General features: G+C 50.3%; 10 protein-coding genes and 1 long non-coding RNA gene across 12 annotated transcripts; 4 read left to right on the top strand and 7 right to left on the bottom strand.

The window, feature by feature from the left end:
- Nucleotides 1-5,063: 5,063 nt before the first annotated feature.
- Nucleotides 5,064-18,537, top strand: SLC15A3 (solute carrier family 15 member 3). The gene is made up of 7 exons (XM_050759216.1): nucleotides 5,064-6,418; nucleotides 10,087-10,376; nucleotides 13,046-13,193; nucleotides 14,736-14,887; nucleotides 16,445-16,515; nucleotides 17,574-17,753; nucleotides 18,248-18,537. Exons 1-7 carry the CDS (start codon nucleotides 5,861-5,863, stop codon nucleotides 18,400-18,402), a joined length of 1,554 nt encoding a protein of 517 aa, XP_050615173.1. The 5' UTR covers nucleotides 5,064-5,860; the 3' UTR covers nucleotides 18,403-18,537.
- TMEM132A (transmembrane protein 132A) lies at nucleotides 18,462-31,610 on the bottom strand. Its single transcript, XM_050756884.1, has 11 exons — nucleotides 31,158-31,610; nucleotides 28,465-28,679; nucleotides 28,025-28,243; nucleotides 26,667-26,998; nucleotides 24,962-25,111; nucleotides 23,740-23,935; nucleotides 23,500-23,643; nucleotides 21,864-22,066; nucleotides 20,855-21,131; nucleotides 20,177-20,368; nucleotides 18,462-19,758 (listed from the first exon to the last, which is right to left on the bottom strand). The coding sequence occupies exons 1-11, from the start codon at nucleotides 31,255-31,257 to the stop codon at nucleotides 18,715-18,717; spliced, it is 3,072 nt and encodes a 1,023-aa protein (XP_050612841.1). The 5' UTR covers nucleotides 31,258-31,610; the 3' UTR covers nucleotides 18,462-18,714.
- PRPF19 (pre-mRNA processing factor 19) lies at nucleotides 28,285-66,347 on the top strand. 2 transcript variants are annotated; one of them, XM_050756952.1, is made up of 17 exons: nucleotides 28,285-28,288; nucleotides 50,548-50,765; nucleotides 53,228-53,377; nucleotides 53,554-53,630; nucleotides 54,212-54,353; nucleotides 54,437-54,510; nucleotides 54,627-54,689; nucleotides 55,547-55,588; nucleotides 55,718-55,792; nucleotides 56,158-56,233; nucleotides 56,396-56,505; nucleotides 57,775-57,930; nucleotides 58,184-58,253; nucleotides 58,486-58,571; nucleotides 58,840-59,010; nucleotides 59,162-59,267; nucleotides 65,817-66,347. In XM_050756952.1, exons 2-17 carry the CDS (start codon nucleotides 50,747-50,749, stop codon nucleotides 65,912-65,914), a joined length of 1,515 nt encoding a protein of 504 aa, XP_050612909.1. In that variant the 5' UTR covers nucleotides 28,285-28,288; nucleotides 50,548-50,746; the 3' UTR covers nucleotides 65,915-66,347. The 2 variants fall into 2 exon arrangements, with proteins under 2 accessions (XP_050612909.1, XP_050612908.1); XM_050756951.1 differs by lacking the exon at nucleotides 28,285-28,288 and adding an exon at nucleotides 51,679-51,766 and having other exon boundaries at nucleotides 50,540-50,765.
- TMEM109 (transmembrane protein 109) lies at nucleotides 32,360-167,434 on the bottom strand. Its single transcript, XM_050757008.1, has 5 exons — nucleotides 167,424-167,434; nucleotides 42,130-42,173; nucleotides 35,866-36,110; nucleotides 34,812-34,914; nucleotides 32,360-34,028 (listed from the first exon to the last, which is right to left on the bottom strand). Exons 3-5 carry the CDS (start codon nucleotides 36,100-36,102, stop codon nucleotides 33,637-33,639), a joined length of 732 nt encoding a protein of 243 aa, XP_050612965.1. The 5' UTR covers nucleotides 36,103-36,110; nucleotides 42,130-42,173; nucleotides 167,424-167,434; the 3' UTR covers nucleotides 32,360-33,636.
- On the bottom strand, nucleotides 76,346-84,966 carry ZP1 (zona pellucida glycoprotein 1). The gene is made up of 12 exons (XM_050756910.1): nucleotides 84,715-84,966; nucleotides 83,192-83,313; nucleotides 82,601-82,943; nucleotides 81,974-82,117; nucleotides 81,305-81,492; nucleotides 81,136-81,233; nucleotides 79,167-79,294; nucleotides 78,892-79,081; nucleotides 78,683-78,824; nucleotides 77,091-77,172; nucleotides 76,857-76,976; nucleotides 76,346-76,591 (listed from the first exon to the last, which is right to left on the bottom strand). The coding sequence occupies exons 1-12, from the start codon at nucleotides 84,908-84,910 to the stop codon at nucleotides 76,443-76,445; spliced, it is 1,902 nt and encodes a 633-aa protein (XP_050612867.1). The 5' UTR covers nucleotides 84,911-84,966; the 3' UTR covers nucleotides 76,346-76,442.
- On the top strand, nucleotides 96,487-101,588 carry PTGDR2 (prostaglandin D2 receptor 2). Its single transcript, XM_050756953.1, has 2 exons — nucleotides 96,487-96,654; nucleotides 98,786-101,588. The coding sequence occupies exon 2, from the start codon at nucleotides 98,795-98,797 to the stop codon at nucleotides 99,983-99,985; it is 1,191 nt and encodes a 396-aa protein (XP_050612910.1). The 5' UTR covers nucleotides 96,487-96,654; nucleotides 98,786-98,794; the 3' UTR covers nucleotides 99,986-101,588.
- Nucleotides 101,440-110,601, bottom strand: CCDC86 (coiled-coil domain containing 86). The gene is made up of 4 exons (XM_050756958.1): nucleotides 109,687-110,601; nucleotides 104,515-104,644; nucleotides 102,506-102,580; nucleotides 101,440-102,315 (listed from the first exon to the last, which is right to left on the bottom strand). Exons 1-4 carry the CDS (start codon nucleotides 110,442-110,444, stop codon nucleotides 102,196-102,198), a joined length of 1,083 nt encoding a protein of 360 aa, XP_050612915.1. The 5' UTR covers nucleotides 110,445-110,601; the 3' UTR covers nucleotides 101,440-102,195.
- On the top strand, nucleotides 116,659-120,865 carry LOC126935546 (uncharacterized). The gene is made up of 3 exons (XR_007719258.1): nucleotides 116,659-116,805; nucleotides 117,610-117,787; nucleotides 118,841-120,865. It is a non-coding gene; the product is annotated as an uncharacterized LOC126935546 (long non-coding RNA).
- Nucleotides 135,401-152,841, bottom strand: MS4A10 (membrane spanning 4-domains A10). Its single transcript, XM_050759217.1, has 10 exons — nucleotides 152,746-152,841; nucleotides 151,988-152,085; nucleotides 150,257-150,352; nucleotides 145,398-145,599; nucleotides 144,821-144,940; nucleotides 143,589-143,645; nucleotides 141,847-141,978; nucleotides 140,309-140,419; nucleotides 137,421-137,539; nucleotides 135,401-136,114 (listed from the first exon to the last, which is right to left on the bottom strand). The coding sequence occupies exons 1-10, from the start codon at nucleotides 152,839-152,841 to the stop codon at nucleotides 136,033-136,035; spliced, it is 1,113 nt and encodes a 370-aa protein (XP_050615174.1). The 3' UTR covers nucleotides 135,401-136,032.
- MS4A15 (membrane spanning 4-domains A15) lies at nucleotides 159,261-178,797 on the bottom strand. Its single transcript, XM_050757010.1, is given in 8 exon segments — nucleotides 159,261-160,302; nucleotides 160,305-160,394; nucleotides 162,007-162,120; nucleotides 162,473-162,565; nucleotides 164,583-164,639; nucleotides 167,461-167,583; nucleotides 171,205-171,457; nucleotides 178,691-178,797. Coding segments are annotated over 7 exon segments (723 nt in total). The 5' UTR covers nucleotides 171,430-171,457; nucleotides 178,691-178,797; the 3' UTR covers nucleotides 159,261-160,281.
- A 12,291-nt stretch (nucleotides 178,798-191,088) lies between these two features.
- Nucleotides 191,089-205,229, bottom strand: MS4A18 (membrane spanning 4-domains A18). The gene is made up of 6 exons (XM_050756965.1): nucleotides 204,759-205,229; nucleotides 201,204-201,317; nucleotides 198,142-198,198; nucleotides 196,222-196,317; nucleotides 194,057-194,170; nucleotides 191,089-191,556 (listed from the first exon to the last, which is right to left on the bottom strand). Exons 1-6 carry the CDS (start codon nucleotides 205,227-205,229, stop codon nucleotides 191,293-191,295), a joined length of 1,116 nt encoding a protein of 371 aa, XP_050612922.1. The 3' UTR covers nucleotides 191,089-191,292.
- Between the last annotated feature and the right edge of the window lie 17,783 nt (nucleotides 205,230-223,012).

The following is a 223,012-nucleotide window of genomic DNA, read 5'->3' on the forward strand; positions in this document are numbered from 1 at the left end:
CTTGAGAAATCAGGGGAGACTACTCAGAAGAGGTGACATCTGGGTTAAGTCCTGAGGGATCAGTATGCATGAGTCATGGAAATTTCTAGGCTGGAGGAGCAACTTGTGCCAAGTTCCAGATGAAAGGCAGCTGGAAGCTGACTGTGGCTGAAGGCAGGGTGGGAGCAGGAGACACGGAGAGACAGCGGTCAGAGAGGAACTTAGGAGTTGGTCTGGAAGAGGTTAATCCTGAAGGGCCTGCAAAGTTGGACAAAGATGTTGAGACTTTGTCCCGGAAAATCCAGAACCAGGAGGGTGCCCTTGCAGGGTTTTAAGCACGCTGGCTTCAGTGCTGAATGTGAACCGAAAGGTCTTACTGCAGTGGTCCAGGAAGGGAATGCTGGCTGCCCAAACAGGGCAGTGTTGTGGGGATGAGAGAGAGATGGGTGGACACAAAAGACAGTTGCCAGGCAACATCAGTGGAACTTAGGGGCAGGACCCTTGGGGATATCTGCAACAGGGGGCAGGCATGACCACAGTCAGTTTTCTAAAAGGTTGGTGAGAATGAACACTTAATAAAACGATATAAGAAGAAAAAGCTATCTTCGGCAAAATGTTACCTCCCCCTCCAGATCTCAGTCTGTGGATGGCCTCACTCCTCCCAGATGCTAAGGGACAGGGAAGACAATATGAGGATGCATCCTCTACTGTCATCCTCCCCACTGGGGGCCATGGCCTTCCACAGGCCAGTCCACAGTCTATGTCTCATCCTCAGCTGTGGCCTTGGGAATGTCCTGCTGATTCATTCTGGCCCCATAGGCTTGGAAAGGTGTCTGCTTTGTCCAGCTCCTTTCAAGGCACCTAGCTGTCCTGGTAGTCATGGGCATGGAGCCAAACAGCAGTTCTCAACCTTGTCCTGCTGCACCACAAGTAAATGATATTCCACGGGCAGCCACGTGTCTCCATCGGAAATGGGAACGATGTGTGGACAATTCAGTGGTAGGTTACCTGCAATTCCTGGTGCACCTGCTACACACTGGGGCATGCTGGGACTGACCACCCTGGCGTGAGCAGGATGTTGAGATTGGCCACTGCAGCACAAGAAGCTGCTGTGGATGAATGCCTGCATAGCAGTCCAAAAATTCCTCATTCTGTCACTGTCCTTCCCTCTGCTTTACCTCTCCTCATTCTGTGGCTGTTATGCTTTTATCCAGGTGGCTCAATTTTTAAATTCCACCTATTGTCAAGCCCAGAATCACCTTATAGGTGTAGAGAGTATGTTGGCCAGGTATAAGAGAAATCCAAATTGTTCTGCAGGTGTGAGGCAGACCTTGGCTAGATCTGGGGGATAACCTTGCCTCAAATGCAGGGGCCACCTCTCGGTCCTCCTTGCAGAGTCTTGATGAGGCTGTGCGTATTTGATGCTCACCTGTGACTATAAAACCTATGGGCAGTGTAGCAGGATGGTGCCAGGGCATTACTAAGACATTGTACCTGGAAAGTGAAAGTTGGATCAAAGTTTCATTGCTTCATTTTTTTCAACCACATAAAGTAATCATGCTGGGTTTTAAAAGGTAGAGCTGGGGGCCTCAGAGGTTAGTCAAGTCCTAATTTTGAACTTCCTAAAATCCGACGTCGCTCACCCTGCCCTGGCAGAGTGCCATCAGGAGAATCTAGGAGACTCGAGAAGCCACTTCACCTAACATCCTCATTGTGATCTAAGAATGCTCACTAATGATGCAGCACCTGTGCTTCTCACACTCAACAATAGCTGTGTTAGATGCACAGGTAAAAAGGCTCATTTTCACCAGCCTCCAACCAAGGCATCTGCAGGGGCACCTCAGCATGCCACTACACCAGACAGCGTTGCTGCCCTTGGCTCTCGGTGGGCATGCAGGCCCAGAGATGCCAGACCCTCTGCAATTTCAGGAGTAGCCAAAAGTCTGGATCTTCATGCCAATACTTCTGATTTATTTTTATTTTATTTTTTATTTTTTTTGAGATAGAGTTTCGCTGTTGTCGCCCAGGCTGGAGAGCAATGGCGCAATCTCAGCTCACTGCAACCTCCGCTTCCTGGGTTCAAGCGATTCTCTTGCCTCAGCCTCCCGAGTAGCTGGGATTGCAGACATGCGCCACCATGCTCGGCTAATTTTGTATTTTTAGAAGAGATGGGGTTTCTCCATGTTGGTCAGGCTGGTCTCGAATTCCTGACCTCAGGCGATCCACCCGCCTCGGCCTCCCAAAGTGCTGGAATTACAGGCATAAACCACCACGCCCAGCCAATACTTCTGAATTTTTAAGGAGATAACTAAAACTTCAAAAATGTTTTTAAATTAAAAAACAATATGGCTGGGCACAGTGGCTCATGACTGTAATCCCAGCATTCTGGGAGGCCGAGGTAGGTGGATCACTTGAGGTCGGGAGTTTGAGACCAGCCTGGCCACCATGGCGAAACCCCGTCTCTACTAAAAATACAAAAATTAGCTGGGCGTGGTGGCAGGCACCTGTAGTCCCAGCTACTTGGGAGTCTCAGGCATGAGAATCACCTGGACCCAGGATGCGGAGGTTGCAGTGAGCTGAGCTCACCCCACTGCATTCCAGCCTCCAGTCTGGGTGACAGAGTGAGACTCCATTTAAAAAAAAAAAAAAAAAAGAGAGAGAGAGAAACAATTACAAAGGCTACAATAAAAACTCAACATCACGTGACTAAACACTATCAGAGCCAAACTACATAGGTCTGTGGGTCACGGCCATGGCCCACCAGCTCTGGGGCTCCTCAATTCTAAGATTCTGCTCTCCAGCTCCCTCCCACTGATCATCAGTGTGGTGACTCGTGCCATGGGTGACAGTCATGTCTACTTTTGGAACATTACTTCCCCTATCTGCAAGAGGCAAGTCACCCCTACCTTCTCCCCAGCTAAACATGTCCCTGGGACTTTCTCCAGTGAACTAGCCCAGGCCCTGGCCCCCTTGTACCTTGGAGATGGAGGCTGGGCAGTAAGAAAGACGCTGGGCAGGGTGCAGTAGCTCACCCTGTAATCCCAGCACTTTGGGAGGCAGAAACGGGCGGATTATCTGAGGTCAGGCATTCAAGACCAGCATGGCCAACATGGTGAAACCCCTTATCTACTAAAAAATACAAAAATTAGCTAGGTGTGGTGGCACATGCCTGTAATTTCAGCTACTCAGGAGGCTGAGGCAGGAGAACTGCTTGAGCCTGGGAGGCAGAGGTTGCAGCGAGCTGAGATCATGCCACTGCACTTCAGGCTGGCCGACAGAGCGTGACTCTGTCTCAGAGAAAAAAAAAAAAAAGATGCTGTACTCCTCTTTTCTCCGCTGCTTTCCTCTCCTGAGTTTTTCTCTGCAGGCCACACTGCTTTTAGAAGCCTTTCCCTTCATCTACCACCCCCTGAACATCACTGGCAGCAGGCCAGCACTCTCTCAGCTGTCTGGGTAAGACTCAGTTCTCTGGGCTGAGTATGAGCTCATCTGCCAGCCTAGCGATCTTGCCAAGAGAGGAAGGAACTGGATCTGATGTGATCCGAACTTCGTCACCATACCGTCACAGCTGGTGACCTAAGCTTCCTCCAAGTCGAGGGGTGGTGCAGCTCCACTGAAGCCTCCTCTTCTCACCTCCAGGCTCTGCCCACCTCAGGAGAGCACGTGGTCCTGACCACAGCAACTGAAGGAAGACCTGGGGTGGAGAGCTCTGTTTTCTCACCATCCTCTCGGCCTGGCTTCTCTAACATGTTAAAAACTTACGGTGGCTCACGCCTGTAATCCCAGGACTTTGGGAGGCCAAAGTGGGTGGATCATGAGGTCAGGGATTAGAAACCAGCCTGACCAATGTGGTGAAATCCCATCTCTACTGAAAATACAAAAATTAGCCGGGCATGATGGCATGCACTTGTAATCCCAGTTACTCAGGAGGCTGAGGCAGGAGAATCGCTTGAACTCGGGAAGCAGGGGTTGCAGTGAGCCAAGATTGTGCCACTGCACTGCAGCCTGGGCAACAGAGCAAGACTTCGTCTCAAAACAAACAAACAACAACAACAAAAAAAACCCTCACTTTTTTGCTAGTACCTATAGCGCTTTTTTTTTTTTTTTTTTTTTTTTTTTTGCTGGTATCTATAGCTTTTGTGAGACTCAGTTTATTTAGCTTTTAGCCTTCCTGATATTATTCGTACGAATTTTGCCTTGGGACACTCTTTCTATTCATTGATTCAGCCAATACTTATTGAGCACCTACTGTTTGCCAAGTACTGGGCAGCCATTGAGAATAAAACAGTGAAAAGTTAGAAAGCGTCTCTGATCTGATGGAGGGCCTATTCTACTGGTGGTAACTGAACAAGCAGTATGTGCTCTGAAGACGTTAAAACAAGACAATGTGATGGAGGATGCTGAGAATCCAGTGGGCAACTACTTAGATGGGAAAATCAGGGAAGGTCCCTACAAAGGAGACATATCTGCTGAAACCTCAATAAAGAGAAGCAGCCAGCCATGCAAGGATCTGGAGGGGAGCAGTTACAGTAGAGGGGTCAGCAAAGACAAAGGTCCTGAGGCAGGGAGGAGCTTAGCATGGGAGGGAAACCTGGGAGGCCAGCTGGCTGGACTCGAGTGAACATGGGGCTGAGATGAGGTCAGAGGAGAGCAGAGGCCAGATCCCCCTGGGCTCCTAGGTCAGGGTGGGGCTGGTTCTTAGGAGTGCTGAGGCTGACTCTGATTTAGTCTGAGGTCAGTGTCCCTCTCAATCCCGACTCACTTGTGGTGCTCTATGGCCCGCAGGCTTGTGGAAAGTGTCCCCACTTCCTTCCTTACAGCAGCCTCTGCGCAATCCGAATTGCACTGTGAATTTCCCCGCCACTCAGGAGCCCGGGCAGGGCTTCACCCCTAGTTCAGTCACCAGGAACCAGTCTTTCTCCACCTTCCTGCCCTAGCCCCACTGCGTCTCAGTCTCTGCATCTGTGAAGTGACTGAGTGTGACCAAATGATGCAGGCAGCCTTTCCACTTCCTTCTACTCGTGGCGCCTTGGAGTTTGATTGGAAGAGGATAAAGCAAAAGTGGGATCCTGGCGAGAAATGAAACTGAAAGAAAAAATTCCTCCTGGCTCTAGGGAGGCCAGCAGAGGGGGTCTGGGGTAGCAGGCAGAGGTAGAGGAGGAGGGTGAAGTTTTTAGAAAGCTGACAGGGCAGGAGCCCTGTGACCCAGGCTTTCACTTCTCCTAAACACCCAGTTGCGCCATGTGATGCAGGCAGGCGACTGCGGATAGGGCCAGTGAAAGGGGAAGCGAGGGGAGCCCAGAGTTTCTCAAGCTGAGCCTGGTGGGAGGGCTGCAGGGGACTGGGAGGGGAGTGGAGGCAGTGGGGGTGAGGGGAACAGGGAGGAGGTGGAGAAGACAGCAGGGGCAGCAGGGTAACTGGGGCAGAAGGAGCCCCCAACCCACCCCAGGGCAGGCCGGGAGTCATAAGGAGAGGGGACAACAGGAAGGGGCAACAAACGGGGAGGAGGAAAGGGAGGCGGAGGGGCAGCGAAGTGGAGCAGGGAGGGTCGCAGTGTGAACAAGGGGAGGGGGAGGAAGGGTCAAGGTGGAGGGAGGAGAGGGGAGAGTTAGGGAGAAACAGCTGCAGGGGAGGCACGGGGAGGAAGGTTTAGGGGTAGGGGAAGGAGTTGAAAATTAGGTAGTAGAGTCCGGGTAGTGAGCGGAGGAACAGGAAGGGTAAGGCAAGAAAGGGAGAGGGGACAGGAGGGAAGGGTGGGCCAAAGCCGTGAGAAAGGAGGGCCAGCCAGTTGGGTGGGGGAGAGGGCCGAGGCCCGGGGGCAGGAGTGCAGGGCTCTGAGGCGGGGAGAGGAGAGCCGAGGGGGGCCCAGCCCGGAGCCAGGATGCCCGCGCCGCGCACCCGGGAGCAGCCCCGCTTGCCCGGGGAGCGCCGGCCGCTGCTGCCTCGCGGCGTGCAGGGCCCTCGACGGTGGCGGCGGGCGGCGGGCGCGGCGGTGCTGCTAGTGGAGATGCTGGAGCGCGCCGCCTTCTTCGGCATCACTGCCAACCTCGTGCTCTACCTAAACAGCACCAACTTCAACTGGGCGGGCGAGCAGGCGTCGCGCGCCGCGCTGGTATTCCTGGGCGCCTCCTACCTGTTGGCGCCCGTGGGCGGCTGGCTGGCCGACGTGTACCTGGGCCGCTACCGCGCGGTCGCGCTCAGCCTGCTGCTCTACCTGGCCGCCTCGGGCCTGCTGCCCGCCACCGCCTTCCCCGACGGCCGCAGCTCCTTCTGCGGAGAGATGCCCGAGTCGCCGCTGGGACCCGCCTGCCCCTCGCCCGACTGCCCGCGCGCCTCGCCCAGCCCCTACTGCGCGCCCGTCCTCTACGCGGGGCTGCTGCTCATCGCCCTGGCCGCCAGCTCCGTCCGGAGCAACCTCACCTCCTTCGGTGCCGACCAGGTGAGTGGCAGAAGGCCTGCCCCGGCCGATTCCGGCGGGTGTGGAGGGAAGGAGGGCTGACCCCCAGCGTGACCTGGGACAAACCACGTCCCCTGCCTGCGCCTAGTTTCCTGATTTGAAAGAAGAGGGGTGCTAGCCCTTGCAGAACCGATGGCAACCGCAGTGGGAATAACCATGGTTATTTTTGTTTGTTGGTTGGTTTTATTTTTTGAGACGGGGTTTCACTCTGTCGCCCAGGCTGCAGTGCAATGGCGCGATCTCAGCTCACTGCAACCTCAGCCTCCCGGGTTCAAGCGATTCTCCCTCCTTAGCCTCCAAAGTAGCTGGGATTACAGGGGCCTGCCACCAGGCCCAGCTAATTTTTTTTTTTTTTAAAGTAGAGATGGAGTTTCACCATGTTGGTCTCGAACTCCTGACCTCAGATGATCCACCTGCCTCCGCCTCCCAAAGTGCTAGGATTACAGGCATAAGCCACCACGCCGGAAGGGTTGGTCTTCTTTGAGCTACTTGTAGGCCCTATGCTAAGCACTTTCACTGTTTAACTGATTTAATACTCTTCACCACCCAGGAGGTAGGAAGTATTCTGCCCATTTTACAGAGAAAGACACTGAGAGGTTTCATGGCATTAATTAACTCGTCCAAGGTGGCATGGAGGGTCAAGCAGTCGAGTAAGGGCAGCTGGACTCCAGGTCCTACCATGAGCCTCCTCTGTGTGTTATGGGGATGTGCAGGCAGGGCAGGATCCAGCCAGCCTCTTCCTACCAGCAGTGCTGGAGGTTGTCAGGCTGACTTGCTCAGATCCCAGCTCTGCCCGTCACTAGCTGAAGGCGCATGGGCAAGAACTTATTTATATCCCGAATGGGCTGCCTGGTCTTCTCCCTTAGCTCAACCTCTGAGCCTTTCTCCATTCCCCCTTGGACAGAGCATGGCACGTAGAAGAAATTTAATAATTATTTGCTAAATGAATGAGTAAATGCCCAACAACACAGCTATATTTTGATAGCTGTTCCCAGTGTAATATCAGACAATACTTTAGACTAAAATGTAATATTATTAAAATAACTACATATGGTGTATATGAGCAAAAGCCAGATGCAGGACTGCATACAGATAGGACTGCAGCCATGTGGAAAGACGAGATGTCAATGAAAGGAAACGGGAGAAACATTGTCACAGTAGTATGATCAGGCCACTGGACTCATTGCACTTTCTTCTTAATTGTCTCAGTTTTTCAAATGTTCTTTGATTGCATATATTATACTCATAAAGGGGACATTTTTCAAAAGGATCATTTCATCCAGTTAGCACCCACAATTCAGCACCTAAGCAGTTTCCAGTGTCCTTGGCAAGGAGTCACTTGTCCAGCTTGTTTAGGATCCTTTGATGATGACTTCGTGCCCCCAGGACAACCCTGGCCATTTCTTTTTCTTTCTATCTTTTTTTTTTTGAGATGGAGTCTTGCTCTGTTGCCCAGGCTGGAGTGCAGTGGTGCGATTTCAGCTCACTGCAACCTCTCCTCCCGGGTTCAAGCAATTCTCCCTGCCTCAGTCTCCCAAGTAGCTGGGATTGTAGATGCCCACCACCACATTGGCTAATTTTGGTATTTTTTTAGTAGAGATGTGGTTTTGCCATGTTGGCCAGGCTGGTCTTGACTCCTGACCTCAGGTGATCCACCTGCCTCAGCCTCTCAAAGTGCTGAGATTACAGGCGTGAGCCACTGCGACCGGCCAACCCTGGCCATTTCTTACTTGTTGTTGACATTCCTTCAGACTTAGAGACCCCCAATATTTGTCAATGGGAATCTCTCATCTTCCTTTAATCCTGTTATTTCGTTGATATCCCACTAGCACCCCCAACCCAGTACCCTTAACCTGTGTCCTTGATCCTGTTGACCTCCAGAGAGCCTCACCCATCCAGTACCTCCTGTGGCAGAATTGATCTTCTGGAGGCCAGGCCACTGAGCAGAGCCTCCCGTGGCACCAATAGTGATAGAAGCTCCTGTACCTTCTCCCCTTGGCTGGGCATGAACTTTGGGTGGAGCAAAGGCAGGCCACAAGGCTGCCTCATGAAGTCGGGACCTGATCCCTAGGACAGTGCAGAAACACCGAAATGGTTTGAGGCAGGAATGCACATCACTGGATTTGAGGTCTTCAAAAATGACTCTGGCTGCAGTGTAGACAGTGTATGGGTTAAGAAGAGCGGGTACTTCACAACAGGCAGGAAGCTGCTGCAGAATTCAGGGGGGCAGTCAGACGGGGGATGTGGGGGTGGGTGGGACTGGCACCATCTGGCAATAGCTATACCCCAGGAGCTGCGTGTTTCACACACTTGCTGATTTCAGAAAGGGCCATCCATCACTCTTGACAAAGTGTCTGCTCATTCTAAAAGAACTCATTTATATCCTGAATGGGCTTCCTGGTCTTCCCCCTTAGAGTTACAATAGTCATATTCATTTACTTCCAATTAATAAATGGAAGCGGCTGCTTCTAATGGGACCTATTCAATTTTCTACTTGAAAGTCTAGAGCGAGAATTATCAGGGAGCTGGCATGCCCCTCCCTTCCCATTGCCAAGAGGACCCCCAGAATCTCCAATGGAATGTGGTTTTAAGTGCATCCATGTGGACTATAATTTCACTTTTGAAAAAGGAAAAATAAATACTTATATTTTCCTCAGTGCAACTACAGAAAGTAAAGTTTGACAAAATCTCCCCAGCTAGTGGAAATTTAAATCTCTAGGTGAAAGGCAGTAATGGATCCTGAGATTTGCAGGGATATCAAAAGGGTGACTGGTTTAGCAATGTAGAGAAGCATTTATTCTCTCCATTGAAACGGCCCCCAGTCCTCACTGCTTTTTTTAAAAATGCAGATACCCAGGTCCTGTCCCAGACCTGCTGAGTCAGAATCTGGGACCTGGGTCTAGGAGATTTGGGAGCAGCCAGTGCAGCTAACTGGAGCCAACAGACCAGAAGGGGCCTGGGGCCTGGCTGTTGCTGATTGATCCAAATCCTGGGTAAAGATTTTCAGCCCATCTACCCTTGCTGGGAGGCCTGGAAAAAAAAATGCTTTTTTCACCAGGCCAGAACTCACTCTTGGGGCTGTGCCTGGGACCACCTCTGCCGCATATCAGAGGGACAAAAATTGGGTGAAAGGATGAGTCACAATAGGTTTCTCTGCTTGCCTCTCTGAATTGCAGAGGAAATTCTCACTCAGACTTCTGCTCTTCCAATGATATGCATACAACATTTTTAATAATGTGCAACAAAACTGAGATCTTTATTGGCTTTTTTCTGATTACAGAAGTAATGAATAGTGTAGGTTGCTCAGTCAAAGACAAAGGGATAAATCAACCAGAAATGAACAAGTGGCATCCGAGACATCTGTTGTATGTGTTCCTCTGCGACAATAAAAAAGCAATGTGTGTCATGGGTATGCAAAAGCAGCTGGGCCAAATGTCCTGATCTTTAGCAAGTGACTCCCAAGAGAAGGATTCATTCATTCATTCAGCAAATATTTACTGAGTATCTGTTTAGTGATCAGAGACTAGGAAAGTGTCGGAACGCCCACCACCCACTGACCCCAAGAAGTGTCTCTGTACGAGGGAGGGGTAGGGTACAGAGAGTGCCCCGAACCCCTTTGGCCCTCACTCTCAACCCTTCCTGAATGGCAGGTGATGGATCTCGGCCGCGACGCCACCCGCCGCTTCTTCAACTGGTTTTACTGGAGCATCAACCTGGGTGCTGTGCTGTCGCTGCTGGTGGTGGCTTTTATTCAGCAGAACATCAGTTTCCTGCTGGGCTACAGCATCCCTGTGGGCTGTGTGGGCCTGGCATTTTTTATCTTCCTCTTTGCCACCCCTGTCTTCATCACCAAGCCCCCCATGGGCAGCCAAGTGTCCTCTATGCTTAAGCTCGCTCTCCAAAACTGCTGCCCCCAGCTGTGGCAACGACACTTGGCCAGGTAAGGAGGGGCTCTGGGTGCCAGGAGCCTCCAAGCTTGGAGAAGCGCTGGACTGCTTCTGGGGAGGGATGGTCTGGATTGCAGATGTTCTGGTTCAGCTACAGTGATAGCTTTTTATGATGATCTGCTCTCCAGTGGGCCAGAGCTGCCCACTGTGACTGAGGACGGAGGTCAAGGTAGTGGTGGTGGTGGTGGTGGTATTATTGGTGGCCATCTACGTATAGAATGTGTGAGGATGGGGCTGGGGGCAGTGGCTATCTCTCTAAGCACTTTGGGAGGCTGAAGCTGGCGGCTCTCTTGAGCCCGGGAATTTGAGGCCAGCCTGGGCAACATGGTGAAACTCATCTCTACAAAAAAATTACAAAAATGAGTGGGGTGTGGTGGCGTGTGCCTGTGGTCTCAGCTACTCGGGAGGCTGACATAGAAGGATCAATCGAGTCCAGGAGGTTGAGGCTGGAGTGAGCCATGATGGTGCCACTGCACTCCAACCTGGGTGACAGAACAAAAAAAAAAAAAAAAGAAAAAGAAAGAAAGAAAAAAGAAAGAAAAGGAAGTGTGAGGATGATCGGGGTCTTGACAGTGAAGATGGTAGTAAGGATAAGGATGATGGCATTGGTATCTACACTGAAGACACAAACATTGGCAATGGGGATGACAATGGCATTAAAGGAGGGGATGAGGGATGATGGTTCCAGTGAAGGCTGTTGGGATATAATGTGAATAATTCCACATTACCCTATTACTAACCATCACAGCGTCTTAGGAAATCGACCAAACTCGCTCCCTCCCCATTAGCTGACATCCAAGGGAGGAAGGTTCTGAATGACCTTAGGTCCCATGGCTTCCTTTTGCTCCTCGCCTTCCTAAATTAACTGTCTACTTATGCTAAGCAAATCTGTCTCCAGACCTTGCAACCAGTTATAGCTCCTGTCAATAGGATCTAGATGAAAAAGGTGAAGAACATGCTTTCCCCAATCTGGCATATTGCTAGAGATTTGTAAGTTGTCGGGAGCCAAGAAGTGTGGTGGTTTTCATGATCTATCACTGCCTAACAAACCACACCAGATCTTACTGATTTAAATGACCTTGTTATCTCCTCTCCCAGTTCTGAGTGACTGGGCTCAGTAGGGCAGTTCTGTTTCTCATGATGGCACTGGGGTTGCCGTCATTTGGGACCTGGAAAGGGCTGGAACATCTGAGTCTGCTCACTTACATGGCTGGCGGTCAATGTGGGCTGTTGGCTGGGAACTCAGCTGGGACTATGTGGACCAGAGCACCTCGGTTCCCCTTCATGTGGTCTTACTGTGTGGCTTGAACTTCTCACAGCATCTTGTGAGGGTTGCAGGAGGAGGGAGCATTCCAAGAATGCAGAAGAGGGAAGAAAGCAGAAGTTACAGGTCTTCTTAAGGCCCTTAAGAGGCGCTGAAGTTCCAGACCACCACTTCTGCTTCATTCTAACAGGTCAAAGGCCTCACAGGGCCGGCAGGGAAACAATGGCAGGAAAAGTAAACTCTGCCTGTTGGTGGCAACATGGCAGCACACGCTGGGAAGGGTGGGGTTGACAGTGACTGTCTTTGAAGATGACCACACTAGTATTGTCCCTTTTGGAATCTCAAAGGACGATGCAAGGCTCTTGGACAAAAAGAGGTCAGAAAGCTCTCAGGACAAAGGGCAAAGGGTAAAGGTTGCAGCAGTGATTGATCAATCCTGTCGCCGACTGATGTTCCCTCTACCCCCACCTCTCCACTCTCTATGCCTTGTTGTGGAGGGAGAGGGTTGTCATGTTGACTGTTGAGGAGGATGGACTTGAGACAGCAAGTGGGGGGAATTTTGGTGTATCAAATCTGTGACAGCGTCTCTCGCTCTCAGTCAGGCTGGGACTGGGACTCCCCTGGTTCCTGTGGCAAATTGATGCTACGAGCCAAAAAATCCCTCCAGACTGTTTTCCACAGTCTCTGGTCTTACTTCCCTCAGGACCCAGAGGGGCCACAGCTCTAGAGTGGAATGGGTCTTGGCTAGGCACGTTTGCAACAAAAGAGAGGATAGAATAATATTGGCAGTGGTGGTGCCAACACTGAAAAAGAGTGATGGTGATGGGAATGGAAACTGTGGAGAGGATGATTCTGCTGACAGCAGCCACCTTACTAAAGGTGATGATAGTAAGGATGCTGGCCTTGGTGATGGTGGTGATGATGGCGAAGGTGGGGTGGAGGAGATGAGGGCACTGATTTCAGGGACATGCTGATACTGAGAGGAGGATTAAATTACAGGGTGATGGTGGGAGTGAAAACGGTGGCCGAGGCGGTGGGAAAGATTATGGCTGCTGTGTTTGTTTGTTTGCTTGTTTTTTGAGAGGGAGTCTGGCTCTGTTGCCCAGGCTGGAGTGCAGTGGCACAATCTTGGCTCACTGCAACGTCCGCCTCCCAGGTTCAAGCAACTCTCCTGTCTCAGCCTCCTGGGTTGGGACTACAGGTGCACACCAAAACAGCCCGGCTACTTTTTGTATTTTTAGTAGAGACAGGGTTTCACCATGTTGGCCAGACTGGTCTTGAACTCCTGACCTCAGGTGATCCACCCGCCTTAGCCTCCCAAAGTGCTGGGATTACAGGCGTGAGCCACCAAGCCAAGCCTCGACTGCTGTTTTATCTGCTGTCCCTGGGGTCCCACAGAGACCATCAAGGTGCCCGCCTGCTGCCTGACCAGAGGTCTCCCCAGCCTGGGGCTTCCCCGCAAGAGGACATCGCCAACTTCCAGGTGCTGGTGAAGATCTTGCCCGTCATGGTGACCCTGGTGCCCTACTGGATGGTCTACTTTCAGGTGAGCACCCCTCCCCTTTTTCTCTGGGGGCCTGGCTCCCCACTCACCACCTGAATGGCTTTGGTTCTCATCATAGAGGCCCAGGGCATGTGGAAAGGGGGAAAGTCTGGGAATAAAGTGAGGTGCTGCCCCGTACCAGCCAGCATGGGGCCTGGCACAAAGCCATCTCAGCAATCCAACTCCCTCGCGTGGTGTGGTAAGAGGAACTCTGGAGACGGCTTCCTCCTGCTACACCACCTGCGGGAATTGAATTACTGGGATGGCTTTGTGCCAGGCTAGGTCCTTGAATAAGTCACTTCATCTCTCTGGGCCTGTTTCCTCACATGTACGACGGGTGGCTTAAACGAGAGGCTCTTCCAGCTCTGCCGCATTCAGATTGTCCGACTTGGTAGCTGAGGCCTAGAGAAGTTGTGTCAGTCACCCAAGGCCCCACGGCAGGCAGGTCAGGGGCAAGCTCACAAAAGTGGGTACTTTGCAACGGTGGTTCCCCAACCTGGCTGTGCTTCAGAATCACCGGCAGAGCTTTTAAAAATATGCTGTGTTTTAAAAACAGTTTCCAAGTCCGACCCTAGGCTATTGAATCAGAATTGCTGGGGAAGTATCTAGTTTAAGAAACTTTTCAGATGATACTGACACTCAGAGTTGAGAACTATTGCCTCTCACTCACCGTATTACTCCCAGTGGGGAGGTCAGTGGTGTGTGTGTGTGTGTGTGTGTGTGTGTGTGTGTGTGTGTCTGTGTGTGATTGTTAGGAGGGTGGGCAGCAGCTTAATGCTAGCCCCCAGGCCATAAGATCATTGCCTTTCATGTCCCATTCACAGGAACATTTGTTGGAGCTCCCAGCCTGCTACTTAGGGGCACACAGAGTATGTCTATGATGAGACAGCGGCTTGTGGTGGGAGGGTGTCCATGGCTGATTCTCAGTCATACCAATCGGATACTGACTTCTTTCCATACCAGTTGGTAAATGGCTGCTGCCCTGAGCAGCCCACATGCCCTCCCCTGCCCTGGCGCTTCTGGTGGGAGTCTCCTGGATCCTACTCCATTATGTAGCAACTAAAGGGGCAATGCCTGGTATGGGACGTGGCCCCTGGGCCCTGCTCCTGCAGCTGTGTCCAGAGCCATTCCGGCAAGTCCATGTCTATGCAGTGCTTGCGTCAACCTGTGGGACTCAGCTTGGTTTCAGTGTGAGATGAGAACTCCCTGCGGGGGCAGCCGTTACCTTTCCCATTTCAACAAACATTTATCCATGCTTACCCTGTGCTGGGCCCTGGGGACACAAATACGAGTCAGACCAGCTGTGCCTGGGCTCCGGGACAAGGCCGCACGCACTGCCTACAGGCCTGAGAGCAGAGTGCAGGAAGCTCCCTGCTCAGCCCGGCTATGCAGGAGAAAGGAGGGCGGGAAGGTGATTATCTCCCTGAGACTGGGAGAGGGGACAGCTGCCCCGCTGCCCTGTGCTCTGGCTGAGGAATGCCACCTGGGAGCTGGGAGGGGGCACGGCCAGTTCTGTTCCAGGCTCATCCCCGTCTCTCTTGGCAGATGCAGTCCACCTACGTCCTGCAGGGTCTTCACCTCCACATCCCAAACATTTTCCCAGCCAACCCGTCCAACATCTCCATGGCCCTGAGAGCCCAGGGCAGCAGCTATACGGTGAGAGATAAAGCATGTGTTCAGCACCCAGTTCAGGCCAGGTAGCAGCTTCCTCTGAGAAGAGGAGCAAATGAAACTGCCTTCACACTCCCCTTTCCTGGCTGCAAGGCAACCTTGGGATACAGGAAAAGCACCTGGAGGGTGGGAGAACTTGTGTCACAGCGCAGGGATCCTGCCAAGACGCTCACCTGCTTGAAGGAATTCAGGCCGGCTGCACACCACCATGCTGCCGCTCTGAAGCAGGCCTCGCTGCCGAATCTGCAGCCTCAGATTAAGCACACTCAGGTCCCTTTTCAACTCTTCCTTGTCTCCTGTTTCTCTGGGACCCTTAGATACCTAGATCTCTGCCTTTCCCAGAGCTTTCTAAACCAGTTCCTTGGCATTTCAGAGACTCAAGAAATGAATGATCTACAGAGCTGGCAGATAAATGAGAAATTTGCCATTGTACTCCATTTCCGTGCCTATGGCAGACATCACTAGTCAATCATGACTTTTTTTATGCTGAGCCCATAAATGTTCCGTAATCAGCCACTACCAACTGATAAAAGTTAGAATACAAGAGGAACCTATCTGCCATCTCTATATACTCCCACTCCCTGGCTACACAACTGAGGAATGTGAGTTCCAGAGAGGGGAAGGAGCGGGACCCCTGGGTCACTCAGGGCCAGTCTAGAGTCCAGGTCTCCTGACTGCAGCCAGGCTCCTTCCACGCTGCTAGCCTGCCTCTCTTGACTTCCTCCCGTGCTATGAACATGCATGTGGGCCCTCCATAAATGTGTTGAAGGAATTTTCCACTTAGTGGCAAAAGAAGGCTTAAAAAAAGTTTCTCTTCCTTCTTTGTTTTAAAAGGATCTGGAGCCATTTGTTACAACGTGGGGGTTGAGGGTGGGGGTGGGAGGGGGCAGCTAAAGAAGTCTTTCACACTGTTGCGCAAACCTGAACCCTTTTTACTTGTAACTTTATAACCCTGAAGCTCCTTAGAGTCTCTGAGGGGGAACAGGTGAGGCTCTAAACTCACCTGTTTTAGAGACCAGGTCTCTAAAATGGGGACAGGTATCATCTGGGCCCTGAGCAGGGCTCTGCCCTCGTGGAACTCAGTCTGATGGGGGTTGTTGTGAGGATTAAAGGAGATAAAGTCTGTAAAGCACTCAGTAGTGTGCCTGGATCACAAGTGTGAGCTGGAGAAATGAAACCTCCATAAATGGTATTGTGTTGAAAGCGTGAAAACCCAACTAGATTTTATTCCAGCTATATCCTTAAAGCAGTTTGTCCTATTTTATCCTCACAATAGTCCTGGGGATGTTATTCCTGCTTCTTCCCCCCTGCTCCTCCTACACCAGTGACGGGCTCTGCCCAGTGGCACCTCAAAGTCAGGGGCCCCAGGGCTGCAGCCTCCAGGGCCCATCTGCATGGAGGAAGGCAGTGTTTTCTGACCAGGGCTCTGTCACTCAACTGGGATCTAGTATTGGCACCTGGTTCAAGTCAGCCACTGTGACAGGCGCTGGCACTGGGGATTTGGAGGCAAGCAAGGCACTTCCCACACCAGCTCTCCACGTATTCCCCTGGTGCCAGGTTCTCCACCCTCTGTGTCTTTGAAGTTGCTATTCCCTCTACCTTAGATTGAAGGTGAACTCTGATTTCCCCTTCAATTCTGAGCCTAAATACCAAGGTCCTTGGGAGGAAGGGGCCCTCCCTTCCCACCCCGTGTTCATCTCTCTATCATAGCACACAGTACTCTGGGTCATAATAATGGATTTCTATGTCCTTCGCTCCCCACCCTCCCAACCCCCTTCCCTGGGCTGGGAGCTAGAGCTGCAAGGCTGGGGCAGGCCCTTCAGGCAGCAAAAAAAAAAAACCCAAGAGCTTCCTCAGCTGCGGGCCCAGGGCTAGGCTGGGTCAGATGTAATGAAAAAACTGACCCTGGGAGCTCACTCAGATGGGGAGAGAGTCAGGCAAACAGTGAGCCAGTGGAGTGCTGTGGAAGTCAGGGCAGAGTGTGGTGGGAGCCCTTAAGCATGGAGGGGAGGCAGGCAGGTGAGTGGGTAGGAGGAGGGGTCTTACAGGCTGAGGGAACAGCATAAGCAAAGACCCAAGCCTTTGGGAAGTGTGGGGGATAGGACTGGAGGGGCAAGGGAAATGCAGTGGAGGTGTCGAATTTGTGGGCTGAGCCTGCACCTTGGGATTTCTCCTGAAGGCAACAGTGCCCCTCCCCTCCAGGGGGTTTAGGCCGGGAAAGGACCCCATCCGAGATGCTTTAGACAGATGCTCCTGGCTGTGTGAGGAGGACAGGAGTCAGGGGAGTTTAAGAGGCATTTGCAGAAAGTGACCAGGACTGGGGTTGGACCCAGAGAAGAGGAAACAGAGAGAAGGACATACATTTAGAATAGATTTCAGAGGTTATATCAAAACGATTCGACGATGACATTGAAGGTGGGCAGAGATGGTGGGGAGAGAGAGGAAGTAAAGATGGTGCTGTCACTGAAATGAGCGACCTAGCAGGAAGGGGAGGAGGGGAGACAGAGCTCCTGGGGCAGCGCATGGAGCACCCCGGTGCAGGAGTTCAGCCAGGAGGCAGGTGAGCAGGGCAGAGGGAAAGGCGGCATTGATGCATAGGTGCTGTCATTGCCACTGAGTGGACAGGCATCCAAGGGAAGCCTGGAGGGTGGCTTGGTGGGGGCAGCAGGCAGGGGCCTGAGCCTGTTCTCTGCACCTGCACCAGCCCCTGAGATCATCTCTGCTCCCTCTCCACAGGCCTGGAGTTTGCCTACTCAGAGGCCCCGCGCTCCATGCAAGGCGCCATCATGGGCATCTTCTTCTGCCTGTCGGGGGTGGGCTCACTGTTGGGCTCCAGCCTAGTGGCACTGCTGTCCTTGCCTGGGGGCTGGCTGCACTGCCCTGAGGACTTCGGTGAGTATGGGGCCTCCCCAGGAGTGGGACATGGGTGGAGGGAGGCTTGGAAAGGAGGTGGCAACTGCTAAGTGCTTTGACTCTGGGCAGAAGCAAGAAGTGGGCTAGACTTGGAGAATGGGGTTCTAGTCTGGGCTTGGCCAGTCACTCACAGCATGGCCTCCCTCCTTGGGCCTTTGTTTCCCCAACTGTTGAACTTAGTGGACCTCCAAGGCTCCTTACTGCTTCTGGAACTCTGCCATTTCTGGCTGAAAGGTTACCTTTCTCATGGCGTTTGTATTTCACACCCCCTTCTGAATAGCTGAAGAGGAATTGTAGATACCCCTGGAGACCTTCAGGAAGCCAGACATTAGCGGGTATCTGTCCAGCGTCTTCAGATCCCACCACTGCCCACATGGCCTCAGCTGCCAGCCCCAGGGCTGGGACATGGCAGGCACAGGGTGCAAGTCAGAAGATCCCTGTCCTGACCCAAATCTAACCCCTCCTTTCCCCAGGGAACATCAACAATTGCCGGATGGACCTCTACTTCTTCCTGCTGGCTGGCATTCAGGCTGTCACGGCTCTCCTATTTGTCTGGATCGCTGGACGCTATGAGAGGGTGTCCCAGGGCCCAGCCTCCCACAGCTGTTTCAGCAGGGACAGGGGCTGAACACACCCCATTCCAGCCCCCTTGCTTCACTCCACCAGACAGACAGCAGCAGTCCCGGCTCTGGTTTCCTTCTCGGTTTATTCTGTTAGAATGAAATCGTTCCCATAAATAACGGGCATGAGCCCTTCCTCACGACCATGGTCCATGACAAGGGGCAGGGCAGAGGGGGCCTGGGTGGGAGTCCTTGTGGGGGACCAGGCAGGGGACTTGGATCACCAAGCACCAGACGAGCGGCGGGGGGCAGACGAGAGGCTCGGTGGGACCTCCACCGCTGTTGCCCCAGCTGGTGGCTGACCAGGTGGCTGTGGAGGGTCAGGAGCTGCCCCGGATCCTCTCCATGTAGTTGCGAAGCTCCTCAGGGTCCTTCAGCCCCATGTCCTCACACACCCAGCGGATGTCCTCCTCGCCTGCCACAAGGATGGACTGCACAGCAGGGGCCCCTACAGGCTCCTCAGGTGGCTGGGCTGGAGGGGCTGGCGCAAATGTCACGAACTCTACTCGCTTCCGCCGCCCCCCAGCCTCCTTTCGGGCCAGGGTGCTTGAGGAGCTGGTGGTGCCCCCAGGAGGGCCAGGGGCCAGAGTAGGGGCCTCCCCTCCTCCCCCACTCTCACAGGGGCAGCCCCCCTCCCCCTTGGGCAGGCCAGGGGACTGCCGGTCCAGCTGGCGGCTCAGTTCCTCCTGGTCAGTGCCCAGCCAGACCCAGTTGTGGGGCTGGGGGGAGGTGGGATCAGTGGCACTGTCGGGAGGCTCTTTGCGCTGATAGCGCAGGACGAAGACCACACCATTGACCAAGAAGACGAAGATGGCCACGCAGAAGATTCCCAGCAGGGCGTACATGCCCAGCTCTAGGTCGGTGACACGCTGAGGGGCAGGGACCATCTCCTCCTCCTCTTCCTCCTCCTCCTCCCTGGCTTTGGTGTCCTCCTTCCTGGCCTCCTCCTCTGCCCGCTCAAACTTGCCCCTCACACCTATGTTGTCCCCGACACTGCCTGCCGCCTGCCGTTCACCACCCATGGTGGCTTCTGTGGCTGGTGGGCTCCAAGCAGGGCTGGATGGGAGGGCAGGGGCTGGAGTGGAGGCAGGGGGCAGCCCCAGCCAGGCGGTGCCAGAGGCCAGAGGCACACGGTGGCGGCCCCGGCGGCAGGGCTCGGGCGGGTGCAGAGCCACATGCAGCGGCAGCCCCTCGGCGCCTGCCCCACTCACCACCACCCCAAGCTGGGCGCCCTGCTCCTCAGCTGGCAGGATGGCACCAGGCTCCTCGGCTGAGACGGACAGTCCCAGGTCACGGCGGTCGTAGAGCTCAGCCGGGGCCACAGTGTGATCAGAGAAGGACAGCCATAGGGAGAGGGCCACCTCCTGTGGGGTACACAGACACAGGCAGAGACACGCGAGGGCATGCACGCATGCACAGAGAAACCACTCCCACAGAGACAGGCCACATGGAAGAGAGACCAGAGAGAAAACAGAGACACAGGCAGATAGACAAAACACAGGGAGAGAGGGGACGCGTGTCAATCACCTGTCTGCCACTCAGTCCTAGGGTCTGAGTTATTGGGAGGGTCCCTCAGTTAGAGCCATCTAACCAACCTCCCACCATCTCCAGCCACTGCTTGATCACCTCCAGCTGCAGAGAGCTCACTACCTCACAGAGTCAGTCCTCACTCTGAAAACCCTAAGGGGTCAAGCTGCCAGGTTCCCCTTCCTCCCATCCCCCTCTACCATGAGCCCCCATCTGGAGATGTTGACCTCATCCTCCTGACCCCCCAACTGTCACCTGCTTTGGGGCGGGAAGGGCTGACTGTGCCCAGCACGTGGCTGTGACCTCCCCGGGGTGGGCAGTGCCCCGGCTCAAGGTCAGCGAGATGCCCATCACTGGCTGCACCCTCAGCTCCAGCACTGAGACCTTGTCGTCCGTCACAGCCAGGGCCTGCTCCCCCAGGATGGAGTCAGACAGCGGGGAACGCACCTGAGGGTGGGAAGGAGCTGGAGGTGGGGGAGCCTTCCATACAGACAGCCCCCACCCAGAGGGAACTGGGTGCCCCCAACACCCTTACAGGCTGCTCTCCAGAGGTGGGGGGGCCTTCGCCACGGACAGCCCCCACCCAGAGGGAAAAAGGAGCTCCCAGCAGCCTCATTGGCTACTCTCCCTCTACTCTTTGCACCCCAGTGCATACTTGGACTCCAATCCCACACCTAGGGGACAGTTCCCTTTTCCTTCAAGACCTGGTCCCCACATTACCCACACCTCAGCCCTCCATAGCTAGAGGGCTTCCTCGCTTATGCGGCCACCCCATTCTGAACCCATCCCCAATCCCACTGCTCTCAGACCTAGACCTCACAACTCCCCCACACACTCTGGACTCCTGGCACACTCTTACTCCCACCCGCAGGCATTCTGGGGGCCCCTCCACCCTTCTCAGGGGGTCTGCTCTCCTGGTCCCCGGCTGCTTACCTCAATGGAGGTGACACCGGGCTCCCGGCCCACCAGGACGCGGCCGCCCTCCAGCGAGGCTACACGCGGGTCCAGCACGCGGGCATGTGGCGCCACAAGGTGGGACACGTCTAGCAGCCAGTTGGGGCCAAGCAGGTGCGTGAGGCGGCGGCCGCCATCCAGCGGGTGGGCAGCGAAGGGGGCGAGGAAGCGCACACCGGCGCGCTGGTACTGCAGGTGGCAGCCACGGGCGCGCCGCTCAGTCTCATCTACCGCCTCTGCGGCGGGTTCCGCAGGCCTGCAGGGCGGGGAGGCCGGAACTGGCTGTCAGGGCTGCCCGGCCCCAGCCTGCCCAGGGCCCAGCTGCTGAAGATCCCCAGCTCCTCCCTGGCGGCTCCCAATCGCCGGCGGCTCCTGTTTCTCAAAGGCAGACATCCGCCCCTCTTGGGGTCAGGCCCTTCGACCCCCAGCCCACTCCGGAACAGCGCTGTGCCTCGATCACCGCTCTTGCTCCCAAGTGGACCCCAGGGGAGACACTCTCTTTCGGGGACCCTGGGGGCGCTCACTCTCTGAAGGGCCTGGAAGCTAGATTCCAGAGGCGTGGGCCACCCCGCCCTGGGTTTTGGGGAGCCCCCTCCAAGGGTGTTCATTTCGTGAGCTCTGTGTCATCTTAGGCTCTGAGGGTATAGCAGTGACCAGCATAGACAGACCCCGGCTTCAAGGGGCTGACATTCTCGGGGGAGGAGCGTGGAAAGGATGGACAGGCAATAGTAACCAGTACTGATGTAGATTAGGAAGTGGAGGGTGCTACGGGAGAAATGAGGCAGGGAAGGAGAGGGATGCGGAGGTCAGCAATTTCACAGAAAGCTGTCATTGGTTGGGCGGTCCAGGGTGGAGGTGGGCAGAAAGAACTGCAAGCAATGCGGCAGTTTTTCAGACCCCGACTTGGGCCCATGGCTGTGTCCCCTGCGCCCTCTCCGTCCCAGTGTGACTCGCCAAGCCCTGCCAGCTTCCTCAGGCCTCCACTCACCCTTCGGCAGAGCTAGGTACCCTCCAGCCGCGGACCTGCTCGAGGGTGGTGTCGGTGAGCTCGATGCGCAGTGGTAGCAGCGGGGCCCACACCGTCAGCCGCAGCGAGGCTCGGAGCCGGCGCCACCAGAAGTCCACCCGCACCCCCCGGGCGCCCCGGCTCTCCTTGCCAGCCACGAACACGGCATCACAGGCCTCAGACACCTGTGGAAGGGCAGAGGGCAGGCGGGCGGGCTAAGCCACTAAAGATAGGTGTGAGGTTGGGCCTGGTGGGTGGCTCATGCCTGTAGTCCTAGCACTCTGAGAGGCCGAGGTGGGTGGATTGCTTGAGTCCAGGAGTTTGAGGCCAGCCTGGGCAACATGGCAAAACCCCCTCTCTACAAAAAATACAATACATCAGCGAGGGGTGGTGGCACGTGCCTATAGTCCTAGCTACTGGGGAGGCTGAGGTGGTAGGATCCCTTGAGCCTAGGAAGCTGAGACTGCAATGAGCCAGACTGTATCATTGCATTCCAGTCTGGGGACAGAGTGAGACTCTGTCTCAAATAAATAAATAAATAGATTAAAAAAAAAAAAAAAAAAAAAGGCATGGGCCAGAAGAGAGCAGCCCGGACCTCAGGCCATAGGATGGGCTCCCACTGAGTTCGGCTCTGTGTCTCACGGGAATGCATGTTGCAGCAGGACTGTTGGTTAAGCCCCTGTTCTTTGTGTAAGATTTTACTGTAGGGGCCATTCCTTGAGTTTCCCTGGGGTTCAGTCAGGGGAACTGGCCATTGCATACCAGTCTGCCTCCTGGCAGAGCAGGGGTGTGAACCCAAAACTTTGGCTCCTTATTCGTGCTGGCCTTTGACATTGCTCTTGGAGCCCCCTGGCAGCCAGCTACAGCCAGGTAGGCAGAGGTGGGGCAAAGCAGATCTCCCCACCAAGGCCCTCCAGCAGGAACCACACACATTTGAGCAAAGGGCGCCACAAGTGGGGAAAGGCACCTTCTCCCTTCAGGTGGCTGCGATTTGCATACATGCAGGCTCCATGCTTCCCCTCTTAGAACTTCAAGATAAGAAAGTTCCTCTACCCACCCCCCTTTTTTTGCTTCACAATCACCAGAAATAATAATAATAATTTTTACCATTATATAATTATTACATCATATTATAACAGCAATAGGCGCCATTGTTTCAGCCCCTGCTGTCTGCCGAATATTGTCTTAAGGTGCTTTTAATTCTTACAACAACCCAAAGATATGTTCCCATTTTAAAATTTAGGGAACGAGGCTCAGAGAGGTTAGGAGATCAGCCCATGATCACACAGCTGGTTGACAACAAGGATGTGTTTCAAACTAAAACTTTCTGATCACAAAGTACGTGCTCTCAACTCTCAGGCCAGCTCACCTGCCCATGCAATAATGAGCATGAAAGTGTCTAAGGTTGGGGACTGTTAGGGTTACTTGGCTCCCACTTGATTTGGGAGAGAGGTGGCTGGAACAAAAGAAATTGAAGCTGTGGTTCCTCCCATGAGGTTTCTGGTCTCAAGAAGAAGCTGTTCTCTTGGGGACCCACATGAGGAAGGAGGAAAGGGGTGTGTGTGTAACTGTGCCCACACAAATGCAGACTCACATGAGCTGGGTACCTGCCACTCACCTGCAGGACCTGCGTGTTGGCCGACTCACAGCCGACATGCTCTGTCACCTCCACCAAGGCCCCCCCGCCGTCCACAGTGACAAGGCGCACGGGGACATGCTGGGGCACTCCAGTCAGTGGTGCTGTATTCACCAGCTCCTCAGCCTGGGGGTGGAGGAGGGGCTCAGCCCCAGGTCCCTCAGCATGGGCTCCTGGGACTTGGCCTCCAGCCTTCCCCGGCAGAGATGGAGGTCTCCTTACCTTGGCCAGTGGGATAAGGGCTCTGATGTCTCGCTCTGACACCAGGATTTCCCACACCATTTTGTCCTTCTCTGCTTCAGGGGCCTGGCCGGGGTACTCCAGCTGCCACGTGACGGGGCGAGTGACCGCTACGCCCCCACCAGTGCTATTCTCCACCACGAAGTCCACCCACAGGAACTCAAACAGTTCAAGGGGACTGCCAGCCAAAAGAGAGAGAGAAGCCAAGTGCTCGCTAGCTGCCAAGTATGGCCTCAGCTGTTCCTACATTCATGATTATCCCAATTTTACACAGGAGAAAACTGAGGCACAGAGGTTATATAGCTCACTTAAGACCACACAGCAAAAAGTAGCAGGGCTGGGATCTAAACCCAAGCATCCTCGCTGCAGCCCAAACTCTGACCCACTCTTGGCCTCTCTAAGATCCTTGAAGCCATTTAACCACCTCCCACCCGGCAAGGTGGCTTGCTCCCCTGCCTGCCGGGGCCCGCTTCCCCCAGACCTCTGCTTTCCACAGCCACTGAGGTGGCATGCGGGAGATTCACTTCCAGGTCCCAGGACCAAACACTCGACCCTCTGAATGATAAGCTTTCTCTGATCAAACAAACATCTATGTGCTGGGAACCGTCCTGGGTGCTTGATATGCAGTACTTTATTTTCAAAAATGCTAAGGGATGCATTATTATTCCTATTTCACAAGTGAGGAAACTGAGGCTTGGTTAGGGGAATGTTCACTGGCTTGCCCCAGGTTTTGCCCATCCCAAAAGCATCAGAACTAGAATTCAAACTGGGGCTACCGAGTCCATGGCCTTGACCCAGGCTCAGGGCATGAATAAGAAGAGTTCACAACTGCAAAACTGCAATTCAGAACTGCAGCTGGGCTTTTTGGGGGAATGTGAATGGCCCAGAGAAAGAACCATTTGGTGACAGCAGAGGGATGGAGTAGTGGCTATGAGGGCTGTACCTGGGGACAGGATTGGTTGGCATCCCTTAGAATAACACTCACAGACACTTGCTATGCCTGGCACATGACTGGGGCTGGGAAGATAGTGGCCGAATGAATGAATGAATGATGCCTGCTTTGTGCTTTGTGCCTTGAAAAAGTCTGTCCTTGTGTCTCCCACCTGGGGATCCAGAGGCAGCATGGCAGCTCCCAAGTCTGCCCACCTGCACTCTATAACCAGCCCTCCCTCCCTTGCCCCCTGGGTGGAAGGAAACTGCCCACCTGGAATCTGGCTCTGTGAGCCCAGCACGGTGGCAGGTGATGAGGGTGGTGTGGTGCTTGGAACCCTTGAAGCGGTCCAGCTTGGCAGTCCACAGTGTGGGCTGGGCTGGGCGGGCGGCTGTCACATGCAGCCCCTTCTTCACCTTGATCCTGGGGAAGAGGGTATAGGCTCAGTTTGGCAAGGTGGATGCTGAAGTGTGGGCTGGATTGAAGGGGAAAGACAAGGGGCCGAAGCCCTCTGACCTCCCCAGCTCCAGTCTGAATCTCCTCTTCACCATCCTCCAACCCAAAAGGACCCCGCCTCAGTGCAGCTCACACCTTCCAGCTCTCCCCCACCCAAAGACCACTTACGCCTCCCCACTTCCCATAAGGTCAAACCTTAGCCTGGCATTCGGGGGCCTTCCAGGGTCTGGTTCAGCCTTACCTTTGGCTGTGACATCTCTCCATGCACTCTCTGCTTCAGCTACACACAAGTTCTTCCCCACACACACAGCACTCATTCGTGGCTCCAAGTCTTTGCCCAGTCTGTGCCTTCAGTCTGCTCTGCCCTTTCTTACTTTACCTGCTGATGCTTTAAGCCACCAACAACTCACAGACCATTTCCTTTAGAAAGCTTTTCCAGTGGTGGGATGAATTTCCCCCTTACTGCACCCAGTGACCCAAGCTCCCACAGCACTGCGAACCTCCCTCAGTGCTTACACACCCACATGCCTTCTAATCCAATTCATGCCCATCCAGCTCCCTTCCCTACCACTGGGGGCCCCTTTCTGCCAGACAGGGACTGGCCCTTGCTCGTGTTTGGATCTGCAGAGTGAAGACACAGGGCTTGGCAGGCCGCAAGTGTCTAGGAAAGATCTGCTTAATAAGAGTGAGAATAGGAGGGCGTAGGAGATGGGGAGACACAGAGACGGGACAAGCACAAACCCAGGCAGGGCTTGAAACGAGGTCTAGGTTTCAAAGCATGTCTGCAGACCACTCTTCAACCCTCAGGAGAGGTCTCATTACGAAGTGAACCAGTCCCAGTGCCTCACCGTAACCAAGCCCAGGACTATCCTGCCTAGAACTCAGGCTTCTCAGAATCCTAAAGCCTAAGAGATGTCTCACCCATGAATTCCTGTGCTAGACTCCAAAAGCAAGTCGTACTCTGCAAGCCCTTGCCCGGTGAACTGGGTAGGTGGGTGGGGGCTGCTTTGGGGGAACTTATTACAGAAAAGGACACAAAGAGTGAGGGCCTTCCTATGGGGAAGAGCGGGCTCTGTCCAAAGCCTAGGGACCTACGGCGAGGGTGGCAAAGAGGGAGAGCGTGTAGGTGAACGTGATTGGGGCAAATATCCCTCCGGAGCACTGGAGCAAGAGCCCACGCTTAGGTACTGCATTTTCCAGTCTCTAAGCCCTTTGCGGGTTCCCCTCCCTGCAGCCTTGCAGCTGCCCTGAAGCTGGACCATGTTAGCCCCATTGGATAAAGGAATCTCAGGGAGGTGCCAGGGAGAGGGGCAGCTTCCTACTTCTGACTCTAATTCCAGGGCTGTGCCCACGGTGGGCTCCTACCAGCACAATCATGGCTTTTTACCTGGAAGGAGTTTGGTGGACACATGTTTTGCAGAGGTCAAGGATTCCAGCAAGGACCCCAAGAGAAGCAGGTACCTGTCCCTAGTCTTCCCGCAGAGGTTCCCACCCTCACCCATCCCCACAGCCTGGTGCTCACCGCAGGGTCAGGAGGCTGGCTGTGAAGTTGTGCCGAAGCAGGAGGGTAGCACTAAAGAGCTGGCCAGGCCGCACTGGCACGTCAGGCACCCGCAGAGTCACAGCCTCGTCCAGTGGTACCTCCTGGTACTGCGGGGGATCTGCTGGGCGCAGCTCCACACCCCCCACTGGGAGGGCCTGCTCCCCCGGGTCGTTCTCCTCACCGGAGCCACAGCCCCCGGGGCCCTCGGCCGCAGGCTCAAGCGTGTAGGCCAGCTCGGCCCGTGTGGTGGAGGCCTGGGAGAACCAGTGCGAGGGAAGCTCCAGCTCCACCACGCAGGCGCCCAGGGATGGCTGTGAAGACACGACAGCAGTAATTGGCATGCGGGTGGGCGCAGGGCGAGGAACAGGATTCTCAGCACCCACGGCAGGAAACCCAGAGCTGGAGGGCCTCATGAAAGGGAGGCCCAGCATGGGCCGGAGACATCGCCTGGGTGACATAGATCCCAAGATGGGATCCCAGCTTGGCAGAAGAGAACCTTTGTGGGCTTCAGTTTCCCCCTCTGGACTATGAGGAGCAAACCGGCGACATGGCTGGGGCTTCAAACCAGGTCTAGGTTTCAGAGCATGTCCGCAGACCACTCTTCAGACCTTGGGAAAGACCTTTGCGGGAACTTATTACAGAAAAGGACACAAAGAATGAGGGCCTTCCTATAGGGAAGAGCGGGCTGTGTCCAAAGGTTAGGGACCTACGGCGAGGGTGGCAAGGAGGGAGAGCATGTAGGTGAACATGACTGGGGCAAATATCTCTCTCTGGGGCACTGGAGCAAGAGCCCATTACCTTGGGAAAGGTCTCATTACAAAGTAAGCCAATCCCAGTGCCTCACCCTAACCAAGCCCAGGACTATCCTGCCTAGAATCTAATCTTCTTCTCAGAATCCTAAAGCCCAAGAGATGCCTCTCCCATGGAGTCCTGTGCTAGACTCCAAAATAGTGGAAACAGCAATTATAAAAGTAATACTAATAATGCAAACACACTGGCTGAGTGATTACTCTGCCATAAGCTATCCTTACATTCATCTCACTTATTCCTTCCTCCAACTCCAGATGAGGTAGGAATTGTTATCACCCCATTCTTCAGATGAGGAAACTGAATCTCAGAGAGATTAAGTTACTTGCTCAAAGTCACACCAAGGACTGAACTCCCTCTGGGGCCCTAAATAACCTTTTCACAGCACTGAAAGCAGTGGGGGCAGAAATGGAGCGGGGGTCCACAACCCCCACGCGTCCCAAGAGTGGGGGCTTCCTCTCTGCGGTGGGCCCACCACCTGGCTGATGCAGCTGCAGCAGGACCAGCCTAGGTGGGGCCTGTCTACTCACCTGGAAGCGGCAGGCTTGGTGGGCAGTGCCCGCAGGGTGCGTGGCATGGAGCCGGGCACAGGGCAGGCTGCCAGACCCTGGTGGCCAATCCTGCCCTTTGAGGTGGAAGAGAACCCGGGCGTGTGGCTCCGCCGGAGTCACGGCCGCTTCCACTGACACGGCCCGCACGTCCCATGGGACTGGCCGTTGGTGGGGCTCAGTGACTCGAGGAGGGACCACCTGGAGGGAGAATGAGAGGGCTTAACAAAAGAGGAGGTTGCGGGGCAAGATCTAGGAAGATGGGATCCCAGCTTGGCAGAAGAGAACCTTTGTGGGCTTCAGTTTCCCCCTCTGGACTATGAGGAGCACAGCAGGGGCTGGGGAAGGCTCCCAAGCCATACCCAGCAGACCTCAGGCCCTGAGTCCTGTTAGCCTGAGAGTCCCTGGTGCCCCCTCCTTACCTGCTGAGTGGCAAAAGGTGGGTAGGAGGCCCGGAGAAGTGGCTGGGCCCTGGGCCAGGGCTGCAGGAGCAGAAAAGTCTCAGATCGGGAGCTCAGAGAGGAGTTGGCAGGTGGGTAGTGGCCCACGTGCTGCACACGGAAGTGCTCAGGGGCGTCTAGGAGCTCCAGGGCTGCCGGCAGGTAGACAGGGTCCAGGGGAGCCTGGCCACAGTCCACTGAAGAGGGATAAGAGGGAGAGATGGCAACAGCTTCAGAGCTGGCAGGGGCTGACCTGAGCGCCATGCTGGGGCACAGTAGTTGTGGGCAGGGGAGGGAGAAAAGGGCTGTAAATGTCCCTTCCCCTCTCACCACCATTTCACAGATGACGTCACTGAGGCTTAAAGAGCCTCATGCAGGTAACATGTAGCAAAGCCAGGATTCAAATCTGAGTCCAGGACTGGACACTTCCCAGCCATTCCTTCTACTTTCCACAGACCTTGGCTTTCTTCTCTCCAATAGCCTTCTCAATGTCTGCTTTTCTCCAGTTCCTGCCCTCTATCTACTCGCCTCTGACACCAAGGCACTTCTGGGGTACAACTCTCCCCAGACTGGGCCAGTGTGGTAAAAGATGGTAATGAAGTGAGCTTTCTCTGCCCTGAATCCTTGGCCAGGCTTTGCTGGGCATCCACCCCTCCTCCCCCATCATTGCCATGGCAACCTGAAGCATCTTTCCAAGCTTGCTCCCTTCTTCCCTGAACCGACTGGTATCGAGTGCAAGTGTGGGATGGGCAGGTGCGGAAGGTGCTGAAGAGATCTGTGAAGGCACTTGCTTGCCCTGGGGGTGGGGTGGAGACCATGAGCCTGGGGCGACTGTCAAAATAATCAATCATCAGAAGGACAAAGGACCACTAAGGCCATATTGGTTTGCCCTAACTATGAGCACTAATAATAATAATGAGCATTTTGTGAATGCTCTATGCAGGTGAGAATTTAAATACTATATGTGTATGAACTATTTGAGTCTTTGTAATAATTCTGTGAACCAGGTTCTATTATGATGAATCCCATTTTGTGGATGTAGAAAATGAGGCGGAGAGGTTAAGGAACTTGCCTGTAGTTCCACAGCTGGAGAGTGAAGGAGCTAGGAGTTCATCCCAGGCATTAGCCACTAGCCCATCCGGCCTCTCTACCTGCCACCTCTCTCTCCACTCTTCACTGCCACGGTGCACCCTGCAGGCTTCATGCCCTAGAGCACACCTCCTCTCCTCTGCTCTGCCTGGTGGCACCTCCCTCCTCATTCAGGGCCATGAGTGAATACGGCCTCCTTCTGAAGGAAGCCCTCCTTGGTTACTCGCCTTCCCACCAGTCTCCTGTCTTTTGCAACGCTGGGTGCCTCCTCTGAATTAGTAATCTTCCTATCAACCAGGGACCTTGTCGTGCTCATCCTGGAATTCCCCCAAACTAGGAAGCTCTCCCTAGAGAGGATTTCCTGGGAGCCTGGAGACCTGAACTTAAATTGATGAACCTTGGGTCAGGCATTAACATTTTGAAGCCTGTTTCCTCACTTGTAAAACGGGCAGAAGCATTAGGTGACACTGTGGACAGGACAGGGCTGTGTAAACTGTGGAGTGCTGTCTGGAGGGGGGAGGCATTATTGCTGCTGTGTAATGGATTTGACAAGGTTTTCCTCCTCTCTCTAGTAGGACTCCCACCGGGTCCCTCGGGCTGGGGAGCAGGTGGCTGAAAGCAACCCCACAGCTAGCTCCCTCTCAGCCCCACAGCTGGACTGTGGGTGGGGGTGGGGGAATTGGTTTCAACCTCCTTCCTGGCCCTCCCCACCAAGGAGCATATAACTGAGAGGCTCTCCCTGCCCCCTGCCCCCTGCCCCAAGCGTAACAGGTGACTACTGCTCCCTAGGGGCAGCCACTGGCTTCAGATTTGCCTCCTACTCCATTGCCTCCGTAATTACAAGATGCTCTTAGCCTGACTCCCACGGACTCCCATCACCCAGCGCTCGGTTCTCTCGGTGGGGAGGAGGGCAGAGAATGTTTCACTGTTCCCCTGGTCTTCTGTGGCATCCTTTGCCTTGCAGCCACAGCCCAGCTAGCTCAGGTCAAGGGAGTCCGACCCCCACCCCGAAGAACAGGGAAGTTGCTGCCCTTTCCCCCAGTGACAAGAATCCTCCCAAGGGCCCTGGAAGGCAAGGATGCGGCCATCCCTGGAGACACCAAAGTCAGGGAGCCCCTGGAGGAAGGCGGAGGGAGGGCTTGCGTATCTTGCAGGTCCCAGGCAAAGGGGCTGCTTTCCACTCCCGAGGGGGGTGGGTTGGTGTTGGCGGAAGGAGGCTAGGAGGGTGCAGCGCTACAGACCACAGATGAGGGAGTGGGGATGACGTTAGTGCGCCCGGGACCGGGGCCACTGGGTTCGATGCCCGGGCTGAGGGGCCCCTCGCAGAAGGTGCGGGACAGGGAAGCTCCTGCGCCGGGCTGCCCCGGGTCGCCGCGGGTTAGGAAGGAGTTGCCGGGTCGTGCAAGGTGACGTGAAACCTTAGGGGCGAGCGGCTGGGGAAATGTTCCCGAGGGCAAGACCTCTCCGACCTTCAGGGCGCTGCGGGGCGACCCCGCTCAGGGTTCAGTCCGAGAACCCGAAGGTTCGTGGCTCCCGGGCATCACTCGCTCCCACTCGCCCCGGCCCGGCCCTCCCCTCCCGCTGACCTCTCACGACGTCCACGGCGAGGGCCACCAGGAGGCAGAGCAAGGGGCCGTAGGGCCCCCGGGGGGCCGCTGCCGCGCGCCCGGCCATCAGCGCGCACATCCTTCCCACAGAAGGCGGGGACCAGGCGGGCGGCTCAGGTGGCCCTGGTCCCACCCGGCATCTCCCGCACCCGCTCCGCGCCAGCCACACCTGGCCCGCTGGGTCCCCGCCGCCGCCGCCGCCCGCCCCGCGGCTGCAGTTCCCAGACAATGGAGCGGGAGCAGCGGGGTGGGAGGGAGCGAATCGCAGCACATGGGCTGCCCCCTCCGCCCCGCCGGGTCCTAGTGCCCTACGGATTCCCAACCCCTGCGCGCTCCGGCGACCGAGGTCGGGAAGAGGGCCACGTCCCAGGAAGCAACAGAGGACGGCCGCCTCTGTGTTTCTCCCTCTCGGAAGCTTCTGACCAGGGAAGAAAAAGCCACTTCCTCTGCCTCACCCACCCCCACAAGCAGCTCACCTGTGAAGGCATCTGACACCTGAATTCAGGGACATATGGGATGGGAGCTGCAGGGACAGCAAAAGAGTGAGGGAGTCAAACGGGGCCAGATGCCAACCACCTGAGCCTGCCCTGACACAGCCCTAGGCCACCGCCGTGGAGGAAGGGCTCTAGGTGCGGGTAGCTCTAGTCTCTTGACCAGCTCCACCTGGGGAGCACCCTGCAGAGCCTAGGAAGGGTGAGGGTTGCTCAGCACTCCCGAGGGAAGGTTTGGGGAGAGGCCCAGAACAGGAGCCCTGGCTGCACACTCTCATGCCCTGGGCAGCTTACAAAGAAAAACATGTCTGACGCCCTCCGCAAAATTGGTCCAGCCTGTGGGCCAACTGGAAACCTTGGCACAGGAAAGTCCTCAGGTGGGTGGTGAAGGGGAGGGCAGGCAAGTCTTCTCCAGGCTGCCCACCCACCTCAGCACACCGCAGGGAAGGGGTGCCCCCTCCGCCCAGCAAGCACACACATTTCCAGCAGTGCGGTCATTCCTACGTTTGGAATGGAGGCACACCTTCCTCATTCCTCGTGCCCCTGGAGGGAAGGGTACCTGGTACCAGCCTGCCTTTTCAGCTCTCCCCTCTGCCGGCCTCACACTGTCCCCACAGGGAGAAGTCGGGAGGCGGAGCTGCACTACAGAAATGGGTTCAGCAGTAGAGGAGACATCGAAGCAATCCAGACTTGGAGTAAATACATTTTATTCAGAACAAGATAATAAAATAGCGTGCATTTTATTTAAAACCAACCAAGCGCTGATAAAAAATATATATATCACTGCAGCTGTGATTCCACATCAAACCTGAACAGTAAGAATTGGGCATTTTTTCTTCACATCATGTGCCAAGCCTGGCAGAGAAGGATACCCACCTCCACCAGAGCCTCAAAGGAAAAGTGGCCCCTAACCACCAAGATGGGGCACCCTGGTGGAGAGGGGCAGCTGGCAGCTCACCCTGCTCTTCGCAGACCACGCGAAGGGAAAGGAGCTGCCTGTGTTCCTCCCGGGCTGCCAGGGTGGACGCTGGTCAGCAACTCCTTCTTGGTTTCAGGGAGTGGAGCGATGGGGACAGAAGTGCATGCAGTTGTGCAAACAAGGAGGCGGGTCCTCCTTCCTCCTTCAGGGTCTCTGAAACCCCCATAGGGCATATAATGCCCAGCAAGGTCCCACTTGCAAGCACATGCCTACAAAGCAGCAGCCATCTTTTGTTTTGGCTGATGGGGAATCAAGATTCTGAGAGTGACTGCTCTTCTCTTGACACAAAGCAGCCACAGAGCACTTTCCTACATACAGTATGGCAGCGAGCAAGCAGAGGGCCCTGCTGGCTCGGATTAAGGCACTTGAAACAGACACAAGGTATAACCTCCTCCCCTCCAGCCCCCACAGGCCTCAGGGGACCCTGTTTCCCCACCCTTTATCCTTGGGTCCCATTACCCCTGCCCCTCCCCACTGCTGGGCAATGAAGAGGACAGCAGCGTGCCTTACAGGACCATGGTTTGGTGGGAGTACAGGGTAGAAGGATGAGGAAAACAAGAAGGGAGCTGGAGATTTGGCCAAGGAGCAACTTCAGAAGGACAGAAGAGCAAGAGCATTAGGAGGAAGCCAAGGCAGCAGCAGAGGGAAGCCAGTTAAGTCATGAGAGACCAATGGCAGTGATGTTTGCTGGTGCAGATGCAGAAGCCAGAGGGAGGCCCCTCCAACCTTCCCTGGTGAGGCAGGCTGGGAGCAGAGAAAGGGTTAAGAGAGCAACTCCAGACAGAGAACCTCAGAAGACAGGGCCGCAAGGACTGGCAGGGGGAATGGCCTTTCTCTGTTTCTCTTGGCTGGTGGGGCTGGGGCAGGGATCAAGGTTCTGAAGGCTGAGACAGGGCAAGAAAAGGGCAGGGGGCTGGCAGGAGGGCTGTGTTGCCCCGAAGCAGCTCAGCTCTTTGGTATGACACTGGAGGTGCGTGGGGCATTCTGCTCACTCCTCCTCCACACTGCGGGCCCCCTTGGCCGCTCGCCTCTGGCGCCAGCGCAGCTCCTCCACCTGGCGCTCCAGCCCTCGCACCTTGGCCTCAAGTTGGGCCCCAGAGGCTCGGGAGCCAGTGAGCCGGCTCAGCAGGGCGTAGAGGATCAGCAAGGCCAGGAGTAGCAAGGCCCGGGTGGAAGGGTCGGGCACCGACCTCACCAGGGCCACAAAGCCGGCCAGGAAGATGACAAGCTTCAGGCCCCACAGGATCCGCCCCAGCAAGGCCAAGACCAAGCCGAGGAGCAGGGACAGCAGCCAGTAGGCAACCAGGGCCCCTGCTCCCCACAGCAGGAAGGTCTGGACTTGGCCAGGGCTGAGCTTCAGGCCCTGGGCGAGGTAATCACCTGGAAGCCAAAAGAGTCAGAGTCAGCCAACCTGGAGAAGTGGTGAGGGGAGAGCGGGGCAAGAGCTAAAAGGGTGAGAGGTGCTAGCCACATTGCAAAGGAATAAGGTGTTCTAGTAGACTCAGAGTGATATGGGTTGGAATCTCAGCTCTGTTTCTTGCTGGCTGTGAGGACTGGAGTAGATTACTTGCTTCTGTTGAGCTGCAGTTTCATTTACTAAATGGGAACAATTCTACTGCCTCCCTGTACTGTGGCTGGCAATTAAATGAGATACTACAGCTCAGCACGATGCCTGATAGGAAGTGAACAACTGGCACGTGGGGGTGGAAGTTATTTTTTAGGGGGTCCAGGTGGGACAGGGTTTTGCTCTGCTGCCCAGGCTGGAGTGCAGTGGCGTGATTCCGGCTCACTGCAACCTCCACCTCTTCGGTTCAAGCGATCCTCCCACCTCAGCTCCCAAGTAGCTGGGACCACAGACACACGCCACCATGCTTGGCTAATCTTTTATAGAGACGAGGTCTCATTATATTGCCCAGGCTGGTCTCAAACTTCTGGCCTCAAGTGACCCTCCTGCCTTGACCTCCCAAAGTGCTGGGATTACAGGTGGGAGCCACCACACCCGGCCATGGTAGTTCTTGGCTTGCTCTTTGGCCGTGTCTCTGCAGGATCCTGGGAAGGGTTAAGCAGCTTGGGGAAAAGGCTAGACCCTGACAAAGATGAACTCCCCCAAGTAGGAAAGTACAGGCAAAGCTCTGGCTGACTACCCAGTGCTCCAACACTCACCAGCCAGCCCCAAGGCATTTAGCAGCTGTGCGGAGATCCCAGACAGAGCAAAGAAGGCCACAGAAATGGCTGATGAGATGGCCCACAACACTTGGGACGAAGACTGTGGAAAAAGCATGGAGCGAGATGAGTTCATAATTAACAACGGTCCTCGCCTTCAAACCTGATCACCACTGTCCAGGCAAGGACTGCAGGAATGTCTCAGACCTGTTTCTCACCCAGTGGTGACAGGCCTGGGTCAGAGGGTAGGCGCCTTGGGGCTGGCTAAGGGGTCCCTTCCACACCCACCTTCTAGTGTACAGGGATGGCCAACAGGCCGTCTCTCCTTCCTGAACCGGAAACCAGGGCATCTGGGACATAATTTAACTGCTTTGCTGCGATACTCTGGAGGGAGTAGTAGGTGTACTTGTGTGTGAATGACGGAGACAATTAAATACTTTTAGTAGTCACCCTGTAAAAGTGGAGCCCTGCTAGCCTTCCAGGGAGTCATGAAGGTGTGTGAAGAACATCTGTAAAGGGATAGGATGTTTCAGTGAAAAAGGAGTCTATCAGCTATACTATATTATGGATTTAAAAAATGATTGTCTCAGCCCTTCAGTCCAGCCTATCAAAATTATGTGATACCACGCTTGGGATGCCACTAGGTAAAAAAGATAACCCAGCCTTAGGCTCCCAATAAGCCCAACCCACTTCTACAGGTGAAGGAATGGATTCAGGGCTTGATATTTTGCCATTTCGAGATTCTAGGTCAGATTTAGACCAAAGTGAGACTCTACGGTCACCCAGTAACATGGGTTTATAAAGATGGCTCATTTTCCAGCCTTTCTGGCAAGGAAAGGGCAGGAGCCAGGAAAAGATAGGGGTGGAGCTAAAAGGCCCTAGGACAGGAATCAAATAACGAGGAATTCAAAGACAAGTGCTGTGTGGCTTCTCTTTGTGGAATTTGGGGCTCTCTGCACCAGAGAAGATGTGGAACTAAGATGAGCTGGCCATTACCAACCTCTCTTTTACTTTTCCTTAATGTGTGTAGTCACACAGGGACTACCTTCCTTACCTCTGACACCAGGTGCATGGTCTCTGGCCCAATCCAGGCATCCAGTGTCCCCCGCACAGATCGACCTATCTGGGTCAAGAGATCAACTGGGGCCTCTCTCTTCTGCTGGCCCGGTGGTGCAGAGTCTTGATGGGACTGGGCCAATGCTGAGTGGAGGAGGATGAGGGCCACTAGGACCATCAGGATGGCTTTGAACAGATGCTTTCCCCATCGTGAACTGATGCTGGAGGCTGCCATGACTGGGTCTGCCAGGAGAGAAGCACAGCATGAGCTGAGTGCCATGGTAGACACACTCACCCTCCCAGCTCTCATTATCCCAACATCCTTCTCCGCCCCTACCTCCAGCAAGCACCAAGCTAACCCTGGAAAGAAAGTGCTGTTAGCTGGGAGAGGAAGGACTGGGACTTCCAACTGGAGCTGGGTACAACCATCTGACTCACAGGTTCCTCTTTCACATTCTTTACCACTTGCATGTTAATTAACCAGCAAATATTATTCAACACTTTAGAGTGGGTGAGAAGATCTCTCTCAGGTTTGTGCCAGTTCTAAAAATCTGAAGGCCTGTCCCTGTATCGTAGGTGCTATAGGCATAAAAGAATTATAAGACTCTATAAAGGCTCTGTCCCAAGGAGCTTATAATCTACTTAAGATAAAGCTGGTATAAAAAAACAACTTAAAAATAGCACACAAGTAGGATTACTGCCATATAATGGTATAAAGAAAAGTGCTCAGTTATGTGCTCAAACAAGAATAACTGCACATATGTCATCTTCTCTGCAGGACCATCATGTGAGGTGGCTTTTATCCTCCTCATCCCTACAAGTACAGGTGAAAGAAGCTGCAACTCAGAAGTTAAGCATTTTCCCATGGTCACTGGGCTACACAGAAAGGCCAGGATTTGAACCCAAGCTTCTGCTTCCACCCATCTTCATTAGGAGTCAAGTTATATTGTGGGCCTCAACCATGGCTGCTCACTGGAATCACCTGGAAGCTTCACAAGTACTGATGTCTGTGTCCCAAGCCCAGAGGCTCTGATATCATTGTCTGGGTGTGGCCTAGCCTTAGACCTGCAAGAGCTCCCTAGGCAGTTCCCCTGTATGAAGTTGAGAACCACTGATACAGAGTGATCTCACCTCCCCACCCCCAATGGAGGTGCTGTAGTTTGAAGAGCAAAACTCATGTTGAGATTTAACTGTCCCTGCACCACCTGCAGAGCCTGGGAGCTCCCGGCCCAGCCAAGGATGTTGGATCTCATGATCCTCAGTACTTCTTTGACACCCCATTCCCCTCAGTAAAATAGTTTGACCCCTTCCCCGGGGTCAAAAAAAAAAAAAAAAAAAAGAAATTTAGGGGTGAGGGATAGCATTAGGAGATAAACCTAATGTAAATGACGAGTTAATGGGTGCAGCACACCAACATGGCACATGTATACATATGTAACAAACCTGCACGTTGTGCACATGTACCCTAGAACTTAAAGTATAATTAAAAAAAAAAAATTATCGGATCACGAGGTCAGGAGATCGAGACCATCCTGGCTAACACGGTGAAACCCCGTCTCTACTAAAAAAAATACAAAAAACTAGCCGGGCGAGGTGGCGGGTGCCTGTAGTCCCAGCTATTCGGGAGGCTGAGGCAGGAGAATGGCGTAAACCCGGGAGGCGGAGCTTGCAGTGAGCTGAGATCCGACCACTGCACTCCAGCCCGGGCGACAGAGCGAGACTCCGTCTCAAAAAAAAAAAAAAAAAAAAAAAAAAAAAAAAAAAAAAAAAATTATATTAGACTCTCCATAGTTTGGGAAAAAAAATTCCATTTTGTAAAATAAGTAGATTGTACTAGATTCACTTTTCATGTCTAAACATTTTCTGTGATTTTATGAATTTGATTAAATATCAATTGAATTTCCTTTCCAAATAAATGAATTCCAACATGGAAAAAAAAAAAAAAAAAAGAAATTTAACTGTCATGATGATGGTATTAAAAGGGAGGACCTTTAAGAGGTGATTAGGTTATGAGGGTTTAGCCCTCATGAATGGATTAATGCAGTTTTCTTGGGAGTGGATTAGTTATCCCAGGAATGGAGCTCCTGATAAAAAGGATTACTTTGGTCTGATTTCCTCTCTGTCTCATGTGCTGGGTTCTGCCTTCTGCCACAGGATGACCCTTGCCAGATGCCAGCGCCATGCCCTTAGACTTCCCAGCCTCTGGAACTGTGACCCTAATGAATTTCTGCTCATTATAAACTACGCCGTCAGTGGTATTCTGTTATAGCAAGCAGAAAAGGGACGAGGACAGTGGGCAAGGGTATAATAAACAACCTTTAAAGAAAGATACTATTAATCAAAAGCTAACATTCAGGTAGGTCTTGCCATGCACCACATCGCTCATTTAACTGTCACAACAGCCCATCCGCTGGGTGTTGCTATTTTCCCCCATTTTACTGATGAAGTAATTGAGGCAGGTTAAGTAGTAAGTGGGGAAACCAGCATTTGAATCCAGGTACTTCTGACATTGGACCCCTCACACACAACAACTCTGCTGTATTGTCTCCAACTAATTCTCAGAAGTGATTTCGAAAGTCATACAGGCTAGGCACGGTGGCTCACTCCTGTAATCCCAACACTTTGGGAGGCCGAAGTAGGAGGATTGCTTGAGCCCAGGAGTTTGGGAGCAGCCTGGGAAACATAGGGAGACCCTGTCTCTACAAAAATATAAATAAAATTCATTAGTCAGGTGTGGTGGTGCATGCCTGTACTCCCAGCTATTTGGGAGGCTGAGGGGGGAGGATCACTTCAGCCCAAGAGGTCACGGCTGCAGTGAGCTGTGAGCATGCCACTGTACCCTATCCTGGCCGAGACAGCAAGACTCTTAAAAAAAAAAAAGTCACACCACAGATTATTCATGAGTTAAAATAAACATGGCATCTACCACTCATCTCAGTGAATTACTGGTGAAAATTACCTAACAGTTTTGTGCTTTGTGCTCTGGTCTTGTAACACAATGCCACAGACAAGTTAAGATCCAACAAGTGCCAACTCATTGAAGCAGGTAAAGATCAGCCAAGAAAAAAGTATGCAAGTTCAACTTCTATTTGCCACTGTGCTTGAGAAATGTCAGACAGTGCCAGCAAATTCCCTGTTCTCCTCCAGAGGCTCAGAAATGAACCTGTACCTCCAGGAGTTTTCATGATTCAGACCTGATGTTCAGAGGCTAAGCCATGCCCCTGAGGTAGGAGCAGTCAGGTTTTTGAAGTTTTTGCAGTTACGCAGGCACTCAGTGAGGTGAACATAAACCCAGAGCTTGAGGATGGACGAGAGAGAAGAGAAGGATGTCCCAGTCTTGCTTAGTGGGAAGGAGGAGTCTAGGAAAGGGTTCTAAAAAATACTATATTTAGGGTACTTTTTGGTCCAGAAACAGCTGCTCTAAGCCCTTCCTGAAGCCTGGAGGGTCAAGCAGGGCTGAAAAACATGCAATTCAAGGCCCTCAAGCTGGGAAAGCCTTCTACTCTCTTTGGCACAAATCAAGAACCAGATGGTTCCTGCCTGCCAGTGGTCAGAGATGAGGAAAGCACAGGTCAGTTCCTGAGTTATCTAGGTCATAACCATGTTGGGGACTTAAAGAGCAGGGTTGCTATCTTGGGTCAGATCCTTTATCCAAGGACCTCCACCAGGAGGGATCAAATGTCGTTTCCTCAGCCCTAGGAGGTCAGGGTGCCATGAGCAGCTCCTCCCACAGCAGCCTGTCTTGTTCTGTGCCAGCCCCAACTTTCCAGTGGCCGTCTGCCCCAGTCAAAGGGAGCTAGGAGACCTTGAAATAAGCCCTCTACAGTGAGGCTGGCATTGTCATGCCAGCTGATGATCTGAAGTGCACCAGAAACCAAATCTAATAGGATTGTGTAGTGTACCCTTTGGAGATAATGAGTGCAGAGATTGGCTGGCTGGTCTGCTTTTTCAAATTGTTTTCTTTAACAGGACTCCTCATTTTTTTTCCAGGTGAATCTCAGGCAGTACGGATCACTGCTATTAGGCCTCCTCACTTTGGCCTAATCAAATAGTTTTACTAAAGGCGTGGAAACAGTCTCAGACTCTGTGAGGAGGAAGCATGTCTTAAAACTTCTTCACCTTCTGCAAGGCCTGGCGTCAGACAAATAATAGGCACTCAACAGCAACTCATAATAATACAAAGTTTATACATATCTATATGTATACATATGTTATAAGAATTTTTGTGTGGTGCTTTATAATTCACAAAGTGCTTGTTTTTTCATCACTTCTTTTAACTCTAACAACAATCTTTTAAGATATTATTACCCTCTTCATTTTACTCTGAAAAGTATGGCTTAGAGAGGTTGAGTGACTTATCCAAGATCACACAGCAGAGCTGGGACTTGACTCCAGTACCCAGGATCTCCATCTTGCCTTTTTGCTTGTCCCACAGCCACATGCTGCCTTGATAGGACATAGCCCCTGCCCTTATGGAGCTGAAGTTCATCAACAAGCTCAAAGTGCAGGACATCCAGACTCCTCCGAGGGAACACATACCAGGAGATCATCTGCCTTCTGGGCTTATAGGCCATAGTTTTGTACCAAGAGGTATGAGAGGACAGCAAAAGGTGGGGGACAAAATCTGCCACTTCTGTTCGGCAGCTGCAATATGGCTCAGGTGGGTCTGGAGAGCCCAGCCGGGCTGGGGAAACAGCTTTACTTACTGTGTTAGTGAGGGGGCGCCACTGCTTATGTTTAGCTGTGGTTTGCTACAAGGGTAGGATGGGGCATTTCACGCCCCTCCTCCCAATCAAGGCTCCTTCCTCCTCTTTCCTTTTGTTAGTTTCATTTCATGCTATGAATCACCAGGTGGCAGGAGGGGCGGCAAAAAGTGCCCTCTACCGGCTCTGACTGTCCCGCTGCTGCTCATAGCTGCCCCTGAGGAGCGGGGGTTCTCAACTTTGGTTGCCCATCGGAACTGCCTGTGCAGCCTATTAAACGAGGATGTCTGCCCCACCCAGGGCTACTCACTCAGACTCTTCCAGAGAGGGACTCAGCCCTTTGTTTTGCAAAGCTCCCTAGGAATTTCTGATGCATAGCCAGCAGCTCAGGGAAAAGTCTAAGCAAAGCTTCAAAAGTGCAGCAGTGCACAAAGGACCCCAGACTTCCGTCCCAGGCTCAAGTGTGCCACAGACCAGAAGTCACTACCTTTACACCTGTTACTTAACCTGCCTGAGTTGCAGTCTCCTCAAACGTAAAAGTGAGTGAAGCCGGGTGAAGAGTTGCTGTAAGGAGTTAAGATATTTCTTCAGCAAGCGCTTTGTAAACTAAACATCTATAGAAATGTTGCAGCACACACATTACCACTGACTATATATCGTAGCATAATTTAGCAGTTTATCAACCTGCCTTCCCCATTACACCAAGCGCCTCCCGGTTAGACTTGACATCTTGGAATCCCGAGCGCCTAGTAGGAAAGATGACTAATAAATGCTTGTTAAATGAATATTAGCAACCTGCCAAGAAATCGTGAGGGTAGAACCAGAAAGCCATGGAGAGGTGAGGAGGGAGATTATTTTAATAGTAGATCCAAATATACAGCAGCCACACGAGAAGCACAGCTGAGTCTAAAGGAAGGTCCTAAACAGGGCGAAGCCGCCACTGCAGAGAATGAAGTCAGCGCCCTCGCAGGTTGGGGGCAGCTCCCACTAAACCCCTGACAGCTGCTGCCCAGCAACTGTTTGGGGGCAGGGCGACGGCAAAGGGGCAGCTTCCCGGCCGCTCCGCGCTCTCCCCAGGGCCCAGCCTCCCGGAGACAGGGTGTCAGTGGCATGTGCTATTTCGAACGGCGCGTCCCCTGCCAAGTGCTGAGGGGTGGCGTCGCTGGCAAGGGACGTGGCGCGACCCATGAGTTGGGAGCCCCCCGAGGGGCTCGAGCCGAGGCTGCAGGAGGCTGGGCTGTGGGTCGGGACTCGGGGGTCGGGTTTGGCGCTAGCCTGGTCCCCACGCCCGGGAGCCGCTCCACCTCCGCCGGACCTCGGTACCTTGCTGCAACCCTCTTCTCCCCGGAAACATGCGCCTCCCGGGTTGCCTGGAAACGACGCCCCCGGTTGCATAGCAACGAGGATCCGGGTCCCCAGTTTGTTTCGCCCGCTGGGCGCGCGGACCCCTCCCGACTCGGACTCTCCAGGCCTCGCCGCTCTGCCTGGTGTCGCCTGCAGCGGCTGCTGTCTCCCCTTCCCGTGCGCTGCCCCGCATTCCGGCCTCGGCCCGCACTCACCTTTCTCAGGCCACTGCTATCCTTCACGTGCGACTTCGCTGAAACGCGCCACCAAAAACGCGCCTCAACTCCGGGCGTTGGTTTGCCTTCTCCGCATGCGCAAGGCGGGATGAGCCCGGAAACTAGCCGGCCTTTCTCACAATCGAAACCCACGCCGGGAGCGCATGCGCCCCGCTTTATCTATTGCGTTTCTTTTTTCCCCACAAGCATTCCCACCGAGAGAAGAATGGGATCGGAAGTTCCAGCAGGGAACGGAAGTCTCTGGCTGGAAAGGGGAAATAAATGACTATATGTGGGCTGCAGAGTGGGTAAACTGGATCTTTGAAATCGGAGTGGAAGCTAATCCCCCTCTTGCCACCGCTCGGCATTTTGGGTAATGTAGTTCTCGAGCTACAAATGTTCCCTGGGGCATTGTGGGCAATGTTGTTCTAACCGGGCTGCTAACGAGCACCTGGTCTTCCTAGAAGCTTCGCGCTAAAAAGGCACGAAAGAGAAAGGCATTCAAGGAGCAATTAAAGGCACACTGCGCTAGGAAAACGCATGCGCTCCCCCAGAGAGAAAATTCGTAGGCCGGGCGCAGTGGCTCAAGCCTGTAATCCCAGCACTTTTGGAGGCCGAGACGGGTGGATCACGAGGTCAGGAGATCGTAGACCATCCTGGCTAACCCGGTGAAACCCTGTCTCTACTAAAAAATACAAAAAAAAAAACCCAAAAAACAAAAAAAACAAAAAACACCTAGCCGGGCGAGGTGGCGGGCGCCTGTAGTCCCAGCTACTCTGGAGGCTGAGGCAGGAGAATGGCGTAAACCCGGGAGGCGGAGCTTGCAGTGAGCTGAGATCCGGCCACTGTACTCCAGCCTGGGCGACTGAGCGAGACTCCGTCAAAAAAAAAAAAAAAAAAAAGAAAAGAAAAGAAAAGAAAAGAAAATTCGTAAAATTCGACGGCTCCCAAATGCTAGTTCAGAATTTTAGAGAAGGAGAGGAACCAACTCCCGCTCTCCTTTTTCTGCCACAAAGGCAGTGATAGGGACAGGGGGCAGATAAATGCTAGGTAGAAAAGGGCGGGTCCCTGGGGAAACCCCACCCGCAAGCCAAAAAGCCTGAAACCGTGGCCCAAAGTGAGAACTTCTATTCATGTTTTCCTAGTTGAATGTTCCCTTTTCCTAAGCCACCCATGTCTCTGCCCTGCCTCATCCTGTGCCTGGAAAGACTCCAGACTCATCTGGCAGAGAGGAGAAGCAGCTGGATGAGGGGACGACCATGGCTGGATGTCAGAGAGAAGCAGCTTGTCTTCAGAGGGACAGCCTGAGGTATAACTTCGGAGACGAATCTGGCCGGAGACAGCTGGGCTTCAAGGGAAGACTACATACCCGCCTGTCCCACCCATCTGTTTTCAGCTCCCCTTCCCTCTGAAATCCACTTTCATCAGCAATAAAATCCCAGGCATTTGTCCTTTAATTTGTTCGTGCAACTTTATTTTTCTTGGACGCTGGACAAGAGCTGGGGAGCCACCAGTGCGGATACAAAGGCTGTCACGCTGGCCCTTTGCCCTCGCTGGTGGAGGGCAACCGCGGGCCCACTGAGCTGTTAACACGTAAGCCGTCCACGGACGGCAGAGTCGAAAGAGCACTGTAACATGCCCTCTGGGGCTTCGGGAGCCTCAGGCACCCTGCCTGGACGCTGCCACGGGGCTGCACGGAATTCGTTCCTGCCGGTGCCCGAAAGCACACACTCTGGCTCCTGCACCCGCTCACCTGCATGCTCCCTCCTATGAGGGGTGGAACGCAGTGAATCTTGAGTGAGTGGAGTGTGATCCCACAGGTGCCGAAGAACGGCTGGCTTGTTCCAGCGCTTGTGCACTCCAGTTCCCGCCTCGTTCACTTGCGTACTCCCTCCTACGAGAAGTTGAGAGCAGCGGGCTGAGTAAACGGGGCACCCCTGTTGTGAGTCCTGTGAAAGGGTCAGGGCAATATCCTGCTTCAGCAGCACCGTTTAGGGGAATGAATAGTGCTTCTGACTGAGGTGATCCCTTGCCTGTCGTGTGATCCTGAGCACACAGCTTCATTTCTCTGGGCCTTCACTGCTTGACGTTCAAGAACTATAAAGGACCTAAAAATACCACTTCACAGTAGGTGTGAAGTTTCAAGGAAGCAACAATCATGAACATTAAAAAAAAAAAAATCCACGTTGCTGACCGAATGTTTTTATAACCATCAAGAGCTGTCATAGGAGAGCTTCCTTTTGATGTTAAAACTTGTTTCTCAAACTCAGCCCTCTAAAACGTAACTCTTCCCTGCCACCCCCAATCATTCAGCCTTCTAATTCTGCCTACCTCCCAGAATACACACTCTGTAGGCTCCCAATCTGTCACCTCACCCAGTTGTTTCTTTCCATCAAATGTTCCTCAGACACATCCATCTTCATCTGAGCTCTTGTCACTTCCTGCCCCTCAGCTAAGAGTCCTTCTTCCAGAACAGGCTCTGGTAGCATCCTGAACCTCACTCTCCAGCTTTTCTAACAGTTTCAATTTTACATTTGCTTGTTAGATCCTTTCTGATGTGTAGGATTACCAATCTCAGGTCACAGACTTTCCTGGGAAAGAAATGTAACCTTTTTTTTTCTATGACAAATTAATTTCTTTTCAACTCTGTTTTCCATGTGGGTAGCAGAAACAATCTCAGACAGCTCAGAGTTCTTCCCATCCTTGATTTTCAGGTTGTATACACCTTTTGGAAAATGAACATAGGGCCAAAATTGGGGGAGAACATTTATCTAATCCTGGCCAGGGGCAGTGGTTCACGCCTGTAATCCCCAGCACTTTGGGAGGCTGAGGCGGACAGATCACTTGAGGTGAAGGAGTTCAAGTTCAGCCTGGCCAAAACGATGAAACCCTGTGTCTCTAAAAATACTAAACAAAACCAGCCGGGTGTGGTGGTGTGTGCTGTAATCCCAACTACTAGGAGGCTGAGGCAGGAGAATCACATGAATCCAGAAGGCAGAGGTTGCAGTGAGCCAAGATCATACCACTGCTCTCCAGCCTGGGTGACAGAGTGAGTGAGACTCCATGTCAAAAAAAAAAAAAAAAAAAAAAAAAAAAAGAAAGAAACAAGAAAAGAAAAGAAAAAGAAAAAAAGAAAATTCATCTAATTATCACTGTCAGTCGTTTAAGCTGGCAACTTCTCCCTGCCTAATCTTCTGTCACTTGTCCACACAGATTGCCACTGAAGATACCTGGGAAATTGAGCTTCTTCTGGGTCTTTGGCCGATGTGTCCCCATACTCCCCAGGCAGCAACAGCAGCGTTGGTCTGGGGGAACAAGGCATAGAGTTCCTTCCTCAGGGACCCACCAGCACCAATACATGTATCTCTTTTCCCTTAAGTCTCCCTGTTTCTCCAAAATCAAGTGCCCTGAATTTTTTCTATTCCCTGTGAACTGGCTTATGAAACGGAAAAGCCTTGAAGGGACTTCCTTTTTCCTGCATCCTGCTGTCATAGCCATAAACTCCCCAGCAGAGGGGCACCTCTGGTTTTGCTCATTGTGATATTACCAACACCTAGTATCATGCCTGGCTGACACACTATGGGTACTCAATAAAGACTGGTTCAACAATTAATTACTGAGTCTCCCTCCTTCTAGTCTGTCCCACTCCAACCCATCCAGTAAGTGTCTTCCAGAGGAAACCTCTAAAAGTGTAGTTATCACTCCACAGTTCAAATGCAAACACATGCTATTGTGCTGCCAGCCCAATCACCACCCAAGTTTAACCACCTTGGGTTCAAGGCCTCTCCTAAACGGATCCATTTTATTTCCTACCACACATCCAAGTACAGTACTTGAGATGCGTGGCCTGTCAGGCAACCTGTCTTTCAACCAACAATCAAAGTTCCTGCTACGTGCCAGGCACAATGTGGCACTCTTACACTCTGAGAGCAAAAGTAACCAGAACAATGATGGTTCCTACCATCATGAAGTTTACACTCTAGTGGAGAACCCAGACATCAGATACTTATAAATAGATAATTAAATGATTACAGTTCTTTGAAGTGGTTTGGAGGACAATTACAGTTTGCTGTGTGGACTAAATGTAAACCAGGGACCATGAAAAGGGCTCCAGAGGAAGTGACATTTAAGGCGAGACTGAAGTTTACATTGGAGGGTTTGAGACAGGAGGGGGAAGAGGGAGGGAGGAGAGGAAAGTGGTCCGGGCAGAAGTTCTGAAACCAGCCAGAATGGGTATGTTTGAGGAATTGAAAGGCCAATGTGGTTGGAGAGAAGATAAAGTGAGACCATGATGGTCAGCATGGGCCAGATGGTACAAGACTTGGGGTCAAGTTTCCTCATCCAGAAACTCTCTCTCTCATTCATGGCCTCAGGAATGACCCCTGGTTGGGGCTCAGAGAATGATACCCCAAAGTATGGTGCTTTAGTATTGTTTCTGAGCAAATAGAGGCTTACTGCCTGATGCACATAGAAGCCAATACTATGGTACCAGCTTTTGAGTGGAGAAAGGCTTTATTGCAGGGCCACCCAGCAAGGAGACTGGAGGCATGGCTCAAATCTGTCTCCCTAATTTTCCCTAACTGGGGCAAGTTTTAAGGGGTCAGAGGGTGATATGGTTTGGCTGCATCCCAACCCAAATCTCATCTTGAATTCCTACATGTTAAGGGAGGGACCAAGTGGGAGGTAATTGAATCACAGGGGCAGGTCTTTCTTGTGCTGTTCTTGTGTTAGTGAATAAGTCTCATGAGATCTGGTGGTTTTGAGAAACAGGAGTTTCCCTGTACAAGCTTTTTGTTTTTGCCTGCTGCCATCCATGTAAGACGTGATTTGCTCCTCCTTGCCTTCTGCCATGATTGTGAGGCTTCCCCAGCCACGTGGAACTATAAGTCCAATTAAACCTCTTTCTTTTGTAAATTGCCCAGTCTCAGGTATGTCTTTATCAGCAGTGTGAAAACAGACTAATACAGAAGGCAAGGAAAAGAATTAGGAATTTTTGCTTGGCAGGGTCTGATTGGAGGGCTTCAAATTTGACTACACGGGTATGTTGAGGTGGATTTTCGCCCTGGATCTTTCTCATCAATAGATCCTTTGCTCCTGAAACAGTTCTAGCATTTAGGTTCTGTTCATGTACTTCTTGATACTTCTTGGTACTACAGGGAAGAATCATTGGTTCTGGGTGTTGTTAGATGTCAAAGCATTTTCTATTGTGCATGTCCTGCTGACATGACTTGGAGTTTCGGCTCTGTCATACCTACAAGAGAACATGACATTCTATTATCAAAAGAGTAGGCCCAGTTTGGATTGGTCCTGAGGTTACAGCATGCTGAGCACTTTTGAATGAAAAGAAATGGGGGCCGGGCGCGGTGGCTCAAGCCTGTAATCCCAGCACTTTGGGAGGCCGAGACGGGCGGATCACGAGGTCAGGAGATTGAGACCATCCTGGCTAACACGGTGAAACCCCGTCTCTACTAAAAAAAAAAAAATACAAAAAACTAGCCAGGCGAGGTGGCGGGTGCCTGTAGTCCCAGCTACTCGGGAGGCTGAGGCAGGAGAATGGCGTGAACCCAGGAGGCGGAGCTTGCAGTGAGCTGAGATCCGGCCACTGCACTCCAGCCTGGGCGACAGAGCGAGACTCCGTCTCAAAAAAAAAAAAAAAAAAAAAAAAAAAAAAGAAAAGAAATGGGAAGGTCTTAGAAGCTGCCTTAGAACCAAGGACTTTCTAACCTTCTCTTGCCCACTGACCCCCATCCTAAGTGCAGGTAGAAGCTCTCTCTAGAAGTTCCCTTATCTCAGAAAATTTCTTCCAAAAGAAGTGCAATTGTCTCAAATCCCTCTTCACAGGAAACTCATCAAATAACCAGGAAAGATTAACCACTAGAGAAGAATAAAAACTAAAAGTCATCAACTCACCACTACACCTAGAGAGACTTTTAATCTATTCTTCTGAGGCAGCTATAACAGATTACCTGGGAGACTTTATGAGTATAAGACAACCTTTGTTCACAATGGAGTTCTGCCCCTCACCTTCCCACAATTTGTTGCCACCTCCTCCAGAGCTCATAAGAACTTTGTCCCAAGGCATTGTCTGTTCTTGGGGCTCATTCATTTCCCCTAAAAATTATTTGCTAGCCCTCAAAATTGCCTACATTTCCCCCATCTCCCTCTTTCCTGGGTGCCATTTAAGTAAGCATCAGCCACCTGTTCCTTCTTTGAGCCTCATATTTTGTATGACTGCTGTGCACACTTGCACACTAATACACTTGTATGTCGTTTCTCCTGTTATTCTGTCGTTTGTCAGTTAATTTCAGCAAATCTTTAGAGGGCAGAGGAGAAACTTTTTTGCTCCATACCCTCATTCAGTTCTCAGCGAAAAAAAAATCAGCTCCTCAAAGATGCACTCTCTAAGTGCCCTGTCTAAAGCAGCCGTTCCTCCAATCCCCAGCACCTCTGTCTACTTTGCTCTGATTTGTTGCATTCATAGCACTACTACTCTGGAATTTTCTTCTTAAGTGTTGATTGTCTCTGTGCTCCCACCACTCCCAGTACAGTGTAAGCTCCAAAAGAGCAGAAACTGTGTCTTTCTTGTTGACCTTTTCTATCTCCAGTTTTTAGAATAGGGCTTGGCACATAGGAAGTACCCAATCAATATTTGTTGGATGAATGAAATGCCTGGGGAATAACATGAATCTATATTTCATTCAAAGCGGATCACTGGCTGCTCTGTGGAAAGTAGATTAGGAGGAGGAGGCCAGGCTGGAAGCAAGGAACAAGTGGCAAGCTACTTTGTTGGTGCAAGAGAGAGATGAAATGCCCTTTTGCATATTAACTCCTCATAAGAGTTCAGCGAGTTAGTTCTACCCCTGTCATCACTCCCTCTGTTTTACAGATGAGGAAACTAAGGCATAGAGAAGTTCATACAGTCAATCACCTGGGTGGTGCTAGGATTTGAGCACACAGTCTGACTTCAGAGTCCATGCTCTTGGCCACTATGCCATACTACCTTTTGTACCTGTAACTTTTATTTTTCTCTCCAAGCTTTTGCTTACATTGTTTCTCCTTCTGGAATGCCTTTCCTTCTCCTTCTCCTCTGAATACTGCCCACCTGTCAAAGTCCCTCTCACTCACACATCCTGTTCATCCTGCCCGTTTGTCTTGATACCTTATAGTCCACACCACATGTCTTTTGCATGATTCCTGAGAGTATCTTATCTTACAGATATCCACAAAGAATCATACACTATCTGAGCTGGAAGAGAAACAGAAAATACAAAATAAATTGATAAGAGGCCACTGGTTTGGACTGAGCTCTTGCGCTAGGCCTAACAGACCAAGCTAAAAAGAGTCCTGCTGAAGTTCCACCCCAATGAGCTGAAACTAAGATCTTTATGACCTTCTGAGAGAGAGTGTGTGTGTGCATGTGTGTTGGCGGGGAGAGCTAAATTCCCAAACAGGCAAGTTTTACATGGCATGATAAAGAAGTACCCTCCACTTTAACCTTTACAAGAAAAGTAATTTTGAGATTACCAAATGACCAATCCCATTTTTGTTCTGTTTCTGTTTTCCTCAGTCCTTTTCTGTCTAAAAAACCAAGCTCCCCTGTTCAGCTCATTGGAACAACCATTAGATTTTATAGTGTAAGGCGCTGCCCAATTTTATAGAATTGCACCCTAAGTCCCAGAGCTACTCTGGAGGCTGAGGCAGAAGGATCACTTGAGCCCAGGAGTTCCAGGATGCACCTGTGATAGCCATGATTGCTACGATTGCACCTGTGAATAGCCACTGCGTTCCAGCCTGGGCAACATTGCCAGAGTCCGTCTCTTAAAAACAAAAACAAAAACAAAACAAAACAAAAAAACAAAAACAAACAAAAAACTTTAAACTAAATTTGTTGTGATTTTGTCTTTTGACAAAGAAGAAAGGGCAGGGAAGCCAATGTGAATTGCCCCAAATCACAGAGCGAAACGGTAGTAGTCAGGACCAAAACGCTGTCTTAGCCGTTTTCTTAGTTCCTGTACCCATCTGCCTCTGTATTTTTAACACCAGGCCATCCAGCAGTGTCCCTTAAAGGGTGGCCCGAGAAACACCTGACTTAGAATAGCGTGGGGCGCAGTCTGTCTACGCAGATCCGAGGAATCTGCATTTTAACAATGGGAAATTGGGAAATTCTCGCGCACACCAAGGTTTCAAAGACCAGGGTCCCTTGACACAGTGCCGCACAGTTGTCAAAACAAGTGCTGTCCAATTGCTTTGGTTTTAAGTTCTCACTGCATCATGGGAAATGTAGTTTCGAGTCTCCTCTCTTCCGACGCCCCCGCCAATCCCCGGGCGCTTTACGGAACGAGCCGAGTCAATCCGGAAATAACCGAGTGTTCGTGGCGGGCCCTTTCCTGCCCGGCTGCATTCTGGGAAAGGTCTATTTCCGTTAGGTGCTGGAGGCAGTGGCGCGCGGCTGTCCCCATTCCCACGTGAAGCGCTACGCGGGCATCGCTCGACTGGCGGCTCCCAGCTCGCAGCTGAGCAGTCCCGGCAGCAGCGGGGGACCGGAAGTGGCTCGCGGAGGCTCAGAAGCCAGTCCCGGAGTCCGGCGTGTGGCGCCTGGGAGCGCGGCAACGGCGCCATGTCCCTAATCTGCTCCAGTGAGTGTTGCCTGCGGCCGAGCGCGGGTCGCAGGAGGCCGGAGAGCGGCGCGGGAGCGTGTGCGGGCCACTGCGGCGCCGGGGCCGGGGCCGGGGTGGAGGCGGGAATGGGGCGCTCCAGAGGCAGAGCGGCGGCCTGTCAGCCCCGGAGCCCTCCCCTCGGAGCGGGGTGCATTTGCGCAGTGCTCCGCAGTTTACATAGTGCCGGAGGTTTATTGTCGCAGGCATTACTGAGGCAGGTCGCCTCATTCTACCGAGTGGAAACAGGCCTGGACAGAGGGAGCTGGTGCAGGGGAAACAGCCTTGATGTAAGAGTCAGGAAACCCGAGGTCTTGTCCAGGGTCCGCCTCCTGTTGGCTTTGTGAATTGGCTTAAGGCTCTGTGCCTCGGTTTCCCCATCTGCAAAATTGAGAGCATTGCACTGGATATTTTGTGAGGCCTTGCTCGGATAGTCGCAGCTTTTGCAATTTGTAAAGGTCACATGATGAGTTAGAGGTAGGCAAGGCTGGCAGCTAGGTATATGGCTCCCAGCCTTACAGTGTATGACTAATTAAAAACAGCGCACATTTATAAAGCCCTTATTGGTTTACAACGCGCTTCCAAGTCTAGGATCTCATTTTATCCTCACAAGAATTTCCTAAAGGAGAAAAGATCCTGGTGTTGCAAATGAGGAGGCAAGGCTCAGGAAGAGCGGGGCTTATCTAAGAATGCGTAGCTAGTCAATGGCAGAGCTGGGTGACGTAGTTAGGTGACACGGAGTTTGGAGCCTGAATCCTTGCTTTTTCCATACCTTCCACTATCTTTCCCTTTGATATTTTATCATGACGTACATACGTTTTCCTTTCCCTTTTCGTTGTTTCATCAGATTACTCGTTTCCCCTCCCTTTTGCTATTCACCTCCGTCTCTTCTCAGAACCTGTACGTTGATCCAGAGAGGGGGAAGAAGGAAGGGAAATGATGGAAAAGGAATCCCTCACATTGAAGAAATTACAGCTCGCAAAGTACCTTCACATTCATTGTTTCCTTCCAGTCTTGGGAAAGCTCTCTTTTACGTTCCCCAGCACTATCTTTCCTGGCAGGGTTCACTCATTCGTTAGATGTTTACCGAGTGCCCCGGGGGCATCTGCATTGTACTGGAAGTGAGAGACCAGCTGTAATCCTTATCCTCAAGGGGCGCACAGTCTACGCAGGCAAGAGTGTAAATGATACCTCTATTGCGGGTTGTTGTGAACGTGAATTACTGTACTGTATGCCTAGAATTGTGCTTGGCACATAGACATGTGCCATGTAAATATTTTTATTGTAATGATTGCCACTTTGCTCCTTGGAATCTTCCAGGTGATAAGTGTGTGCCTGTATCCTAAATCAGTTGACTGGTAGCTGGCAGACGTCAATAGCTTCAGGATGGGGACTGGTCACCTAGAAAGACTAAAGGGTATTAGAAAGTTGGGATTTTCAGTCCTACCCCCCACTTACCTGGGGAACGAGAGGGGCTGAAGTTGTCACTAGTGACCAGTGATTTATTGAATCATGCCTTTGTAATGAAGTTTTCATAAAAATACAAAAGGGCAGGATTCAAAGAGCTTCTGTATAGTAGAACATGTGGGCGTTCCTGGAGGGTGGGGTGCCCAGGGAGGGCATGGGAAGCTCTGTACTCCTTCTCCCATACCTCATCCTATGCACCTCTTCATCTATACCCTTTGTAATATCCTTTATAATAAACTGGTCAACATAAGTGTTTCCCACAATTCTGTGAGTCACTGTTGAAAATTAATTGAACCCAAAAAGGGGGTCATGGGAACCCTGATTTACAGCTGGTAGATCAGAAGAACAGGTCAAACAACCTGGAGCTTGCGATTGGCATCTGAAGGGGTGGGGGAGTCTGGTGGGACTGAGACCTCAACCCGTGTGATCTGACACTATCTCCAGGTACCTGGTGTCAGAATTGAATTGGAGGACACCCGGATGGTCACATCTGAGGTCACAGAAGTATTTTGTTTTGTGAGAGAATAGGAGAAACTGAGTTTGTTATTCCTATATTCTCAGACTTTATAATTTCTTTGATAATCTCTCTGGAGCTATAGACTAAGATGGATGGAAGGGATTTGAATGGCTTCATGTGTGTCTCCATGTCATGGAGTAAACTGTATTCATAGAGTACACAATCATTGTTCAGATATTAGGTGGCGATAATGGACTGCTGTTCTCTAGGTGCTTGGCACATAGTAGTTGTTAATAATTATTTGTTGACTATCTGATTGTCAGGAGACTAAAGGAAAAGCTAGTTCCACAGCTGGAAAGCATTCTGGGGCCAGTACAGAACTGGCTTAGGGTCAGATGTCTTGCTTTTTGCTAGTTGATTGTGAGGATGCCTAGTCTTGTTGGGGCTAATAGCAGATGAGGAATCCTCTAGGCTCAAGATTGCCTTCACTCCAAGCTCACTGCCGGCCTTTTCTCTACAGTCTCTAATGAAGTGCCGGAGCACCCATGTGTGTCCCCTGTCTCTAATCATGTTTATGAGCGGCGGCTCATTGAGAAGTACATTGCAGAGAATGGTACCGACCCCATCAACAACCAGCCTCTCTCCGAGGAGCAGCTCATCGACATCAAAGGTGCCTATTGGCTGCCTTAGTCTAGGGCCATCTTAGCTCAGAGCCTGAGAGGATGGGAGGTGGTGCCAGTGCACTGGAGGAGGAGATGGTGGGCTGTTTATGGCTAAAAGGAAAAGATGTGATGGCAGGGGAGGTCCCTGGGTTATGCTCTTCATACCTACTTTCCCTTTCGGCAGTTGCTCACCCAATCCGGCCCAAGCCTCCCTCAGCCACCAGCATCCCGGCCATTCTGAAAGCCTTGCAGGATGAGTGGGTGAGTTCCTGCAAGAGAATTAGCATCTTCCCCACTTGAAGAGAATGCATCGCTGAGTTAGGACTTGGGGGTGGGAAGGATGGAGAATTATTTAGATAATCATCATCAGGGTTTTGTGACATCAGGGTTTTGTTTTATTCTTTGTTGTATCCCCAGCACTGAGAGCGCCTGGTACGTAGTAGGTGCTCTAGAATTATGAATTGAATGATTGAATACATCCTGCAGGACTGTCTGGCACAGTGCCTGACACAAAGAGGGCAATCAATAAATAGCAGCAGCAGCAGTGTTGTTATCCTCTTTTAGAGAGGTGACGGCATGACAGCTGGAATTTGCCAGTAAATTAGGGAAGGTAGGGATGGGAAAGAGCTGACTGCCACTCCTGTCTGTGTGCCCAGTGTTTGGCTTGGGGTAGGAGCTCAAGAGTGTCTGCTGGCACATTCATGGTGCTCGGATATTGTTTGGGTCACTGATACTGGTCTAGGCTGTGGGATAGGAGGCAGCATCCACTCCCCAAGAGCTGGCTCCACTGGGTGCTCCCTGCGCCCCCCGCCTCAGCTCACAGTAATATTTGCCTCTCCCAGGATGCAGTCATGCTGCACAGCTTCACTCTGCGCCAGCAGCTGCAGACAACCCGCCAAGAGTTGTCGCACGCTCTGTACCAGCACGATGCCGCCTGCCGTGTCATTGCCCGTCTCACCAAGGAAGTCACTGCTGCCCGAGAAGGTGCAGCCTGCCCCCTGCCATCCCCCACCCTGAGCTGGTTCTGCTTTGTAATATCCCATTTCTAACATCGTCTTTTCTCTCAGCTCTGGCTACCCTGAAACCACAGGCTGGTCTCATTGTGCCCCAGGCTGTGCCAAGTTCCCAACCAAGTGTTGTAGTAAGTGTCCCCCTTCCCTTACCACAGCCCATTTGTGTGCAGTGGCCCACAGAGCTGTCCTTATGTAGGTGTCTTTGGTGCTCTGTGCCCCTCACCCTCACCTTTCTTCTCTTCAGGGTGCGGGCGAGCCAATGGATTTGGGTGAGCTGGTGGGAATGACCCCAGAGATTATTCAGAAGGTAAGTCCTGCTCTCACCTGGTGGGAGTGCTGATGGGCCCTTACTTTTCCCCATCTGTCTAGAGTCCATCGTGACTAAAATCGCTATGCTTTTGGGAGTTGAGTGGTGCAGAGCGTGGATTCTGGGCCCAGATTGCCTGGGTTTGTATTTTGATGCCACTACTTGTAAGCTACATGACCTTGGCTTCCTTAGCCGATTTCCAAGTCTCATTTCTGTAGCTTCTAAACTGAGAATATAATAATATCCACTTTATAGGCTTGATGTGGGAATCTAAACGATTTAATTACTGATAAGTGCACCTTTTAGCCCTTATTGTTTTGGGTATTATTTGCAGATAGTAAACTACTTTTATATATTTTCTTGCTTTTTTTCTATGAGGGCAATAGGACAGGAATTATAATCCTTATTTTACAGATGAAAGACACATCAGAGGCAGAGCTGGGCTCCTGATTGCAAGTCCAGTGGGATTCTCATTTGCAGGGCTTTTTAGTGTCTTTCTGAGCAGTTCAAATTGTCAGCATGTGTCTGAGCCCTTGGCTGAGTGGCATGTAGACCTATGGGAGCTCTACAGTCCTGGCCTCTATTCCTGCTCTGCTATTTATCACCTCTGCAACCTTGGGCAATTGACTTCACTTCTCTGAGGCTCAGTGTCCTCAGCTGTAAAATAAGGTCATCAACACCCCCCTTATAAAGCTGGGATGGAAGTAAGAAGAGAGAATGCCTTTAAGCCTGTAATGTAGAAATTGGCAGATAGCAAGTTCTGGGTGTTGCCTGTGAAAGCACAGATGTGACCAGCATCCAATGTGCTTTTCTCCTTGCAAGATAATTTGTCTCACATTGAGCCTATTCTTCCCCAGCTTCAAGACAAAGCCACTGTGCTAACCACGGAGCGCAAGAAGGTGAGTTCTCTTTTGAAGCCAGGAGAAAGAGCTGGCCTGGTGGGAGGCAGTTGACCCCTTAGGAGAAAGGGGGCTGGCTGATCTTGGATTCATTGCTGCTGTAATTTGGGGGCTTTTTCATTTTCTCAGAGAGGGAAGACTGTGCCTGAGGAGCTGGTGAAGCCAGAAGAGCTCAGCAAATACCGGCAGGTGGCGTCCCATGTGGTGAGTGTCTGGGTCTTCACTGTCTTGGAGACAGCCCTCCTGTTTTGTGTCTGGGGTGGGCGGGCCAGCATGGGGAGTGCTGAGTACAGAGCTGTCCCGGGCTCCTGGCACTGTTCCTGGTGCTGTTTCTTGCCTGGGCTGCTGAGCTGTCAGGGCTCCTCTTCCTGCCCAGTTGTGGGTTTCCCAGTGATGCAGTGAAGGAGTTACCGCAGCAGGCAGATAGCCAAGAGATATGGATAAGGAGTAGAAGTAACTCTTGCTCCCCTGAGAACATGGGTGACTGGGGATGGCAGTAGGGGAGACCTGTGGCTTTGTGGCCTGCTGTGATTTGGCTGTGACAGGGTTTGGTGTGTCTCTCTGCAAAGGGGTTGCACAGTGCCAGCATTCCTGGGATCCTGGCCCTGGACCTCTGCCCGTCTGACACTAACAAGATCCTCACTGGTGAGAGTCTGGGCCTAGCCCAGCAGGCCAAGGTGGGGAGGGGCAGCGGGGAATTTGCATGCGCCTTGTCCTCTTCATGGGCATGGGGACAAAAGCATTTCCTTCAGCAAAAGGGCCTGGGTGGGCCTGACTCATTGTATGGTCTCTTTGGGTCTTCTCCAGGTGGGGCAGATAAAAATGTCGTTGTGTTTGACAAAAGTTCGGAACAAATCCTGGCTACCCTCAAAGGCCATACCAAGAAGGTCACCAGCGTGGTGTTTCACCCTTCCCAGGTAAGGGGTTCTTGCCACCTTTGGATCTTCTTTCCTTGGCTGTTGTTTGTCCCTCGTCCCCCTGCTGTCTCTGTGAAGTGGGGCTGAGAAAGAGCGCTGACTCCTGAGTGGGCACTTGGAAGGGCTTCACTTTGGAGTTGTGGAGATTGCCCTTCACTCTGCGTGAGACCTTCTAAAGCAGTGGTCTTCCAGCCAGGGAGAGAAGGGAAATGTGTAGTTTGACAAGCATATTCATTGAAAAGTTTTACATTAGGGAAAGAAAAAATCTTATAGTGTTCGTCATATAAACTACAGAAAACAAAGCTCAACTCAATCTCAACTCACAGGTATGAGGAAGACAGATGTATTTGCTTTCTCATGACCCTCCGAGATGGGTAAAAGTCATGTTGACTATTGAAAGTGGTGTGGGTTGTAAATAGAACCTCTGGTTTATAGGGTAAAGGTAACTCATGGGACTGGATTAATGATATTATGGGATTCGAATTTCAAGCCTAAGACAGTTTGGGTTTGGGGCTGCAGGACAGTGGTTGGTTTAGCGCTTCCCAGTCGAGCTTTCCCTTGGACCTTAGGGAAATGAGAAATGTAAGAATGACATGGTGAATTTTTCATGACTAAATTACTCAAATCGAGGGCACTGTTTTCTTGCTTATGGGGTATTAATAGTTAGGTCTCATGAAATTGTATTGATAAAGATGGTAGTTATTTTTGCCTTGTGGCTTTTAATATCCTAACTAAACAAAAAATTGGTGAGTGAGTGATACGAAATTCTCTCCCTGCCCCAAATCTTTTGGAAAACTAACTTACCCTGGAAATCCATAAATGTGGGATGCACTGAAATACAGCCATGCAGCCCCTTCGAGTCCCAGTACTGCCCAGACCTGTGCCATACAGTACAGTAGCAATTAGCTACATGTGGCTACTTAAATTTCAATGAAATAGAATAAAAAATTCAGTCCCTCAATTGTACTAGCTACATTCTTCCTTTGGTCCTGGAAATGGGAAAATTGCTCTCTGTTGCAGTTAGCCTTTTTACCACTAGATGGCGTGGACGCCTCCACAAGCCCTGATGATGTATGAGTTACGACTTTAATAGCGTTTACCATTGGCTGTTGTGGGCACCATTGGGTGGGTAGGTGGTTCCAGGGAGGGCAGGGCTGAAAGGTGAAGCAATTGTTGGTAGTTTTGGGCATCCCCTGCCCCCTTTTATAACATTGTTTGGATCTGTGTCTCTTCTCTGACTCTGATACTCTGTCTTTGTTTTCCTTGTAGGACCTGGTGTTTTCTGCTTCCCCCGATGCCACTATCAGGATTTGGTCGGTCCCCAATGCCTCTTGTGTACAGGTGGTTCGGGCCCATGAGAGTGCTGTGACAGGCCTCAGCCTGCACGCCACTGGTGACTATCTCCTGAGCTCCTCCGATGATCAGGTGCGGTCCCAGCTAGTGCCCTGGAGAGGCTTGCTGGTCCCCAAGCTTGAACATCCTGGGTGGCGGGAACATCTTCCCACCCCAGCTGCTTCCCCAGAACCTCAAAGGAGAATGTTTCCTCTCTGCTGGGAGGTGCTAGGTTTGCCAGGGTTTACCAGACCAGGGGCTCTGTCTACCTGAAAGGCCACCAAAGCCTGGGACCCACTTTCTCACTGACTCCATTCTCTCTCTCTCTCTTTTTTTTCCCCCCCAGTACTGGGCTTTCTCTGACATCCAGACAGGGCGTGTGCTCACCAAGGTGACAGATGAGACCTCTGGCTGCTGTAAGTTGCCTCGTAGGCGCTCAGCCTTTTTGTTTGCTATTTATTATTTACTTTTACATTTTATTTAGTCGTTTGCTTATTTGTTCTAAAGATACATTTACCATCAGCACCTGCCTAGTGCAGGCTTTGTGCTGGGTGCACTGAGGACCGTGAAGAACAAGGAACCTAACTTTGCTGCTCTTAGTCCCTCCCTGGTGGGCTCTGACCACAGGTCCGTCTTCCTCCTCCACAGCTCTCACCTGTGCACAGTTCCACCCTGATGGACTCATCTTTGGCACAGGAACCATGGACTCTCAGATCAAGATCTGGGACTTGAAGGTAGGACACGGTGGGCTTCCATCTGAGGCCCAGGGCCAGAGCGGGTGTTTGTGACAACGTGGTGCTGATGAAGTGCTTGTGGCACCTGGCACTGAAGGGGCCATCGCTGGCTATGCCTGTGTGATATGATGGTGTGGTCTGCGGGGTCCCGCTGGCTGGCCTTCCTGGAAGGACAGTGAGGGACATCTCAGGTAGGGGTTTGGTGAGCTCCATCTTCTTCCTCTCATGATCTGTGGGTGACGTGTTTTACTACCCACCACCACTGTAGGAACGTACTAATGTGGCCAACTTCCCTGGCCACTCGGGCCCCATCACTAGCATCGCCTTCTCTGAGAATGGTTACTACCTGGCTACAGCGGCTGATGACTCCTCTGTCAAGCTATGGGATCTGCGCAAGCTTAAGAACTTTAAGACATTGCAGCTGGATAACAACTTCGAGGTATGCCCTTCCCCCGCCCCACCCAGCTTTCCATTGTGTCTCCTTGTTTGTCGATTATTTATTGAATTAATCTAATTGCTTCTGCTTATCCGCAATTGCCCCATAGTTTCTGTTCCCCTTGTGTGACCTTCTCTCTTTCTGTTTCTGGCAGGTAAAGTCACTGATCTTCGACCAGAGTGGTACCTACCTAGCCCTTGGGGGCACGGATGTCCAGATCTACATCTGCAAACAATGGACGGAGATTCTTCACTTTACAGGTAGAGGCTGGTCCTGGGCTCCTGGGGTCTCTAGGTGCCCAGGCCCGGAGGGAAGCCTCACTGGGTTAGGAATTTCTAGGACTTGCATGAATTTACCTAAGCAGCTTTCGGTTACCACCTGAGGCAGAGCTTTATGGCTAAGGAAGCAGACTGAGTCAGACTGCGTGGCAGTGGATGCTAGTAGTCGCTCTGCCACTTCATGCCGTGTGGCATCGGGCAGGTTACTGAAGGGAGAGAAAACTCCTCCCTCTGAAGGTTTGATAACTGAATCTAAAATCAATGAACATTAGGCAGAGTGACAGGAGGAAAGCCATTTTAATGACGTGCATATGCATGGGAGGCCCACATTATATTAGACCTGCAGAAAGGTCAGATGATTGAAGCTTATACAGTCTATATATCCTTTAATAATGGGGATATGTTCTGAGAAATGTCTTGTTAGGTGATTTCATCATGTGTGACCATTGTAGGGTGAACTCACACGTATTTGAATGGTGTAGCCTGCTACACACCAAGGCTGTTGCTATAACCTTAGTGTAGTCTATTACTGCTCCTGGGCTGCAAACCGGTACAGCATATTACATGTAGTGAGTACAGTTATAACACAGTGGTGAGTATATGTGTATCTAAACCAACCTAAACATAGAAAAGGTTCAGTAAAAATAAGGTAGGAGATTTTTAAAAAATGGTACACTGGTATATTGCTTGCCATGAATGGAGCTTGCAGGACTGGAAGTTGCGTTCAGTGAGTGAGTTGTGAGTGAATGTGAAGGCCTAGGACATTACTGTACACTGCTGTGGACTTCATAAACACAGTGCATTTAGGTTTTACTAAATTCATAAATAGCTTTTTCTTCAGTAATAAGCCTTAACTGACTTTTACTTTATAAACTTAAAAAAATGGATTATTTTGTAATAACATTTAGCTTAAAACAAAAACACATTGTACAGCTGTACAAAAATATTGTCTCTCTACATTCTTATTCTATAAGCTTTTTTCTGTTTTCTAATTTTTTTAATTTTTATTTTTTACTTTTTAAACTTTTCTTATTAAAAACTAAGACACAAGCACACATTACCCTAGACCTACACAGGGTCAGGATCACCAACTGTGTTAGTCCGTTCTCACACTGCTGTGAAGAACTGCCTGGGTAATTTATAAGGGAAAGAGGTTTAATTGACTCCCAGTGACTGGGGAGGCCTCAGGAAACTTACAGTCATAGCAGAAGGGAAAGCAAACACATCTTTCTTCACATGGTGACAGGGGAGACAAATGCTGAACAAAGGGGGTAAAGCCCCTCATAAAACCATCAGATCTCGTGAGAACTCACTATCATGAGAACAGCATGGGGGTAACCACCCCCATGATTCAATTACTTCCCACTGGCTCCCTCCCACAACACGTGGGGATTACGGGCACTACAATTCAAGACGAGATTTGGGTCGGGGCACGAAGCCTAACCATAGCACCAACATCACTGTCTTCTACCTCCACATCTTGTCCCACCGGAAGGTCTTCCGGGGCACTAACACACGTAAACCTGTCATCTCCTATGGATGATAATGCCTTCTTCTCGGATACCTCCTGAAAGGGCCTGCTTGATGCTATTTTACAATTAACTTTTTTTTATAAGTGGAAAGAGTATGCTTAAAATAATACCCAAAAAAGTATAGGATAGGCATACCTTGTCTTATTGCACTTAGCTTTATTGTACTTTGTGGATACTTTGCTTTTTATAAATTGAAGGTTTTTGGCAACCTTGCCCCGAGCAAGTCTGTCAGTGCCGTTTTTCCAACAACATGTGTTCACTTTGTGTCTGTGTGTCAAATTTTGGTAATTCTCACAGTATTTCAAACTTCATGATTTATTGTGTCTGTTATGGTGATCTCTGATTAATGATCTTTGATGTCGCTATTGTAATTGTTGGGGGGGCACCATGAAATGTGCCCATATAAGATACTAAATCGATAAATGAAATGGTGTGTGTGTTCTGACCACTCCACCCACCAGCCGTTCCCCATCTCTCTCCCTCTCAGACCTCCCTGTTCTCTTAGACACAACAATATTGAAACTAGGCCAGTTAATAACCGTATTATGGTCTCTCTGTGTTCAAGTGAAAGAAAGTGTCCCATGTTTCTTACTTAAAACTCAAAGCTAGAAATGATTGAGCTTAGTGAGGAAGGCATGCAAAAAGCCAAATAGGCTAAAAGCTAGGCCTCTTAATGACAAATGTTAGTCAAGTTATGAAAGCAAAGGAAAATTCTTGAAGGAAATTAAGAGTGCTACTCCAGTAAACACACGAATGATAAGAAAGCAGAACAACCTTATTGCTGATACGGAGAAAGTTTCAGTGGTCTGGATAGATCAAACCAGCCACAACATTCTCTTAAGCCAAACCGTAATCCAGACCAAGATCCTAACTCTTGAATTCTATGAAGGCTGAAAGAAAAGTCTGAAGCTAACAGAGAGGTTGGTTCATGAGGTTTAAGGAAAGAAGCCATCTCCATAACAGAAAAGTGCACGGTGAAGCAGCAGATGCTGATGTAGAAGCTGCAGTAAGTTATTCGGAAGACCTAGCTGAGATCATTGACGGGGGCTACACTCAAAAGATTTTCAGTGTAGATGGAATAGCCTTCTATTGGAGGAAGGTGATGTCTAGAACTTCCACAGCTAGAGAGAAGTCGATGCCTGGTGTCCAAGCTGCAAAGATCAGAGTGATTCCCTTGTTAGGGACTCATGCAGCTGGTGATTTTACATTGAAGCCAAAACTCATTTAGCATTCTGAAAATTGTAGCGCCCTTAAGAATGCAGGGCTAAATCTACTCTGCCCGTGCTCTGTAAATAGAACAACAAAGTCTGGATGACAACACGTCTGTTTACAGCATGGTTTACTGAATGTTTTTTAAGCCCACCATTAAAAGGTACTGTTCAGAAAAATAGAGTCCTTTCAAAATATCACAGTGCACCTCATTACCCTAAAGCTCAGATGCAGATGTTTCATGCCTGCTAACATCCAATCTTCAGCTTATGGATCAAGGAGTAATTCTGACTTTCAAGTCTTATTACTTAAGAAATATGTTTTATAAAGTTATAGCTGCCATGGATAGTGATTCCTTTGATGGATCTGGACAAAGTAAATTGAAAATCTGGAAAGGATTTACCATTCTACATGCCCTTAAAAGCATTTGTGATTCATGGGAGGAGGTTAAACTATTAACATAAAGAGGAGTTTGGAAGAAATAGATTCCAACCCTTCAGCCCTCTTGGATGACTTTGAGGGATTGAAGACTTCAGTGGAGGGAGTAACTACAGATGTGGAGGAAATAGTAACAGAACTAGAATCCGAATGGAGTCTACAGCTGTGACTGAATTGCTGCAGTCTCATGTTAAAACTTTAATGGATGAGGAGATGTTAAGGATGACCAAAGAAAGTGGTTTCTTGATGGAATCTACTCCTGGTGAAGATGCCGTGAACATTGGTGAAATGGTAATGAAGGATTTAGAATATTACATAAACTTAATTGATAAAGCAGATGCAGAATTTGAGAGGATTGGTTCCAGTCTGAAAGTTCTGCTGTGGGTAAAATGCTATCAAACAGCATCCATCACAGAGAAATGTTTTGTCAAAGGAAGAATGAAACGATGTGGCCAACTTCATTGTTGTCTTATTTTGAGAAATTGCCACAGCCACTTCAGCCTTCAGCAGACATCACCCTTGTCAGTTAGCAGCCATGAGCATCAAGGCAAGACCCCGCTGGTGGGTCTTGGAAAAAGATTACAACTCTCTGAAGTGTCTGATGGTTGTTAGCATGTTTTAGCAATAAAGTATTTTTGATTAAGGTATGTACATTGTTTACTAGACATAATGTTATTACACACTTAATAGACTACAGTATAGTGTAAACATAACATTTTTTTTGAGATGGAGTCTCTATCGCCCAGGCTGGAGTGCAGTGGCACAATCTCAGCTCACTGCAACCTCCACCTCCTGGGTTCTAGCACAGGTGTGCACCATCACACCCGGCTAATTTTTGTATATTTAGTAGAGACGGGGTTTCCCCATGTTGGCCAGGCTGGTTTTGAACTCCTGACCTCAAGTGATTCACCTGCCTTGGCCTCCCAAAGTGCTGGGATTATAGGCATGAGCCACCATGCCTGGCCAACATAACTTTTATATGTACTGAGAAACCAAAAAAATTTGTGTGCCTTGCCTTATTGTGTATTTGCTTTATTGGTGGCCTGGAGCTGAACCAGCAATATCCCTGAGATATGCTTATACATAAACCAGTAACGTAGTTATTTGTACTGTACCTAATTGTTTATACATTTTTTTTTTTTTTGATATGGAGTCTTGCTCTGTCACCCAGGCTGGAGTGCAATGGCTCGGTCTTGGCTCACTGCAACCTCCGCCTCCCGGGTTCAAGCATGTGCCACCACATCTGGCTAATTTTTTTTTTTTTTTTTTTTTTTTTTTTTTGTAGTAGAGACGACGTTTCTCTATGTTGGCCAGGCTGGTCTCAAACTCCTGACCTCATGATCTGCCTGCCTTGGCCTCCCAAAGTGCTGGGATTACAGGCGTGAGCCACCGCGCCCAGCTGTTGTACTTTTATACAACTGCAAGTGTAATAGTTTTGTTTATACCTGTATCCCCACAAACGTGAGTAATGCATTGCACGGTGACATGAAGATGTTTATGACATCACTTGGTGATAGGAATTTTTCAGCTCCACTGTAATCTTATGGGACCATTGTGTGGTCCATCGCTGACATGTCATTATGTGACACATGACTTTATGGCATCCTGAGCTGCAGAAGGGAGTAGGGGCCTAAAGGCTTCTAGGGGGTGGTGGTGACACAAGTTGTGTAGGGGGATGGGGAGGAAGTGCACTACAGAGTCTCTCAGGTAATAAAAGTTGTCTCAGAGCAGACCTTAGATAAATAATGCATGATAGTATGTGACAAAGACCGGCATCTAGTCTTCTCTCTTGTGAGACCAGTTCATTTTCCCTGGTTGAGATTCCCAGGGAGGGGATTCATGATGTTCCTTTCAGATGATCTGCCCTTAGATAGAGAAAGAGGGGCAAGAAACAGGAGGGCAGGACATGGTCAGAGAGACCTTGGTTCAGAGCCCTCAGCATGTCAAACCACCATACTTGGGGGTATTGTTTTCTGAGATCCAACATTACTTAACCTCTCTGGAGCCTCAGAAAAGTGGGAGTGGTAACAGTACAGACTCAGTGGGGTTGTTGAGGTTTAGATGAAAATACATACAGGTGCTCCTTGACATACGGTGGAGCCACATCCTGATAAATCCATCATAAGCTGAAAATACTGCAAGTCAAACCATGGTAAATCGGGGACTGTCTGTGAATACATAGGTCAGAACAGTGTCTGGCACATAGTCAGGATTTGCAGTTGTACTTACTCAGCATTGGGTCTTAGTCTGTTGTGGGACAGAGCATGAATAAGACAGATCCGATTTGGGCACTGATGTAATTTATAGTCAGGTTAGAAAGGCAAATGTAGATTAATTTCACACATACACATTTAATTGCAATTATAAGTGCTAGAGAAGAAAAGTATGAGATGGTGAGAGAATGGATAACAGGGTTTCTAACATAGCAGTTATGTGGCCCTGGGTACGTGACTTTCCCTTTCAGAGCTTTAGCTCCTTCATCTAGAAAATGGGAATATTGGCATAGCTTTGCAGAGTATGACAGCTGGTGTTGTGGAGGTGGCATGCTAATATGCTGGTTAACAGGGTGCCTGATGCTCACTTAAGATGCTGCGTGAATGGGAGCTACTGCTGTGTGTGTTGATGAAATTCTCGTCCTCAGTAGCAGTTTGTGAGCAGGATACAAGATACTTCTTCTTGCCCCGTATTCTCCCGAGCCCTGCTCAGTGTGTTTGTGTAACAAACGTGTCCATCCTAACAGTATAACTCACCAGTTTTCACCCCGTACTGTACCTGGTGTTTTGATTCGGAGCTGAGTTAGGTAGCTGAAAATACAGCGTGAACTTTTTAATGGGGAGTTCATTGACTCCAGGTGTGATCCTAAATCTAGAAGGAATTTGGCCAGATGTTCATGAATTTCCTGAGTCCCATGAGGAATGTTGCCCAGCCCCATCTGCCCCTTATCTGGTCCTGCTCTATGTTAGGGGCCTGAGCGCCCTGGGGTTGGAACCCCATGAGCTAGAACATGCCGATGGACTGTTCCACTTACGAGCAAGGAGTGAGCCCTAAGCATAAACAAGCTGAGCTCCGAGGTTTTCAGCTAAACCTAGCCGAATTGCAGTTGCCTAGAAAGCTCTGGTGAGAAGGGGGCTGGCATTGCTTTATTCATTCATCCTACCGGTGAAAAATGACAGGCACTGAGGGAGGCACTGGGGGTAGTGTGCAGGTCAGCCTAGGGAAAACACAGGAGCCTGCGGTGTGATAAATACTAATTAGGGAAGGCCTGATTGTTTGGGAACATGTTATTAGGGATCAGTGTTCAGACTAAAGGAGGAAAAGCCTTCTCACAGTTGCCTCTTATCTTTCTCCTCAGAGCATAGCGGCCTGACCACAGGGGTGGCCTTCGGGCATCACGCCAAGTTCATCGCTTCAACAGGCATGGACAGAAGCCTCAAGTTCTACAGCCTGTAGGCCCTGGCCCTTCTGATGGAAGCTGGGCCTTATCTCAGTAGAGGGGTAGAATTAGGGTTTGGGGGGGTGGGGGGAATCTGTGGGGGGAGGGGGCTCTGTGGGGTGGGACATTCACATCATTTCACTCTGGTCTGAGTGGTGGCCTGAGAACCATGGTGGCATGGACCACCCTCATCCATGCACCTCCATGCACCTCCAGGCCCCACGGGAACGGATGTGGAAGGAAGAACTGTCACCCTCTAAAGGCCCAGGGCCTCTCCCTTCCTGTCGTCCAGTGGACGCGGTGGTGGCTGTTCCACACCCATTTTGTTGCAGTTCTGTGAGACAGGAGAGGCTGAGCCAAGGGAACTGTGAAGGGGATGGGCAGGAGGGCTGTGCAGGGTTTTGTAAGCAGCGATCTAGTTTCATTAAAAAAAGAAAACAATAAACATAACCACCTCCCTGTGTCTGTGTGCACCAGGAGCGCCCAGGGCTGGGAAGGTCAAGGGGAGGGAGCACACACTGGGGCACTGGCTTCCGGGAAGCCCGTCTTCCTTTCCTTTCACAGCTCTTACCCTCTTTTTTAAATTGCACAGCAGAGATAAAAACAAATCTGCAGTTGAAATCTGCCATGTCCCTGCGGTTCTTGACCTTGAGTTTCAAGGCCTCAAGTCACTAGTCCTGCCACTTGCCTTGTGGACTTGGTTTCCCACACAAGCCTGGAAGGGAGGGAGACCTGCAGGGAGGATGAGCTGGATCTTGCTGGTGGAGAGGTCCGAGCATCTCCGTCAGGGTTCTTTAGTTGTGGTGCTAGAAAGCCTGCCCTCAGCTGGCATAAGTCAAAAAGGAGATTTTTTTATTGACTATGGCCATTGAAAAGCTGAGGTAGGACTGGTTTAGGGACAAAGATCCAATAATGAATGTGCCTTATAGGGAATTCCTGTAGGGTCATGTGACTGCTTTAGATTGCAGGTCAGGAAAGGCCTCTGAAGTGGTGGTGATGAAGCTGAAGCTGGAATGACAGGGACCTAAGAGGGGAGGAGTGTTGGCAGGCAGAGAGCAGGTTTAGGGCTGGACTGAACCAGATGTATGGAGGAACAGGAAGGAGGTCATGGTGACTAAGGGGGAGACTATGGTGTGCAGGCTGGGGTGATTGACAGTCCCCTGACAAGGGCCATCCCAATGGAAGGTCGGGGCTGGCCGCCTGCCTGGAGTGGGGTAAGAGGATATGAGGTGAGGAAGTGTGGGAGTCAGTGATTACAGACAAAAGATAGTGCTGAGAAGGGGAGCTGAGAAATGGGGTGTTACCAGGTGGGGAGCTTTAGGGGCAAAGTATGGTGGGCCATACTGTGGACGTAACAGGAGACCTCCGGGCATGTTTTGCTGGGGCAGTGTTCTGCTGTCAGGGAAGCTTGGGCGTGCCGTATCTGCTGGGAGGGTCAGGATGCCTACTAGCTAGGGAAACTTGAAAAACCCCCCAGTAAAGAAACCACTTAACTTATACAAGTTGAATATAAACCATTTAACTTACACAAGTGTTTATTATTAAGAAAAGACCTGGGCCAGGTCTGGTGGCTCAAACCTGTAATCCCAGCACTTCGGGAGGTCAAGGTGGGCAGATCACGAGGTCAAGAGTTTGAGACCAGCCTGGCCAACATGGTGAAATCCCCGTCTCTACTAAGAATACAAAAATTAGCCAAGTGTGGTGGCAGGTGCCTGTAATCCCAGCTACTCCTGCTAAGGCAGGAGAATCGCTTGAACCTGGGAAGTGGAGGTTGCAGTGAGCCGAGATTCTGCCACTGTACTGCCTGGGTGACAGAGCAAGATGCCATCTTAGGGTGGGAGGAAAAAAAGACCAATCATACGGTTCTTCAAGGCAGGACATACTTAAAGAAAGGTTAGGACAACTGCCTAGTACAAGGTGGGCTAACAACAGCTATGGTTTGCAGGTAGTAGAGTGCGTTACTTGAGTGGGAGAGGATTGAGGGCACAACTGGGGGACGTGCTGGGCTAAGTTGGACCTCAGGGCTGGTACAGCACTAAAGCCAACAGTTTCTGGTTAGGAGCGGCTGAGCCAAGGGAACTATAATGTGCGTATTTCAGACCTGCCTTCCTTTCCAGGAAAACTAAGCAGGAGATACTGAAGGATAAAGGTTCTTGGGGGATCCGTGGGTTGGGGGGACGCTATAGTTACACTAAAATTTTGTGAAGCATGGTGTATGTCTATGCATACGTACATTTTTCTAGAGAAGGGGAGCCCTAGTATGCATCTTGGAGAGACTAATCTGTCCCTCACCAGTTCCGAACCATTGCCCTAGAACTGACATCTGGTGCTGTCCTGGTGTCCGGGAGCCTAATGTCTGGGTCCTAAGGCTCCGCAGTGCATCTCATCTGGCCTTCCATCTGTGCAGTTGCATCAGCAGAAGAGCTCCATGCCCGCTACCTACGTTTGCTCATTTAATTCTCTTTTTTTTTCTTGAGACTGAGTTTTGCTCTTGTTGCCCAGGCTGGAGTGCAGTGGCGCGATCTCGGCTCACTGCAACCTCTGCCTCCCAGGTTCAAGCAATTATCTTGCCTCAGCCTCCTGAGTAGCACAGATTACAGGCATGTACCACCACCACCAGGGATTACAGGCTGGTCTTGAACTCCCGACCTCAGGTGATCTGCCAGCCTCAGCCTCCCAAAGTCCTGAGATTACAGGTGTGAGCCACCACACCCAGCCACTCATTTAATTCTTAAAACAACCTTGCCCTTGGCCGGGTGTGGTGACTCACGCCTGTAATCCCAGCACTTTGGGAGGCCGAGGTGGGTGGGTTGCCTGAGGTCAGGAGATCAAGACCATCCTGGCCAACATGGTGAAACCCCGTCTCTACTAAAAATACAAAAAATTAGCTGGGTGTGGTGGTGCATGCCTGTAGTCCCAGCTTCTCAGGAGGCTGAGGCAGGAGAATCGAACCCGGGAGGCGGAGGTTGCGGTGAGCCGAGATTGCGCCATTATGCTCCAGCCTAGCAACAGAACGAGACTCCATCTCAAAAAAACCAAAACAACCTTGCCCTTTGCTGTCCAGCAATTCAGCAGACTCTTGGTCCCTGCATACCATGTGGACTTCATACCACTCTTCCTTTGCAGAACGGAGCAGAAGGTGGGAGCATAGTCCTGGCACTGGACTGTCTGGCTTTGAAACCCAGTTCTGGCACTTAGTAGCTGCAAGACCTTGGACAGATTATTTAACTTTTTTCTGTTTGAGTTTCTTCATCCAGCAGATGGGGGTAGTGTACTTACTAGAGATAGAGTAAGGATGAAGTGAATGTGACAAGTGCTTAGAATAGGGACTGCACATCATAAATAATATATGTTTTTAAACTTGCTGCTGCTACTATTACTGTTACCACCCTACTGTTCCCTGTCCCTGGAGTCTGCCCTCCCCAGAGACAGGCCAAGTCCTTCAGGAAGCCTCTGGAGCCCATTGCTGCCCTGCCAGGTCAGTAAGCTTTCTTGGAGCCCATGGTTCATGCCTTTAGCATAGTGCTGTTACCTGGAAGGTGTTTGCGCATTTGTCTTTCTTAACTAGATTTTAATCTTAAGGGCAGGACCATGTATTCGTTGCTGTCATTTATCTCTTCAGCTCATGTCACACTGCTGCTAAGTAGCAGATTGAGAGGTTCAACCTTGGGGCTCAGTCCAAAGCCCAGACAACGTCTGTCTCTTTCTTTGATAAGTAAACACAGAGGGCTTGACAGAATGTTAGTTTTATCAACCAAAATGAAGAGCTATCACCTCCTGCCACAGCTCACCAGATGTTGGCCCAGCTGCCTTGTAGGTGAACCTTTTGGAAGCAGATCTTGGTTGGGGGGGGTGGATTCTAAAGGACTCACCCACATTGTCTAGCTAGTGAGTTTTGTGTTTAGGACCCAGCAGCAGTCAGTAGTCCCAGGTGTCCGAAGGGAAATTGTTTGGTGGTGTAATCAGCGCTTACTGCATCCTTTGTGCACTTGAGCCTTTGGTGATCAAACCCTGCCTCGCCTCCACTGTTGAAGGTGAGGAAGCATTTGTATTGTTCCTGAGCTTGGAGCACTAATCAAGGAGGTCACCTGGGGGCAGTGTAGTCATACCCGTCTCCCCAGTAACACTGATGCTGTGATGGAGCTCCTCACAGTGAGTACCACAGAATGACCCTGCCAGACAGGTGGTGGTGTCCCCGTTCTACAGGTGAGAAGACAAGCTCAGAGAAGTGCCTTGTTTAGGCCACCCAGTAAATAATGCAGCTAGAGTTTTTAAGCCATGTGACTTTAGAGACCAAGCTGATGAAGACAGGCACAGGCAGCTGATGACCCACTGCACACCTTTCCAGGAGGTAGTGTCTGTCATGGTTAAATGCAGGCTCTGGAGCCAGCAGCCCAGGTTTGAATCCCAGCTGTGCACATTTCTGTGATGTGCATCTTTATGTCTGAGGCTCTTCATCAGAAAAATAAGTTTTTCGTAGGGCTCTTGAGAATTAAGTGAACTGATTCATGTAGAGATGAGGCACTCAGTAAATGTTGACTACTGTACATTTTCCCTGCTCTGCCTGCACTGCCATTACCCTTGAGATTTAACTGTATTGACACACATAGCCAAGGTCATGGTGGTCCTTGACACTTGACACCTATCGTATAAAGGCATGGTCTGACTGCCTTCTCTGCTGCATTAATAAACTAAGGCTCTGTTGACACAAAGTGGCTGGAACATAATCCAGGCACGGAGACAGGAGTCAACAGAGCAATACAGACATGACGCTAGAGTTTTGATAGAGGTGCCAGCACAGAGGACAGGATGTGCAACAGTTTAGGACGTCAGGTGGACCTGGGGGAGGTGACACAGCCACATTTTGAAGTGGAAGTTCCCTAGGTGGATACAGGACAGAGGAACAGAGTAGGGGTGTCTGGTGTGAGCAAAGGCGCTGGCAACCCCACCCCCACGCCTAGGCAGGGTTTGATCCTCAGAGGGTCAAGTGCACAAAGGATGCAGTAAGCACTGATTACACCACCAAACAATTGCCCTTCGGACACCTGGGACTACTGACTGCTGCCTCGGTGAGAAAGCAGGTTTGAGGGAACAGGCAGCTGGGGAAGGAGCAGCAGCACCGTGGTTGGAGACAGGCCCAGCAGATGGTAGTAAGGCAGGCCAGGAGGTTAAAAGTTTTCTGAAATATTCACCCCAAAGTGTCTAAAAGTGTACCTGTACAGTTTAAAGAATAGTAAACATCTTTGTATCCACCCGCCAGCTGAAGAAACATAAGGGGCCATCGGCGTGTTCCTCAATGAATGCATCCCTCCCTGCCCCTGCAGAGAAAACCACTACCCTGAAATTGGTGCTGATCATTCCTTTGTTTTTCTATACAATTTGACTACTACATTGGGGTTTTGGGAACTGATTTTTGAACTTTATGTAAATGAAGTCATTCAATCTAGTTTATTTGATTTCATCTTCTCAGCATCGTCCTTGAGAATTACCTGTATTTACACACGTAGCCCTAGTTCGTTCACTACTGGGAAAACGAAGGAAAATGGCCAAGCGGAACTCACCCAGGGTACTGTGACAGCGTTTACTGAAGGTAGGAGCAGCTGCAGATACGCCAGTCCTGCGTGGCGCGTTCATTCTAGGACTGCACGCCGGGAGAGGGATCCTGGCCACTGGGCTGTGGGGCTGTTAAGCTGCATGATCAGGAAGCTCAGCTCCTCCTCCTGCTGTGACCAGGGCTCTAGGGTCTGAGTTTTGCTGTTGCAGTTATTTGATGTGGTCAGCCAGCAGCAGGATTTACTGCAGTGTGTTCGTGGCTGGAGAAGCATCAGCCCTTCCTCTGACATGATTAAAGGGCTGGGGTCCAAACCTTGTAACTGATCAGTGTCTTAGGCACTTAGCAATGGCTAGATTCCATGGAGCCTTGTAAGGGGCCAACTCCTTTCCCGGGAGGCCAGCCTGCAAGGGACAAACAGGTTAACTCTTACCTCTCATTCATTGTAGAATATGACTGTAGGAATATTGCAGAATGTATTTATATGTTCAAGTGTTCATGATGGACATATGGGTTGTTTCTAGTTTTTTATTTTTCTTTTGCTATTATAGTGTTTCTGTGAACATTCTGTTGCAAGGGTTTTTCTAGGTTAGGAGAGGACTTAAAATATATTAGGGAATGACAATTTTTCAACATAGGTATACCAGTTTATATTCTAATTAACATTGGTAGAATGTTCTGTCTTCATACCCTCACCAATGCTTAGTATTTTCTGGCTTTTTAATTTTTGCCACTCTGGTGGGTATATAATATTATCTTGAAGTTTAATTTTTCACATTAATGATTACTGGGTTTTTTTTTTTTTTTTTTTTTTTTGTGAGACAGAGTCTCGCTCTGTCGCCCAGGCTAGAGTGCAGTGGCCGGATCTCAGCTCACTGCAAGCTCCGCCTCCCGGGTTTACGCCATTCTCCTGCCTCAGTCTCCCAAGTAGCTGGGACTACAGGCACCCGCCACCTCACCCAGCTAGTTTTTTTGTATTTTTAGTAGAGACGGGGTTTCACCATGTTAGCCAGGATGGTCTCGATCTCCTGACCTCGTGATCCGCCCGTCTCAGCCTCCCAAAGTGCTGGGATTACAGGCTTGAGCTACCGCCCCCGGCCAATGATTACTGTTGAAGTTGAACATCTTTTCAGCCACTTACAGACCATTTGAGTTTTTCCTCTTATGAAATGCCTGTTAGTGTCCTTTGCCTAATTTTCTATTTGTGTTATCTTTTTCTTGATTCGTAGCAGTTTTAAACGTGTTTTTTTGGATAGTAATCCTTTGTCAAGAATGTATTGCAACTGTCTTCTCACTTTGTGTGCTGACTTTTCACTATTTATTGTATCTTGTGACTTCTTCTTGTGAGGTGTTCATGTTGTTTGTAACTTGATCTGTCAGAATTCTCTGGGCTTTGGCTGAAATCACCTTTCAGACAGGACCTGCATTTGCTTCTTCCTGAAGCCTGGGAATCACTTTCTTTATCGCCCCACCTGGGATCACTTTAAATTAAATTCAGCCCTTGAGGTTTGTTCCTAGATTGAACCTGAGGGGTTCTCCTTTCTCTTCTCTCCTTCAGTCTGAGGATTTGACTGCACACACCAGAGAAGAGGGTATTACACTTTTCATTCTCAGGGTGATTTTTTTTTTTTTCAATACATCCAGCCCCAAAATAAAAATAGGCAGGATTCCTTGCTGCCCACTCATGTCAGAGGCTTGTTTCTCCTTCACTTACACTGAGGACAGGGCCCTATGGAGTTCCAGCTTTGGAGGAGGCCTTGCATCTGAAGTTGTTGCCTTTGCAGTCTCCGGGCTTGATCTGCTGTCCTCTTTATTCATCAAAGCAGAAGGCCAGGGTCTCCAGGGTCCTGCAGTGCTTCCCGGAATAGAAGCTGATTTTACTTCCCAGAGTTTCTGCTTTTTATTTTTGGCCTATCTGCATGCCTCATTCCCCATGTTAATTCAGCAGTAGTCTAAGGATATTTTAAAATATTTATCATCTGGTATTTCAGTTGTTTACTTCAGGTTCATCCGAGTATCTAGTGTTCCTGCTGCTGGAGCAGAAGTGGCACCTTTCCATGAAATGCTCTTGCGTAAGCGTCCAGACAGGGAGCTGAATTCAGCTGAACTAACAGGCAGTGAAGTCTTCTGTTCCCTTTGTTAAAAACAAAGCAGCATGAAGTTAATTTGCTCTCAATGTGTAATGTAAATCTATGGGGGCTGGTGGGGGCGTGGGGAATGGAAAGGCAGGGGATACCCTGAGGTCTTATATAGATACAGCCACAGCCTCTGCCCCCGTCCCCACCTCCCCAAAAGGGCAGGAAGAGACAAAACCTGACGGGCCCTGAGCAGCTCTGCTTCCTGCCACAGGTCGGAGACAGTGGTTATGGTTCCCAGCGGGTCTGCTGAATTGTTCTCAAGGCCCAGCAGGGGCCTGCTCACATCAGAAGGCGGTAAGAAGGGAGGAAGAGAGAAACTGGGCAACATTTAGACTAGATTTTGGTACCTAGGAAAGCCAAAGTTTAGATTGCTTCCCCCGAGAGAAAGCTAGTGCTGCAATGAACTTCATCGTTCATATAGTTTGTACCTTTGTTTCAGTAAACAGACTCCTTTGACATGGAATTGTTGACAAAATCTATGAACAATTTATCAGTTGCCAAAATCATGTACCTATATACACTTGGAAGTAGGAGATAAACAATTGCATTGTTACTGGAGTATCACAATAAAGCAAATGGATACCTCGATGATTATATGGGATAGGGGAAAGTCTTTGCCATACTCAAAACTACAAATATGAGAGGGAAAAATTCATTGTTACATAATCCTTTCTAAGATAACCTGGCAGAGAAAAGCCAATGGCCAATTAGATGGAAAATTTATAAAATGAGGGTGCCGGCCCCTTGATTTGGGAAAGTTCTTTACAGACGAGGAGAGAAATAGTGGAGAGTAGATAAAAGACATGAAGGGTAACTTAGGTGACACGAGTGGCTAGAAAGATGCTTGACTTCTAATCAAAGAGAGCCCCTTCAAAACAGCCAATGCCATTTGCCTTATGATGCTCAGATAGGCAAAGGTTTAGAGTGTTACTGGCCTGTGGTGGCAAGCCTGCACAGTGGCGTTGGGCGGGGAGACAGACAGTCCCGAGCCCCATGGTCATAAGAGGTGTGGTCTTGACCCAGCAGTTCTAAGACTGTCTTTCAAGAAAATAGTATACAAAGAACTATATGCTTAAGTAATTGTGTTCAACACTTGTCATCCTTAACCCACTTGGTCTGTATCAACAGATCAAATGCCATAGCTCAACCACAGTTTAGAAAATACATCTATTTGAAATGATAGGAAATGATACAAGACGTCTACCCTTGTGTTAAACAAAGCAAATTCAGTTACACAGCGTTATTCCAATTGGTACCTCTGGAAGTTTGAAATCCTCACATGAGCTTGTATGATGGAGGGAGGGGAAGAAGGAAGAGTTAATGCTGGAAGGAACCAGAACCCAGGCCCCTAAGACCAAGTCAGCCTGGCTCCTCCAACCAGCCAAGCTAAGAATCCTCACCTATGCCATACTGAGCCTGCAGGATATATCCTATGTCCCCCGTACACGCCAGGAAGCTGGGCAGGGCAAGACTGGCCGTTGCTAGCCATAGATGGGAAGACAGGCCCAGAGAAGGGAAGTCACTTAGCTTCCATGGCAAATGTTTGGGCCTTCCTGCCTCTCATGTTCTCCCTCTAGCTAGAAGAGTCAAAAGACAGCAGTTTCCCCAGCCCCTCTTCGTACTGGCCTGTAAACTTGTACATTCAAAACCAAACCAAAACATTGACAACAAAAACTAGGTAAGCATTAGGCTTGGGGCAAGAGGAAATGAAATTCTAGTCAGTAGTTAATAGCACCCAGTTACTGTTGGCTGTTAGGTACTATTCTAAGCATTCTTATTTATTAACTCATTTTATCCAATACTTCTATTGGAATAGACATTAACCTCATTTTACAGATGAGAAATCTGAGGCCCAGGGAAGTTGAGTAACTTACTGATTATCACACAGCTAGTAAGAAGCCAGCTTGGGGTCCACATGCTTGACCAGTATTCTGAAGACAGGAAAGGCTGAGTAGGCCAGAGCCGAGTAGAGGGTTCATGTAGTATCAAGACCACAGGCATGACTTGAGCACGTTAGCTTCCCTTGTAACAGCTCTCTAAGCTCGTGCTCTGCCTGAAGTCCAGAGAGGTGTCTGAACCCAAATTCAGCCTTCCCTACCAGATTCTTCTCCCTGTCCCCTTGAGGCCAAACCCTAGCGTCCTGCCCCCTTCTCCACCTAGAGGATCCACATGTGTGGAAAAGGCTTTGCTGCCAAGTCAGAGATGAAGGCCCATGCCGTGTATGGGCAAACCGGGCTCAGCGGCATAGCCAGCACTGGTACGGACCTGTCTGGTGGCCATGCCCACCGTGGCAGGCAGTGTCAGGGCCAGCAGGCTGCCATTCCTCCTGTGCCAGCCCTTCCCACATGGACTAGTCTTGGGAGGCCAGGGGAGGGGATGGGAGGCTGTGGGCAGAAATGCAGCTTTTACAGTAGGCTGGCAGGCTCAGGGGGTCTGTGAAGTGCTCCTTCAACTCAGCCTAAGAGTTCCCCTTCTCCACAACAGCAGCTGCTCTGGGTGCTTTGAGGATGCCCTGGCCAGAACCCCTGTGTCTGTGAGGAGGTGACAAGCCTTCACAAGCCATTTGCCCAGCTGTTGCTGTTCTTTGCCAACATCTTAACCTCCAGTATCTTTTTCCTGTTTGCTCTGCCTGAAATGCCACCATTCCTTGTGAAGAGGGAGAGGCTCCCGAGTTAAGCCTTGGGGGACATTGGCCTCTGTGCAGGGTGTGGCACATATGAAGTATTTGTAATCGACATCACAGTTCTGGAAGGACGGAGCTGACTTGGAGGACGTTTCTCACATAAGAAAGAGTTCTGTTCTAGTGGTCACAAAAAACTTCTCCACACCTGGTTTCAGTAGGTTTGAAATGATTGTTTATTGAGCCCATTCACTGTTTTCCCAGAGCTTCTGGACCCAGGTCTGGCTCAGGCCCACAAAGACACCAAACCCAAGGACCAGGGCAACAGCTGGCAGCAAAAGGACCATCCAAAGGAGAGGCCTCAGGCTGGAGTTCCCATTGGAGTCTGTCAGAGAGAAGGGATTGGCAGGACTGGCTGAGGCCCCTCCAACCCTGCCCTCCAGCCCAGAACTTTGTATCACACTGGGCAGAGCTGAAGCTGCCTTTCTGCAGATGAGGTGGACTATGTCTGTCTTCACTTAGCTCCCCACTGACTGCAGTGACACCATCTCTTGCCCTCAGCTATGGCCGGAGCATCCCCGTTTTGTCAGCACAGTCTTGAGGGCTGGGAGTGGGTAAGGCCTGAGGGGCCCATCCAGAAGCCCTCATACCTGTGGGCCCAAGTGTGGGCTCCTGCCCATAAGAATCCTCAAAACCCACTGGCCCTGGAGAGCTCACGATGTCCTGGGGCCTGGCAGTGTCATTACGGTGACCTGAGGATCGTCGCTGTCCTGCCCAAGGGAAGAATGAAATCTTGGCCTGGTCTCCTGCCCCTGTGGCCCAAAAGCCGGGCACGGGCCTGAAGATGTATGAAGGAACAAATGCCACTAGCACCCCAGACTCACTTGCAGTCCCAGCGCTGCACACGGTGGAGCAAGTCTCCAGCCCTGAGCTGTGGCAGGCAGAGGCACTGCAGAACAAGTAAACCTGGTGGGAAGAGAACATCAAAGTGGCTGGCTCGGTGCCACCGGGCAGGAAGCAGAGACAGGGACATGGGATCCCCAAGCTGGGCCAAGTCTAGGCTGCTGCTGTTCGGGCAGGGAGAAATCTGAACTTTTTTTTTTTTTTTTTTTTGAGACAGAGTCTCGCTCTGTTGCCCAGGCTGGAGTGTAGTGGCCCGATCTCAGCTCGCTGCAAGCTCCGCCTCCCGGGTTCACACCATTCTCCTGCCTCAGCCTCCCAAGTAGCTGGGACTACAGGCGCCCGCCACCACACCTGGCTAATTTTTTGTATTTTTAGTAGAGATGGGGTTTCACCGTGTTAGCCAGGATGGTCTCGATCTCCTGACCTCATGATCCTCCCACCTCGGCCTCCCAAAGTGCTGGGATTACAGGTGTGAGCCACCGCGCCCGGCCGAAATCTGAACTTCTTGACCAAGACGACGACTGCTGCCCATGCTGAGGGAGTGCAGAGCTGAATGTGTTCCTTCCTGATTTGAAATCCGCACCTTCCCCCATCCCCAAGGTCCAAGTCTGTAGTGGAGTGCCCTGCAGGCAGGGACCACCGCACTTCAAAGAGCCCCAGTCCTTGGCAGGCCTGCTCTACCAATGCTGCCTCTGGCTGCACAGCCCCCAGGAGGGCTGGATCTCTCCCTTCCACCTGCCTTACTGAGGGAGACAGCAAATTCCAAGGAGGTGGGGCTTGGCCGGGCAGCAGGAGAATGGATATTTGCCCTCCGTTTGTGACCCCCAAGACCAGTGACCGGGGGAAGAAGGGAGGGCAGATTACCACTGCTTCCAGATACACAAGGGCAGGGGCAGTGCCCTATGGGAGCAGAAGCAGGAGGAGCTGAGCTGACCCAGCAGGCCTCACCCACGGGCACCCCTCATCCAGGTAGGTCAGCGTCTCTTGGATCAGGAGGCAGCACACAGCAGAGATGAGAACGAAGCCACCCTACCCAGTGCTTACCAGTGAAATCAGTCTACATCTGACATAATAACAGGCAGTGATTTAAAAATCTAGAGATTTGGGTATGTGATGTGAAAGATAGGTTATTCAACAGGACAAGAGTTACAGTGTGTCTGTCACCTCTGGGGCCATCTGTATATTTACACAGAAAACCTAAATATACCCTAAGTTTATCTACGTTTACCTTCTGGAGAAGTTGCTAAGTTAAAGAAAATTCAAAGCAGAATTACATGGAACACATTATCATTTCTGGAATCAGAAGTGAGGCGAGGCTACCCTAGAACATCATGACCAGAGTTCAGATTTAGGGCTGATTGCAGCACAGGCAGCGCTTTCCTTCCTCCTGGTGGTGGCTACGGGTTACCTCTTGCTGACCCAAAGCCCGCTGCCTTCCACGACACCTGGTAGAAGCCAAGCCCCATCCCAGAACTTTGTCCACATAAGTTCACGGGGTGCCAGAGGGATTTGGCAACCAGCTCCTCCCCAATTAACACATGGGGCCAGGCCTGCAGCAGCCGGGGCTTCTTACCGGTCCTCTGAGGGCTCTCTGGGAGCCCGAGTCCAGGAAGGCGAAGGTGGCAACAGTGAATCTCTGGTAGTGAGACTGGAAAGGTGTGGCCCCATCCAAGGCTACCATTTGGGTTCTGTAGCTGTCGCCCTCGAAAGGGCATCTGAGAAGAGAAGTCAGAGGCTGTTTACAGGAGGCAGAGCAGGTGGGGGGAGCACGGGGACACTTACCCGTCTGACAGAATGGGCCACTGGGGCTGCTGGAAGGGGTTGGCACTGGGAGCGCCCCAGCACTGGTGCAGCAGCAGGACCAGGTTGGGGTCTGTCCTCTGCAGAAGCCGGACCTCCACATGGACTGGTTCTCGGAGCAGCCTCACGATGGGATAGTCATCCTCCCCATAGTAGGAGCTGAAGGTCTCGTCTGCAGGGAGGGTGACTCATGAGCCAGGGTGGACTGTGCGTCGGGGGAGTGGGGGCCACAAGAGAGCAGGGATAGCATAGCATACCCTTGGCGATCCGCAGTTCAAGTCGCAGGGGGCCGGGCTGGGTCACAGGGGCAGGCGACAGGGGTGGGAAAATGGACGCCTGAACGGGCAGGAAGTCACTGGCATTGAAGACGCAGCGCACATGAAGCCTGAAGTCCACGTGCAAGAGGGTGGGGGAGAAGACACAGAATCAGGGCATCCTGTTTACGTGATAAACTAGGCACCAACTCCGTGGGTGCAACAAACAGGGTACTGTCCAGCAGGGCAGATGGATGCTACTTAAGCAACACTTTTCCAAGGCCGGCTCAGGAAGCTCACCCAGCCCCATCCTCTGTCCATCTGGTCTCCCTGGGATGGCTCAAGCCTGTTATGCCAGGCCCTGAACCTGGTGGGAGAATACATCAGGATAGAGATGGGCCCTTGGGGGGCTGGCACCTTGTTGGGTCTGGCCTGGATACCCACAACTGCCTGCTGTGCCATTCGAGGCCCCTGGAGCCTGACAGTTGAGGCTGGCAGACGAGCCTAGGCGCTCTGCTTCCCAACAGACCTGGGTTTGAGTCTTCTTAGCATTGGGACCACAAGCAAGTCTTTTAACCTAAGCCTCAGTGTCCTCATTTGTAAAATGGCTGTGACTGCCTCCCTTTGAGGGTGCTGAGGCTGCCTGAGATCACAAGATGATGCACCTGTGTCTTCACTGTCCTTGTAGTTGCAGCTGGTCTGCCACAGCCTAAGGGCCACAGTGTCCAGCATCTTCCTCACTAGCCTAAGGGCCATGTGGCCGCTCCTCCACACTCTGGCGGGGCCCGCATCCTCCTAGCACCCCAGAGGCCTGGCACCAAGGAGATGCTAAGTAGGTAGAAGTGGCTCACCCCTGTTCAGAAGGACTTGTGTCTGAGCCCTCTGGCCTAGTCCTGCCGGCTGCAGCTGCTCCCCTGACTTCTGCCTCCCTTCAGGAATCCCCAGTCACTCTGTGTTGACCTCTGGCTGACTCCCATAGCTCTTACATCAGAGAGTCTAAGGCATGACACAGACTTGCCCCCCACCATTTGGCCATAAGAACTTCAGGGTTTTTTAAATTAAAATAAAAAAAAATAATAATAGAAATGGGATCTCACTGTGTTGCCCGGGCTAGTCTTGAACTTCTGGCAGTTCTTCCATCTAGGCCTCCCAAAGCACTGGGATCATAGGCATGAGCTACCGCCTCTGTGGTACTTAGAGCTTTAAAGCCAAATTCATTTGAACTGTGACACAGTCCCCTGCTCCCCAACCCTCACGGCAGGGCGGGAACGGGCATCCACGCAGTGTCAAGCACAGGATTTCTACAACCCACTGGCTAGTGCACTGGCTCTGTCCCACAGGCTGAACGGGCTGAGGTGAGGTGCTTTGCCCTTGGTCACACAGGTTCAGAGCCAGGTGTCACAGGCAGATTCCCTCGGCTCACCCCCACTGGCATCCTGGGCACCTGGGTTGCTTTTGCCTCTTGAGTCAGCAGGTCCAGGAGGCCCCTAACAATGAGGGGTTCCTCCCCCACCCAGTTCCTCTCCCACCACATCCTCAGAGAGGTATCTTCAACTTCATCTGTGGCTTCTTAACCTGACATTAGGAGGGGCAACAGCCATAGCCTCAGCCTCCTCCTGGGACCTGGAAGGGGATGCTTTCAGCTGCTCTGAGCTTGGTTCTGAGAGAGACCAAGACAGGGCTCTCTCAGGACTCCAGCCCTCTCAGGACTGGTCATGGGCTTCTAGCCAAACCCTGCAGGCCGGGCACAGAAGGCCCCCACTTAACACTCATGTCTGCCCTGACAGAGGGATACTTCCCCTGCCTATCAGGGGAGGCTGGGAAGAGGCGGGCCCCTTGCCTAAGATCACATAGCCAGGTAACAGCGGAGCCGGGGTTTGAGCCCAGATGGCTCGAAGCCTGTCCTGAGCTCTCCTGTGCCCCCTGACACCCTAGCACAGAGCCACGCCTATAGGAGGAGGGCTGCTCTCACTGGAAGGTGCTGTCCCGTGTGATGGAACCCTGTGGCCCCTTTCGGACGTGGATGCCAGACACCAGCCAGTTCTCATAGATGAGCTGGTCGCCAGCCACCTGTGGGAAGAGATAGCTGGGTGAGGCTTTCCTGCGGGGACCAGGCCCCAGCCTGTGGTCCCGGCTCCTACCTGCACTGTGGTTCCACAGTGGGTGAGAGGGAAGTAGAAGACCACGAAAGCTTCCGTGTGCTGTGTTGGGGAGCAGCTGGTGGGGGCGTAGGCCAGGTGGACGTTGGCCAGTGTGGTCCTGTGTGTCAAGGCCACTTCTTGGGACACCACAAGGATGAAGTAGCCATCTCTGAAGCACTGGAGAGTAGCTGGGACAAAGGTAGATGAGGGCCTTGGGGTTTGGTGTCCATCCAGCACAGAGACAGGGGATGTCTGGATGACAGCCAGGCTTTAAGTGCGGGCCCAGGAGTCTGGACGCTTACTGTCTATTTAGGCTGGTGTTGACCCCAGCAAACCCTTTATGGACTGATTTTTCTCATCCATGAGACAAATGAGTTGAACTACACTCTAAAAGTAGGCTCACCATATAATCTGTTATCCAAACCAGGGTGCTTTAGATCTGAAGGTACAGATGTGTGTAAAGGTAGATCTATTAATACTTCCTGGGATAGTTATAAGGCCAGCTGGGACCTGTGACTGCCCCATCTAAAGGTCTCCTCTGCCATCTGCTGTGGGAGTTGGGCTCTCCAGGAGGAGGATGGGAAGCAGTTTCCACCAGCTGGAGGAGACAGCTCTCCTTCCGCTTCAGAATCCAGGGGACCAGGATCATGCTGGGGTAGGAGGTTGTACCTGTGTTGCCATAGTAACAGGGAACCTCTCTGGTGTTATCATAGCAGCAGCCAGCCCGCTGACAGGTTTCCTTTGAAGTTCTTCTCACGATGCAGGGGAGGTGCCCCGAGGCCACCTGGCACTGCTCCTGGCTCGGATGGGTACCTAGGGTTGGGACAGAGCAATGAGGCTGAAGGCACACAGTTTGCAAATCGTGGCCCTGGAATTGAATCTTGGGCACCTGCTCCAGAGCGTATGCTCTTAGCCAGCACATAGCCAGGTAACAGCGGAGCCGGGGTTTGAGCCCAGATGGCTCAGCACACTAAATGTCCTCCCTCAAGACTGCATATTACTGACATTTCTAGAGAACGTTTTCTGAGAACCACGTGTTGCTGGCAATGGTTTCAGTGAGTTTCTGCCTAAAGTTAGGAAACAATTTTACAAGACTTCTTCTAGCTTTAGTATACCTGTACATGTTTAAAGCTGTTTTCCAAATACTACAAAGGAATAAAAGATTCATCTTTTCCTAAAAAAAGAAAAAAACAAAAAAAGAAATGGCTTCTTAGAGCCCAGTGAAAGGCTGTTAGACCACCCTGTACCCCAGAAGGCCCCAGGCAGAGGGTAAGGACACTCAGATGTCCTGCGTACCTATGTAATCTGGTTTGTTCACATCCCAGTGTTCCAAGGGGCCCCAGTGCGGTTGAGCCAGGGTGGCGAGGGCAGGTCCAGGTCCAGGGGATGGTAAAGCAGGGGTTGGGTGGACAGAGCTGTGCCCTGGGTCCAGTGGGCTGGGAAAGGCATGGCCAGAGGTGGGGAGGGAGGGAAGGGTTTGCGGAGTCGAGACAGAGGACATGGTGGGTGGTGCCAGCTGGGAGTCCGGAGTCCAGGAGTGGTCAGGTTTGGGACAGACCAGGGTAGTGTCTTGTGCCACATCCACACGACCATCGGGCAGCACAGCCTCCATGAACACTCTCAGGTGGAAACGCCCATCCTGCAGGTGAGAGGCCAGCAGGGAGCAGCAAGGTGAGGCCACCCAGGCACGGGACGGGCCCACCAGAGCTGAGCTGGCCGTTAGGCAGGGAGCTGGATTCATGGTGGATCCCAGAAAGTACCTTCCAGGACTTAGTTTCCCCCACCCACCAGCTCAACAGATCTTGGGCTCTGGTTCCATGAGGGGCCTCTTCAGCCTGAAGTGACACTAGGACAAGCTTGCTCCTGCACCAGAGCACGGACCCCTACCTTCTCCAGCACGTGGCAGCCTCTGTAATCAGCCGAGAAGACTGCAGGCTCCTGCGGCCTGGAGGTGACCCAGTGGTAGCAGATGGAGCAGTTGTTGACATCAAATCGGTTCCCAAATTCATCTGCAGTGGGGGAAGGGGAGGAGCCAGGGATGTTGAAGGGTGCAGGGAGAGGCTGCTGGGGTCTCGGAAGGAGCTCCCACTCAGCAGCCAGACGACCTGAGTACTCGCCTTAGCTTTACTGTTGGTTTGTTGTGTGGTTTCAGGCTATCCCCCTCCCCTCTCTGCTCTCAGCTTCCACAGCTGTAAGAGGAAGGGGGTGGGTGTCTTAGGATCTTTCTAGCTAGGGTTCCCTGCTCATAGCACACGGCAGCAGGCAGGCACGAAGGTGAGGTGGAGAAGGGATACACAGGGTCTCAGGCACCGGGCTATTTCATATCACTTCTTTTAAGCTTAGTTATCCGCATCCTGTGGCTGAGGCAGCTGAGGAAGGGAGGGTGCCTGAGCTTTCTCAGGTGCACACAATGAGGGCCAGAATGAGGATTTGAATCCTGGGCTTTGTAGAAAGATCTGAACCCATTTCCCAGGTTAACTGTGGCTGCTGCAGTCGCTCGGAGACACTCCCTAGGTGTCCACCCTGCTTGTTGGTCCAGAACAGCCTGGGCACTCTCTGGGTGTGGGCATGTCCCCATGTGCTTGTTCCATAGGCACAGCCAGGTTCATCTTCCCCACCTTGCAGATGAGGAAACAGGCTTATGGGTCAGGTCAGTTGTCCAAGATCACACTGTTTAGAAGCTGCAGATCTAAACCCCAATTCCAAACCTACACCAGGCCACGCTCACTAGGTCCTGCTGCTGAAAGTGGTTTATGGACCCTCAGCCTCAGTATTGACCAAGTGTGGTTAGAGATGCAGAGCGTAGGCCGGGTGCAGTGGCTCACGTCTATAACCCCAGCACTTTGGGAGGCCGAGGCAGGCGGATCACCTGAGGTCAGGAGTTCGAGACCAGCCTGACCAATATCGTGAAACCCCATCTCTACTGAAAAGATAAAAATTAGCTGGGCATGGTGGCTCACGCCTGTGGTCCCAGCTACTAAAAGGCTGAGGCAGGAGAATTGCTTAAACCCGGGTGGTGGAGATTGCAGTGAGTTGAGATCGTGCCACTGCACTCTAGCCTGGGGGACAGAGCGAAAGTAGTGAGAATCTATCTCTCAAAAAAAAAAAAAAAAAAGAGAGAGAGAGGAAAGAAATGCAGAGGCTTGGCCCTGCCCCAGGCGCACTGAATCAGAACCCGCACATCGACAAGGTGGCCAGGTGTTTCCCACGCACACTAACGTGGGAGAAGCTGCCCTGGGTGGTGATTCTCCTCCTTGCCCTTTTCTGTGGTGAGGAGGTGGGGGGCTGGACACCCCCAGGCTGGAGGGAGTCCTCTGTTCTTGCTCCTTCTCCAGGGGAAGGGGCCCAGCTCCCTTCTGGCAGCAGCCCGTGGCCAGGGAGGTGGGGGCCAGGACTCTGCCAGCACTCACCCACCACCTTGAAGCGGAGAGTCTGGCCTGGCCTGGGGAACACCAGCAGCTGCATTCCCTTGGTCCCACAGTCGTAGCTGTGCCGGAGGCCTGGGAGGCCAGGGTCAGGCTGGAGCCGCCTACCCAGCCCCAGGGTGGCGACCAGCAGCAGTAGGGCCACACGGTAACCCCAGGTAGTGGCTGAGCCTCCTGCCATGAGACACCACAGACACACCCCTTACTCCCTCACCACCAGAGCGGGGCCCAGGCCTTTTATGGAGGAGGTGGCAAGGGGAGCCTCTAAGGGCAAAGGGGGCCCACCTGGAGGAGCACCCAACTGGCCACCAGGGACTGTGGTGAAACTCCTGCCCCAAAGGCTGGGGGAAGCAGAAAGCTGCACGTGGCCCCTGACCCTGGCTTTCTGTCCCACAGCTGTGGCTCTGGAAGGGAGGAGGGAGCTTCCCAGGAAACTGAGGCTGCAGATGGGCTGTGGGAAGGGATCCAAGGCTGGGAGGTGGCCCTGCAGACCTCAGGCCCTCCGCTGTCTCCCTCCCACCCCAGCCTTTCCACATTCCCTCCCTGCCCCAACAGGCTCTCCAGGGCCTCCTTCCTGCCTTGAGGCCTCAGGACCACTGGGAGCTGCAGGCCTGGTTAGCGCAGTCACAGCTCCTCAGGCAGGGCTTTACGGGCCGGTAGAGCAAGACCAGGAAGACACGGCCCTCAGAGCTGGCAGCGGAATGCGGGCTGCAGGTGAGTAAACAGACCAGTAGCACCTCCAAGGGCTCTCCTGAGGATTCAGCCGGTCAGTATGATGATGACTATGACTAATAAAAAAATAACAAGGACAACTAAATGTAATGTGTCATCTGGATGGGATCATGGAGCAGAAAAAGGAAGTAAAAGCGAAGAAAGTGGATTTTAGTTCATAATAATGTGCCCACATTGGTTTGTTCATTAATTGCAATAAATGGATCATACTCATGTAAGATCATTCATGAGGTAAACTGGGCCTGCGGTGTATGGGAACTCTCTGTACTATCTTGTCAGTTCTGTATATCTAGAACAGTTCTAAGACATAAAAGTGGCTGGAAACAACAAGAATGGCCTGCGGTCTGCCATGATTACAGTGCCAGGCCTTGCTTGTGTTCGCTCCTTATACCACCTGACCATCCTCTGAGGGAGGGACTGTCACCAGCCCCACATCCCGGCACTAATTCCTGCAAGTGATTAGCCTAGGGTCTAGCAGCGTTTGAGCTCAGCAAACATTAGGAAACTGAGCTCAGCAAACATTAGAAAACGCGGCTATTATAATTAGCAGCTGCTGGAAGGGGAGAGCCTTGATAGCTAAGAGGCGGGTCCTGGTGAGGTTGCAGAGAGAAAGGAATGCTTATACGCTCTTGGTGGGGGTGTAAATTGGTTCAACCATTGTGGGAGGCAGCGTGGTGATTCCTCAAAGAGCTGAAAACAGAACTACCATTTGATTCAGCCATCGCATTACTGGATATATATCCAAAGGAATATAAATTGTTCTATCATAAAGACACTGAACATGTGTGCATATGTTCAGCGCAGCACGATTCACAATAGCCAAGACATGGAATCAAATGCCCATCAATGGTAGACTCAATAAAGAAAATGTGGTACATGTAGAAACTGGGCCTGGCGCGGTGGCTCACGCCTGTAATCCCAGCACTTTGTGAGGCTGAGGTGGGCGGATCACGAGGTCAGGAGATCGAGATCATCCTGGCTAACACGGTGAAACCCCATATCTACTAAAAATACAAAAATTTGCCGGGTGTGGTGGCACTCACTTGTAGTCCCAGTTACTCGGAGGCTGAGGCAGGAGAATCGCTTGAACTCAGGAGGCAGAGGTGGCAGTGAGCCAAGATCGTACCATTGCACTCCAGCCTGGGCAACAGAGCAAGACTCTGTCTCAAAAAAGAAAAAAAAAAGAAGAAGAAAATGTGGTACACATACACCATGGAATGCTATGCAGCCATAAAAAAGAATGAGATCATGTCCCTTGCAAGAACAAGGATGGAGCTGGAGGCCATTATCCTTAGCAAACAAATGCAGGTACAGAAACAAATACCACATGTTCCCACTTACACATGTACTCACATATAACTGAAGGCTAAATGATGAGAACACATGGACACATAGAGGGGAACGGTGCACACTGGGGCCTTTTGAAGGGTGGAGGGTAAGAGGAGGGAGAAGGGTGGAAATAATAACTATTGGGTGCTAGGCTTAGTATCTGCATGATGAAATAATCTGTACAACAATCCCTCTTGACATGCGTTTACCTGTATAACAAACCTGCATAAGTAACCCTGAACCTAAAATAAAAGTTTAAACAAAAAAAGTCGGTTCTAATGGTGCCCCAACCACTTTCTTAGCTGTGACTCAGACGCGTTATCTATTCTGAGCCTCAGGTTTCCTGTTTGTAAACGGGGGTGATAATGCTTTCCTTGCCTGCATGGTGGACAGGAAGACACACAGAGACAAGTCATGGGCACCAGATGTAGTAATGAATTAATGCTTGGCAATAATTCACTTCTAATGTGATTAGAGCTCAGCTGGGAAAGCTTGGTGGGGCGGGTTGGGGGTCTCCCTGGGAGCACAGTGGGAAGAGACACTCAACACAGCATCGAGGGTGGGCGACATGGAAGCGTTTTTGGAGGAAAGGGGTCCTAAGCAGAGGTGGGAGGACGCGGGGAGGACAGGGATGGTGCGATGGGGATCTGGGGAGAGCAGGGCTGGAGTAGGGAGGAAGCAGGTCACATAAAGGTCCGGGACAGGGACTCCAGGCAGGCTGGGGGTGCTGTCGAGGGAAGGACTAGGAGGGGAGGGAGAGGAGCCAGGCAGGAGCGGGGAGAGGGATGGATTTTTCCTGAGGAACAATGTGGAAGTTTTAAACTTTTAATTTTGAAATTATTTCAGATTTGCAGAATTTCCATATAGCCTCCTCCAGATTCCTCAAATGTTCACTGTTCACTTTTTACATTTGCCGTAGCTCCCGCTTTCTCTCTGTGCATGTGTGCGGACACACACACACACACACACACACACGCATATACACGCACTTTCTTCCATGCCATTCAAGAGTCGGTGCGGAAATGACAGATTCCCCTTTACCTCTAATTACTTCAGTATACATTTCCTAAAAAAACCAAATCACCCCCATAGTCAAATGATCAAAATCAGGAAACCAACACTGGTATAAACACAACGATCTAATCTGCAGACATTACTGTAAGAATTAAAGAGGAAAGAAACATGAAAGGGCGATTCCACAGGCAACAGGGACAGGTTTATTTTGAATAAACCTGAGAGGGGCGGCTGGCCGAGGTAGGTCAGAGCCCCGCTCTGTTACAGACTAAGAGTTTTTAAGGATTTAGGGTGGAAGAGTTGATCAGAGGCTGGGACTGCTTCTGTGTCTCTTTGCTGTGCGTATCTGGGAGGGAGAGTCGTGTGTCTGTTCCCATACATCTTTCTGCAGCTGCAGGCATATCCCCCGAGTCTGCTGCTTGCTTCCCTATCTTAGTGCACCTGAAGGGAAAGGAAGGTGCTTACTAAGGCCCACTGTTTGACTGGGGCTCACTGTGTGAGGATGAAGTTTGGCAGTTATCAAAGAGATTTTCCCTCCACCCCTCTCTGTGCCGGAGCTGTCTTATCTGTATTTTACTGTCTGCTCTTTCTGGCTGTTGTAGTTAGAAGAGAAGTGATTGCCTTGAAATGTATGAGGCTAGAAAGGGAGCAGGAGCTTGAAGTGGCAGTATTTGTCCGAGATGACGGTGCTCCTGCTCTAGCAGTTATTCAACATCTGCCGACTGTCCTAACGGTGACTTTCATGGCAAAGGAGTGCAATGGTTTTGCAAGTCTGCAGGATCCAATCCAGGCTCAGCGTCTTGCTGGCGTGCCTCTTGGCCTGCTCCCACCTGGGACCGCCCTTCTATCTTCTCTTGTTTTTCATACCCTTGACATTTTCGAGTACAGCCCGATAACTTTGCAGAATGGCCCTCGGTTTGGGTTTGTCTGGTGTTTTCTCCTGATTACATTAGATTTAGTTGATGCATCTTGGCCTTGTATTAGTCAGTTTGGCTGCTCTAACAAAATACAGACTGAGTGGCTTAAACAGAAACAGAAACAGAAACAGTGCTTAAACAGAAACAGTCAGTTTCTCACAGCTCTGGAGCCTGGATATTCTAGGTCAAAGTGGCGGCAGGTCTGGTTGCTCGTGAGGCCTCTCTCCTTGGCCTGCAGACGACTGTCTTCTCACTGAGTCCTCACGTGGTCTTTCCCCTGTGCTGCTGCATCCTTGGTGTCTCTTTGAATGGTCAAATTTCCTCTTCTTCTGCCTGGCCCGGTGGCTCATACCTGTTATCCTAGCACTTTGGGAGACTGAGGCAGGCAGATTACCTGAGGTCAGGAGTTTGAGACGAGTCTGGCCAACATAGTGAAACCCCATCTCAACTAAAATACAAAATAATTAGCCTGGTGTGGTGGCGCACACCTGTAATCCCAGCTCCTCAGGAGGCTGAGGTGGGAGAATCGCTTGAATCTGGGAGGTGAAGGTTGCAGTGCTAGATGGTACCACTGCCCTCCAGCCTGGAAGACAGAGTGAAACTCCATCCCAAAAAACAAAAACCAACTTCCTCTTCTTCTAAGGACACCAGTCAGATTGGATTAGGGCCGCCTTAAGGGCCTCAATCTTAAATCACATCTTTAAAATATCTATCTCCAAATATGGTCACATTCTGGGGAATGGGGGTGGGGGATTAGGGATTTAGCATATAAATTTTGGGGGGATACAATTCAGCTCGAACAAGCAGGAGGACCCCAGAAGTGATGTCATTTCCTTCTCAGTGCATCCTATCCAGAGGCACACCCCACTGGCTTGTCCTGTTACTGCTGATGTCACTTTGATAACTTGGATAAGGTGGTGTCTGCCAGGTTTGTCTACCATAAAGTAATGATGTTTCTCTTTGTAATTCATGAGTATCTTACAGGGAGATACTTTGAGACGATGTAATTAATCCTGTTCCTCTTCAAATGTTCACTGGCTAGTGTGGTGGTTGCCAAGTGGGTGGTGGTTCTCTAACTCCACCCTTCCTTCTGCATTTATTTGCTTTCTATCATAAGAGAGAACTTTTTCTAACGGGGGCTTTTAGGGGCCAGAGAGAGCATCAGCTGGAGTCTTTGAGAGGCCTAGATTTTGCCTGGTGCTCAGTGTTTATGAGCACAAGGGCCCTGGGACGTCACTTACCGGCTTTTTCCCTCTATCTGGAGAGTAAGGATGAGAATTATTACGGTGGGAATGCAATTAGATAAGACATAGAGAGGCGTTTCCCTACTGGTCATGGACCCATGGGGAGAGTGCGTCTCCCAAGGTGCTGGAAATGGGCAGGGAAAGAGAAGTCGGGCTTCCTCAGGGCCAAGGGCAGAACACCTTTGGGGAAAGGGTGTCAGACTATCCGAGAGAGACAGAGAGAGAGAGCGAGCGAGAGAGAGAGCGCACTCTGAGTCCTCGGTTATGACTGTACGTTCTTGCAAAGACTCATGGCCACCAAGGCTCATCGGCCTGGGAGGATCCAAGCTCCTCTGCTCACCCACTGGAGACCCTGGAAAAGTCCCTTCCCTGCTCTGTGACTTGCTTTCTTCATCTATAAAATGGGGTTATAACAGGACCTAAATTGTAGGGTTGCTTTGAGGACTAAATGACAGAATCCATGTGAAGCAGGCAGAACAGGGTCTGCACATGGTCGTTGTTTGAACATGATAGCCATTACAACCATGAGTATTTTTATTGATGAGGAGAGAGGGTCAGATGGAGGGGACTTGACTTGGAATCTTGGCTTTATCCACTTGGCTTCTGTTTTTTTGGTTTTTTTTTTTTTTTTAGAGATGGGGTCTTGCTATATTGCCCAGGCTGGTCTCAAACTCCTGGACTTAAGCAATCTGCCCGCCTCTGCCTCCCAAAGTGCTGGGATTACAGGCATGAGCCACCACACCTGGCCACTTGGCCTCTTCGTAAACCTGTTTGTTCATTTCTTTCTCTTTTTGACCTGTGAATTTTTTTTTTAAATGGAACTTCAGTTTCTTTTTTTTTTTTTTTTTTTTTTTTTGAGGCAGAGTCTCGCTCTGTCGCCCAGGCTGGGGTGCAATGGCCGGATCTCAGCTCACTGCAAGCTCCGCCTCCCAGGTTTACGCCATTCTCCTGCCTCAGCCTCCCGAGAAGCTGGGACTACAGGCGCCCGCTACCTCGCCCGGCTAATTTTTTGTATTTTTTAGTAGATATGGGTTTTCACCATGTTAGCCAGGATGGTCTCGATCTCCTGACCTCGTGATCCGCCCACCTCGGCCTCCCAAAGTGCTGGGATTACAGGCGTGAGCCACCGCGCCAGGCCCAGTTTCTTAATCTGTAAAATGGAACTAAGAATACAGTCTACCTAAGTGGGGCGCCGTGAGATGTAAGCATCAGTTGCTTGCCCTGTCTCCTCTGCGAATAGAGCCCAGGGAGGGCACTGGAGGAGGATGGAGCCTCTCTTGGCTGGAGAGACAAGATCCCCTTTCAGGGGATCCACACATGCCAGGAAATCAGCAGGGAGCAGGCTGCCTCACTCTGGGGCCTGCAGAGTAACCCAAGGGCAGCGCCAGCTGTGTGTGTGTATGGATTATGCTCACTGCAGAGATGCTCCCAGAAGGCCAGTGGTAGTGCATTTAACCGAAGACAGGCAGCCCTGCTTCCCCTGAGGAACAAAGGACCTCAGAGAATCTTGTCAGCTGGGAAGAGCTGGGCTCTGCTGCTGGACCACATGGCTCTGAACTCCAGCTCCTCTGCTGCCCAGCTTAGCGCCTTGGTAGAGCTGCTTAAGCTCTCTGAGCCTCAGTTTTCCCCTTGGTGAGTGACAATGACAGTGGTACCTAACTCAGAGGGTTGGCATGAATATTTGATGAGCTCATCCATGAGAAAGGCTCAGTCTTACGCTGGCACATAGTAAGTGCCCCATAAGTGTAAGCTATTACTGTTTTCTTTTCTTTTCTTTTTTTTTTGAGATGGCATCTTGCTCCGTCACCCAGACTGGAGTGCAGTGGTGGGATCTCGGCTCACCGCAACCTCCACCTCCCTGGTTCAAGCGATTCTCCTGCCTCGGCCTCCCGAGTAGCTGGTATTACAGGCATGCACCATTAAACATGGCTAATTTTTGTATTTTTAGTAGAGACGGGGTTTTGCCTGTTGGCCAGGCTGGTTTCGAACTCCTGACCTCAAGTGATCTGTCTGCCTCGTCCTCCCAAAGTGCTGGGATTGCAGGCATGAGCCACCGTACCCAGCAGCTATTGTTGCTTTCAGTGTGTTGAATGGTGGCCCCCAAAAGACATGTCCACAACCTAACCCCTGGAACCTGTGAATGGGGCCTTATTTGGATAAGAGGACTTTGCAGATGTGATTGATTTAAGAATCTCAAGATGAGAGCACCCTGGATGATCCAGATGAGCCCTAAGTCCAGTGACCAGTACTCTGTGAGAGACACACGAAAAGAGGGAGGGGGAAGGCCGGGTGAAGAGGAGGTAGAGATTGCAGTGATGCAGCCGCAAGCCAAGGGACGCCTGGGGACACCAGAAGCTGGAAGGGCCAAGAAAGGCTCCTTTTCTAGAGCTTTTGGAGGAAGTGCTGACATGTGATTACGGACTCTGGCTTCCAGACTGTAAGAGAATAAGTCTCTGTTGTTTAAAACCGCCATGTTTGTGGTAGTTTGTTCTGACAGCCCTAGGAAACAAATACACCACTGTTGTTTCTGCGAAGGTTGCCTGGCACATGTGTGGGCCTGAGCCCAGGCCAGGGCTGCCTCTGCCTGCTCTGCCTTCTTGTCTTCCTTCCTACTATAAAGCTGTCAGTCCCCGAGGTTGTACCCACTGCAGGTGAAGACAGAGCCATGGAGAACTGCACCAGACCGTGGGTAAGAAAGATTCCAGCATGGGTCCAGGCGCAGTGGCTCAGGCCTATAATTCTAGCACTTTGGGAGGCTGAGACAGGCGGATCACCTGAGGTCAGGAGTTCGAGACAAGCCAGGCTAACATGGTGAAACCCCTTCTCTACTAAAAATACAAAAATTAGCCGGGTGTGGTGGCGCATACCTGTAGTCTCAGCTACTTGGGAGGCTGAGGCAAGAGAGTCGCTTCAACCTGGGAGGTGGAGGTCGCAGTGAGCCATGATAGCACCACTGCACTCCAGCCTGTGCAACAGAGCGAGACTCAGTCTCAAAAAAAAAAAAAAAGTAAAGGTCCCAGAATGGGTCACCATGAGGGACTGGGGTGCTTTGGGGTCTGCACATGGAAGTCAATTTTAGAGATTCATTCTGTTTAGCAAATATTTTTTGGGACCCCTCTCATGCGTCAGGCCCTCTGCTTGCCTTTGGAGGTGAGGAGATAAAATCGGAATAAGTCTCTGTCTTCAGGTGGCTCATAAGGGTGGTGAACAGTTGTGTGAACAAGAGTTACCAGGGAGGACAAGGAGGCTATGGGTCAAGTGAAGTGGAGATGTGGGAGGGAGGGACAGCATGTGGGTCTGTCTGAGAGAATCAGCAAAGTCTTCCCAGAGGAGGCAACCTCTAACCAGGGTTTTGAAGGATGAATAGGAGTTCACTGAGAGTCCAAGGGAAGAAAAGCCATTCCAGAGCAGAGCACAAACAGCATAAGCCAGGGCACAGAAACAGCCTGGTGTGCACAGGACAGGAGGGGACAGTGATGGGTGCTGGCTGATGACAGGATGCCACTAGGGAGTGGCAGCAATACGGGGGGAGGCTTGGATGGGACCGGATCACCGAGGAGCTTGTTGGCCATGCGAGGAGTCCTGTAGGTGATGGTGGCACCAGGGAACTCAACCTGGGCCTCCTCAAGGTATCATGTGGGGCCCTGCCATGCTACTCCTCTAGTGGGTGTCGGTGGCTTGAGGGCCTCCGAGCAAGCGGCCGGCCGGAGGATCCCAGGGCAGGCCTCACCCTGCTTCCTGCCCTGCATCTCACTTCCTGTTTGACTGACTTCTTTAAAGTGGCCAGAAGGGAACATTAAAAACCCTCCTCCTAAGGCAGGGCTAGAGGGAGAAGAGAGCCCATCTGGGCTGGGCCTATGCCTGAGGGCTCCATTGGCCCCTTCTCCGTTCCTTTGCTCTCTTGACTGTATTTGTTAAACACTGATGCTGTAAGTATCCTCTGAGTATCTAGTGACATTGATGGTCTCAGAAAGAGGCCCTGCAGGATGAATCATGGAGGGGAAGAAGCACTCCCAACAGCATGTGCCAAGGCATGGAGGTGGGGAAAGAAAGGATGGGGTAGCTGTGGACATGAGGAAGGGGGTGCAGGGACTGGTGGTTGGTGCACTGGATCCTGCTAGGTTGGGAATCTGGACAGCTCCCATGGGCAGCAGAGACGCAGCAGAGGTCCGTGTGGCGGGAAGCGACAGGCTCAGATTCGTCTCCTCCACGGCAGAAGGTGGTGCTGAGGCAGCGAGGGACCCGACTTCCGCTCTTACTGGCTCTGACGTTAAGTTCCAGGCCTTGGAGGAGGCTGTGCTTTAGGGACTAAGGCCTGAGCCTGAGCGTAGCTTGCATCTTTCTCCCAGTCCTGGGGGACACAGCGCATGGGATAAGGCAGGACACGGCTCTTCTTCAGAAAATTCCTCTGGGCCCTGCTTATCTGGAATACCTTTTTTGGTTTGTTTTGGTAACTCCGTGAAGCTTAGTAGCTTTTTTTGTTTACTTAGTAATAAGTTTTCTTTAGAGAGGTCTGGACGTGAGCCACTACAGTGATTACAGGACTGGAAACAAGGACTGAGAAGGGGCGGAGGAGTAAGGGTTTTTTTAGCCAGAAAAGAAGAACCTCAGCAGGGCTGCCAGGAGAGGTTGTGCAGAATGTTCACTGCACAAGGGTACCAGTGGAGGGGGCAAGGGTGGACTGAGATCCAGAGGAAGGGCTGTGCCTTATCTCAAGCCTGATGCCCTGGTGCTGAGATGTGTCTGTGGGGTGGGGTGGTGGGGAAGGGGCGATTCTTTTTCTTAGTCCAAAGAGAAATCTGGGCTCCAACTCCCGTCCTTTGAGGGTGGGACTGTGCAGAAGGAACACCATTTAAAGTTCATATTTTACTGGTGAAGTTACTTGCCCAAGATCACATAGCTGGGGAGTGAGTGTGCCAGATCCAGACACTGGCAGTGGCCCCAGAGTCCCTGGGCTTAACCACAGCCTGACACTCTTCGTGCGCAGACACGGCACACGTGGCCTTGTCTGTGTTTCAGTGGGTTGGGCGTCGGGGGTGGGTGGAAAAGAGGGCCCTTTCCCCAAGCAGAATGGAATCACCCACCTATTTTCTCTGAAGGGCCGCAGGCATTTGTCTTTGGAAATCAAGCCCTCCTGGACCTGGGGGAGAGGAAACGTTTTCATATTGCTAATGATTTGGATCACCAAGGCTCTTACTGATCTGCCATACTGGGCTCCAATGAGATGTATTATCCCTATCACAAGGGCATAGAATTTGACTCATTTTCCACTCATGATGGTAGCCTCTCAGCGAGAGTGTATTACGCATCAGGTTCTGCGTTAAGCCTAGGCCTCAATGGAAGATGCTTGTGCGGTCCATCCCATGGGAGGTGCCCTTGCCTTGATACAGGGATATTGAGTTCTTAACATGTTTTAATGAGTATCCATTAGGTGCTGAGATGCTGAGGTTGAAGGGATGGTCCTGACCCCAGGAGGCTTGGTCAGCAAATGAGAGTAAGGAGTTAGGGAACAATGAAATGTAAACTTCTCTTATCTTAGGGTTTTGAGCCTGTTTTTTTTTTTTTTTTTTTTTTTTTTTTTTTTTGTTTTTGTTTTTTTTTTTTTTTTTTGTTTTGTTTAAATTTCCATTTTTTTTGAGATGGAGTTTTACTCTGTTGCCCGGGCTGGAGTGCAGTGGCGTGATCTCGGCTCACTGCAACCTCCACCTCCCGGGTTTAAGTGATTCTCATGCCTCAGCCTCCCAGGTAGCTGGGGTTACAGGTTTATGTCACCACGCCCGGCTGAGTTTTGTATTTTTAGTACAGACGGGGGATTTGCCATGTTGGCCAGGCTGGTCTTGAACTCCTGACCTCAAGTGATCCACCCTCCTCGGCCTCTCAAAATTGAGCCTGTTTTAAATAAAAGCTATATGACCTTTGCCTTAGAGCCTACATTCATTTTTCCCTCAGAGGGGAAGGAAGCTGATTTTTATAAGCACTTACTGTGTGCCGTGAGCTTTGCGGAATCCACCTCATTCAACCCTTACCATAGACTGTAAGGCAGATGTCACTGCTCCCGCTCACAGATGACAACCCCAGGCTCAGCAAACAGAAATGACTGACCTCTTGGCCTGCGTTCTTCCCACTGCCTCCACTACCCCACTGTGCTTTCCTGGCCTTAGGGCCCTCGGGTCCCTAATGGACAGGCCCCCACACTGCCCGGGAAACGCGGCAGAACTGGAGGGGTTTCTTCTCTGAGGATTCTGGTGTCAGGAGATGGCAGCCCAGGCACAGTGGACAGATGGATGAGACATTCTCCTTCTCACGCTCTTATCCGACACGCTGGTCACTCTCAAAAGCACAGCCCTAGGCACACTGGGGCTCACACTCTCTTGCACACATTGATTTTTTCACGTGCACTTGCATTGCCCTCTGGGCTTCTGCAGTCTCTTTGATGAAGCAGGGGTGGGTGGAGCAGGGGCTGCCGGCACTGATGGAGACTGATGCTACTTGAACTCCCGTGACAACTCACCCTCTAGCTGTCCCCGCCTCCCCACACCCCACCCCTAAACACACATGCACTGGGGCTGACAGCTATTTCCTCTCTCAGCCTCCGTCTCCCACCTCTGTCTGCCTGCTGCCTCTTGTCTAGCTGCTGTCAGGAGCTGACTGCCTCCGGGGCTGGAATCCTGTGCTCCCTCTGTACCCAGGTAAGGAGGCAGTGGCCCAGGGGCTGAGCGGCCTAGGGCCCTCTCTGGACCCACAGGAGAAGGCAAAGTTTTACCAGGTGAGAGGGCTGTTACTAGCTAGATTGGCAGAAGGCTGAGTTTACCAAAGATTGGAGGGGGACTTGGTGCTCAGAGGAGGGAAGGACTAGCTTCTTTGAGGCATTAACTAGATGTCAGGTACCAGGAGAAACCACTCAACTGTCTGTCAATATTCACAAGCAGTCTGGGTGGGAAGATGACACCAGCAGGCTTAAAGTAACTGGCCTAAGGTCACGTAGCCAGGAAGCCAAGGAGCTGGGATTCAAACCCAGGTCTTGGACTCCCACAGCTTGCACTCTCTGGCCGCCTCTTTTTTTTTTTTTTTTTTTTCACCTGCCAAAGCTGGACCTTAGCTGCTGGGCTCCTGAGAATCTTGGGAGGCCGGGGGCTGTCTCTATTGAGTCAGAAGGACTGATCTGGCGGTTCCCAAGGATGGCAGGACTGTGCTCTCTGATCATCCCCATGGGACTTGGAGAAGCAGCAGCTGGTCTGCAGGGAATGTTTCAGGGCAGACAGTGGGTAGCACTTGGCTGTCTGCTGGGAGTGAAGTCCCAGCCCCACCGCTGGAGCTGAGGAATGCGGGGCAAGTTGCTGTGCTTTTCTGACCTTCATCAGTTTCTTCTGAAAAATGGGGTCTCATAGGTCCATTGCAAGAGTAACTGCTCTGCATATTCTAAAGCCTAGGAAGTGCCCATTCTCAGGCAGCACAGGCTCCTTTTCCATCTACCTGCAGATTCCCAGCTCCAAGGGGCTCATCTGCCAGCAAAATTCTAGTTTGATAACCCAGGACCCCACCCTATAGAGGACTGTGGTCTCTAGAAGGGAGTGGGTTTTCTCATCCTGGCCAACAGTGTTTTCCCTAGAAAGATGAGTACTAAAGACCATTGCTCCCCTCTCCCACTTTCCTTCTTCCTCCTCCATCCTCTCTTCCTTGGAACAGGGGAAGAGGAAAGAGCACAGGCTGAGCATGAAACTTGCTCCTCCACATGTTTGTGCTGTCTGGGTGGCTCTGGGCCAGTTATTTAACCACTTGAGGCTCAGTTTTCTCATCTGTAAAATGGGATGGAGTACTAGCACCATTCTTCTAGAGCCAGAAAGACAGCACCTATTGAAGGACCTACCATAGCACCTGGAGTGTCACTGGTGCCCAGGACAACCCGAGTCCCTGTCCCTGGCTACTTGCCCCCTGCCTCCTGCATGGAGCCTCATGCAATTTCTTCAGCCCTCACTGACCCTGACCAGCCTCACATCAGATGGTCTTCAGGCTTTCAATGAGGATGTGAGCATGCACGTCTTATTTCTGGATGAGTGCGCGGGGGAGTAAGTGAATGAACAGGGCAGAGAGCGCTGCTGTGGCTGCTCCTGAGCGGGGAGAGATCTTTTGGCCCCATTGGGCCTGCAGAGCCCCATGTGGGAGTTCCTCCTACCCAGCTCTCCTGGCTCTTATCTTATTTCCTCTCCAACTATCAGAGGAGGGGCTGGTTCCACTGTTCACAGTCAACACATCTAACCAGCCACCACTGAGTGCGGGGAGCTGCACGGAGAATCTGTAGAGAGGCAAGGTCTGGGGGTGCTGTGGGTGGGAAGGGGCAGCATCTCCATCCCCAGGCCAGCAGGACCCTCTTGCCCTAGTTGTGGGGACTCCTTCACCCGCCAGTGCTCTGGGGATTGGAAAAAGAAGTCCTGTGGGCCTGACCTTGTTCCTATTTCTCTGTGTGATCCTAGACCGTTTGCTTCATAGTCATCACAATGACACTGATACAGCGCTTGCTGTGTGCCAGGCCACGTTCTAAATGCTTTTATGTAGTAACTCATTTAATGCTCCCAATAACTCTATGAGCTAGGTGCTGTTATGACTGACATCCAAGTTTTAGATTCAGAAAAAGGCTCAGGAAGGTTAAATGACTTGCCCAGGCACAGCAATGCTGGGATGTTACTCCCCCCGCCCCCACCGCCCAATATATTCATGGGTCACATTGGCATCTCCTGGGGACGGTCCCACCCCAGGCCTCTCTCTTGGTTCCCCCGTGGCCCCTGCACTGCCAACCTAGGCACCTCCTTCCCTCCACTGCAGAACCCCACGATGTCCGCCAACGCCACGCTGAAGCCGCTCTGCCCCATCCTAGAGGAGATGAGCCATCTCCGGAGCCACAGCAACACCAGCATCCGCTACATCGACCACGCGACCGTGCTGCTGCACGGGCTGGCCTCGCTGCTGGGCCTGGTGGAGAACGGAGTCATCCTCTTCGTGGTGGGCTGCCGCATGCGCCAGACCGTGGTCACCACCTGGGTGCTACACCTGGCACTGTCTGACCTGTTGGCCTCTGCTTCCCTGCCCTTCTTCACCTACTTCTTGGCCGTGGGCCACTCGTGGGAGCTGGGCACCACCTTCTGCAAACTGCATTCCTCCATCTTCTTTCTCAACATGTTTGCCAGCGGCTTCCTGCTCAGCGCCATCAGCCTGGACCGCTGCCTGCAGGTGGTGTGGCCGGTGTGGGCGCAGAACCACCGCACCGTGGCCGCAGCGCACAAAGTCTGCCTGGTGCTCTGGGCACTAGCGGTGCTCAACACGGTGCCCTATTTCGTGTTCCGGGACACCATCTCACGGCTGGACGGGCGCATCATGTGCTACTACAACGTGCTGCTCCTGAACCCGGGGCCTGACCGTGACGCCACGTGCAACTCGCGCCAGGCGGCCCTGGCAGTCAGCAAGTTCCTGCTGGCCTTCCTGGTGCCGCTGGCGATCATCGCCTCGAGCCATGCGGCCGTGAGCCTGCGACTGCAGCACCGCGGACGCCGGCGGCCCGGCCGCTTTGTGCGCCTGGTGGCGGCCGTCGTGGCGGCCTTCGCACTCTGCTGGGGGCCCTACCACGTGTTCAGCCTGCTGGAGGCGCGGGCGCACGCCAACCCCGGGTTGCGGCCGCTTGTGTGGCGCGGGCTGCCCTTCGTCACCAGCCTGGCCTTCTTCAACAGCGTGGCCAACCCGGTGCTCTACGTGCTCACCTGCCCCGACATGCTGCGCAAGCTGCGGCGCTCGCTGCGCACGGTGCTGGAGAGCGTGCTGGTGGACGACAGCGAGCTGGGTGGCGCGGGAAGCAGCCGCCGCCGCCGCCGCACCCCCTCCACGGCCCGCTCGGCCTCCTCCTTAGCTCTCAGCAGCCGCCCCGAGGAACGGCGGGGCCCCGCGCGCCTCTTCGGCTGGCTGCTGGGCGGCTGCGCAGCGTCCCCGCAGAGGGGCCCCCTGAACCGGGCGCTGAGCAGCACCTCGAGTTAGAACCCGGCCCGGGTAGGGCAGCGCTCACACGCGAAAGCATCACCAGGGCACTGCGGTTCAACTTGATATCCGGACTCCAGCCGTAGTGATCAAAGTCGGAGGGGGCGGGACCCAGGCATATGCATTTTAAAGCGCCCCGGGAGACTCTGAATCTTTTTCAGAAACAGTGAGTTAAAGCAGTGCTTCTCAAACTTTGATGAGCCTGTGAAAAACCTCGGGGGTCTTGTTAAGTGCAGGCTGATTCAGGAGGCCGGGGCCGGGTGCTGAGAGTCTGCATTTAACAAGCTCCCAGGCCGCGAAGCCAGTGCGGCAGGTTCACAGAGGAGGCCTGGAGTAACACAAAGTGAAACTCGTAATAGACTTCCCACACTAGGGCTGTGGAGTCGGAAGGGCACACGGGCGTCTCCCTGGAGCTCAGTTTTACCAGATGATGGGAGAGGGAGTCTTATGTTAAACCAGCTATGCATTTTTGGAGAAGAGAGAGGCAAGGTTTGAGAAGCACTGTTCCAGTCGGCCCTCTTTATTTAGCCAGTGCTTACTGCCCTAGACGCTTTATCCCACAATCTTAAGGAGCAGCTTCTATTAGCCAGTCTTTACAGCTGAGCACATTCTGGCTCAGGGAGGTTAAGTGACGTGCCCAGTTTCAGGACGAAGGACCACAGGGGTCTGCACTGTAACCCTAGGCATCACATGCTCAATGACTCTGGTGAGCGAGGACATTCTCTGACTTACTGGAGGGACCTAAGATGCTACCCTGCGACCCAGCACTGCCCAAAGTGCTTCCAAGGCAGAAGCAGCAGGGGATGGCATGGTCAAGCACTCGGGAAACCTGGGGCTAATCAAATCCAACCGGGGAAATGACTAAGTCTTCGGTCTTTAGAATTTGAATGGGCACAGCAACTCCGAGACTACAGCACGTGTCATTTCTTAGCTGAGCTGACCAGCCTCCCTGCAGGCCTGGTATTCTGTGGGATACCACTGGGTATCCTCTGGGCACTGGTAATCCCAAGATCTGTGCAGCCCCCGCCTCCAGGCTGCATGGGGCTGGGCAGCTACCATTTCCCATTTGTGGGTAGAAGGGGTAACTTGCATTTCTGACCTACCACTTCCACTGCACCGCGTCTCATTCCTCCATCTGCCATGGACTTGGGGTCAGAGACTGCTGGGTGTGAGCTCTGCGGCCCAGGGACTGAAAAACTGGCGCCAGTGAATTCTGCTTGGTGGATGAAACGTCAGTGGAAGAAGCAGATGAGAAACTCTTGAGATCTTGGTCCTGTATTTTTTTCTGCCACCAAAGCCAGGGTCACTGAAGGCCTGGCCCACAGCAGGCGTTGAGCAAAGGGAACAGTGAGGTGCCCAGCTAGCTGTATTGACACCCTGTATTGACACCTCACCCCTGCTCCCTCCTATCCCTTCCCCCTTTACTCATAGCACTTCCCCCATTGGACACGTGGTGCATTTTGTTTGTTTATTATGTTTCCTCTCCATTAGAATGAAAGCTTCTCGAGGGCAGGGACTTTGGTCTATTGTCTGTATTTGCTGGTGCCTAGGATTGTGCCTGTATGCAATAGGCACTCAATAAACATTTTTGCTGTAGACTGGACAGGCATGAGTTAGTCAGATTCTCTGGGGCTTCTGCAGAGTCTGGTTTGGAAAAGGAGGTACTGGGGAAAAACTCTGCTCCCCGCAACCTCCCCATTTTAATCTTTCAGTGTTGAAAAGTGGAGAGGAGCCGGATTCAGTTTGCTGGGGACAGAGCCAGTGGGGTGTGGAGGTGCTCAGAGCAGTCTTTGGGAAGGTGTGGGGGGAAGCTGGGTTCCCAACTGCCAGCCTCCAGGCCTGGGATGGACCTAGCATGCTGAGAAAGGGCATACACCGCTGGGGGAGTCACCTGCTAGCCACCAACTCACTGAGGAACCAGAAGAATTGCTGTTCTTGGTTTGAAGGCACTTGGAGGAGAGGAAGGAGGGATGGGGGCTGAATCTCTTCCCGCCCCCATCTCTGCCAGGTCCCAGGTCCCCTCTGGGCTTCTGTCCCACACAGACCTGCCTGGAAGCCTTCAAAGGCCGAGGAGCCCCGGTCGAGGTGGGGTCCCTGTTCTGCAGCCACGGGGTTGGAGTGCTGGCTCCAGCAGAGGCGTCTGAGCAGCGGCCTGAGGTGCTGTGTCTGACATGATTGTTGGCCATGGAAGGCCTCGGGCTGTCCTGAGCTCAGATCTTGGCTGCTGGCCGCTGGGGCGGCTGCTTCTGCAGCAGGGCCAGGGTGTCCCGCTTCTCAATGGAGCGCAGCTGCTTCTTCTTTGCCCGCTTGAGCTTGGCGGGGTTTCGGATCTGGGGATGGTATGAGGGGAGGGCATTAGTGTGGCTGCAGCCTTGGTCCAAATTCCCAAGGGAGAGGAAGCTGCCCCACAGGGGCCTGAGGTCACAGCATGACAGTGGGGGCACATGAGGCAGGGGTCGAGGCCCTGGTTTGCACCCCCAAGCGGGGCAGAAAGGCAAGGGGGGAGAACGAGACACTCACCACTTGGACCACTTCTGCCTTCCGCTCATTCTCCAGGCGGCGTTTCAGGTTCTCGGCCTGGCGCTGTTTCTTCTCCTGGGACATGCAGAAGGGGATTTGAGTCGGGGAGCGGAGGCGGCCCTGGTCTCCCAGACCCCAGAAGAGTGCGAGCCGGCAGAATTCCCACAAGGGGAAAGGCCCTCTAAACCGGGCTCCAGGTTGGTGATGTGTGGGTGGAGGGCCAGCAGGAGCAATCCTGTGCCACGGTCTAGTGCCAGGGGCCAGTGCCAGGGGCCCACTGTGGTGCAAGCTCCTGACAGCACGTTGGGAGGTGGGTACGGGACAGGCAACTGAGAACAGGGGCTGAGACATGGGGGGTGCCCACCTAGAGATTCACGCACATGCAGACAGTGGTCCCTTGGGCCACCCTCATCAACTGCCAAGGGAGAAAGGGGTGCTGGCCCTTCCCCCATTCCCACCCTCTTGGACGGTCCCCCCCTCTTCCCCTGGAGTCCCGCTGCAGCAGAATGCCAGGTAGGGGTGAGGGCTGGGTCCCTGAGATTTTCGCAGGTGTGGGGCTGGGGAGGGGCTGTACTGCACAGAAAAGGCTCTGGAGCTATCTGGGCTGGGTTCGAATCTTGATCCTGTTATTTCCTAAACAGATGACCTTAGCAAAGTCTGTGCCTCAGCTTCTCCATCTTTAAAGTGACAGTGACCACAGTATCTACCTTGTAAGATAGTTTTGAGAAATCATTGAGGGAATGCACATGCAGGGCTTGGAGCAGCCCCTAGCTCCTTGGGCACACTGAGACTCTCGATGGAGTCTGTCTTGGGAGGGGAAGCCCAGTGCTCTCTGGCCATGCTGACTGTGTCCCTCGGCAAGGCCAGGGTGGGGATGTCGGCTCCAAGGCTGCTGCATGGTTAGGTGTCTCTGCTGGCTTTGGTGACTTGGGGTAGCAGGGGTGGCCTAGGCCCTGGGGGAGGAAGGAGAAGTGAGCCGTGGCCTCTTGTGGTCAAGGCAGGCCTGGGCTGGGCAGGAGTACCTTTGCAGAGGACCGTGAGAAGTGAGACGGCAGCTCTCTCTTGCCCAAGAGGGAGCCAGGGCCACACAGGAAAAGAGATAAGGCCTCAGTATACAGTGGCAGACACACCGTTCCTCGGATGTCAGCTGTAAGCTGAGCTGGGGTGACTTAAAGCAGGGGACAGAGACTGAGTGACTGGCCCACTGCTTTCCTCAGTGGCCAGGCTGGGAGCACGGGCTAGGGATGAGTTGTCTGAATCCCGTTCAGCACTCCTCCTACACCCCTGGGGTCATTAGAGGAGTGGAGGAAGAACCTCCCACTGATGTCTCTGCCCTGGGGGGCAGGTGCTGACCAATGCCACCCCGCTTTCTCTGCATGCTGCCTGCTAAGCATGGCCTCTTCCCCCCACCCCCGCCCCCCCTGCCCCCACCCCCGCCCCCACCCCCACCCCCACCCCCACCCCCGCCCCCATCCTCACCCCCATCCCCACTCCCCGCTGAAAAGTTCCTGGGAGATGTGGGTGAGGCTGTGACCCTTTACAGGGGCTTCCTGGCTCCGGGATGGGTGACAGGGGACAGAAGTGGAGGAGAGGTGCGGGGGCTGCTGCTTGGAGAATGACAGCAGCCATACCGGGGACATGGATTTCCAATCTGCAAGCCCTTCCCAAGTGAGTAGGTTCCAGCAAAGGGCCCTCGACCCCATCTCACTGATGGCCCTACCCCCCAGGGCTTCCTCCTGGGCCTCTCCCCATGGCCTGCTGCTGGTCCTCCCCCTCCGTCCCTGTCCCTGAGGCTCTCTCGGCAGCCCAGGCTAAACTGGATGGTCCCCTGGGCCTCCCTGCCCTGTGGTCCCAGACTGCACTTCTGCTTCTGGCCAGGTGCCCTTCCTCCCTGGGGCCTTCAGATTCAAGAACGTTTCTTAACCAAGTCGGCCTCCCCCAGGCACCCGTGGAAGCTCCCGCCTCAGGTTGTACCAGCAGACACCAGCTCAGCCTGGCTGGGCCCTCACCTGGCGGCGCCTCTCCTTCTCCTCCTCCAGGTGACGGGCAAAGTCCTTGGCCAGCTTCCTCTCCTGCCGTTCCTTCATCTTCCGCTGCCACGACGTGCGCAGGGGCTTGTCCTGAAGCATCTGGGAGAATCTGAAAGGGGGAGAGTGGGTGCGTACAGGGTCTGTGGGGCGAGCGCCACCCATGCCCTGTCTCTTCTTAGCCGTAGGCTCTGGACCTTCTTCCCCAGAGGCCAGGCAGAACCACCTCCTTGATGGCCCGACAGGCAGCCCTCCAGGTCTGCAGAAACTTGGGGTGGGAGGGAACCCGGATTGTGCTGGCTGCCATTTCTCAAGCCTTGGCTACATGCCTCTGAGGTGGGTACTCCTGTCTTCTCCACTTACAGAAGAGCAGGCCAAGGTGCGGAGAGGTTAAATAGCTGACTAAAGATACCTTGTTCCTAAGTGGCAGTCAGGACTCGAACCCTGTCAGCGACTGCAGAGTCCAGGCTACGGCGCCCCCTGCTGTAAAGTTCTGCTGCTTCCGCCAAGCGCATTTGGCCCGGATGTGAATGCCTCTGGAGGTGGGGCGCTCACCCCCTATGGAGGCGGCCCATTCCATTTGAGAGCAATGTGAGTGGTTAGAGTTCTGGGTAATGATTCAGAATCTTCCCCGCCAAGACTGGATGCGGTGGCTCATGCTTGTAATCCCAGCACTTTGGGAGGCCAAGGTGGGCGGATCACATGAGTCCAGGAGTTGGAGACCAGCCTGGCCAACATGGCAAAACCTACCAAGCCTAATAAAACCTACTAAAGTTTCTACTAAAGATACAAAAATTAGCTGGATGTGATGGTGTACGCCTGTAATCCCAGCTACTTGGGAGGCTGAGGCACAACAATTGCTTGAGCCTGGGAGGTGGAGCTTGCAGTGAGCAGAGCGCGCGCCACTGCACTCCAGCCTGGGTGACAGAGCAAGACTCTGTCTCAAAAAAAAAAAAAAAAGAAAAAGAAAAAAGAAAAAGGAAAACAAGAATCTCTTCCCCCAGTTGGAGACGGAGTGTGCATCAGGGCTCTCAGGGAAATCTGAAAAGAGCGACGATGATTTTAGAGTTACAGGAGAACTGAGCTCATCTCCATAAGAATGCATACTATAAGGATTTATGAATGGGATGATATATCTAGGATGTACTTTAAAATATTTCAGGGAAAAAAAATGCCAAGGATCGGCCGGGCGTGGTGGCTCACGCCTGTAATCCCAGCACTTTGGGAGGCTGAGGCGGGAGGATCACCTAAGGTCAGGAGTTCGAGACCAGTTTGACCAACATGGAGAAACCCTGTCTCTACTAAAAATACAAAATTAGCTGGACATGGTGGCACATGCCTGTAATCCCAGCTACTCAGGAGGCTGAGGCAGGAGAATTGCTTGAACCCGGGAGGCGGAGGTTGCAGTGAGCCAAGATCGCCCACTGCACTCCAGCCTGGGCAACAAGAATGAAACCCCGTCTCAAAAAAAAAAAAAAAAAAAAAAAAAGAGCCGAGGATCAAAGATGAAACTAGACTAGTAAAATGCTGAACTGTGTTGATGCTGATAATGGGGACTTGAGAGCTTTGCTCTCTCTTTGTATGCTTGAAAATTTCCATTCAAAAAAAGTAAAAACGAAATGCAAAGAAGTGTCTGGTGGCCTCCGCATACTGAAGTTATGCCTTTCTCTTTTAGATTCAAGGCCCATTTTGGTGTCCCTCAGCCGACTTCTGGCCCCAGCTCCCTGATTTCCTTCTCCCCTTCTCAAAGTCCTGCCACCAGCTCCCTGATTTCCTTCTCCCCTTCCAGGGCCCTGCCACTGAAGGCCTGGCCTCCTAAGCACTAAGAATGGGGTGCCACATGGACCTCCCCCATAACTGTAAAGCTGGGCTTCCCAAGCTGGGGTACAAGAACCCTGAAGGGACAAGGTGGTGGGAGCCTAGAGACACACAGAACCACAGGACACAGCGCTGCATCTCTGTAGAGCAGGGCTGTCAAACAACTTTCTGTGATGGTGCAAACATTCCACATTGACACCGTCTAATAAGGTAGCCACTAGTCATGGGTGGCTGCTGAGCGCTAGAAATGTGGTTGGTGTTGATAGAGAAACTGAATCGTACATTTTATTTAATTTTAATTAATTTAAATTTACATAGCCACATGTGGCTGGCAGCTAAGGTACTGAGGCAGGGCAGTTCCAGACCATCGGTTCTACCTGTGTACTGAAGGAACTCAGGCCTGGGTTCCAAGTCCAACCACTTACCACCTGGGTGACCTTGAGCAAGGTAGCCTCTCTGAGTCTCAGCATCCTCTCCAGTGGAGATGAGAATCATTCCTAACCCAAAGGGTGGTAGGAGATTTAAACCTATTATGGAGCACATAATAGGTGCTCCATAAACGCTACTCCTCAGAGAAGTCAGACAGCTTGCCCGAGGGGCACTACGGAGAAGGTGGCGTTTGGCATGAGCATGAAGGCAGGGCTGCAGCCAGGTCTCCCTCAGCACACACGCTTTCCCAGCTGTGGCTGTCTTCCTCCCTGCAGCAGGAGCTGCTTCCCATCCATCTCCCGGTTCACTCACCACCCACTGAAGCTGCTCCCTCAAAGATCCTAAACATTCATTTAGTTGCCCTACGGGGCCCCTCTCCACAGACCTGCCTGCAGCTTCTGAAGCTGTTTTAGTTCTCTTGCAACAGCCTCCTTGTGGGTTTCCCTGCCTTCACCCCTGCCGGCCTATGTCTGTGTCCAGTAGCCAGGCTGATCTCACAAGTCAGGTCATTTCATTCCTTTGCTTGACACCCTTCCATGGCTCCCAAGCTCACTCAGGAAAGCTGGAGTCCCTGCAGGGGTCACCAGGCCCTGCTGTCTCTCTGACCTCATCTCCTACTGTTTCCCCTTCTCCCCCTCATTCCAGCAGCAAGACCTCTGGAATACTTCTCAAGCGGGAGCTTGCTCCAGCCCCAATGCCTCTGAACTTCCCTTTCCTCTTGCCTGGATACTGTTTCCCCAGATCTCTGCCTGGCTTCCTCTGCTCAGGCCTCTTCATCTGCGAGGCCATCTCTGACCACTGTGACAATACCCAGCCCTCCCTGTTATTCTCTGGTCCCTATCCTGGTTTATTTTTCTTGAAAGTCTTTATTCCAGACATATCATGTGTGTACTTGTTCTTGATCCGTTTCCCACAATTACAACGTTTGCTTCAGGAGAGCAGAGGCTTTTTGTTCACAGCCATGTTTACCCCAGATCTGAGCAACTGGTTGATGAATGAACGAACCACCTTCTGTCCTCATTCATCCACTTGTTCAGCTTAGTGCCTGCCCGGCTTTGGGCTCTGGGGGATCTAGTCATGAGAGGTAAGTCCCCACTCTCACACTCATGGAGCCTCTGGTTTAAAGGATAACAGGCAGTCAATAAGAATCACGGAAATAAATAAGCATTTGTGCAAACAGAGGTGTTACAAAAGAGAAGGACAGCACACGATGAGAACATAAAGCACGGGGACTTAACCCTCGCTGGATAAGCCAGAGAGGCTTTTCAGAGAAGGTGACATTTGAGCTGAGCCCTGAAACATGAGTGGGGGACTGGCCAAGGGAAGAGCCTTTCAAACAGTGGGAACAGCGCGTGTGAAGGCGCTGAGGAAGGAGGCAGCATCACACACGGGGGAAACATGGAGGGGACGTCGGTGTGGAAGCTCTAGTGATGGAGGGGAGAGGAGGGTGGGCCTGCCGGCCTCATTAAGGAGGCTGGAGTGCGTGCTCTGAGTGGGCAACAGCGAGTCAGGAAGGGTCTGCAGTTGGGCAGGGAGCTGAGACCACAAACCCTCTCTCCAGACTTCTTGGTCAAGTGATCTGTGGCCTCCTACTCTGCTCCAGCTGCTGATTCTGTGTCTTGTGCGGGCCCCTCCCTTCTCCTCACTTGTGCATGGGCCCCCTTGAGCTCAGCAAGCCCATCTCACCTGCAGCATGAGTACCAGGACCCAAGCTTCACTCGCTCAACTTGCTCATCACCCTCTTCCCACCTGGACCAGCCTCCTCCAGTTCCACATGGCCATCAATGGCCCGGCCATTCTCCTGTGACCCGCTGGGACAGGGCAGAGGGGTAGTGCCATCATCCACTTCTCCAACAGCTACAGTCACTCTAGCTTCAAAGTCTCTCTCATGGGAGACTTGCAATAAATTACTCTGTAAGCCTCAGTTTCTTCTGTTGAATCAGGGGTGGGGGGATAATACCCACAGCCTAGGGTTTTAAGGGTACAAGAAAAGGGCCTAGCACGAAGCCTGGCACAGAGTCAGCTTCTTCCCTAAAAACACCCCCCTTCCTCATGGCCCCTCACAGGCATGCATCCCGGACTCTCCCCTGTGGCTCCCATTAGCTTGAATTGGAACTGAACCCCACACCTCTCCTTCACGGCGGCCTAAACTCTTCCTTCTTCAGACGAGCCACTTCGTTCCTTCCTTAAATAAGCATTCATTGAGCATTTACTATGCTCTTGGCCCAGAAAGACAAGAAAGATCTCGTGCCTGCCCCTTAAGAAGGTTGCAATCCAATTCAAGGTGGATCTACAGGGATTGGGTAAAGGAGTTTTGCACACAGCCTTCGGAATCAGATCTGTGCTCAGATCCTGTGCCTACCACTCATTTAGCCTCGGTTTCCTCACACAAAAAACAGGAATACCACCACCTGCTTCACAGAGCTGATGTGCAGATTAAGTGTGATGATACGTGCTGTTCCATGTTTGAAAGGCTGTATATAATCAGTGCTCAGTAATACTTTTCATCTTAAAGGCAAATAACTGTAACAGACTATATTGGATGAAGACTTCACTGCTTTGATCAAGTAATGGCTGGTTTACTTGCTTCTGCCTCACTCACTAGAGAGGGCAGACAACGGTAAATGTCTGTTGAACGAATACACAACTGAGGTGCTACAGGAGAGGCCCATAGGGACCCCGAAGAGGAAAGGCATCAGAGAAATTGATCTTTGAGGGCCTGGCCACCCCCCTCCGGGATCCCAGGTCATTTTACCACATTCTGATTGTAATTACCTGTTTGCTGACACCCTCACTAACGTGAGCTCTCTCTAACCCTGGGGCTATTCTCCAGGCTGCAGCAGGGCAAAGGCGGGGTCCCAACACCATAGAGAACGCCACCCCTGTCCAAGCTGTCCCTTACTTCACCTTTTCTTGGAGCGGTCCTTCCAAACTCGCCCCGATTTGGGCTTCCCCTTCGGGATTACAGGAAGCTCCTCTTTGTTCAACTTCTTGGACGCTGGGGCCTGGGATGAAGAACCTTTTCGCTTCTTTGCCTCGAGGCCGCCTGTCACCGTCTCCCCAGCTGGAGGTGGCTTGCTCGGCTCATGCTGACCCCGCGGGGAGCCAGGTGCCTTGGGTGTCAGCTCCAGTAGTGGCTGAGAGGGCTCCGGACCGGGAGCTTGCTGACCGGGGTAAGGCTCTGGTGATCCTGGGCCCGGCGGTAGCTGATGCTGGGGGGCCCCCGGGGTCAGCTCCTCCTTACTCTGGGCCAACTCCGAGGCCAGTACTCCCTGGTCCTGAGAACACTTTGATGCCTCCTCACTTGACTTCGGCTGACATCGTGGGGATTCAGGACGGGACTCCGGCTGTCTTTGAGGCGACTCCAGGTGTAGGTCTTGCTGACGCTGGGGGGACCCTGGGCCTGGCTCTGGCTGCACTTGGGGGGACTCCAAGCCTGCACCCTGTTGCAGACGGGGTGATCCTGGGCTTGTCTCCGGCGGTCTTTCCGGGGACCCCAGGCCAGCTTGCTGCACACTAGGAGGAGACCCAGGCTCCCTCGTTTCTTCTGGGTTCGACTGCAACTCCACAAGGGCCCGTCTCACCCGCGAAACTGAGGTGAGGCTCTCGGGGGATTCGGGCCTTAGGCCTCCCAGCCGTCGGCTGCGCCTTAGCGGTGTATCCATGCCTCAGCGGGTAAGTTTCCACACCCCTGCACACGTGCAGACCCCGCCGACAACCGGCGCCTTCCTATGACGTCATGAGTCGCCACGTCCGTGACGCGCAGGAGGGGCTGTTGCTGAGGCGGCCGTGTTGGTGAGTGATGCAGAGGCGGGACTGGGAGTGGGGTGGGGTGTGGGGCTCAGCATGCGCATGCGCAATTCGCGCGGGCTTCGTTAAGTGATTGATGAGCCAGTCTTTTTTCTAGGATTCGCTTTTGCCTTTCTTGTAAAGTTTCCTGGGGAAAGAAGAGCGAGCAAGTAGGAAAGGGAAAGTGGGAGGACCCATTTCAGGGAGAGAACAGAGTTGAAAAAAGGTCCGAGGAGCCTTAGGCAAGGCCCGATGGAAGTTTTGTGGCCAACTCCGGTGCAGTTGGGCAGGGTCCTGCCCTCCTTGGGCCTGTTTTTGCACTAGCTTCGTGCATCCCAAATGACCCTGTCGGAGTCCTTCTCCCAGCAGCCTGAGGGAATGCTACCTGGGGGTCGTGGAGGTGGAAGATCGGTCTTTTCTGTGTTAATTGTTCACACTCTTGCTTCTCCCGTCCTGTGCTTCCGTATATAATCCATGGCTCTCCCTTTTCAGCCTTTTCAACGTCTATGAGTGAAGCTGAGGTACCAATAAGATGCAGCACCTTTGTCCTGTGGCTCACCTGGGCCCTCGACCAGCAGCGTACGCTCCCACGTCCCTCTTTTTCTGCCCCAGTTCTAGAAACAGGTTGGATCATCTCTGATCTTCCTTTCAGCCCAGACAGTGGTTTTTGCCCGTGTGTCAACCTGCCTCGCCTCCCCTCCCTTCCCTTGCTATTCAACTGTAAATGTACTTTGCTTACTGAGCACTTTGGGACCTCACCAGTGAGCAGGTGTTGCCTTCTGGACCTCCCAGGGCCTAGAGAAGATGGGATTGGGAAATGTCGGGCTGTGTAGACCTTCCTGTGAGACCTAGGAGTGAGGCTTTGATTTTCTTACAGCATGCTTCTTAGGAAGAACATCTTGGAAGCGGCCCAGTTGCGTGATTATTGGGACTGCCTGGGGTTGGCTATTAGAGGTCCCAGGGCCCCTGTCCAACATTCCAGTGGTTTCTTTTGAAACCATTCCATTGTTTCTCCAGCTGGGGGCTTGCGAGAGGGCCTGGGAAATTGTCCAAGAATATCAGGAGTCAGAGTGTCCTCAACTTCCTCATGTTCCCGAGCTAAGGAGACCCCTGCAGGGGGACTTCGCCTGCCTTGCTACTCCTCCCCTGCCATGCAGCTGTCCACAGAGGAAGCAGCTGGGACACCTTCTCGCCCAGCTCTTCCACCCCTCAACTGTCAGAGGAGTGAGTTCTGTTCAGTTCCTTAAATGCCCTGCCCCTGCCTAGAGATCCCAATGATCCGACACTCAGAACCAAGCCTGGCAGGCATTGCCAGGGTGCTGGAGGAGACTGTATGCCCCTCTGCCCTGCTCCAGTCCCCCCAGGCTTGCCCTGCCTCCTAAGCTCTTGTCCACAGCTGGAGGGATCACTCTCCAGTGCCGACTGGATCATATCCTAGTCTAACCTGAAATACTTCAGAGAGTGATCTCAGGTTTTCACCAGAGAGAGGGAGATGTTTTTCAGAGGAGGCCTTTGGGTGTCCGCCTGACATTTGGAGGCACTTTGTCAACCTCAGCATCAGGTGGGCTCTGGCCCAGAACCCCCTACTCCCACCTGAGCTCAGTTTGTCATTGTCATTATACATGGTGTGCAGAGGCCTTGAGTAGACTCCTGAAATTTTCAGAAGAGCCTGGTGTGGTGGTTGCTGTTGGGACCCTGTCCCCTTACACTCCTTTGCTTTCTTTTAAAAATTATTATTTTTGAAACAGGGTCTTGCTCTGTTGTCCAGGCTGGAGTGCAGTGGCACAATCACAGCTCACTGCAGCCTTGACCTCCGAGGCCCCAGGGAATCCTCCTGAGCCTCCTGAGTAGCTGGCACCACAGGCTCATGCCACTATGCCGGGCTATTTTTATATTTTGCAGAGACGGGGTCTCCCTGTGTTGCTCAGGCTGGTCTTGAACTCCTGGGCTCAAGTGATCCTCCTGCCTCGGCCTCCCAAAGTGTTGGGATTACAGGCATGAGCCACTGTGCCTGGCCGCTCCTTTGCTTTTATTGCCGCTTTCTACATCCCAGCTTTCTTGCCTTTGGGTGGTAGGATACTGAGGGGCTTCTCTGCAGCCCCCAGAGTCCCCCAGCAGGATTGAACTTGTATTGCCCACAAAGGTAACCTGCTCATGCACCCTCTTTTGGCTTCATCCCTGTCTCATTTCCCCATTTTCTTATAGATGCTTGCTGGGGGCATTTTCAGAGGAGGCAAATATTGTACTTAATCCTCTTCTCAGAGTTGGCTTCTGGAGAAAGCTAGCCCGAAACACTGGTGCCGGCCATGATTGGTCCAGGCGTTGTTTCAAGCACTCTGCAAGTACAAATCCATTTCTTAATGCTTCTCCCAACAATCCTGTGAGGCAGGTACAGTTGTTATTACTCCCATTTCACAGATAAAGAAACTGAGAGGCTGCGTGTGGTGGCTCACATCTGTAATCCCAGTACTTTGGGAGGCCGAGGCAGGCGGATCACTGGCGGCCAGGAGTTCAAGACCAGCCTGGCCAATATCCCCAAACCCCATCTCTACTGAAAGTACAAAAATTAGCTGGGCGTGGAGGCAGGCACCTCTAGTCCCAGCTACTCAGGAGGCTGAGGCAGGAGAATTGCTTGAACCTGGGAGGTAGAGGTTGCAGTGAACTGAGATCATGCCACTGCACTCCAAGCTGGGCGACAGAGCAAGACTCTGTCTCAAAAAAAAAAAAAAAAAAAAAAAAAGAAAGAAAGAAAGAAAGAGAGAGAAAGAAATGAAAAGACTGAGGCACACAACAAATAAGTGGTGGAAGCAAAATCCATACTAGACTGTCTGATTCCAGAGCCACAACTCTTAACAGTAAATCTGTCTATTACCCAGGCAAGGAAACAGACATGGGAAGGCTAAGGTGCTTGCCCCAAATCAGACAGCGACACATTCAGGAGCCAGGATTGTGGTTCCAGAGGTGGCATGCTTAGCTGCCTTGCAGCTGCCCCCACGTGGGCCCTGCTCACCTATTCCTCACACTGATCCTGGTCTGTGTGCTGGGAGGTGCTGGGTACCACCTGGCACACACCATCGTGCAGAATGTGCCAAATCAGCAATACCAGCTTTTTAATGTAACCTGAGATCTGCTGACTGACGGAAACCAAGCGCTGGCAGATGGACGGAAGATAGGAATCAGGTGTTCTCCTCTGAGTCATTGACTCCCCTCAGCTAAGGGGTGCTGCGGTTGAGAGGGTCTGACAGTTCCCAGATGTCAGGGACCTGGGTCCCCAAGGCTCTCTGTTCAACGCCTAGCCTTGCCTGAGATACTTCAGAGGGTGATCTCAGGTTTTCACCAGAGAAAGGGAGATGTGTTTTAGAGGAGGCCTTTGGGTGGGTCCCCAAACACTTGGAGGCACTTTGTCAGCCTCAGCATCAGGTGGGCTCTGGCCCAGAACCCCCTACTCCCACCTGAGCTCAGTTTGTCATTGTCATTATACGTGGTATGCAGAGGCCCAGAGGAGACTCCTGAAGTTTTCAGAAGAGTCTGGTGTGGTGGCGTACTTGCAGAGCGCTTGAAACAATGCCTGGACCAATCACTGCTTGCCCCAGTGTTTCAGGCTGGGTTTCTCCAGAAGCCAACTCTGAGAGAAGGACAGGGAAAGGGCCCCTGGCGGTCACCGGCAGCGTTAACTGAGCACTTACCATGCATTGTTTCAAGCACTCTGCAAGTACAAATCCATGTCTTAATGCTTCTCCCAATAATCCTGTGAGGCAGGTGCAGTTGGTATTACTCCCATTTTACAGATAAAGAAACTGAGAGGCTGGGTGCGGTGGCTCACGTCTGTAATCCCAGTACTTTGGGAGGTCGAGGCAGGTGGATCAGTGGATGCCGGGAGTTCAAGACCAGCCTGGCCAATTCAACAAACACATTTTGTTTTTTTGATTTTACTGACCAGCCTGCGGTTCGGGAGGGTGATGTTCAGCAGGAGCGCGGTGCTCGATATGTGTTTGTTGAATGAATCGATCCTCATTATGACCTTACAGGGCTGGGGTGACCATCCTCATTTTACTGACCAGGAAATCCCACTCCCAGAGAGGCTGCGCTTCAGGGCCAGGGTGACACGAGGAGAGGGTCCAGGGTGAAGTCCGGAGCTCAGGGCTTCTTGACTCTAAGCCCTAAACCTCCACCTCCACCAGGCCCAGGACTGGGACATGGGGCCGACTCAGTCTGGGGTGTCATTGGCAACCAGGATGTTGCTGAGCATGGCAGGAGTGAAGGCAGGACCCAGATGCACGGAGGTGCAATTGGGCCTCAGCTAATCTTCCTTGTGCCGCAAGGATCCAAGCTGCTCTGTCTTTCGCTCAGAGCTCTCTCAAATATTTGAAGTCAGTTTTCTTGTAGCTTTTCCAGAATTGTCTTTTATCCAGGTTAAGCATCTCCTGTTCCTCCCATAACATGATAAGTCTTTGGGAAAGACACCAGTTCTCTACAATGCTTCCAGAATGTGGGGCCCAGAGCTCCTTCTGGCACTAAGGTTAACTGCCCCATGGACAGCTGAGTGGATTTGTCACCTCCCTCCTCCATGATCTGTATCAGTGTGGCCAAGATTGCATTCAAGCCACCCCATGGACATCTGATTGAAACCCTCAGTCTGGTTCCCGTGGCTGTCTGGCTCCCTTGCTCCCAGCACCTCCTTGCTCTGATCTTGGACATGAACTGTGGCTTTCTTGGATAGTGCAGGATTCTTCATCTGTCCCTGCTGCATTTTGTTTTTACCTCTCTGGGAGTCCAGCTCACCTCCTTCAGTAGTTACCCCCACTTTCTCTTTTGCACGTGTGAAGAGCTGCTTCTAGGTACCTTGAATCAGGTGCCACTGAGAACATGGAACAGGACCAGGGTGATTGTGTGAGTTCTTATCGTGTGTGCTTATCTCAGAGGCTCATCTGTGCTGCACGCTTCCAACAGCTCACTATCAGTTTCAGGTCCTTGAGAGGAGGTGAGAAGAGACCTCAGTAGAGGGGCCAAAAGATGGGGGAGGATGAAATGGTACTTGGGACCCCAGCTTGAGACCTCCCAGCTGCCCCTACAGGGCATTGCCAGGGTACAGAGAAGCTGCCTGGCCTGGGAGAGGCCCACTTTGCAAAGCTCTCATGTATCTGCCCCTGCTCAGGGCTGAGGAGAGCAGAGCTTATCTCCTGATCCTCTCACGGTATCTGCAGGTTCTGCTGAAACAGGAAGGGGCCAGACCTGCTACTCCCAGGTCACCATGGGGAGGGGGAAGAGGAGACAAGACCTCCTCGCCCTCCTCAGGCACCTGCCAGCTTCCACAGCCTTTCCAAGGCAGGCCAAGAAGAGGTGGGGTGGGTTGGGTAATGAACACCTGAACCAGATGGAAAGTAGTTAACTCAATAAGGGGGCGTGGCATCTCATACCCCATTCTAACCTCACCCCAGTGTGTCCAACAGCAATGCTTTTCAAACTTCAGTGAATGTTGGCATCATGGAGGGGGTGTGTTAAAACACAGATTCCTGGGCTCCAACACCCCCAAATTAAGATTCATGATTTTGCATTTCTTCTTTCTTTCTTTCTTTCTTTTTTTTTTTTTTTTTGAGATGGAGTCTCACTCTCTCGCCCAGGCTGGAGTGCAGTGGTGTGATCTTGGCTCACGGCAACCTCTGCCTGCCGGGTTTAAGCGATTCTTCTGCCTCAGCCTCCCAAGTAGCTGGCACTACAGGCATGCACCACCACGCCAGCTAATTCTAATTTTTGTAATTTTGGTAGGGACGGGGTTTCACCATGTTGGCCAAGCTGGGTTCAAATTCCTGACCTCAGGTGATCCGCCCGCCTTGGCCTCCCAAAGTGCTGGGATTACAGGTGTGAGCCACCATGCCAGGACTGAATTTGCATTTCTAACAAGCTCTCAGGTGCTGCTGCTGCTGCTGCTGGTCTACAGACCACACTTTAAGGAGCAGTATCTGGTGGGAAGGAATGAGCAATGCAAGAAGAGCTTTCTTTGCCTTCTGTCTAGGGCAGGGGCTGAGTTCACCATACCATCGTTCATTTATTCACCAGTCTTTTTTGAATGTTTACTTCATGACAGGTGTCACGAAGAGGTACAACAGGGAAGAGGGCAATCATGGTCCCTGCCTTTGTGGATCTTACGGGATCTTGGAAGCACAGATAATAAACACCGGAATCTGAAAATTATCCTTTGAGGAAGGCTGAGCAAGGATTAATTCCCCTATTTTACAGGTGAGGAGATGGTATCTCAGAGAAGTTACCTGACTTGTTGAAAGTTACCCAAATGTTAAGTCACAGGACTTGAACTCAGGACTTCTCAACTCAGAATCTGGCCCCTATTCCCTGGCTATGAGCCATCTCAGCTTCATGGGGCTGCATTTAGATGGGAGAGCTATAGACCTTGTGATTATGTTGCCAGTGGGTGAAAGCTGTGGGCTTCCTTCCCGTGTGTGGAAGAAGAGCTTAGGCAGACAGATGGGCAGGCACACATGTTTACATCCCATACATATGGACTCTCAGTTCCTAAGACCTGAAAAATCACAGTTTCATAGTGAGTCACTTCCCCTCCCTTCCTCTCTGTTCACTTCTCCCTATTCTCTCATTTCCTCTAATCTTTGGCTTCCTTTCTGTTCACTCCTCCCTGTTCTCTCATTTCCTCTAAAGCTGTGACCTTGCACAGTGGGAGATCTGCCTAAGTAATGGTCATCCCTTCCAATCAATATGATGGCTTCATCTCAGTGGTAACCCCTGGAGACCCTGCCTTGGTGACCAAGGAGGAGCATACCGGGAGCAAATTATGAGACCTTTCCAGAAGCATGGATCAGCTTGGTTCCTGCTTTCTTGATTCCTTGGTTTCTGTTGACCATGTGATAGGGAAAATCTCTGCTTTCTCTACCACTGAGTTTCTCTGACACTCTAGTGGTGACCAAAACCAGCCCCAAATCTGATTCAGTGGGCTCATACAGTGCCAGGTTGGTGAGGTAAGCCCTCCCCTGAGTCAACAGTCTCCCTTCTCTGTTCTCATGGAGCAAACAGAACGTGAGCCCCCCAAGGACGGAGCAACTCCTGGACCCCACTGGATCAACAAGGCTTGTTCTTCTGGATCTCAGATGCCATGGCGCATTCTTTCAAAGGACGGTTATAGAAACAAGCAGATCATTTCCCCAAAAAGGCCCATTCCCACGTTTACCGATGGAAAAGTACGTCACTTAGGGTAAGCTTTCCGGACATAGGAGTGGTCCGCAGTCTTGATGAGAACACATTTTATTGCAGTGAATTAAACATCATAAAAATGGATCAGTTCCATTGGCAGTTTAAATGATTGAGATTCTTTCCAGAGTAGCTACGAAGGCTTTGGCAGATATTACCCCATTTAATTCTCTGAGATTCTTTCCAGGGTAGCTACAAAGGCTTTGGCAGATATGACCCCATTTAATCCTCACAGCAACCTCACGAGGAAGTTAATATTGCCGCACTGTTTCTCAGAGATGGAGAAATTGCCCAGGGACGGGCAGCTGGTAAGTGGCACAGTGAGGGTTTAAATCTAGCACTGTGCTTCCAAAGTGTGTACAGTTTCACCCACACTGCTTTGCCTCTGTGTTTTAGGCACTTGACCTGAATCAAGAATGAGTCTCCTCTCTAGCCCAGGCCTAATTTTTCTATTCTTTGAAAATAAGGCAGAAATTTCAGATCATTACGAGTACCTGCTCTACAGGGCAGGGGCTGATCAACTGAAGTGTTGTTCTGCTGCTGTTTTCTTCTCTGCTCCAAACCAAGGATTATGCAACACTCAGATATTATCTTCTGCTTGAGTGGTTTTTGCTCTCTGCTTTCAAGATGACTCTGGGTAGATGAAGATATCCCACTTGTTCGGAAATTAGACACAGGTCATGTAGAACATTGCGTTTTCCCAAGTTGGCCTCAAAAGTATCTCCTATCCATGTGCTCTTACCGTGTGACCTAGATACTCCCTTCCCTCCAGTAGTGGGGTCTACACTTCAAACCTGCACGGATCTTTGTGATTGCCCTGGACAAGGATGGCAGGACTGTTGCCATGTGACTTCTTCATGTTATTTGCAGAGACAGAGTCTTACTCTGTTGCCCAGCCTACTTAGATCATAGCTCACTGTAGCCTCAAAATCCTGGGCTCAAGCGATCCTCCTGCCTTAGCCTCCTGAGTAACTGGGACTACAGGTGGACACTGCCACACTTGGATAATTATTATTATTGTTTTTTTGTTTGTTTTTTGTTTGTTTGTTGTTTGCAGAGGTCCTGCTATGATCCTGCTATGTTACCTAAGCTGGTCTTGAACTCCTGGCCTCAAGCCATCCTCCTGCCTCAGCCTCCCGAAGTGCCAAGATTACAGGCATGAGCCACTGCACACCCAGCATGCCATGTGACATCTGAGGCTAGATTATAAGAATGTCGTGAGCTTCCACCGGGCTTTCATGGACAAGATGCTAACTCTTGGAACTCAGCCACCATGTTGTGAGGAAGTCCAAGTCATCCCACATGGAGAGGCATGTGAAGGTGCTCTAGCTCACAGCCCAGCTGAGGTCCTGGCTGACAGCCTGCATCAGCTGCCAGGCATGAGTGAAGATGCTTCCAGATGATTCTAGCTCCCTCTCATCAGATCACTCAACTTGGATTCTTCCCAGCAGAGGCTCCAGAAATCATAGAGCAGAGATCACCTCTTCCTGCTCTGCTTTGTCCAAGTTATGGGCTGTAAAATCTATGAGCATGATAACATGATTGTTTTACACCGGAAAGTTTTGGGGGTGGTTTGTGACATAGCAACTGGTACAGAAATTATTTGCTAACAAGCAGGCATCTCTCTCAAGGGGGAAAGTCTTATGGTCATTTTTGCGCCCTTTACTGGGGCAAATATGATTGGTAGGGACGATGCCCATCATAGCACCATTGCTTCATCAGAGGCCGTTTGGATCAGTGAGCCCTTCCGTGTTCTTTAGTGACAATATGTTAATATATTTTACTAGTCCATTTCCTACTGACTAGAATATCAGTTCCCTGTGATAAGTTTTCCCCCATTTTGTTTGTTCCTATATCCCCAAAACCCAAACTAGTACAGTTGCTCCTCAACTTATGATGCGGTTACCTCCCAATAAACCCACCACAAAGTTGAAAAATCCTAAGTTGAACCATCTTAAGTTGAGGACCATTTGTGCTTGGTAATTGCTCAATAAATAATTGTCAGATGAATGGTTACAAAACAAACATCAAGTGGGCAAATGCTTTGATAATGATTCCTGGAGAGAATTTTGCTAACATTGCCATGTTCTAGTTGTTATGATAATGTGAAATTACTTTCTGGATAAGGACAAGTTCACATTGTGGTGGGAATTTCTGGAGAATAATAGTTAAATGTTCCCACTTTTTCTTGAAACAGAGAACACAAAAGAATCATTAGGAAAGGTATGATGAGTATTAGGGGCATGTCAGGTCCGTACTTAGGAGTTTGTTCAAGGAGTGATTCGAGTCAACCTTCCTTTGTTGCCTGGCATATGCTGGCTATCATAGGGACCACAAAAAAGTGGAAGATGTAGATGCTGTCCTCAAACTGTGTTGAGTCCAGCTGGGGAGAGATAAGATTGGAATCTATATACAGATAGTCCAATAAGGCAAGCTAGGTCCAGTGGTGAAACTGATAGGGTTTCACCAGCTGAGGCCCCCAAGGATGAGAGAATGTCAAAGAAGACTTCCTGGAGGAGGCAAGTTAAAGGGAATTAATGGGTTGGGCAGGTGGGCAGCTTCCTGATACACTAATCAGAGGAACACTGAAACCACAGGGATCCATCAGAAATCTGCTGCCTGTTAACTCAGGTTTCCACCTGCAGATTCTCACGTAGCTGGTGGAAATGAAACTGACGTCCCTTTTGCCAAAATAGACAATGCCCCTAAGTAGAAAGAAAAGTTACTCCTTCCCAGCACCAGCCTACCTCTGTGTGGGTATTTCTGCAATGTGCATTGCAAGTTGCTGCATCCACTGGCCTGGCTGTGAGATCAGCCAGCTGGCAACCCCGGCAGTGGACATGGCTGGGCAGCCTGAATTCTGAAACCAATTAATGCACTGCAAATAACTGTTTACCAAGAAGATATCTGCAAGCCTTAAAAAATATCTCCTAAAAAGTTGTCCACCTGTAGTCCCAGCTACTGGGGAGGCTGAGATTGGAGGATTGCTTGAGCCTACAAGTTTGAGGCTGTGGTGAGCTATGATTGCATCACTGCACACCAGCCTGGGCAACCAAGTGAGACACTGTCGCTGTAACCGCAAACGCCTGAAAACAAGCAATAAATGTGTCTAGAATAAGACTTGTTATTGCTTCTGCAGTAATTTCTGCTATTTACAAATGAGGGAGAGTGGGTGAGCAATGCTTTCCAGTTGTGAGTCAGGGAAGAATCGGGAAAGACAATTCCAAAATCAATTCCTGTTGACAATTCCTGTTGGTGTGTGTAATACATCTCCATTTTGAACATGAAGAAAGGGGGTTATGATTTTTATTAATGTGAAAATGACTTCTTGCTATCCTCACTCAGTTGAAATGAAACATATTTGATTATCAATTTGGAAGGGTGCCAAATTTTTAGTCTGCCCCCAGGCGCCCGAGTGTTTCTGATCTGTCCTCCAAGCAGGACCTGTGGCAGGCCACACAATCCTGTTGGTGACATAAGACTAAGAATTCATGTGGAATAATCTCGAAATGCCCCAAAGGCCATGATTAGCACCTGGAGTGAGGAGAGCTCAGGGTAACCACAACTGGAGGAGCAGGTGTCAATGGAAGCCCAAAGGTACCAGCTTAGTATCTCTGAACCATGACATTCCTGGCTGTTCCCCTCCTTGACCAATTCTGTTCCATTCTGCAGATAAATATCTTTCCGAATGCAGCCTTGAGTGGAGCTGACCCCGCTGGTACCAGTAGCCTTAGCAGGTGCCCGCAAATATCTGAGACTGGTATCTGCCTGGCCAGGGCATTCATGAATTCTTTGCCCAGAGCAGGTGCTCAAGTTCAATGCTCGATGCTTCACTGCCACCTGGTGGCCTTATGTTGCAAGTCTCTGGAGCTGCCTGTGTGTAGAGAGCCACTCTCCCAGGGTTTATCCTCCAAACAGGAACATCTGTCTAGATGGGAAACTGGGTGCAAACTAGGTCTATGCCACAGGGACATACGGTCACTGTTTTGGAGTCTCCCAGTTACTGGGATATGCATTCTGCAATAGGCTGTCATGTGACAGAGGTGGGAACCAGGAAGCGCTGCTCTCTGAATGTTTGTCAGTGGCTGGATAATCCTCCTGCTCCTCCAGGGCGAGGTGTCTGGGTTATGTCATTTCTTTCTGAATCAGTGATATACGATTTGCTAATGTGAGGCCTTGGGCAAGGTGTTCAATAAGGCAGCACTTTCAGAGTGTCTTCTAGACGCAGTCTCTATTCTAAGGTAGAGCTTTACATATATTAACTCAGAGAGTCTTCACCACAATCCTGTGAGGTGGGAATTAGCATTAGCCCCATTTTACATTTGAGGAAGTGGAGGTCCAGAAAGGTTAAGAAATTTGCCTAAGATCACACAGCTAGGGAAGGAAAGACTCAAGAGTCAAACCCAGACGGTCTGGCCCCGAGTTGGCACTCTTAGCCATCATATCTTCTGGGACTCAGTTTTCTCATCTATACATAGACTATGTTCTTTCCAACACGTACATACCTATGATAAAGTTTAATTTATAAGTTAGGTTCAGTAAGAGATGAGAAATAATAGAATTAAAATATACTGTAATAAAAGTTATATCACTTTGGGAGGCCGAGGTGGGCGGATCACTTGAGTTCAGGAGTTTGCGATCAACCTGGTCAACATAGCAAAACCCCGTCTCTACTAAAAATAAAAAAAATAGCCAGGCGTGGTGGCACAAGCCTGTAATCCCAGCTCCTTGGGAGTCTGAGTCAGGAGAAGCACCTGACTCTGGGAAGTGGAGGTTGCAGTGAGCCGAGATCACACCACTGCACTCCAGCCTGGGTGACAGAGCGACACTCCATCTCAAAAAAAAAAGTTATATGAATGTGGTCTTTCCAAATATACTGTACTCAACTTTTTTTTTTTTTTTTTTTTTTGAGACAGAGTCTCGCTCTGTTGCCCAGGCTGGAGTGAAGTGGCACGATCTCGGCTCACTGCAGCCTCTGCCTCCCAGGTTCAAGAGATTCTCATGCCTCAGTCTCCCAAGTAGCTGGGATTACAGGCATGTGCCACCAGGCCTGGCTAATTTTCACATTTTTAGTAAAGATGGTGTTTCGCCATGTTAGCCAGGCTGGTCTTGAATTCCTGACCCCAGGTCATCCACTTGCTTTGGCCTCCCAAAGTGCTGGGATTACAGGAGTGAGTCACTGCGCCCAGCCAGCTGTTTTTGGGCTGTGGTGGGCCACGGATAACAGAAATCACAGAAAGTGGAACCTCATGCGGAGGGGACTTCTGAATACATTCAGATTGCTTACTATCTATACACTTGTCTGCATTGAACATTTTTCTGAGAATTGCTTGGGTACCTTGGGTTGGGATGGAATACATAACGTTTCCCATTTGCAGTCATGAAAATATATTTCTTTTTTATACAGAGTCTCACTTTATCACCCAGGCTGGAATGCAGTGGTGCGATCTTGACTCACTGCAACCTCTGCCTCCTGGGTTCAAGCAATTCATGTGCCTCAGCCTTCTGAATAGCTGGAATCACAGGCGCACACCACCATGCCTGACTAACTTGTGTATTTTTAGTGGAGACGAGGTTTCACCATGTTGGCCAGGTTGGTCTCAAACTCCTGACTTTAAGTGATCTGCCTGCCTCGGTCTCCCAAAGTGCTGGAATTATAAGGGTGAGCCACTGTGCCCGGCCATATTCATGAAAATATTTTTATTTAATAGCTTCTCATTTAGCAGCAGGGTTTCCAGTAACGAATCCGTTAAGTTTGGGAACAGGGGGATACTCCTGCCCACTTGTCCATCCACACATATGGATGTGAGACACCTAGGGTCCCTGCTGTGCACACACACGGACAAGCTATGCAACTTTAGTCATTAAATCCAGGTGGATGTGACCTGAGCCACATGTCAACTTTTTATTGATAGCAAAACAGCGACATTGAGGAATGTTTCTTAGACAGAAAGAGCAGACCCTTCTCCATGCGGCCATGCTGGGGCATGTATGACGGGTGGGGATAGTGATCTCTGGGGCTGGGTGTTACAAAGGGAGGGCCAACCCTGCAGCCAGCAGAAGGGGAAGATCGCAGAGCCCCAGAGGTCAGATGCTGGGAGGAGCTCAGCTCCCAGGAGCAGCAGATGCCTCGAGGGCAGGCCGTGGCTGGGGGGTGTGACGCCTGTGTGGGTGGATCCCGGGAGTGGCTGCTGTGGCCGTGGGAACTTCCTGAGCTGGGTTCAGGTACTGGAGTCGGGAGGAGAAGGAAGGGCCAAGGCCACTCGCCTTTAGTCAACCCAGAAGAAGCCCGTGTGACCCCGTGATCCCTTTAGGTTTTTCCTTCCCTGCTTTCTCTGGTGATCCAGGCTTTCCTTTCTGCCCACAGTCCTCCACAGACCAGGCGGCGGTGACCTGAGCCCCCAGACCTTGTGCTTTGGGCTGAGTCCTTCTCGTAGCTGTGGTCTTCCCTGGGGAGAAGGTTGCCCAGGAGTCGTACCTGGATTCTGGGGATGAATGTGATCTCAGCCAGGTCACCTTAGTTCTCTGGGCCTTAGTTTCCTCATCTGTGACATGGGGTCAGTCTCTTCCCTGCCCCCTCAGGCCTGTCATGAGGGTCAGGGGAAGGAGCTTGTGGAAGCCCCTTGATGAAGGGAGCTGCTGTAACCACCGCGTCCCAGCGCATGTAAGGCTATAGTTGTCAGCCTGGGATCTAGAAGCCTCACTGCTGCCCTTCCTTCCTGCAGCATCGGCTGCCACCACCAGCGTCGGGCGGCACCATGCCGCACTTGTCCCCAGCCAGTGGCACCTTGCGCTGAGCTAGAAGCTTTTGTAAACATCTTCTTCCCTAGCCACCTCCCTGTATTCACACGCCCCTCAGCACAGCATCTCCCCAGTGTAGACCAAGTGGGGCTCGCTCAGCATGGCCACGGTACAGACGGTTTAGGAGGGCAGGAGGGGTTCCGTCTTCCACTCCCCACACAGCCCTCTTGTTGTCCCTCCTCCCTCGGCTCCCCCGTCCAGGCTCTGGGGGTTGAGTGGGGGCCTGCCCATCCTGCAGAGACCTTGCCAACCCACTCACCAGCCGGTGTAGCAGAAGGTGGCATGGAAGCCCAGGAAGGTAGACAAGAAGGTGATGCCTTAGCTCCAGGACGGTGAAGAACAGCAGCAGCGCCGAGAGACTCTTCCAGGGTACCTGCGAAACCAGGGTGCAAAACCTGCAAAAACTGGGCAGTTTTATAGGCCAGCCAGTCCTGGACTCGGTCTGCAGACTCTGACCAAGGAGATGGATAAAAGAAGGGAAACTTGCTAGAAGGGGAGTGTCCTGTCATCTAGTAAGCACCTGTTATGTGCTTATTTTAATCTTAGTTGCCTAATTAGATAGGTACTCTGATTAGCCCCATTTCACAGAAGATGAAACGGAGGTTCAGAAAAATTGAGGTACTTGTCCAAAGCCACGCAGCTGGTAAGTGAGAGCTGGGATTCAGACCCGTCCGATTCCAAGACCCATGCGGTCAACCATTCAGACTGACATCCAGCAGCAAAAAAGTACAGAAAGGTCAAGTAAGAAAATACATGGAAAAGCATGTATTTGGCAGTAAGCTACTGGCGGCTGCCTCAGGAGGGCTTAAGGTCTGTGGAGATGGGAGAGGAGGAGATGGAGTCCATAGGAGATCGTTGCTGTGAAAGGGCAGAGAGGGGAGACCCCAGTCAGAGAGGGACACGGGGTTTCCAGGACTTCAGTTTCTGGAGCCAGAGGAGAGGGAGAGGCATGGATGGAGGAGAGAACAGCCAGGGAAGGTGAACACAGTAGACTAGGGTCATGGGGGCCTAGGAGGAATGATTTATCCTCTACCGATAAGGAAAGCGCGGAGAGGGGCTGGGTGAAGGTCAGTTACATGTGAGGTCACGGACAGGAAGTTGAGTCTTGGGGCCGTTCAGGGACCCTAGGCTACAGGGGAGGGTCAGGGACTCTGGGGCAGCTGGGTCACTGAAGTGGTCAGAATGTGGGCAGCAGTGGGCAGTGTGTCCCTCGCCCCTGCATGGTGTGTCAGACCCAACTGAAGAGAATGTTCCTCCTTTCCTCTCTTTCCCTAGGATGTGAGCAGAGGAAACTCCTCCCCAAGTATTCCCAGCCCATTTTTGCCAAATCCAGGTCCCTGGTAGCAACCTCATGACATAACCAAATGTCTTTGAAAAGATCTGACCTCAATGGCACCAGAAGGCAGGGCTCACTGATAAATCTTAGGTACCATCATGTTGGCAGTCTTCCTAATGTCCCCTTGACCTCTATGTTCTTAGAGGGGAACGTCCTTGGTAGGAGGCAAGGAGCTGGAATATCTTACTCCATGCAAACTATTGTTATTTTTTTAAAAACAGGGGCTCACTCTGTTGCCCAGCCTGGAGTGCAGTGGCATGATTATAGCTCACTGCAGCCTCGAACTCATGGGCTCAAGCAATCCTCCCCCTTCAGCCTCCCAAGTAGCTGGGACTACAGGCGTGCTCCACCACACCCAGCTAATTTTTTAAAAAATATATTTTTTGTTGAGATTGAGCCTCACCATGTTGCCCAGGCTAGTCTCGAACTCCTGGGTTCAAGTGATCCTCCTGCCTTGGCCTCCTAAGGAGCCACCACATCAGCATTCACATAGGAAACACTAGTCCAGAGGGAAGCACCTGGGACTGTCAGATCCTGGTGGCGTTCTGCCTCAGGGGCTCTGGAGCTAATTGCTAAAGCACTTAAACCCTACTCCCCAAAACTGGATGTCATGGTACCTGCCTGGAGTCCCAGCCACTCAGGAGGCTGAGGCAGGAGGATCGCTGGAGCCCAGGAGTTTGAGGAACAGCATGAACAACTTAGCAAGGCTCTGTCTGTATTAAAAAATAAATACATAAATCCCACTCCCCATTTTCACTTTGACAATAGAGGATAAGAAGACAACTCTTGGTGGTGGTTTCTAGGATTAAATGGTACCCAAAGAGTGGATGCTGGTTCTCTGGGCCTGAGACACTCATCTGGGTATAGTTGCTGCCGGCAGCCAGCTCAACCACAAAGGCACACACTGCACAGAGGCCGGCACACATAAGCTGACCAGGTTCGGCACTGTGCCGACTTTCATCTACTAAGGAGACCGGAGCCCGCATTACTACCCAGCTGGAAGGGGAGGGTGCTGGTTCACATGCCCTCTGTATCGTGGGCTTCCTTCGCAGGCTTTTGATCCTGGAGGAACCACTGACCTGCCCTAGGAGCCAGGAACCAGTGACCAAGGTGAGAGCATCTCTGCTCCACCTGCTGGAGCCCATGGGCCACAGAGGCTACGTCAGCCTTAACAGACAGGAGATGGATTTGTTGCAGGTGCACAGACAGCAATATGTGTGGCCACTTCTTCCTGCCGAGCCCATGGCAGACAACATCCCTCAATCCTCAGAACCCACCAGGGTCACATCGATAGAAAAGCTATTTGCCATCTTTTGTGGGTTGAACCGTATCCCCCCAAAAGATATGTTGAAGTCTTAACCCTGGTATCTGTGAATGGGATCTATTTGGAAATAGGGTCTTTGCAGATGTAATCGAGTTAAGATGAGGTCATAATGGACTATGACTGGGTGTCCTTAGAATAAGCGAAGGGACACAGGGAGAACAGCCCCTGATGTCAGAGGCAGAGACTGGCAGGATGTGTCTGTGAGCCAAGGAACACCAAGAGTTGCCAGCAACCACTGGAAGCTGGAACGAAGCCAGAAAGGATTCTGCCTGAGAGCTTTCGGAGAGAACTCGATCCTGCCAGCACCTTGACCTTGGGCTTCCAGCCTCCAGAATCATAGACTATGTTTCTGTTTCCTCTTTTTTCTTTTTTCTTTAGACGGAGTCTCACTGTTGCCCAGGCTGGAGTGCAGTGGCACGATCTAAGCTCACTGCAACCTCCACCTCCCAGGCTTAAGCAATTCTCCTGCCTCAGTCTCCCATGTAGCTGGGATTACAGGCACCTGCCACCACGCCTGGCTAATTTTTGTATTTTTAGTAGAGGTGGGGTTTCACCACGTTGGCCAGGCTGGTCTCGATCTCCTGACCTCAAGTGATCCACCTGCCTTGGCCTCCCAAAGTGCTGGGATTACAGGCATGAGCCACCAGGCCCAGCCACGTTTCTGTTGTTTTAAGCTACCCAGTGTGTGGTAATTGGTTACAGCAGCCGTAGGTTTCTAGTTTCCTCGAAACAGACGGCTCTGGTGGCCTTTCTGAAGGCCTAACCAGGAGGTTCGGCAAATTTAATGCCATTTTGGGTCTGCATCCAACCTGTCAGATTAGGGGCAACTTGCTGAGGTCCAGGCTGTATTAGAGGCATGGAGGAGCTGTGGTAAAGGAGAGGAGACTAGAACCAGACTCAAGTTAGATACAGGAGGCTCCTAGAGGACAGGAGGATGGTCAGGAGCTCAGATCCACCAGTGGGTAGGATTGCAGACAAAGTCCCACTCCCCACTCACCCACCATCCTATGGAGAGGCTCCACAAGCATCCACTTTCATATAAGGTCTTCCAGGATAAGCTATGCCCAGAGGCAGAAGCAATGCCTGTGAAACTCACCCGGGGAACTGCAGTTTGCTGAGATGACCAGGGTGGTTGCTCCTGAAACGAAGAACTGCACAGAGAGGCAGGAATGATGGTCTCAGGGAGCCCAGGGGCACCTGCCTCCTGGAAACCCTCACGCAGGGGAGGTTTGCTATGGGCATTTATGGCTTGGCACAGTGGGCCATGCACCAGGGAGTAATGGGCTTATGGGAACAGAGAAAGGCATCTAGCTCTCCCGACTGGGCTCTGCATAGGTTGGTGAGATGGGATTTTGGAAGGGGACCACTAAAGATTCCTAGGTACCTGCCAGACGTGGTGGCTCATGCCTGCAATCCCAGCACGTTGGGAGGCCAAGGCAGATGGATCACCTGAGGTCATGAGTTTAAGACCAGCCTGGCCAACGTGGCAAAACCCTGTCTCTACTAAAAATACAAAAATTAGCCGGGCATGCCCGAAAGATGCCTAGGTACCCGGTCCAGTACTTTTCAAACTTGATAGAGGACATGAGCAGCCTAGGGATGTTGTTAAGCTGCAGACTGACTCAGCCTGTGTACTGTGGGGCTCCAATTCTGCATTTTTGTATTTATTTATTTTCAATTAATTAATTATTATTATTATTATTTTAAACGGAGTCTTGCTCTTGCTCTGTCTCCAGGCTGGAGTGCAGTGGCACAATCTCATCTCACTGCAACCTCTGCCCCCCAGGTTCAAGTGATTCTTTTGCCTCAGCCTCCTGAGTAGCTGGGACTACAGGTGTGTGTCACCACGCCCAGCTAATTTTTATATTTTTAGTAGAGTTTCACCATTGTTGGCCGGGATAGTCCTGATCTCTTGACCTTGTGATGCCACCCACCTCGGCCTCCCAAAGTGCTGGGATTACAGGCGTGAGCCACCGTGCCTGGCCTGCATTTTTTTTTTTTTTGTTTGTTTGTTTTAAGAAACTGGATCTTGCCAGGCGCGGTGGCTCAAGCCTGTAATCCCAGCACTTTGGGAGGCCGAGATGGGCGGATCACGAGGTCAGGAGATCGAGACCATCCTGGCTGACACGGTGAAACCCCGTCTCTACTAAAAAATACAAAAAAAAAAAAAAAAAAAACTAGCCGGGCGAGGTGGCGGGCGCCTGTAGTCCCAGCTACTCAGGAGGCTGAGGCAGGAGAATGGCGTGAACCTGGGAGGCGGAGCTTGCAGTGAGCTGAGATCTGGCTACTGCACTCCAGCCTGGGCGACAGAGCGAGACTCCGTCTCAAAAAAAAAAAAAAAGAAACTGGATCTGGATCTTGTTTTCTGGCCCAGGCTGGAATGCAGTGGCACCATCATAGCTCACTGCAGCCTCCAACTCCTGGGCTCAAGTGAACCTCCTGCCTCAGCCTCCTGAGTAGCTGGGACTACAGATATGTACCACCATACCCAGCTAGTTTTTCTTTTTTATTTATTTATTTATTTATTTATTTATTTATTTATTTATTTTTTTTGAGACGGAGTCTCGCTCTGTCGCCCAGGCTGGAGTGCAGTGGCGCGATCTCGGCTCACTGCAAGCTCCGCCTCCCGGGTTCACGCCATTCTCCTGCCTCAGCCTCCCGAGTAGCTGGGACTACAGGCGCCCACAACCGCGCCCGGCTAATTTTTTGTATTTTTAGTAGAGACGGGGTTTCACCGTGGTCTCGATCTCCTGACCTTGTGATCCGCCCGCCTCGGCCTCCCAAAGTGCTGGGATTACAGGCGTGAGCCACCGCGCCCGGCTAGTTTTTCTTTTTTAATTTTTTTTCCTTTTTTATATCTTGTTGCATATCAACATTTTTTATTTTTAGTAGAGACAAGGTTGTGCTATATTGCTCAGGTGGTCTCAAACTCCTGGCCTCAAGAGAGCTTCGCCTCAGCCTCCCAAAGCTCTGAGATTGCAGGCCTGAGCCACTGGACCTGGCCTGAGACTCTGCATTTCTAATAAGCTCCCAGTGGATGCCAAAGATGGTCCCTGGCCCATGCTTGGAGGTGGGAGGGGCCAGTCTCTTATTTTGAAGATGGAGAAACTAAGGCTGAGAGAAGGAGGCAATCTGCCTAAGTCACAGGGCTGCTAAGTGATAGATCTGGAACTAGAAATCAAGTCCTGGGGGCTTTTGTTTCACTGTAGTGGCTGAGCCCTTGACTTGAGTGTTACCCTCAGGAGAAGCCCCCAGGGACACCACCTTTCTCCTTCCTTGGCTGCATCTATGGGGCAGAGGCCCTTTGCCACGACTCCCCCCACCACATGCTGTGAACCAGCTTCAGCTCTTTAGCTGGCCGCCTCAGCAGCCCCGTGCCTCCCCTGGGCCATCCAATCCTGTGTGGGCACCTGCACGTGGTGGGCCTGGAGCTTCCCCTCAAGCTCAGAACAGTTCCACACCCTGCCGCTTCACTCCCACTTCACAGACTCAAACGCCCTCCCAAGGGTGCACGGAGGATCTGCAGTCCCGGTCTTTGCAGCCCTCCCTGTCTCTGGGCCACCACCAAGTGGGATCTCCAGGGTCCTCAGGAGCACTCCTGCCAGCAGGTACAGGTAAGTGGTGGGGAACTTGGTGGAGCTCGAGGAGACAGCCAGGATGCACGTCCCCCATCCCCCCGCACCCCACTCACAGCTGATAATGATCTGCAGGGCCTGGGGGTGGAGGTGGGAGGAGGCAGAGCTAAAGCCTTGCGCCTTCTAGGGCGGGGCTGTGTCTCCCAGGGACTTGAGTGGCTGGGCAGATCTCTGTGCAGATGTCTCTGCCGATAAGGATCTTAGACAAACTCCCCATCCACCTCCTTCCTTGGCAGCCAAGAAAACAGAGGCCTGGAGAGAATGATAACCTTGCCAACTTCCCTAGCTAGGGAGGGGCGGAACCAGGTCTCCTCGTCCCCGGGCATGGCAGGATTGCAGAACGCTAGAAAGCTTGGGTGAGGGCCATCTCAGGCATCCAGCCCAACACATTGGTTATCTCCAAGGTGCTGGCCCCGAGGGCACTGAGCTTGCCCTGTGCACCCGAGTCTGTGCACTGAGTCATTTAGCTCTCACCACACCCACGCCTGGAGTGGCGCCCTGCTCGTGGCATTCCAGGGAGGAAGCTGGGGTCTCAGAGTGGGATCGGAGGCTGCCTCTGCCCACGTTCCCTACGCCTCCATACTGCACATGCAAGCCTCTCCCTCCAGGGCACAGGGTTGACTCAGCCTAGGCTGAAGCCCAGAAGTTTGTGGTCATTTGTTTCAAAAAGGCTTCTGTGATCCTGAGAGTAGCACTTTGACCTCGTCCTCAACACTCCACCTCTCTGACTGTCACCCCAGGGGAGTAGCGTCTTCCAGCAGGCTCTGCTCCTCCCATTGCTTTGTGCTCAATGGCAAGGTAAATGAGACCTCATTTTGGAAACTGGGGCCCAGAGCCACACATGCAGAGGATCTAGGATTCCAGTGCCTGGCTTGGCCCATGCTCTCCGCTCAGCTGTCCACATTGGCATCAGCGGGAGACAGGCACAGACTGTTGCCCGCACGTGCTGGTCTCACCATTGACCAAGACCCGCTCGACTACGGTGAGAAGAGCCTTGGTGCAGGGGTGGGGCATCAGAAAAGGAAAGCTCTCCGTTCACCTGATAGCCTTAGAGGGATGGAACCCAGCTCCTGGACACTGGCAAGGGGGATGTAGGTTTGCTTCCGTATCCTGGATTCAAGCAGTGCTTTCCTGGGCAGTGGCAGCTCCAGCCCTTTGCTGCTAATTTTCAGAGTTGGAGGCCAGGGAGGAAAACCCGAGCAGATCTGTCTGGCCTCCCTGCTGCTCCACGATCCCTCCCCTGATATGTACCCTTGGCCCCGTAAATTCTACTGACTGCATCACTGTTGGGATTGGGAGTGGCTGTTTGGGATCTGCCCTGGGAAGGGCGCGGGTCTGTGGAGACTGGGTGGTCCACTTACTCCCAAGATGGTTGGCTGTCCCCGGAAAAAGAGCCCCTCTCTGCTGGATGGGCATTGCTCAGGGTCTCAGCCTGCCAGGGTGTCTCCTCTGGGCTCTGCCGTGGCACCCCTGGGGTTTCAGAAGGAGGGACCCTCACTGATTGCTGCTGCCCTGTCAGAGCTGGCTTCAGAAGGCAGGTGAACTGTGGGCTGGGCTGCCTCAAGTCTCCTGGAGGGAGCTGGAGCCTGAGTCTTGCTTTTGACATTTCAGACACCTGCAGCACACACAACCGGGGTCCCAGGAGGAGGAGGAACATTCGCAGGCAGATCCCCATGTCCTGGGTCTCAGTTTTCCCATCTGAAAAGTGAAGCTACGTCACCAGGAGGAGTGACTGGTAAAACATGGATTGTGTGTAATTCTTAGCAGCTAAAAGCAAAGGTCAGGATGTCCACAGAGAGCAACACGATGGATCTTAGACACAGGGCTGAGAGGGGGAAAAACAGAACCCAAATGAGACAAAACAATACCATATACACAAGTTAAATATGTGCACACTAACATCCTGTAACACGACATGCATTAAAACACGCTGAAGTTCTTACCTGGGGCTGGAAGGCTGTGGGGAATGGAAGTAAGTTAATGAGACAGAGGTAAGGGAAGAAGTTTGGACCTGGTGACAACCACTACAACCTCATGCTTACCAGCATCCATTTATAATTTGGTATGCCCAATCTCCATTTCACTCTTATGCAAACTGAGGACCAGAGAGGTTAAGTAACTTGCTTGGATCACACAGTTAATAAATAGTGGAGCTGGGATCTGAATCCAAGACAGCTGACTAGAAAACCTGGGTTTTTCCTGCTTTCTGATGCATCTCCCCCTTGTCTCCTAGGTCATTCCCTTCCAGTCTGCCAGGCTAGTTAATAACACCACCAACTCCACAGCCTACACCTGTCTGTATGGCTTGTTACCACTTACCTAGAGTCTTCACACATGGTCCTGTGCTTAATTACTAAGCCTCCTGTGTGACGAGGCCCGGGAGCAACCCTCCAGTTGGCTCAGGTCAGAGAGGCTATAAATAATTGGGCCTGTATTGTATTGGAACCTATGGCTTCTGACTCTTGTCCAGTGTTCATCCCGCTGCCTCATGCTGCCTCCCCTAAGCAAAAGTGAGAGACATTAAAAGGAAAATAAAAAGTAACACAAAACCAAAAAACCAAAAACGTGCCTCAAATTCCAAGTGAACTCAGGAAGAGAGAGCTGGGAGGACCCTGGGATCCTAAGGCCTGAAGCTCTTGGCCTTCACCTGGTCAGGGGGCTCTCTGTCCAGCAGCCTGGACACGTCTTCACCTCTTCTGATGTCCGTCCTTCTCTGCCTTCCCAAGCACCTGCTCTGCCAATCGTACACTTGCTCCTGCAGCCCCCCCAGTCGTAGAAGCCAATTCCTTGCAATGAGTCTTAGTCTATATGTCCCACTGATTCTGTTTCTCTGGGGGACACTAACTGATAAGAGCGTCCAGCACCTGGCAGGGGCCTGACCCACGGCGGGGGCAATCTGCTCCCGAACGGATGCAAGGCAATCAGACTGTGTGGAAGGAAGTGAGGAGGTGGGGAGGAAGTGGATCACAGCCATCGGGTGGTGAGGGGCAGGCTAAGGGTTTTGGCCTGGGAAGAGCTAAGTCTCTGTGCAGAAGAAATGTCAGGGGCAGGGCAGCTCAGACACCCGCAGGCCTCCTCTCACACAGCTTCTCCTTTTGGCCATGCCCTGTATTCCAGATTAGGTCCCCCATCACATTCTCTCATAATGCCCCTCAATTTCCCTTTATGGTAGTTATACGTTCTCAGATGCAATCGTTGGATTAGTGCCTTCCTCCGCCACCACAGTCTGAGCTCTGAGAGGCTGGGGTTTGCTCATGGTGGTTTGCCCCTGGACGTAGCATTGTAGGGACTCAGTCTTTACCTGTGGAATGAATGAAGGAATAAATGAGTGCAATGCCGTCCTGCCTTCCTTAACCTGCCTTAAGGTCATGGAGACGGAGAAGGAAGAGGGTGTGACTTTGGGGTTTCTTTAAGGCTTCTGGGGTGGGGTTGGGATTAGAGTTTGCAGACTGATCTCATAGGCTAGGGGAGATGATAAATTTGGGAGCCAGGAACTCAGGTGCTAGATGCAGATAGGGGTTGGCCTTGTTTCTGCTCTAAGGCTCCTGGGAAAGCAGGTGGGGCAGGCTGGGGAAGGATGTCATGGGCAGTGCAGCGATAGCTCAAGACTGGGTTCTAGCCTCATGTCCATGAAAGGTCTGCCAGGTAACTTCAGTGAGCTCCTTCTGGGCCAAGTTTCTCCATCTGTTCCATGATGGGTTTGGTGAGATGATCCTCAAAGATTCTTCCAACACCAGAGTTCAACGAGATTAGGAAGTAGAATTCTAGGTTCAAGGGCTACAGTAAACTTTTAATCTCAACTGCAGAATGCAAACCCTTCCACTTCCCTTCTATCGAGTGCAGTGAAGAGAGCGACTTTCTTTGTTTTCTAGACTTCAGTCCTTCAAGATCTAACTTTATGATTTTATTTTTTAATTTTTATTTATTTATTTTTATAGAGACAGAGTTTCACTCTTATTGCCCAGGCTGGAGTACAATGGCAAGATCTTGGCTCATTGCAACCTCTGTCTCCTGGGTTCAAGTGATTCTCCTGCCTTGGCCTCCCAAGTAGCTGGGATTACAGGCATGTGCCACCACGCCCGGCTAATTATTTTGTATTTTTAGTAGAGACGGGGTTTCACCATGTTGGCCAGGCTGGTCTCGAACTCCTGACCTCAGGTGATCCATGCACCTCTGCCTCCCAAAGTGCTGGGATTACAGGTGTGAGCCACCACGCCTGGCCTAAGTTCATGACTCTAAAACATTCATGTTTTGTGTCATTATTTGTTTAATATGTTTCCTTAAAAGGCCTCTTTTTTAAATCAATGATTTTTAGTATAGGTAGACTTATGCAAGCATCATTACAATTAATATTAGAACATTTTCATCACTCCTTCAGAAAACCCCATATCCACTATCACCGTTTTAGCTTACATATGTATATTAGAGCACTTGATACCACTACCATAAACAGAAATTCAGTATCACTTGCCATAAATGGAAGATACACATAAAAGTAAACCCAATGGGAACAAAACAGTGTTGTGGAATTCTGGCTCTATATGATTGCCTGCTGCACGCTGGGCTTGCTGTCTTGGTAAAAGGAAGGAAGAACAAGTATTAGGTGTTAAAGATACAGCTGTCCCAGGCCGGGCGTGGTGGCTCACGCCTGTAATCCCAGCACTTTGAGAAGCCGAGGCAGGTGGATCACCTGAGGTCAGGAGTTTGGGACCAGCCTGACCAATATGGTGCAACCCGTCTCTACTAAAAATATAAAAATTAGCTGGGTGTGGTGGTGGGCGCCTGTAGTCCCAGCTACTTGGGAGGCTGAGACAGGAGAATCACTTGAACCAGGGAGGCGGAGGGTACAGTGAGCTGAGATCGTGCCACTGCACTCCAGCCCGGATAACAGAGCAAGACTCCATCTCAACAAAACAAAACAAAACAAAACAAAACAAAAATCTGGGCTACCACATGTATCGAGCTGTCAACTGGGTAAGAAATGGCTTATCTGAGAGGACAGGGTTCCCAGGAGCTATGAGGGCTGACTTTGCTGTACAGACCATCGCACTAGTCTTTTGCATGTACAAATCTCATCTTCCCAGTGAAAGTGCAACTTCAGGAGAGCGGAGGCTACGCTCCAACCAAGTTGGGGCATTGTCAGGCAGTGGTCTTCAGTTCGCAGTCTGGGTCCAGATCCCAGCTCCGTCGGTGACTACCCATATGTCCGGGGAAACTTGCTGAACTTCTCTGATCCTGCATGAAATGGAGATGTTAATAGTAACAGCAGCTAGGTCACAGATTGATGGGAGGATTAAATGACATTGAGATTAAATAACATTTACTTGGCTCAGAGTCGGTGGCCCAGTAAAGATTCAAAGAGTGAGCTCTGCAAATATGTGGGGAAAGAGAGTCCGGGTGGAGGAAGGGCAAGGGTGATGGCTCAGAGGCAGGGGTGTCCCTGGGGTGCCTGTGGAACCTCAAGGAAGCCATGGTGGCTGGGGCAGAGCTAGCAAGAGGAAGGGAAGCAGTGGGTGAGACCATGGGGTTGGAGGGGAAAATTGCGTTTTATTTCACGTGTTTGTTATTTCTGGGGTTCGCCTCTGTTTATGGAAGGATACTGATTTCCCGTATCTTGCTGCTACAAAGTGCCCCTTTAAAATAATATAGAAAAAAGAACCAGTGTGGAAAAAACCCAGAATACATTGCAGCTCACAAATAAGCAAAACTCCTGAAGACTATCCTCAGATGACCAAAATTTGGAAAGTGAGGAAGGCAGGTCGCTCCCTCACATTATTTACTTAGCACAAGGAGGTCTGAAATCCCGAGGCTGAAGTTTTACTGGCAACCTCGATGTCACAACTGGGATCTTGAATTCTCCTGACCTCAGAGCTTTCAAGCTGGGAGACTCCTGGATCATGTCATCCTCCCACCCCCACTTTACAGTTGGAGACACTGAGGCCCAGGGAGGCAAAAAGATTCATGCAGAGGGTCTTGTTCAGAAGGAAGAACTGTATACAGTTTCTATGGGACTCAACTCCCAGCTGCCCTCATCCTAAATCCAGGGATTCAGATACACAGGCTCCCCCAGAGACCTCTTAGTAGGTTGAGGCAAGGGAAGCCCCTGCCTGTGCCGCTCTGGAGACCTTCCTTCCTGGCTCCCCTTATATCCTCCTGTGCATCCACCATTGATCAGAGAAGGCAGACGAGGGAGGTCAGAGGGCATGGGGAGCACCTGGGGTCTGCAGGCCCAGGAGTTTGCTCTGGAGGCTGGCAAGGAGGGTGATGGGTCCTGGTTGTGCCCAGGTTAGGCTGAGGTAGCTCTGGTCAACCAAGTCAGGTGCTGAGATGTTCCTGGGGCCCCTGGGAGTTCCTCCAGTGCCTAAGTATATAGGACCATTGCTGCCTGGGCTACCACTCCCAGGCCAGGCAGTTCTAGCTGCAGCACTGTTAGCCCCTTGCCCGTCACAGCTCCCTTGGGAACTGGTTTCTCTCCATGCCAGGGAGAAGGGGCCACGTGTGGGTTCTGAAGGTCTGGGGAGCCGGGGCCAAACCTCTTCACCTCTGAGGCTGCTTGTGTTGTGTGTCCTGTTGAATCACACTCTGGTAGGATGGCGGGGGCTCCACCGGCAGGCTTGTGAGATGCAATGGTGGGTTCGGAACAAGGCATGCGTCGTCATTCTGCAAAAGAAAAGTCACCGTCCCTGCTGCTCACAGCTGTGGAGCGACTGGCTGCTTCCGAAACACTTCTCTGCTAGTTCACTTCTGAAGACTCAAGTTCTCCATGAAAATGAGGAAAGTGAGGCTTGAGAGAGGAAGCGACTTCCATAGACCAACGTGTGACTCCCTCCACTCTCCTTGTTCTTGAAAAGGGAGAAGGGGAGGCCCACATGGGAGTCAGTGGATGGGGCCCTGGTTCCTGTCCCGCTACCAGTGTCCTGGTGACCAGGGACAAGTCACTCACCCTGTTGGGCTTCCTAAGGGGGGCGGGGCCAGGTAATGGCCCAAGTCCCTTCTAGCCAGGATACACTCTAGGGGCAGGTCTGATGCCAACAGTGTCCACCAGTGATTGCTGCCACGCCTCCATCCCCGATTCGTGGTGAGGGTGGCACCAATTCAGTGTTGGAGAGCCTGTCCCTGGCACCATCCTTACTGATGGGGAGGGCACAGGGACCACTGGGAGACTAGCATGGCTGCTTACTGGCTTGAGACCATGGGAAGTCACTTAACTTTTCTAAGCTTCATTTTTTCCTCTTTAAAATGGAAAAGCAGAACCTACCTCCCAGAATGGCTGTGAGAGTCAAGGAGGTCTCAGCCAGAAGCACAGCCCACAAAAGATGTCCATGTTCTAATCTCTGGTCACGTGGCAGAGAGGAATTAAGGCTGCAGATGGAATTAAGGTTTCCAATTGGCCTTGAGATGGGGAGATTCTCCTAGATTCTTCCAGTATGATGACAAGGGTCTTTAAAGGTAGAAGAGGGAGACAGGGTTATTGGAGGGTGTTGTGATGCTGGCTTTGAAGGTGGAAGAAGGGGCCCAAGCCAAGGAATGCAGGCAGCCTCTAGAAGCTGGAAAAGACAAGGAAAGAGATTCTTTTCGATGCCCCCGGAAGGGATGCAGTCCTGGTGACACACCTTGATTTGAGCCCTTGAGACTCATTTCAGACTGCTGACCTCCAGAACTGTAGGATAATATAGGTGCCATTTTAAGCCACCAAATTTGTGACAATTTACTACAACATCAATAGAAAATGAATACAGCCACCGGCAGCACTAGCATGGTGCCTGGAACACAGCAAAGGTCAATAAATAGGAACAATTACGGCTCATAGCTACAGCTAGGTGTGGGGCCTCAGTTTTCCCTATCCTTAAAAGTGGGGTTGGCCTCAGTGACTCAAGGCCACCATCTGGCTTTCTGATGTCTTAATGAGAAGACTTCCTGTCAGGCAGCCAGGAATTCACAAAGACAACTTCTCTGCTTGATGTAAATGAAACTCAGAGGCCATCAACTTATATATGCGTTACGTGAACACTCGGTGTGTGATGAGGTCACTAACACGAAAATCAGCGTCCAACTTGCAGAATTATGGGGGATTTGGCACTTTCAAAAATAGTGTTCTACAGTTGAGATTGTAATATGATCTTTTTTTTTCTTTAAAGAAATGAACCTTGGAGATCACTTCTGGTCAGGGTCTTTATTTTTTATTTATTGATTTCTTTTATAAAATATCCTTACCCTGAACTGCTGAGGATCTTTGGGGTGAGGAGAGACTTGCCTTCTATTTTAAAATATATCTAGCCCCAGTCGGCCGTTCTGCCTTCCCCGTGGGTAGATGAGGGCGAGACTGTGGGTTAGACATAGCTCAGGCTGAGTCCTGGATTTCCTGATTGGCTGCTTCGCCTTGGGAAGTGATGTGACCGCTCTGAACCTCAGCTTGCTAGTCTGTAGTATGGGGATTTAAGTACCTCAAAGCGTTGTTGAGGGCTGGGCACAATGGGTCATGCCCATAATCCCAGAACTTTGGGAGGCCAAGGCTGGCAGATCACTTGAGGTCAGGAGTTTGAGACCAGCCTGGCCAACATGGCAAAACCTCATCCATACTTAAAAAAATACAAAAATTAGCCAGATGTGGTGGCACGTGCCTGTAGTCCCAGCTACTTGGGAGGCTGCGGTGGGAGAATTGCTTGAACCTGGGAGGTGGAGGTTGCAATGGACTGAGATCTTGCCACTGTACTCCAGCCTGGGCAACAGAGTGAGACTCAGTCTCAAAATAAAAAGGGTTGTTGAGAAGATAAAGTTAAATACAGCTATATTTATCTGTATATCTGCACGTCTATATCCATCCATCCATCATCCATCCATCCATCCATCCATCCATCCATCCATCCATCCATCCATTGATGGATGCATTGATTGATGCATCAATATAGTGCTTAACAGAGTCCCTGGAATTCCTTAAATGCTCAATCTTTGATGACTGTCTCTCACTTGTTTCCACCACAGCCAAACTCCACACACACTGTAGCTTCCCTAGGCCTTCTCTGTCCTGTCTCCAAGCCAGTGCTCGTGCTGTCGTTGCTCTGCTGAAAGTCCCTTTTCCATTTATGCCTGTGGGTCTGAACCCTGCCCAGTCACCACAGGCCTCTGTGATGCAATTTCCCCAGGGCCTTCAGAGCTGGTAGCACAGTAGCCTGTTGTTCTGGGCACCCACGGAGTTTCCTCTCAGGCAGCCTCACCTTCTTCTCCTTGGATTGGCCTCCTCTCTTGCCCCCATGCCTTGGCTCCCCTACCAGACTGTGGGCTGTCACTTAATGAATGTTCAGCAAAGTGAGGAATGAACGAAACACGTTCCTCTTGTAACCTTCACATTTCTTTCCTTTCTGAGCCCTCTGCTGCCTCGTGCCCCCATTTTTTTTTTGGTCTTCCTGGGAAGACAAACCCTTGTCTTACCTTTGCAGATGGACGGTCCCCTCTCCAGGCTGTGACAGCTACGGGCACTGGCAGGAAGAGCTCCAGGACCGTGAAGCAGAGCAAGGCCAGCTCCAGCCTCTGGATGTGGACCTGAGAGGGGAGAGGGATGGAAGGCAGGGCGAGACCTTTCTGGGTGTCTGCACCCATTACGTGGGCTTAGCCCGGCAGGGGTCAGATCCACAGCAGAAGGCAGTTGGGGCTTCAGCTCGCAGGTGTGCGTGGGGAGGGCAGGGTGGGTCTCTGTGGGATGGGGAGTGGGTCTGTCTTGGTCACTGCCCTACACTCAATGCCTGGCACTTATAGGTCTTTGGTGAGCATTGGCCTGATGTTTGACGGCTAGAGAATCTCATGGGTCCCTGGTAAGACTGAAAGTAGCCTTAGGGTCATCTGATCTAAGCCTACTTGACAGATGGGGATACCTAGTCCCAGAGTGAGGGAGCATATTTTACAGCAGGGGAGGGGAAGAGCTGTGCAGCTGAGAGACATCTAGTATCACATGCATTTGACGGGGAAGCATATGTATGTGTGTGTGTGTGCACGCACATGTGTGTCCGTGCATGCTCACACTTGCGTGTGATGTGCATGTGTATGCACGTGTGTGTATGTGCTGGGAGGAGATAAGGAATAGCAAACCACTATGGTCAGAACACTTGTGGGTGCGGTGGCTCAGGCCTGTAATCCCAGCACTTTGGGAAGCTGAGGAGGGAGGATCACTTGAGGTCAGGAGTTCGAGACCAGCCTGGCCAACATAGTGAAACCCCGTCTCTACTAAAAATACAAAAATTAGCTGGGTGTGGTGGTGGACGCCTGTAATCCCAGCTACTCGGGAGGCTGAGGCAGAAGAATCACTTGAATCAGGGAGGTGGAGGTTATAGTGAGCCGAGATCACACCACTGCTCTCCACCCTGTATGATAAGAGTGAGACTCTGTCTCTAAATAAATAAATAAATAAATAAATAATTCTTGGAGCCTGACCCAGAGGCACCCAGCAGTCTGCCTTCTGCTTCAGAGGCAGCAGTGGCATGGTGAAAAGAGCACCAGGCTTGGAGTCCGAGACCCACTAACCTAGCCTCTCTGGACCTCAGTGTTCACTCCCAGAAGTTGAGGGTAACAAAGTGGACTTGGCCAGCTTTGCAAGGCTGCTGGGAGGCTCCTGGATCACAGGGGCCACCAGGGACACCATGCTTAGAGCCCTGGCTGGGAAATCAGCAGTTTCAGGCTGTGGTCCTGGATTTGCGGCCAAGTTGCTGCTTGACCTCAGGCAGGCTCCTCCCCGTCTCTGGCCCCATTTCCCCATCTATAAAAGTGGACTTAGATTCAGTGATGCTGATCAGGGGCAGCCCAGCACCCCCCTTTCCACCACACCTTGGGAGGGACAGAGATGGGTTGGCCAAGGGCTCAGCGGCCCACACCTGGGCTCCAGAAGAGGCTTTCTGTGAGCTAGAAACCTCCTGTTGGCCAAACCCAAGGCAGCACCTTCACTGAAGTCAGAGGACGCTCTAGGCCTGGGTACTCACCGTGGAGTTGGGGTACATTCTCCAGATCGGGGACTCAAATGGGCTCTCCAGAAAGAGATCCTTGGTGATGACGGAGAGGCCAGACAGCACACAAAAGAGGCTGATGAGGTTTGCCATGAGGCACAACATCTTCTATAGGTGAAAAATAAAGGTAACAGCTGTCCAAAGGGTGGAGACCTGGGGCTAGGTCCTCCCCTGATGCTTGCCAGTAGTTTCCTCTGTAGCCTCAGGGGAGACTCTGCCTGTCACTGGCCCCTCAGCCCCTCACACAGGAGCTGAGCCACTGACCACTGAGGAGGGCCCAGCTGGCCCTCGTCTTCTGTGGGACAAATCGGGAGAACCTGAGAGCTGCCTTCAGATCCAAGAGCTTTGCAATAAAGGATGCCCCATTGCCTTCTCCCGCTCAAAGCCAGCCCCGACCATCCTACATCAGCTATGCCAAGTGTCAGGGATTCGACAAACAAGTGACCCCTCATCCAGCCCCTTCCCCACCAGAAAGGGCAGGAGGAGCTCTGAAAGTGCCCTATCCTCACATATCCCAGTGCCAGCCCCTTTTCTCTGCCCACCTGCCATTGTCCCTGAAATGCCTGTATTCATCGTCCTCTCCAGTTAAGCATCATTCCAAGAGCCTCTTGCCAAGTGCAAACCTTCCTAGTGAGGAAAGACTATGCACGTGTGGAATCTGTAGCCTTTCATACTGGAATGGGTTTCTTTACAGTAGGAGTGTCCTTATGCACAGGTATACAAAGCAGGAGGCCTGTGGTTCTAAAAGGGGCTCAGCCCAGGAGGGTGAGGTCTGGGGAATGGGCACGTCTTTGTCAAGCGTCTCCTGCCTCTGCTGGGTAAACTGAACAACCATCGTTCTATTCTCTGTGCCCTCTGAGAAAGCAGGAAGCAACCACAGCCTAGCCAGGCTGAGGGACACAAATAGGGAAAGACCTGGCTCGGGCTTCGGGGGCAGAAGGAGGGGCGGTGGGAAGACCTGGGTGTGGGCTGTGATTTGCAGGGATGTTCCTTCCATCATCCATCCACCTCCACCCATCCAGTCTTGTGCTAGGTGTCTACTCTGTGCCTACTTGGGCCACCTTGGGCTACCAAGATGCTCAGACACATTCTGCCCACACAGAACTTAGTGTATGGCAGAGACAGGTAAGTCCACAGAGTGTGCGAGCACGGAAGGCAGCCATGGAGGTCAGAGAAGACCTCCGGCAGGACAAGACATACAGATTGTCTTGAGTGGTCCGGAGTAAGTCAAACACGGGAGCCATGTGTGCAGGGGAGAGGGCAAAGTGTTTGGGCAGTGGCCAGCACAGGCAGAACAGGGAGGACCACAGTTCCATCTGCCTGGCTCTTAGAGAGGAGAAGTAGATGCAAATCCAGCTGGAGGCTAGGGCTTGCAGGCTATGTGGTGATTAATGTTAAAACTCAGGAGATTTGAGAGGAAGAAAAGTTATGTCCTAGACGGACGGATCAGGGTGCCTGGGAGCCATTTCCTTCTCTGCCTCACTGCACTGGAAAGAGAGAAGCTTCAGATCGTGCTTCCTTTCCTCCCACAGCCAAATCTGTCGGCCTGTCTGCATCTGGACCCTTCTGCTTGGACATCCTCTGTTGTCCTGAAGGCAAGAGCCTGCTCTTAGCAAGTCCTGGAGAAGTACCCTCACAATCACCCCTACACACAGATGCCCTTAACAAAGTTCCCCCATGCTCGGATGGAAGAGAATGATCTCAGTGCACCCACTCACCAGGTAAGTTTTAGAAAAGTTCTTCATTGTTATCGCCAAGATCCCTGAAATGAGAAACTGCAGGACAGATTTGAAAGTCAAAGGAGAGAAGCCGGGGTTCCTCAAAACCCACAAATTCCCACCCTACCCCTATTCTCCAAGAAAATCAACCCTTGGCAGCCAGTGGGGTGGAGAATACTATTCCTCCGGCAAAGTGAGCTCCTCTTGCCTGCCATGTGGCCCATCCCAGGCGCTGCCCCACCTCACATCTTCCAATGTGCATAAACCGCCGTACCTGCTCCTGTCTCTACACCTTGGACCAAGCTGTGCCCTGCACTTAGAACTCCCTCTTAGCCCCTCCTGCTTCCCTCATTTTACAAACCCAAACTGTCCCTCTGGGATCAGTGGCACTATCCCCTCTACCCCGACCCCTTTCTCTTTTCCTGAATCTTGCAGTTTGGAGGATATGAGTTCTTGCTTCCAAGGTCTCTGGGAGCACCTCTGCAATCTTTCTTTCCAATGTTCACTGATCACCTACTATGGGCTAGTCCCTGGGAGCACAGGGTGAGTAAACACTGCATGTGTAGAAAGTTCTATCCCTGTGCAGTGAAAGCCCCATCCTGTGGGCAGTGGGCACAGGGGACTGATGTGAAAGGTGGATTGGGATACTTGCCCAAGACAGTGCCGTGGAGCTTGGACTTAGCACATAGGCAGGACTCCACCTGGGAGTCAGGAATGGGGTGGGCTCTCTGGAGACCTGAAGGAATGTAGAGCTTCCGGGAAATGGTACATGCACTGGTCCAGTGTCATCTCCCATTCTGGCTGATGGCCTTGGGAGGACAGGAGCCACACCTTACACCCTGTGTGTTTTTGTAGCCCAACCCCAACAGGGCACCTGTAGCTGGATCCAGGGGCAGCCTGGCTGCTCAGAAGGCCGGGGAAGAATGAAGCTGTCCCTGGGTCCTGCTCACCCTCCTCTTTGCCAAATGCACATATTCAATTATAGGAGAGTGGATAGCCTCCAAATGCTCTCTTGGGACTCAGAATTGACAGGGCCTTCCTGGAAGGAGCTATTTCCATGGTGACTGAGATAAGAGAAGCAGAGATAGGAACACTGGAGAAAGGGCCTGGTTTCTGCCGCACTTCTATTAGCTGTCTCTGTCCCATCTTGCATCCTGTCCCCAATGCCAGGGCCTCCTGCAGGCCTGCCTTGCAGACTCCCATACCCGGTCTGTGTTTTGCCTTCTACTCACAGAGGCAGCCCCCCAGAATGGATACCAAGACTTCAGCACCACCAGGTGAAGGCTCTTGACTGTAGAGGCCAGGTAGCCCCCAAAGACCAGGTGCAGCAGAGCGATGGTGATGTGGAAGGCCTGGGTAGGGAAGAAAGAATGGCTGGGGTGAGGGCATCAGTGGCTGGCTCTAATTGAGGCCACTGGTGCCCTGGACCTACTGGCTGTGCTGAGTCCCTTCCATCCTCTTAGGGATCCCAGAGCCCAGGCTCTCTAAGAAGGACCACTCCCCAGGATTTCCTGCAGAAAGAGCTGAAGCTGCCAAGGGCCCCATGGGTGGGAGCTGTGTATCCTGGAGCTGGCAGCCTTCTCCTGCCATTCTCCCCAGGACGGGGCCCTGTCCGAACCTCACAAGGCAGTATAGGTGTGGGCAGATTCTCTCCAATCCTCAAGGCCTTTTCCAGCTCAGATGAATGTTCAGCAGGAAAGCTGGAGCCTTTCTCTTTTCCATTTCTCCTCTTGGCGTCCCCCAGCATCCTCCTCATATCCCCCTCTCCTCTTCCTCCCACTGCTGGGACCCTGGGAAGTGGATGCTCACCCCCAGCTCCTTGAGAAGGCTGCTCCTCTTCTGGGACTTCTTGTGCCGACGAGCCAGGAGCTTGGGCTGGGTCGTGCTCTGGGGTGGACTTGTCTGCCAGGGCTGGACTGGGCTGAGGACTTGCCGTGACGGGAGCCCCCTAGCACAATGGCTGGGAATAACTGTGGCTTCTGCTTTAATTGACGCTGGTTGGGGGTCCTGGCTGCAGGACAGGGAGAAAGGCCATCAGAACCCATCTCATTTTTGAGGCTTGTGGCTGGGTGAGCCTCTGCCAATCACCTCTGCTTACAGGATTGGATCTTTCCAGAACTGTGATTGCCCTGTCCAGCAATCCCTGGTCTTGATTTGACCTGGAATAATCTGGCCCCTGAGGATGGGAGTAATTGCTGCTTACAGCCTTTCTGGGGTTGCAGAGACACAGTTCCTTTTGGGGCAGTAAAACAAGGACCAGGCAAACTTCACAACCAGTGGAAGACCACAGCTCACCCAAAGTGGCCAGACTGCAGTTTGGAAGAGTTGGGAGGTGCGGGAGGTGCGGGTTGATGGAGGGGCTTTGTAAACAGTCTCCATCCACTGGTCCAAGATGAGTGACTGAAGGCAGGTGGGAAATAATTGTCCTACCTCCTGTGGTAGTACCCATGCCTCCTGGAGAGAAGGGAAGAAAATGTCTTCCACCAAGGACTTTTTATGAGCCAACACTGAGTCAGGAAGTCCATAATTAGCGAAGCTAGCATTTACAAATACTTTCCCTGCTCCAGGCACTGAGATAAACCTTCTACATGCTTTACCTGATTTTGTCCTCATTCCAACCCTATGAGGTAAATACTGTCCTCACTCTCATTTTGCAGATGAGGCTCAGAAAGGTTAAGCCACTTGCCCATGGTCACACAGCCAATAAGTGACTTGGACTTGAAGCATGGCAGGCTGGCTCCAGAGCCTGGGGCTTAAGTCCTTCATGCACTGTTGGCTCAACAATTGAAAATGAAGGTTCTGGATGTTCTCATGGGCATGAAAGGAGTTGGAAAAAAACTTAGAAGGGTGCTGGACACACGACCTGCAGACAGAGCCCGGTATTGTGTATACTGACGCCGCGGGATGCACGAGGGCTTGGGGGCTGCCTGGGGACTTGGTGAGAAAATCCAGTGTAGCCTTTCTGTCCCAGAAAGTGGAGAGCTGGGCAGGGAAGAAAGGGAGCTGGCTTGTGGGGACTGAGGTCGGAGATGGTTTCTCCATGGGGATGGGGCTAATGAACAAATCCTTGAGAGAGAGTGGGCTGGTCTCAGACTCTCTCCTGGATGAATGAAAAGGGAGGGGCATTCCTCTCACTTTTAAGTCTGACTTGTGGATCCAGGAAGTTCCGTTGAGTATCCACATTTTCCACAGGGGTGCAGGGAAAGAACCTCGGGAAGTCTGGAGGGACAAATAGCCCAGGTGACTATATCCTGGATTGGGTAGAGGGGAAAGGAAAGGACATTACCAAGAGCCAAAGAGCCAGATGGGGCCTCACTGTTGGGTGAGCACTGTTTGCCGGGCGCTGTGCCAGGCGGCAGTTTTGCCGGGCAACCTCCCTTAATACTCAGGAAGTCAGCACCACTGCACAGAAGAGGAAACCAAGGTTCAGAGAGGTTGCCTGCCTTGGCCATGGTCACACAGTGAGGAAGTGCCTGGAATTGGAACCACGCGTGGTCTTACTCCATCACCAGTGCTCTGGGCCTGGGCTGCTGGGTGGGACCCCCTGATCGGTATCTCCATGGGCCTGCAGTGACAACCCCTGATTTAGTGGGGCGAGTGGGCAGAGGGTCTCCCTCTTTCATGGGCTTCAGAAGCTGAGCTCATAGACACAGTGCTGCATGACTCTCTTCATGACTCTGCCCAGCTATGCTTGGGAACTGTCCCTCTCTCAGCTCCCAAGCCTTCAGGAGTCCTTCTGACACAGCTGGCTGGACTAAGGGATGTATCTGGTGGCAGAGGCCTGAACCAGATTAGCCACCGGCTTCACTTAGACTCTGCATACCTGGGAGGACAATCCCTGGACCCAGGCCTGGACTCCACTGCAAAGAACAGGAGAAGAGAGGCTTCTTAGTAGGGCTGCCTCAGATGGAACTGGTTGTCCACGGGGAGAGTGAGTGCCTGGGCACTGGAGCTGCACCTCCACCTAGACATTCACTTGTGAGAGCTGTGGCAGCAGGAATGGGTCAAATATCCACTAGGGTGTTGGATTCAAGAATCCAGAATAACCTTCCTCAAAGTATATTCCATGGAACATTGGTCCTGATGGATCTGCAGTCCAAGGGTTCCATGGTCAAATAAGTTTGGGAAACCATGGATATCCTCTTCACCCTTTTTCTCATATGAAAGGTGCTGAGATTTTCTACAAGTGGCACACCCTGTCTTAGTATTAAGGGCATTTCCCAAACTTAATTGGCCATAGAATCTTTTTATTTATTTATTTATTTATTATTTGTTATTTTTACTTTTGAGATGGAGTTTCACCCAGGCTGGAGGGCAGTGGTGTAATCTTGGCTTACCGCAATCTCCGCCTCCCGGGTTCAAGTGATTCTCCTGCCTCAGCCTCCCGAGTAACTGGGATTACAGGCGTGTGCCACCACATCCAGCTAATTTTGTATTTTTAATAGAGACGGGGTTTCTCCACGTTGGTCAGGCTGGTCTCAAACTCCCGACTGCAGGTGATCTGCCTGTCTTGGCCTCCCAAAGTGCTGGGATTACAGGCGTGAGCCACTGCACTCGGCTGGCCATAGAATCTTTTTTTCTCATAGTCTGGTGGTTCTATGCAATTGGTATTCTATGGGGTCTGCTTTTGGGCAAAGTGGCCTTGAAGGTTTGAATTTCTGGTCCTGGGCTCTGGTTTTTGGCCTTTTCTCCGCTTGTGATTTGCTCGTGTGCGTATCACAGTGGGAATGGAAATTGAGTGATGGTCTCTAGGGTCCCTTCCAACTTTAATGTAATGCTTGTCTCATGGAATAGGGAGCTGCTACAAGGAATTTTATACAACCAGGAGAGGAAGGAGTTGCAGAGGGCAGACCTTAGTCATCATGGGGAAAAGTTTGTTCTGACTCTCTTGTCTGCTTTTTCAAGACAAAGCATGAACTCTGATTCCTTAGAACACTTATTCCCTGCTGTCCCGGCCCACCTCCAGGACCTGTGCAGGGCTGCTAGGAGGTGACAGTGTGCTGACAGATGAGGGCAGGCAGCAGGCTGCTTGGGGGCATGGAAGAACTTTTTTAGCCTTGCCCTGCCCCCCGCCAGTGCCCTCAGCCAGCTCAGGACAATGCTGTGCACGGGGCCACACGATGCCTTGGTCCCGTATGTATTCTCGTTGTTCCTTCAGTTCTGGGAGGGGAGGTAGGACAGGGACAGAGCTGGGTAGGACCCTCCAGAAGCCCCCAGCAGAGCAGCAGAGTGGGCCCGGCCATGAGCCCTGGACGTTGTCGGCCAGAACGGGTGCCCTGTGCAAAGTCCTGGCTCTGCTCCCCGGAGCTTTGACCGTGGGCAGGTTGTTTACACCTCAGCATCTGAGTCTTCCCTCACCTTCTCATGGGGAGGGCCACTGCCTGTCCCTGGGGGGTAGGTGGTAGGGAGTAGCTGAAACAATGCTTGCAACAGACAGGGCCTGGCATATAGCAATCAATGTCAGCCACAGTCGCCACTGGCCTGTTGTGTGTCTAGAATCCCACCAGCAAGCCTCCACCTTGTCCTCGTCGGGTTCTCGGTTAAGACACGATACACCCCGTCCCTGTCATCTGGGGTGGTGAGTTTATTGCCTCCATCCCCATCCTGCTTACAGAGGGAGAGAGCCATGAGGGCTCGGGGGCCCTGGGGTGGGGGCACGGGGTCATGAGGGAAGAAAGGCGCTGAGTGTGTTGAGCTGGTGATCCGAGATCCAGCACTGTCATTCATGGATTTGTTCATGGAGTTTCTACACCGGACGCTGCAGGGACCGAGGCAGGAGTGAGTAAGATGTGTCCATGGGAGGTGAGCACGCAGAGGAAACGTGGCACGAATAATGTGACCCTCATCAGACTGTGCAGTGGAGCCCTAGAGGACAGAGAGAGCCTCTCAGGGGGGGTGTGTGTGCGTGCGTGCGTGGGTGTGTGTGTGTGCGCGTGCATGTGTGTGCATGTGTGTGCATGCATGTTAAGGACAGAAAGGCAGGAACTGAGAGGTGCTGAGTGACAGGCAGGCTGGTGTTGGGGAGTGGGGTCCCTTAGAGGATCAGTTTTTCAGTGAATGCCGGTTAGAAAACCTCCTATGACCGTACTGAACCAGCCTCCTCCTGGTGCTTCCAGACAGTGTGCCTGGTGTAAACAGAGTTCACCCCCAAGCAGCTGGAAGACCTGCAGGAAACGGAGGCCTCCGTCCAAGGATGGGGTCAAGAATCTGGATTCTAGTCCTGGCCCTTTGTGGCCCTCGATAAGTCCCTTCTCCTCTCTGGGCCTCTGTTTTCTTGAACTAGTCCCTCTGTGTGTATGCATTTCCAGACTGCAAGAGAAGTGTCTGGGGCTCCTCTAGCTCTAAGGGTCAGTGACTGGCAGCAGGATGGGGCTCCCCGGGGGAGAGGCCGATGGTGTCCGCTACTTCCCAGATCCACTCTGCTGGGAGGACCATCCATTCTCCAGCTGCTATAATTGTTTATTGCTAAAGGCTCACATCCGCTCTCTTCTGGGAGTTTAAATTACACCGCCCCAACCTTACAGCTAACAACTGACTGGCTAAGGGTATAAGAGGCCGGTCCCCTGGCTTTAAAGTGGGACCAGGTCCGTATACCTGAGCAACCCCCCAACTCCACATGGAGACACAACATCACTCCCCTCTGTTCCTGCCATTGGGGGACCACTCACCCCAGGGCCTGGGACCGCAGCTCTGAGCTTTCAGCTGTGCTTTGCCCTCTGGTGTTGCCGGAGCTCCCCAGAGACAGCGCTGGGAAATCAGCACATCTTTACAACGTTAGACTTTGGATCTTCTCCATCCTGGACCCACCCCCTGCTTCATGGCCCAGTTGCACGGAAGCTGTCAAAGTCTTTCCTCCTCACCCAAGCCCCGGCAGGTGAAAATCTTAGTGCCGTTCTTTATGTCTGTCCTCGACAGTTGCAAATATCCTTTGGCAAGGGAAATGTTGATAATTTAATCTGTTTTCAGAGCAGGACTGATGGAGTGAAGGTGGTTGTAATCTCCTTAGATCCTGGGAGTAGAGTAAGAAGTTGAACCTTTTGAAAGAATTCTTTTAATTTTGGAAAATTTCAAGCACTCACAAAAGTAGAGAGAATGGTCCCATGACCCCCGGTGCCCATCCCCAAGCTAGAGCCCCCATCAGCAGCTCTTGGCCAATCTTATTCTCCCCCAAAAGTAAGCAAAACTCAGACATCTTCCCATTTTATTTATAAGCATTTTCATATTTATCTCTAAAAGATATGGACTCTTTAAAAAAAACTGTGACCACATGATCAGAACGAAAAAATTAAAACTGAGTCCTGGTACTCACCGAGGCCTATTTACGCTCAGAGTTTAACCCTGCAGCCCCACAGAGCTCTGCTGAACATTTGAAAACTAGTCTTTTAAAGGGCTGGGTGGTGGCTCATGCCTGCAATCCCAGCTCTTTGGGAAACCAAAGTGGGAGGATCACTTGAGCCCAGCAGCTCAAGACCAGCCTGGGCAACATAGCGAGACCTCATCTCTACAAAAATTAAAAAATTAAAAAATGAGCCAGGTGTCTTGGTCCATGTCTATAGTCCCAGCTGCTCGGGAGGCTGAGGTGGGAGCATCTCTTGAGTCCAGTGAGCTGTGGTCACACCACTGCGCCTCAGTCTGGGTGATGCTGTGTGACCCTGTCTCAAAAAGGAAAAAAAGAAACTACTTTTGTAGAGCAGTGACCCCCAACCTTTCTGGCACCAAGGACCCATTTCGTGCAAGACAATTTGTCCATGGGCCGGGATGGGGGTGGGGGATGGTTTTGGGATGAAATTAGTTCACCTCAGATCTCAGGCATTCGATTCTCATGAGTGCACCGCCTAGATCCCTCACATGTGCAATTCACAATAGGGTCCGCTCCGCTATGAGAATCTATTGCTGCGGCTGATCTGACAGGAGGCGGAGCTCAGGCGGCAGGTAATGCTCGCCTGCTGCCCCTCACCTTCTGCTGTCAGGCCCAGTTCCTAACAGGCCACAGACTGGTATAGATCCATGGCCTGGGGGTTGGGGACCTCTGTTGTGGGGCACAAGTTTAACCGTAGGAGTCAGAAAAACCTGTTCTTATCTAGTTTTTATACTTACTGAGTATCAAATCACTAGTCAGAGCTCCAATTTCTGATCATCTCACAAATGTCTTGTTACTTTTGATTTGTTCAAATCAGGATCTAGGATCCAGGCATGGCCCACAAATCGCATTGGGCAGAACCAGTTGCCACATCTTGTGCCCTGATCTTTCCATGAGCACAGTGCCGCTCTGGGAAGCGTGCAGGTCTTCCGTGAGGCTGTTCTGGTGGAGGAGGTGTGGAGTGGGCTCCAGTGAGCCCCAGATCCAGAGACCCCCAGATCTCGTGACCCTAGATCCCTCAACCCCCAGATCCAGTTACTCCCAGATCCAGTGACCCCCAGATCCCGTGACCCCAAGATCCAGCGACTCCCAGATCCAGTGACCCCCAGATCCAGCAATCCTCAGATCCAGCAACTCCTAGATCCCACAACTCCCACATCCAGTGACCCACAGATCCAGCAACCCCCAGATTCAGTGACCCCCCAGATCCTTGGACTCTTCCTTTTCCATCTGGTTTCTCTCTCCACATTGCTATGCTGAGGGTGGACAGGGAAGCGCGAGGCAGAGCCAAGTGGCTGTGCAGATCATCCCTGATGCTGGGACTTACTGACTTGGACTTGCTGAGCACAGCATAGCACTTCAGAGCTGACTCTGCATCTGGGATGCCTGAGTTCCAATCTTGATTCTGCCACTTAATAGTTGTGTGACCTTGGGCAAGTTATTTGACCTCAGTGGAGCTCAGTTTTTCCCCTCTGTGAAATGGGCATAATAATACTCATAAACTTACTGGAGGGTAAATGAGTTAGAATATGTTAAATGCTTAAAAGCAGTGCCTCACATGTGTCAGTGGCCTTGCCTAATTATTTTAGTTGCTGTGTGCTTTCAGGGTCGCTCGTGCTCAGCTGTCATGCATGTTCCATGTGGTATAGACTTCGATGTCACACACACAATCAGGCGAGAGGCCACTCGCCCCTCTCGTTGCTGCTGGACTATGCAGACTTCTCCTGAGGGTGAGGGGCCAGGCTGAGCAGGAGCTGGTAGCTTTGAGAAAGACCCATTTCTTCTGAAGGCACTCACCTGCCCACTGTAATGCTGAGACACGTGAGGCCAATAATCACTGTCATTGGTTGCCTTGCACCCATTCATCACCCACGACTTTAGCTTCTCAGACATGGGGTGAGTGTTTTCCCAGGACCAGTGCTTTTTTGCTGAGTTTAAGAAGACAGCCCCGATACCCTTGTTCATTAACTGACCCATTAATTGATAGAACAGCTAATGAGCACTTACTTGGGCCAGGTACCGTGCGACATGCTGGGGATTCAGGAGTGGGCAAAAGGCTGCCCCTGGCCTTGAGGAGCTCGGATTTGTGGTAGTCAGAACAATGGCACCTCAACAATGTCCACATCCCTAGAATCTGTGAATATGTTACCTTATGCAGTGAAAAGGGCTTTGCAGATGTGATTAAGTCAAAGTTGTTGGTAGGGAGAGATTACTCAGCGCGCCCAATGTGTTCCCAAGTGGGAAGCAAGAGGGTCAGAGTTAGTGGGAGAGCTTGGCAGGTGGAGGCCAAGGTCCCAAGCCAAGCAAGGCAGGTGGCCTCTAGAAGCTGGAAAAGGCAAGGAAATGGGATCTGCCTGGAGCCTCCAGAAGGAACTCAGCCCTGCTGACACCTGGATTTTAGGACCTCTGACCTCAGAACTGTCTAATCATAAGTCAGTGTTATGTTAAGCCACTAAGTTCATGGTAATTTGTTACAACAGCACTAGGGAATGAATATGAAGTCCATTGAATAAGATGAACAGGGAGACATGTAACTGTGCTGTGGATGGGTGAGTGATGTGATACTGAGATGTGCGTGTGGTGAGAGCCTGGAGGAGGTCCCCTAATCTAGAAGGGGTTGGGGAGATGAGGCCAGATAAGGCTTCTTGGAGGAAGTGGTATCTAAATGAAGGTCTGAAGTGGGGTTGGGAGCTAAACAGGACAAATAGGAGGGTGGGAAGCAGGCAGAGAGCAGCCTTCCAGGCAGATGGAGCTCACAGAGGCTCCGGATGTCTCTGGATCAAGTGTAAGAGGAGGGTGAGGAGGGATGGGGCGGGAGAGGTGAGCTGCTCATCTCCAGGGCTTTGTAAGCGTTGCTAAAGCATTTGGACTTTAGCCCAAGGGCAAAGGAGAGCCTGAATAAGTTTAGGCAGAACAGTAACATGATGACTTTGTACTTTAGAAAAATCCCTCTGGCTGTCATCTAGTCAAGAGATGCATGGGGCAGGCTCAGAGCTGGGGACGTGGCAGGAGGCTGACGCCGGATGCAGGTGAGGGGTGGCGTGGTTCAAAGGAGGAGGATGAGGACAGCGGACTCAGTTGAGAAACCAGAGCAAGGAGAATAAGTGGAGGATGATTCTGTGTGACTTAGAGAGGGTGGAAACCAAGAATGATGCTTGGGTTCAGTCTTGGGTGGCCCAAAGTCTATATGGGCATCAATTGACCTCAGGAACACAGGAGGGGAAATGGCTTGAGTTGGAAGAGAAGATGTAAATTCCTTTTTGGTGAGACAAGGAAGTAGATGCTGAGGCTGTCTCAGTAAAAGAGATCTGGGTGGAAGATAGTGATTTGAAAACTGTCAGGATGGTGGTAGATGGCAAATGTGAGCTCTGTGAAAACGGGGCTCTTGGTTAATGTCTGGTGTCTCCAGAGCTTACACAGCACACACACAATCAACACTTGCTGAATAAAAGATTAAATGAACCTGAAGTGGTGGATGAGATCGTGTAGATAGTACGTAGTGTACGTGGAGGAAAGTCTATGGGTAGGCAATATTTAAGAAATGGAGAGAGCTATTATTAAAACAAGGATTTTTAAAAGTCCATTGATTTTGGTGACGAGGTCAATGCAATAACCTTAGAGAGAGTGATTTCAATGGGTTGAATGGCAGTGAGGAAAATAAAGGAGAGGAGAAGAATTAACCTGCAGCTGAAGGGTTTTAGGGGGTATAGATAGGGCTTTTTAATCTGGGAGAGAATTAAATACATTGAATTTGCATTTTCAAAATTACAAATTTAAATAAGCAGAACTGTAACTAAGGCAGACAAATTCTAAGGCGGTCCCAGTAACCCTTCCCTTTGAGTGTGGGTAGCACTTGTGATTTGCTTCTAACCAGTAGCCTATTGCAAAGGTGATGGGATGGTATTTCCATAATTATGTTGTTATATAAGTCTTCATCCTGCTAGCCAACTTGCTATAGGGATTGTCCCAGCTGATTTCAAAGAAGTAAACGTCCATGTTATGAGGCTCCCTTGGCAAGGAGCTTAGCACAGCCTCTAGGGGCTGAGGGTAATGACGTTCAGAAAGAAGTTATGGCCCTCAGTCCCAGAGTTTCAAGGAAATGAATTCTCCCATCAACCTGAGTGAGCTTGGAAGTGGATTCTTCACCAGTTGAGTCTCCAGATAAGAGTGCAGCCCAGCCACCATCTTTTTTTTTTTTTTTTTTTTTTTTTTTCTGAGACGGAGTCAGCTCTGTCGTCCAGGCTGGAGTGCAGTGGCCGGATCTCAGCTCACTGCAAGCTCCGCCTCCTGGGTTTACGCCATTCTCCTGCCTCAGCCTCCCGAGTAGCTGGGACTACAGGCGCCCGCCACGTCGCCTGGCTAGTTTTTTGTATTTTTTTTAGTAGAGACCGGGTTTCAACGTGTTAGCCAGGATGGTCTCGATCTCCTGACCTCGTGATCCGCCCATCTCGGCCTCCCAAAGTGCTGGGATTACAGGCTTGAGCCACCGCGCCCGGCCCCAGCCACCATCTTGAGTGCAACTTTGTGAAGCCCTAACCAGAGGACCTGACCAAGATGCACCTGGATCTGACCACAGACACTGTGAGGTAATATATATGTGTGTGGTTTTAAGTCATTAAGTGTGTGGTCATTTATTGTGCAGAAATAGATAGCTAATATAGTAACTTTTCAATTTAGTTTTTTCCACTTAAAAAAAATGGAGGCAATAACATACAGTAAAGTGCATAGGTGTGTCCAATTTGGTTAATTTTTATCTATGTATACATTCATGCAGCCATAACTCAGATCAAGATATGGAGATCTGCACTGCCCCAGGAGATGACCTCACACTCCCCTCCCCTGCTACTCCCAAGGGTCAACAACTGTGCTGACTTCTACTACCATTAGTTTATCTAAACCATTCTTGAAATTCCTATCAGTGGAATAATGCAGGATGTGCCCTTTTATATCTGTCTTCTTTCACATCAACATTTATCCATGTGTTAGATGTATCGGTAGTTTGTTCTTTTTATTTATTTCTTTTTAATGAATATAGAACAGTTTATTTACCTCTATGGTTGATGGAAATTTGAGCTGTTTCAAGTTTTTGCCTGTGATGAATAAAGCTATCATCAAAATCTCCTGTACATGTCTTATAATGAAAAATGTCTCATTTCTGTTGGGTCTATATCCAGGAATAAAATTGTTGGGTTATACTGAATGTGTATGTTTGGCTTTAGTAGATATTGCCAAACATTTTTTCCCAAAGTGGTTGTATCAATTTTTACTCCCACCAGCAATGTATAAGAAGATTAGCTTCCTAAGCTAATCAACACTTCTATAGTCAGTCTTCTAAATTTTAGCCATTCTGGTGTGTTGTGATATCTCATTGTAGTTTTAATTTGTATTTCTCTAAGGGCTAATGATGTTGAGCACATTTATTGGCCATTTCTTATTTAATTTAATTTATTTATTTTTGAGATGTTGTCTCGCTCTGTCACCCAGGCTGGAGTGCAGTGGCTCGATCTCGGCTCACTGCAAGCTCCGCCTCCCGGGTTCACGCCATTCTCCTGCCTCAGCCTCCCGAGTAGCTGGGACTACAGGTGCCTGCCACCACGCCTGGCTAATTTTTTGTATTTTTAGTGGAGACGGCGTTTCACTGTGTTAGCCAGGATGGTCTCGATCTCCTGACCTTGTGATCTGCCCATCTCGGCCTCCCAAAGTGCTGGGATTACAGGCGTGAGCCACCACGCCCGGCCATTTATTGGCCATTTCTATATCCTGTTTTGTGAAATGTCTGCTCAAGTTCTTTGCCCATTTTAAATTTAGCTCTCCATCTTTTATGTATTTATTTATTTAATTTTATTTATTTATTTTTTTTGAGACAGAGGCTCACTCTGTTGCCCAGGCTGGAGCACAGTTGCACAATCTCAACTCCCTACAGCCTCTGTCCCCCCAGGTTCAAGTGTTTCTTCTGCCTCAGCCTCCCAAGTAGCTGGGATTACAGGTGCACGCCACCACACTCAGTTAATTTTTGTAGTTTTAATAGAGACGAGGTTTCACCATGTTGGCTAGGCTGGTCTTGAACTCCTGACCTCAGGTGATCCAGCCATCTTGGCCTCCCAAAGTGCTGGGATTACAGGCATGAGCCACTGCGCCTGGTCTACTTATTATTTTTAGGAGTTATTTATATGTTCTGCACGTGAGACCTATGTCAGATATGATGTATTTCAAAATTTTCTCCCAGTATATGTTTTGCATTTTCATACTTATAGTGTGATTTTTGATAAACAGACTCTTAATTTTTAATAAACTCCAATTTCTTTTATGGTTTTTATGTCTTTTATGGTTAGTGTTTTTTGCATTTCTGGTTTAGTAAATCTTTGCTTATCCCCAAATAATATTTTCCTATGTTTTCTCTTAGAAGCTTGCTTTGTTATAAAATTTAGGTCTGTGACTCAGCCTGAATTAATTTTTATGTGAGGTAGGAATTAAAGTCCATTTTTTTCTATGCCAATTTCTAATTGCTTCAGCACCATTGATGAAAAAGAATGTCATTTATCCACTTAATTATGAGTGCCTTTGTCATAGATAAAAGGACTATATGTGAGGGTCTGTTTCTGAGCTCTCTATTTTATTCCATTGGTCTTTTGTCTATTTTTGTGCTAAAACTATGCTGCCTAATTATTCTTATGTAGTAAATCTTGAAATCAGATTGTTTAAATCCTTCAACTTTGTCTTTAAGGTTTCTTGTGTTTTTTAAGATCCTCTGAATTTCCATATGAATTTTAGAATTAAATTATCAGTTTCCCCAAAAGAAACTGCTAAAATTTTGAAGAATCATATTGAATTTATAGATAAATTTTGGAGATCAATGCCATTTTAACAAACTTGAGCATCTCAGTTCATGAACATGGGATATAGTTTCATTGACTTAGATCTTTGCTAATTTCTCTTAGTAACGTTTTGTAGTTCTCCGCGTTCTTTTTCACAGAAATTATATCTCTACCTCCCATTTACTCCCAGTAGTGGTAGAAAACTTAATTTTGCCAATTCAGGATAACTCAGTCACTTCCAATGACTTCCAGTCCATAAGCCCTCAGTCCTCATCTGTCCTTGCTGGCCTCTGCTGAGGTGTAGTTTGTCCTTGCTGGTCTCTCAGTGGTGGCCACTGTCCCCGCTCTTATCTGCTGCTCATATTTGTTATAAAGCTATAGTTTCACATAATCCACATTGCACATCTGGCCACTGGCCAGCTCAGGAAACACATGGAGCTTTCTCATGCTTGGACTCATATACTACGTGGGAATGCAGGACTATTGTGTCACCAGGCACAGTCCCCGGCCATCTTTATGTGCGGCTCCATGCTGTCTGGACATGGGACATCTCTAGGGACCTTGTAGTCTTTAATTCCTCTTAATGGACCTGTGGTTTTTGGCCTACACACTTCCTGAGGGATTTGATCAGCAGAGGAGAGAGGGCAGCAACCCCAGCTTGGGGCTAACTTCTCTCTTTTTCTGCCTCTCTCTCCCACAACTCCTCCCCTCGGTTCTGACATGTCTCTAGTCTCCTTTATATGGCAAGAAAACTGGTCCTAAATCTTCAAGTACATTTCCTCCAACTCTGTACTTAATGATCTTCAAATCGAAGCTCTAAATCCTCGATTCTCCCTTTTTGATTGTAAAAGCCAAAGCTTGTTGTACCCCTTATCCCCACTCTGCACTGGCATGATCCTGAGTGAATGCCCCCTTGAATGGCACCTCCCTTGCCCCACCCTCGCTCCAGTGCGTGGTCATAGCACTGAGCCACCTCGTGGATCACCCTTCCTTTGGGAAGACTTCACAGAAGGGGCAACATTTAAATAGGGTCTTAAATGAGGAGTGGGAGTTTGTTGGGTGAAGAAGTGAGTGTGTTGAGGAATGCAGCCCTGCCTTAGTTTTTGGGATGAAGAAATGGAAGGAGGAAAAGGGGCTGGTGGGAAGCACTTAGGTTTGTACTAAGGGGAGACCAGGTGGTGAGAACACGGACTGTGATGTCACATGGAACTAGGTTTGGATCCCAGTTTTGCTCCTAACTAGCTCGGTGGCCTTGGGCATATAAATTAACATCTTTAAGCTTCAGTGTCCTTAGTTGTGGAGTAGGGATATGGATGCATGTTTGTCTGAACTAAGATGGGGACAGAGTAAGTGTAAGGATTATACTACACAGAGCGAGGCACCCAGAGGTGCCCTTTTGTGACAGTGGGACAGTTACCCAGTTCCTCTGATAAACGTGGATGACCCTTGGAAGCCCCTGAGGTTAAAAAGAAAAAGTCATTGCAACAAGACCAGCTCAAAATTTAAGCCACATGGTTTATTTCCTTCTGTGGTGTGGATGAGACAAGCCATCTCATCTACCAGGGCTGGTGAACACCAGGCTGACGTGTCTCCTTGTCCCCTGGAGATGAAGCCCAGGTCCCGTGGTAACCTTCTGTGGTAGCCTTGTCCTTGGGCTGTGGGGGTGGGGAAGGGAGTGCTGAGAGGCACAGGGAGGTCCCGAACTGCCACTGCTATGCCCCTGTCGATGCTGACTGTCATGGCGCCTCAGGAGTGGGCTGGCGCCAGCTCTCCCCTGCAACCTCCCCTACCTTGGGAGATGGTGGTGGGGGCGGGGCCAATGCTGACTTCATATTACAGACAAGGAAGATGAGGGTTTCCAGGAACCGGGGGGACAATGCCTGGCCTAGACCCAGGACCTCAGGGAGCCTGGGGAGCTGGAAGGGCCTGGCGAACCTTATCTGGTTCAGCATTCTAGTTTCCAAATGGGAAATCTGAGGTCCACGGATGTGGCAACAGATGACAAAGGACAGAGCTGATTTTGGGGCCGGGAGAGCTGCGGTCAGGCCACTGCCCTGCTGTGAGGCCTTGGTCTGGTATCTGCACCTCTGTGGAATGCCAGAGTCACACTCTTCCATTCTGGAGGTTTCCTGGCTCTCTGAATTTAATGACCTCCCCGAGGCCTGAGGGTCGGGGGCAGGCCTCGAACCCGAGTCTCCAATGAGGCCAGGATTTCCCCAGTGAGCAGAGAAATGCTTAGATGCACAAGGCGGGTGTCCCTGCAAGGGTGATGGGGCTCGGGGAGCTGAAGGACGCACACTCCTGACGTCAGCTTGGTGTCTTTTAGAAAGAAACCACTGGGGAAAGTGTGGTAGAGACGTCCCTAGGCATGCTTCACTCAGATGCTGGAGTGTGTGTGGACGTGGTGAGGGAGGGCAGCTGGGATGGGGCTGGCCCCTGATGAACAACGTGGGGGTGGGGAGAGGCTGGGCCCAGAGGGAAAAGGCTGGACTCCACCCACAGGTGCCACATCTGCTACTCAGACGACTCCTTGGGCATATATGCCACATTGTCATAGGCAGGGGGTGGAGAGGCTGCCGGGCTGGGGATGTTGAAGTCTGCGCTGAAGGCGTTTGGCAGGAAGATCACAGGCTGCAAAGAAAACAGCACTGAGCGTCCCGGAGGACGCTGGAGCTTCAGGGTAGTGTCGCAATAGTGCCCCCTTGTGGGTAATCTGAGAACAGCGCCCTGGTACTGAATTCCGCAAATATTTCCAACAACATTTACTGGGGCCAACTATGATCCAGGCATTGGGAGTACAGCAGTGAACAAAACAGACAAAAGTCCCATTTCTCCAGGCGCTAACGTTCTGCTGTTCTTTTTTTTCTTTCTTTTGAGATGGAGTTTCCCTCTTGTTGCCCAGGCTGGAGTGCAATGGCGCGATAGCCGCTCACCGCAACCTCCGCCTCCTGGGTTAAAGCTATTCTCCTGCCTCGGCCTCCCGAGTAGCTGGGATTACAGGTGCCCACCACCACGCCCAGGTAATTTTTTGTATTTTTAGTAGAGACGGGGTTTCACCATGTTGGCCAGGCTGGTCTTGAACCCCTGACCTCAGATGATCCACTCACCTCAGCCTCCCAAAGTGCTGGGATTACAGACGTGAGCCACCGCGCCCGGCTCTGCCGTTCTTTCTCTCCCTACTGCCCTGGCCTGGTTCAGGACTTCGCTCTCTCTTGCCTGCACCAAGGCACCAGCCTCCTTGCAGCTTCCTGGCCTCCAGCCCCTGCTTGTCCACCCTCTCCACCTCCCGGCACTGGACAAAGCCTCTTGATTGATTCCCCTGAACCAGCTCACTCCCCTGCTCAGACCTTCGATCCCCTCACCCTCAGTGCACCCCATCTTTGCAGTGCACCTGCAAAGAGCACCCCACCCTGTGGCCTGCATTCGCCTGCCCAAGGCAGCCTTTGATCCATCTGGTTTCCCTGCCTTGAACACTCACTCCAGCCCCTTTCTGTCATCACTGTTCTCCGTTCTTTTTGGAAATCAAAGCTTAATTTCCATCTCCATCATGCTGCCCTCCCTGATGCGCCTGTCTCCCATGTGGCCTGGGAACCCCAAAAAGTCCCACTCCTCTGGGTGCAGCACGGCCCCCATGCCACCAGCCCAGGATTTCCGTTCTGCAAGGCTCCCTGCAGGGCTGCACAGAGCAGTGGCCCTGTGGGTGCTGGTGCCACCCAGTTCCACTAGGAGAACAGTCTTGTCTTCACTGACCTGTGAAGACATCTTTAGTTTTGTTTTGGTTTTAGAGACAGCCTCGCTCTCTCACCCAGGCTGAAGGGCAGTGGTGTGATCATAGCTCACTGCAGCCTCAACCTCCTGGGCTCAAGCGATCCTTCTGTCTCAGCCTCCCAACTAGCTAGGAGTACAGGTGCATACCACCACATCTGGCTAATTAAAAAAAAATATATATATTTTTTGTAGCAATAGGATCTTTTTATGTTGCCCAGGCTTGTCTCAAACTCCAGGGCTCAAGGGATCCTCACATCTCATTTTTCAAAGTGCTGGGGTTACGGGCATGCATCACCATGCCCAGCCCAAATACTTCTTTGGGCCGCCTGACATGGATAGGACACCCCTGCTAGTGCTGTCTCTTCATATTGCTTCCCAGAGTGCAGAGGGAGGGGGCTGGAGGCAGAGTGCGCTCCCAGCCAACTGTGTTCCACAGAGGCTCAGGTTTAGTGGACGTGGGGGTGGGGGTACTCACCGCGTTGACCTGGGCGCAGGTGGCTTGGCACCCGAAGTGAGTGGCAATGACTGCGATGAAGAACTCCAGGATGGTGAAGATAGCAAGCACGGCCAGATAACCCCTGTCCACATCCTGGGGACCAAAACCCACAAAAAGGTGAGTCCAGAGTTCTAGAGGAAGGGGGTCCCCCAAGTGAGAACCACTTGCCCAAGGTCACACAGTTAGTTGGGGGCAGAGCTGTGCCTAGAGCCAGTACCCCTGCTGCCAGTCCTGCACCCTCCCCTTCACCCTGCAGGCTGCCTCCTTGCTCCTTCTGATGCCCATCTTGGGGAAGGCTGAGAGGATCCATGGATTCGTGGGGTCTATAGGGACTGGCAGGCCTTGCCAACGTCCTGGCACTGCAAATTCTCACCCCCCTGCCCTCCTGGACATGGCTGCATCATTTTCCAAGTTTTCCTATCCCGGGGACCATCTGACAACGCACCCAGTTAGTAACACCAAAATCCATGAGCAGAATGGCTGTCCCAGCAAAGGCCGCCATAGCGCTGAGGATGTTGGCACCCAGGCTGCTCCTCACCTGCAGAGAGCAGAGAGACAGGAGCAGAGGGAAAAGGCAAAGAGAAGGAGAAAGGGCAGGGGCCGTGGCTCAGCTGCCCAGCCCCCAGCACGCCGCCTCCCACAGCCAAGGAGGCACTGGCCGCACCTCCCTGCACGCAGCTGTGTTCTCATTGACGGCTCTCCTTTTCTATTCTCCTCCCCTGGGACCTCAGGAGGAGGTCTTGTCTCTCTTTCCTTCTCTCGTCTTTTTGGAAGCTGCTAGGGAGAAGGGCAGCACCTCCTTTACAACTTCTCTGGGTGGAGTTTGCAGCCTTCGGCCTATCCTGTACTGTGGCTCCCTCTCCCCCAGGCCCAGCGCCTTGCAGGAGCAGCTGCAGCTGAGGCCTGTTCAGGGGCATGAGTTGGGTGAGGCCCTTTGCTGTGGACGCTGAGGCCTGGTTGGGAGAGAGGCTGAGTTCATTTCCATGAGGTCCCAGGAAGTGGCTGGCGGAGTGAGGCACGCACTGCAGACACTGGTGGGGAACCAGGCAGGGGAGACAGGACAGGCAGGAGGTGAAGGTCTGAAGTCTGGGTGGGCTGAGAGGCCTGGGACTCCAGGGTCTGAAGAGCGTGCAGGAAGTGACTCCCGGGGTGGTCCAGGCAGTCACCCAGGCATCCCCATGCAGCCAGAACCCGACGGTCTCATGACCCATAGCTGGAGCCTTCTGGTTAAACTGCCCCAGGATTAAAGGGGGAAACACTCGTGGGTGAACTGGGGACTCTAGGACCTCTTCAGGTTTAAAGACTCCTGATTCTTCTTTTTAAATGGCAATCAGGAGGTCATTGAGATCAGAACAGCCTCACAAGAAATCCATTCATTGATTAAGCCAAAAGCTTTTATTGAGCAACTACTGCATGCCAGGCACTATGCAAAGTGCTGTGAGTCCAGGAGAGAGTAAGTCAGGTCTTGTCGTCCTGAAGCTCATGGCCTGGGGGACCCTGAGTTTGGTCCGGAGAGTCCTCCCTTCTAGTCCCGCCCCTCCACAATCCATTCTCTGCCCTGCACCTGGGATACCTCAAGTAAGGAAACAGGGCAAGGCATCCCCTGCTGAAGGCTCCGTGGTCTCTCGTTGTCCTTAAAATAAATCCTGAACTTCGCATTTAGGCTTTAAGTCACCTCCTCGGCCTCTCCCTCTCGGCCCACCCCTTGCCTGTGATGGTCCCGCACTCCGGTCCCCCGTCCAGAGCCCTTGGCATTTCCTGGCTGGGCTCTTCCTTGGTTGTCCTCCTCTGAACTGTTCCGTGACCCCTGCTCAGGGACCCCAGACTGTCCCAGCTGAGCTTAGAATTATCCTGCCTGCTTCCTTTCAGCACTTTTCGTGCTTGGCAACTGCCTTCTTTGTGAGCGTGCTTTATGGGCGTCTTACCAGGCACTAAAAGGTAAGTGCCACGACCTTCGCTGCGGTGTTCGCGATCTTCACTGCTGTGTTCTCTGAGCCTGACATAAAGCTCACGCCCTCCTGTTCAAAGCCTCCGTCAGCTCCCAGCGCCTGCAGGAGGCACCAAGCCTTCCACGATCCAGCCCCATCATGGGATTAAATCTCTCCGTCTAATTTCTTTCCACTTTCCTTCCCCTACCTTTGCTTTCACTGGACGGAGCCATGCGTGTTTTCAGCGGCGACCCCGCCCACGCCCCTCCGTGCATTCTCCAGCTTTCCCTGTGGCATTTCTAAGTCCTCTCTGCTCACCAAGGCCCAGCAGGACTCTTACAGGAGATCTTCTAGCATCTTTCCTTTCTCGGAATGACCATGAGCATGTGATCCGTGGACCTCACTTTCCACTCCGGCTTGTGTATTGAGAGTATCCCTGTCTTCTTCTCCTGTACATGACTGGTCTGCGTCCGGTCTGCCTGGGTGGTGCTCCTCCCTTGGCCTTTAGCGGGTTCCCCGGAAGTGCTGGGGAATGAGCTGAAGGAGTGAGTGGATGGGAGGGGCAGGGTAGAGTGAGATTTAGCCGTGGCCTCATCCCCGCCCCTGGGTCCCCCTGTTCAGACTCACCAGGCAGCTGGCGTGGTTCTTCTCGGCTGCCACTGAGAGGGATCCGGAGATGATGAACTGTGTGGGGAGACGGGACCCAGTGAGGCCTCATCCAGGACCCCGGGCAGGGCACACCCTGCTTGGGATCTGTCAGGAGGTGCCAGGGAGAGAGAGCAGCCTCCTGATGCCACTTTCTCTGCCAGGCAGGCACCTTGGGGTCTCTCGGTAGGGGTGTCCCCTGTCCAGGGAACTGGGGCTGTGGCTTACAAGTTGAGTGTTTTCATTGACGCCATATCATCAGGGCCTTGTGGGGAAGGCATTGTTCCTTCAAACACTCACTCATCAAACATTTACTGAGTGAGGCGGAATGTGGTGGCTCATGCCTGTAATCCCAGCAGTTTGGGAGGCCGAGGCGGGAGGATCACTTCAAGTCAGGAGTTTGAGAACAGCCTGGCCAACATGATGAAACTCCAGTCTCTACTAGAAATACAAAAATGAGCTGGGTGTGGTGGCGGGCACCTGTAATCCCAGCTACTCGGGAGGCTGAGGAGCAAGAATCACTTGAACCTGGGAGGCAGAGGTTGCAGTGAGCTGAGATCACGCCACTGCACTCCCGCCTGGGGGCAGAGTGAGACTAGTCTCAAAACAAAAAACAAAAAGAACCCAAACATTTTCTGAGTGGCAGTTATGTGCCAGGAACATAACAGAGTTATGGAGCTTACATTCTAACTGGGGAAGACTGACACTTAGCAAACAGTGAAGAAAGTACAGACAGTGGTGTGAAGAGCTGTGATGAAGTCATAGCACTCACTGGGGCTACTCGAGGTTGGATCAGGGTTGTCTCTGTGAACTGGGATGACAACAGCCGGGCATGAAGCTGCCCATAAGGATAGCCCAGGAACCTGCATCATGGCACCTATGTACTTGGCAGTCGCCTGACACACTGAGATGGGGCTGGCCCTGCATCTGCTGAGCTGAGAGGGTGGAGCTGAGCAGTGCCACCTCACTCTGGGCCTGCAACTTAGCAGGTCTGCAATTTGCAGGTGGCACTTGGCTGCCATGCTGGGGAGACCACAGGGTCAGCGGGGCATGGAGGAGGCCCTGCGGGGACATGGAGACAGAGGACCAGAAGGGAGTCACTACAGGTCTCCAGTAGGTGTAGACCCGCATGCTGGCCATGGGGGTGGGAAGAAGGGGACACACTCAGGCTGCGCTCTGGGGGACGAGCCAGCGGGACCTGCCGCTGGGGTGGATGTGCAGCAGGGAAAGAAAATACTCTAGGATGACTCTTAGGATTTGCTTTGGCAGTTGGATGGCTGGAGGTGCCATTTGCTGAGATGAGGAGATGATAGGAGTAATAGTAATAAAGTTTTTGCTTTTGTTCCTTCCCCCATTTTTGAAGCTTTACTGGGCATATTTGTGATAAAGTTCGGTGGAATGGGGCTCAGAGGGGAAAGTGACCCGTTTGTTTCTTCCTGTTGTGATGTCTCCCCATGGACTCTCGTGATTGCAAAATTTTCCTCCACCTTCAGGTCACTACGGACTTTTCAAAGGGCCAGAGCTTGTCCCCAAGCATGGCCAGGTGACCATCCTGATCTGGTTGTGATATGTCAGCCACTTTGTCCTCCCTGAACCCCATTCTGGTGGATTCTGTGCTCTTGCTGGAGGCAGCCTGGGCAGGGGAAGAAAGTCGCTGTGCCTTGGTTCTGGAACCAACACTCACGCAATGGAGACCCCCTTTATGCAACTCTCTGGCTTTCTCTCCAAAAAGGGAATCACTCAACAGTCATTTGGTACAGAAGTTTAGGGTTAGTAATCCACTCACCATGCACATTATCTCTTGATGTCCTCTGCAAATCTATGGGGTAGGCAGGGCCAGATCTATGAGCCCAAGTTTTAGATGAGGAAGTTGAATCTTGAGATTCAGCAACATGCCCGAGGGACTCCACCTTAACGTGCGGTGGAGCTGAGACTCAGACCCCGCTGGTCTGACCCTGAGGCCTGTGCTTCCTTGGGGTGGCTGGAGGCTCTGGTGATGTGTTGATGGGGGTGCAAACACCAGGGTTCACTGCAAACACTCAAGTGCCCTTTAATGTTGGCAATGACAAGGACTCACCTGCCTGTTGTCCGGCAGGGGTGAGTGGCCAGTTTGGCCAGACAGAGGTCAAAGGAATGGGCTCAGGGGCTTCAGTGCTGGTTGGACTCCCAGGGGACAGCGGGGCTCATGGAGGGCTGGGACCCAGCTCAGGGAGCTAGAGGGTTTCTGCAGGAGGGGTTTGGATGTGGGGTGAGGCTTAGGATCTGGGTAGTACGGGTGGTTTGGACCCAGCCCTGATGACCGCCATCCTTTTTTTTTTTTTTCTTTTTGAGATGGAGTCTTGCTCTGTTGCCCAGGCTGGAGTGCAGTGGCAAGATCTCAGTTCACTGCAACCTCCCCCTCCCGGGTTAAAGTGATTCTCCTGCCTCAGCCTCCCAAGTAGCTGGGATTACAGGCATGCACCACCATGCCTGGCTAATTTTTGTATTTTTAGTAGAGACGGGGTTTCACCATGTTAGTCAGGCTGATCTCCAACTCCTGACCTCAAGTGATCTGGCGGGCCTCCCAAAGTGCTGGGATTACAGGCATGAGCCACCGTGCCCCGGCCTTTCCGGTCCTTTGTGGCAGCTTCTCTGGCCGTTTGCTGGGAGCTTTTCATCCGCAGGAGTGGGGTCAGGCTCAGGTTTATGGTGAGGGTTTGGGGGAAGGAGTTAGATTTAGACTAGTTCTTCTAGGAAGTGCTTCCAGGCCCCCACCTAGGAGAGGCTGTGCCCAGGAGGATGGTGGGGGTGGGCTCATGGGGGAGACGTGAGCCTGGGCAGCATCCCCCCTACCCTCCCTCTCCATGGCCCCAGCACTCACACAGGCTCCTCCCCAGAAGGGGACACCGCCCTCGATGAAGAACATGCCCACGTGCCCGCGGCGAACCATGAGCAGCACGCTGCCAAAGCCCAGGTAGATGAGGCCCACGAGGATCTGCACCGTCTGCGGGAAGCCCCAGGCTCAGTGCTGCGGGCCCTGTTCCACACCGCCCCCTGCCGGCCCCGCCCTCCTCCAGCTTGTTGGCGACTGGGAAAGAAACTCAGATTCTGTTCTTTAGAGGCGACATTATTACAGCAACCAATAAAGACACTTTTAAGGAGAATGCTAGTTCCCCGCAGCCTACCGGACCCACAAAGCCCAGCTCTCAGCCGGCCTGCCTCCTGCTTTCTGCTCTGATCCGTGGATCTCAAGCATCGCCGTGTCGCTATACCTGGCTTTCTTAGGACCCCATTTGATGAGCCAACATTCCCTGCACCGCATGCCTCACCTTGCCCATCCTCATTCCCCAGCACCCCCTCAGCCTGCAGCGAGCACCTTCTCCTAACAGCATCTTTCTATTTCGGTGTCCATCACTGATCGCCCCAGCCCTGCCTCTCAGCCTGCTGAAATCTCCACTGGGATTTTTTTTTTTTTTTTTTTTCCCTCTAAGAGTTGGTTTACCAGCATCCTACTAGTCTATGCTCAGAGGTGGGATGGTCTTCCCAAGTGTGAGCTTCTAGTAAGGTCTGCCACATAGCAGAAAGATTGCAATGCTTTGGTGACTATTGAATTCTGGAACTGAGTGGAAAGAGATGTTGAAGACCATTGGAATCCAGCCCTGGGAGCCCAGGAGCCCCTCCCGGCTCCAGGACTTCCATGGGGACTCCAGTGACCAGTACTCACCACTACCCAAACCAGCATGGTCCTTTTATGGCAGTTCTGACTGGGAAGAACTAGAATTGTCATCTCAGCGTCACGTGGAATACATATTTCTTTCTAACATGAGTGCCAAGAATTTGGATATCCATGGGCATGAGCCCCTGATTCTTCAGTTTCTTTTTCTCTTCAGCGACCTGTCTTTCATCTTTTCAGTGTCCTCACAGGGCACAGCATGGCATGGCGTCCAAGGTGCCAGCGTGGCTCCCCTTCCTGGTAGACCTTTCCCCTGCGGGTAGCCCACCACAGTCACTGCCATTACGCCTTGGGAAACACCCGCTGCCGCTTATTGAATGCCTGTCAATGCTAAGCACTGTGCTGGGGGTTTTACAGATGTGGTCTCACTTAATCCTAATGAGAAGAGGTAGGTTATTACTATCATTATTGTTATTTTTGAGGAGTTTCGCTCTTGTTGCCCAGGCTGGAGTGCAATGGCAAGATCTTGGCTCACCGCAACCTCTGCCTCCCAGGTTCAAGTGATTCTCCAGCCTCTTGAGTAGTGGGGATGACAGGCGCCTGCCACTGCTCCTGGCTAATTTTTGTATTTTTAGTAGAAACGGGATGTCGCCATGTTGGCCAGGCTGGTCTCAAACTCCTGACCTCAGGTGATTCACCCACTTCGGCCTCCCAAAGTGCTGGGATTACAGGCGTGAGCCACCGTGCCCGGCCAGAGGTAGGTTATTATTATCCTAATTTTGGAGATGAGGAAACTGAGGCTCAGAGATGTTCAGTAACTTGCCCGAAGCGTCCCAGCTACGAGGCGGCAGGCCAGCTAAGTCTGCAGTGGTATTCTCAGTGGGTGGCATTCCATAACTCTTATTTCTATTTTCCACTTTTTTGTGCTTTTCAGCAGTTTGTCTCATCAATATATATATTTTTTTTTTGGAGGGGGAGAGCACTGGTCCCCAGGGTCTGCTTTGGTTTAGAAATTTCAGCAATTGTTGATCCCCTCTTTGTCCACTGTCTCCATGGGCCACAAGTCAGGGGCTGTGCGGTCCTTGGTGTCTGTGCCCCCAGTCCAGTACTGCCCCTCCACCGCACCAATGGACGTGGTGCAGCTATTAGGGTAGAATTCCAGCATGTTTGAGCCAGAGGTCCTGGATGCCACAAAGCAGAGGCGTTGAAAACAGAACTTTAGGGTCAGCCATCCTTAGTTTGCAGGATGCCATTTATCAGCTATGTGGCCTTGGGCAAATGACTTAGTCTTAAGAAACCTCAGTTTCCTAATCTGTCCAATAGGACCAATGATCCCCTTCTTACAAGGTGGTGCTGAGAATCTAGCGAGACGATGCATGCAGAGTCCCCAGCACAGTACGTGCACCTCTGAGAGACGCTTCATAAGCAAGAGCTGTTATCATCTTCACTTTCATTATCATCACCATTGCTTAATCTATGCTTTCATCTTCCACCTGGAGAAACTGAGGCCAAGGAACAGACTGAAGAATCTACATATGTGTGTGTATAATTAAAATAGCAGGAGGCCATTAGCCTGTCTCCATAATTTGAGTTCCTACCTAACGAACTGCAACCCAACCAGATGCACTGAAACCTAACTTAGGAGTATATTTTTGTAACAAATAGCTGGGTTTCAGCTAATGACAAACAGCTTCAGCCAACTGATCAGACCGTGCCCAAATAAGGCAAACGCCTCATGACATCATGCCCAAATAAGGCAGACACCTAGCTGTAGCCGATGAGGAGATTTCTCCACTTCACTTCTGTGTTTGCCCTATAAGAGCTTATTGCTCACACAGCTGGATGGAACTCTCTGAACCTCTTCTGGTTTTGAGTGCTGCCAGATTGCTGAATTATTCTTAGTTCACATAAACTCTGTTAAATTTAATTTGTTTAAAGCTTTTCTTTTTCTTTTTCTTTTTTTTTTTTTTTTTTTTTTTGAGACGGAGTCTCACTCTGTCGCCCAGGCTGGAGTGTTGTAGCACGATCTCAGCTCACTGCAACCTCCGCCTCTCGGGTTCAAGCAATTCTCCTGCCTCAGCCTCCTGTGCCTACAGTGCCTGTAGCTGGGATTACAGGCACGCGGCTCCACGCCTGGCTAACTTTTGTATTTCTAGTAGAGACGGGGTTTCACCATGTTGGCCAGGATGGTCTTGATCTCCTGACTTTGTGATCTGCCCACCTCAGCCTCCCAAAATGCTGGGATTACAGGCGTGAGCCACCACGCCTGGCCTAAAGTTTTTCTTTTTAACAGTACATGTATACATATACACGTGCAAATGTGTGTATGTATCTTTCTATCTCTATCCGATATTTTATGACTTCAGTATTTTATCGAGACCAATAGCTCAAGGCCATCTGAGATTGAAATCCTTCATGCACTGTCAGCTTTGTCAGGGCTGACTTTCATCTACCACGTTCGCTCCATCTCATCTCCCCCTTTCCTTTGCTCATTACGTTCCAGCTATGTCAAGCTTCCACTTCTTCCTTTAACAGCCACACTCATTCCCAAGGCCTTTGCACCTGCTGTTCTCTCTACCTGGTGAACCCTCCCTCTCCAACCCCTCTACCAGCTATTCCCTTGGCTGGCTTCAATCTAACAGCCAGTTTTGGCTTAAATGTCATCTCCCTGGAGAGAAGTTTCTGTCTACCCTCGCTAGTATTCCCCTTAGTCCTAGTCATCCTTTTCAACCGTACTTTTCTCTTTGGAGGTTTCTGAGTCATTTCTTTACTGGTTTACTCTCTGCGGGCTTTATGCAGGAAGGGTGCTTGTCTACCTGGTGCATGGCTGAATCTTGGAGTCACTACTAAGTATTTGCTAACTGCCTTTTCCCCTCTCCAAAACATGCATGAATGTTCCGGTGCTGGGATACTCACTACCTGCCTCAGGTTGTGCAGAGAGTCTGTTCTTACCCCCAAAACTTTGGGCTCTCCTGTCAGGAATGTCTCCTCTGGCTGTAAGTCAGGTGGCTGTGTGGCCCTTGGTGTCTGTGCCCCCAGCGGTGGCTCCTCAAACTGCATAATCCCTGGAGGTTGGCACATGGACGTGGGCAGAATGGCTGGAGGTGGGCGGAGGCCACTGGCATTGCTTGGCGGGATGACGACAAACACCCCATTGCTGGTGGGAGCTGTAGACATCGTGCTCAGAGAGCCTGGAAAACAGAGGCTGGGGAGATAACAATGGTAATGATGATTGTTCCACATGTGCATAAAGCTTTTCAGTTGATAAGCAGCATGCCCACCTGCCCTTGCTTACTGCAGCCCTGTGAGGATGGCCCCAAATGTTCTTATCAAAGCTGGGGAAGCTGAGACTCAGAGAAGCGAAGGATGTCTGAGGTCAACGGCCTCTAGGTGGGGTAAGACTGAGACTTGAATTCCAGTCTCTCTGGTTTCACAGGCCCTTCTCTTAATCTCTGAGCTATATTATGTGGAAAGCTCCTCTTGGAGGAGTGTATATTTAAATGCCCTTCTTTTCCCAGAAAGGGCAAGTGACTTACCTAAGGACACACAGCTAGTGCTAGGTAGAGCTTAGCTAGAGCACTGGTTTCTTCCCCTAGACCAGGACTCACCGCCACTTCCTGCCTCTCAGCTCATGACTATTGAGCTAGTATCAGTAATTCGCCTGGGTGTGGGAACTTCCCACCTGCTGTGGGAAGGTTTCTATTTGGCCACCCAAGCAATTACCATTGATGTAGCCAAGATACGTGTAGATATGGAACTTTATGCAGAGCTTATAGCTTGCAGTGAACGCCAAGAATGAGTTCTTAGACAGTTCCAGCTGAGCGGGGCTTGGTGGGGAAGCAGCTCGTCTGAGAGGGTCCACCCCAGCATCTGTCCACCAAGTATTTACTGAAAGAGCTTGTCAAACCACAAACATCCACTCGATGGCTTTTTGAGGGTCATGAGACACCTGTGGACTTGTAAAAGCACTCAAACTGCCTTCTTAGGAGGCTGTTTTCAGCGTTCCTTATTACACACCTCAATCCTTGTCCTGTTTTTAGGGTCAAGGAGTTACATTCTCATGCACAAATAACATACACACAGTACCTCAGTATTTTTCCGTGCCCCGACCTCAAATGCCATGTACATAAGCTTGGATATGTTGCTGTGCACCCTCAACATCTCCCCCGTCTTTAATTTTTAGAGCGTGTTGGTTATTTAACGAGAGGTAAGCTTTTACTGCTTTTTCTTGGTTACAGATGCGCTGAGTGGCAGCACAGAGCCATTTGTACATACCTAGCAAACAAATATAAGAAAGAATAAGTATAGCGGCCATTACCCAAATGCGTATGTTTAACCCAGATAACTAAGTGTTTGGGTTTAACTATTGAAAGCCTTTTTGTAATTGTTGAAGGGTATTTGTTTATAATTGCTGCGGCCATTTTTTAAGTTGCTTTTTAAATTTACACTGAAGAGTGGAGATTTGAGAAGACGAATGGTTGTGATAAGCCTCTTGTGGGTGTTTTCACTCTCTCCCAAGCATATTGGGAGCTATTATACGGCAGAGGTGTGACATAGATACAATTATATTGCCAGTTACAATATAAATTTTGATGGGTAGGCCGGGCGCGGTGGCTCAAGCCTGTAATCCCAGCACTTTGGGAGGCCGAGGCGGGTGGATCACGAGGTCAGGAGATCGAGACCATCCTGGCTAACACGGTGAAACCCCGTCTCTACTAAAAATACACAAAACTAGCCGGGCGTGGTGGCGGGCGCCTGTAGTCTCAGCTACTTGGGAGGCTGAGGCGGGAGAATGGCGTAAACCCGGGAGGCGGAGCTTGCAGTGAGCCGAGGTCACGCCACTGCACTCCAGCCTGGGAGACACAGCGAGACTCCGTCTCAAAAAAAAAAAAAAAAAAAAAAAAAAAAAAAAATTTTGATGGGTAATGAATGCCTGCTGCTGATCTCCCAGCCATTCAACAGTGGCTCTAAGAGCCTCCGGGCGAGTAGTTTTATGAATATTTACCTGTTTCTGAAATGTGGTTCACCACTGAAGCTGTGTGAATAGATTTTGTTAGAAAAACAGCTGCAGTAGCAGCAGTTGCTAATATAATAATAGCTAAGACTAAAAAAAGCAATTAAAGTGGCCAGAAGTGTTTTTTTTCTGAGTATGAGACAGTGCTTTTCTAAATAGCTACAGGGTCAAATCTCTTTCCCAGCTCCAGGTTAAATTTATGGGCAGCCAAAATTCTGCATGCCATTTTAAGATCATGACATAGGTTATATTTAACGATGTAACATTTCGATGAGACAGGCATGCAGCATACCAACTACTGGAAGAGACTTTAGTACTATAAAAGGATGGATTCTGCTCTATGTTAGGAATACCTCGCCCAAACAAAAGTGTATAAGGGTGCGTAGTACAAGTCATAACTGTGTCAGTAACATTATTATGGAAAGAGAGGGGATAGTTGCCACCACTAGTAATATACTCACCATGTGAGAAAACCCGTTCAAAAAAAGGAAGTCCTAATCTCCAAATGTGGGTATGAGCAGGGCTTAAAGCTTGTTTCTTTTAGTTGTACTATTGGTCCTGAAAGCCCATCCTCTGATCAGGTGATAGACTTATTGGAGGGACTCCCAGATCCAATAGTCTGATTTGCAGACATAAGATAACCATGGGGACTCCAATCAAGTAAGGTGCCATTATCAAACAGAGGCCCTTGACACAGTGCAGGCTGTCTGGACAGAGGCCACTGAATGGCCTCAAACTTATATCACCAGTCCCTACTCAGATGGCATATAGGAAGATCAGGCACTTGTGTAGCTTCATTAGAGACCTCAGTAAAATCAGTGGTAATAGCAGAAATAAAGGTCAAGTTTGCAAGCTTAGCATCCCTTTTAGGCTGATAGTAAAGATACTCCTGAAGAATAAGAGTAACACACTTATCATGTGCTATTGTGGAAAAACAAAGAGGGGGATTACTAGACAATAAAATCAAGGAGTCATTAAGTTTAATCCATCCCAAATTTTCCATTAAAGGGTAAGACAGGGGCATCCATTGACCTCTTGTCCAAGAAGTATCATTAGATGACAAAGGCGGGTCAGCATCCCACCATGAAATAACATTAAAAATAGGGAGACTTAGAACATGACTCCAGTAAACATGCTCTTGGGCTGATCCCACTTGGCAAAGGACAAGAATTACCAGCCACCCCAACATCTACGTCTGTCTTACTTTCTCAGAAGTTTTCCCAATTACTGCCAGATACATAAGAAACTGATTCCCTGCAGTTACAGAGGCTTCTATGGCGGCAAGCCTGATAGTTGCCTGTTGACCCATATTCTTTAGCTGTCCCCAGGTAATGTCAGGTGCCTTCTGAGTCATCATCATCATTGTTGGTTGATTCTCCAACGACAGGTCCTGTTCTCAAGAAGAGGGCCCCATAGTCCCCCTTTTTTGTTTATTAAGACATACTTTAAGAGTTTGATGACCAGTTGAGTTATAGAGAATCCCAGTCTTGCACTGTATGTTGATGTTATTGCCAAAGTTGTAATGCATAGCCAAAGTGAGCACTAAGATAGCAGGGGCCATGATCAGTTTTAGAGTTTGTGGAAGGCCTAGAGTCATAATAGATTCAAACAAATGAGCCATTGCACCTTTAGTTTTTTTCTCCGGCCTAGGGGGTAGCATGTGTTAGGCCTATATAAGTGTCCACAGTAACGTGGAGAGGTTTAAAATGTCCAAAGGGTGTATACTGAGTAACATCAGTTTGCCAGGTAGCATTAGGCACCAGACCTCGTGGGTTGCCACCAAGCCCTAAGGAAAAAGGGGGCAGAGAATGCCATTGGCAATCAGGATAAGTTTTAATAATCATGTGAGCTTGAGCAAGTGTTAAGTGAAACTGTTGTTTAAGACTGCATGCATTCTGATGAAAAAAACCAGCATGATCAGCTTGAACTCGCAAAAAAGCAGGAGAGTTTGCAAACCACATCTGTGTTTGTACCAGAGCATTAGCTCGAGCATTAGCTGATAACGGACCAGGTAGGCCAGGATAAGAGTGAATATATGTGATGTAAAGAAGGTGATGATCGAAGTCCCTCCACTCCTGTTGGTATTTCTTGTCAAGTGGAGACAAGAGACTGAGAAAAGAAATAAGACACAAAGTATAGAGAAAGAACAGTGGGCCCAGGGGACCAGCACACTCAGCATGCGAGGACCTGCACTGGCGCCAGTCTCCCAGTTCCCTCAGTATTTATTGATTACTATTTTCACTATCTCGGCACGGGGAGTGTGGCGGGAGAACAGGGTGAACAGGGTGATGGTGGGGAGAAGGTCAGCAGGAAAACATGTGAGTAAAGGAATCTGCGTCATAAATAAGTTCAAGGGAAGGTACTGTGCCCGGATGTGCAGGTAGGCTAGATTTACGTTTCTCCTTACCCAAACATCTCAGTTAGTAAAGAGCAACAGAGCAGTATTGCTGCCAGCATGTCTCGTCTCCAGCCACAGGGCGGTTTTCTCCTATCTCAGAATAGAACGAATAGTCGGCTTTACACCGAGACGTTCCATTCCCAGGGACACGCGGGAAACAGAGGCCTTCCTCTTAATCTCAACCGCAAAGAGGCCTTCCTCTTTTACTAACCCTCCTCAGCACAGACCCTTTATGGGTGTCGAGCTAGGGGACGGTAAGGTCTTTCCATTCCCATGAGGCCATATCTCAGGCTGTCTCAGTGGGGGGAAGCCTTGGGCAATACCCAGGCTTTCTTGGGCAGAGGTCCCTGAGGCTTTCCACAGCGCATCGTGTCCCTGGTTAACAGAGAATGGAGAATGGCGATGACTTTTACTCAGCATACTGTCTGCAAACACATTGTTAACAAGGCACATCCTGCACAGCCCTGAATCCCTTAAACCTTGATTCAATACAGCACACGTTTCTGTGAGCACAGGGTTGGGGCTAAAGTTACAGGTTAATGGCATCTCAAAGCATAACAGTTTTTCTTTGTACAGCTCAAAATGGAGTTTCTTTTGTCTTCCTTTTCTACGTAGACACAGTAACAGTCTGATCTATCTTTCTTTTTCCCACAATGATGGGCACAGAGGAGCTCTTACACTGCAAGAAATGAAGGTAGTAGGGGTTCATTAGTAATGCCCTTCACATGTGCAAGATCTAAATGAGTAATACTACACACCGCATAAGTGGAATCACTAACTATATTTATGTCTTGGGAAGGAAAAGTTTGTAAGGCCAATATCAGGGCACCTAACTCTGCCTGTTGCGTAGTTTTAAAATGTTCCTGGATTTTGTGCTGCCATTTCTGTGTGGCATCTTGCCACACTATAGCTGCTCTTCCAATTTTTCCTAAACCATCTGTTAAGACAGTAGTGGCATGAAGCAAGGGCTCAGAAACAACAATAGATACAAATTTAACAGGCACAGTTTGTAAGAAGTTCAGGAGCTTAGAGGCTGGTAAATGGAAGCTGATATTACCAATAAAGCCAGCTACGGTGACTTGCCAGTCAAGATCACAAGCTAGAAGAGTATGAAATTGTTTTTTGCTTAGAGGTAGGAAAACAGTAGCAGGGTTATTTTTGCCATATGCCTGGTTAGGCTACAATTATAATATGTGGCTCCGGTCATCACTGCAGCAAAAGTTTGAGTCAGATGAGTTGTAGTGCCTATATTTTGGTATACTTTAATAAACACACTGATTTCAGTGGCAGTGGCTTAGACTGGAGTTATTGCTGTCTGACAATCCTATGTGCATTTTCAAAAGCCAATTGTAACATAAGAAGTTTGGTAGCTTTAGGATGGGGTACCTGTTTTTCAATGGCTGTTTGCAATTGGTTGATAAATTTAATGTATGTTTCTGTGGCACCCCGTTTAACTGTTAAAAAGGAACCCTGGGATTGTCTTATGGTTTTTTTTTTTTTTTTTTTTTTTTTTTTAATGTTTGTATTGCTAGCTGTGAGCATTGAGGAAATAGATGGCCATCTGCTTGAGCCTGAGCCTGGGCTGAAGCAAAAGGCCCTGTTCCCGATAGTACCTCAAGTTGTATTGGGATATTATTATCCAGATTTTGCAAGGACTGCTGCATGGCTAACTCACTGTACTCGCTCCCCCACACGGTATATTCTGCAGCTGAAACCAAAACTTTCACCCAAGTTTTCCAATCATGTGGAGTCATCTTATAGCCATTTCCCAGAGCCTCAATCATCCCCTGCGTAAAGGATGAATGTACACTGTTTTCACGGATACTTTCCTTTAACTTTTTTTTTTATTTTTTGAGACGGAGTCTCGCTCCTCCCAGCCTGGAGTGCAGTGGCCGGATCTCGGCTCACCGCAAGCTCCGCCTCCCGGGTTCCCGCCATTCTCCTGCCTCAGCCTCCCGAGTAGCTGGGACTACAGGCGCCCGCCACCTCGCCCGGCTAGTTTTTTGTATTTTTTAGTAGAGACGGGGTTTCACCGTGTTAGCCAGGATGGTCTCGATCTCCTGACCTCGTGATCCGCCCGTCTCGGCCTCCAAAAGTGCTGGGATTACAGGCTTGAGCCACCGCGCCCGGCCACCTTTAACTCTTTAAAGACAGTAAAAGGCAAACTGTCATGCCGTCTCCTTTTGTTTTGAACAATAACAGGGAACGCGCCAAAAAGCGCCTGAGTCTGCCGTCCTAAGTCCCTCTTGGAGGCACCCCTCTACTGAGGAAGTTTGACGAGTAGTCGGCGTTGAGGACACGGCCACCCGACCACATAGGTATTCACTGACTGGAGGTCTTATCCAAGAACCATCTCTTGGGCAGCCTCCAGTCTCCTCAAGGGGGATGGGAGGCACCATTGCCTGAACGGGGCCAATGAATGCAGGTCCCTTTAAGGGTGGAGGAAAGGAGGGCAATGGCTTTTCTATAGGTGGAGGAAAAGGCTCCCGTCCGTGCTCATCACTAGAAAAAAATATCCTCCTTGTGCCCTACGGAAGGGAATGAAGTAGAGAGAGGATCCACCCTGCCCTCGGCCGCCTCCCGCTGTTCTGATTCCTGTTCTTCCTTCTCCTTTAAACCTCCTGAATTCCCTTCAGGCAGAGAAGATGGGCAGTCTGACCCACCGCAATCTGGCAGATAAAGAGGATACAACATCCAGTGCACCAGGTGGTCCAGGTGGTCAAAATAGTAACCTTAGTAAAATGACCTTGCTCATAATCCTCTTTTCAGGCAGTGACCTACCTGCTCCCATAACTCTCTAAGGTTCCTTGATCAGGAAACCAAGGGCATTCCTGCCGAATTAAAATCACAGGCGTGTGTAGAGCTCCAGGCTCTACAGTGCACTGGTTAGCCTTAAGTAGCTGTTGCACTGTTTTTAAAAAAAATACTTTCTGTTCTTTGGTCATTTCTTGACCCATGATAACCCAACCCCTGATATTTCACGCGTGGGTCCCATCCTCCTGATGGGAGTCAGGACTGTCCCTTACCGGGATTCCCCGAAAATGGATGAGTTTTCCTCCTTCACGCGTAACTTCAAGGCGATCACGTCGGGGTCAGCACTTTCAGAGCTTATAGCTTGCAGTGAACGCCAAGAATGGTTTCTTAGACAATTTCAGCTGAACGGGGCTGGGGGGGGGGGTGGGGGCAGCTCTTCTGAGAGAGTCTGCCCCGGGATCCCTCCGCCAAGTGTTTATTGAAAGGGCTTGTTAAAACACAAACATCCACTAGACGGCTTTTTGAGGTGGGCTCATGAGACACCTGTGGCCTTGTAAGAGCACTCAAACTGCATTCTTGGGAGGCCGTTTTCAGCGTTCCTTATTACACACTTCACTCCTTGTCCTGTTTTTAAGGCCAAGGAGTTACATTCTCATGCACAAATAACATGCACACAGTGCCTCGTATTTTTCCATGTCCCGACCTCAAATGCCATGTACATAAGCTTGACTGTGTTGCCATGCACCCCAACACTTTAGGTGTGGCTGGCCTGGGCAAACACTTTGGGAAAAAACACCCATTACCCAGGTGTCAGGAGACGAGCTTACCAGGAAACAACAGAGTGGTGAATCTGCCAGATTTTACAATGAAATCGAAAACAGTCATCCTTCTTGTTGGCATGGGTGGGTGAGGAGTTTAGCAGTTCAGTGTAGGGGTCTGAGATGGAAGCCAGGGTTTGAATTCTGGCTCCTCTGGTTACTGTGAGGCATGGGAGCAAGAGGGTCACCCCTCTGCCTCAGTTTCCTTATCTGTGAAATGGGGATAATACCACTGGTACCAATCTCACAGGGTTTAGTGTAAACTAGACTGAAAGAACACACACCAACTTGATAAAATCCATCCCTTACAACGTGACTTGTTATAACATGATGCGGCTGAGATGTTTTGTTAAATATAACATATCTAAGTCAGTGACTTACAATGGACCGTGGATGTGCATTGCTTCCCAGTGCTCTGACAGCTACTGTGCACGTTTGGGAGAGCGCCAGCTTGCAGATTGTGCAGCAGATTCTCTGTGGCTCTGCAAGCGCTCTTGGCTGATAAGGGCTCAGCCTCACTGTTCTGTGTTCAAAATACGTGTGTCTTTCGGGAAGCCTCTGTGCCATTTATTTTGTGGTAGGTCTGACCTATATTGGTTGACAAAGTGGGCAAGGGACAGCGTTGGTCCCAATGCAGAGAAACAGAGGGAAAAGGACACAGAGGCTCTTGAGCAAGGTTTTCAGTGACTGGAGGCACCTCCAAGGAGGTGGTTGAGAAAACACAGGATAAAAATCTGCTGGCATTAGATGGGTGCCATCTAATGGATAGGATAAAGGGGTGGGGGAAGCCATTTGACGTTTTTCAGGGATTACTAGCATGGCTCCCTTCAGCCTAGGAGGTGTGACCAACACGTGAAGGTCAGAGTAGATCTCCGGAGGGATTATGCTGTGACTTCCCAAATAGCACCGTCTCCATTGGGTCTCGCATTTCCAGGATCTGACACTAACCTGATTATTAGTAGACACGAAAACTACTCAGAACAAAGTTGGCAAACTTTTTCTGTCAAGAATCAGATAGAAATATTTAGGGCTTTGGGGAACCATATAACTTTGGTTGCAACCACGTGACTCTTCCACTGTAGTGCAAAGCAGACATAGGCAATACATACCCAAACGGGTGTGACTGTGTTCCAATAAAACTTTATTTATGCCTGGGTGCAGTGGCTCATGCCTGTAATCCCAGCACTTTGGCAGGCTGAGGTGGGCAGATTGCTTGAGCTCAGGAGTTTGAGACCAGCTTGGGCAACATGGTGAAACCTCGTCCCTACCAAAAAAAAAAAAAAAAAATACAAAAAAAATAGCCAGGTGTGGTGGCACATGCATGTCCCAGCTACTTGTGAGGCTGAGGTGGGAGGATCTCTTGAGCCCCAGAGGTCAAGGTTGCAGTGAGCTGAGACTGTGCCCCTGAACTCCAGCTTGAGTGACAGAGCGAGACTTTGTCTCAAACAAAACAAAACAAAAACTTATTTAAGAAACAGATGGTGAGCCAGGTCTGAACTGCAGGCTGTAGTTTGCCAACCCCATTCTTAGAACACTGCCTGGCACATAGTAAACTCTCAGTAAATTTTAGCTATTGCTTCAACTGTGTGTCTCAACCTCCAGAACTATGAGGCGTAAATTTGTGTTCTTTATAAATTGCCCAGTCTCAGGTGTTCTGTTATAGCAGCACAAAATGGACGTATTTGGAAAGACTATATAGCTTCTAAGGACATTGCTAAAGATTGCCTAGCCTAGTTGTTTATTTTGATTATTTGCTGTGAATTTGGGCAAAATGTGAAATGGCACTGAGCTACTCTATGTTTCCATAAAATAAAGATACTGAAGGCTGTTCACTATGCCTCAGTTTATTGCGAGAGTCAAAAATGGATGAGAAAGTCCTTGGAAATTGGCGAGGTGCTGTGGATGTGTCGGGGCTCACTTCTGGGTGAGGGTTTCAAGATGACGTTGCTAATGATCCTACCTCATCGCTCACCTCTCTGGAAAGTTCTTTTTTTTTTTTTGAGACAGAGTCTCGCTCTGTCACCCAGGTTGGAGTGCAATGGTACAATCTTGGCTCACTATAACCACCACCTCCCAGGTTCAAGCAATTCTCCTATCTTAGCCTCCCAAGTAGCTGGGACTATAGGCATCACCAACACGTCCAGCTAATTTTTGTATTTTCAGTAGAGACAGGATTTGGCCATGTTGGGCAGGCTGGTCTTGAACTCTTGACCTCAGGTGATCCACCCACCTTGGCCTCCAAAAGTGCTGGGATTACAGGTGTAAGCCACCACACCTGGACCTCTCTGTAACTTTCTAAATCAATTCACAGTGATAGAGCCCCACACTGTTTCTGTACTGGTGCCAGGTTAATAAGAGCTTATCATAAACATTTTTTGAGGACTTACTCCTTTCTAGGCACTTCAAATAAGTTATTTCTTATACTCACAATGGTCCTTTGATAATTCGTGTAAGTTTGTTTTACAGATGTGATCACCTCAGTTCAGGGCAGTGAAAGGACTTGCTCAAGGTGACATGGCCATGAAATGGCTGGGCTGGGATTCAAATCCAAGTTTGGCCATCCCCAAAGTCTGCACCTGTGCTGCCTATTGCCACCTCCAGTGCCAGACACAACTGTTATCTCCCCATTGTTCCAGCCATTACATTCTAGGTGCCTTCAAGTTTGGCATGGCCACGTGACTTGTTTTGGTTAAACCAATGGGAGTGGAAGTAAACGCATAGCTTCTGGGTGGAGCATTTAGGTGTCAGCGTGTGACTCTGCAGGACTCTTTTTCCCTTTGTCACAGTGACTATCAGTGTTACAGGCAGAGGCTGCCTTATTCATCTGGGTCCCTGCGTGAGCAGAACCCCCAGGAGACAGAACAGAAGGAAGAAATAAACCTTTGTTGTGTTAAGCCACTGGGCTGTTTGTTATAGCAGCATAGCTTTGTTTCTCCTGATTGTTATATTTTCCAGGAATGAACACATACAGGAGTGAAACACAAAGTTCATGCCCTCAAAGGACTTAGAGTTTAGTAGGCGGAGCAAGAGAAGTTTGCAATTCAGTCCGACAAACAATTGTTGAGTGTTTACTATGAGCACCAAGTTCCGGGGCTGGGAATGCAAGAATGAATTAAGGCTAGATGTCCTGCTCTCAGAGACTAGCAAGGGAGAGGAGGCTTGGTGCGGGGAGGGAGAAGCGCTCCTGATTGTGGAACTCAGGGATATCATCAGGGAGAACGTGGACCCAAAACAAGGGTCCTCAGCCTGCTCCCCTGCTGTCCCCATCTCCCTTGCCCCACACTCCTTCTGTTTCCTTTTTCTCTCTTCTTCAATCTCTTCCTCCTCCCCCACCTTCTGTGGTTTGAATGTGTCCTCTCCAAAATTCATGTTGAAACTTAATCTCTATCATGATGGCATTAGGAGGTGGGGCCTTCTGGAAAATGGTTAAGTCATGAGGGCTCTGCCTTATGAATAGATTCATGCTTTAGAAAAGGGAGAGAGGGAACTAGCTTAGGTCTTTTTGCCCTTATACCTTCCACCATGTGAAGACACAGCATTTGTCCCCCACGGAAGATGCCGCAACAAGGCGCCACCTAGGAAGTAAGTGAGCAATGGGGCTCTCACCAGACACAAAACCTGCTGGCACCTTGATCTTGGATGTCTCAGCCTCCGGAGCTGTGAGGCATACATTTCTGATCTTTATAAATTACCCAGTATTCTGTGATAGCAGCACAGAATGGACATATCTGAGGAGACGCTACAGTTTCTGAGGACATTGCTAAAGATCGCCTTGGCTGGGAGTCCATGAACACTGGACAAGAGAGACAGACGGCAGAACGATGAAGAATTTGGGGTGGGGGGGCCCACCCCGCCCACAGGTCTTTCCCTTCCTCAGATGTAATAATGAATATTTACAGCCCACTTCTCGCTCTAAGGGAGAGGCAGGCATGGATTATTAAGTGTGATTTAGAGATAAGAAAACAGAAGTTCAGAGAGGACGAGTATTTTCCTTCCAGTTGCACAGCACCTCAGTGGCAGAACTGGAATGGACCCAGACTCCCATCTCTCAGTAGGAAGAGCGCTGACGTTATGGAATTCCTATACTTTTGGGTTTGAGTCCTGGCTTTGTCAGATGAGGGAACAAATGTTTGAACTTCACTGCTGGAGTAATGGTTCTGAAAAGCTTGTTGTTCACAGATCAGCAAATGATAAACAAATTGGGACCAAACGAGTCTGCCAGTTTTCTACTTCCCCAAGTAAGTTCATGCAAAAAGTCATCCATGTTTTCACCATCATCTAGAAAAGATATTTAACACCAAAGAAGTAGAAAGGACATAATTTTAAGATACAGGCTGAGTGCGGTGGCTCATGCCTGTAATCCCAGGACTTCAGGAGGCCGAGGTGGGTGGATCATGAGGTCAAGAGATTGAGACCATCCTGGCCAACATGGTAAAACCCCATATCCACTAAAAATACAAAAATTAGCTGGGCGTGGTGGCGCATGCCTGTAATCCCAGCTACTCAGGAGGCTGAGACAGGAGAATTGCTTGAACCCAGGAGGCAGAGGTGAGCCAAGATCGTGCCACTGCACTCCAGCCTGGGCGATAGAGCGAGACTCCATCTCAAAAAAAAAAGGAAAAAAAGAAAAAAAAGAAAAAGATACAAACACAAAACCTTAACATCTAAATGAAACAATTTTAACTTGGTGAGCCCCTCACCACTCTGCCCGTATAGCTGTCATTTCACTAGGGACAGGTGAACACTGCGTCTGAGACCCACAGTGGTGTGTGGGCAGGTTTGTGGACCTTCTGGGGTGGGGAAGGACCAGCCCCATGTGGTTCAGCTGGGCTCTTCCTGGGCTTTCAGATCAGACGGGGCCTGCACAGCCCCAGAAGGGAGCACATGTGTAATTAACAACATCTCTCCTGGGCAAGTGGTGAGAAATTTGAGAAAATGGAGAGCTTGTGATCCTCAGGAGAAAACACCTACAAAAATAACCTGCCTGTCAACAGGCAGGTTAAGTGAAATCATGAGCATGAAAGCGTCACATAGTTCCTGAGATTGCAAATTCCTCTCTCTTCCTAGCCCTCTGCAGCCACCACCAGCACCTCTGCACCCTGAGGCCAGGGACTAACCCATCCGCCACATTCCAGAGGCTACCTGGCCCATGCCCCGGCTCTGTGCTACCCAGGAGGACTCTCTTTTTCTTACTAACCCATCAGTCAGCATGCCCCAAAACACAAATGCATGTGTGTCAGGGACGGACAGGTGGAGGAGGGAAAGCCACCGTCCCCTGCCTCTAGGAATCTGCAAGGTACCCACCAGAGGACCAGCTGCCTGTAGCAGAGACACAGAAAATACGCAGACATCACCAAAACGCATGTCATCACCCAATGAAGGAGCAGTGGTAGTAACAGCCCCTCCTAGGCACAGTCCTCTCACCGTTTATAAAGAGCCGTCACCTGTATGAGACCACAGAACCATCCAGTAGCCCTATAAGGTAAGTGTTATTCAGCCCATTTTGCAGACCAGTAAACCAAGGGCTAGAAATAGCAGTGTGGGAGGATGAGACAGGCTGTGGACCTTGAAGGCTGATGTATTTGTCAGAGATATTAAAGGGAGGTTTCAGCTGAGACCAGGTAATGAAGTGAGCTGTGCTGTAGACGGACCAGTGGGACGTGCAGAAAGCAGGTGGCTAAGAACCTGCTAGATGCCTTTTGCACCTCCCCCATGGGGCTGGGAGTGGGGATTGAGAGGGGCTTTTAGGAAAGAACTTACAGAATCATTTGAGCACTGTATATTGGGGAGGGGAATGCGTCCTTCTTCATCTTAAGACAAGGCAGAGAGTCTGGCTTTAAGGAGACTCCTGGGAGAGATTTCAATGTACAGCCTGCATAGTGGACCTGCCAGATTCCTGAGTTGAGGGAAGAATTTTTTTGGGGGTACACAGGAAGAGGGATCCCATGTGTGAGGGGCATCTCCATAGAACCCATGAAAACTCCTGCAGAGAAGTCAGCGTTTCCTCTGCCAGCCTCAGGGAGGTGACGCTAGCTTCCAACAGTATCAGGCAAGTACGCATTCCTACCCCGTTCCCCCCTTTCCCCATTATTCAGCCTTGGAGAGGGCAGAAACCACAGTTAGCTCCCGGGGAGGCGGAGGGAAATCCGGTGGGAAAAGGGAGAGGAAGCCCACCAGACACCCTTTCTCACCTGCCATGTGCCTGAGCTGAGAACAGAGGGGCCCCAAATCAGGTCGTGACATAACACAAGATTGAACACTTTAATTACTAGATCACAGCTCTTTGTCTTGTCTGAGTGCAGTCAGAAAAGCCACTGGACTGCCCCAATTTCAGCCTTCTATGGTTGCTGTGAGTTTTAAAAGAGTTAACACCCAAACTTGCGCCTAGCGCAGTGCCTGGTACACAGGAGGCATGCCATGCCTTTTAGCCTCTATTATTGTTAACAACCTTATGAGGTTGGTACTATTAGTATTCCCATTTGGCGGATGAGGAAATTGAGCTCAGGATATTCAGTGACAGGCTGCCCCAGAGTCCTAGGCTGAGCCGCCCTGAGCAGCCAGCACTTGTCTTGTAAGCATCTCTGTTTATCACCTTTATTCACGAGGAGCCAGAAGCAGCTTTGCTCTTGGACTGCAGCTGCTGCCTGGAATGCGGCATTACCGGCTGGAAGAGAAAGTGTCTTGTACAAAATTCACAGGAGCACATCTGGGTGCGGAGGACCTGCACATCTGCACGTCTCAGAAGAGGCAGTTTTGCTTAGTGGTTAAGCTATAGGCCTTGGGATCGGCTTGGTAAGAATCCACCCTACTATTCAATGAGCTTAACCAGCTGCATGACTTTGGGCAAATTGCCTAGCCTCTCTGGGCCTCAGTTTCCCCCTCTGCCAGATGGGTGGCTGTGAGGGTGGTGGGTGCTCCAGGCTCCTGAAGATGCTCCATCTACTTTGCCCATTGGTTGCTGTGGCCCCACCACTTTGTGGATCAGGCAGGAATTCACCCCTTCTGTCTAAGTCTGACCCCATGGCATCTATCTGGATGCCAGAGCCAGGAGGCTGGGCCGGAGTTCCTCCCATCTCAGCCCTTCCAGGACAGCCTAGACCTGCCCCACAGGCCTAGAAAGGATGCCAACAGATGCAAACACACGATGGTGGACACAGGCCTCCCCTCCCTTCCCACTCCCCAAGCTTGGCCCCTTGGCTGGGTTCTCCTCTATGCCACTGTGCTCTCCATCCTCACTAAGGGCCAGGTGCAGGGACAGCCTTCCGTTTCCTCATCTATAAATGAGAGGTGAAACAATTTGCCCCTTGGCGCCTTTCCAGCTAAGAAGCTCAGCCGGGTCCCTCTCTTTTTCTTGCAAGGTGCCTGCATCTGAGCAGGCATCACCTTTCTGCCCAGGCCGTGCACTCCATTTCCCTGGGAGAATGGTTAGGGTCCGAGGGTCTCTAGGGGATGCCTGAGTCTTCTCAGCCGCTGGCTTTGAGGAGAGAAGACAGAGGCCCCTCCTCTACCCCACTCACCTGTGCAATGGGGCCCATAGGCTCTGGGCTGGTGGTTCCCTGTCGGTGGGAGGCCAGGAGTTCAGAGGGCCCCGGAAGCCCTCCAGTCCCTTAGTGCCAGGTGGGGGATAGGACGCACGGGGAGGGCCGCACCCTCCTCTGATGAGCAGCTCTACTTCTTTCCTTTCCCGGGGATCCCAGGTGCCCCTGCACCAGTTCCCCTGCTACGCCTCGGGGCTGGGCGGCCTGGACTGCCCCCCTAGAAGGGCGGAGGGTACTCACCGTGCTGCCACCGCTGCTGTGCCGCCGCTTGCTCCCGGCTGCCTCTGCTCTCCTGCAGTCAACTCTCCTGAGTTCACACATTCATGTGAAATCCTTTTATGCGCGTGGGGCTTGGAAATCCACTCTGCTTGTGAGCTGCCACCTCTGGGAAGTTCTCAGGTCCCTCCTGGCTCAGAGGCCTCTGTCCTGTGGCCCAACTGAGGGAGCGGAGGAAGCCGCTTGTGGAATCATCGGCCGCCACACCACAAGGGCCCAGGGAGAGCATCTGGATCCCTTCCTACAATCTACAGAAGGGGAAGTGGAGGCCAAGAGAGGCAAGTTGCCTGCTCCCCCAGTTAGCGTCAGAGCTGGGACGGGGATCCACACTGGCCTTCATCCTCCTGCCGCTGAGAGGTGGAAACTGAGTAATCAGAGGCCACCTGGCTTTCTTCAATTGGACTTGTCCAATGTTAGATTGGAGGCCAGGGAGCCCACAATTTCCCAAGGGCAGGAGCATAGGGGTGTGTGTGAGGGTGTGAGCATGTGCACACATGTGTGTGTGAACACATGTGAGTGTGGATGTGTGTGAATGTGTGTGGATGTGAGTGTGTGAGTGTGTGGATGTGTGTGGCGGTGTGTGAATGTGTGAGGGTGGGCGTGAATGTGTGTGCACATACACGTGTGTGTAAATGCATGTGAGGATGTGAGTGTGAATGTGTGTGCACATGTAGGTGAGTGTGTGCGCACATGTGCGTGTGCACATGAGCATGTGGGTGTATGTGCATGCATGTGAGAGTAAGGTGTGTGCACACATGTGTGATTGTGCATACACGTGCCTGTGCACACACGTGTGTGAGAACACGCATGGGTGAGTGTGCACACACGTGTAAGTCTGTATGCACCCATGTGCCTGTGTGTACACATGAGTGTGTGTATACGTGTGTGTGAATGTGTGCACGTGTGTTTGTGCACACGTTAGTGTGAGCGTACACATGGAGTGATATTGGAGTGGCACATGCAGGTGGAGCAATTTGTTCATCAGTTTCTGGGTTCAAGTTCTCACCAAAATTGCCCCTCATGCCTCAATACAGTCAGGGAGATGACACAGGACCTGAGGACTCAGGATGGCACAGGGAATGGTCTGGATGCCCATGGCTGGACCAGCTCTCAGCTGAACCAGCACCACACCTCTTGCAGCTAGAGATGGAGTCTCTTTTGCTAAATCTTGAAACTGAGCTGCCTTGTGGCTTCCTTTGCCAATAGAACGAGGCAGAAGTGGCCATGTGTCAGGTCTGAGCTGCTTCTGTTCTCCCTTGGAGCTCTGCAACCACCATGGACTACTCCTGGACCATCCTGCTACAGGACGAGACACATGGAGTGCAGCCAGGCTGGCCCAGTTGTCCCCGCTGAGGCCCCACATATGCAGTCAAGGTCAGCAGGGCCACCTAGCTAACCCTCAGCTGAACACAAGCACATGGATGAGTCCTGCCAAGCCCAGATCAGATCAGGAAGGCTGCCCAGTCAACCAATAGACTCGTGAGCAAAAATAAATGCTTCTTGTGGGATGCCACTGAGGTTTTACAGAACTTTTGTGGCAATAGCTAAGTGCAACAGTCCATTTCTTTATGGTGGCTTGATCATTGCTCACATCAGCAACCCTTGTAGGCCCAGACGAAGCAAGGCATGCTGAAATTTAAGAACAGGAGCAGCAGGATAAAATGGAAATGTCCAGACTCTAAGCCCAGCACTAAGCCCTACCCTCTCCTTGCCCATTGCTGTGCTATCCCAGCTGATAACCTATTTATCTTCCTTGGTGATTGGCTGCCATAGGCTGAGTGATTCTTTCCTTGCTTTTGTTTTTTGGAATGCTCGATTCTTTCCTGTTATTTACAAGTTTTTAAAACAATAGGTGCGCCCTAGCAATCTCCAAAGATGATCACAGATTGTTTTTTTCTAACATGATGAGCCATGTGTTTCAATCCATTGCAGATGTTGTTGCTATATTATTGTGATTGCTATTCTTCTTCTTCTTCTTTTTTTTTTTGAGACAGTTTCACTCTTGTCACCCATGCTGGAGTGCAATGGCACTATCTCAGCTCACTGCAACCTCCGCCTCCTGGGTTCAAGCAATTCTTCTGCCTCAGCCTCCGAGTAGCTGGAATTACAGGCGTACACCACCACACCCAGCTAATTTTTGTATTATTAGTAGAGACGAGGTTTCACCACGTTGGCCAGGCTGGTTTCGAACTCCTGACCTTGGGTGATCCACCCCCCCTACCCTTGGCCTCCCAAGGTGCTGGGATTACAAGCGTGAACCACTGAGCCCGGCCACTGCTATTATTCTTGATGTTCTAATTCGTTCCTTTTTAAGCTATAATTTTGTCATTATGAGAATATTATATACATGGAGTCATGCAGTATGCAATACTTTGAGATTGGGGTTTTCAGTCATGTCCTTGAAATCCAAATTGTTGTGTGTATTGAAGGAAACCAGATTATGTCACCCCCAAATATGTCTCTTTGACATAAAAAGTATTTCAAGCTGAAGGCAATTAAGAAGAAGCAAATGCAGGAGAAGTTCCCTCTATCCTCTTCCTTTTCTGCCTAAAGGCAGGATATAAATTCTCCTTTGCTGGAGAAGACTCTAGACTCTAATTAGCCCAGAAATGGCTCCAGAGGAAACTGTAAGCAAACCTTACTCCATTAGTTTCTTTCCATATATTTAACTTCCCACCGTTTCCTGCCTTTGGAAGCCCAAAACTGCTTTCCTTTGTCCTGTCATTTCTCTACAAATCCATTGTTCTTTGGGGAAGATGCTATGTAAGCAGATTCTAAGTCACCGCTCCGAGTTACTTTTCCTTGAGGTTTTTCGCAGGTGATGTGTGCTGCGTGGGCTAATTAAACTTGTTTCTCTTGTTAACCTGTCTTGTTGTTAAACAGTCGCAGCTGAAAACCCATTTTAGCTTGATTTAGAACTGGTTTAGAACTGGTTTTTCAACAGTGAGCACACATCAGGAAGCACGGAACAAAAATGCACCCTGCCCTTTGCCAGGTTAAAAGATATCGAGAGCCAAAGGAAAATTATTATGAATGAAAAAAAAAAAGACATCAATAACAACAAAAAGAAAATGAAGACAGGTAGAGGTAAAGTTTTGCTTCCCCCACAGCATCAATAGCTTGTTCCTTTTTACTGCTGAGAAGTATCCTATTGTATGGATGTAGCACAGTTTGCTTTTCCATTATTTATTCAGTGAAGAACTTTTAGGTTGTTCCCAGTTTGTGTTTATTACAAACAAAGCTGCCATTCACATTTCATGTGGAAGTAAGTTTTATTTTCTCTAGGATAAACACCCAGGAGCAAGATTGCCGAGTCACATGGTAAGTGTATACTTTGCTTTATAATAATCAGCCAAGTTGTTTTCGGGAGTAGCAGTGCCAGTTACATCTGAGACCTCCAGTTGCTCTGTTTTCACCAGCACTTGGTATTATCAGCATTTTTAATTTCAGCCATTCTAATAGGTGTGTAATGGTATTTCATTGTACTTAACGGCTAATGACATTGAACATCTTTTCATATGCCTATTTGCAACCCTATATTCTCTTTGTTAGAACCTCTGTTCAAGCCTTTTGTCCATTTTGTGATTAGGTTTTTTTTTAATACTGTTGAGTTTAGAGAGTTCTTTATATATTGTGGAAACATATCCTTTGTCAGATATATGATTTGCAAATATTTTCTCCCAGCCTGTGACTTTTTATCTTAGCAAGCTCTTTCACAGGGCAACTGTTTTTAATTCTAAGTCCAATTTATTGATTTTTTTTCCCTTTGTGAGTTGTATTTTTGGTGTCTAGTTGAAATTGTAGGTCACAAAGATTTTCCTCCACCCCCATACCTGGGAATACCGAACACACTCCACATTGCTCCCCCTTCTCTGTGGGGGAGAACTGTCAGAGTTAGAGCTGGGGACTGGGTAAAAGTTGGACCTACAAGAATTCCATGGCTGAGGCACTGATTTAGAACTGATTTTTCAACAGTGAGCATACATCAGGAACTATAGAACCAAAATGCACCCTGCATTTTGCCAAGGATAAAAGATACTGAGGGCCAAAGGAAAATTATTTATGAATGAAAAAAAAAGACATCAATAACAAGCAAAAATGAAGCTTAGGAGTGAAGAGGAGAGGAAATGCTTGTTCATTTCAATCTGGTAACAAGGCTAGGGTCATGGTCATGGAAGTTTCAGGGAGAAGGAAAGATACTGCTGCAGTGTTTCCACTTGTCATTGAGACAGGCATCCCATGTCATCTATCTCTGTGCAAATCAGCTATTTCTTGGCATGAGGGTTCAGGGGGTACATTGTTGGTGTGGATAGCATTGACAGAACTGGTGGTAGTTTTGGCAGGGCCAGTGGTAGTGTTAACGGGGCCAGTTGTCACATTGACAGGGCCGATGGTAGCATTGACAGGACCAGCAGTAGCACTGACAGGACCAGCATTAACATTGACAGGGCTGGTGGTGGTATTGGCTTGGTTGAAACTGAATACGGTTGGAATCACTGTCACATTCTGAAAGACAAAGGACATGTGGTCATTATCTTCCTCTGTAGTAAACAACAAAAATGGCCACAGATTTTTCTCTCCTGTTTCCATACCCTTAGGTAGACCCTCTCTCCCTAATGCTGGGCTTGGTCATGTGACTTTCTTTGGTCAAGGGGACAACAATAAATGTGACCTGTAAAGTGTCTGCCCATTGGAGCTTGCTTTCTCTTGTTGCTCTTTGGAACACTGAACATAAAGAGTGGCCTGCCTTCTGGATAATGCAAGACAAGTGGTCCAGTTGTCCCTATTGATTGCCAGCTTGCAAACAGCCAGACACCCATGTGGGACTGCCCAATATCATCCAGCCACCGGGCAACTCACCAACTGACTGCAGACCCATGGCAAGCCCAGCAGAGGTCAGAAGAACTGCCCAGCAAACCCAGGGAATCAGGAGCTAAATAAGTGGTTGTTGAGTAAGCTATTAAGTTTTGGGGTTATTTGATATGGGGCAAAAGCTAATTGACATAGAAATTGGTAGCTAGAAGTAAGATAACAATAATTCAACACATGCATGGGGTTTGGGACTAGGTAGCAGGTAGGGCTGGAGAAGCTGTGAGTAAGCCTCTAGCAAAGGCTGGAAAAGTGGTGATCTCACTGCTGGAGGAGTCTGGAAAAGGGGAGAGGAAAGTGCCACAGCAGACTGGAGAAATGTTTTCCCATGTTATGTAGTGGTGGAGTGCTGTTGTACTTTAGAAGACAAAAATATGTATCTAATAACTTTTGGATTTGGCTAAGGAGATCATCAGGCAGAATATTGAAAATGTCATTTGGGTGCTTCTGGCTGCATATGATAAAATACTGTGAGAAAGTGAGAGGATAAAGAAGGAATTATGTAGTTTGCAAGTGGTATTTAGAGGCAAAGTAGAGCGCCCAGGACTTGATGAGTTAGAAAACAAGATTATCTCTAATTTCCAAGGTCCTCAATGGATAAATAACATTCAAAGTAAAACTAGGCCTAAGAACAAAGATCAAACAAGGATGTGTCTACACAGCCCTTTGTTAAGACCTTTGAAAGGCTTAATCAGTGCTTATTACACCCTTTCAGCTAGACAGAAATGCTTCTAAGAATCTTAAGGTATTGGTCTCACAGAAGCCTAATCCCAAAACAGACATTGGTAGATTTAGAGTGAGAAGTGTGTCTAGAACACAGTCTCAGGTGTGGCTCTTGTCAGATGGTGAAAGCCATAATCTGATATATAAAACACCGTTGGAGTTTTTAAGGGAATTGTATTAGTAACAGGATTACCAACTTGGACCAAATCTGACTGAAATTGCTCAAACTGCAAAAAGACCTTTGGGGATCACTCTTAATACGGGAAGCAGATTGAGAAAGCAAGATGGAAAATATAGGCCTTTTCTTATGAAAAAAGAAAACATGTTTCTGAGGGTGGAGTCAAGAGTCCAGAGGGTGGAGTCAAGGTCTTGGAGAACAATGGATTAGAAAGCTCTTCTCAGGAAGCAATAGAGAACAATGGAATGGGCAGAATCTTCCAGAGAGTCAAACTGACTGCTAATCAAGAAACATTCCCTGCCCCCAGGGCAAGACAATATGTGTCCCTTAGGATTTCAGAATTATTATGGAGCAGTGACAATCTTGTGCTTCTGTTCTTTCCCTTATTGAGTGGGGAAATACCATAATTCTATGTATCCTATTTTTCTGTCACTTAAGTATGTTGCATATATGGGGACAGAACTTGCTTTTAGTTCATAGGTTTCTGAGTCAAGAAGAGTAATACACCCAAATCCTCCATCACGTCTAGATCTGATTTGGATCCTAGACTTCAAGCCTGATGCCATGATTAGATGGGACATTTAGGCATCCAAAGTATGGGCTGAGCATACTTTGCATCTTGGACAGCTGTGAGTAATTTGTGGCCAGAGGAAAGAGTATTGTAGACTGCAATACTGGTTATGAATCCTTATATTTATCAACCTTTGCTGGGTGACTTTGTAGCTCCTCTTATCAAGAGGTAAAGCTGTTGCTCCACTTGTGGAATCTGGGTTCAGCCGTGTGACTGACTGTGGCCAGTGGGACATTAGCAAATGTGATGCAAGCAGTGACTTAAAGTGCTTGCCTGTAGGGGCTTGCTGTGTCTTGCTACTCTTGGAATCCAGCTCCCCACAAAGAAGCTCAGGTGATCACACTGGAGGATGAGATAACATGTGGAGCAGAGGTGAACTATTTCACGAAGGTCCCTGGAAACCAACCATCCCCAAGCTAAGATACAAGGGTGAGTTCATCTGAGGCCAACAGAAGAGCTACCTGCTGATCATAGCCCAAGCTGATGATGCACAGAATAAATAGAGCTAAATAACCAGAAGTCACTAAGTTCTGGGGTAGGTTGCTATGCAGCAAAACTTATCCTCTCTCAGGCCTCATTTCTCCAGATCTCTGGTTACTTCTTGCTACAGCCCATGCCCAACCCCAGAGCATACTCTGATTGCTGGAACAGAGTCCAATGCTTACCTCAAATTGTTTGCAGCAGGTAGCCTGGCACCCAAAATGTGAGACCACACAAGTGAGGATGAACTCCAGGAGGGCAAAGGGGAGAAGACCACCAGAAATTGCCTTTGAATACGTCTAAAGGCAGGGAGTAATGGGAGACTTTTAGTCCTTCGGGTTGATGGTCTAGGTGACAGTCCACATCTGGAATGCCACACACCTCACCTGGAAGGCCTGAGACCCTCTCTACATGTGGCCCTTTGGAGCAGATGCTTGGGTCACCCATTTTATATGCCCTTGCCTTACCCTCTTAGTCACTGGCCTGACTTCCAACTGCCAGCATCTACATTCCTTTGCCTCAGGGCTCCCTCTGGCCTCTGGAGCCTACTTTGCTGTTTGCACAGGCTCAAAGTTTCAGGAAATGAGTGTCTCTTGAGAACAGCCCTCTCTCCATGACTGTCAGGGTTTGGTGTATAAATACCCCAGCTCCTTTACCCCTTAGGTTGGTGTTTGCTTCCTCTCCCAGGTAAACTACTTGTATCAATGTCTGCTTCTGGGAGGAACCCAAACTGAGACATTTCAACAAGTGCACTGGCTAGGAAAGGCACTTGTGTGTGAGGGTCTGGACTCCTTGCCTGGAAAGGGGATAGACACCAGCTAGGTCAGGGTCATTAGCTCTGCCTGGCTCCTGGCTTTCTCAGCCATCTTCCAGTATCCCTGCCTCATACTGCCCTTGACAGGTTGGGATGGGTCCTCAGAGCTTCAAGGGATTCTGCCAAGACAGAAGCTAAGGCAGGATTGAAGGGGCCCTACAGAGCTCAGTGTGCTCTGGGCCTGGTCCCTGCCCATAGTAGGGTGAGAGGGGGTCACGGAGTTCCTCTCATTGCTACACACTCTTTCTCTGGAGCAGAGGGTGGGGAGCCCAGGGCTTGGAATGCCTGTTGGAATCCAGTGCCTTTGTGCTACACTGAACTAGTATGCTCCTTGATGACAGAGGTCCTGATTGCCAAATGACCATCTTTAGGATTTATAACTGTTGTGCTCTTGGTTCCACATGACCACAATCCACTCCCTTGTTGGGACATCCTGTTGCATCGTGTTGGACTCAAGAGGCCAGCACCTTGCTGCCACATCCCCTAGATACCAAGTTACACCCTGTGCATCAGGCTTCTTCCTGGGGCCTTCAGGGAGCGCTCCCCTTAGGGACTGCCCTCACTCCTGTAGACACGTCTGGTTTAAGACCCTGTGTCCTGCCAGCCTTCCATTGCCCACTTGGTTAGTCCCAAGAGAGCATCAGATTGCAGCCAACTGTGGAGCTAGCTACTCTCGATCTTGTTCTTCAGGCCTCCTTAAGTACTGTGTCAGTGTTACTGATGTCCTTCCCATATTTCCATGCCTGCTTCCTGACTTTCATTTGCATGGCTTTACCCGAGGGCTTTCTTTGGCCACAAAACTCCTCTGCCCATGAGCATGGCAGACTGGAAGCACTAGGGAATTGATGCCCCTCAGGGGCAGTTTTTGATCAATGATTGAGGGGAGTTGGTGGATAAATACCCCAGCTCCCTCACTCCAGGACAGGGTGTAGCTAAGGAGCATATCATTCCCTGGCTACCAGGGCCCCGGCAGGCTCATCTCCAGGAGTCCTTGCCGGATAATACGTTTGTTTATAGTGTGACTTTCTCCCCTTGTTTGTCTTACTTCTTCCCTCCTCTAGAGAGGTTTCCTAGAATAACCTCTGAAATACATGACTTGCACCTGAATCCTTGTCATTGCATCTGCATCTTGAGGTCCCCCCACCAAAAGACCAGAACTAGCATCAGCACCTCCTGCTTGTGTGAAAGGCTATCCCTTGAGAGACCCCTAGGGGCAGGTGATCTTGTGAGTCTGGGTGTGGCAGCCGCGTAGGCCACTTACCTGGTCACCTGCTACCTCCAAGCAGAGAATAGGATAGGTATGAGGAGGGGTCAACTGGCTACACCTCCCTGAGTCTCAGCGTCCTCACTGTGAAATGGGGTTTATCACAGCCACCTCAGAGGGCACAGGGTTTTGGTGATAGTTAAATAGCTCATGGATGTAGTGGTTGTCATACTAGGATGGAATTCTGGGGCAATTCCATTCTGCTCTGGAAGCAACCTCAGAAGCCCTCTTGGTCCTTTGGCAGCACGGGGCCCTGGCAGTCAAATACTCACCATCACATGGTAAAGGATCAGATCTGTAATGATAATGAAGATCCCGGCAAAGGCGAATAATGAACTGATGATGTTCAAGATGATGCTGCTGTTCACCTGCAGGAGAGGAGGGAGAGGAGACAGGGAGCTGAGTGTGAAGAGTCTGAAACCCGGCTTGTGGGGACTCTTGGGAAGTCGGAGAAGAGAGAAGGCAGGGCAGAAATGGCCAGGCAGGGTGGAGAAGCATTCTCCACCCTGAGAAATCATTGCTTTTTTTTTTTTTAAACTTTTATTTTAAGTTCATGGGTACAAGTCCAGGTTTGTTTCATGGGTAAACTTGTGTCATGTTGGTTTGTCGTAGAGATTATTTCATCACTCAAGTATTAAGCCTAGTACTTGTTAGTTGTTTTTACCTGATCCTCTCTTTCCTCCAAATCTCCACCCAAAATCATTCCTTAATCAATGTGCAGTGTCCCTCTATGGCAGGGATTGGATTTGTTTGGGAAAATTTCTTGCTGAGCAGCAGAGGGTAGGCAATGAGATTCAGAAAGAGATAAGGCATGGGCAGAGATCCCAAGCTTGAATTGAGGGAAGGGAGTCGGGGAGACTTGCTCCCGGTGGTGGAAGGCTGGGGCCAGCATGCTGGCAGGATTGGCTGGGGAAGGTTTTCGGAACTGCAAAGTCTCATGTTCAACTCTGAGGGGTCTGCTGCTCAGTGCTGAGGAGCTGAAATCCTCTAATGCTTCATTATCCATTCCCTACTCAAGCTGCTTCCCTTTAAGAGGGTTATGGGGATGAAGACAGAGAAAGATGAAAGAGAAAGAGACGGTGTTCTACATTTGGGCCGAGGCCAGGACAGCTGTAAGATGTATAAAGTAGAAATGGAAGTTGAGATTTCAATAGAAAGTCAGACGTCAGAGCAAGAGAGGGCTAGGAGATCCCCAGGGGTCAGCAGACACCTTGGGGAGAGCATTTGACTTCCCAGGGGATATGGAACTTCCCAGTTCTGTTGGGATACAAAGGGGTGGTGTGAGCTTGGCTGATGCTGGGGTGTCTGGAGGACTCTACTCTTCCTAAAGGAGGTGAAGCAAGGCAGACCGTGGGGCCACAGGAGTTTGCCTTGTAGACTGGAGATTGGTAATTGGGAAACCCTCCATTAGACACCCAGCCCCTAGCTGACCCACTGCTTTCCCATCAAAAGGCAGAAGAAAGATGACAAGCCATGTAGAGAAAGTAGAGAGGGGAAGGAGGACCTGAGAAGGAAGGAGATGAGAGAAGAGCCACTGTGGAGCTCTAAATTTATCCCTAAGCTTCTTAGAGACCGCAACAAAAATCATCAAAACATGACCAGATACTCTGCTGGATGCTGAGACAGAGAATAAATGCTCCAAAGGTACAAGGGAATTCTGGGCCCTGTGCTCTTGGCTGGGACTTTAAATTGTTCAAGGCAGGCATTGCTCTCACTTTTCTAGGTCCACACAAAGAGGATGGTGGAAAATATCTTAAAGAGATGGCCGAAGTGCATACCCATTTCTGTTTGGCTCACGCCTGGCTTAATTCAGAGCACCCATAAGGCACTGCATGTAAATACTCACGAGTTTCCTGAAGAGCTAAGTTTTTCAATAGTAAAATGCAATAGTTAAAAAGGAACAGTTTCAGAATCAGAGAACTCTGGAGTCAAATCCCAGCTCGGCCATGTACTCACTGTGTGATCTTAGACAAGCCACCTGACCTCTCTGCTGCTCAGTTTTCTCCTCTGAAAAATGGGGATAATACAGCTTCATAGAGTGGTGGGGATTGACTGGAATAAGGTTTGGAAATGCACTGTACCCAGGGCCAGGGCCAGGGCCAGGCCACACCACTACTGTGAGTCCCCTTTTTCCATGGTAGAGAGTCAAATTCCAACACTCAGGAATCATCAAAGACAGCACTGTGACTCACCACACAAGGACTGGGATCCTTTGCAGCCCATACTGAGAGGGATCCAGATATAATATACTATGCAGACAAAAAAGAAAAAAAAGAATGACCAATTGTGCAACATGTTAAAAAAGACAGCTGTCCACCCAGAGACACATTTCTCAATCTTTTGTTCTATGCACCTTGTTTCACAAAATGTGTAAATCTGTTTATTTCCTCCCAACGTTTTTACTATCCCAATGGTTAGGCACCGAATATACTAAATACCATGATACTCAAACTCCTGTGGGTCTAGGCTAACATCTTCCTTCCACCTAAAAACCTGAATTTTGTCCCAGGATGCTGTAAGTCTCATTATTATTACTTTTTGACTGATTCTCCTTGAGTCCACTGTCTGGACATGTCATCGCCCAAATGCATTTATTACTCATTTGGCCTCACGCTGCCCTATGCTCAACTGTGAGCTTGGAAAACCAGGGGCTGAGTAGTGTGGTGGGTGGGGCCTTGGGGCTGGGAGATAGGAGACCTGGGCTGTGGCCTCATCTGCTGTGGTTCTGGACCCAGCTGGAGGGTCCTCTTTAGCCCTTGATGCTGCTAGGCAGGTGATGGAAACATGAACATCAGAAGCAGTAAGAGCTCTGTTCAGTTATGAGAGCCCGGAACTGAGGGGGCCTGGGCTCAGGACGTTGCTCCAGCACTTTCTGGCTATGAGGATGTGGTGGTGTCATCCTCATAGCCAGAAAGTGCAAGAGGAAGATCTCGAGCTTCAGTCTCCTCGTCTGGCAAATGGGCATAGATCATGATTCCGGCCCTCTCTATCCACAAGTGGGCCATGCAGTTCAAGTGAGAGAACAAGGGTGGGATTATTGATGGGGGAGAATAGGGGCACTCAGGGGTTTTGCTAGCTCTCTTGAAGCTGCCCCTCAAAGGAACTCACTTCCTCCCAAACAAAATGCCTAGTGGGGGAAAAGAGACAGCTGCACGCAGATACAGAATTATTCCATATATATGCGTTTGTAAACACGCAAAGCCAAGTCACTCGTTGCTTAGGCATATAGGTAAATATGATCAGACCATAAAGAAAAGCAAGGGAGGCCGGGCGCAGTGGCTCACGCCTGTAATCCCAGCACTTTGGAAGGCCAAGGTGGGCGGATCTTGAGACCAGGACTTCGAGACCAGCCTGGCTAACATGGTGAAACCCCATCTCTACTAAAAATACAAAAATTAGCTGGGCGTGGTGGCGCATGCCTGTAATCCCAGTTAGGAGGCTGAGGCAGGACAATCGCTTGAATCTAGGAGGCAGAGGTTGCAGTGAGCCAAGATTGTGCCACTGCATCTCAGCCTGGGCGACAGAGTGACTCCATCTCAAAAAAGAAAAAGAAAAAAAAAAAAAAGGGAATTAAAACATTAAATTGAAAATAGTGGTTACCTCCGGGGGCATAGAGAGGATACTCATAGGGATTTAAAAATTTAAAAACTGTGAGTGATGCTTTGTTTTTTAAGTTAGGTGGTGGACACACAGGTGTTCATTTTTTAAAACTTCAATTTATTATTTCTAATTGTGGTAAAATACACACAAATTAAAACTTACCATTCAAACCCCTTCAAGTGTTCAGTTTACTAACACCAAGAAAATTCACATTGTTAGGCTGGGTGGGATGGCTCATGCCTGTAATCCCAGCACTTTAGGAAGCCAAGGTGGGCAGATCACCTGAGGTCAGGAGTTGAAGACCAGGCTGGGCAACATGGCGAAACCCTGTCTCTACTAAAAATATAAAAAATTTGGCTGGCCTGGTGGCGCACGGCTGCAATCCCAGCTACTAGGGAGGCTGAGACAGGAGAATTGCTTGAAGCCGGGAGGTGGAGGTTGCAGTGAGCTGAGATGGCACCACTGCACTCCAGCCTGGGCAATAGAGTGAGACTCTGTCTCAAAAAAAAAAAAAAGAAAAGAAAAAAAGAAAAGAAAATTCATATTGTTGTGCAACCAGCCACCCCAAGAACTCCTTTTATCATCCCAAATTGAAACTCTGTCCCTATAAAACACTAACTCCCCATTACCCCCTTACCCGGCCCCTGGCAACCACCATGCTGCTTTCTATCTTTATGAATTTGACTACCCTAGGGACTTCATCTAAGTGGAAGCGTACATGTGGGTGTTCAGTTTATTAATATTTAAGCTCTGCAAGATGAAATACACTCAATGGCCTGCTGGTAAATGATTAACATCTGCCTTATAAGGTGGCAGCAGTGCAGGAAAGGGCCCTGATTTGGAGCACGTGTTGATTTCCATGTCGTATATACACCCAACATGGCTAACTTCCTGCTACCAAATGGTTTGACAATCATTTTACATAATTCCTGGAAGTTTTACAATTGGCTCCCATAACTGATATGGTGGGTAGATGCTGTCTATAGCACACAACTTTACGTACTCTGAGTTACATACGAGATATTTCTTTTTTTTTTCTTTGAGACAGGCTCTCACTCTGTCACCCAGGCTGGAGTGCAGTGGTGTGATCATGGCTCACTGCATCCTGCACCTCCTGGGCTCAGGTAGTCCTCCCACCTCAGCATCCCAAGTAGCTGGGACTAGAAGCGCACACTACCACACCCAGCTAATTTTTGGTATTTTTGTAGAGATGGGGAGTCTTGCCATGTTGCCTAGGCTGGTCTCAAACTCCTGACCCCAAGTAATTCACCTATCTCGGCCTCCCAAAGTGCTGGGATTACCTACGTGAGCCACCCTGCCTGGCCATATCAGATAAATATTTCATAAAAGAGAACCTAGAGAGGGTGGAAGTGGTGAAGCACATAATAATGAGTCTTTGTGGCCAATAGTTCCCTAGAGGCTGGGTGGGGGGTATGGGAGATGGGGAGGGTGGTGGTGGGAGGGAGTGTTGCTGGGGCAGGGAGATGGAGGGGTGGTTGGATCTTCAACCCTTTGCCGTATCTGCAGGTTGGAGGCTGGCTCTAGTCTATGGAGTCATATTACTGGGAATGGGATTCCATGCTCCTTCTTCCTCCACTTCCTTCTTGTCCCAGTCTGGTGACCCAGGAAGGAGACCATATGGCCTTGTACTCACAGATAATCCTCCCCAGACCGGGTAGCCTGACACCCAGGTCACAGAAAAATAGTGATACAGCACAGGGTTAATTGCAGAGAACATGTGCGTCAAGCCGATGAGGATCTGGATGGCCTGCAGGGAGAACAAGCCACTGTGAGAGAGCAGAACTGGGGCCTGTGGGCTGCGGAGCTGTGCTTTGCATCCTGGCTGTGCCCTAGAATCACCCCAGGTGCGACTGGTGTTGGGACTCATCCCAGACCAACTGGATACAAATCTCTGAGGGTGGGGTCCATGCCTGGGTGTGTTTTAAAAACTTCACAGGTGATGCAAATTTGCACTCAGGCTGAAAACCACAGGCATAAAGGAAAGGTAAGACGCCTATAACAGAGCAGGAAATGTCTTTCCTTTAGACTGAGCCCACAAGTGTGCAGAGACACGGGCCGAGCCCGGGTCGTGGCTGAAAACTGCTTGAACTCCTGTCCTGGCTGCAGCACTGGCCGGCTGTGTGGTCTCCAGCAAATATCCTCTCTGCCTCAGGGTTTCCTTATTTGCAGGGAAACCGAAAATGTCAAATCCTAGAAAATGTAGCATTCCTATGCGTGATGTGAGCATCGTTCTCCAACAGTTGGCCAAAATTCATGTGATGAATCCGATTTTTCCAAAATAGATGATTCTGACGATTCAGACCATTCGGTGTCAGTTCTGTTTAGAAATAACTCAAAGAAAGGTCTTTATATTTTATTTTCACTCTGAAAATCAGCCAGATTTGCTTCAGCCTCCAGAGCATGTTTATGAGAGGCTACGTATTTGCAAGATGGGGGTAGTAACAGTATCCAGCTTGTAGGGCTGTGGTGGAGATTAAAAGTGTCTATGAAACTTGCAGCCCAGTTCCTAGCATGCAGTAGGCGTTTCTTTCTTTCTTTCTTTTTCTTTTTTTTTTTGAGTCAGTCTCGCCCTGTCACCCAGGCTGGAGTGCAATGGTGTGATCTCGGCTCACTGCAACCTCTGCCTGCCGCGTTCATGTGAATCTCCTGCCTCAGCCTCCCAAGTAACTGGGACTACATGTGCCTGCCACCCTGCCCAGCTAATTTTAAAAATATTTTTAGTAGAGATGGGTTTCACCATGTTAGCCAGGATGGTCTCGATCTCCTGACCTGGTGATCCACCCGCCTCGGCCTCCTAAAGTGCTGGGATTACAGGCATGAGCCACCGCGCCCGCCCTGAATGCAGTAGGTGTTTCAATGCCCTCTGCTGACACCATTCATCTTCCCAGTACCGATATTCTCTTTGTGGCCTTCTCTATGACGTCCCCACAGTTCCCCTTGGCAATGTACACACCAGGAGATCCTCTGTCTCCTGCAAGTCCTGTGTTTTTCCCCCTTCCTCCTTGCTTTTCCTCCACTGTTGCCACTGTCTGAAATCTGCTTGCTTTACTCTCCTCCTATTGAAATCCTACCCTTACCTTAAGGGAATCAGAGAGATTCTTTTTCTGATCCCTGATCCAGGATGAATCCCCTCTCATTTGGGGCTCCTACAGGGTTTACCACTGGCTTCTCTGGGCCTCAGTTTCCTCAGGGATCAAATAACCAGTGTAGGGCAGCGGCTCTCTGCCCTCCTGGTCCATGAGTCTATGAATTGGTGACAGACCTGGGTTTCATAGGAACATCCCTTCCTAAGACGACATGCTTGACTCTGTCTATAGGCCCACTTTATCAGTATGTTAATGAACCCCTTTCCCATTTAGAAAAAAAAAATAGTGCCACTTGCTGTCAACACTCATTTAATTTTACACACACACTCTTGAGGCTGAAGCAAATCTGGCTGATTTTCAGTGTGAAAATAAATGATAAAAATGGTTCTTCGAGTGATTTCTAAACAGAACTAACATCAAAATTGTCTACTTCGGAAACATTGGATTCATCAAATGAATCTTTGGCCAAGAACCGTTCGAGAACAATGTTAACACCATGAGTAGGAATGCTACATTTTCCAGGACTTGACATTTTTAGCAATTGAGAATTACTGTATTTTGTAAATGGGAATACTACTACTAAAACCAGAATGCTATAAATAGAATGACGTCTCTTGTTTCCAAGGTCGATATGCTAGAGCAATGTGAAAGTTATAATAAAAGGGAGATATTGCATGGCAAAGTTATCTTGGGGTAAATACTGCAGCCGCAAGTGCTGCTGGCGAGTATTCTTGGGGCAAACGGGAAAAGGGCTAAGAGGCAGGCATGGTTTCCTTCCCAAATCAAAATTATAATTGATTCAAGATAGCTCACATTTTTGGCTTTTTGGCTTTTCATTTTGTTTGGCCAGGTTCCCCAGACATTTGCTCTGACTTAATTCTGTTTTGACAAATTTTCAAATCCTTCCAAAATATCTTAGAATAATTGGGAGTCAAAGTTAACAAGCCTTTACCCAGTATTAATTAATAATAAGGATAGTCATTGTAATACACGATGATAATTACTACGCAATATCATAGACCAGCTTTACCTTTTGGAGGATTTCCACACACATTTATAATCTCACTCGATGCTCGTGACCAGGATTTCTATTCCTGATCGCTGTTTTATAGAATTTAGTTCCGGATTTGATTTTGATTTGTTTGGGAGGCAAACAATGCCTTGTTTCTGGTACAATCTACTTGTCTACTCCTGAAGGATCCTGGGTTAAATGAGGAGGAATGGGTCCCCTTCCTGAACCTGCCTTTGTCTTCCTGCCTCCAGGAGGCAGTTTGTAACTTCTCAAAGAAGCCAGACAATTTGCTCTTTGGGCACCCCCAATAACTTATTCATGTCTCACGGCAATTGCCAGAAGGAATTGTAATTACGACAGCCGCCATGAACAAAGACCCTCCTTGGTCTTCATGGATCATGTCTTGGTTATCTCGGAGTCTCCAGCTCCTTGCAGGGTGCCTGCCGTGTTGAATGGATGAGTGCATAGAGTATGGGCATCTGTGACATGCCAGTCTCCATACTAGGAGTTGGTCGGGTATCCAGTGGGATCTGGCTTCTGCCTCAAAAACAGAATTGAACTGAGTTTTGCAAGGTGCTAAATGAAACTGGAGGAGGCAGGAAAGAGGCAGGGGCCCCCTTGATTGAAAAGGAAATCACAAAACCTCGGGGCTGGAAGGAATTTAAGAAAGCTGAATCTTCTTATTCTAAAGATGACGAAATGAGGACCCAGAGCGAGGAAGAGATGTCTGCAAGGCCACTCAGCAAATCTAGCTGGCCTGAGACCTGGACTGCCTGACTCCCCGCTCGGTGGTGTTTTCAGTGGAACTGTTGCTGACCCATGCCCCTGATAGATAACTGGGCAAGGGGGGAAAGTTCACTGATTATTCGGCCTCCTCCAAAGACCATGGGTCTCCTTGGGGAGTGGGAGGAAGACAAGGGAGACGGGCCGGCATCTGGGTGACTGTGCTGGGTCCAGCCTCTAGAAACCACCCCCCACACCCACACCATCTCCGCTTTACCCTCTGAACACATTCCCTTCCTCATCCCAGAGCACTAGACGTGGGCTTATGAAGTGACCCAAATCGGAGAGAAGGAGAAATCACACTTACCCCTAATGTTCTGACCTCCTCATTTATGAATTTCTTGGGATTAAATGCAGTAAATGATGCAAATGATGTGTTCCACTGGGATGAGTCTGAGGTGTGTGTCAGCCCAGGGTTAGCATTTGGAGGATTCTGAGGGTCTCCAGGCCGTGTCTGGAGATTCGTTGTTCCCTGTGTGTATTGGATCACTCCAGGCACAGTCTGCAAACTGGCTGTTCCCACCGGATACGGTTGGTGATACCCAATGGGTTGACTCTGTGCACCTGCCACTGGGTTCTGGCTCACCACGAGTAGATTCTGTAAGTTTGCTCTTCCTGTATCACACTGGATTACTTTTGGTGAGACTGGGTAAGTGGTCACCCCTGAAGGCTGCAGATGACTTCCAGAGGCCACGGGGTAGCTGGGCTGGATGACGTGAACACTGCCTGGGGCAATAATGCCGGGTACACTGTTGGCTCCAATCGCCTGTTCGGTCATGGTGCACAACTGCTGCAAAATACATGAGAAGATGCATTTCCTTCTTTTGACAAAATGAATAATGCATCTTATCTCATTCTTATCTTTAGTTTCATCTTCATTAAAATAAGAATCACCTACCGTGGTACCAGACAAAATAAACTTCTTGCCTTTCTTGGCAAGAACATGCTGTTTTCCTTTTATGGGTTTGGATTTGCAAGACTAAGTTTCCCAAGGCTACTTAGCTCCTTGTAGACCTTTCGTTCACAGTCTGGGTGGTGGCTTTGCTTAGTCCCCTGCAGTTGGCATTTTAACCTACATGCTTTGAGTTTGTTGAGTGGGCACAGGCTACCTCCCCATCTTGCCCCCTGCTCTGGCAACAGCTGATTGATCTGGGGGTGAACAACTAACCCCAAACGCTCTGGTAACTTCTTTCTCCTGGGAATCTGGAATTGGACCCAAGGACTACTGTGGGATGGGAGGCTATGCAGAGCTGGACGGGTCACAATTATGTTTGTGCAGGGGGAGCAGAGAACACCAGTTAGCAGAGTGAAGAGAATAAAGCTGAGAAGCACTGGGAGAGGGAGAGATAAAAGAAGAGGAGAGAAGGAGAGAGAGAGGGAAAGGAGAAGGGGGAAGGAGAGAAAGAGAGAGCGAGAGTGAAGGAGAAGGGAAGACAGATACACAGACACAGACAGACACACACACAGAGAGAGGGAAGGAGGGTGGAAGACAGATACACAGACATAGACAGACAGACACACACACACAGAGGGAAGGAGGGAGGAAGACAGACACACAGACATAGACACACACACATACAGAGAGAGAGAGACAGAGAGACAGAGGGAAGGAGGGAGGAAGACAGATACACAGAGACAGACACACACACAGATACACACACAGACGCACACACATACATACACACACACACAGATACTACCTTGGTCCTTGATGTCCTTTTGACTCTTTGTTCTAGGTTCTCATTTGCCTCAGCTGTACTTCTGTCCTTGAAGTCTATAACTAGTTAACTCATTTATGGGTTTAATTTAATTAAGGTATTTCGTGTATGGTTTCTCAACATTAATTGGTTCCAGGGTGAAAAAACAGACTGCCTTTCCGAGGCTTCTTGGGTGCTGTTGACATCCTAGGAGGAACCAGGGACCAAGTGGCCTGGGAATGATCATCCCTTTCAATCTCTTCATGGGTCTTGTGCATGTTGGTGTTGGGATTGGGACCACGTAGAAACTTTCCTGTATTTTCCTTGTGTTTAAACCATTATGGTCCAGGGTCCTAGAGATTATGATAGTGATCAAGCCCTTAACAGCCTGCAGCTTCTACTCAATCTTGAGCATTAGAAAAAGCTGAGAAGGGAATCACTTGGAGGGAGACCTGGGATATTGTTCCAATTTGATAAAGACTGATACGCTGGACTTAGAGCATTGCTTAATTCTTTTTATGCTGGTGAGCAAGTGTGCAATGGGAGGAGGTAGGCATGTAGCCCTCAGAACATTATAGATATTATTAGATGGAAAGATATCCCATTCAGATGAGAGATAAGGTTACTCGTGTACTTATTAACTGTTGTGGCTGGTGGGCTTATCCCTTTACTTAAGTTATACACTCCTTACTGGCAAGACACCAAATCCTATGGCGCAAAATAAGGTGTGCAGGACCCCAGAAGTGTGTTCTCAGGAAGCTTTCTGTCCTCTCTAGATCACAAGCATAAATTGATCCCCCTGTCCCAACTGCATCCTGAGTGAGAGAAACACTCCAAATTGTCAATGGTCATCTTGAGTTTGGTGCTAGCTGATGAATTGGCATTATTTAAGATTAATCATCTGTAAAATAAACTCAAAAGCAAGACAGTATCAGGGTTAAGACCTTAGACAGCCCTAAGTCCACTTCTCAGTTCCTTCATTTATTAGTTGTACGACCTTGAGCAAGTTGCATATGTTCTCAGTTTCTTATCTATAAAAGGTGCATAATAATGGCACCTTCTCCAAAGGGTGTTTTGAAGATTGAGAAAACTGCCAGCATGGAACCTGGCACAGAGGGAACAGTTAACATTTGTTCTTTGTTCAAAGGTAGAGACCACCCATAAGAGAAGGGCCATTGTTTAGCAAAGTCTTGGAACCAACCCAAAGGCCCCTCAACAATAGACTGGATAAAGAAAACGTGGCACATGTACACCATAGAACACCATATTGCAGCCATAAAAAAGAATGAGTTCATGTCCTTTGCAGGGACGTGGATGTAGCTGGAAACCATCATTCTCAGCAAACTAACACAGGAACAGAAAACCAAACATAAGCGGGAGTAAAACAATGAGAACACATGGACACAGGGAGGGGAACATTACACACTGGGGCCTGTCAGAGGGTGGGGAGCAAGGGGAGGGAGAGCATTAGGACAAATACCTAATGCATGTGGGGCTTAAAACCTAGATGATGGGTTGATAGATGCAGCCAACCACCATGGCACATGTATACCTATGTAACAAACCTGCACATTCTGCACATGTATCCCATAACTTAGAGTAAAATTAAAATAAAATAAAATATAATATAATAAGTGTTACCTCAATCTTAAAAAGGAGAAGGGCTACTGTTTTGAATATTTTTCCTAATTGACCCCATACTATTTTGATTTAGTATTAATAGCAGTGGATCTCAAAGTATGGTCTCTGGACTAGCAGTATCAGTATCACTGGGAACTTGTTGGAAAGTCAAATTCTTGGTCCCCTCCCCAGAACTACTAGAAAGTCCAGGGGCAAGGATCAGCCATCTGTGTTTCAACACACCCTCCGGGTGATTCTCATGCTGCTGAAGTTTGAGAACCACTTCCATGCAGAAATGCCGTACACTTCTCTTTTGTGGTTTCACTTCTCTTTCCTTGGATCCCAACAGTTCAAAATATTGGTTATATAAAGCTTCAGGAAATTCCTAGCTTTTTCCTTATTTTAAAATCTAGTTGATCTCTGAGGCCCCTTTCCATGCTACTCTTCCATAGGAAAAATAACTGTCACTGGTCTGTCACCTGACGGCTAAGGCACTCAACCCTTGTCTTCTCACTCCTTTTGATCTGACCTGCCTCTTTGCAAAGTAGGGAGACCAAGGCTCTGAAAGTGGAATAACTTCCCTACAATTATGCAACCCACAGGAATAGATCTGAGACTCAAATTTACCTTTTTCTGACTGCTATTTACATTTCACTATGTTTTCATTTCCCAGAAGAAATGTTCTACCAGTGACAAAGGGACGGTGGAATGTTCAGCTGCATGAATGGAGGCCGTGCAGGCAGTGTGAGCCACGTCTGCCTTAGACCTTGGCATTCCTTGCTTTCTTGAAGAATAACAGGTTTCCCAGGAGGGTGGTTTAGAATAATAACTACAGCATTCTTGGATGTGGATGCTTCACAACCCTATAGATATAAGGCGGTTCCCCCAGCAATATATTATTGTTATTACTATTTTTTGGACAAACTATCTGAGGCTCAGAGAGGTTAAGTACCTTGACCATAATCACACAGCTAGGAAATGCTGAAGTTGAGATTTGAAATACAAGAATTGAAAGTCTGCCTGCCTTCAATTTTCATAATGAATACTGCGCTAAATGTTATACTCTGCTTCATGATATTAAAAGATGAATCATTTCACTCTTCCTTTTTTCCAGAGCAGGACTCCTTCTTCGATGTATGAAAAACAATACAATTGTAGACCCGACAATTGGCACAAACAGCTGGGCCTTGTGAGGGATGCTCCTGGGACCCCTGAGATTCTACCTCCTGTCAGGAAAATGTCAGGAACAAAGAGAGTGGTTCTGCCTGTAATCCCAGCACTTTGGGAGACTGAAGCGGGCAGATCACGAGGTCAGGAGATCGAGACCATCCTGGCTAACACAGTGAAACCCTGTCTCTACTAAAAAATACAAAAAATTAGCCGGGCGTGTTGGCGGGCACCTGTAGTCCCAGCTACTAGGGAGGCTGAGGCAGGAGAATGGCGTGAACCCAGGAGGTGGAGCTTGCAGTGAGCTAAGATCGCGCCACTGCACTCCAGCCTCAGCGACAGAACAAAACAAAACAAAACAAAACAAAAAGAGTGGTTCCGTCAGAAGCCGTTCTACCACTTCTAGACTGAGGTCCTAAGTAGACCCAATCGCAGTATGCCTACAATGCCTACAGCTGGGCTCAGGGAGCAGGACCGCCAGAAGAGGCCTCACAGTCTCCAGCCTTCTATCTTAAGATTGCTGTGTCCATGCAGAGACAGGAGCTCTCTGTTGTGACTCTTCAGTTACTTCCCAGACTCCCAGCACCTCCAAGGATGGGTGGCTGCACGGCTATCTTGCTGGAAGGCACTACTGTATGTCTGAACCCCTGATTCCTTGTGGTTACCAAGAGACACTTCCCAGGGACTGCCTAGGTCCACGTCTCTGCTGGTGCTATCCAGGCTCTGTCAGTCTTGCAGAAGAATTCACAGAAGTCTTACCTTGTGGTCCTGGGAAGTCTTTGGATGCTCTTTCTTCAGGCTCTGTGGGCTTCTGCAGCCTGATCTAGAAATACCGGTGCTAGCTGATGGATTGGCACTATTTAATGTTAATCATCTAGAAAATAAACTCAAATTAGGTTTCTCTTTCAAGTTCCAAAGTCCTCTTTGCAGTTTCATTTGGAGTCAATACGTGATCTCTGGCATCCATGTTGAGTTTATTTGCCCCTCAGAGTATTTATGGCCTTGGCTAAAGTAGGATTCCATGGGATCTTCTTCAAAACTTTCTCTCTGAGAAAGTGAGAAATCCAGAAGTGGGTCATTAAGATTTCATGAGCCAATAGATTTCTCTTATGAGCCATTAGTGAGCATTTATTGAGTGTCTGGTGTGTGCGCTGGGTGGTATGCTAGGATAAGAGGTGCTCTAGAATTTGCAAGGATTTGACGAGACAGAATATAATCCCTGTTGGGATAATTCTAGTACAAGCATGGATAGAACAAACAAATATTCAGTCAGAACATCAGTGATAACGTAGTTGGGAGATGTGTCAAAGGGCTGGGCTGGTCCTGGGAGGTTTGCCGAGTGGCTGGACATGGAACTGGACATGTAACTCAAATTGGACATCGAAAGAAGGATTGGATCAAAGCTGCACAGAAGGCACAGTGTATTCCAGAAGAGTGTGAACCAGAGGCGTGGGAGCATGTTCAGATTCATCCCATCCTCCAACACTCATCCTGAAGCCTCTTCCTCCACAAAGCCTTCCCTGAACTTTCCAGTCAAACGAAGTATCTTTGAAACCCAAATGCCCCAAATGTGAGCTGCCTGGGATGTGTGTGTGTGTGTGTGTGTGTGTGTGTGTGTCTCCAATTTTTTCCAGCCTTATAGAATCACCCTTTCCTTTAGTTTACATGAACTGGCTAAAGCCGCCATTCTATATATAGTGGCTCCATTCCCAATAAGTTGGAGGAGGTTTTCATGTAGATTACGCTTTATGTAGTCAATTTCCTTGCTCAGTTGCCTATACACTCCTGATCTCCCTCACATCTCCCCTTTTACAGCTGCTTCTCCACCCCACATGAACTCAGTCCTGGAACACAGCTCCAGCTGTGGGTTGAAATGGGAACCTCCAAAAAGATATACTGAAATCTTAACCCCTTATCTAGTATCTCAGAATGTGAGTTTATTCCGAGATAGTTTCATGGCAAAAGTAATGAGGTTAAAAGGGGCCCTAATTTATTATGACTGGTGTTTTTGTAAAAAGGGAATATCGCACAGACTTGCACACAGGGAGAAGGCTGCATGAACATGAAGGCAGACTCTGGGGTGATGCATCTACAGGCCAAGGAGTGCCCAAGATGCCCACAGACCACCAGAAGCCTGGAGAAGGGCCAGGAATGGAGTCCTCCACAGCCCCAGAAGGAGCCCACCCTGCTGACACCTTGATCTCAGACTTCCAGTCTCCAGAGCTGGGAGACGGTACGTTACATTAACAGAGCACCCGGTTTGTGGTCCTGTGTTACGGCAGCGCTAGAAAACTCCCTCTTCCTTGATTTTCCTACAGCTTTACTCAAACACGAAGTGGTTCTGTGTAGCAGAATTTTACTAAAGTTTAGGGGTTGGGAAAGGTGCCAATGCCCCAAAGCAGAGCAATGAACTAAAAATCAAGTGCTGGATGTCTCTGATCTTAGTCCCTTGCTCGTTCCTGTCACAGAGAACTTTAGCTGGACCCTTTCTTCTCCAGGACCTTGGATTTCCTCCATGCTTCTAGGCTCCATCCTTTTCCTCTCCTCACTTTCCTTTTCTTCCCATCCTAGGGCCTCGTCCTCCGGCCCCTGCAGAGCTGCCCTCAGAATCTCCAGACGCTCCCTGCAATATTGTGCAGAACAATTCTGTTTTTCCCTCCCCAACTTGGCCATTCCTTGGGATAGGAGGAGGGCTTCATTTCCCATACACCAAAAGAGTCAAAAACAGTTATTCCCTAAGGAAACCTGCTGCCACTTGAAAAAAATAAGTGCTTTGTCCCTTGACAGCATTCTACTCCAAACTCCCATGGCTTTTTTTTTTTTTTTTTTTTCTTTTTTTTTTTGAGACAGAGCCTCATTCACCCTCATTCAGCCTCATGTCACCCAGGCTGGAGTGCAGTGGCACAGTCTCGGTTCACTGCAACCTCCGCCTCCTAGGTTCAAACAATTCTCCTGCCTGAGCCTCCCAGGTAGCTGGGATTACAGGTTAGCTGGGATTACAGGTGCCTGCCACACCAGACTCATTTTTGTGCTTTTGGTAGACACCAGGTTTCACCATGTCGGCCAGGCTGACCTCAGATTATCCACCCACCTTGGCCTCCCAAAGTGCTGGAATTACAGGCTCCTATAGCATTTTGTCCGAACCTCTCCTGCATCCTTGCCCCACTGTTATCCGTGTATGTGTGTATCCTTCCTTATGAGCCTCTGAGCTCCTAAGGGGTGGGATCTGGTTCTTACCTGCAGAGGCAGGTGCTTGGCGTTTGATGAATGAGTGAATGGATGACTGAATTTGGTGAGTTCAAGGCAGGAGCCATTGACAGAGAGGTTGGATGACTGGGATTTGGACGCTGTGGGAAGAGGGTCTGAAGTGCAGCTGAATAGGGTCTTGAATGCCATGGTTAGGAATTTAACTTTATTCTGTGGTTGCTAGGAACTCTTGCAGGGCTTTGAGGAGGAGAATAACAGCATAAACTCTGGTCTCAGGACCCACACTCTTTGGTCTCAGGAGTCCTTTGCATTTTTAAAAGTTATTAAGGACTCTCAAAGAACACTTGTTTATGTGGGTTAAATTTGTTGATATTTATACTATATTAGAAATTAAAATGGAGATACTTAAAATTATTTATTAATCTATTTTAAAATAAAAATATTTGTTACATATTACCATAAATAAATACTTTTAAATAAAAAATAATTCTATTTTCCAAAATAAAAAAAATGAGTGAGAAGAATGGTATTGTTTCATAGGTTCGTAGGAGAGGAGCAATACCTTTTCTTCACCCATCACTACATTTGTGGCCAAGGCCCTTAAGACAAAAGACAGATTAACAAGAGAAAAGCACACACATTTATTTAATGTAAGTTTTGCTTGACGTGAGGGCCTTCATAAGGAAATAAAGACCTGAAGAAAGAGATAAACTTGTGTACTTTTTATGCTAGGTTTGTTGAGGACGTGAATAATTGTGAAGTATGATTAAACAAAAAACCATGACTTAATGGTAATAAACTGGGGTGAAATTAGCAAGGCCTATTTGTTTAATGTAACTTTGTAACCACATGTATTCAGAGATAAGGATGTTCCTTTCCTCTGGGTGTAGGGAGGGTACTTTTCTTTTCTACCTTGTTTTTGTTTTTGTTTTTGAGCTCCCAATCTGTGATCTAGGCTGTAGTCTGGTGGTACAATCATAGCTCACTGCAGCCTCAAACTCCTGGCCTCAGGTGATCCTCCTGCCTCAGCCTCCCAGAATGTTGGGATTACAGGCATGAGCCACCGCCCCAGGCCTGGAGGGTGCTTTTCGAATTAGGGTCTTATGAGTTGCTTCAGGGAAGAAGTGGTGGGGAAAGGTGAGCATGACCTTCCTGTTTCTGCTGTTTTCACCAATGCCAGAACTCCACATTTTGTGGCTGTGTGACCTGAACCTTATCAGGTTTGTATACCTCTTTCCTGTTTGGATTACTGGAAGAGAGCTAGAGTTTTTCATCTGCTTATATATTGTTTGTTTTGGTATGTTGTTTTGGTTGAAGTATATGAAGAAAATCAGATAGGTAGTTGGAAAAGTGAGTATTTTAATAGCCTTTTCAGATAATTACGGGCAGTCTTCTTTCTCAGCCCTCAACATTATTGCCACTTTGGGCTAGACAATTCTTTGATGAAGGGGCTGTCCTGTGCACTGTATGATGTTCAGCATTATCCTTGGCTTCTACCCACTAGATACCAGTAGCTCCCTTTCCCTCAACTCCAGTTGTGGTAACAAAAAATACATCCAGACATTGCCAAATTCACCTCTTCCCGCTTCTTGAGAACCCCTGATACACCAAAATCAAGTGTTAGTTCCCGAAAGATTACTTGCAGTGTGGAATCTGAAGCTGTATCAATAAGCTTTTTGTACTCTGTGCTATAGATTAAACGTTTTTGTCATCCTAAAATTCGTATGTTAACACCTAGTCCTCAATGTAATGATATTTGGAGGTGGGTTTTTTTGGGAGGTGATTAGATCATGAGGGGTTCATGAATAAGATTAGTAGCTTTATATAATAAAAGAGAGACTCCAGAGAGCTCCCTTGGCCCCTCTGCCATGTGAGGACATAGTGAGAGCACTGCTATCTATGAACCAGGAAGCAGCCCCTCACCAGACACCAAATCTGCTGGTACTTTGGTCTTGGACTTCCCAGCCTCCAGAACTGTGAGAGATACATTTTGCAGTGGCAAAAGAGCATGGGATTTGGAGTGAGGAGACACGGATTAAAATCCAGCTCGATCATTTACTAGCAGTGCAGACTTGGGCAAATTACTTATCCTCTCTGAGCCCCAGATTTTTCATATTTCTGTTTCCTAAAGTATAGATAATGCTACTCTGTATTGTTGCAATACAAAATGAGATAATGCAGCTGAAAGGTGTTAAAGCAAACTAAATATAGCCTGAGAAGGACTCTGTACTTCTATATTTGAGTCCTTGTGGATGAATTGTAACCTAGCTTAATAGTCAGACAAAATTGAAAACCTAACTTAGTAGTATGCGTCAGTAACAATAGCTGAGCATTGGCCAATCCCAGCGGCCATACTTCAACCATTCATAGACCACTGAGTATTCAAGCTGCCTTCAAATAAGGCAAAAGCGGAGCTATAACCAATCTCACTGTTTCTGTGTCTCACTTCCAATTCCAGTACATCATGTTTCCTTTTTGTCTATAAATTTGTTCTGACCACGAGGCCCTCATGGAGTCTCTGTGAATCTGCTGTGATTCTGGGGGCTACCTGATTCGTGAATTGTTCATTGCTCAGTTAAACTCCTTTAAATTTAATTCGGCTGAAGTTTTTCTTTTATCAAAGGGCATTGAACAGAATGAGTTGTTAGACATTACAGACTCAATAAATGTTAATTACTTCCATTTTCATAAGACTGTGTTCATTTGACAGGCATTTATTGAGCACTACCAGCCCCGTGGCCAGCACACAGGCAGCGTTCAGTAGTGGAGGTGGGGAGTGTTCAATTGCCTGATGCTTCCGGCAGTCTGTGGACTGGCCCACTGGGTTGTCCTTTATGGCATTTTATTGCCCTCTTACCTGGGTGAAGTCTAATGTTGCTGCTTCTGCCTTTATTGCCCTCTGTACCTATATAGTTTCTATTGATTCCTGGTTGTTGATTCAACTTTATGAGACATAAAAAGTGTACCTGATACTAGCCTTGCTGGGGTGAGAAGGGGAAGAAGGTTGACCAAAGGGAATATGGGGAACGTAACCTACCAGAGACTGGCAGCAAGTGGATGGGCTGAGACAGAGTCTTATCTAATACTCTGATTCCTCAAGTCTAAAGGTCTTTTTTTTCTTTTTTTAATCTCCCACATGAAAACTTGACATAGTTTATTCCGCTTTGACATAGTTCATTCTTAAGAAGAGCCTCTTGGTACAATCGTCTACAGATGGCATGGGATACCTCTGTAAACACCGTCAGAACATACGCTGTCATGTTAGAAGGTACTCAAAAGGAGAAAAACAGTCATTTGAGAAGAAGCTGCAGAGCAGTGGTTCTCAAACCTGAGAGTGTGCAGCAGAAACATCCAGCAGGCTTGTTCAGAAACAGATTGCTGGATCCTGTCCCCAGATTTGCTAATTCAGAAAGCCTGGGATGGGGCCAAAGAGTTTGCAAGTCTAACAGGCTCCCAGGTGATGTTAATAATATAAATCCAGGGGAAATTATAGCGGATACTCAAGCACTAAATGGAGGTTAGAGTATGTTATCTTTAAGTTTCTGACCACCTCTGAAATTCTATGTTACTACAAGTTGTGAACCCAAAATATCTGAGACAGGCCTCAACCAATTTAGAAAGTTTATTTTGCCAAGGTTAAGGGCATGCCTATGACACAGCCTCTGAGGGTAAGGTCTTGAGGACATGTGCCCAAGGTGGTCAGGGCACAGCTTGGTTTTATTCATTTTAGGGGTACAGGAGACATCAATCAATACATGTGAGACATACATTGGTTTGGTCCTGAAAGGCAGGACGACTCAAGGCAGGGGCTTCCAGGTCGTAGGTAGATAAGAGACAAATGGTTGTATTCTTTTTTTTTTTTTTTTTCCAAGATGGAGTCTTGTTCTGTCACTCAGGCTGGAGTGCAGTGGCATGGTCTCTGCTCACTGCAATCTCCACCTCCTGAGTTCAAGCAATTCTTCTGCCTCTCAGCCTCCTGAGTAGCTGGGACTACAAGCACACGCCACCATGCCCAGCTAATTTTTGTATTTTTAGTAGAGACAGGGTTTTACCATGTTGGCCAGACTGTTCTTGAACTCCTGACCTTGTGATCTACTTGCCTCGGCCTCCCAAAGTGCTGGGATTACAGGCGTGAGCCACTGTGCCAAGTCAAATGGTTGCATTCTTCTGAGTCTCTGATTAGCCTTTAACTGAATACACAATTTAGAGTAGAGGAAATAGTCATTTATGCCTTAGTCTGGCTTAGTGAAACAATAGGGTAGAGGAAGCCATCAGACGTGCTTTTGTCTCAGGTAAACAGAGGTATGACTTTGAGTTCTGTTTATCCTTTGTCCAAGAGGAACTTCCTTGTGGGCAAATTGTGAGGGAGGTATGTAGCTTTTTTTTTTTTTTTTTGAGACGGAGTCTTGCTCTGTCGCCCAGGCTGGAGCTCGGTGGCGCGATCTCGGCTCACTGCAAGCTCCATCTCCTGGGTTCACGCCATTCTCCTGCCTCAGCCTCCCGAGTAGCTGGGACTACAGGCATCTGCCACCACGCCCGGCTAATTTTTTGTATTTTTTTTAGTAGAAACGGGGTTTCACTGTGTTAGCCAGGATGGTCTCGATCTCCTGACCTCGTGATCCACCTGCCTCGGCCTCCCAAAGTGCTGGGATTATAGGCATGAGCCACTGCACCTGGCCAGCTTTTTAATCTTTGTAGCTATCTTATTTAGGAATAAAACAGATGCAGGTTTGCCTGACTCAGCTCGCAGCTTGACTCTTCCCTTGGCTTAGTGATTTTGGAGTCCCAAGATATATTTTCCTTTCACAAAGTTCTTGAGGGACATATTACTAAAATCTTGGTTTTTATATTTCAGTCTTCTCCATCTCAGTAAAGGACCATGACCCAGTTACCTGAGCCAGAAAACTCATCCTCAATTTGCCCCTCTTTCTCAGCTTCCTCCATACCATCCAGTCCATCCATGAGCCCTAGGGTGGTCAGCTCCAAACCATGTTCCCTGAGCTGCCCCTTTGTGTCCACTGTCTCTTCCGAGTCCAGATGTTCAGCACCTATGTCCTGAGTACCACCTCCCTGAACCATGATCGTGTGGGCACAGAGTCCATCTTAACTGCTTTCACCAGGGGAGCCTCTGAGTGTCAAGGGCAGGAGGGGATGTGGGTCATGGTATTTCATCCCCACCGTGAGCGAGTGACATGGGACATCACAATCCTGGTACACCAAGGACAGCGACTTGATCGTCATCGTGATCATCAGTTTCCAGGGTTGGAAAACGTTTTTTTGTAAAGGGCCAGATAGAAAGTGTTTTTAGGCTTTGTGAGCTGTGTGGTCTCTGTCATGTGATTACACAGTGCAAGAGCATGGAACAGTTTTCTTATTTTATTATTAATTATTTTTTGAGACAGGGTCTCACTCTGTTACCGAGAGTGCAGTGGCACAATCACAGCTTCCTGCAGCCTTGACCTCCCTGGCTCAGGTGATCCTCCCGCCTCAGCCTACTGAGTAGCTAGGACTACACGCACCCATCACCACACCTGGCTAATTTTCGTATTTTTTGTAGAGACGAGGTTTCACCGTGTTGCCCAGGCTGGTTTTGAACTCCTGGGCTCAAACAATCCACCCTCCTTGGCCTCCCGAAGTGTTAGGATTACAGGCGTGAGCCACCATGCCCGGCCCTTGGAATGGTTTTCACTGTACTTCTGGTGTGGCTAGCTAGCCTTTATCCTCCAGACTGCAATTTAAATGCCTTTATTTAGAGAGGCCTTCCCATCTAAAACTAGGTCCCACTTTCCCCCTCCCCAATAACATCTACACAAGCATCCTGTTCATTTCCCTCATCTCACTTTTCTTCACTTAAGTGACAAGCAGCTTGCCTGTCACACACTGGCATGCAATCTCTAGGAGGGCACAACAACTGCATCTGTTTTATTCACTGCTGTATGCCCCACACCAGACACACAGTAGGCACCTCATATTGCCAAATGACTGAGGGCATGGATATGTAGGGATTTCTCTTCTGGAAGTAAGAGACTACTTTTTATTCTAGCAAATATTCAGTGAGTAGTTGCTATGTGCCATACCTTATCCTGGCCCTGGCAGAGAGCTAGGAGCTGTTGAAGACATCGTGTCAGCATCTCGGAAGACTGAAATTACCGTCAGCAGCCAGTGCAGCAACATGAATGCTATACACTGTGGCCAGAGAGTCCTGGGAAGGGAAAGTCAGGGTTGTGTGGGTCACAGCATGGTATTGGGACTGGGGGCTCTGGGAATCTTGTGTCTTTCTTTGACATGACATACCCATGACATTGAAATGCACCTTTCCAAGAGTAAACATACCTTCCCAATGTGATGTGCCAATGTTCTTAGGGAGGTTGGAAAGAGCTATAAACGCTGCAAGTGTGAATTGGCTACTGTGAAACATAAAGGCACAGTTCTGTTTTTTTTTTAGCCATAATACAAAAACCAGAATTTTTTTCAGTCAAGACTAAAAAACAGTCCTCCAGGTTGCACTCGGCGTCAACAGTGGTGGATCATGTTGTGACCCCAACCTCACTCCACTACAGGTCTGCTTTACCCTGGATGCTTCTGACTATGGGAACCTGTATTACAATAATAGTATATATGTGTTCTCTGCCCCTGACTCCTGGCACAGAGCTCCTAAAGCTCTTGCAATTTCCTGAGCAATAGGGGTGCTAGGACAATCTTTTGTTGTAATATTTGATCTTTGACTCTGGTTCCTGACACAGAGCTCCTAATCCCTAGGAATTTCCTGGGTGATAGGAGCACCTTTGTTCTTATTGGGTGACTCTTGTTGTGCTCCTGGATGCGAGTTGGTCACTAGAAGAACCAAGTCATGGATAGAAGCTTGGAACATTCAACCCTACTCCCATTCTCTGGGAAGGGAAGAGGGGTTGGAAATTGAGTTAATAATCCAACATGTCTATGTGATAAAGCCTCCACTAAAAACTCTGAACTACAGAGTTTGGAGAACTCCTGGGTTGTTGAACACATGGAGGTGGTATGCCTGGAGAGATCATGGAAGCTCCACGTCCCTTCCCACATGCCTTGCCCTATGTATGTTTCCATCTGGCTGTTTACCTGTATCCTTTATAATATCCTTTATAATGAATAAGTGAATGTTAGTAAAGGTTTCCTGAGTTCTGTGAGCTGCTGTAACACAGTCAAACCCAGGAGGGAGTGGGTTTTTTTTTTTTAAATAATTTATAGCCAGTTGGTCAGAAGTTCCAGTGATCCAGACTCATGATTGGCATTTGAAGTAGGGGCAGTTTTGTGGGACTGAGCCCTTGAGCTGTGAGATCTGACGCTAACTCTGGGTAGATAATGTCAGAAGTGAATTGAATTATAGGACAGCCAGTTGATGTCCACCAGAGAAATGGTCAGCGTGGGAAAAATCCCCACACATTTTGTTGAGTGTGAGACATGCTGAATGTGAGATTAGGAAAAACACACATTGAAACTTGCACACGTTGAGTTTAAGATAGGACCATCAACTTGTTTTTTTTTTCCCCTATCTTATAAAGACTCTTAGCTTCCCTGTGGAAGTGGCACTTGAACTTGCACAAAAAAATAGCATGACTTCCTTCATAAATAATCCAAAACTGGAGGATGGTGAGGCTTAGGTTTGATTGATATAATCACTCTGCAGCATTTCCATGCACTTACTAGCATATTGGAGCCTCACAAGAGCTCCGAGAGACAGGGTTGAGTACATTGACTGAGAAGCAGGTCAAGGGCAGTGCCATATTGGAGGCACAAAAGGAAAAATAGTTGTTCATGCAGGAGAATGAAGAGGACACCTGGAGAAGCCAGAGCAGAACCAGAAGACAGTGTTCTAAGAAGTGGTTTGCTGGGTCAAACGCTGCAGATGTCAGTAAGGTAGGAAACAGAATTACTGGGCTTGGGAACATGAAGGGCATTGGTGACTTTCGTGAGAATGGTATCTTCGGTGAATGGGAAATTGGGGGAGAAAGCCAGTGGAGAGTGGTGTTGATAGCCACAGGAGGTAGCCAAATTCCAAGGCAGAGAGGGGTGGGTCCTCAGTGAAACCCGCCCTCAAGCCAAAGAGCCTGAAGCCTGAAAACTGGGCTGCCAGTTCCAGGTAAAGTCCATGACCTGGAGTGAGAACTTCCTTGATGCCTTTTAGCCAATCAAGTGGTGCTTTTTCCAGGCCTGCCCTGGACCAATGAGCATGCACTCACCCATTCTGAGCCCATAAAAACCCTGAACTCAGCCACATGGGACTAACCACCTCTGGGTAGGGGCTACCTGCTTTTGGCCCCTTCTCCACTAAGAGCTGTTTTATTGCTCAGTAAAACTCTTCTCTGCCTTGCTCACTCTCTGGTTGTCCATGTAACTTCATTCTTCCTGGACACAGGACAAAAACCCAGGACCCACGGAATGGTGGCTGCAAAAGGAGCTGTAACATTGTAGCCCTCCTGCCCTTTACTGGCACTGGGCAGCTGCTCCACATGGCAGGGCAGGGCAGGGCCAGGCCAGCCCAGGAGCTGTGGGCTGGAGCAGGGCAGCAGTATCAAACAAGCTGTAAAATAACCAAGCTGAAACACGTTTCTGGCCAGACTGCCGAGTTTTGGGTGGTGACATGCTCTCATTCGCCGGATTATGAGAGAAGAGCTGTGACCCTTCTGGGAGCCCAGATCTTGGTACTCCCTGAGCCAGAGCTGTGACATACGGTAACACCCACTTGGGGCTCTGCAGTTGCTGGCATCTCTAAGTGTTCAGGCACCATGCGTTCCCCTCATCCAGATGCCAGTGCTCAAGGTGGAAGCCACTTAAGACATGCCTGGTCCAGCTATAGCCTTGCACAGAGCTTGTGCCTGTGCTGGCCCCTGGAGCTGCCTGCCCCACCGCAGCAGCCAGCACAGGTGTACCATGGCCAGACCCCACTCTCGCTCACTTGCTCACACACCCCTTGCTGCTCCATGCCTAACTTGCCCATGGTGGGTGTGAGATCCAGGCCAGTAGCATGAGCTGAGCACAGCCTGCTGGGCCAAGTGGGAGGAGCCAGCCCAGCAGTCAGGAGCAAAACTCTAGCAGAGGTGCTGCTGGCTGTGGAGGTCTCTGACTGGTGAAGTGGCACCCAGAGGATCCTGTGTCATTTCAAGCTAAGGAAGTGAAGACAGTGTTTTAATCTTAATCACCCGGTTTTTTTTTTTTTTTTTTTTTTTTTTAAACCACATGCTCCTCCTTCTGCAAGGAGTCCTGAACTGGCCATCTGAAGTTCTGGTTCTGGACCTGGCTATACCTCTAACTGGGTTGATGACCTTGGGCAAATTTCTATCTCTACCTGTCTTAGTCTGTTTTACATTGCTATAACAGAATACCAGAGACTGGGTAATTCATAAAGAAAATAAATTTATTTCTCACAGTTCTGGAGGCTGGGAAGTCCAAGAGCATGGTGCCAGTATCTGGCTGAGGGCCTTGATGCATCATAACATGGCTGAAGGGCAAATGAGCACATGAGGTGGAGAGAGGACAGGGCCAAAATTTATCCTTCTATCAGGAGCCCACAACTGTGATAACTAACCCACTCCCAAAATAATGGCATTACTCCATTCATGAGGGCAGAGGCCTTATGATCTAATCATCTTTTAAAGACTCCACCTTTAAATAGCATTACAATGGCAATTAAATTGCAACATGAGTTTTGGAGGGCAGATTTAAACCATTGCACTACCACAGTGCTATGGTTAAATAGCTGGGTGGGCCACAGATCTCTGAGATCTCTTCTGGGTTTTATGTTCCATTGTTATGGAGTGGATAGGGAGGGTATGGAGCCCTGTGGATGGAGGGCTTGTGGGGTGGTGCAGAGAATGCATAGCATTTTATGCAATGAGCTGTCACCCTACGTTGGCAATTGGTCCCCCTGGGACAAGGGCCTAGAACACAGGACTAATATAGTAGGTGATAAGATAGGAAAGAATCTGTTCCAACAAGCCCCATGGTGACTTCAGGAGGGCGGGTCAGGTGCCCCCATCTGGAGAGGCACCAGATGTGTTAGAAATGCTTTCTCTGGGATGACCTACACTGTAGGAAGTGAGCTATGTTAGCAATATCTGAGTTAACTCCTAGGTCAGAAATATCAGGAAGGAGGCTCTGAGAACAGAATGGAGGGTCAGGGTTGAGGGGTAGAGTTCTGTAGAATGAGAAGCAGGTGTGGAGTTAGATGGGGCAGCAAGAGGCAGCAATAAGAAAGGAGGTGGTGAGAGGGGCAGGCTTGCTCTGTTTACCCAGCCCTCAAAGAATGGTGCAAACAGATGGATCCCTTTTGGGGAGCTCAATGTCCTAATCTCATGGCTTACAAAACAGATATGTGAAGGACTGATCTAGAACCAGGATATTACATGCCTCATATTTCACTTGAGAAATCAATTTTTCGGGAGGTCTGTAATTCCTAAGGCCCATTTAGTTCTAGCAAATGAAAACTCTCCTGTTCCTGGCTAGCTGATGGGCATCAGAAGGATCCCTGATCAGAGAAGATGAGAAGATGCACGTGTACAGGTGACAGATCTCTAACTGCATGCCATTTAGAAGAAGCTTCTTAGATAACCCCAAGAACAAAGTTATTTACAAGAGCAAAATCACATTTTGTATTTAGTAATCAAAACAAACAACAAACAAACAAATTCTTGCAGTGCTTCTGCAGCTAAGGAAAGCTTGACAACACCTGGACTTTAGAGATGATTGCTATAACCCCTCAGAATGCAACTTCTTGGATGCCCATCGGTTATCATACACAACAATATTTAAATTTTGCCTGGTTCAGGAAGCAACATCTAAGTGGGTCATTAAAGGATAGTGAGGGATTTTCAGTGTAATGAGGGACCATGCTGTT

This window comes from Macaca thibetana, chromosome 14 (assembly GCF_024542745.1).
Source record: "Macaca thibetana thibetana isolate TM-01 chromosome 14, ASM2454274v1, whole genome shotgun sequence".
NCBI lineage: Eukaryota > Metazoa > Chordata > Mammalia > Primates > Cercopithecidae > Macaca > Macaca thibetana.

Coding starts and splice junctions, on each gene's coding strand:
- TMEM132A (XM_050756884.1), bottom strand. CDS start 31,257: ATGTGCGCGCTGATGGCCGGGCGCGCGGCAGCGGCCCCCCGGGGGCCC. Junction 28,244..28,464: donor CACCTTTTGCCACTCAGCAG/GTAAGGAGGGGG, acceptor TTCTCCCTCCAG/GTGGTCCCTCCTCGAGTCAC. Junction 23,644..23,739: donor CCCTTATCCCACTGGCCAAG/GTAAGGAGACCT, acceptor CTCCACCCCCAG/GCTGAGGAGCTGGTGAATAC.
- MS4A10 (XM_050759217.1), bottom strand. CDS start 152,841: ATGTCTGAGAAGCTAAAGTCGTGGGTGATGAATGGGTGCAAGGCAACC. Junction 150,353..151,987: donor GGGGGTCACTGGATCTGGGA/GTAACTGGATCT, acceptor AACGTTGTAAAG/ATGTGCTGATTTCCCAGCGC. Junction 137,540..140,308: donor GGGACCGTCCATCTGCAAAG/GTAAGACAAGGG, acceptor TTTCTTTTGCAG/AATGACGACGCATGCCTTGT.
- SLC15A3 (XM_050759216.1), top strand. CDS start 5,861: ATGCCCGCGCCGCGCACCCGGGAGCAGCCCCGCTTGCCCGGGGAGCGC. Junction 6,419..10,086: donor CCTCCTTCGGTGCCGACCAG/GTGAGTGGCAGA, acceptor CCTGAATGGCAG/GTGATGGATCTCGGCCGCGA. Junction 13,194..14,735: donor ACTGGATGGTCTACTTTCAG/GTGAGCACCCCT, acceptor CTCTCTTGGCAG/ATGCAGTCCACCTACGTCCT.
- PTGDR2 (XM_050756953.1), top strand. CDS start 98,795: ATGTCCGCCAACGCCACGCTGAAGCCGCTCTGCCCCATCCTAGAGGAG.
- CCDC86 (XM_050756958.1), bottom strand. CDS start 110,444: ATGGATACACCGCTAAGGCGCAGCCGACGGCTGGGAGGCCTAAGGCCC. Junction 104,645..109,686: donor AAGGACCGCTCCAAGAAAAG/GTGAAGTAAGGG, acceptor TCCCCCTTTCAG/ATTCTCCCAGATGCTTCAGG. Junction 102,316..102,505: donor AGGCAGAAGTGGTCCAAGTG/GTGAGTGTCTCG, acceptor TACCATCCCCAG/ATCCGAAACCCCGCCAAGCT.
- TMEM109 (XM_050757008.1), bottom strand. CDS start 36,102: ATGGCAGCCTCCAGCATCAGTTCACGATGGGGAAAGCATCTGTTCAAA. Junction 34,915..35,865: donor CCATGCACCTGGTGTCAGAG/GTAAGGAAGGTA, acceptor CTTTTTCCACAG/TCTTCGTCCCAAGTGTTGTG. Junction 34,029..34,811: donor AAATGCCTTGGGGCTGGCTG/GTGAGTGTTGGA, acceptor TTTGGCTTCCAG/GTGATTACCTCGCCCAGGGC.
- PRPF19 (XM_050756952.1), top strand. Junction 54,354..54,436: donor AGTCACTGCTGCCCGAGAAG/GTGCAGCCTGCC, acceptor CTTTTCTCTCAG/CTCTGGCTACCCTGAAACCA. Junction 58,254..58,485: donor AGATGAGACCTCTGGCTGCT/GTAAGTTGCCTC, acceptor CCTCCTCCACAG/CTCTCACCTGTGCACAGTTC.
- MS4A18 (XM_050756965.1), bottom strand. CDS start 205,229: ATGACCGAACAGGCGATTGGAGCCAACAGTGTACCCGGCATTATTGCC. Junction 198,199..201,203: donor CGGTCTGGGGAGGATTATCT/GTGAGTACAAGG, acceptor TTGTCTGCATAG/TATATTATATCTGGATCCCT. Junction 191,557..194,056: donor CCTGCTGCAAACAATTTGAG/GTAAGCATTGGA, acceptor TTTGTCTTTCAG/AATGTGACAGTGATTCCAAC.
- ZP1 (XM_050756910.1), bottom strand. CDS start 84,910: ATGGCAGGAGGCTCAGCCACTACCTGGGGTTACCGTGTGGCCCTACTG. Junction 83,314..84,714: donor TCTCCGCTTCAAGGTGGTGG/GTGAGTGCTGGC, acceptor CCCCCACTGCAG/ATGAATTTGGGAACCGATTT. Junction 76,977..77,090: donor GTGCAGCGCTGGGACTGCAA/GTGAGTCTGGGG, acceptor TCCCTTGGGCAG/GACAGCGACGATCCTCAGGT.